Source organism: Acomys minous, assembly GCF_964271855.1.
Source record: "Acomys minous genome assembly, chromosome: 7".
Taxonomy (NCBI): Eukaryota; Metazoa; Chordata; class Mammalia; order Rodentia; family Muridae; genus Acomys; species Acomys minous.
In genome coordinates, this window is record NC_140488.1 from 106,935,275 (window position 1) to 107,223,632 (window position 288,358).

At 40.6% G+C, this 288,358-nt stretch overlaps 2 protein-coding genes across 2 annotated transcripts; one reads left to right on the forward strand and one right to left on the reverse strand.

Moving 5' to 3' along the window:
- The first annotated feature begins 70,027 nt into the window (after window positions 1–70,027).
- On the forward strand, window positions 70,028–187,895 carry DGKK (diacylglycerol kinase kappa). The gene is made up of 28 exons (XM_084790259.1): window positions 70,028–70,239; window positions 120,775–120,885; window positions 122,692–122,772; window positions 125,047–125,151; window positions 140,871–141,006; window positions 141,447–141,553; window positions 141,830–141,955; window positions 143,692–143,794; window positions 149,200–149,383; window positions 150,201–150,309; window positions 151,281–151,420; window positions 152,202–152,283; window positions 154,518–154,609; window positions 168,192–168,291; window positions 169,851–170,079; window positions 172,204–172,311; window positions 172,764–172,860; window positions 172,956–173,063; window positions 176,128–176,224; window positions 176,474–176,581; window positions 177,152–177,265; window positions 177,993–178,127; window positions 178,962–179,122; window positions 179,944–180,085; window positions 181,162–181,248; window positions 183,090–183,200; window positions 185,987–186,110; window positions 187,110–187,895. Exons 1-28 carry the CDS (start codon window positions 70,129–70,131, stop codon window positions 187,187–187,189), a joined length of 3,288 nt encoding a protein of 1,095 aa, XP_084646385.1. The 5' UTR covers window positions 70,028–70,128; the 3' UTR covers window positions 187,190–187,895.
- A 41,227-nt stretch (window positions 187,896–229,122) lies between these two features.
- Window positions 229,123–283,755, reverse strand: CCNB3 (cyclin B3). Its single transcript, XM_084791105.1, has 16 exons — window positions 283,688–283,755; window positions 283,479–283,538; window positions 275,549–275,667; window positions 271,810–271,893; window positions 266,846–266,961; window positions 248,416–248,728; window positions 248,165–248,311; window positions 247,958–248,080; window positions 245,840–247,708; window positions 244,171–244,287; window positions 240,414–240,506; window positions 238,654–238,791; window positions 233,739–233,894; window positions 232,897–233,046; window positions 229,622–229,752; window positions 229,123–229,407 (listed from the first exon to the last, which is right to left on the reverse strand). Exons 3-16 carry the CDS (start codon window positions 275,627–275,629, stop codon window positions 229,326–229,328), a joined length of 3,600 nt encoding a protein of 1,199 aa, XP_084647231.1. The 5' UTR covers window positions 275,630–275,667; window positions 283,479–283,538; window positions 283,688–283,755; the 3' UTR covers window positions 229,123–229,325.
- Window positions 283,756–288,358: the final 4,603 nt, after the last annotated feature.

Genomic DNA, 288,358 nt, shown 5'->3' on the forward strand with positions numbered 1-288,358 from the left:
AACTCAAATGCTTGCACATGGAGGCAAACTTCATCAGGCTAGAGCTAGATGGAAATTTATCTGGCCCTGATTTGTTTTGCTTCTTCTCTGTTTCCCTCCCTCCCTCCCTCCCTCCCTCCCTCCCTCCTTCCCTCCCTCTCTCTCTCTCTCTCTCTCTCTCTCTCTCTCTCTCTCTCTCTCTCTCTCTCTTCTCTGTGTCTGTCTCTCTCTGTCCCTGTCTCTCTCACTTTCTATCTCTCTCTATCTTCTCCCCCGTCTCTCCCTCCCTTTCTCTGTTTGTTGTGGTTGTTTTAAGATACATTGGTGGAAATATCTCTAAGTCCTCTGCAGCAAGGAGGAGAAAGCTCTCCTATAGGCCTCAGCTGCTATCTAATGACATTGTTAACTTTTGGGTTGGTAGAAATTAGTGGTTTGTTAACAGATTCCAAAATGTTTGTATCTATTAGCCACAGGATGTTAGTTCCAACCCAGATGTGGACAAATTATTCAGAAGGCTAAAGCTAGCTTGAAATGAGGTAATTAGCCTTTGGACCAGCAACATTCCAACTCTACAGCTCTGCAGTTCTAATCTGCCAGGCTTTGCAGACACAGTTTCTTTCCAAGAATTCTCATTTATAAGGGGAAGACTGAAATTTCTTAGTGAGTGTTTAAATGACCATGACCAGAATACTAGTAGGAATGGGGGCAGAAATACTAGTGATGAAGTCTAAGAGTAAAGTGAAGACTATCTGATTGGAAACTAGAGAGAAGGCTATCACTGTTGTGAAGCAACAAAGAACTTTATTGGGTTTTTCCCCCACAGAAGGTAGAGTTTAAGAGCAGTGATTTAAGGTGTTTGACAAAATAAATTTCTACATCAAACGCTGCATGAACTACATAGTTTCTAACTATATGTAGCAAAATGATAGGAGTAACACATGATCTTAAAATGGAACTTACAGATATTGCACGTGCAAAGGATCACTTAGAAGCAAAGCGGGAGCTGGAGAGATGGCTCAGAGGTTAAGAGCACTGTCTGTTCTTCCAGAGGCCCTGAGTTCAATTCCCAGCAACCACATGGTGGCTCACAGCCAACCCTTCTGATTACCCCTTCTGGTATGCATGAAAACAGATCACTCATATACATAAAAATAAATTTAAAAAGAAAAGAGAAGGAAAGGAAAGGAAACAAAGCCCATCCCAAGTACCACACCCCAGGAGAAACTCTTCTTGAGTTGGCCTTGTTTTAAAGTCTTCATCACTGATTTCTAAACACACATCCTCCCCAAGATCACTCCTCTTCCTGCTATGTCCTTGCCTTTCCAGATACCATTGAAACAATGTTTGCACAAAGCTTACCTTCCCAAGATATTTATTTGCGCAGATAGAAGCACATTTGCACACTATCTTCAATTTTGTAATTATAGTCAAAATTAAAAAATAATAATAAAGGCTAGTTTCAAAACTCCTTTGATTGAATGAAAAGTACAGTTCAGAAGTTTTTGCTGTTGAGAGTTCGTGAAGACTCTGGCATCCACATCCTGAACATATGAGATAAAATCTTGCTACGGATATCCTTCTGTGTGTTTCTCCCACTGTACCTTTTAACAACAAGAGTTTTACAAGCTTTCTCCAAAACCACAAACTGAGGACTGATTGTCTTGAAATTACGAAAGCATTTCTTTTCTCATCCCACAATTGTGTAAGGCTTTAGTCTTACTTTAAATGTTGAGCTTGGCCTTTTCATTGCTTATTTCTAATTTGGAGGTAAGCAAGAAATCACGGTGACATATCGTTAAGAGAAATATTTCTATTCTAAATATTTCTGAAAATTATATCTATATTTTATATTTATACTGCATTTATGTTCTCCAAGGTCACCAACATTGCTGTCTGAAAGAATATAAATAAGTCCATTGACATAAAACCAACAAATTATCGGTTGTTAATTGAATAGAGCCATAGAAGAGGAGGGTTTTGCACATTTTTCTGTTGCCAAAGAAGCAAATCAAACTTCTTTTCCTTGTCTATTCTTTTAAGCTGACATAGCATTTTCCAACCCTATTGCTTCTGTGTCACTTTTTATGCTCAATTCCTCTTTTTCATGGTGTCGCTGTTAGAAACTTTCTGTATGCCAACTGGTTTGTCTTCTCAGAATTCTGCTAGATGGTTAAGTATTTCCATGCCAGGTTTTTTTCCAAAAGCAAAATTTCAACTATTTTCCAGTTTTTCCATTAGTCTTTGTCAAAGACCCTAAACTTTTCGTTGTGTTAGTTGTTTTCTGTATTTGGTGAGTTTACTCTCCTGCTTCCCTTTGTGCTATTCCAAGTAATTATGGATGTCTTTAACCAAATCTCTAAAAGTAGTCTATCTGTTTGATTCAGGAAGGCACTATCAATAGCACATTGGACCATTCTTTACAGAATCAGCAAAGGATTCTGTGGGCGGGCACCTGCCAAGCGATCAATAACACTTCTGTTGAATGCTACACCAAAACTGCCCCGGGAATTACCACATTTTTAATTCCAGAATATTTTATTTTCTAATTATAAGGATCTCCTGGCCATACTAGAACAAAAACAGTTGGAAATTACAAAATTAAACACACAAGCAAACAAAAAAACCCCATACAGAAAGTAAACCACATAACTTCAATATGACACTAACAGCCTACTTTTGGTTATTTTCTGGGTGTAAGGAACCATTTCAATGTTAATTTAGAAGTTGGTAGTTTCTAACAAAAGTCATTGTTTCTCATGATTCTATTCAGTGGCATAGCATCTGTTGAGGTGGGACAGCTACAAAGGTTCAAATAATCCCATTTGTGTAGCTAGCTGTTTTCTGGGATTCTTGACTGAGGGCTTGGCTTTCCCATATGTGTGCCCCTTTACATGGTTGCTTGATTTTTTCACAACAGAGCAGCTGTTTAAAAGAAGAATTGCCTTAAGCAGTAAAAGCAGGAATTTCATATCTTTTTAGACACAATTTCAGAAGTTAAAAAGCTCCTACTTACACTGGTAAAAATGAGTCTTGAGGCAGTTGAAAAGCTGTGCTGGCTAATTTTATATTGACTTAATACAGAGTGTTTTTTTTTAAGAGGGAACCTCAATTGAGAAAACAGCCCACCAAACTGGCCTGTGGGCAAGCCAGTGGTGTGTGTTTTCTTAATTAGTGACTAATACGGGAGGACCCAGCCCATTGTAGGTCGTGTCACTTCTATGATGGCGGTCATGGGTGGTATCAGAAAGCAGGCTGAGCAAGCCCGGGGGAGCAATCTGGTAAGCAGCATCCTTCTATGGCCTCTGTATCAGTTCCTGCCTCCAGTTTTCTGCCTTGAGTTCCTGTCCTGACATCCCAGGATAGTAAACTATAAGTTATAAGGTGAAGTAAACCCTTTGTTCCCCAAGTTGCTTTTGGTCTTCGGTTTTGTCATAGCAATAGAAACCCTAATGAAGACAAAAGTCAATGTGGAAAGGGAGTGGACTATAGAAAGAATGTTTCACTCAGTCAAAGAATGGATGAAGAAAACTGTGGTACATTTACACAGTGGAATACTACTCAACTATTAAAAACAAGGAAATCTTGAAATTTGCAGGCAGATGAATAGAACTAGAAATGATCATCCTGAGTGAGTTAACCCAGAACCAGAGAGATACACATGGTATATACTCACTTATGATTGGACACTAGCCCAACAGAGATGTCCCCTGAAAGTCTTCATTTAGCAGGGGATTGGGATAGATGCTGGGACTTCCTACTGGGACTCCAGGTGAGAGAGGTATGGGAGAATGGGGAAATGGAAGGATCCAGAGGGTCCTAGAAACCTACAAGGAGACCATCAAGGCTGTTGGATTTGGAATCTGGGCGTCTGCTCAAACTACTGTACCAACCAAGGACAATGCATGCAGTAAACCAAGACCCCCCCATTCAGATCTAGCCAATGGACAGCACATTCTCCACAGTTGTGTAGAGAGAGGAGACTTCCTCTGACATGAACTCTGCTACCCCCTTTTTGACCACTTCCCCTTGGTGGGGAGGCCTGGTGGCACTCAGAGGAAGGGGAAGCAGGCTACTAGGATGAGAACTGATAGGTTGTGATCATATGGTGGAGGAGGAGGTCCCGTCTGTCACAGGTCTAGGGGAGGGGAATAGAGTGAAAGAGGGAGGGAGGGGGGAATGGAAAGATATAAGTGAGGGAATTCAATTTAGATGTAATTTGAATAAATTATTTAAATTTAAAATTTTTTAAAAAGAATGATTCACTGGTGATCATGTTTGGAGATTATTTTATGAAGAGTATTTCCTGTCTCTAATCCCAGCAGTCTTCACTCTTCTTCAGCCATAACTGGCAGATTTGTGTAATTAAGAGAGTGGACATATATTTATAGATGCACAGGGTTATATATACATAACATATATGCAGTCAGATGCGGATAAGCAGGTGAGATCTCTATTGTGAAATGAATAGTTATGGTTTCCTCTGTTTCTAATTAACTGACCATTAAGAAGGCCTACGAAAATCAGGATCATAATTTACATATCATTTTCTCAAAGAATCCTTGAGCTCTTGATTATCGGGCAGCCGTAAGAACTACAATGCAAGCAAGCTGTTATTACTAATGAGAACAGGCCAAGGAAAGGTAACGGTGAATTTGGCAGTAGAATATAAAGGATAGAAAGCATTCTTACTTATGTTCTCTAACTTTGCCTGTGAATATCTAGTGGTAAAATGCAAACCATGGGAAGAAACAAGGAGCTGGGCGGGGGTGGGGGGATGGGAGTGGAAAAGTTTGGGAAGTTTCAACCTGCTGAGGAGGAAAGGAGATGCTAAGGAGTAAGAAGATTACTGAGCAGCATCAAGGACATGACTTGACTCCTCTCCTTTGTTGTCTTGTTTCCAATCCATCTTATACAACAGCGATACTTTATTAACATTCTCAAAAGGACACATTCATCATGCCATTCCAATACAGGTCTGCTGAATAAAGTTAATGCATCACTGGTTGACATTTCAGGCCATTGATATTCACAGTTCTTCCCTCTGTGCTATGTTCTATGAGTCCACAAACCGGCAAATGTGTGCTGTTCCCTGTATATGCCTCCCCAGATTCTGCAACTTAGTTTACGCTATTTATCATATCTTCTACATGAGGTCCACTCCAAAAGTTTCTAACATGAAAGCTTTACAGTCCTAAAGAACTGGGTTTCTATTTGGACTCATTCACTCACCAGGTAGGGCACGGTGCTTGGTTTCTCTGTGCTTTAGTTTCTTTCCGTATAAAACACTGCATCTTACTCCATGTGCTTCTATGACAAAATGCCTAAGATAGGTGATTTATAACTGAAGAGAATAAGCAGAAATTTATTATCTCAAAGCTTTGGAGGCTGAAATCAGCATCTGACACAGGCCTCCTTCACTGCAGCAGCCCATTGCAGAAGAGCTAAAGAGGGAGGAAGGGAAGGAAGGGCATGACGGGAGGATGGAAGAAGAGAGAGAGAGGGGAAAGGGGGGAAAGAGGGATGGCAGGAGAAAGGGAAGGAGGGAAATAATTCCAAACTCTTACTTTTATAAGGAACCCACTCTCCAAGCCTACTCTAATAGCTGACCTCCATACACCAATTGCTTCATAAAAGCTCCATCTCTTAATACTGCCTTGATGGTAGATAAATTTCAGCATCAGTTTTATGAGAAACAGATCACAATCAAACCATAAAACTCTATCTAAGGCACCAGAAACGTATGTCTTTCCTTCATACAAGTGTATATGTGTCATCAAAATAGCTCTTTGCCAACTATACATATGATGGAGGATTGATATCTAGACTAGAGTAAGAACTCAAAAAACAGCGAAGAAAACAAGCAACTTAATTAAAAAGTAGACTGTAAAATGGAGAGTTCCCAGTCATAATGGCTAAGAGTAAAAACACAAGTGACAATGAATGCTGGTGTGGATGGGAGAAACGGGACTCTTAATTCACTGTTGGTGAAAATATAAAGTGGTGCAGCCACTCTGGAAAGCTGTGTAGAGAATTCTCAAAAATCTAAGAGTATATCTACCGACTGAAGCCAGTTCCTTAAACCAGTGCATCTAACTGTATTCTAAACATTTATCCTTAAGGCCATAGATTAGTGTTTTTTTCACTCCTCATATAATAAGCTTCTTTTTGTAGGAGAGGGAAACCACTACAGAAATCTACAGCTAGTCAAATGCAGAATACAGGAGGTGCCCAGATCTACTTAATTAATACATTTACAACACAACCTCTACACTTAAGGGTCAAGACACATAGGAGAAGAGGGGGCAGAAAGGTCTTCAGAGCCCAAAGGTCCAGCCATCTGCTGCAAGACACTCTCTTAAATGGGTGGATGTGGGGTCAGGGAAGATGGGGACCGGCTTCATAGTGTATGCCTCTAATCCTAGCACTTGGGGGGGGGTAAAAGCAGGTGGGCCTCTGAATTTAAAGACAGAATGGTCTACAGAATGTGTTCCAGGAAAACCAGGGCTGTGCAGAGAGACCATCTCTCTAAAAACAAAGTTTGTTTAAAAAAGGACAGGAAGTGGCAAGAGAGGTAGATCTGTGAGAAGTTGGAAGGAGGACTGGGCAATGAATATGATCACAACATGTTGTATGGAATGCTCTATGAGATAATGAAAATATTATTTATTTATGCACTAACACCCCAAATACATAATATAATCTCACTCAAATCTATTTTTTTTCACTTCATCATGTATGAATATCACTTTCTACATTTTTGTATCACAACTAACCCAATATTTGATCCACATTCAAGACTAAATTGGTTTTATAGACTAGTCTTGGAGCCTAACATTCATTCCGCTCTTCAGACAACTGGCATACTAGTGAACTTTGCACCTCAGACCATTTGTAAATTAGAAATGACATGCTTGTGATTGAAAAATGTCAGATGATGGTTGCGGCCAATAAATTCTTTTAGAATTTACGCAGAAAGAGCCCAATATATTAGAGTTAATAAAAGCACTTTTAAAGAAAGGACAGGAAAAATCCTAGCCAAAAAAAAGATAGCAAGAGTTAGAGCATTAATGCAAAAATTACCAAGAATGTACTTCAGTATCGTTACTGGAGTGAATGGCTTGGATGGAAAACTATTCAGTGAAATAGTACTCTAAAAATATGTATGAGGGTCTAGACTTTTGCCACAAGGAGTAGATTAGGCAAGGAACCTGAACTCAAGGCTTCCCATTTTTTAATATGGTTCATGCTAATGTCAATGAATGATATTACCATCCACCCATATGCACAAAGTAAAAGTATTTCTTCATTCCCACACATACAACATTAATACATCCCATGGGCTCCATGCCACAAATACATCTTGAACTTAATTGCTATTTTATTTTATTTTATTTTATTTTATTTTATTTTATTTTATGTGTTTGAGTGTTCTGTCTGTATATACATCCATGTACTCTGTGCATATCTGGTGACCATAGATGCCAGAAGACTAGAGTTATAGATGGTTTTACACTGTCATGTGGGTTCTGGGAGTTGAACCCAAGTCCTGTGGAAAAGCAGCCAGTGCTCTTAACTTCAGAGTCATCTCTTTAGCTCCAACTTTAAATATATTTCTCCAGCCAACATAGCTCTACCTCTATCTCCATAGTCCAAACCATCAACATCTCCCAACTGAACTAGCTCAGTATCCTCTTACATTCTTATTTGCTACACTGTGACATAGCAACTTTACAGAAAGCCAATCTGGTTGCCTTAGGTACATGTTAAACTCCTCAGTGGTTTTCTACTATTTTTTAACAATACAGAACCAAACTTCTTAGTATAATTTTCATAGTTTGGCACCCACTACGCTTCTATTTATTCCTCGATGCATATACCTCCCATTATCTACACAGCTATGTTGGCTATTAGTCTATCCTTGTTGCCTTGCTTTGTACTACCACTAGGACATTAAACACTGCATTGCCTCAGCCTAGAATGCTCTTCCTTTTCTACAATCTGCCTAACCTCTTTAACTTCTATCCATTGTTCATATCTCTCCTACATTGCAATTCCCCCATGAGGAGACTCTCTTCATCTCTGGCCTAAATTATGTCACTTCCTATGAGAATCTTCTTTCTTAGTACTTTTCAAAGTTGGGCCTTTAGATTTACTGAAGTGATGGTTTTCATGTATCTCTCTTCAGACTATAAATACCAAGAAAATAAGGACTACATTTATTTTGCTTTCTATCATACACCAACTGACTAGGGGAGTGAACAATACGCTCTACTCACTCAATAGAAATATAAATTCAGCTCCTTGCTCCTTTACTTTTTTAATCATACTAGCCTGGCACTGTTCCTTTAGCCTGCTTCTTGGACAATCCTGTGCAGAAGCATTACTTTTGTGTGGAAAACTCTTGCCTGAAATCACTTCTTTGCATCAATCAGGTCTCTGGTCCCACACCTTTTCTTCAAGCACATGTGGCTTGCACTCTTGTACAACATACATGAGATGACAGTGAGGATTATTAGCAAAGCTCCAGTAGAAGTTAAACTTCATTAAGGCAGAGGTATTGATCTGTTTTGTTCACTCAAATATCCTGAAAGGCTAGAATAGCACTTGGAATATAATTGGTACCCAATAAATATGTATTACAAAAAATGAATGAATCCAGACACTTAATTAAAGTTGTCTATACCACTAAATAGGACTGTTTGAAAGACTATGAAGATGAATATCATTCAAGAATTAGTGGGCAGAAATCTAGAACAATTTGTGTAAGAACTAAATGTTGGAAAATTACTAATTCTAAAACTTTCTTTTCTTTCAGCTTTACTGAAATATACATGACCAACATTGTTTAACCTTCATTTGAACAGTACACAACGTATACACATATTGAAATATGTGGTAACCTCAAAATATGTATGGATGTTTGCTTCTTTTTTTTTCTTTTTCTTTAGTCTTATCTCATACAATACATCCCAACCTCACCTTTCCCTTCCTCCACTCTTCCCAATCCCCTCCCTCACCACACCTCCCCTCTCCCTTCAGAAAAGAGCAGCTCCCACCCCACCCCCCAGGATAACAGGCAAACCTATTCTAATAAGACTAGGCAAAAACCTTCATCCTAAGGCTGGATATGACAAGCCAAGAGGAGGAAAAGTTCAGGCAAAAGAGTCAGAGACACCCCAACTACCATTGTTAGGAATCCCACAAAATCTCCAAGCTAAACAACCACAGCATATTTTCAGAGGGGCTAGGGCAAAACCATACAGGATCCACAATCGTCACTTCAGTCTCTGTGAGCCCCTATGAGCCTTGCTTAGTTGATTCTGTGAACTGTACTGTCCTGATGTCCTCCACCACTCTGGCTTCTACAATCATTCCTCTGCCTCTTCCACACAGTACCCAGAACTCTGCCTTGTATATACTGAAGGTATACTACATGGTGTTTATATATGTATATATATTAAAATGATTGGCACTAATAGAGTAATCAGTATATTCGTTAGCTCACATATAGATACTAGAGAATTATTTAAACTTATATCAATGAATTGCACTCTTAGATCTCTCAGAGGATCACTCACACTTAAGTATGAATGATGCTTAAGCTAATATTGTCTTCAAGAATTATCTAATATTTACTTAAAAGTTGTTCTCAAGTGGGTTAATCTGGTCTATCCATCTGTCACAGAATTTAAACTCAAAACAAAAGCCTATGTTGACTTGCCTGCCAACTCCCCTGAAAGCATACTCAACAGCAGGAAGCTGAACCCTATACCCTGTGCTCTATTTCCTGCTCCACAACTCTGCTTGCTTTTCTGGAGGCCTTCCAGCACCAGAGACAACCAGTAAGACCCTGTCCCAAGCCCTCCCACGAACTCCCCCAAAAGCATACCCACCAATGGCAAATGGCATTCCAGACCCTGTGCTCCATTTCCTGCTTCACAACCCTGCCTTCTTGCCCTGAGGCCAGGCAGGCACCAGGAACCCTAGGCCATGCTGGTAATAGGGACCTCAGATGCAAATATAGCACCCAAAATTCCAGAGGCCTTGCCGGCCACAAAAGTCCCAGTGGAGACAACCTATTGCACCTGAAGACTAACTGGTCACCAGAATCCCAGGCCACTCAAGTAAGAATACTTAGAGGAAACAAAAACCAAGAGGGGGAAAAAAATCCAGAAAACACTCATCCAACAAAGATAAGCCCAGAAATCAGCACGTAAACCTATAATAACCACAAAACCTAGATGTATAAAGGCCAGCATAAGAACACCATCACAAAGAGCCAGGCCAATATGGCACCACCAGAGCTTAGCAATCCTACTACACAGCTGAATCAGAAAGAGATGACCCTTAAATCTAATCTTAGCAAGATGACAGAGCCTTTAAAGAGGAAATAAATAAAACCTTTAGGGAAATACAGGAAAATACAAATAGGTAAGGGAAATGAATGAAGTAGTTTAAGACCTGAAAATGAAATAGAATCAATAAAGAATACACAAATTGAGAGCATCCTGGAGATGGAAAACCTGGGTAACAGAACAGGAACTATAAAGGCAAGTATCACCAACAGAATACTAGAGATGGAAAAGGCAGTCTCAGGGCAAGAAGATGTGATAGAAGAAATTCATATATCGGTGAAAGGAAATGAAAAAATCTAAAAAGTTCCCAACAAAAAAAAATACAGGAGATATGGGGCAGTATGAAAAGATCAAACCTAAGAATAAAAGGAACAGAAGAATGAGAAGATTCCCAGATCAAAGATCCAGAATATATTTTCGTCAAAATCATAGAAGAAAAATTCCCTAACCTAAAGAAAGAGATGCCTATAAACATACAAGATGCTTACAGAACAATAAATAGATTGGACCAGAAAAGAAAATAATCCTATCACATAATAACATAACAAAATATACAGAACAAAGAAAGAATATTAAAAGCTGCATGGGAAAAAAAGCCAAGTAACATACATACACAGGCAGACCTATCAGAATTACACATAGCTTCTCAAGAGAGTCTCTGAAAGCAAGAAGGGCCTAAGCAGATGTCTTGTAGACCCTAAGAGAGCACAGATGTTAGCCCAGATTACTATACCTAGCAAAGCTTTCAATCACCATAGAGGGATAAAATAAGATACTATACAACAACAACCAAATTTAAACACTATCTATCCACAAATCCAGCCCTACAGAAGATACTAGAAGGAAAACTCCAACCCAAAGAGGCTAACTATTCTGACAAAAATATAAAAAATGAATAATTTTACACAAGCAAAATCAAAAGAAAGAAAGCATGTGTATGTGCATGCATGTGCATGCACATGCGCGCGCACATGCGCGCGCGCGTGCACATACACACACACACCACCACCACCACCACCACCACCACCACCACCATCACAGCAGCAGCAGCAGCAGCAGCAGCAGCAACAGCAACAGCAACAGCAACAGCAGTGGCAACAAAATAACAGTAATTGACTATCATTGGTCATTAATATTTCTCAATAACAATGGCCTCAACTCCCCCATAAAAAACACAGGCTAAGATAGTGCATGCCAACATACCTAAACTTATAGGGCACAATGAAAGCAGTGCTAAGAGGAAAGTTCATAGCACTAAGTGCCTGAATTATGCATCGCCTTAGAGGTTCGAAGTCTTTGCAGGACCTGGAGGGCTCTGTCTTGAGACCCAAGGACTCTTTTTTGGAGGAGCTTTTGTGACGCCTTGGTTCTTCAGGAGCTCCATCTGAACCGTCTCCTCTGACTTTTCCCTCATCAGGTCCAGCAGCTTCTGCATCTTCAATTGTTCTGGAGACTGGCTAAGACTGCCAGAGAGGAGCTTGGAGTGTTATAAGGGCACAGGTCAGTTCAAAGCCAGCCATCAGCTGAGCCTCTGCATGTAGGGCTGGTCCTCATAGAGCGCTCTTATCTGCTGCAAAGAAATGGCTGGGCTTTGGAACCAGGCAGGTGAATCTTAGGACCTCAGTCCAACCAAGTTGCCCGTGGCAAGTCACAAGACAGTAGCTGGCCATCTTACCCCTGAAACCAGCAGCTGTACATCTCCAATGGAGATGAATTTATTCACAACCTCCCCTTGGGGGAGCCTCAAGGGGTAGAAGCACTTGCTAAAACCTTGAAAGAGGAATGGGGGGCCTTCCATCAAGAGAATTCGTAGGAAGAAGCAGGGTGCATGTTCAGCTGAATGCTCTAGATCTCTAATAAAAAAGACCCAATTGTGCTGGAGAAAGAACAGTCTGTTTGACCCTGAGTGTCATAGGCAAGTTTCAGGAAAGGCAGCAAAAGAATGAAAAGGGAGATGGAGGGAGGAAAGGACAGAGAAAGGGATGTTGCAGGGCAAGAGAGGTTGAAGGAAGGAAGGAAGGACAAGGACTGATACCACAGGATGGCCAGGGAGCATAGTGCAAGTACTATTGGGAGGCTGTCTATAGGCTACCTTCATTTAGAGGTGCTGGAGAATGGATGCTAAAACAACTTGGTTGCTGTGTTTACAAGCTTACAGCCTAGGGTCCCAAGGGGGCAATGCCAGGAAGCTGAGGTTCTCTTGCCCTATCTGGAGAACAGAGAGTCCTGCCAACAGTCTGAGGCTGCCTCCCACATACCTGACCCAGAGGCCTGGCAGGAAAATACAGACTAGAAGGTCCTCTTCTGTGAGGGTCCAGGAAGGGATTCCTCTCTTCATAAAACCTAGCTTGCCAGCTGAAATTGGAAATCCATTTGTGGTTGGAAAAGCATACTTTATGTATCCCTAATATATATATATATATTCAATTCTTCCTAGCAGAATCATTATCAGAGAGACCAGAGAGACCTCATCCAGCAGCTGATGGGAGCAGATGCAGAGTTCCACAGCTAAATATTAATCAGAGCTCCAGGAGTCTTGCTGAGGAGGGGGAAGGAAGGATTGGAGGAATCAAAGGAGTCAGGGACACCATGAGAACATGGCCCACAGAATGAACTGACTGGAGCTCATGGGAACTTGGAGAGATCAGGGAGCCCTTAGGGGTCTGGTCAAGGTCTTCTGCATATATGTTATTGCTGAGTAGCTTGGTGTTCTTGTAAGGACCCCAACAGTGGAATGGGCGCTGTTCTGACTCTTCTGCTTGCTTCTGGGACCGTTCTCCTCCTTCAAGGCCTTGTCCAGCTTTGATGTGATGGTATGTGCCTTAGTATTATTGTGGCTTGTTATTTTATGTTTGGTTGATGTTCCTGGGAGTTCTGCTCTCCTCTGAAGACAGGGGATCTGGGTGAAAGGGCAGGCACACGGCAGGAGGGGAGGCTGGGGGAAGTGGGATGGTGGAACTGTGCTCAGGATGTAATATATGAGAGAAGAATTTAAATTTTTAAAAGAAAGAACCCATGTTTATTTTCTTTTTTTTTCCATCTAGGACAAACCCAACGTTGTCAAAATGTATGGAAGAGTCTCATTTAATAAAATGTTTCTGAAGCCTCATCCGTACTTTTACTGGGAGGCCAGTGCCGCTCCTAACCTTTTAAGAAATACTGAAAGTAACAGAGAGGAATCAAGCTGCAACAAGTGCTTTAGAAATAATAGGTGAGTGTTCTCAGATGAATAACAACAGTTTCCCCCACAGATGAGAACATAAAATATCTGTGTAGAGAAATAGAGATGCATTTCCTAATATAAAGAGCTGTGGCTTTTGCTCAATGGATCCAAATAATACACTAAATTTCTTTATATGAACAAATTAATGTAGCCAATTTACAACTTCAGCATAAAGTTCATTATTCATATCCCTGAGGAGCTTCTAGGATTCATATAATCAATGGGAAAGGGCCAGAACCACAAGCATTAGAGAGAGACAGAGACCAAGTAAATTAAGATATTTCAGTTTTCTTTGGCTTCATCGTTATCAAACCTAAGATTTTGCTGCCTTACTTTTTCATAGCTTGTATGATCTTTCAAGTTTCTTAAACAGAACACAAACGAAAAATAACTGTGTGACACAAATGACAAGGTTTTGAGGTTCATAAATAGTATGAATTTAAACTACTCCAATTACTGTTGAAAACTATTCCATCAACAACAGAAACCGGAATGGATGGCTTTCCCTTCGTTTTTGAAGATACAAGACACCCACTGCAGTTGTCTAGGCTGCTGTTATATAACTGACAGGCAGTAATTGTAGACATATATTCAAACACCACAAGATACAACTTCCAAAGCCTTTCAAAGTATCAGACCCATTTACAATGGTTCCAGTGTGTGGTATAAGAGAGATACCCAACAAGCGTTGCTCTTGACACTGTGAATTGTTTTGTTTTTTTGGGGGGGCAGTGTTTGGTTTTTTGAGACAGGCCTCCTCTGTGTAGCCTTGGCTGACTTGGACTCGCTTTGTAGACCAGGCTGGCCTCGAACTCACAGAGATCCGCCTGCCTCTGCTTCCTGAGTACCAGGATTAAAGACGTGCGCCACCATCACCTGGCTTGTGAATTGATTTTTGTAGCAACCAATATGGCATAAGGGCAACCTCCACCCATATGCTAGTCTCTTACATGCCTGTTGTCCTGGTATGTTTTTATTATCAAGGTAGTACAACAAGGAGTCACCTGGCAAGAAAGTCTCATGTGAGGGATTGCCTAGATCATATTGGTCTGCGGCCATGTCTGTATAGAATTGTCTTGACTGTTGACTAATGTGAGAAGACCCACCCCACTATGGATGGTACTAACCCTGGGCAGGTTGTCCTGGGCAGTATAGAAGAATAGGCAAAGAATAAACCAGAGAAAGCAAAACACTAAGCAGCATTCTTCCATGGTATTTTCAATTTCCCTTAACAATGCATTGTAAACTGTAAGATGAAATAAGCCATCTCTTCCCCAAGTTTCTTTTGATCAGTGTTTTTATCATAGCAACAGAAAAGCAACTAGGATACCTGTTCTAACGTGTAAGGTACAAATTAAAATCCTCACAGATATATAGACAAGCATTGTGTAGCAGTTTCCTCTGAGATTAAAACCTTCCATTATAAAGGGAAATTTCTTAAGATAGAATGTTTACCAGGTGGTGAAACAATAGGATGTTCTCAGGGAGTGAAATAGTTAGGACAGCTCATTGAGACAAAAAGTAAATAACTCAAAACAGAATAGCTTCAGGAAGTCCCTGAAACTGTTCAGATTCACTACGACCCTACCTCTCCACCAGTATAGAAAGAGTAAAGCCTGCTGACAGTCATGCTCAGACAAGTCCAGCCACCTGGAAGAAGCAGAGTCCGCCAAAACTGTCTAGAACAATAGTTCTCAACCATTCTAATGCTGTGACCCTTTTAATACAGCCCCTCACGATGTGATGACCCACACACATAAAATTATTCTCGTTGCTACTTCATGACTTTCACTTTGCTACCGCTATGAATCATAATGTAAATAGCTGATACACAAGATATCTGATATACAACCCCTGTGAAAGGGCCTTTTGACCCACAAAGGGATCATGACACACATGTTGAGAACTGCTGGTCTTGAAAAAAAAACATAAACTAGCTAAGTTGCCTGGCAGAAGCCTAGACCATGGACACCACTTGAAAAGGACATTCTCCAGGCTGTAGTGTGTAGCTTGTGCTCTGGATTTCCAGCTTTGGTGGCCTGTCACTGCTGCTAAGGGTGGGTTTTGACAATACAGCTCTCTTAGAGTCATTTCTGCTCCTGTAAGTAACCCTAATAAAACTTATTGGCTTACCAAGTTGGATCTTGGTGGTATCCATACTTTTGTCAGTTCCCTGTCTGGAGTGAACAGACATTTGTTCACGTCTACCCAGGAAAAGTCTGTCACTTAACAAGGGATTGTCAAACATGTCATTAGAGAAAAGAAGTGGACCATAAAACCAGAAAAGTCATATTGAAGGGATCAATTTTGGCATTTTCAGGCTGTTTTGCTTTGTTTTCCAAAGGTAAGGTATCTCTGAAGCACAGCTCCTCTATGACCTGCCAATCTTATGGACAAATTAGCAGTAGTTACTCAGTTCAAATCTCAGTCCTGCCATATAAGCTTTGAGAAAACTAATTGTCTCTGTTTTGTTCTCTGTAAAATGGGCACAATAATAGAACCTACATCCCAGAGTTTTGGTTACAAGAAAGTACGCTCATAACAGACTCATGACAGAGAGGTCATAGACCCTAGAGGAGAATTGATTACTATTCTAAACCAGTAGAATTTGTAACTGTATTTTAAATATTTATCCTTATACCTGCAGGTAAATGTAGTTCTCATTCCTCATCTAAGAAGCTTCTTTTTGCAGTAGATGGAAATTATTATAGAGATCCACAACTGGTCACAATGCAAAAGAACTACTGACTGTTGGGTTCTCACTTCCAGTGGATGCATCTAAAATTCAACCCAGATGGCGAAGGCTCAGGGAACATCACAGAAGAGGAGATGAAAAGATTGTAAGAGTCAGAGGATCAAGGCTCCTGCTATGAGATACTGTTTTCTAGACATAAAAATGTCAAGAATATGGTTACCTAAACAACACCTGTAAATGACATCACCGGTGGGAATTGACAATGTAGGTGGAGAAAATTTTACAAAGCCCAACCCTAGATGAAGAGACACAAGCTATAAATGGCTACTAAGAAAGCAAGAATTTTCTCTAGAGACAAGCTATGATTGTTTTCCAATTTCATGAGGTCATGTACATAAACAAAATATACATGAGCAACACTAAATGTTTTGTGTGTGTTTGTATATGTATATGTTATGTAACAATAATTAAAAAAGAAGAGGTCATGGATTTGAAAGGGAGTATGATGGACATGAAAATAATTGTAGAAGGATAGGGGAGAAGAAAATGGGATGAATATAGTACTCATGCACAAATTTTTCAAAAAAATTTAAATAAATGCTTGTTTAAAGCAAAAAAAAAAAAAGCATCAATTACCATCAAACTGAAAAGGCAGAATTATTGGACAATAAACAAAAAAGAACTTAAAACAATTTCCAGCTCATAGAAACTTCTATGTTTGGTACATTCTTTATTTATTGAGGTGAAACATAGAATCAATAGTTTTATCAGTTAAAATAAACCTTGTCTAAAATTAATAGCAAATGTACACCATTTTGTAGCTTTTCTTTGGGCTTCTAATTCTTTACAAGTGCTGCTTGAATTCAATTATGCCTTTAAATTTTTTATTTATTTATTTATTCATTTATTTATTTATTTATTTACAATCACTTTACGTACTGGTCATAACCCCATTGCTCCTTTCCTCCCAGTTCCATTTTCCCTCTCTCTCCTCCCTCTCCCCTCCCTTATTCTCAGAAAATGGGGGGCCCTCTTCTCATTCACCCCAGCTCATCAAGTCATATCAGGACTTTGTGTGTCCTCTCTTCCCCTGTGGCCTGATAAGGCAGTCCCGCCAGGGGGAAGTGATCAAAAAGCTGTGGGTAGAGGCATCTCTATGCCAAGCTGGAGACCTAAGTCAGGGTAGGCTCCTGGAAGGAATATGAGGAGGACCCTGGCAGAGACTCCTAGTAGCAGGGGTCATAAAGACTGAAGAGGACACCCCCTAACTAGACAAGACTCCTATTAGCAGGAGTGGGAACACCAACCCACGCACAAAAACTTTGACCCAAAATTCAAACTGCCTATAACATATGCAAGGATAAAGATAGAGCAGATAGAGCAGAGATTGAGGGAATGTCCAACCAATGCCTGGCTCAACCCAAGACCCACCCTATGGGAGGGAGCCAGTCCCTGACATTATTCACAATACTCTCCTATGCTTGCAGAAAGGAGCCTAGCAGAGTTGTCCTCGGAGAGACTCTACCCAGCAGTGGTTAGAAACAGATGCTGATTCTTACGGCCAAACACTGAGTGATGCCTAGGAAGTCAGTGGGAAGGAGAAAAGGACCTACCTGGAAGTGACAAGAGTTCTACAAGAAGATCAACAGAACCAACTAGCCAGGGCCCAGAGGGGCCTGATGAGACTGAAGCACCAACCAAGGACAATGAATGAACTAGACCTAAGCCCCCTACCCAGATATAGCTAATGGGCAGCTCAGACTTCATGTAGGTCTTCTAGTGAGAGGAGCAGGGGCTATCTCTGATATGGACTCTGATGCCAGCTTTTTGATCAATTATGCCTTTACCATTTATATTCATTATAACATCATTAAGTTACTTTACCTCTCTATGTCCACTTTTCTACTTATAAAAGCATAAAATAACAGTATTTTCATGATGAAGTCATTGTAATAATTAGATAGACTTGTTCCTATGAGCATATTGAAACATTACATAATATGCCATAAATATGCATGTGTAGAGGGGTGGGAAGGCATACACATATATTTTCTACTCTGGACTTCAGGGATCCAATTTAAGAAGTAAAAGAATATTCTAGACTGAAATTTAAAGGGCCTTCTTGAAAGACTGGATGAGACTGTGTCAATGGTGAGTCTAGATCTTGAATACAAGAGCAAAATCGATTCAAGAACACAACTACATCATCAAAGCCAACCCTAGGATCTCACCAAGCTGTAACCTGGAGCACGCTCTACAACAGATTAGAAAGTGTCCTTTCCAAGTTACTCTGTTGGTTTAAACATTTTCCAGGCAACTCCTCTGGTTTCTGCTTCTCCCAGGCAGCTAGTCTGATGTCAGAATCCTCTTTGCAGGCTGAATTATCTGAGAGTCTTCTTTGCAGAGTGGCTTGTCTGCGTCTTCTTGGCAGCTCTCTTCCCATTGCTTACTCTGGCTAGTGAATCTGGTCAGTTTCAGGGACTTCCTAAAACTAGTTTGAGTTGCTTATCTTACTGCTTGAGGAGTTTTCCTGCAGGATGGAATATTTCAATCTCAGAGGAGACTGTTACAAAACACTTATTCATTCAATAAACTATAAGAGAGGTAAAACTATGCATAGCATGCTGTGACAGTATGGAGAAAAGGACCATGGAAGGCACAGAACAGAGAGAGGGTTTGGAAGTTTTCTCAGAGAAAATGATAGTTTCCTCAGTAGCCACGGTAGTAGCATTTCAGAAAGTAGATCCAAACATGGCAGCAATGATATCATTACCTAAATGAATAATACAATTGTAATTGAATTAGAAGATATATCAAGTGATTATAGAATTCTTTATAGAACACAAATTAGAGACAGGATCTTTGTGCTTACGTGGAGTTGACCAGGGCTGAAAATACATATATTTTAAGGAGTCAAATATGGAAGAATAAAATAAAAATAGTAAAGTAAAAATAGTAAAAAATCTTGAATGCCTACTAACAGATATTTTATGTATATTATTTCATTTAGATCTCTCAGAGAAGTCAATGATATAACATCAGTATTTCTTCATCCTCTGGGGGAATAATAGACAAAACAGGAAAGAGAAGTGGTTTACAAATGGCAAAGAGCAGCTTGAGTTCAGTGTCAGTCTTCTTTCCATGAATACTCATTGCAAGCATCCATGCAGAGATTATTAAGTACTAAGCCTGTTTCCCATGGTGTTGCATTTCTGATGTTATTTAATTCCCTCAATACCTGCAATGAGCTAGGTACTAATAATCATCATTTATTTTATAGATAATGAAAATTAGATACAAAGAAATTAAATGATTTGCCCAATATAACACAGCAAAGAAAATAATGGTGGCAGAATCCAAATACAAATACTCATCTTTTAAATCATCTTCAATGTGTTGTTTCCACCATGTTAAACACACTTATCTAGGAGACATTTGCCATTCTATTTTCAGCAGATCATTAACATAAAGTGTCCTTGTGAAAGTGACTGGATAACGTCAGGGGAGTGAAGAGTAAGAAATAAGATCTGGGGTCAGCATTTCTTACTAGCTGATTTTTCAAAACTGCTGTATTCTGAGGTCAGTAAGATGTATATGTGTCAGACTATGGAACATAGAACTCACAAGTTCATGTCCATCAATCTAGCAAGGGTATCATCAATCATTTTTGGAATTAACCCTGTGACTAATCTTCCCACCCCATCCCAGAGAAATGTGTATTGTGCTAGACCTTTAAATTTGTTCTTCATTAGTCCTATTTACTATCCATAATGAGTACCATGACAAAGAGTAATGGCAGAAAGACTTAACTAATGCTGGGGAATCCCATTTATGATTTTATTAAATATTTTCTCATAACATTATCTTTATTATCCTCCAGGATATAACTGTGATTTTCAGAAGTCCAGATCAAACTATGTCAACACATAGACATAACTATACAAAAGCAAGTCTCTGCTAACTCCATGGTAAGGATGGGAGAGAACTGGCAAATTGGTAGTTATTTCCTATCCCTAACTTTCGTGGGATGGTGATGTTTACGTCTCCTCTTCAGCAGAGTAATAAAAATGAGCTGCTGAATCTTATAGAACGATCACAGATTGGGAAACCAGGAGCATCACTAGGCTGACCATGATGAGTAAAGACTCCGGGCGAGGAAAGTTTGAACCTGTGTGAACTCCAGTTTCCTCGTTAGAGCAGGGTGGAAGATAGGCAGAGAGGGGAGGTAAGACATTTTCTATTCCTGTTTTGCAGGTGTTCAATTTCCGAAGTGAAAAAATATTCTAGACTGAAACAAGTTTCATAATTCTCAGTCCTTCCAGCAACAGACCTATTGATTTGTCCTGATATGTTGTCAACATTTTATCTCCCCTTAGGCGACCCTGTTACTATACAAGTTACTTTTTATTTCTGTTGCATTACTTTAGAAACAAAACAAAACAATGTAGCTGGCATTGTCATTAACTCTTTCAATGTTTACTTTGGCAAATGAGTTTCAGTAATGCTTATTAGCTGTTTTTAATGGATAGGAAATTAGAGCAAGCAGGAGCTTTTATCATGGCTCTTGTCCCAGACCATATCTCCTAAAGGCACTTCTGTGTGACATGGTAGTGCTTTACTGGCATGACACTCAATGATAGCCAATTTGGATTCACCTATATATTTGGAATTGAGTGTATCATACCAGAACCCCTACTGAGATAGTTGAAATACTCCCTACTTATGGAAAAGAATTTGAGAATTGAAATAGATACCTCCCAATCCTATTGCAAAGAGTAAAGCATTACACAATCCCCTAAAGTTTTCAATTTGCAAGGCAGTCCAAAAAAGCGCTTTATAACAAGCTAGAAAATTACCATTCAAAGTGTTTCTGCAACTCGATTTATTCCACCTTTAATTAAATCAGTGTGTTGGGTACCCACTCCCAGTGGAGGCAGCAAAGGGTGGTTAACTCCGAAAATTTCTGAAAGAATAAAGGACTTCTCTATCTGTAGGCAGAAAATAATGTTGGCTCTAAGGAAGACTGCATGACTCTAGTGGGAAATGAGAGGGAGAAAGCGAGGGGAAGCAAGATGAGATCTGCATATGGGAGGGTGAGAGTGAGTGGAATGCTGGGTAGCCAAGACTAGGGAGAAGGTGTAGGTCAGAGGCAGTGACTGTTGATCAAGCCCTGTAGCACAGGCTGACATATCTGAAAAATTTTGCTCCTCTGGGAAATAACTAAATCAGTGAGAATATTAAGAATCTTGTTGAGCGATACAGTGGCTACCGTCGCTTGGAGCTATAAAAATGGTAAGAGCAAAATCTAACCTCCTAGGTATGGAAATGACTCAAGGCAGTCAGAGGTGCAGGAGGATACAGAACAGCGGGGGGGAAATGCGGCAATCTCTAAGAGAAATTGAAAAAGAAAGACAGTAGCGCTAGGATTCAGATGTTGACATCCTTTTTACTGCTCAGTGTCAGAGTTGCACAAGGGAAAAAAGAATTGCACAATTCTCAAGGTGAAAGGAAGATACAAGCTGAATCACTGAGGGGAAGGGAAAACATCAGTAAACCATTCAAATGGTGATTTGTTGTCAGGATTAGATACCCAGCAATGTAAGTAAATATTCACACAGAGACGGTGTAGTGGGAACATTAATAATTCATACATTGGGAGGTTTCCCAGGGATCTACTTCATATGATTTAAATCTGAGGCATGGCAGAATTTGATGTAAGTTGGAGGCCCCTGGGACACTGCATACTGTAAGGTTAGAAATAAAGCTACAAAGGAGAGAATCAGATGAATTTTAGAACTAAACAAGCATCTAATTGATTCCTCGCCCAGACAGATAGATAGATGCTGTGATTCAGAAAGAAAAAAGGATTTCTCCAGTGAATTAATTACTATGGGACCCAGGCTTTTAGGCTATATTTCCAGGCGCATTCTCCAACAATTACCCTCTGGTGACATCTGTGTGGGTCCAGAACCAAGGAGAACGGTAGCAAAAAGACACATTAACCCCAACTTCAAGAATCAAGGAAGTGGAAGAATTCTGAAATGGGCAATAAGCAAAAAGGGGCAAATGGCTGCAAGAAAGGTTGGGTCACCATTATACAAGAGAATGTGCTTTTATCTTAATGTCTGATGTTATTGAGTGAATGCACCACCAAATTGCATGCAGCCATAATGATTCCCCAGCATTATTTATACAAGTTCAAAAGCATTTTTGAAATGTTGTTACATATTCTGAACCATACCTGAAGCTATGTGAGATGGAATTAAGGTGTGGCACTTGATTTTCTTTTATTCATTCATTCATTCATTTTTATTTTATGTGCATTGGTGTTTTGCCTGCAAGTATGTCTGTGTGAAAATGTCAGACCTTGGACTTACAAACCATTGTGAGCTGTCATGTGGGTGCTGGGATTTGAACCTGGGTCCTTTGGAAGAGCAGGCAGTGCTTTTAACTGCTGAGCCATTTCTCCAGCCCTCACACTTGCCTTTCTTGAACAAACATCTCTGTGTATGTGAGGCAAACCGTTCAAGCAAATGAAGCTGGCCACCAAAGGGACTGCATTTCCCAGGTCGGTCCTTATTTTTAAAATGTCAAAATAAATAAATAAATAAATAAATAAATAAATAAAATGTCTTCTGCGTTACCCTTTTGTAGTTCTTTGCTGTAAAACAGTATCACGTGCCACTTTGGTTAGAATTTTGAACCACTCATTCTTCCAACGCATATTTACTGAGTGTCTGCTATATTCTCAGCACTGTATAAGATACGTGAAGTACTGTTATGAACAACACACAATCATTGGCTTTGTGGAGTTGCGAGTCCTACTGAAAGACAAACACAGAAACACAGAATTACAGTCCTGTGGGATAAGGGTCATCATGAGGTAAAATGGAGTATTCTAGGATAATGGAAAAGAGGATATTACTTCTAGACGCTGAAAAGGTTTGGTGTCTAAGTTAAGGACAAAAGGACAAGTACAGAATAGGAAAACAAAGGAGAACATGAAGAGAAAGTGATCTTTGCTTTCTTGGGCATCACTCAGGCTCTTTTTCCTCTCTCGCTTTATGTTTATTCTCTTTACATTTGATATTCTTTGATGGAGTCTCTGATTGTATTTTTAGGGTCTGGGTCCTAAGAAACAAGTTCATCTTGGCAGTTGTCATTATAGAAACATTCCTACAGGACTAGTGGATATACTGACTTCACTTTCTATAGTTTTTGTTTTGCCAATGAGACTTGGACATGTCAACCCTTTCTTTGCTTGGTTATGTCTGATGTGGACACCACAGGCTCAACCAAAGCACAGAATGTGTGGGCGCAGCTGGGCTTGGAGCTTGGGTAGAGCATGGATGGGATGAAGTCATATGGACACCGGGGGCTGATGGCCATGCAGGATCTACGTCCCAGCCCAAGCCAGGAGCTTTGAGAAGGCATAGACGGGGCTGCTTACCAGACCAGGCAGAGCACTGAGTGTGGGACCAAGGCTGTGTTAGGGAATGGTGGCAGGGTAGGACATGGTACAGTCACCAGGCATCACAAAATGTGGGAGCCAGCTGGGTGTGGGGATTAGATATGACCATGACTTCATTTTTTTTTTGGTTGCTTGTGGTTTTTTCAAGACAGGGTGTCTCTGTGTAGCCCTGGCTGTCCTGGACTCACTTTGTAGACCAGGCTGGCCTCGAACTCACAGCGATCTGCTTGCCTCTGTCTCCCGAGTGCTGGGATTAAAGGCGTGTGCCACCACCGCCCAGTTTATAACTTCATTATTAAGAACACTAGGTTTCTATTATTCTCTTTGTCTACTTATATTTTTATCACTTGTGGGTATCTTGAATTTTTTCTGTTAAATTTTTGCTTATGTCTATACAACATCTTAGTGGTTGTTCTGAGTACTTCGCTGCACACACATAGAATCACATTTTACTAGCATCACAATTTTCTGCTTAACAGTGTAGTGTACAAACTTTACCTCCCTTTAGATTTCTTTGATCTCCCATTTGCACTATAACCATCTTAAATATTTCCCTTATATGCACTGAGAACAACTTTAGTATTATCATTTGCCTCAGCCTTTAAACATAACTTATTACAATAATAAAATGGAAGTATATTAGTTTACTATGGCTGCCAGGAAAAAAATGCCACAAAATTTCTGTTCTTTTGCTTTGTTTTTTTTTTTTCCTTAGCTTTTAAAAAAAATTAGTTGGTATTGCTAAAATATCTTCCTAGAGAGAAATGTAGGAAATATCTACCTATTCCTCTAAGGTCCCAATGACAAATCAAGGCCTGTTTCTGCCAAAGTGCCCTCTGAGGAGCCACTGTGTTTCTGGGATTTCTTATAGGCATAGGTGAGAGGTTACTTGCAGGGATGTGGGTGCTCCTTCCCCAACAGGCTGTACCTGAAATCCTTTGCCTAGCAGGATAAGGCCTTCCCTGTAGCTGCGTAGATGGCCATCTACTCCTTTAGTCCTCGCCAGTCTATATACTCCCCAAGGGGGTGTGAAATTGAAGGCTGAATGCCCCACGATGCTGTTGGCATGGCAGATAGTCACTCACAACAGTTGGTGAACAAAATTATGGGCTTAATAAAGCATTTTATATACATATATAATTGCACTTTGCTCATATTCATACTTCATTGCCCTCCCTTGTCCCTTTCTACCCCTACTGCTCTCTCGAGAACATATGTGTATATATATATATATATATATATATATATATATATATATATATATATATATATATATACTCTTATTCATATAACTTATATATATGTGTGTGTTCTTATATATAATATATAATATTTATTCTCATATAATATATATATAACTTATGTATAATATATTATATACTTAACACCTATATATAATATATATTATGTATATAATTTATAGAGGTTGTAAGTTCAATGGCAAGATATTGAAGGTTCATTTGCTCTTTGGTTTACAAATGGCTATATTCTGGCTATGCTATCCCTCATGGCCTTCTCTCTCTCTCTCTGTCTCTCTCTGTCTCTCTCTCTCTCTCTTCATATTTTAAAAAACAGCATGTCACTGCATAGCTCAGGCCAGCTTTGAACTGGTAATTCTCCTGTCACAGGCTTCTGAGAGATGGAATTATAGCCATATGCCACCACATATAGCTAAAAAATATATATATATCTAATCTCCTTGGAAGAGTGCCATATTGGGTTAAAGCTCATCCATATAACATCATTACATATTAACTACCTTTTAAAATGTCAAATCTCCAAATACAGTCACATTCTGAGGTTCCACATCTTCGGTCTTCAACAAAGGAAATTTGGAGTAACATAATTGACCCCATTTGTCTGCCTTATATACAATATTCCTATTCATTGTGTCTCTGCATCTTCCCTCTTAGTGTTCCAAATTCCTTTGCTTTAGCTGTCCCTTTAGGTCACCTTTTAAGGTAGATTTGTTCAGTAATCACAAATTCTTAGTTTTCTTCCCCTGACAGTATTTTGATTTCTCTATCGCATGTAAAGGTTATTTTACTGGATGGAAAATTCAGATTTAGCTATAATTTCCTTCTAGCCACTAAAATAAGAAGTACCACCAACTTCTGGCCACCATGATTTTTAATTGGATAATTACTCTATGGTTCCATTCAAAATAGGCTTTCATTTGTCATTCATGATCAAAGGTTTGACTTTGATATAACTTCCATCAATTGTACTATGTTTTGGGTTCAGTTAGCTTCTATAAGCTTATACCGCCTGCCAAATTTAGTAAAAATTAAACTACCTTTCTCCAAATATATCTCCATTCCTTCAATTTTCCTCCCTCCTTCTGGAACTCCAGTGGCATGGACTTTACATCTTTTATGATAGTCCTCCAAGTTCCTGAGGTGTTCTATTTATTTAATTTATTACCTGCATTAGGCAAGGTTGGGGCCTCTTGTTACAGCCTGACCAAGGTGGACACCTAGTCCTGTCACCTGACCTCGGCTGACAGGGTAGTGGAGAGCCATGGGTGTTTTGTAGTGTCTGGTTAGAGTTTTCTATCTTGCTATTTTCTCTTTTCCTGAACCTTTGTCTAGAGACAGTAGGCTTTTCTAGGGGTTTTAGTTTTGTCTGGATCTGTTGGTGTTTTCTAATCTCTAGTACTTATTCTTGAATATTTGAAGCACACACTATATGGAAAAGATTCATCTCTTTTCTTGTGTGTAAAGATCTCTAGCTCAATTATCTTCTTCTGTATGTCTCTAAGCATCTTCCTAATTTTGTTTTAGATACAACTACTAGTACTTTAAACTGGATTTGATGAGGAAAAGTATGTTTGGTCTACCTTCCTGTAACTGGAATTTCTATAACCCTAAATTATAATTCTTTGACTAATTTGACCTCCTGACAACACTTCACTCTGTTAACTATACTTTCACTCTTTTCAAAAAATATTTACTTTATATTATAATAGTGTGTGTGTGTGTGTGTGTGTGTGTGTGTGTGTGTGTGTGTGTGTGTGATGCATGTAAAGGCCACTGCCTGTGGAAGCCAGAGGTGTCAGATTTCCCTGGAGCTGTACTTCAAGCAGTTGTGAACTGCCCATTCTGGGTCTGGGAGCTGATCAGGGGTCTCTGCAAGGGTTGCTTGAGTCAGGCCTCTGGTCCTATGCTTTCATCATTAAACCTTCCACTCTTTAAGTTGTTACCACAGTCTCTGCATTTCCCCTCTGGTTACTCTCCACTCTTAGTCAACATTATGGACTTCTTTTCCTAGCTGAGAGACTTGGAGGTTCTCCGTGTTTCTCTATCAGATTGATAATTTTTCAACTTGGAGCCTGTCACGGTTGCCTCTCAGTTATAACTCCCGAATTCAGAGATTTTTGTCAAGCTCCTCATCCACATACCTAATGAATGCTTATAAGATATAAGTACTTAAATATCTTGTACACATTTCATAGTTAACATTAAAAACGAAGCTTGTTATTTTCCACTCAAACTTGAGGATTTTGTCTGTTTCCTTGGAGAAGTTGTGTGATGCAATGATTACGCGTTCACTCTCTGAAGCCTCAACTCCAATTAAAGTTGAGTTCAGATGCATAACTACAGAGAAGTCATTCCGTTTATACACACATAGCTTCCACCACTTATTTAGATAGCAATAACAACTACTTTACAGGCGGAAAAGTGGATTACTATGACTTAAAATTCTTCAAGTGCTGCTCTCTTAAAGGTCAAATCCAAACCCACTGTCATAGCAAATAAGGTTTTAGTTCCACGTGTTGCTATTCTCCCTGTCACTGACTCCATTGCCATTACCAATACATAATCTGCCCTAGGACCTCAAAACCTTGCAATTTACTTGCAATGTACTCCCTGAAAGGCTTGGCCTGGCCCTTTTAAAGTAATTCTCATCTTTTAAGGGGCTGCTCGAACACTCAAATTCAAGCCACTAAAGAGCCTCTCTTGGTTCATTTAACACTTACATAACATTTTCTCCTCTCTAGACAGTGTCCTGAAAGCTTCACATCCATTAACTCATTTTATCTGTACAGTTCCATGGGTCATGGTATTATTATCATCATTTTAATGGTAGAGAGTAGAGCATAGGTGGGTTATACAACTAGGAAGGGGATAAGTGACTCTATTGCTCTAGGTTTATCTCCTCTAAATGCAAGTTTAGAACGAGTACTTCTTTTACATGCTTCTGTTTAACTCTAAACACACCTCAACTCTGTTTAGTGTTTATCAGCTTTGGCATTGGCTATTTCCACTGCAATGCACGGGCACTGGGGGCTGTCTTTGTGTTTTAATATACAGCATAGGATGTGGCTGTGGTGGGTTGAAGGAGAACGGGCCCCCATAGCCTCATGTAACTGAATGATTGGTTCCTGTTTGGCAGAACTGTTTGGGGGGGGGATAATTAGGCGTTGTGGCCCTTTCAGGAAAGGTGTGTCCTTAGAGGTGGGCTTTGTGGTTTCAAAAGCCCATGCCATGCCCAGTCTCATTGTCGGTCTGTCTACCTCATGCCTATGGACCAAATGTAAGCTCTCAGCTACTGCTCCAGCATCACTCCTGCCCACCTGCTGCCATGCTTCACACCATGATGGTTGTAGACTCACCCTCTGAACTGTAAGCAATCCTCGCATTAAATAAATGCTTTATTTTTATGAATTTTCTTGATCATGGTGTCTCATCACAGCAACAGAAAAGTAACTAAGGCCTATTAATTATTTGATGAATAAATGAATTGTACACGAAGTTCAAGGGAAGATGAACTCAACTGGAATAAGGAATTGTGTCTTCACAACAGTCTGTATAAAGACTATATAAATTTGTGGTTTGACCTTGACTCCCATTAGAGCTAAAAATGGGATGTGACTGTCAAAATTCTAACACAATGACTCTTACTAGCTTAACCCTTCACAGCTAGAGTCCTTAAGGGTCCAGCCCTGGCATAATCTTGAGAAGTCATGTAGAACATTTTACATCTAAAGTGGCATCCAGTTAGAAAATTACATAAAAATTCATAACTGTCTAGATGAAAAGGTGACTGGGGGCCACTAAGCGATGCTTGAAAAGATTGAAAAGACCCATTTTTCCTTCAAAGAAAAGTATGTGTCTCAATTTGGTGGAAAAATGGATATCTATTTTCTTGGATAAACTCTAATAGCTACATTCCACCATTCAGTGAGCTCTAATGTAACCTCACTATTAAGGTATTGGCAGTGCTGTGGCTAAACACAAAGCTTTTGAATAACCTCTGATGTCTAGAATTCTTCTTTGCCTTTCCAGTTTCTCGCAATTTGTCTGTTAGCCCAGGCAGTACAACAAAATATCTGTCTGTATTTTTTTTCTGTCTGCTTGAAGGTCTTTCTTAACATCAGCTTCCTCTTACACTAGGGCTCTACTCCAAATCCTAGTCCATGTGGATGAGCCTGGACTCACATCTCTGAACCTTCTTGTGGTGGTTTGATTGAGAATGGTCCCCACATGATACGATACTTAGACCTTGGTTCGTTGTTAGAACTGTTTGTGAAATATTAGGAGGTATAGCCTTGGTTGGGTGAGATGTGATGCTAGGAAGCAGGTTTTGAAGGTAGCAAAAGCCTAAGCAATGTCCAGTTAGCTAGCTGAGTCATGCTTAGAAATCAAGAAATATGCTCCAGTACCATGCGTGGCTGCCTGCTGCCATCTTCCTCACCATGATGATCATGGACTCAGACCCCCTAAAACTATAATCCCCAAAGAAAATGATTTCTTTTATAAGTTGCTTTGGTTATGGTGTTTTATTCATGGTTTATGAACATAACTAAGAGACTTCTAATCATCTAACATTGAGAAAGCCACTACTCTTAGGCTTCTTAATCTCAATGAGCTTTCAGTGATGCCCTACACTGGCCCTAACCTATGGACCCTATGCACTGTAATTCTTGGTGGCTCCTCAAAGGCTAGCTTCTGCATCCCAGGTAGTATCCTCGGTACTATACTGTTTTTATTATGAAAAGCAATTTTATACCTGCAAGAAGAGCTGCTCCAAAAACCACTTCATGGCTTGAAGCCCACTACAGCATTTAAAGTACAGTCACTGCGTGATTTACAGCCTGAGGATCATTTATATTGTAAAATATCTCTGGTCATTTTGAGGCCAATTTTGCCTTTCCCCCAACTGCAGATGCTACATCCAAGCTCCTGTACTGTCAATGAGCAGTTTCCAACAGTTAATGTGCACTCAGGAAATGCAAACTCATTCTAATATCAGCCTAAGTAAAACAGAGTTAGGAATAGAAGCAGTAATAAAGCAAATACATAACCCTTAATGCCTAAAGGACATAATTGCAAGCTTCTCACTACCACAGATAATTTCATTAGTATATAATCAAGTGCGGACTTGATTCTCTGAAAGCATTCTAAAGCGTATGTACACATGTAACATGATCAAATTCAGATAGCTTCTTCACATACGTGCTACAGACATTTTAGTTGCCCAGTGGTAGATCATAGTTGATATCTGTTTAAGACTAGACTAGGAATCAGGAAGTTATTTTAAAAAGCACACCACCAGAGAAACAGAGTGAATGACATGCTTGCTCATTGCCGTTAAAACACTAAAATGTGTACAACCTAAAGATGGGGCGGTGGGGTGGTGGTGGTGATGAATAAACCTATGAGAAATAAACCTAGGGGGAAAGTACAATACAGGGGAGTGAGGGGGACTTATAGACACTTCAGAATGTTTGGTAAGAATGATGAGTATCGGGAAAACAACAACAACAACAACAGCATCAGTGTTGCCCGCTGCAAAGCTAAGACAATGAATGACAAGGGTAAACAGCAGCTCAGACAACACAGTAAGGAGTGGCTCAGGTCTGTCTTCAGGGACGAGCTGTAGATATTTGTAGTACACTGATTTGACCCCCAAAGACAAGCAAATGGTGAAAATAAATGATGAAGAAAAGGGAAAAATCAGAAAATGAAATCCCAAAGAAACTAAGGTGAGGGGGGGGGGGAAGCATGTGATTAAAAAAAAAAGAAGCTAAAAATATTTGAGATTTAGCTATTTTAAGAGGTACTTGATGTGATGAGTCAACTGCAGTCAAAATTATGCGCTCAATGCCTAATGCAGTGTCCATCATATGACAAGTGTTCCAGATTTGTGCGAGTCAGGATCTGTGTGAGTGTACATATGCACACATACTCCTATAGAGACTTGGGAGAGGGCTAAAAGTGTTTTTCCAAAAAGAAACAAAACCCTAGTCAAATGGATCCCTGCCTCTGTTTTCACTGAGTCTTTGGCCTCTTGGTTACACCAAGCCCCAGGAGTGTCCCTTGTCTCAAGCCCACAGCTTTCCTAGCTATAGCATTACAGGCTTGCTATGAGTTTGCCTGTATGAGTCACCGTGGTTTCCGTACACTTGTTCAGGATAAGGAGTAAGCACTCACGTTACTTTGGTATAGAGGAACACACAGTAGGGCCACAAAAAAGGCAGAGCATCTGAATTAGCTAAGTGGAAAATCACAGAATTCGTTTTCCATTGAGCTCTTTTGCACTTTACTAAAGGAGCTAGTGACAAGTTTTCTTTAATTTGGAGAAGAGTGTAGAAGAGGTTCTTCAAAAAAAAAAAAAAACAACTAAAAATAGATGTACCATAGGATCCAATATTTTTTCCTTAGATAAACAGAAGCTTGATTTTGTTCTCCAACGAACTGTGTTGACACAAATGGAGAATAGCCACCTTCCAGCATGATGGTTGAAGGTTAATCAGAGACCATGTACACAGGGCTTCTGATTAACCCCTTTCTCCTCCCAGAGAGCATTCTGGCCCTAAAGGGCATACTGGGCACTGGAATATCTCATTATTAGTCAACCTACAATCCAAACATTCTTTTGAGTACACATAAAGTTTCATAACACGTTTTAGGACAAAATGCCATTTTAAAGCATCATTATTATATTTTGTAAGGAAACAAATCTATGTCTTCATATTTTATTAAAGGGCTCAAATACTGCCTGTAGGAGGGAATCTTGCGCACTGAAAAGAGCCACTAGAAATAGACAAGGGGCTTAAAAGGGATAATGACACTTACTACTTGAATAGAATAAGCTAATCTTTGAAAAATACCTCAGATTCCTTGTAGCATGTAATTCTCAGAGCCATCCTGTGAGGGATAATTTAGTCTATAAGTCTGAGGATTAAAAATTGCAGTTCACAGAATTGAAGTGACCCACTGCTGTTAAATGAGAAATAAACATGAATGCATTTCAAATACCAACTCTGTCTACAGTGATTTTCTTTTTCTTTTCTTTCTTTTTTTTTTTGTTTTGGTTTTGGTTTTTCAAGAAAAGGTCTCTCTGTGTAGCCCTGGTTGTCCTAGATTTCACTTTGTAGGCCAGGCTGGCCTTGAACTCAACAGTGATCCACTTGCCTCTGCCTCCTGAGTGCTCTTTCCTTTGGCCTCCTGTCCATAACAACTCTGAGCCAGTCTGATTTATTCTTCTTACCCACTGTAAGTCTCATTTATCTCCATGAAGCCATTTGGGAATTTTTTTCACAATATATGCCTATTTATTTGTATATTTTATTAAACTATACCTGACAAATGCAGCAGGATTCTGGCACATAATGAGGGTTTAGTGATTATCTCCTATTTAGAATTTCTATCTGACTCAAACCTCCATCTAACATTTCTTCCTTCTCATTACACCCTCGTCAGGATAATGGGACTTCCCTCCCCCCACCCACCCCACCCCCCGCCCCGCTGTATCAAGTTTTCTGTCTTACCTTGAGATTATAATTAAGTTTAATGCCCTTTATTTAGGCAACTCATTATAGCTTCTTAACACATTCCAGTTTCATGGATCTAGCTACCAAAAGGTTTCATATTATTTATCTCAAAGTAGTCTAATGGAAGAAGAATATACTTTCATATCTTCATATGACACAAACTTATTGAGTCACTTATAAGCCACGTACTCAGTAGGTATTCCAGACACAAAGGTGAGTACAATATAAGACACTGCCTCTAGACTTTCATAAAGGAGATCAGGTGCATTAAAAATACATTGCTACACTATGGGATATGCATTCTAATAGTTTACTCCTTTACAGCCCCCCTTGGCAATAGTACTGCCCCTTAGAAGACAATATATGGCAGGTCATGGCACTGCCTGGCCCTGTCCTGCATTTCATAAGATAACTCATTCCCCCTATTGAAGCATGCTTACTTTGCCTCCCCTATTCCCAAACCTCATTATGTCTGCTTGTCTGGACTTTTTCATAGCATCATCACTCAGCTCATTTCTCTGAATTGATAAAGTTTTCCTTCTGTAGCTCTCTGGTTGTTTTCTGCTTTGATTATTGCTTTTCATTCATCCCATTTGGCTCTTCATCAACATACTTACTCTAGAAACCCCAAATTTTCTTTTTCTAAAATGTATGACTTTCCTGGATTCTTTCATTCAATTCCATGCCCTCTGCTGTCATAGATTTATTAATACTGAAATCAACATTTAGAGCAATAGTCTGTACTTTCAGGTGATTTTATTGCGAAAGGTGAAAGAAATTGGTAAACATATTACAATATGCAGGACTACTCCCTATAACAAAGAGTTACATAAAAGAATCTGTTTTACTACATACTCTATTTAGTACCTACCCAAAGTGCCAAGTTTAACGAAGCCCAGAAACCTCAATTTAAAGCAACCATAAGCACTCAACATTCCGAAAAAAATGTTTTGCTTCCTTCTCAAGCAACAATTTTGAGCATATGAAGTGTCTATAATCCTAGCACTAGGGAGGCTGAAGTAGGAGGATCATGAATTCCAGGCTGCCCCGGGCTACATTTGAGACCAGTTTCAAAGAAAAACAGAAAGAACAAAAAGAAAGAAGGAAGGAAGAAGGAGGGAAGGAAGTGTGGAAAGAGGAGTCAGGAAGAAAAAAACAAAAGAAAAAAGGCACAAACACACATGCTCACATGCGTGCACACATACATATGTACATGCATACATACATACATACTCGAAATTTATTCTTATAGAGTTTGAAGAAATCAATAACAGTCAAATAATTTATTATTTATATGTATCTCATTTCAATCAACTGGGGCCCTATCCTGGAAACTGGAAATCAGTTTTTACTTTCTCGCAAGCATTCTCCCCAGAGATTAGCTATAGACTTTCATATTTATCTATTTTTGACAAATCTCAAAATTGTCCAGTTTTATTAATTTTTGCTGCCCCAATCCAAGTTCAGCTTCCAATATCGTCCTATTTCAATTACTGAAAGATCCCCCAACAGATTTCACTGTAAATCCTGTAATCCATTTTTCATACTAAGCCTAAAGAAAACCTCCTAAAGTATAAATCTGATCTTACTATTTCAACACTTCTTGTCTCTCAGATTTTTTTCAGTCTTTTAAAATTAAAATGTCATTTTTCTCCTTCCCTTTTCTCTATCCAACTGCTCCTCTGCCTCCCCTACCCCTTTTCTCCCTTTCAGACTCATATTCTCTCTCTCTCTCTCTCTCTCTCTCTCTCTCTCTCTCTCTCTCTCTCGTTCATTTGTTTGTTTTTTGGTTTTTTAGTTTTTCAAGATAGGGTTTCTCTGTGTAGCCTTGGCTTTCCTGGACTTGCTTTGTAGACCAGGCTGGCCTTGAACTCACAGTGATCTGCCTGCCTCTGCCTCCCAAGTGCTGGGATTAAAGGTGTGTGCCACCACGCCTGGCTTATGGTCTCTTTTTATTTGCAATTACTTCACACACACACACACACACACACACACACACACACACACACACACACGTACATAAATATACAAACAACTTGCTTAGTCCATTTAGTGTTACTTGTATGTTTATGATTACAGGGTTGATCAATTGGTATTGGACAACCAAGTAAGGGGTTTGTCCATAGGGAAAGACTATTTCTCCAGCTCCTGGTAGTCATTAGTTGCCTGAAGTTTTTATCTGTGGGTGAGGCCCAGGAGATTTTTTTTCCTTCCATGCTAGCATATGTATTAGCATTATCACTTTTCAGGTCTTGTTTAGATAGCCATACCACTGAAGTTTTGTGGGTATAGCTCCCCTGTCATTTCTAAGGGACATAATCTCACAGAAGGTTTCTTGGCTCTCGCTCTTACAATCATTCTGCCTCCCTCTTCTGCAATATTCCCTGAGCCTTAAGTATTGGAGTGGTGGTGTAGATGTAGTTATTAGACTTGGCACCCCACCATCACGTGTTGTCTGCATTTTGACCAGTTGTGGCTTTTTGTAATGGTCTCTATCTATTGTAAAGATAAGTTTCTTTGATTAGGAATGAGAACTAGACTTCCCTGTGAGTATAAGGATAAAAATTTAGGATGCAGTTAAGAAGTGTGTTGGTTTAGTAAAGTGATGACAGTAGGTTCTCTAAGATCTGTTACGTCACTAGCCCCAGGAAATTAGGGTAAGTTTCCAGTACCAGGCATGACTTCTGTTCTGTTGAGTGGATCTTATGTCCAAATATACGGTTGTTTGTTGCCATCAAGAGATGGGTGTCATCATTGCACATCTGGGGATATCTTGCCATGCTGGCCATTGGTGTAGATAATAGGCATTATGTAGGACTTTTGAGCTATTGAATGTTCTGGTACTGTGAAAGCTAGTCCTCTAGGAAGAGGCTTTCAAGTAAGAGCTAGCTGGGTTCCCTGAAGTCGTGTGTCTGAAGTATATAGCATCTTCAGCAATAAAATATATGTTTAGCCTCTGAGAGGTAACCAATAAGCCACTCATTTTTTTTTAAAGAACAGAAAGCCCTTGCCTCCTGATTTACTTTCATAGGTTTCCCATATACACTTTTAATACAGACTCATCAGTTTATTTTTTTAAAAAGCCCTTGATATGATTCTGTGCAAGATTTCTTTGCAGTGCTGAGCTATGACCTCAATTAATAAAAAACTTTTCATGTCTACTCAGAAGGAGTGCTGCTTTATCACATTATAGATGTTGGCAAACACATGGAACAGGCATGGACAATTAAACCCACAAGATGATAGTTTACCATAATGTTATCAAAGGAATAGTTATTGCAATCCTGAGAAGTTATCATTCCACAGCTTTCAGAATAGCTGTAATTAAAGAGACTGAGAATGCAAAAGGTTGATGAGCACGTGGATCAACAGGAATGCCCACACACGAGTAGCGGGACTGTAAGTCGGTTCAACTCCTCTAGGAAACTGATGTCATCTACTGAAGTTGAACATCTGCTTAACTTACAATTTATCAGTATCATTTCTAGATATAGAGCCCAAGCAAAAGGTGCGTGTAAAATACAAATTATGAACACCACTATGATCACATATGTAGTGATAAAGTTTGGGGTTGTGAATCAGGTGGCAGAGCTATTGTGAAAATTGGTTCTGAGTATTTCTTTGTTTTTTTAAAAACAAATCTTTGAGTGATTGGTTGAAGAAAATGTGACTCGTAAGGAGAAATATACATCTCCTACTACAGATTTAAGCTATGATTTACCTGATAAAATATCAGCAGATTACCATTTATTGTCACTCATCCTCTTCTGTCACTCCCTATGCATACCTCTGGACCTTGCTGTATGGGACTTCCTCTTCCTAGATTGAACCGCCTTCCTATCCCAGTACACAAGCAACTTGTGCTCTTGTATTTGAGTGGGGATTGCACTCCTTTCAAGAAACATCTTATTGATCTTTTCAAAAACTAACACTTTGTTTCATTGGTTCTTTCTATTGCTTATGTGTTTTCCATTTAATTAACTTCAGCTCTGATTTTGATTCTCTCTTCCACAGTACTTCTGTGTGTGTGTGTGTGTGTGTGTGTGTGTGTGTGTGTGTGTGTGTGTATTGTGTGTGTGTGTGCATGTGTGTGTGTATGTTGGGGGAGTGTTTTTCCAATGCTTTCAGGTGCATGGTTATGTTGTTATTTTGTATTTCTCAAGTTTCTGTTATGATGTAGGCACCTAATCCTATAAACATTCCTCTCAGGTTGCCTTCATTGTGTCCTATGGGTTTTGGTATATTGTCCTTACATATTCATTCAATTCTAGGAATTTTTAAAAGTTCCTTCTTGATTTGCTCCTTGATCCAGTTACCATTCTTATCATTCAGCAGTTGGTTGTGCATGAGTTTTTGTACTTTCTGTAGAAAGTTGCTTTTGATGTCCAGCTTTATTCAGTGGTGGTCAGATAGAACACAGGGTGTGATTACTATTTTCCTATACTTGCTTTGTTTCCTAATATAATATGTGGTTCATTTTGAGAAAGTTTCACAGGCTGCTGAGAAGAATGCATATTCTTTAGTGTTCAGACGGAATGCTCTATAGACATCTGTTAGGTCTATTTCATTTATAATGTCATATATATATATATATATATGAACATATAATGACATATATGGAGGTGTGTGTGTGTGCATTTCCACATTCTGCTTCCTCTCTCAGGGTGTCCAGGAGCCACGGTGTACCAAGCCTGGAAGAATGAAGTGGGGTCTGGAATGAGTGGGGTCTGCAGGATCCAGCTCCAGCTAGGAGTCCTGAGAGGAGAAGGCCTTCTCCAAGGATTTTAGTGTTACACCTCTTTTGGGCAATTATAGCCCTTTGGCAAGAGGGCCAAGAAAAAGAGCAGTCAGGTGGCCAATGCGGCCTGCGGTGAGCACGGGATCACTTTTACTACAGGTGCTCAGACCTCAGTGCCAGGCTATGGTGAAAGCTCGAGCTTCTCCAGAAAGACCACTGGGCAGGCAGGTCAGGTCTGTTGGTCCAGCAGTGAATGTCCAGAGCGAGCAATTCCTTTCTGAAACAGTTCTTAAAGTGTTGCAGCCCAGTGAAACAGCTTGTTCCTGTTTATTTGGAGTGGATAAGGTGTATATATGAACTCTGGGGGAGAAGAAAGGGATTCCAGGGTATGTGCATATTATTGGTTGGGCCTGGTATGCTGGTGATGCTCTATTTGCATCCAGGTGCTGGGTACATGACTACCTATGACTACTTTGAGAGTTGGAGGTTCAACAGGCTACCCGCACTGGGGCATGCAGGCACAGAAGCAGGGAGGGACTGGTCCTGCTCCTACCAGGCTCAGGATGAGCTCTTTGGTCTCAGGTTTAAGATTTTTGGGATTTGGACACATCTCTGACTTCACTCTAGACACTTGTGTGTTTTCTCTGATCACCCAGCCTACATGATACACACAGACACACACACACACACTGAGAGAAAGAGAGAGAATTATAGTGTAATGTATATATGTATGAATGTATAGAGAGATTATAATGTAGTAACACTATGATAAGACAATAATGTCCCCACTAGATCCCACAGAATAACAACAAAAAGTGTCCCAGTGCCAGAAATGGCTTTCCTTATTTTGGGGTTGTTGGCTAAGTGAAATCCCATAGAGCACCCAAACATTTCCGGCTAATGCCAACCCTCTAGAACTTGATAGCAAAACTTTATTGTGGAAAGCATCACATATGTGAATCACAGAACATGGAGATATTAAGATGGTACTGACTTGGAAACTCATCCATACTAGCTAGATTTCCTAGTGCTGGAAGGTAGCATGCATGCTTCGTGTGCTCCCAATGAAGAAAAACAATCATCAATCTTATACATTTCTGAACCCTGTGACCTAAACTAGGGTTCCCCAGTGGTACTGGCAAGATGTCCCCCAGTGGTCCAATAGTGGCTTGAACATCATGGGAGGAACAACCAACCACTCTTGCATTGGTTTTAAGTACCTCTCCACAACATGAAACCCATAGCTGGCATCATTATTATACTAAGAACTTGTGAGTGTGGGTACATAGGTCATAGGAGAGGCCTACTGTTATTTTTACTAAGTGGACATAGTATTCAAGTGACTCCTAATGACTTCTTAGCCCTCAGCAGAGAAGTTTCTATTCGTAGTAGGTAAAAATTAACAGTAAGACCTACAGCTAGCCAAGAAGCTAAGGAATATTCACAACTAAATGGAACATCTATACTGGACCTTCTCCTCCACAGGCTCAGGAAGCAATAAGAAAGAGGAAGCAGAAAGACTGTAAAAGTCAGAGGTGGTGAATGAGTACAGGAAATCCTGTCATCTGCATACACTGGACCAGTCACACATATCTATGAACCCACAGTGTTTATGGCAGCACGTGCATAGGTGAATATGAAGTCCTACTCCATGCCCCAGCTGAGACACTGTTGGTATGGATGGCTGCTAGAAGCAAGTCAGTTTACTTTAAGAGTGTTGCCACTGGCAGGGTTGACTGGCTACAAAGTTTCTTGGGTAGGGAGGAGGAGGAGTGGACCTGGAAGGAGTCAGGGAGAGGTAACTATAGTCAAAAAAAAAAAACCTCACTGTACAAGTTTCTCAACAATCTACTTTTTAAAAGAAACCTATTCGCAGCTGATGCATCATTTTTCTCTACCACCAACATTCTGTACTATTCACCCTCACATAAACCCAGCACACTGGATTATAATGGCTTGTTTAAGGTCTTGTTTACCATGGTAGCCCTAGCATCTTTCACATGCTCTGGCATGTAATAGGCACTCAATGAAAGCTGTTAAATAAATAAATCAAAGAAAATTCATTTCTGGGAAGCCATTTCCACATTTCCCAGTAAGAACATATTGCTCTTTCCACAGCCCGTAGCACCTTTTCAGAGTGCTCTCATCTAGGCTGCCTGGTGTGATAACTAGCCATTCACTGGCTGCTTCCTTCACCACGGTCCACTCTTTCGGGGGCAGGGGGTAGTAAGGGCTAGGAGTTAACCTCATTTATCTTTGTATTTTCTCCGCAACTTACCCTCTTCCTTATTTGGATAAAGCAGACTTCAACAAATGTTTGCTGGGTTGAATTGAATTTCTCTGCTCTCTAAACCTACTGGCACAGAGTTTAAAGATTTGTAATGATTGGTTCATGGTCTGTAAATGAAAACAACTGCGCTAGAAAAACTGATATTATAAAAACACTTAGTGACTGGGAAAAGCAGAGAAAAATGAATATGTCATATGAACAATTATCTTTTATCTTTTAGCCCAAGATTTTGTGGATAGTTTAAGGAAGACTATTCTGTAGATATAACCATAATTTTGTGATTATTTTAAGTTATGTGATTATTCTGCTTTTTCTCTTTGAGGTATGTATGAATTATGTGAAGCAATAATTAATTTTAGAAAACCAAATGAGGGAACACTAATATACCATACACACACACACATTCTCTCTCTCTCTCTCTCTCTCTCTCTCTCTCTCTCTCTCTCTCTGTGTGTGTGTGTGTCTCTCTCTCTCTCTCTCTCTCTCTCTCTCTCTCTCTCTCTCTCTCTCTCTCTCTCTCTCTCTCCTACACATGGAGAAAGGTCATAAATCAGACTTCTTTGGTCTCATCTATAATCTGAAAGGTCCCAGTTAACTGAGATGAGAGGCAGCATAATGAATACAGCCTGACACTTTTGCAAGCCACTAACTTAAACTCAAGGCATGCATATTCAGTCTTTGTGATTTGTTGCTTACATTGCCCTCTGGTCTAATCACAACTTTTAAATTAAATGGAGTGTTGCAAGCCACTCCAGTGCCCTCCCAGCTTCTACTCTTTTCCTTGCACAATATGTCTTCCACAGTGTTCTTATAAAACGGAAAGCACACAGTGCATGATCACTGCTTAGAAGTCCCAATAGCTTTGCATCATATGAGAACCAAATTTAATCTTTGTACTTTGGCTTGGCAGGTCTTGGGTGACTCAACCTCTACCTACTCTTTTGACTATGCAGCTTTCTCAGGTCTTCTTTCCATTCTGTGTATAATGCACACTCTTGCCATCTGTTGAGTTTCTCAGTCCAAGGTGAGTCATTTCCTGGACCACTCATTTTTCTTCTGGATGTGGCCATGCACATCTGCAGTCCCAGCAGGTAGGAGGCCAGTGCAGAAGAGTCACAAGTTTGAGACCAGCTTTGGATACATAGCGAAACTGTTTCAAAATAAACAGTAAAAGTAACTGCGTCCCAACATTAGTCATTTTCTAAATAATTGCTTCCATAGCTCTTATCACCATCTAACTCTATTATGGACTTAATTGTCGTGTATTACTCTTTAAGAAAGCAAGTTTTTTTCAAGAAGAGGCCTTACATACTACTATATCCTCAGCAGCCTGAATAGTATGCTTCAGTTATTGAAGATGCCTGGTAAATGTTAGTGAAATAAGTTATAATGAAAAGTACTTAAGAGCCTTTGCAGTATTGTTACTTCAATAACTTACCCAGAGCTGACTAGTTCAACTCGGTTTAATTTAATTGACTGTGCACTTATTTCTTTGATTTACCACCAATTCTCTAGAACCTAAGCACATGTGGCACATAGTAGATGCTGAACTAATAAAGATTAAGCAGCTGAATCTATTTCATGCCGACTTTGTGCAACACTGAGATAGAAATGGGTGCTGGAAAAGGGGGTCACAGTAACAAGTAGCCCAGGAGCCATTTGTTGACTGCCAACAGGCTAAGGCAAAGGCCAGGGCTAGTCTCCATGGCAACCATTCAATAGAAAGCATAGGAAGGAATCTATATTAACCTCCTCTTTGGGCCAATTAGAAGCTACAAAGATGATGAGAAAAGAGAGAGGCATTTCTCTGAGGCTTATGTCACCTCCTCCTTTTCACTAATGGGGCGTAGCTCTCTGTGCTGCTTGCAGGGTAGGTTTGGGGAAAGAGGCTTCTCTATCAATCTTGTTCCCACTAGAGTGTTTGATGGAGGAATGAACAAAACACCAGTTTCCATGTAAGGTGATCCCCTGGGGCCTGCCTGAATCACTGCGGGGGAGGAGTTTCCATGGAGAGGGCTGCATCCTTTAACTCTGCTAGGCCTGGATAAAAGGTAGGCATGGCAAGGAGGAAGGGGCTGACGTTAGTTGAAAGCTGCAGCTTGTAAAGCTGGAGACAGGCTGGGCAGCACCAGCTGTTCTTTATCTTGGTAAGTCTTTCTTGCTACCCTGGTCTGACATCCGGTGACATCTTTATGGGAAATACTACAGTGCCATAGAGTCTGCAGAAAGATTTTTGTTCTAAAAGCACCAACTCCAGATTTTTGTATTAGTTCTTCTCATTGTCAAAAATAAATAAATGAATAAAATACCTGATGAAAGCCAAGTAAGAAACGAGGCTTTATTTCAGCTCAAATTTTAAGAAAAGGTACAATTATGGCCCATGATGGTAATGAAGATAACGGAGCAGGACATGAGGCAACCAGCCACATTGTATCTGCACTCAGGAAGCAGGAAACAAGCAGGAAGTAAGGCTATGCTGTAAAACTTCATGGCCCACCCTCAGTTACCCACTTCCTAAAGCAAAGCTGTACCTCATAAATGCCTCACAAACTCTCCAAATCAGCACCGCTAGCTGGGAACCAAGAGTTCAAACATTATCCTGCGGAGGACACTTCACGTCCAAACCACAGCTGTCCGCAGTCCATGCTTAGAAATTCTGAACAATGGAACATCCCCCATTGACGTCGGCTTTAGAATAGTTTCCACCATGTGCTATCAACACAATGTGTAAGGGCTAAGGCTCAAAGGCATGAGAGCACGAACACTCCGAGGTGTGGTTGAGAAGGATTTTTTTTTAATAGTAGATACGAGGGAGAATACAACCAGAGGTGTCTGGAAGAGCGGAGAAAGAAAACATTAGGTGCAGCATGACCAGCAAACCGAACTGGGCCATGAGAAGAGAGGGGGCAGGGAGAGCAAGAGAGGAAGAGAAGGCAGCAGTGGGTGGGGGTGGGGGTGGCGGTGGCGGTGGGGGTGGGAGAGTAGGACCAAGAGAACCAAGAGGGCAAAGAGAACCTAGAGAGCAAGTGGCCAGGTGGCCGCCTAAGATGCAGGTTTACACAGGAATCAGAAAGTGGGGGAAGGGAAGCCCTGGGAGGGAGACGTTTAGGGGAGGGGGTGGGGTGAGAAGGACTGAGAGGAGCCACAGATACTGAGGAAGCCTGGGGCCGGCCTGTGCTTTGGTGTGCTAATAGTCGCCACACCATTTGTCCCAGGTTTCTTAAGCATCTTTCTCTTTGTTTCTTAAAGCCCAACACAGGCGCTGGCTTCCACTGTGGATTCTCAGTTATCTACTCCCTGCTCTATACAATCATGGGCTCAGCCAAATTTCAGTTTCCTGGTGGGCAAACTTGCCCCAGATTTCTCCCATGAATGGTGGTTAAAAATGCAGTCCTTTGGCGTAGGTGACTCAAAATACAAATATCTCAGGATATCATATGAGACAAAGTAGGGCCCAATACCAAAATTGCAGTGTTTCTAGAAGTACTTGCAAAGTATCAGATAGCTGAGAAAAATAGGGTACAAAAAAGCACACTTCTTGAGGGCTGTGACTGAAACATCTATATCCATCTCTCTAAGAAGACCCTGCTGTTATTGTACCCGCATCCTTTTAAACTTTGTCATTTACTCAGAATGTCCATTTGCATTCATTACATAGTAACTCTTCCAAACACACATGCACATTAACAATGTGAACATTTTCCATCGCTGCCTCAAGTTCTCAATTTTGAGTTTTGCAAACCATAGATAGACTCCTTTCTATCTGTTCTGAAGTGTGTACTTTCTCTCTTGTCCCCTTCCCTTCTCCCCTCCCCTTGCCTCTCCTATTGCCCGCTGTCTTAAAGCAAAGGGGAAGGGAAAGCACAGTGACATTTAAACTGCTCAAGATCTCAGATGGGAATGAGAAACTGGCAGTGTCTACCAATTTCTGCGACTCGCCACTGGATGGAATCTGTACAGAGATGATTTGAGAGTCACGCTGCAACCCTACTGGGAATTTTTATGATCCCTGATCTCAGCGGCTGTCATCGTTGAGCTGCTATTAATCAGCAAGGCGCTATTCTCCATTCCTCCCTATAATGGCTTCAATTTTCCCTATCCACAGGAAGAGCCAGATGACAGCGTCCCCGCTCACTGAACTTCGCCCAGTCATCTGTCTCGTTATATGTCACAGAGGCTGGCATTTTGTATTAAAGCCACTTATGGAGAGGCAAAGACAACGATCCTTTCCACGGGGTCGTTTTCTCTTAGGATCTCTTGAGGGGAGGAGGCAGCTGGAAACCTCCCACACCGTTTCTGATAACTCATCAATGACATCCTTACCCAGAGAAGGGACTGTCAGAACTGTCTGGGTAAAATAAATCCCTGAGAGAAATCAAGTTATTGGAAATTCAGAACCAACGAAAAGGCTTTTGAGGTTGGCAGCTCCAGTTTATCAACTATCTTACCCTTTTGTCACTAGCATAGGTGACCCTTGGCTCCTACATTAGTGACTTCTGCCCTTCTGAGGGCTACTTAGTGAGATGACGAAGTGATCTTTGCATTATTTGAAGCATATTTATTTTGCTGTCCATGTCACATTCCCCACAGCATATTGCACATTTTCTCTTCTGATTCAATCCTGCACTACCCACTCATGCCTCTGCCTTATACTTTATGCTTGAGCATGATCCTTCCTTTGTGCTAGCCTGTTTTCTCTGCAACTGTTGTTTGTAACCACCTACCCAGAGTTTCCTTAATCTCTAGCACCCTAGTGTGTATTTCTCACCACTTACACTCTTTTATTTAATCAACAAGCCCACGGGATGAAGTAATGCTTGTAGAGTATATGTTCTGATGCAGAATAATTGTTCAATAATATCATAAAATTTCTCATAAATATTCAAGCTAGCATTCACAGAGGCACTCACACTCACGCACACATACACACACACACACACACACACACACACACGTACATACGCATGCACAAAAAGAAACAGAGAGACAAAGATGAGAGAGACAGAGAGGGAGAACTCCCATTGGCTTTCTCTCAGAATTCTCAGCATTTACTTCTTCATGACACTTGACAACCCTGCTCACTTTCCCTGCTCTCCCAGACATTACCTGTCTTTAGGTACCAGCATCTTACTACTTTTTCTCTTTTCATAACTAGTCTATTCTCCCTCACAAATGTGGTCCTATCCCACGATTCACAACTAAAATCTCTTTTCTCTCTATCCAAATCCTTTTACAGATCAGTGGTACCCAAATTATAGTCCATGTATCGGTGCCCATCAGTAAACTGTCAGTTATAATGGACCACAGAGCGATAAACAGCATGTCTAGAATATAAATCACTCACATCACTAAGCACATAAGTTACTTCTGCTGGCATTTTGATAAAGATTTCTAATAAAAGAAGCAATGTGTTTAGTTGAAGCATTGTCTCCTCCATTATATGGTAATGTCATTTAAATTTCTTTTGTATTTTAGGAAGCTTCTACAGTAGTAGATTTCCAGATGGATTTTTTTCAAAAAGGCTTTAGAATTAGTCTTCTCTCCCTGCATTCCATCCCTTACCCTGCCCTCTCACCTCCCTCCTCATTTAATTCTTGTATTCTAGTTTCCCTTTTATCCATAACCCCTCCCCAGTCCCTTAGGAGCTACCTACTCTCTGAGGGCATTCTCAATGAAACACACATATACTAAAATTTACAAACTAACATCCACATACAAGAGAAAACATGGTTGTCTTTCTGGGTCTGGGTTACCTCAATCAAGGTGATTGTTTTAGTAGTTCTATTCATTTATCTGAAATTTTCATTTTGCCCTAACAGCCGGATAATATGCCATTGTGAAAATGTACCACATTTTCATTCGTCATTCATCAGGAGATGGACATCTGAAGTTATTTCCAATTTTTGGCTACTATAAATGTAGCAACAATGAACATGAATGAGCAAATAGTTCATAGTGAGTTGTAGAGAGTCCATTGGATCCAGCTATTCCACTCTTGTACATGTCTTTTTTTTTTTTTTTTTTTTTTTTTGAGGAAACACCACACAGATTTTCATAGTGGCTGTAACAGTTTGCACTCCCACTAGCATAACGTAAGTGTTCCCTTTTCCATGCATCCTCCCCAGAATGTGCTGTCATTTGCTTTATTGATTTTGGCTATTCTGACTGGGGTAAGATGGAATCTCAAAGTAGTTTTCATTTGCATTTCCCTGATGACTAAGAATGTTAAACATTTCTTTCACTGTCATTTATATTTCATCTTTTGAGAACTCTGTTTAGTTTGTACACTGTTTTTAGTTGGGTTATTTGTTTTCTTGATGCCCATTAAAATTCTTTATATATCGTATGTATCAACCCTCTATTGGATATTTAATTAGTAAAGATAATTTCCTATTTTGTAGCCTAATGCTTTGTCAGTGCCCTTTGCCATACAAGAGTTTTTCAGTTTCATGAGGTCCCGTTTATTAAAATGTTCTTAGTGCCTGAGCTATTGGTGTCCTATTCAGAAAGTCTTCTTGTGTCAACTTGTGTCAATGAGTTCAAGACTATCCTCTACTTTATCTTCTATCAGATTCAGGGTATCTGGACTTATGTCGAGGTCCTTGGCCCTTGGACTTGAGTTTTGTGCAGGGTGATAGTTATGGATTTATTCACATTCTCCTACATGCAACCATTCATTTTGACCAGCACCATTTGTTGAAGATAGTGTATTTTTTTCCAGTGTGATTCTGGCTTCTCTGTCAAAAATAAAGTACCTATAGATGTGTGGACTTAAGTCTGGGTCTTCAACTCAATTCCATTAGATCCACATGTTGCTTTTTAATGTCAATACCATGGTATTTTTATTACTATAACTCTGTAGTATAACTTGAAATCTGGGGTGATGATACATAGCCAGTAAAACCTCCAGTATCAGGAATGGTTTACATCTTATTGTGGCATTGGCCAAAGAGGTCCCACTAGACCTCCCCAAACATTATAGGTCCAATGCTATTGGCCACTCTCCACCATCTGACAGTAAGGCGCCTTTGCTGAAGAAAATCATGTATTTATTTCTATCATCAAATATGGAGACTTAAAAGCTTCACCCCTGCTAACTAGTATTCTTGGTGCTGAAAGGTATTTTGTACATTACCAGAGGAGAAAAGTAATCATCAGTTTTACCCAAGTACAATCCCTGCAACCTACAACAGAGACCTGCCTGCAAGATATACTGGTGCAATAGTGCCACAAATATTATGGGAATAACTAATCTTTTTTTAAAATTAGATTTAAGGCTCATACCATGATATGTAACCAATACCTGAGACTAGATAGGGGAAAATCTTGTTACTATTATCTGTCAAATGGACACATCAACAAAATGACTCTTAGTAGCATATTGCTAAGCATCAGAGCATCACTCAACCCTCATCAGAGAAGCTGCTTCTGGAAGTAGATGATATTTCACACAGAGACTCACAACTGGATGATGTGAAGAGAATTTAGCCTCTTTTCTTCTAGAGCTTTTCCAGTACATGTTCATAAATACACAGACTATGTACTCACAGAAAACAGAGGGCATTGTTTTATTCTTTAAAAGGTGTTACCGTAATCATATATTGTGTTCATCATTATATTTAATGTGTCATTCTCAAATTGTTTCTATCCAATGATTAAAAGACTGCAGATATTTCTGTACCAGTTCCATAGAGAATTTTTATTCCTTCAAAAATAAAAGTTTAAAATCTTTACAAAAAAGACACATATCTTACTTAGGCACTTCCTACTGAGAGATATTGGTAGAACAACATTGTTATATGTTCCACAAACTGCTGCATAGTCTTTTTGGGCATACAAGAAGTCATGGGTTAATGGATGTGAGAGATGGTGAAACCACAAAATAAGAGAAACTGAATGTCTGGATGATTGCAAAAAAAGAGGATAAGCTGGGCGTGGTGGTGCCGGCCTTTAATCCCAGCACTCGGGAGGAGAGGCAGGCAGGTCGCTGTGAGTTCGAGGCCAGCCTGGTCTCCAGGACAGCCACGGCTACACAGAGAAGCCCTGTCTCAAAAACAAAACAAAACAAAGATCAGAGGATATTTCTCATTGAGGATAGAGACTGTCAGATGAGATGAGCAAGCAATATATCTTTACTCTGTCAACTCACTGAGATTCTAGGGTTGTTAATTATAGCAGCTACCATTGCTTATCTTACCTTGTATTGAGAAAATAGTTTTTACAGAAATTGAAGGATATGTGTTTGTGCGTTAGGAGGTAACTACCCTGAGATAGCCAGAAATATATAGTTGTCTTAGCATTTTTTTCTTTATTTTATCCAGAGCAGTGCTAGTACAACGAAATTAAATAATAAAGAGCTGTATGCTTTAAAGGGAGCCTAGTATTGATGAAGAACCTGTACGTTAATCTCTAAAGTCCTCATAAGTACCAAAAACTCTATTAGAATTTCCAAAAAAAATATTCATCTACTTTAATCACACTCTTATTTAAGCCAGAGTTTTAAGAATCAGCATTTAAAATCTATGTCTTCATCATGCTGTTAGGAGCACTGGCTGCCCTTCGCCACCACTGTAAAATGCTGTCTACCATGCTCTCCACAGCCATAATTATCTTGAGAACAGACCAGCTGTGTTTACCTGCAGTTGAGCATCCTAAGACTGGGGCCCATTACCAATCCCTAGTAGGAGGGGAGGGTCATCAGATCTTCACCCAAGACCTCAACAACTCGCCTATTTCAGCAGCATGTGATTCTACCCAGCTGTATACAGACTCACATAGTACTAGCAGGTGCGCCCAATCTGCAGCTCAGGGTCACATTTATGCCAGGACATCTATGAATGTGATCCAACGTCATGGCATCATGGCCAACAATTAGGACTAGCTGGAGTATAACAGGTAGCGGAAGGTTAGATGGTAGGTGTAACTCTACCTGTGCAGCTATGGGGAAGTCATCGCGCATGACCTATTGGGTGGCATTCTTCAGTAATGCAACTCTCTGGGAGAAGTCACCCATGTTCTTCTAAATCGTCTTCCATGTTCCTTTATGTAAGTCCAATAAACTCATTGGTTCACTAAAACAAACAAACAAACAAAAAACCCATGTCTTATGCATGTAACTTGATAGTTCATTTGGCTTAGTTATTAATATTACAGTGGCCTTATTTCATGCTTATTTATAGCCTCTCAGTTATGACATGCATAGGTTCATGCGTCTAGCTAGAAAGGTACATATCTTTAGCAAGATCCCCATATTAAATAAACTTCAGGTTCCACGTCTTAGAACCCATGCCTTAACAGCAGCATTTATTCTTTGTTTTTCCACATGTCTAGACAAACATCCTATAAGCACATAAAAATTAGGAACATGCCATTTTCATTTCCTGTCCTGATGGCCCCAACCCACAGCTGGATACAGAATGTACTTCTTCTTTAGAGAGAAGATAGGTTTCAGGTAAGAATGCAGCTGAAGGGAAATCTAAAAGCTATGTGCCTGTTGCTTTTACTTTCTTATTTTACCACCGTAATTCCTGAAAGAGTAGAAAATCAAGACAAGTGACTAAATGTGTTAGTCATATTGCTGTCTCTGTAACACCTGAGATAATCAACCTTAAAAAGAGGATGTGCTGCAGGGATCCAGGGAAGTTGAAGAGAAGGGGTTGAGGTGGATATAGCCAAGACCGTATACACACATGACATTTTCAAAGAATAAAAAACAAAATGCATAAAACAGAAACATTTTATTTTGGCTTGCAGTTTGGAAGATTCAGTCTGTGGTTGGTTGGCCCTGTTGCCTTGGAACTACTATAAGGCACTGTCATTGTTTTGTCAACCTGGCAAAGATGTACCCAGTAACACAGAAACCCAACTAAGAAATCGCCTCAATTAAATTGGCATGGGGGCACTTTCTGGGTTCTTGATAGATGGTAGAAAGCCCAGCCCACTGTGGACAGTGCCGTCTTTCACCAGGTAGGCCTAGGTTATATAAGAAAGCTAGCTCAGGAAGCCATGGAGAGCAAGCCAGTAAGCCGTGTTCTTCCATTCTCTTGTCCATGGTCATGCCCTTAGCTCCTGCTCTAGATGATAAACTGTAAAGTGCCAGTCAAACTCATTCCACTCCAAGTTCTTATGGCCAATGTGTTGTCACAAAAATAGAAAGCAAGCTAAGAGAGGCACCATATTGTGGAAGGAGTGCACAAGAAAGCAAAAGTGCTCCCTTCATGGCCAGGGAACGAAAATCAAAGAGGAACGGGCAAGGACCTATACCCTCCTTCAAGAGCATGCCTGAAGACCTCCCTCTAGGCCATACTTGTGAAATGATGTACCATCTCCCAACAGTACCAAACTGGGAGCCAAGTGTGTATAATAGAAGTCTTTGAGGGGCATCCAAAATCTGAAGCATCCCTCTGGACAATCTCCCACTGCCTCCCACCCACCCGCTCCCGCCCCACCCCAACTCACTTTCTACCCCTGGATCCTGGAGATAAAGTGATTAATCAGTTATTATAAATTTGGGAAGAGAGTATCTGGCTGTTTAATCTAAATGATCACCAATATGAGCTCCTGAGTGACATGGAATAACTTGGTTACTCACCGTACAAGTCAGGTGCCCTCAGTTAGGCCACAGTGGAAAAGACGATGAGGACCATTGCCTATGTAAATTTTAGATTTTTCATTTTATGACTTCCTTGAGGAATGAAGATGGGCTCAGGTATGTGCTTCCTCCTTGTTTTATACTCTCCATACCCAATGAAAGCACATGGGAAAAGTAATGTAGTATGAGGAAATGCAAATGCCCTAAGTAGTACCATTCTCCCTACTTTAAGGTATGTATAAGCTTCCAGAAGCAAAGTGCTCAGGACAAGCACACCAGTTACTGTTCAGAAAGGATCTTCAAAACGGTGACCAATAATTACCCTCTCAAAAAATACATTTTCATATAGATATGTTTACTCACATATGCTATATAAATCATATGATAATACGCAGTTAGGTACAAATAAGAATAAATCCAGTTGTCTACAACAGTGTACAAGAGATGCTAAAGGCGAAGTTCATCTTTATTGAATTGTTTATGAATCCATACTTCAAAGTAAAAATAAGAGTAGTCTGTCTCGTGGCAGCTTGCAGAGATCAGGGAGCCTGTGGGGGTCTGACCTAGGCCCTCTGCGCATATGTTATGGCTGAGTAGCTTGACGTTCTTGTGGGACACCTGATGATGGGATCAGAGGCATCTCTGACCCTTTGCCTGCCTTTGGGACTCTTTTCCTCCTGCTAGCTTGCTCTCATCCAGCCTTCTGGGAGAATGTGTACCCACTCTTATTATAGCTTGATAGGCCATGTTTGGTTGATGCCCCTGGGAGGCCTGCTCTTTTCAGAAAGGAGGTAGATGTATCTGGGGGAGAGAAGAGGTAGGAGAGAGACTGAGAAGGGAAAGGAGGAGCAACTGCAATTGAGATGTAACATACGAGAGAAGAATGTTTTTTTAAAGAGTACACTTAATTCTCTGTCACCACTTCTATTTCTCCAATTGGTTTCTCATCCCACTTGGAGTGGATTTCTCTTGTCACTATTCTACCATATAATTCTCTTTAGAGTCACTAATACCCAGTATGCTGAATCTAGTGGACTCTGCTCGGGTCATTTTCTTTCTTGACATCTCCTCAGATTTTGGACAATGTGGCCCAGACTTTCCATCTCACTAAAGTTTCCTCCTGACTCTCTGAATACTCCTCCTTCTCTTTTATTGAGTTCTCATAACTGCACATACCGCTTCAACGATCCTGTTTTCAAGAGGCATTTATAAAGCTCATTTCATGTCATTCTGCAAAGTCTTCTCTACTCCCAAAATTTTGAGTACATGTTGATGAAGCATAGCATTTTATCTCCAACCTACACACCACACTTCTACTCCACGTGCATATTTTGCCTGCCTACTGGATCATTCCAACTGATATTTATTAATGACATTTTCATCTATCAAGTCACCTAAAGTAGAAAACTGAGAATCATACAAACCTTTTTTCCTCCACAGTGACTACATTCAACTTGTCACAATATCCTATTGTAGTTTCTTCCAAATTGCCACTTAATCATATCCCCTCCTCACTGTTTCCACTGTCATTGACTTTGTTTGAAACCTTATCTCTTCTTCCCCCACCCCCAAGACAGGGCTTCTGTATTTAACAAGCCCTGGCCGTCCTGGACTCGCTTTGTAGACCAGGCTGGCCTCGAACTCACAGAGATCCACCTGCCACTGCCTCCTAAGTGCTGGGATTAAAGGCATGCACCGTCATGCCTGGCTTCCTATCTCTGTTTTTTTTTTAATTTAATTTATTCACTCATATATTAATTACATCCTGACTACAGTTTTCCCTCCCTCCTCTCCTGCCAGTTTCTGCCCTCCACTTCCTCCATCCTCATCCACTCCTCCTCCTTTTCCATTCAGAAAATGGCAGGCCTCCCATGGATATCAACCAAACATGACATATCAAGCTTCAATAAGACTAGGCACCTCCCCCATATTAAGACTGAATGAGGCAACCTCATAGGAAATCAAGGGTCCCAGAATCAAAGAAAGTCTCAGAAATAGCCCTGCTCTCTCTGTTAGGAGTCCCACAAGAGCACCAAGTTACACAACTATATGCAGAGGGCTTAGGTTAGACCCATGCAGGCTTCCTGATTATCCAGCCAGTCTCAGGCCTTTTGAGCCCAGGTTAGTTGATTCTGCAGGTTTTCTTGTTGTGTCCATGACCCCTCTGGTTCCTACAATCCTTCCTCCCCTTCTTCAGCAGGATTCCCCTAGCTCCATCTAACATTTGGCTGTGGGTCTCGGCATCTGTTTTCATAGCTGCTGAGCTAAGCCACTCTGATGACAACTGGGTTAGGTACCAATGTATGAGTATAGCAGAATACCATTAGGCATCATTTCATTGACTTTTTGTGCCAGTCATGAGAAACATTCTCACTTCTTACATGGAGCTCTAGAACTACTTTCAAATCTGTCTCCTTGAACCAATTTTTGCCTCCTGTCAAATTGTCCTCCCTACAGTCTTTTTGAGTGAACTTTAGAATTTCCAATAATGCTATGTCATACTCCTTCCCAAGAGTTTTCAATGCTGAATCCAAGTACTTCTGTATGATGTAAGAAAGCTCTTCATAATCACTCTAACTGCTCATTCTAGAAAAATCATCTGACATTGGTTCAATCAAACTAAATTTCTGTAGATCCTGAACTTGCCATGCTTTACACACACACACACACACACACACACACACACACACACACACACACACACCTTTACACATACAATCGATGCAACTCCTTAGGCCACCATCTTTAAAAGATGTCTTAAATTTTACCTCTACTGTAAACATATATCCAGTTTCTAGGACCAAAGAAATATCATTTTTCCTCCAGAGTATTTTCTCCAGACACCTAATAACCACACTTATATTATATATACCTCTACAATTTGTATGTGCCCATGATCTAGGAGAGGTATTGTGTGAAACTATAAGAGCATTAAAGGCAAGAAACACATCTTAGGTACTTTTCCACCTCAGATACACAGTGTATGCTTAATAAAATTTGGTAAAAGAATGATTACAGTTGGCCACCGAGAAAAACACTGTCATGTCCAAATAGCAACAGGACACAGTTGCATGCATCCAGACCTATAGATTTGGAGTTTAAACATCTTGGCTCATGATGAGTGGCTATATGAATTTTATTCTGAAGATGCCTAGAGAAATAAAGGAAGGGTCTATAGCTGTAACCAGAACTATGACAACCAGAAACGAAGTTACTTAGACACTTATATCCCCTTTTGTTCTATATTATGGCCATTCTTGGCACTAAAGAAGAAAGATAGTAGCCCTTAAGCTAACTATCGAAGTAGGAGTAAAAGAGGGAAGTAAGAATAAGTCGACTTCTTCAGTATCATTTACACAAATTTTGTTTCCATGGATGAGAGAGAGAGCACACATTTGATGTCGTCAAGACTATAAAATCTTCACTCCTCGTTCCTGTCTCTAGAGAGGGTGAATCACTTTTATGAATTCTGTTCTCTGATTTACCCTCACCCCCCTTTGCTAGTCACAGAAAAAGCAATTTCACAGGGGAGGAAAGCCAATGATGTTTTAAGATATAGTCAGTCAGTCAATCTTTCTTTTAAACCATTGTATCAAATGTCTGTCTTAATGAAGCTAAATATGACACAAAAGAGATTTACGGAAGAGTGAAAAATCTATTCAGGACTGAGCAGAACAAAAGAGTTAGAAGCAAAGAATATCATCTCTAAAGATGCTGCCATGCTAACAGCACAAAGGAAACAAGATAGCCCATGGACATCTCACCTAACTTTGCTGATTAATTTGGTTGCCAGGGTCCTTCTATGTTCTCAATGGAAGTATACTAGAGAGAATATTCCAAGAGGACCTGGAGAAGTATGGCTTACTTCACTCTCATAGGTACTGAATTGAATTTCTCAAAATTCATGTGCTGAAACTTAATCCCCACGACCCCTAATTGGCATGATGGTAGTTAAGAGATTGAAGTCTCTGGGAGAGGTAATTGTGAGGGTGAAGCTCTCACAAAAGAATCAGTGGCCTTCTCAAAAAAGAGACCAGGGAGCTTGCTAATGCACCCCCCACCAATCTTGAAAGAACAGCATATGACAATGGCCATGTGCTAGCCAAGACGAGAGAGCCATTTCTAGAACCTGGCCATCCTTATATCCTTCTCTTGGGCATGCATCCTTCATGACTATGGGAACAACTGCCTGTTGTTTTAGTATCTTAGACCGTGGTATTTTGTTATGACAGCCAGAGATGACTAACTATCCTTCTGAACTTTCTCCTACATAATTTGTACTGAATGAGGCTGATATGTGCTATAATGTCTACTCTCACTTCTCTTAACTCTACCACTCCTAAAAAAAAAGTCTCAAATTCCATTGAAGTCTGTCTTCTTTTCTTATTTGTCCTTTCTAGGCTGTATTCAAATAAACAATTTGAAACATTTCCACTCTATTCCTGAAACTCTTCAGAAAGATTGCAGATAGGGCCATATTTCCTGATTTCTACCTGGAACTTCCATTTCTCCCACAAGCAAATTTTATAGTAGGATAAAGCTGTAATGCTCCCAGACAGAAATTCTGGGAAATAAAGCACAAGAGAGGGGTTTTGAGATCTGGTGGCAAGAATAGGAAAAGATACTTAAAAGAATTGAGAGGCACGGTGACTAAAGAGATGATACATCTTTTCCAAAGTGTGGACATAACAACAAAGAAGTAGAACTTGAAAGAGGTGATGTATTGTACACCCCTGGCTTTTCTAGAGCTCCAGTCTATAATAATACAATTTTCTTCACAATGTGATTGACTTGGAAAGAATCCACTTGAAGGATTCTATGGTAATGAATATATCTACCTCACAGGACTAGTAAGGAAATTAAATGAAAGATTATATAAATATTCCTTAGTGTGGAACTAGTCTTCCAGTAATCATTTCATAAATGACACCACTTACAGTTGTTATTGTTGGAGGTGGCTATTGCTTAAGTGAGGGTGTTCCTATGATAATAATGTGTTCCCAGCAGTATTATATTTGCTTTTTTGGTGACACATCCATTGTAGCACATAGGGTATACAAGTGTGCTGAAAATGTGATTGTGTTACAAACCCCATTGGATGTGAGATTATTCTCTGGAGCAGTGAGTCTCAACTTGCGGGTTGTGACTCCTTTGGGGTGGAACAACTCTAAGACCATCAGAAAACTCAGGTATTTACATTATGATCCATAACAGTAGCAAACTACAATTATAAAGTAGAAACTCTAAGCTTAGAATTTTCAAAAAACTACTTTATTTAGTATTCTTAAACACTTCTACCTCCCCTCCAACCCACTGACCAGGGGTAGGGGAGAAAGAAGGTTAATAGGAAAATGGGGTTGTGGACCATTTTAGAAGTAGTTCCTTGGGGGCAATTCCACTATTCATTGTCAGGAAACCACACTCCAGTCAAATAACAAACATCAAACAGCAACACACACCAGCAGTGGTGGCATGATCCAGTAGAAACAGCAAGACTCTGCTGATTTGGCATGAGTCAGCAGAAGCAACCAGATTCAGCCAGAGTCTCATGAAAAGTTCTCTGGAAGACTTCTATCTGGGAAGTGAAGTGTTGAAATCAAAGATTACACACACCTGTAATCTCAACCCTTGGAAAGCTGAAATATAGAGGACAATGGGGCATATAACATAGCTTTATCTCAGAGCAGAAAAAAATCAAATAAATAAATCTCTGTAATGCAGGTGGGATTATATGCCTTATTTCTAAGATAACAGAAGAGACAAAGGTGCTAACTTAACATTATATAAGGGTCTGTCTCAGCAGAATAAATCTAGGATCTTATTTTAGGAATATTGTGAAATTAGAGGTAATACTGGAGAAGCCTACATAGCAAAGAACTACCAGAAACTTTAAGATACATTAACTGGTCCAGTCAACAGACAACAAAATGCCAAGACCCCAGCCATATAGCCATGGGAATATAAATTCTGGAGCTAACCTGAATGATCTTAAAAGCAAATTCTTTTTTATTCAAAAATCCAGATGAGATCTCTTCCTAACACCTACATTGCATTTGATGGAGAAGCTGAGCAGAAGATTCAGCTACATACACATGATTTCCTAACAACAATTATGAATCTGTCACAGTGTATTGTTTTAAGCTACTAAGTTTATAGTAACTTGCTACACTGCAATGGAAAATAATCACACTCCTAGCCTCAGATACAAAGTAGTTTATCCTTCTAATTATGTTTTTAGGAACCTATTCATAAACACACAAAATACAAATGATCTACCCCTAAACCAACCAACAAGCCAAACCTTTAAAAGGAAAAATATGGGAAAAAAGAATCAGATGAACATTAATGACCACCATTATCCTTAAAGAGATGGAAGAATATAGTGCATCTATCAAACAAGAGCGTGTTATAAAGAAAAAAACCTTAGAAAACAAGATCATTCCTAAAATTCCCATTCCTGAAATCCCTATTATAATTTGTTGTATAATAAAAATAATTATAGGTTTGTCTTGAGTTCTTGAAATATTTTCTAAACTTCTGATATTTCTTCAGTAGTAGACAACCCTCTGTTCTTCGTGTTAAGCCTCTAGAACGGTGTTTGAACTTTTGTCAAAGAGGTGACTCATAGTGAGTCCCTGGATTGTTATTTCGGGATGAAAACTGGTCTCAAAATAACAATCAGCATGACTAAAGGGCTAAATTAGATGATAACAGCCCAAACTAACCTCTCTCAAGATTAACGGGGATTAGAATTGGAGAGAGAGGTCAATCAGATGATTCTATTAACCAAGCCTATGTAAGCAACCCCATTCTCAAAAAACTTCTAGTTTGGGTGAGCCTCCTAGTTGGTGAACATCAATGTCCCCAAAGGACAATACATTCATATTTAAGTGGAGAAAAATGCAAAAATTCCACAATAGAGACTGTTCCAGACCTTGTCCTATATAAGTCTCTTCTTCATTTTGTTAGTTGTGATTGAGTTGGTTTTAGAGAACTCTTCTATAATGAAATTGCCACAGTACACCTAATTCTAACCTGAGTTATATGATTTATTCTAGAGAATTTCAAGCCTGAGGGGAATGTTGAAATCATCAACTGTGTAGTCAGTTGGTCAAAAGGTTGAATATATTATGGATGCTTGTGACCTTGTGGCTGGCATCTTAAATGAGGAAAGCTTTGCTAGGTACCATGCCCTTAACCAGTAGAGTCTCCACTTAGCGTAGTTTCAAAATTATACTTCAGTACTGCAGAAGAGCTGAGCTATAAGGCTGAGAACAATTTCCAGAAGTAGAACAAAGAGACAGACTAATAAATAGGGAAAAAGGGACAAAACTAGGTGGCACATACCAATCATCCCAGCAGTAGGAAGGCTTAGAGCAGGAGGATTGTGACCTGAAGACCTGCATGGACTACAGAATGATATCCTGCTTCAAAAAAATAAAGCCTGCAAGTTACAGCATTAGTGAGAGAAGTTCCACACGAGAATTACATGAAGTCTAGAAAACAGTGGATACATTGGACAAAAATCTTAAGTGATTCAATAAAAAGTTCCAAATTGACAATGAGTTTTCAAACTGAAAGGGTCCACAGAGTGTCCAACATAATAGGAGGCATTAAGTATGCACAATGAGTTATCAATGGGATGTTGTAAACAAAGAAAGCAATAGGTTCTAGAGAAAAACATTATAGGAGTCCAAGAAGTAGAATGGCTTCACACGTCTCAAAACTTTTCTAACTTCCATACTAATATCTAGGAAATAATGATCAAATACCTTGGTAATTACTAGGGATATCAGAGATGAACGAGGGCTATGAATTTAGAGAATAGTTGGAACAATCTCAAAGGATGACTCCAAGAAGATAAAATTGGTGGAATAGTCTGTGCATCTTTATGTTTGGTAAACATTTAGTCAGTTGAGTAATGGGTTGTAAAGGAGCTACTACTATGTGTATAAAAGTAAACAAATAAATAAGACTCTTATCAGCTCCATTACAAACAAGCATATATGCAAGAAAACAAAAGTATCCATAGTGTGCTGTATAACTCAGCTATACAATTTGCATAGTCACAATAATATACACTCTAAATAGTGACCTAATACAAATTTGAGGTACTTGTGCTTGGACAGTGGTACAATGGAAAGTTTCTCCCTGTATGTGGTGGCTGAAGGTAATATTGAACTAATCTCCATTTATAAAGAAGCAATAATCTGAAAATGTAGGAATCAGCTTTATAAATACATTATTTAGCTTAGCAAATGTGTTCTAAATAGTTTCTTCTGGCAAATAGATAATGTGGAGGAAGGTTCTTAGAGCTGTGACAAATAACTTGCTTATACCACAAGTTATTGAAAGTTTTATTACAATAAAATAAGATTTTGGAAAAATACAAATTGCTTTTAGATGAAAATTCACATCATACCATCAGATTGCTTCAATTCTTTAGTGGCTCAGCATGGCAATGTCTCAATTTTATGTGGTTCTTTAAAATCTGAATCCTGTCTAATGATCTTCCTTCATCTCACACCACTCTTGCCACTTTAGCCACACAGGTCTGCTTTTCCCCCACACAAACAAGTCTGATCCCATTTGAGGGCCTTTATATTACTAGCTGTTCTCTCTGCCTGGAATATTTTTCTCTAGATCATTTTATCGTGGACTCCTTCACTCAAGTCTACTCTCTAAGTCACTTGGTCTGTGCCTTTTAACAATATTAATGCAATGAAGATAAAACAAAAGCTAGAGCCTATTCTAGATTAAAGGAGACTAAAGAGACAAAAACTAAGTGCTAGCTCTAATTTAGTGGTGGATTTATAGAGAACCTGTATAGAGATCATTGTTTGGGCAAATGGAAAGTTGCTGTTGTTAGTTTTCTTGAATTTGGTCATTACATACTGTATGAAAGAGAATGCCTTTTTCCCTTATAAGATACATACTGAAATACTTCCAGAAGCAAAAGTAGCATGTCTTCAACTAACTTTAAAACAAAAGGACGGGGAGAGGGAGGCAAGGAGAGAGATTGAAGGGAAAGGAGAGGAGTGAAAGAGTGAGAAAGAAAGAGAGAGAGAGAGACTATACACTAAGCAAATATTGTAAAATGTCAATGATTGGTGAATAAGGTATGAGTCTTCGTTTTATTATTCTTTTTTTATTAATTTATTCTTGTTACATCTCAATGGTTATCCCATCCCTTGTATCCTCCCATTCCTCCCTCCCTCCCATTTTCCCCTTATTCCCCTCCCCTATGACTGTGACTGAGGGGGACTTCCTCCCCCTGTATATGCTCATAGGGTATCAAGTCTCTTCTTGGTAGCCTGCTATCCTTCCTCTGAGTGCCACCAGGTCTCCCCATCCAGGGGATGTGGTCAAATATGAGGCAAGTAGAACATTATAATAAGCAGATTTGGGCCCAGGGGTGCCGCTCAAACTAAGGCACCAGCCAAGGACAATACAAGCCGTAAACTTTAAACCCCTACCCAGATCTAGCCAATGGTCAGAACAGTCTCCACAGTTAAGTGGAGAGTGGGGTATGACATTTTATTATTCTTAAACTTTTCCAAAGGGCTGAAACTTTATCAAGTTAGTAGAAAACAATTACGAACTTTATCTAGCAGCTTTCTTATTGATATTAATATTGATAAAGTTAGTTTCAAACTTTTTTTTCAAGACAGGGTTTCTCTCTGTGTATCCTTGGCTGTCCTGGACTCACTTTGTAGACCAGGCTGGCCTCAAACTCACAGAGATCCATATGCCTCTGCCTCCCGAGTGCTGGGATTACAGGTGTGTGCCACCCTGCCCGGCATTTCAAACTATTTTTAATGTGCTGTAAGACTAAGCAAAATTAAATAAGTTGACTAAAGAAGCCTTTTATGAATCTTCCATCCAATTATTCTACTTCAGTTTTCCTTTGTTACTGTTGTTGTTTGCATCAATATTTATTATTTTTTCCTACACAATTTCTGTGTACGTACTTCCCAGACTGTCTAATGTCTGCATTACCACAGCCCTATACTTAGACGCTATTATTTGAGCAAGGATGGTGGTATGCCTTGTTTATTGGCAAATCCCCAGCATTCAAACAAATATCAACCGTGTTCTTGTTATTTAGTATTAACTGTGGAATGAATGAATAAGGGAATTCCTAGGAACTTCAGAGCCAGGCAATGTCATCTTTGTACAAGGCTAAGTTAATGTCTTGAGACCTACTTGCAAAAGAGCCTTGTTATTGTAAAGTTCTGTGAAGCTGAAAGGGACCACTTGGTCTAGCTGTAACCTGTAGAATCTGGCTGATGGGAATAGGCACCCACAAGATTTGCAGTAATCTCAAAGGTTATAACCAGAGTCAGGACACTTATAACCAAAAGGCAGCTGGTGATAAAGTCCTAAAACTGACTCTCTGCATGTGTGCATGTGTGTGTGTGTGTGTGTGTGTGTGTGTGTATTTATGTTTGCATACACATACAAACACACACACACACACACACACACGCGCGCGCGCGCGCGCGCCTTTCAAGTGTCAGTTTTCTTCTTCCATCTTGTTTAGGTAGAATCCTTTCTCATTTCTGTCTTGTTTCTTACTCAAGGCTAAGTGCTCCATGAGGTTCTGAGCAATCTCCTGTTTCACTTTAGGAGCTCTACAATTACAGTGTATAGCAACACATCTGGATTTTTCATATGGCTTCTGGGGATTAAACTTCAGCTTATCAGGTTTGAGTGACAGGCATTTTTACACCCTGGGTCATCTTTCTGGCCCGGAGCTGGCTATCCTAATGCATTAATTTCATCTAAGACAGTTGAATTCAGTGGCATTTCATACTTATGAATCACTTCCGTTGTGTGAAGATTTTTTTTCACCAAGATTTCTTTCTACCACAGAGCCAAGAAAGTGTGAGCTTTGCCTGACGTCTCAGTGAGCAAGGAGCAGTGCAGAGACAACTCAGCAGCTAGGAACAGAGTGGGTTACTGAGAGAAGGAGGAGAAAACCATCTTCCTTACTATTTAGTCTATAAGCCCCTCTTTGTCTTAAGGTTCTTCCCCTACTGGTTTCCCTCTTCTTTATAACTTCTCTCCATGGTTTGATGTTTCTTTTTTAAAGGTGTTTGTGAAGAATGGTAAGCTAAAGTGGCCTCAGTGCTCTCACCGCTGGGGAGTGCATTCTCCTCTACTCTGAAGTAAAGTGTCTTTTCTACCGAGGGACTCATCTACATTTTTTGAACTAAGATCATGAGGACTGAGGTCCATGGGGAATCCCAAAGCAAGATCCCAGTGATATCTTTTGGTATTTCCTCCATGCTATTAGCATATTTTGTTCATCTTCTTAGTGTCATCAAAGACCCAGAAATTGCCAGCTGGATTCATGACTTCTGATTTAAAACCTGAAAAGGAGACCCTCCTGATTCCCTTCAGATATGTGGGAAAGTCACTAAGTGGTACTAATATTAAATTCTTGTTCAAAGGAATAGAGAGCAAAAGTTTTACTGTCTATTCCTTTCTTGTTAAAAAGCTAATCCCTTGAACATTTTAAAGTAATTATTAATGATATACTTATACCATTTTATGCTTTCTCCTTTTTTAATCCATATTTTCATAAAACATTTCACAGTTTGACCTTGTTACAATAACAATGAGTATTTTATATCTTAGAATTACTCATATAACAAGTATCAATATCTTTATAGAAGTAAATACAAGATGTGTAAATTTCATCTGGTCTATAATTGAAAAGAGTGACAAAATAACTTAAAATTTACCTCTTAACTTGTCAATTAGAAAATAAAATTAGTATCTAAGATTTACAATGGCTTTGAATAGTTTGTTTATCGTTATTCATCATATAAAAAAGAACTGAAAGTTCTGCTTAATCAACATTTAGTCTTATTGAAAAATGGAAATTTCTATTTTATAAATACATTATACACTGATTTGCACACAATTTTGTTGGCAGTGAGTTTGAGGTAATAGTTCTAAATTGCTCTTGGACAATTTAGATAAATACAAAGTATATACAGTTAGTTTTTTATGTACATGGGTGCAAAAATTCCTGGATCAAGAATATTTTGGGGGAAAATGCATTTTTACTGAATACCTTAAGACATTTTTCCTTGACACAATTCCCTAAACAATATTGTATAATTGCAATGACTAGCCAGACAATATATCTCCAAAGGGACTCATATCTTGGAGGCAACTAAAGGCTGTCAAACTGGACTTAAGGATCTCTCAAAAGGAGGGAATTCATGCCTGATCCGGTAAACCTCGCACACTACCTGTGGCTGGTGACACTATGGAACCTAGAATAGAACCTACTACTGTCACCTTGTTAAACCAATGTAATTTCTTACTGCATCCTAAATACTTAAGCATATATGTGCACATATGCAAATATAGATATAGATGTAGATATATGTAGATATAGCTGTAGTGTAGTTTTCACCCCTAGAGGAAGAACAGTGCCTGTGGGTGGAATAGGACATGATAATGGGATTAAAGATACTTAAAATATATTATATACGTGTATGAAATGTCATTAGTTTTTACAAGTAATATATGATGATAAAAAATTTTAATCTACATTAAATCAATTTACATTTAAATCTAAATTACAAACACAGTCTAAATGTTAGGTAAAGTTATGCCTTTTAACAGGCATCTTTGATTATGGCTAGCCTTTTCTCTGTCTTCCTAGGTCCAAGATGAAAGACTATGCCAGAGATATCAATTACACCAGCTTGTGGGTCTTTGGACTCTCAGCCACTTCAAGTACTCTGAATTTCCAGTTATCTCCTCTTCAAGAGGATGATTGCAATAATTTGCAACAGTACATTAACCATATCAGAGCTTGTTCTTTCATCTTAAAAATGATTACTTGATAGGATATTTCACAATGGCCTTTTAATTCAACTCAAAGTATAAATTCCTAAAATGCTACTAATCGCCTGTCTGCTTTATATGACGTACAAAATCATATTTAATCCATATTAAGCATTATCCCATTTGGCAAAAAGCTTTGGAACTGAATTTCTAGATTTCCATGGTGCAAATAGGTTATATCTATTATCATCTTAGCAACAATCCTATTAGTTTTTGTGTGCTTCTGTTTTAATTTTTCTTCAATCCTTTATAGTTGATCATCCTCAGATAGGCCAGCAACAATTTAACTCCAATTATGTGGTTGCCTTGTCATTTTCTGAGCCCTGATGAGCTCTTTGCATAGTCCAGGGTCACTGTGAACTCCTCTCTCTCCCTCTCTCTCTCTCTCTCTCTCTCTCTCTCTCTCTCTCTCTCTCTCTCTGCCTCTGGTCCACACATACCCCTCTCCCTCTCTCCCTCCCTCCCTTCCTCTCTGTTGCTTATGTCCTTCTTCCTTTCTTGTTTTATGATTGTTAGATCAGTAACATTGAGTTGCAAATGCAACACTTACCACTTCTTTTTAAATTTCTGCCATATCTAAGCCATAGTATGTCAAAGATGCTCCAAAGAGCTATTTCTTTTCCTAACCTACTTTAAACTGTCTTCACATTCACAACCATCCCACTCTTGCCTGTCTAAAGAATCTTTTCTCTCATTCTCTGATCGTTCTCACCATTAGTTAAATTTGATATTAGAAATCCCATTGGCATATTTTGTCTATGAATGACTTATTGTGGAGTGACTCCAAATGTATATGCAGGTGGTTAAGCTGATTCTGCCAACAGCTAGAGCACAAGCCTTGGCAATCCAGACCCAAAACTACAGGTTGCAACAAAAAAAACCCCCCGAAGAGTTCTGATTTTACAAATGACTCCCAATGAAGTGGCTATGACTTCAAAAAAACCAAAGTAGGTTAGTAGATGTTTCCAGAATTAAATATACTGCCAAGAATAAATTTTCTCATGGAGTGGTTTCACCATATCACTCCTACACTAAAACAACTTATATTGGATTTCAATTAGTTTTGAAACAAAAAAGCATAGGGGCTGGGGAGATGACTCAGCCATAAGAGCACTAACTGCTCTTCCAGAGGTTCTGAGTTCAATTCCCAGCAACCACATGGTGGCTCACAACCATCTATAATGTGATCTGATGTGCACTGTATACATAATAAATAAATCTATTTTTTAAAAAACTAAACAAAAAAGTGTACTCTTCAGTATGGCATTCAAAGACTTTCAATACCCCGCTACTCCTATTACTTATTTTTCCCTAATTTCTCTCCTCAATCCTTGGTATGGTCCCCTGACCTCAGTCAACCCAACTCACTCTCACCATGGGTTTCCATTATCCACTCTATCTTTTCTCCTTACCCCAAAATATTTTGTACTTCCTCCTTCCTTCTGATCTTTGTTAACCGACTAATCGAGACCTACTTCCAAAAGGGGTGTGGTGGCACACGCCTTTAATCCCAGCACTCAGGAGTCAGAGGCAGGCAGATTGCTGTGAGTTTGAGGCCAGCCTGGTCTACAGCATGAGCTCCAGGACAAACAGGTTATACAGAAAAAACCCTATCTTGAAAAATCAAAAAAATAAAATAAAAAAGACCACTTTCAGATAGGATTATTTTCAATAAGTCATCCTTATGTCACACACAGGATCTGGCACTGATGTTTTTGTGTCAGAATCCACAGTGCTACCTTGTGAAGTTTAGTCTTAGACCTTGCTCCATTTTCATGTAAAAAAAATTTGAGGTCTAGAGATACTAATTTATAAGCATAAAGCCATAACACAGGTTTAGTGTGCATATACACATGCATCATGGTATACACATAGAGGCCAAGCTCCAAATTGCAGGACTTGGTTCTCACCTTTTAACATGTGCATCCTCGGGCTTAAACTCAGACTGTCAGATTTAAAAGCAGATGCTTTTGCTCATTGGGCCATCTCACTAGTTCCCAGGTTCTTACGATTCTTCTGGGAAGGAACGCGTCTCCTGTTTCCACCTCCTCTCCTCTTTCCCCATGGCTCCTAATTGGGCTATATACACTTCAGACTGGCAGTAAGTGCATCTTAACTGTGGCATGCTTCCTTTCAAGAAAACACAGAAATAGAGTAAATAAAATGGACATACTGTGGGTAGATTATTATGTTACATACATATTTACATATGATTTCTCTAAAGAGGGAATTCTTACAGTGAGCTTGGTTACAGGTCATTAACTGTGTGTTAGAGATCGAGAGAAAGAGCAAACTTGCTCAGAAACCCTAAGGTGAAAAATATGTCAGTGCCTTCCTTAAAGGCGTGGGAAGGAAGTGGCATTAGGCAGAGTCTACAGAGCCATTGTCTTACAGTCCCCAGATCAGCTGGAAGTTGAGTGACGTAAGTTCTAAAGATCTGTTCCACCACCAATTATCTCTGTGTCCTAAGGCATGGTGTTTAATCCCACCGGGCTTGTGTTTTCTTATCTATGAAAGTCAAGGGGTAGGCGTGTACAATGGAAGTTCATACTTCTATTCTCACAAATCTTTTATGAGGCTCAAGACAGACAACGTATTTAGATGGAGTTTAGAGGTCAAAGTGCATTATATGAACACAACTTTTAAAATCTACAACCCTGTATCTCTTAATCCCTAAGAAACCAAAGTGAGTAAAGGGTACCAGGTTTGCCTTTTAATCCCATCTGAATTATCAGAATCATCTACCTTCATAAATGTTGTTCATAACTCCATCTCTTTATTTTATTCCGAAGATTATTATGAGAGATTCTATTTTGGCTGTGAATATTGCCAAGGTGGCAATGATAGGGAAGGTAAGCAACTCCTAGAACTCAGAAAATGCACTGATTTCATTCAAATTTTCTGTTAAAAGGTAGGCTTGAGAAACTAAAACCTAGCCAGGCATGGTGGCGCACACCTCTAATCCTAGCACTCAGGGAGGCAGAGGCAGGCGGATTGCTGTAAGTTCAAGGCCAGCCTGGTCTACAGAGTAAGTCCAGGAAGCCAAGGCTACACATAGTAACTCTGTCTTGGGAAACAAAATAAACCATACAAACAAACAAAAAACAAAACAAATAAACAAAACAGAGAGAGGAAAAAAGAAAAGAAGAATTAAAAAAAAAACATTGGTCCAGGAAAGGTTAGAGGGTTAGGGACCCTCTAACACTGCACTGTTGTTCACATTTAATAATGAAAATGAAATGAGAAAAAGAGAAGCGTTTCAATGTTGTGGTGGGTCTCCAGACTCTTCCTAAGAGAGCCTTAGTTAGCTGAAATAGCAAATACTGCTGAAAAGCACTGCAGAGAAAAGATAACCCTACCCAGTAACCTGGAAAGCTTGAGCTGTTTAACAAACATTTTCTAAACCTTAACCTGGTCCCAGCTAGATTGGAGGTTGAGGAAGATACACTAGCATCTATTCTAAGCAAATCTTTCTTTTCTGGTTTTGCATTATTTTATTTAAAAAAAAAAACAGGTTATGGAGGAGAGGACATGTACTAGTTGTAGCAAAAATATCTCTGAAATCAGGCACTAACCAACTGTTCTGATTCCCTGCTACCAAAAAAAAAAAAAAAAAAAGACACACATAAAGCATTGTATTCAAAGCTGGTCATAATAAGAAAGATCAAAAACATACAAATAAAATCATCTCTTTCTCTTGAGCTGTGACAGACATCTTCCAAAGTACTGAGAAATCATTTTTAAAAGACTCAAAACTAATCATAGTCCAATTCTGGCAATACATATGTCAAGTAACGTACCCTAGTGGCGCAAAAGCTATATGCAAACAACACTCAAATGATCTTGCAGCAAGAGATCACACCATACATTTTAGACTCATCATGACTGTGCATAGATAGCGTTATAAACAAGTTATAAGGCCAAGTTGTCTCTTAGTGCTGTCTGGCTTGGTGACAAAATCATCTGTGTCAAAACCATGAGAGGCTATCTTATATTGTGACTTCACAGCATTCAGCCTTTCTGGCTCTAAGGTGAAGCTTTGTTAAAGGAATATTAAACACTAAACATCAGTTCCTTCTAAGGATTTTGTTTGTTTGTTGTTTTGTTTTGTTTTGTTTTTCACCAGGGTATAAAAGCCCAGAAAGTGACCTCCAAGCCTAGGCTTACCAACTGACCAGCTGTGACACTTTTGGGCTTCACTTACGAACACACAAGGTTAATACAGCTTGTTTGTGTGGGAGCTGAGAGAAGAGGAAAAATCCCAACGAGGGGGAAGAAGGTGGGGACAAAAGGCGAGGTTATTGGAAGGAGGCCTGCCTGCCCGGTAAACCAGATGAAGGGCTTGGCTCCCCTGGGTTTCTCCCTTCCTAGAGCTTAGAGATGGTCCTTAGGCTGGGCTTAGTAGCTGTCAAGCAGTGTGATGCATATTCAGAATGGTAGGTTCGAGTAAAGATGCTGCAGCAAGTGTCAGAAAAATGCTGACTGCATCATAGATTCCAGTGTTGGGGGTGGGGGGGATATATGAGACTGCCTTCAGCGGTATTCATTGCTAAGACATGGTTTTGAGAACAGAAAAATACTGCCGATTCTAGAAAATAATTGGTGAGTATTAGCTAACAAAAGAATAGGGACCAGTGGATGGATGTTGTACTCTGGAAGAAGGTTGATGGAGGAGGGGATGCAGATGAAGGATGCAGATGGAGGGCTGCCATCCAAACTGCAGCATTCTCTGCGTGGGAGATAACTTCACTTGTCATATTTCAAATTAGGTTTATAGGGACTCCTTCCTCGCCCAGCCATGCCTTGATGGGAAGATGTCTCAAATTGTAATTCTATATGGCAGCATATTGGCGCCTCAAGTCTAGGTCTAAGACGATGGTTTGTAGGTATATGTGCATGGCTAACAAGGACAGAGCTTCTCAAGTCTCCTAATGTGGCAAGAGTGCTGCTGCAGAGACCTGTCGTTTTTGCAACACAATTTTTCCATCACTAATGTCACAGTGTTTCAGGAGGTTAAAAAAAAAAAAGGTGTGGGTTTTGAAATAATTTTTTCTCAGTCCAGGACGTGATCATTTGTACAACACACACACACACACACACACACACACACACACACACACACACACACACACACGTTTGATTAAAAGTCCCGCAGATGCCCAGGAAGTCCAGCTAAAAGCAAAAGGTAGTGTCTCCTATGGCAAAGCCTCTTTAGACAGATGCCAGATAGCTGCGGAGATCAGCATAGCCTCAGCTGCTGAGCTCGCAGCCTAGCCACCACCACTGCCAGGGCACTCGCTCTCGCCTTGCTGTCTGGCGCTCTGGGCTACATCTGCAGGCTGCAGAAAGCCAGGGCTCCAGTTCTCCCTCATCACGCTCCTTTCCCAAAGCACCGCAACCCGCCTACCAAATAGCAACCTCCTCAACTGTTCTCATTTAGAAAAGCACAGAAATTAAACAAACGAACGAACAAACAAAACAAACGAACGAAATAAACAAACCTCCCCTGAGAACCCGGAGGGTCTCCCCCACCCCCACCCCAGTCTCTCTCTTTTCCCAATCTCTTCAGGTTAATTCCTTTTCTTGGGTTAAATAAAAGGGATTACTTGTTCATCCTGACTTGGGAAGAGGGCAAGTGGCTGGTCCCAGGCTAGATCCACCTGCTGCTGAGGTGAGAGTGCAGCCACCTTATGGAAGCTTAAGACAAGCAGCAGCTCCGTAGAATGTAGAAGGATTGCGAAGACCCCTCAACTTCTCTATCTCTGTCAGCTCTGTCTCTCTCTGTGTCTGTGTCTCTGTCTGTCTCTCTCTCTCTCTCTGTCTCTCTGTCTGTCTGTCTGTCTCTCTCTGTGTCTCTCTCTCTGTTTCTACACACACACACGCACACACACACACACACACACACACACACCGGTGTTACTAAAGGGTTAATCGCGGCTGGGCTCCAAGTCCTCCCCACAAGCCACTCCATTCCCCCTCCTCTTTTCTTTTCCCTTTTTTTTTTTTTTTGCCTCCCCCTCCCTTCCTGCGCACGTCGCTAAGAGGTCATCAAGCGCTCTGCCCAGTCGCGTTCTCAAGCCTTACTCTTTCCCGCCCATCAAACCGGTAGCTGCTTACGAAGAGGTGTGCGCACACCAAGGGGCGTGTTCCAGCTCCAAGAGACGCTGCGCGCCCCTGGCTCAGACCTCAGAGCTGCGCTAGCCATGGAGCTGAGCGGGTGCAAAGTTTGGCACCCCGCAAAGGGATGTCAGATAAGAGTAGGCGGACCGCCCGAGGGCTCCTTAGCCCTCCAATCTTAGGGGCGCCGGCTGCCTGGACCCCAGAAGTCGTGCTGCAATGGATGGTGTAGATTCCGCGGCCCAGGGCACTGCCCAGCCTCAGGATGGAGAGCAGCCTGCTGAGTCCCCAGAGCCGCCGCCGCCGCCTCCTGCTCCTCCGCCTGCTCCGCCACCGCCTGCTCCGCCGCCGCCTGCTCCGCCACCGCCTGCTCCGCCGCCGCCTGCTCCGCTGCCGCCAGCTCCTCCACCATTCCTCGAGCCTTCTCCAGAACTAGTATCAGAAACTGTTCTGGGACCCTGTCCAGAGGAGACTCCAGAACCAGCCACAGAACCAGATGCAAAAACAACCCCAGATCCGGCCTCGGAGCCGGACCCAGAACCAGACTCAGAGCCGGACTCAGTGCCGGACCCAGAATTTGCCCCAGCGCCGGCCCAGGAGCCGGTCCCAGAACATGCCCCAGAGCCGGCCCAGGAGCCGGTCCCAGAACATGCCCCAGAGCCGGCCCAGGAGCCGGACCCAGAACATGTCCCAGCGCCGGCCCAGGAGCCGGACCCAGAACATGTCCCAGCGCCGGCCCAGGAGCCGGACCCAGAACATGTCCCAGCGCCGGCCCAGGAGCCGGACCCAGAACATGTCCCAGCGCCGGCCCAGGAGCCGGTCCCAGAATTTGCCCCAGAGTCGGCCCCAGAGCCGGTTCCAGAACCTGCCCCAGATCCAACCCTAGAGTTGGCTTCAGAACCGACTAGAGAATCGACCCCAGATCTTGACAGAGGGCTGGCCCTAGAGGAAGCCCCAGAACCTGCTACGGAGAGGGCCCCAGAGTTATGCCTAGAGCCAACTATAGAGTCCTGTCCAGCGATGAGTTCAGCACTGCTAGAACAACTGTTGCAGGTGGTCCCTGGAGAAAAAGGTAGAAAGGCATCTCCATTGCTGTCGCCCAGGCCATCAGTAACGTGGTCCAGAATAAAGGTAAGAAAAAGACTCCCGGGGTGGGGGGCAGGAAGCAAGGCGAGGTCGGATGGCTATGGAGTTGACTAGACTCCAGGCATCCCTTAAATCCTTTTGGCTGCTGCTCACTGACCAGAAAGATGCCCGGGGAAGAGGCAAGCGGCAAGGAAACGGGGAAGTGGTTGGGAGGCGGGAAGCAACATGTGGGAAAAGAGAGTAGGCTGCTTGGGGTTAGGAAAAGAGGTGACAGCAGAAGTGGGAGTCAGAGCAATTTCCCCCATAGGAGAAAGCGGCAGTGCAGTGGACATCTCAAGTCTTGAAAAGAGCAGCGAAAGGCACCCCCGGGGAACGCAAGATACCTGAAATATTTGGGGCTGGCCCTAGGGGCTTAGGTGGATGACACTGAGGGAGGAGGGCGATGGGACACACCTCTGCCACAGTCACTGCCGCAGAGGCCCAACCTGCAGAGCCTCTGCCTGCTTGGCCCCCTCCTTGCCACTGAGGAGGTGGGGGCACATCAGTTGAGATGCAGCATTCCAGGGAGGTGCCTGGTGCCTCTGTCCACTGCTGGCCACTGGTACTCCAGGCAAAGGTGAGGGGAAGGGCGGCGCCCACGCGCACTGCAGGGGAAGGGCAAGGTTCGCTGGGAGGAGAGGGAGAGCTTGCCTGTGTTGAAGCCAGCATTCTGTCTGTCTGCAGGATTTCCCAGCAGGTAGGTGCAAACACAGTGATACAGTGACGCGCGGCGTCACGAGCGGGCAACTGTCATCCCGCGCCAGGACCAGTTGGAATAGTACTGCAGTCCTTGTTTAGCAATGTGAAAACACGATTGGGGTTTGCTGCGAGCAGAGCAAATCAACTACAACTTTCATCTCTACAGGTCTACAGCAATTCCCCGCGAACCGTTGTCGCGCCTAACTGGGGGGAAATGAAAGAAGGGTCCTCTGGCACCAGTCCAAGCCAGAGGAGCAAGGAAGGTTCTCAGTGTTTACTTCCAGGCTGTCTGATTTTCTCCCCATCTCTGGTCCCCATAGGCTAAAACTGTGAAAATCACAAACCGTGTGTATGTCTCACTTTAGCTTCCTCCAAAGAAACACACACAGGTGGAGGCACAAGCAAATAATGCAACATGTCAATAACGCCAGTCTATCCGGCTGCTTGGCAGGGCCAGGGCCATGCATAGGGAACCCTGCCGCTGCTCCGGTGAACTGCACACTTGTAGAATTCGGAATGCAGAATGCGTGGGTTTGGGGGTGTAAGTGGCATCATGCAATAGTTTGCCAAATATCTGCAATGATAAAGTCTGCAATGAAAGTTTCTAAAAAGATTTATTCAATAGATTTATTCAAATAGAAAAAGGATGATAGTGACTTGGACAATTATTAAAAAAAAAATCTCAGGGATGAATCCTTCCCCCTTCCTGCAGATATTCTTTCTCATGGAGATTTCAAGAGAGGGAGGATGGGCAGCTAACCAGGAAGGTCACGCTAAGCCTTTCTGGAACAGTCTACACTAAAGCTGGTGAGTGGGAGATGACCAACAATCACCTGACCTGTGGCCATCTTAAGTGAAATTTGGGGAAGCAGGCTGAACAACTGGCCTAGCTCCTTAATTACCTGGATGGCCTTCTAAGGCATCTTCCCTATTGTTTCAGAAAGGCAGAGTGGGAGGGAGGCAGGACCTGTTTGGTTCCCCCCCCCCAAATCCCTAGTGAAAATCGTTCCTCATTAGCTGTGCAAGCATATTCTACTACATTAACTGGGAAATGTCTATTGCCAGATACGGAGAATCAAACAAGGGGGCTCTGACTAGTTTCCTTCATATTGTGCCTGATCACAGATACTGGCTGGGTGGCTCACTGCCCTGTGGCAGCATTCATAAGAAACAAAGACCCCAGGGGTTGACTTTACCTTCAGAAGAGTCAGGCGTTTGTTGGGCCACATATCATCTGTTCCGTTAGGAACCCTAACTATGCATCGGGAAGGGCCAGTAGATAAACTAAGGGGGGCTCTTCATTCACACAGCACACACAGACATATCACACACACACCACACACAGCTCATACACCACACACACACCACACACAAACACACATACCACAGACACACCAGCACACACAGACACCCCACATACACCACACACACACACACACACACACACACACAGACACATCACACACACCCTATAAACAGCACACACACCACATACACAGCACACACACCACATACACAGCACACACAGCACACATACAACACACACACCACATACACCACATACAAACACACATACCACACACACACTAGCACACACAGACACATCACACACACTACAAACACAGCACATATACCACGCACACAGCACACACAGACATATCACACACCCCACACACAGAGCACACACAGCACATACACTACACACAAACACACATACCACACATACACACACACCAGCACACACAGACACATCACACACACTACAAACACAGCACACACAGCACACACACAGCACACACAGAGCACACACACCACCACACAGCACACACACCACACACACAGCACACACACCACACACACCACACACACAGCACATACACCACATACAAACACACATAGCATACACACACCAGCACACACAGACACATCACACACACTACAAACACATCACACACACCACCACACAGCACACATAGCACACATACCACACACACCACACACATAGCACACACACCACACACACAGCACACACACCACACACACAGCACATACACCACACACACAGCACACACACCACACACATAGCACACACACCACATACAAACACACATAGCATACACACACCAGCACACACAGACACATCATACACACTACAAACACATCACATACACCACTCACACAGCACACACAGACATATCACACACACCCCACACACAGCACACACACCACCACACAGCACACATAGCATACACACCACACACATAGCACACACACCACACACACAGCATATACACCACACACACAGCACATACACCACACACACACATACCACACACACACACCAGCACACACAGACACATCACACACACTACAAGCACAGAATACACAGCACACACAGACATATCACACATACCCCACACACAGCACACACAAACACACATACCACACACACACCAGCACACAGACACATCACACACACTACAAACACAAACACACATACCACACACACAAGCACACACAAACACATCGCACATATCATATACACCACACACACACTACACACAAACACACATACCACACACACACCAGCACACAGACACATCACACACACTACAAACACAAACACACATACCACACACACAAGCACACACAAACATATCTCACATATCACATATACCATACACACACTACACACAAACACACATACCACAGACACACCAACACACATAGACACAACATACACATCACACACAAACACACAAACCACACACACAACACACACAAACCACACACATACACCAGCACACACAGACATACCACACACACCACACACAGCACACACAACACACACAAACACATACCACACACACAGCACACACCAACACACATACCACACACACCAGCACACACAGACACACCACACACACATCACATACACCACACATATACACCACACATACACCAGCACACACAGACATATCACACACCCACTCGGCACACAGCACACACAACACATACACAACACACACAAACACACATACCACAGACACACCACATGCACAGCACACACAAACACACATACCACACACACACCACACATACATCACATATACCACACACAAACACACATACCACACACACACCAGCACACACAGACACATCACACACACTAGAAACACAGTACACACAGCACACACACAGACATATTACACACACCACACACAAACACACATACCACACACACACCATCACACACAGACACACCACACACACCACACACACAGCACATACACCACACACAAACAAACGTACCACACACACACCAGCACACACAGACACATCACACACACTACAAATGCAGCACATACACCACACACATAGACATATCACACACCACACACAGCACACACAAACACACACACCACACACACACCAGCACATACAGACACACCACACACACCACACATATACCAGCACACACAGACACATCACACACATCACACACACCACACATACACCACACACAAACACATATACCACACACCCACCAGCACACACAGACACACCACACACAGCACACACAAACACACATACCACGCACACACCAGCACACACAAACACATTACACACACACATCACATACACCACACACACACCACACATACACCAGCACACATAGACATATCACACATCACATACAGCACACACAAACACACACACCACACACACACACCAGCACATACAGACACACCACACACACCACACATATACCAGCACACACAGACACATCACACACATCACACACACCACACATACACCACACACAAACACATATACCACACACCCACCAGCACACACAGACACACCACACACAGCACACACAAACACACATACCACGCACACACCAGCACACACAAACACATTACACACACACATCACATACACCACACACACACCACACATACACCAGCACACATAGACATATCACACATCACATACAGCACACACAAACACACACACCACACACACACACCAGCACATACAGACACACCACACACACCACACATATACCAGCACACACAGACACATCACACACATCACACACACCACACATACACCACACACAAACACATATACCACACACCCACCAGCACACACAGACACACCACACACAGCACACACAAACACACATACCACGCACACACCAGCACACACAGACACATTACACACACACATCACATACACCACACACACACCACACATACACCAGCACACACAGATACATCACACACATCACATACACCACACATACACCACACCCAAACACACATACCACACACACCACACATACATACACCACACACACACAGCACACAGCACATACACCACACACACACCACACACAAACACACATACCACACACACAAGCATATCACATACACTCACTTACCACACACATACACACCATATACACATATCACATACGCACCATACATACATCACACACATTGCACACAAACATGTCGCACACATACCACACACACTACATACATATACTGCACACACATCACACATACACCTATAGCACACACACACATCACACATACACCTATAGCACACACACATCACAAATACACCACTATATCAACACACCACACATACTACACACACATCACACACACAAGCACATCACACACACTCACCACACACATACATAACATATAGACACACCACACACACATCACACACAAGCACAAACACACCACACAGCACATACATATCATAGCCACCAAACACAAATCACACTCACACTGCAGAAACACACATCACAAACACACCACACACATAAACACCACACATACATACCACACACCACACACACACACACACTAAACACATCCCACACATCCCACACACACAACCATACATATATACATACACTGTACAAACACCACACACACATTACAAACACATCACATACAAACACTCACATACAACACATCACATACACCACATCACACACGCCACACACAAACACATCACACATACCACACACACAAACACATAGACCACACACACAAATGCATCACATACATACCACACACATACACACATCATAAACACACCACACACACACACACACTTTAACAACAAAAGAGTTCTCAGCATCCAAAGAAATCCTTTCTAGCATGCATGAAACCGGCTTGAAAATTCAAAAGAAGATAAAGACGAAAGCAAGTGGCTGAATATGACTGCAAGTTCTTCTCAGGTAATGTTGGTATCACAATAAAGGAACAAACGAACATCTTCTCTTTGGAGCAGTTCTATGCAGACACTAGAGACTGTGAAAAGGAGGCTTGTGTTTTCTTTCCCAATAGCTAGCAGGGTTACACAGTTTGTAAACTAAACCTATCTGCTCCTCCCTTTCTAACATGTTCTGATTCCCAGGAAATGAGCTTTGGCCTCCCACCTGGTGGCAGTAAATGTAAGTAAGGATGTGTGAATTGGTTCTTTAACTACACTAGGACTCTCATGGGGGCTGGGGGTGGGACTTCTATGAAGTGGATCATATTTGTTTCTCATCAGTTGTGCCTGAAGAAACACAGTTTGTATTTTTATTGAATGGACTGCAAACAGTTATAAATTATAATCACACTGTACGAGTGACTAATGAAAGGGTGGGGAGAAATACACATATGTGACTTTCATTTATGGAGACAATAATTACTACTGCCCCAAAGCTATATAAATACAGTTCTTGCTCAAAGACTTGAATAAACACTTATTATTTCCATAAAATAAAAATAAACCAAGGTATGGCAATGCATATTTAAATAGCCTGATATATACATCTATAGCAAACATTGATCATATATGATATTTGTAAGTCTTCTTTGTTTAATTTATTAGCATGCCTATTTCTGACCTTCTCAAAAGTGCCCTTATCTCAGCAGCAGCAGACTAATGACAATGTGCTTGGCTTCTGGGGTAAATTTTTTTTTAAGTGCACGGAATATCTGCAGTGGTTCTAAACAGTATTAGGATTACAGATTCAGATACTTAACCTGTTGAAGGTCAAGATGAAATTACTTTCTTTCCTCTTAGGTTCTTTCACCATTTGGTCAGACTTAAAAGGTACCATCTAATTTATTTGGTATATCCTGAGTATTTGCTGCAGGATGTTCTCAAAAAATAATTAGGTATTTGGTCAGTGCCTCCTTTTTTTCTGAACGCACAATTCTTATATATTCATAAAAATCTACAGCTGGGGCTTCTGTAAGTCTAGTTCAAAATGAAGGGCAGCGCCTTTACCCACAATACCTCCCAAAAGAGGGAAAAAATATACAGAGGCCAAAGTGCATTGTAGGAAGGTTTACAAGATCATTTCTCCTAGTATGATATTTTACAAGTTGTAGAATGCTTTTCTCTGCATTGGTAACTTGTTTGCTACTCTGTAGAAGGCAGTAGGGTAACTACAGACAAAGACAGCCTGATGGCTAATACGATCTATTGATTAATTTCTATGTTGTGGAGTTTCTGGAATGCTAATGTATTGCTTTGTGTAACACATAGGACTCTCATTTATCTAAGAACAGTTTATCAACACTGACCTATTTCCAAAGCACCACCTCTGGTGCTCCCTGATGGGTCCAGCATAGAGCAGGACCCTGAAAGAAGAAGAGCAAAAGATGCCAACCTTAAATCTATGCCTCACAGAGACATTTAGGAGTCAGGAGGGAAATAAATAGAAATCCATTAAGAATAGGGACAATGTGATCTACCTTGCCAAAGCCCACACACTATAATTGCCTCATTGAAAAAAAATCACTGTAAGCCTGTTAAAAAAAAAAATAAGGAAGGCAATATATTTCAGTGAGATGCCCTATCCTCCTCAAAGCAAATAAACTTTAGTCCCCAAGTAGAAGAATAAATGTATGAGTATTCTATAAAGAAAATAGAGATAAAACCACTGTACATAATAAAAATATCCCTAATCTAAAAATTATAAAAAGAAAATCTAAGAAGGTTACTTAGCCACCACCAAGGCCCACAAAGCTATTGTCTCTCTAAGAAAAGTTAAGTGAAATAAAGGAGAAATAATCTTAAACAGTATTTCTGCTCTTTAAAATATCATGGCACTTATACATTCTGTATCCAGTCCATAGCCTGTTCTGTGATGCAAATTACGGAGGCAAAAACAAATCTTGCAAGGAAAGCTCTAACAATCTCTGGGTTCCTCCCCAACCAAGCTCTCCAAGAATATTTCCTCCAGTTCTAGGAGCTATCTAAGAAAAGCAAGTCTCTAGAGACAGGTAGGAGGCGAGTGATTGTCAGGAGGGAGGAGGAAGAGGGAGCGTGAGGTGTACAAGACTTCCTTTAAGAGGGATAAAAGCGTTAGACACAGTTTAACCTGATGATTGTGCAACCTCGTGAACACACTATAGGCCACAAGAGTGTGCTCATTAAAAGGATTAATCCCGTGATATGTGAATCATATATGTAATCTTTAAAAACAAGGAAATGGAAAATAGCATCCTTTAGCCTTAAGCTAATGAATTGCTATCCTCCACAAACACAGAAAAAAAAATGCAAAATGATTTAAGAAGGGATTTTTTTTTCTTAATTTCACACAATAACAAAACTCCTTATTTGCTCCTATTCCCAATGCTTAACTTTATAAGCAAACAAAATGGGAAATATTTTAATGGGCAAATACTTTCAAAATCCTTCATCAGTGGAATATATGTCTCTGTATATATGCATTTTCTTCTCAAGAATCTCCCTACAGCCCTCTCAATGGCCTGAGACTTGTTTTGTATACCAAGCTAGCCTCAAATTCATGCCAACCACCTTGCCTTTGCTTCCAGCATGTTGGAATTACATGAGGATCTAGCCCCATACATTTTCACTTAAAAATAAATCATTATTGAAATAAAGGGTCCCTAATTTTATAAGCATTTCATTTCCAGGGAAAGGAAGAGATAAATAAAAGAGGTAACAACCACTTCCAGGAGATCAAGGTGCAGATGGCCTATGCTTTCTTTTAAAAAGTATTTAGTTCAAAAAATGTGTATTTGTGTGTGTGTGTGTGCGTGTTTGTGTGAGTGTGTGTGTGAGTGTGTGTGTGTGTGTGTGTGTGTGTGTGTGTGCACATGTGTGCATGTAGCTGCCCACAAAGGCCAAGAGAGGACATCAGAAACCCTAGTGCTGGAATTACCGATGTTTGTGAAGCAGCTGATATGAGTGCTGGAAATTAAACTGTGATCCTTTGAAAGACAGCAAGAGCTCTTAATATCTCTGCCCTCTCTCCAACCCCAAGAACCTTCTCCACAAAGCCAATTCTGTGTACATAGCTAGGTGTATACCTTAAAATAACTCCCCCAATGCGATGGTAACCTGTGATGGTGAAAGGACTATTGTTAGTAAACTAAACCCAATTCATTTTAAAGACAAATGCCCCAGTCTCACAACGGGCCACAATCTTTTCTGTCCAAATACACTTTTAAAATATACTTTGAAGGCTGGAGAGGTGGCTCAGCGGTTAAGGAAGGGCACTGTCTACTCTTCCAGAGGTCCTGAGTTCAATTCCCGGCAACCACATGGTGGCTCACAGCCATCTGTGATCTGATGCCTTCTTCTGGTCTGTAGGCATACATGTAGGCAGAACATTGTATATGTAATAAGTAAATAAATCAAGTAGTAAGTCTCAGAGGCTGAAAATATTTAAAATATATATATATATACTTTGATTGCATCTGTCTGTCAGCCTGTCCGTCCATTCACCTGCCCACCCACCCACATGCCCATCTGCCCATCTATCCGTCTGTCTATCTATCTATCTATCTATCTATCTATCTATCTATCTATCTATCTTGTGCATTTGTGTGCATGTGCAAGCGTGTGTGCCTGCATGTGCACATGTACACACATGTTGTACAGTGCCTTTAGAACTCAGAGGACAATTTTGCAGAGTCATTCGTTCCTTCATAGCATGGGAGTCCTAAGGATTGAACTAATCCATCATGCTTGTTGGTAAGCACCTGTACCCACTGAGCCATCTAGCTGACCCAATTTTTTTTCTTTTTGCTTTTTGAGACAGGGTCTCTCTGTGTAGCCTTGCCTGTCCTGGACTTGTTTTGTAGACCAGGCTGGCCTTGAACTCACAGAGATACGCCTGTCCCTGCCTCCCAAGTGCTGGGATTAAAGGCATGCACCACCATGCCCGGCCCCAAATTTTTAAAGAAGAAAAAAAAATTAAAGGAACTATATCTAGTGAGAACTGACCCACATTCACCCAACCTTAGCAGTTCTATTATGAATAAATGATTTTTTTTTAAATTAGGGGAGAAACAAATACAAGAATGCATCCACAGCCTAAAAAGCACCCTACTTTCTTAAAGTAAGTGTATTTAGCCATGATCAGGAAAGAAAACACAAAATGAGAATAAAGGTCTCTATCACTCAGTGGGTTCTATCCCCATGACAGGAAAGAATAAAAAGAAGCAATTCTCAGGGTGGAGGGGACAAAGACACCTGCATTGGTGGCGCACACCTTTAGTCCCAGCACTCAGAAGGCAGAGGTAGGTGGATCTCTGTGAGTTCAAGGCCAACCTGGTCTATATAAATGAGTCCCAGGTCAGCCAAGGCTACACAGAGAAGCCTTGGGAGAAGGGAGTGAGAAAGGGAAGGAGGAGGAGAGAGATTTTGAGATCATTTCTGCTCTAGAGATGAGCTCAGGGCTTCACCCGCGCTCCATCTCCATTCCCATCCAATCTATACTGCAGCGTATTCCTGGTCAACTCACCCCAACCCACAGCAAGATGGAGACACTACAAAATCAACAGATATGGACCTTTCGAGGCCACACCTAAATCTAAGGGCCATTCTTTATATTTATATTTTATCCTCTGGGTTTTGCTTTGTTCTGTGTTTCTGTCTATACTACGGATTCTCAAGGAGCCCCCGCTTGTCTCCTATGCAAATAAGGTCATCTTTAAATGCCTTATCCTCCACTTGTACCTCCTAAATGCTGAGATTACAGGCACATATGCTTTGCTCTTGTTAAATGTTGTTTGTTCCCTTTGTTTTTGCTTGTTTTGTTTTGTGGGTGTGTTCAAAAGAAAGTTCCAGGACAGCTCTGGGTATCCTGACACTCGCTATATAGACCAGGCTGGCCTTGAACTCACAGAGATCCACCTACCTCTGCCTCTTGAATGCTGGCATTAAATGCATGTCCATTCCTTAATTTTTTATTTTTAAAATCTATTTATTTATTTGTTGTTTATGTATGTCTATATTTTATGTATACATACATGCAATGCCCTTGGAGGCCAGAAGAGGGCTCTGGACCTCAGGAACTGGGGCAACAGATGCTTGTGAGCCATCATGTGGGTGCTGGAACCAAACCTGTGTCCTTTGCAAAAATGTTCCAGAGCACCTCTTTTTTGTAAAAGAAAGGAAGGGTGGAGGAAGAGAGGAAGGGAAGAAAGAAAAGAATCCTTAAGGAAAGATTTTCAAACAAATTATTTTACTTAAGCATAAGGACAGTGCACTCGCGTGATGACTTGACCTTGATCCTTAGAACCTAAGGTGGAAGGAGAGAACTGACTCCACAAAATTGTCCTCTGACCTCCACACATTTGAAGTGGCATATGCATGCCCACTCTCCATGCATCACACACACACACCACCACCACCACCACCACCGTCATTGTCATCATCATCATCATAATGTAGGTTTGTTTATTTTAAGATTTATTATATATATATATATATATATATATATATATATATATATATATACAATTGCCTGCATGTACACCTTCAGGCCACAAGAGGGCACCAGATTGCATTATAGATGGCTGTGAGCCACCATGTGGTTGCTGGGTATTGAACTCAGCAACTTTGCAGACCCTCCAGTGCTCTTAACCTCTGAGCCATCTCTACAACCCATAATGTAGGTTTTTTTTTTAAAGAAAGTGAAAGAAAGGGGCTTTCCATGGAAGGCTTCCAGTGGTATTAAAACCTGTGGCAATGATAGTGTTTCTCTCTAAGTCTATTTTGTTTTTGAAATGGCATCTTGCTCTGTTGTACAGGCTGATCTGGGACTCACAATACTCTTGCCTCATTCTCTCTATTCTTTCAGTTTTGCACGAGTACCATCCTGTCTTTCTCCTATTTTTAATTTAAAAATTTTTAGATTTATTTATTTTATGAGTACTTTGTGTATACATTTATGTGTGTACCATGTACAGGCCTGGTTCCTACAGAGGCCAGAAGAGGGCATCAGATCCCCTGGAAATGGCATTATGGACAGGTGTAAGCTACAGTGTGTGTTCTGGAACTGAACCTGGACCTTCTGCAAAAGCATCAAGTGCCTTTAACTACTGAGCCATCTTCCTAGCCTCTAAAACTGTTTGTTTTTAAACTGCTGTATGAGGTAACATATTTCAATGTGGCATTTTCATCCCTCCTTAATTTTGGCTAATTTTCATCATCCACTCCTTTCCCCCACCTTGCCTGTCTCCAGTAGTCCTGCACACACCCCCCCTTTCAATTAACCTCCTCAACTCATTTCTTTAATATCTTCTTTTCCCCTATAATGGTTGGTTGTCTTCCTAGTTTCAAACATATACACACATACCCTCATACATGCACACACACACACACACACACACACACACCTAAGACCAGTGTATGAGAGACAACATAAAGATCTAAGTTTGGATTTATACCACTTAATAACTTCCAGATCCATCCATCTTTCTCCAAATTTTATCTTTCTTTAGTGATGAATATTCAGAATTCACATATATATGTATATGTATATATATGTATATATATATATACATATACACACCATATCTTTATTATTTCTTCATCAGATGATGGATATCTAGGTTGCTTCCATGTCTTTGCTATTGCAAATATAGCAGTAAGAAAACATTAATGTGCACGTACTTCTATAGTATAATGTACACTCAGGAATGGTATAGCTAGGTTACTTGGTAATTCTATTTTTCATTTTTTGAGGCACTCTCACGATTTATCTCCATAGCGGGTGTAACAGTTTCTACTCCCACCGACAATGAATAACAGTCCTTTCCCCGTATCCTTGTTATCCTTTGTTGTCATTGTCACTTATTTTCTTGAAGGCTGCCTGTCTGACTTGGGCAAGCTGGACTCTTCAAAGCAAGTTGTAATTTGCATCTCCCTGAAGACTAAAGATGTCCAGTTTTAAAAAGAATTTACAATTTTCAGTTTGTCTTTTGGGAACTGTCTGTTCAGTTCATTAGCCTTTTTTTTTTTTTTTTTTTTTTTGCTTGCCAGGGTATTTACTTTTCAAAGTTCTTTGTATACTCCAGATATTAATCCCTTGGCTGTAGCATACATAGTTGGACAATATTTTGTAGAGGTTTTTTTTTTCTTTTTCTTTTTTATTTTTAAGGAAACCTTCCAAGCCTAAGGAAGTGCTTCCTCAGCACCATGGAAGTCAGAAGAATCCTGCCAGAGAAGAAAGAAATGAGAAGAGTGGGGATCTTTTATTGTAAGAGGCGCTACTGAGAGCTGTGCTAAAATCAATGGGCCTTATTTCTCTCCACACTCACGAGGGAACATATTTGTAAAGGAAAAGATAAATTTTCCCAACCCAAGACAAATTGGCCATAATCTCAATAACACCGTTGAACTTTCTTGCCCTAAAGAGATTTTTCAAAACCAAGAGCAAAGTGAAAGGTCCTTTTTCAGGCCTGACATTTTAAAATAGAAAGGACTCTTTATACTCAGCCCCTCTACAGACTAACAAATATAAAAGAAAAGGTAATAAATATCTTTTTTGAACCACGTCAGTGAACCCCAAATTTAGCATCAAAGGCTGAAGGGCAGTACATTTTTAATCCCAACCTGGTACCCGCCTCACCCAGTTAATTTTGGCTACATACCCATCATCCAGACAAGCTGAACAAGGGAGGCAGATCCCGTCATAAACAGAACAATTACTTGTAAGGTATTACTGCTAGGGGAAAAAAAAACCTATATGCTTTCTTTTGCTCATCAAAATGACTTGGCTAATGGGTGCACCATCGTTTCATCTAATACCACAGCGAATCAAGAGTTCAAAACAGAATTTAAGGCAATGACATTCTTACTAGTAACTCCTAATAAGACACATACCCGTACCTAGGAGGCAGTGATCCTCAGCCAGTCTCACTGTAGGAACCGACACACTATCTTTGGGTAGTCCTCTCATAAAGTGCTGGCTTCAGTGTCTTTTCTTGGAGGGCTTGATTGCCACGAATTCATAAAAGACTATTTAGAAGATGAAATTTCTAAATTCATTTTTCTTGTTTTGTTTTGTTTTTGCTTTTTGAGACAAGACCTCTCTGTGTAGCCCTGGCCATCCTGGAACTCACTCTGTAGACCAGGCTGGCCTTGAACTCACAGAGAACCACCTGCCTCTGCCACCCAGCTTACATTCATTTGCTTTGTGTGCTCTATGTGCTAAGCATTGTCCTGAAAACTTAAGAATCCTCATCTATTGAAAAGATCACGTAGATGAGATTTACATTTAGCAAAAGGCCCACCCAGCTACCACATGCATTGACAAGGTATTCATTGCCGAGAGCCAATTGTCTCAGCATACGTCTTAAGGAAACAACAACAACAACAAAAAAAACAAACCAAAAACCAAAACAAAAGATGTGCTCATTTCTGAGAATGTGAGGAAACCAAAAAGCTTCTAAAAATCCAACGAAATTCTTCTAGCGCTCCACCACTGAGAAATAATAACTGTTGCTATCTCGCTACATTTTTCTGTTCCCCGCCCCCGCGCCACCCCCCCCCCACTGAATATATTGCTATCATCTACATAGTAAGACTCTCCCTTCCTCTTCTCCATTCCCCTCTGCATGCAAACACTGTGCTAATCGTCCTCCACTGGTTTTAGGAAACGCATTAGTCTTACCTTCGGGTTTCTTTAGTTGAGATTCTGTATGACATGACTGGCAGGCCTGCATTTGAAAAGCAACTGTAGGGGAAGCATTTGCTGTTTAAAGCATTATGAACCTTCATCCTGTAACCACTTGTCGTGTGTTATATAGTTGTTTCTGTCTCAAAGGGCAGCTGCATCTCATAGTGACTTACCACACTTTGGGAGGGATCCGCAGCGCACTTGTGCAGCTCGCTTCCTAAATTTTTCCTGGAGGAAAAAGAACTGAACAAACCCCACTCTCTTCCCACTGTTCACAAAAGAAAAATCTAAATGTTGGCAACTCTCTTGGGCAGCTTTTCCCCACCTGCAAAATAAATAGAAGACTTTCTTTAAGAAAGCTGACAAATGAGATACCTAGATGCCAGAACAGAAATATGGGCAGGGATTATTTGTTTTAATCCGGGCTCTACGGAAGTGTTCACTGTGTTAATAGCTACCTCTCTTAGCATACTTTGTCACAAATAAGAAGTAAATCGATGTTATACAGGAAGGTATACTAATTTCAGAAACTATGGCTGATGGCTTTGTAATACACAGTATTTCATGTTCAATTAAGTACCACCAACTGGGAAAGAAAATATTCCTATATGTTGCGATATTATCAACAATTGTGAAGAAATAGTGGATCCAATATATCCAGATTCCATGAACCATAGTGGATGATTCAGAATAAACTATATACAATCCAAACAAGGCTGAATTGGAACTCTTAAAGGCAACTGCAATGAATTATTAAGTAAGATGAGAACACTCTTCAGCCTTGTCTGTAGCACTTAACTAATTTTCATCTTCCAAAGCATTATAACGTTATTACTGTTTAAGCCTTTTGCTTTAATAAGCCTATAAAGGAGATTATTGGTCCCCAAGGACAAGGATCTTTACCTCGTTTTTAAGCACAGGGCCAGGGCCAGAGGCTCCTCATCAATACCTAGAGCTTTGCAGACCGCCTCTTAAATGAGGCCCAGGGCCTGGAGACCGACAGCACTAGCATTCCGAGAGTGCTGCTTGCCAGCCTCAGCTGACTACATATCCAACACTGAGCTAGGAATGGTGAAAAAAATATTCCTTTTTGTTATTTTGGAGTTCTGAGACAGGATCTCACTCTGCTTTGAATAGTCTTAAACTTATGGTGCTGGTGACCTTCCTGCCTCTGCTTCCCAAGTTCTAGAATTACTGGCAGTTTTGTATTGTAGTCATCACATTGGTACCCTTCTTACATGCCTCAGTTAATATTTGCTATGACAGACACTTGCCCTTTTAGCAGGCTTGGGGAAGACATAATCGTATTTTTTTTTACTCTTCCTCTCTTCCTTTTCTTACCTTTAGCAGAGAACTATTTATTCTGCCTGACTGCTAGAAGTAACAAAAGTGACAATCCTGACAGGTATATGGCCCCTTTTGTTTGAATAGACTTTTGAATAGATTTAACTGGTTATATGATCTTCAGGACCTTTTGGGGGGGGGAACATGGGGTTCACTTTAGTCTCACATGGAATAAAACCACAGCAGCTCACGGGTTTTGTATCAGCTCTTACTAGTGAGGCATTTTTGTAGAGCTCCTCAAACGGTTTTACTTTCCCTTCCCAGCAGCACTCAACTTTTCAACAATATTTTGAATTTTCTTCTAACAGTAGAAAACAAAGCTAGGAACATTGAACCATTGCTTGATGAGGCACCTTAGTCCTTATGAGCTATGGGGGGCATTTTCATTGAAACCACCACATGCCACTACTCTGCCCCTATAGGTTCATAAACATAATGCAAAATGCACCCAGTCCAATTTCAAAAGTCCCCATAATATAATGTGTGTGCGCGCATGTGTGTGTGTGTGTGTGTGTGTGTGTGTGTGTGTCTCGCACACACACTACAGATATCCACAAAAGCTGCCAAGTTCCCCTGGAGCTGGAGTGACAGGTGGTTGTGAGCTGCACTGCCATGGAAGCTGGGAACAGAATTCTTATCCCCTAGAAGAGCAACAGAGCCCTCTCTCCCACCCCACATCACAATGTCTTATATAGTAAGAGTAAGAAACCATATTTAAGAATCCAGTAAAACCTCCTGTCTTCAGTATTGCAGACCCATAGAATGTGCTCTCATGACTTTGTGGATCATTTAAGTCAGTGCCTTTAAAATCATTGTAGTAATAGGATCGTACAGCTTTTTAAAAAATGAAATTGTAAAGGAAAGTTTGATATTAAGGTAAAACAAACAATGACTCTTTCTGAACTGCCTTCCCAGTTATTTATTTTAGGCTGATATAACTGTGAATTTCCACACCTAATTTATTACTGGATCTTTAGCAAGGACCTGGCGATACAGCAGCACATTGAAAAGAAAAAGGGAAAAAAAAGGAAGCAAGTTGGAGTTTAATACTTGACTTACTATATTGATAGACAATACTCTTATGGCCATTTTTGAGAGGCCCTCTCCCTATAAAGTGGGAGTCCAGCACTGTTTTTGGTTATAGGAACATTATTACTACTGGAAGTTATGTTCCTGAGCAAGGACATCACACCAGGTAAAGTATTGGCAGGACTACAAAAATGTTGTAAAAGCCAGTATGAAGCTGTACACCTCTGTAAACATTTAAGGCAGAAGAGTTGTTCCAGGTCCTATAAAATGGGCATAAGCGCAGAATTATGCATTGATTTTATAAGACGCCCTGGTGTACTACAAACTGTACAGGAAGCATATAAAAGAGCCAATTGTACATAAATTGAACGTACTGTTTATTATTGATTGTGGATTTACACTCTGCCTCCATGCAGAAAGGATATGAAATAGCTTACAAAATCAAGTACAATAAAAAAGGGCAACTCAACAGAAATAAAAACAGGGCAAAAGTAATTCAAAGCTGTTTTGTTCAAGACGTAAACTCATATGTGTTAGGTATAAGATGAACTACCAAGTCAATTAGGAGTTCTTTTTTCTGTTGTGTTGGTTGAGGGACCTTGGCGCAGTGATTTGAAAGAGCCTGGCCTCTTTGACTTGGTATTTGAGGGAATTAAACTGATGCCTCATTTTTATGCACTGTATCTTCCTATAGCAAGCTGGAGAGACCACCAAATGGAGACCAAAAGGCTATTGCCAAAACTGTGGTAGGGGTGAGAGTTAGTTGTCTTAGATGGCGGTGGGCTTGGGTTACTTTGGTTTGCCTACATTTTTCTAATATTCTGGCGTACCCTGTGGCTTTCACATAAACCCTTGCTCCATGGTCCCTTGTAGCCAGAGGTTCAAGGGTTCAAACTCTGTAAGAGTAAGGCCTTTGGAGCCTAGTCACTGTTTGCTCTTCTAGAAACGGCAGCAGAGCTATTTTAAAACACAATGACAGCTGCATCAAAAAGCAATTTTTTTGATCTTTTATCTTTAATTGACATACATTAATTGTATATGTTTATGGGATAGTTGGGTTTCCAATAGCTATATAGAGTATATAACAAGCAGATTAGAGAAATTGGCATATGTATCACTTCAGGTACTTTAATAGAGAAATTAGACCTTTAAACACATGCATAAAAACATGCAAATGGTAATATTTACGTGATCATTTATATACGTGGTATGACATTTGCTTGCCACCACTTACGATGTTTAGATATGCACATAAGTTTTAATATATCTGACCCTGAAAACCTGACTTAGTAGTTCACATGCCTTAACATCAGATGATGGGTGGTAGGAAGACTGACTTTTTAAAAGTTTTATTCTTCAGGGGCTGGAGAGATGGTTCGGTGGTAAAGGGCACTCACTGCTCTTCCAGAGGATCCAGGTTCAAATCCCAGCACCCACATGGCAGCTCAAAACTGTCTGTAACTCCAGGGTCTGACACTCTTACATAGACATACATGAAGGTAAAACACCAATGCCCATAAAATAAAGGTAAATAAAAATTTAAAAATTTAGTTTTCTGCCTTAGTAAGGAATTTCATTACAGTATTTTCATCCATATATCACTGACCCTTCCTCTTATTTATCCTCTTTCCCCATCCCTCCTTCTTTCTTCTTTTCTCCAAAGACCCCTCTTTCTGCCTTCATTCCATATGAATGCATATATACATAGGTCTCTAGGTTCTGCATATAACAGAAATAATGTGATTATATTGTCTTTTTCCCTCACATTATCTTCTCTTGCAACTACTACCCCGCCCCCCTTCATGCTTCTTTCTCCCCTTTCATACTCCTCAGGCTATTATACCTCTCAGAGGGTTGTAGATTTTTTTCTAACTTCCATAAAGGTGCTTTATGTACCTGGAGCAGCCCTGTATTGGCCATGGTGTCTTGAATTTCTAGCCTTTAAATTTAAACCTACTTAGTTTTGGAAAAAGAGAACAATGATCTATCAAGCCAGCACCCCTCTTCTTAAAAATCAGAATACAAATTTACTAAAGATGTTTTTATTTTTTTACAGTACATGGCTGAACCCTAGGACATACAGGGCAAGCATTTACCACTGAACTATAGGCCCAGGCACAAACTAAAATACATTGTATTTATTTTTATATAACTGTTATATTTATTATTTATATTCATAATGTAATGCTACAAAGGTAACATTAAGCTAATAACTATATGTTATTTGGTAATTTGGCAATCTCTATTAATCTTAATTGTTAATCAAAATTTAATCTAGTTATAGTAAATTTTTTGGCCTTAAATGAAAAGCTCTTGACTCATTTGACAAATTTTCTTGTATCCTGTACTTGATTTTGGAGGTAGGTGTCCAGGGTTGTTGTTGTTTTTTTGTTTTTGTTTTTTGTTTGTTTGTTTAAATGAGGACTAGTAGTAGCTAAGATCTGATGTCCCTTTGGTAGTCCTCATTGTATTGCAATAGCTTTGCACTGCTTGCAGGGAAAGCTTTCATTAGCTCTACCAGTGCCTCGGATCAGATGAGCAGCCTCACTTGCAAATGACATAGTTAAGGTAAAGAATGTTAAGAACAGAACCCCTAACAACCATCTCAAATCCAATCAGAAGAAACAATTGATGAGATAGGCAACTTCCACCATTTCTGTTAGCTATATGCATAGTCACAGTATAATTTTGTGCCTGTTGCAGATTGTGTCAAGGTGTCATTTTTTCATATCACAGGCATCATAACTACGTTTTTTGTCCTATCAATTGTCTTGTATATGGCAGTCAAATGCTTTAACAAAATCAATATATTATGACAGTTTCTGACAAGTGCAAATAAAATATCTTTGGGAAAGGGTACGTTTTTCTAATGCTTACAAAACTATCTTATGGAGCCGGGTATGGTGGCTCATGCCTTTAATCCCAGCACTTGGGAGGCAGAGGCAGGCAGATCTCTGTGAGTTCGAGGCCAGCCTGGTCTACAAAGAGAGTCCAGCACAGACATAGAAAAACTCTGTCTGGAAAAACAAGAACAAAACAAACAAAACAAAACAAAAACAAAAACAAAAAATCCCATCAACAACAATAAAAAAAACAAAAGACAAAAGAAAGCTCCTAAAACAAAACTATCTTATGAATTGACCTTATACTAATTCTTTACACTTAAGTAAACATATTACTTAATAATTTCTAAGAAGCCATTAAATGATACACTCAGATCTGATTTTTAAACGTAACTTATTCTATCTCATATCACATTTAATATAAGCATAATTTTAAAAAAGAAATGTAAAAAAAGGATTAAAACTTGAATTTAAGAGGACATATTGTTAGAATTCTGCTTCACTCTGCTTACCTGAGGTCATTGTCTACTTGCCACGGTGGAGGGGGGGCGTGCGTGGACCTGCCCACCTCGCCTCTCTCTCTTTTACCCCCTTACTCCCTTTCCCTCTGGGGTACCCCTCCCCATTTCTCTCTCCCCCACACTCATTTAATGAACCTCATATAATCTAATATCTGGCATCTGGTATCTTCTTATCATTTTCCTATTATGAAACATAAAATATATAGCTATAGATACTTAATGATGCATTCTTTCAAAGACATGTACTCCAATTACTCCAATTTTTGAACAGCCTGGTGGATTGTTGGGTTCCGGGCAGAAGCTGAGAAAACTCACTTGAAAGACAGAAGCTTAAAATGCAAGCTTTATTTTCTGAATATGCAGGGAGGTGGCCAGTTCAGGATCTGAACTGCGATGGGAAATTGTACATTTTTTTCATTTTTATATGTTATAATTTACTCCTGGATTATTATCCCCCTCGCTTGTATCTTCCCGTTTCTACCTTCTGTCCCTCTTCCGCCCTATTCCCCTCCCCTTGACCTCTAACAGAAGGGGACCTCCTCCCCCACTCTCCGACCACAGCCTATCATGTCTCATCCAGATAGCCTGCATTCCCTTCCTCTGCATGCCCTCAGGACCTTCCTGCCAAAGGGAAGTGATTAAATCGTGGGCACCAGAGCTCAAGTCAGAGGCAGTCCCCGCTCTCCCCCACAACCGTGGAGAATGCGCATTCCATTGGCTAGATCTGAACAGGGGGTCTAGGCTTACTGCATGCATTGTCTTCGGTTCGTGCATCAGTTTGCTTAGCCCCGCCTGCTCTCCTGTTGTGCTCCTGACCGCTCTGGGTTCTTCCACCCCGCCCCCCCCGACTCTCCCAAACAACTCTCAGCGCTCCGCCCAGAGTCAGGCTGCAAGTTCCAGTATCTGTCCTGATCCGCCGCCGCTGGGCAGAGTCTCTCAGAGGACATCTATTTTGGGTTAATATCTACTTATAAGTGAGTATAGACCATGTGTGTCTTTCTGGGTCTGGGTTACCTCACTCAGGGCGATCGTTTCTAGTTCCATCCAAGAGTTCCTTGTTTTTAACAGCTGAGTAGTATTCCACTGTGTAAATGTACCACAGTTTCTTTATCCAGCCTTCGGTTGTTTCCAGATACTGGCTATTATGAATAAAGCTGCTATGAACATAGATGAAAAAATGTCCTTATATGGTGGAGCATATTTGGGTGTATACCCAGAGGTGATATAGCTGGGTCTTGAGATAGCCCTATTCCCAGTTTTCTGAGAAAGTGTCAGATTGATTTCCACGTGGTTGTACAAGTTTGCACTGCCACCAGTAATGGAAGAGTGTTCCCCTTTCTCTACACCATCACCAGCATGTGCTGTCACTTGAGTTTTTGATCTTAGCCTATCTGACAATTGTAAAACGGAATCTCACAGTTGTTTTGATTTGCATTTCCCTGATGACTAAGCATGTTGAGCATTTCTTTAAGTGCGACTCTGCCATTCGAGATTCCTCTGTGGAGAATTCTCTGTTCAGCTCTGGATCCCACTTTTTTCATTGGATAATTTGGAGTTCATGTCAGAGGAAGGATGGGATTAGGAGCAGGTATTAGGTATTGTATTGATCAATCATATTTTGGCCCAAGAGGTGAGCAAGGGAGTAAAAGTGGGTGACTGGGCTTTTCCAGGGCACCTGGTTTCAGGACCCTCAACTCAGCTTTTTGCAGTCACGTCCTCTCTTGGACTTTGGCTTGGAATGTAGAATGATAGGGGAACAAAGGCGTGGGCAAGCTTAACTCAAGACAGGCCACACATTTACAACCTGTGTGCCTCAGTTCAGATAACGGACAATGGCAGCCTCTCTTTTGCATCTTTTCCTGGCTAACAGACAAACATGAAACACCTGAAGAAGCAGGGGAGGAGATGGGTTCCGGGGCCTGGGAAGATGAACTCAGTTTTGACCCTGCCAGCGAGACCGACATGGTTCCGAGATGGCTGGACCCAGAGTACTGTCTCCTAACACACAGTGCACACTGATAAATAGAAATTTAAGGGAATAGTTATTCTAGCCATAAAATGAAGCGGAAAACAGGGAGGGAGAAGGGGCACAGTCATCTCTGAGTGTTCTGGCACCTGCTTGCCTAGCTTTTCTATTTAATCTGTTTTCAGGCAGTGAGTTTACCGAGGTTTATATACTGTTATGTGAGTTTAATTAAAAAAAAAAACTTTACTGGAGGATTACTATTGGCAAAGACCTGTGAATCTACACAGTCTTGTAAGGCTGGCTGAGAGAAGCAAGATTTGAGCAGTGCCTAAAGTTTTGGTAATTTCATGAACAGCTATTTAAAAAGAGATTAATGCATGCCCATAAACTCAGCACTCGAGAGGCAGAGGCAGGTGGATCTCTGTGAGTTTAAAGCCAACCTGGTCTACTAGGTGAGTCCATAATGGCCAAGGCTACAAAAAAACAAAAAGCAAACAAAAAATAGATTGATGAGCCAGAAGGATTTTTAAAATTTTTATTTCATGTATTAAACAATAATTTCCATCTTCTCTCTCACCCTCCAACTCCTCCCATTTCCCCTCACTTCTTTTTAAATCCATGACCTCTTTAATTATTATTGTTCCATTTATATATGTACATGCATGTATGTATATAATCTCATTTACTGAGTCCATTTAGTGTTGCTTGCATGCACGTGTATTTAGGGTTGAGCCCTTGGAAATAGATAACCCACTAGAAGGCTCATCCTTGGAGAGAAAACTTATTCTGTCTCCCAGAAGCCATTGCTTGCCTGTGGCTCTTCATCTAGCTAAGAGGAAATTAAAAAAAAAAGGATGGAAAGATTGCTAGAGCCAAAGGACCACCGTGTCTGTTACAGGATACTGTATCTATCTGTTCTCAACAATATGGTTACCTCTGCACTGCCTGCATAACGAGAACGCCAGTTGACACATCCGCTGTAGATGAAGAGCTCCAGGCAATCAGTGGCTGCAGAAATATAGAGAATCCTAAGTATCAACAAAGGATGGCAACGTTTGTCATTACTACAGATATTGGCATTAGTGGAAGCTTTCGTGCATCAGTAAGAAAGGCTGGAGAACCTAGTAGAAGTTATATTGCTAAGTGGTCCTACTTTATAAGAAGTCGAGCATCTTAGAGGCTTCCCCTCCCCCTTTTTAATTGAAAGTAATCTGTTTAGGTTTAGTCTTAAGAAAAATTCTCAAAATGTAAAGTGGCCTACACTGGATGACTCTGTAGATGAGGCCATCAGTCTATATCTAAATAAGAGGTACTGAGGACTTGACAATAGGTACAGGACTTATTCATGTGGATGACTGGGGAAGAGATGAGAGTGAAAGATGATTCTGAACTTTGTGGGTTCGAGTTGTAAAGTTTTAGAGAACATAGGAACAAGAGTTCAAAAAAAAGTCTCCGAGTTAGCTTATGTTTGGAATCTGAGCTAATTGGCGAAGCTGAAGCTCAAGATGATGACTAGAGGAAAGCTAGACCTCAAGAGGTAAAGGACCCACATGTGCAGATTTTCCCATGAAAGGTCATCAAAGTGGAAAACATCTGCGTCCCCTCCCCGCCTTATCAAAAACGATGAAACCAAACCAATAAAGGGAGGTGCACCTGGACAAATGTCCTGAGAACTGGAAAGGGAAAAAATGCAGGGATTTGAGGTTTTAGTATTAGATGGTAGGAAGAAAAGAACAAGATGTGAATTTTTTTTCTTTAAAAAAGTATTTCTTTAATCACTTTACAGCCTGATCTCAGCCTCCTTCCTCCTCTCCCTTCAAGCCCCCCCCTTCCAACATTCTCCCCTCTCATTCTCAGGGAAGGGGAGGCTCCTAAGGGGTAGGTAACCCACCCTGACACCTCAAGTTCCAGCAGGACTAAGCACATATTTTCCCACTGAGGTCAGACAAGGCAGCCCAGCAATGTGAAAGGGACCCAAAGGGAGGGAACAGAGTCAGAGATAGACCCTGCTCTCATTGTTAGGGACCCACATAATGACCAAGATACCCATCTGCTACATATGTGTAGGGGGCCTAGGTCCAGGCCATGTGTGCTCTTTGGTTGGTGGTTCAGTCTCTGTGAGCCCCATGGGCCCAGGTTAGTTTACTCTGTAGGTCTTTTTGTGGAGTTCTTGTCCCCTCCCCCTCCTCATTCCTCCCTCTCACTCTTCCACGAAACTTCTGGCTATTGTTTGGCTGTGGGTCTCTGCATCTGACGATGTGTGAATTTTAAGAAGAAATTTTATTTTTACAAATTATTAATGTGAACCGGGCATGGTGGCGCACGCCTTTTATCCCAGGACTCAGGGAGGCAGAAGCAGGCAGATCTCTGTGAGTTCGAGGCCAGCCTGGTCTACAAAGGGAGTCCAGGACAGCCAAGGCTACACAGAGAAACCCTGTCTCAAAACAACAACAACACAATTAATGTGTTATTGGATAAAATGCAGGTGTGTTTTTTTTCTGGACTTTAATTACCCAAGTCTTCAATCAGAAGTATAGAAAAATACAGTGTTTAGGGGGAAAGAAAGCACAATAATTATCATGCTACTACTAGGAGGAACATGAAAATATTTTTGCTTCTGTTAAAATGAGAATAAATGTTTCTCTAGATTCAATATATATCTTTACTAAACGTATATCTTTATTAAAGACTCAATTTTAGTTTTACACACAGCAGTTGCCCAATAGCTATTGGATATAAATAAAAGACAGTCATAGATGACAAATCAATAGATGATAAATAATTATGTAGAACAATATTAAAATATCCTTCAAGAGAGCAAGCTGAAATATTTAGTATATTACATGATTGTTCTTCCAAAGAGCGTGCCTTAGCCAGTTAACCTTTGTCTTTTAAGTATCAGTTGTATAAAAAGCACCTTAAAATAATTGGCTGCAGAAGGTGGAGGAAACAAAGGAAAGCCAGATCACATAATCCGGAAATACACTAACAAAAGGTTTGAAAGTTGCTAAAGGATCAATCCTTTGCTAGTTAGAGAAAGAAGACTTAAATATGTTAAGTCTGCATTCTCATTTGGAAGACAAAAAAGGGACACCCAGATAGGTAAATAACAACTCCAGCAAGGTTGACTTAGCTGTGCATGTGGAGGGAAGATAGTGGAATTTCAGCAGGTGGTGCTGGAAGTGTTCACTTTCCTCATGCAGACACTCAAATTAGATCTCTGTCTTTTACCCTGCACAAACATAAACTCCAAATGCATCAAAGACCCTAATATGAAACTTTGAAACTCCTACAGGAAAAAGTAGGGGAAAAACACTTCAAGAGATATCTCACACTCTCAACAACCATATTTGATTCTCAACTGCCTGTAACTCCAAATCCAGGGGGGAATCTGATGTCTTCCTCTGTACTTCACAGGTACCTGCACACCTGTGCAAACACACACACACACACACACACACACACACACACACACACACACGCCAGATTTTGCTATTTTGTGGGTTCTTTTTCTCTCTTTCCATCGTTATTAACCCCTTAACACTAGATAGGAATGAAAAAAAAAAAGGCTAGAGGGGGGAAGGGGCAAAGTTATCATTAGATTACTCCCTGCTGATTAGGGGCATCAAGTTTGGTCTTTGCCACCAGAATATCTAATTTCTTCTCATGGCTTTGAGCCTGACTACCTGACAAACAGCAACCAACAACAGCCAACCAACCATCAACAGCCACCCTGCTTGGGGCTCTAGCATGTATATAGTCACTAAAAACTTCCCAGAATTCCAAACAGTAGACATTTACAGAAACTATGTGGAGCTGGCAAAACCACGCCCCTGTAGAGCACAAGGCAAATCACAGTCAGCTGCCATGAAGAACCTCTTATCCCCTCACCTAGGATTAAAACGAAAACATATTCCCATAACATTTCTCTGTTTTTTAAAGAAACCAGACTTACAACATTCTCACTACACACACACACACACACACACACACACACACACACACACACACTCACACACACACACACACACACACACACACACACACACACACACATGCAAATAAATCTTTTTTAAAAAGGGACCAGCAAAATATGAAATACTTAGATAATTTTTTCTGGAGGTGAAATATGTTGAGTTTACATCTGCGGAGTAGTGAAAGCATAAGCAAAGACTTGGAAAATCAAGAAAGGTAGTTGGCTGGTATCAAAGAGCTTTGAGGGAAAGGCAGAGTAATGTGGGTGGGCCTTATTCTGTACTAGTATATTACTTAAAGTCCTTGAATAGGAGAGCAGCATCATAAAAGTACTGGTTTAAAAAGACACAACAGTGAAGAGAACTAATTGAAGGGAAATAATACAGGAAGCAGAACATTATTACCTAAGTTGTTGCAGAAATCTAGGTGAGAGAGATGTGGTGGCCTGTTTATTGGAAAAAAAAAAAAAGCCCAGGAGGCTGTGGCAGGAGGATTATCACAAGTTTGAGACTAGCTTGGGCTGCATAGGGAGATCCTGTCTATATAAATACATAAATAATGTATTGAATACCTACTCTGTGTGGGACATTGTACAAACAACTATAAGTTTCCCAAGTGAAATCATAGTCAACTGAAAGAAGTAAGAAAGGGTATATGAATTATAATCTGAAGAAGAAAATGAAAATGACTATAAGAGAAACTCTTAAATTCAAAGGAAATAAGAATCAGTTGAGGCCTAGCATAGGACCGGATAAACTTGGATTAAGAGATAAGTAAAAGAACATTCCCAATTTTCTTAATTTTGGAGAAAGGCTAACAAGAGTGATGAAAATGGAATAGGAGACAAGAAAACAGTTGAAAAAAACAAACCAGAGGTCCTCTGACAGTGGACAACAACTATCTGCAAGTACAGTTCCAGAGGACCCAGCACCCTCTTCTTACCCCCTTAGGCACTGTAACTCTCATAGCACACAGACAGAAATGTAGGCAAAACAACCATACACAGAAAAGAACAATAAATCAATCTTGTTTACCAATATACTAGTCTAGTAGTAGTATCTCAGAATTGAGGTTTAGGAGACTGATTTTACTCCACTGTGCCTTTGTGATTTGAAGCAAACCTTTAAAAATCTCTCTTTTTCATATTTGCAAACAAGAGTGTTTCTAACCATAGATGTCCAGGAAGCTTTTGAAAATTCTATCTTCAAAGGTATTTTGCGTCCTTACAATTTCTGTAGAGTATTTACATACCTTCAAAAATGAATATGACATCGATACAAAGTAGAAGTTGTCCACTAAAAATAAGTAGAGAGGGCTACGATGTGACTCAGTGGTAAAGTCCTAGGTTCGAACCACAGCATGGCACGAAACAAATAAATGAATGAGCAAGCAACGCTAGTTGGAGCAAATACCACTACTCTCTAATCAGCTCAGGACTGCTTTACTTCCCTTTCTGCACACTGTGGCATGACCACCGCAGCCTGGATCATCTCATAAGGTATTGACGGTGCCATGGAATAGCGCTAAGACTGCTCTCATCACTCCTAGGAAAGAGGCCATTTCCCAAGATAGTGAAGAAGGCTTTCTTTTTTGCAATTTCCTCTTTAAAGGAGGGACTGTGGGAGGGAAATGTCGTAAGCTCTTTTGAATAATATTTCTCTGCCCAACATGGTATTGTTATTGTGTATAAAATGAGCTTATTAAGAGCCACTCCAAGGCATAGCAACCACCCCTCTGCTCCATCCACAGGTATAAATAAAGGTGTGGAGCAGGAAGGAGTAGGAACACAGCAGAGTTAGTGGGCTTAAAGGAGGACACATGAGTGTTGAGATCCCAACCCAGTCGTCTCTTAGCTAGGTGGCCCGAGGCAAAAAACAAAACCAAACCAAACACTTTTTTTTTTCGCCATTTACAGTATGAGATGACTAATTTCCACCTTGAGGGTTAGCCTAAGGGTCAAATAAAACCCAGTCGGTCTGCAACGTCATAGAGGAAGCTCACGGCAGTGCATGTCTCTGATGTTATGGAAATTCTTAGCCTCAGTAGTTTAAAATTAGTATTTGAGTGTCTGAGGACGTAGCACAGTTGGTAGAATGCTTGCTGAGCACGTATGAAATCCACAGTTTGAGCCACAGCACCGCATAAAACTAGGGGTGGTGGAGGGCACCTGTAATCCCAGCACTCTAGAAGCAGGAGAATCAGGGAGTTCAAAGCCAGCTTTGACTACATAACATGATCTAGGCTAGCCTGGACTACATGAGGCCCTGTCCCCCTCCCCCCAAAATAAGGTGACATTTGAATTCAAGAATTTTTAAATTCAATTTATTTGTAGATTTTCATATATTTGTATTGTATTTACATAACTTATACTCCCCTCATCCACCTCTAAATATGTAAATACAACCATCTGAGTCCATTTAGTGTTACAAATATACACTTGTGTGTGTAGTGTGCATCTGCATGCATGTGTGTAAGGCTGAACAGTTGGTAACGGATTAATTAATAAGGGAACTCATTCCCTGTGGAAAACTAATTCTCCCTGTCTCCGCCACCTTTAATTGCCTCTAGCTCTCCATCTAGGGATGAGGCTTCCTGAGTTTTCCCTCCTCCACAACTAGCATGTCTACAGGTCTTGTTTGGGCAACCGTATTGTTGTGAGCTTATGGGCTCAGCTTCCCTGCCATATATAGAGACCACAGTCTCACAGCAGATGGCCTGGTCCTCTGAGTCTTAAACATATTTTCCCTTCTTTTCTGTGACGTTTCCTGAGCCATATGAGTAGCACTTGTGTTGTAAATGTGTCAGCTGGGAGTGGGCACCCCACAGTCAGTTGGTCTCTATGTTTTGAGTAGTTGTGGATTTCTGCGATGATCTCCATCTGTAGCAAAAGAAACTTCTCTCATAAGCACCAGGCGCTACACTTGCAGGTGGGTCTAATGGTAAGTCTTTAGATGGCACTTAGGAATTCTACTAGTTTAGGAAAGTGGCAGTTGGACTTTCTCTTCTACATTCCAGGACCTCACTAGCCATAGATAAGAGGCTAGATTTACAGTACCAGGTAGAATTCCTTCCTAGTGAGCAGGCCTTAAACAGCCATTGAGTAATGTCGATATAAGTGTCACTGTGGCACCTTTTAGGGATGCCATACCAGCTATCTTGGTCATCTCTGTGCCTGATAGGTGTCATAGCTGTGTAGGACTAGACTGTTGATTGGTTTTCTCCCTTGGCAGCTTGCATAGCGCCTTTCGCTACTATGAAAGCTAGTCCACAGGGAGAAAACTTCCAGATCAGACCCAGTTTGAGTCCTCTGAGACTTGTGTCTGAAGTGCATGGTGTCTTCAGCAATAGAGTCTTGCCCTCAAATTTTGGGAGACAGTCAAGGGCAAATGCAGTCTCCTATATTGTTTGGAGGGGTTTCATGGAGTCCACAGCCAGCAACTCAAAAGGACTTTTCTCATGTCTGTTACTGGGCTTTCTCTTAGATTCTTGGATTGGGAGGAATGATCACCCTGAATGATGTAATTTCAGTGTGTGTATGTGTGTATAATTTTAGGTAAATATAAAATAACATGACTGTTTTTTCAAACACCCTTAGTGTTATTTATCCTTCTCCCTCTTTTCTCTTTCTCCTTCTATATTTTCCTCCCCAACTTAGTAAAAGCCCCTGACCTATTTCCCTTTTCCCTCCTTTTGTATTCTCCAGGGATATTATGCTAGACAATGCTGCTTTTCAATGGTTATATTTTCTAAACGCAGCCCAGAAGTGAGGCAAGTGGTTATAAATGGCTGTATAGAGACAGAAATGTCCTCACAGAAAGTGTGAAGTGGACTCAGCTTATGTGTTACCCTACAACAGGCTCAGCTCCTTGCCACAGATGACAAACAATGGAGAGCTGCCACTTAAAGCCCAGCAGTGAAATGAGGGCAGAAAAAAGGGCAGCAATATTCAAGGTCTCACCACCAGTGTACCCACCTGAATTAGTGCTGTATGGGTAAAGACAATGGCTCCAAACTAAACAGGTGCTACACAACGAGACGAGGAGCTTAGAGGACAGGCTTCTCGGACACAGGACGGCTTTACTGTCCACTTGGAACCCATGAAAGGAGATGAGTAGGCCATTCTAGTCATGAGCTTTCAGAAGCAGGATGCTATTTTGATATATTTAGCCAAATCCAAATTGTTGTTGGAAAAAGAAAACAGGTGGCATGGGGAAGAGACTAGAGAGGCTTCAAGGGTTGGATTTGTGTGTGGCATTGGCACTGATCTCATCTGTAGTGCATTCCAATAGGAGGAGTCGTAATGTGCACCCAGGTTTTCAAATTCCTGTCACAGAAGGCTAGTGAATATGTTTTCCGTGAGCTGAGAAAGAAAAAAAATAATAAAGCTCAACTCAGGGTCAAAATCAAGCCTACGGAGGTAACCTTGATTTTCAGGGAGTTTTGTGGAGAAAGTTACAGCAGTGTAGTCTCAGGAGACAGGCATGAAAGCCTTAATGAGCTGTAGGTGTTGCTGGGCGTGTCTTTGGATGTGTGGCTGAACAATAGCAGGCTGTCTTGACACATTAAGCTGACGTGAGTTGCTATTAGGACTGACAGCAGTGATCTCTGCCTTAGCCTCCCTTCTAAAAGGACCAAAGACTCACTGTATGTATAGATGGCACGTAGCTCACTCTCATACTTTAACAATTCTTTTAGCAGAGTAAATCTAGAGCCTGTGTTGCAATCTTCCCTTCAGGAGGTCCTCTAGGGCAGTTAAGACTGTTATTCCTAGGGAATCCTGCAGGGGGAGTTCCAGTGCAGGGAGTAGGAGCCTTTAGCCTTTGTGAAATCCAGCTTTACCAAGTTTGGTGTTCCTTGGACTGTGACTCACAGAATGTACCTGATCTTTTACGTTATCACTATAAAGGGAAGTTAGTCATCTAGTGTTCATCGTGAGCTCTTAAGAACATTGTACAGTCTCTCCAAAGATCAAAATCATTCTATTTGGAAGCTGACTCTCTGTACTTTAATGTGCAGTCAAATAGATTTACCCCTTATAGTGTGCTGCTCTTCCTAGCAGTGTGAGTTGGCGTTTCTATGTAGGAGTTTAACATAGTGATTTTTGAAAGTCAAACCCTGTGAGGAACATTCTCAGGAGCATTAGCACAGCAATTGGTTTAGAAAGTACTTTCCACCTCCAGATGTCCCTAAGCATGCTGGGCTGATTACCCCAAAAGGGGAGGGGGCAGTTCAGATCAAAACCCTTTAGGGAGCTCCTAGAAGATTAACTAGCCTGATTTACTATCAGCCACTCAGAATCTAGGAAAAGGTATTGAGGCCATAAATTGACAGGACGGGCAGCCTGGAGATGAGGTGGAAGGAGACAAAGGACATTTAGTAAAACATTTGAAAGACCCTCTTTCTTGAAAAAGGACATCATGTTTCTTGCTACATTTGTCTTTCAGTGTTGAAGAACAGCACACAAATAGTTCTTAAATTCGAGGCTTCCAGAAGGCTAGAAGCATTGTTTATTTTGCATTTAACAAAGGCAATAATAAACTACCTGGGTTATCTTGATCCCACTAGTAAACTTTGTATAATAGTTACCTGGACGTAGGCTCAGTACACAAAAGTGCACATACTTAATTTGTTCTTAAATCAACATTACGCCACTTCTTTGGGGAAAAAAAAAGCATCATTTACGCCCGAAGGTTTTCAAACCTGAATGTAGAAAACCTGGACCTCTGCCCCATCATTCTTGAGAATTTCCCACTGTATATCCAAACAAGTCATTGGAACGTTCTGTCCGGAATGCAAGTAATTATCATGAAAATACCAGGAATTAGCAGGTAAGTATTAGCACAGAACAAGGTAGCACGGAGAGCCAGCCCTGCTGTAGCCCAAGTTGAGCCTCAAGAGTTGGCTAATATAACTGGTTAAAGCTTGGGAATATAAAGTGGAATCTGGTTTACCTAGAATAAAACACTTAAAAATCAGTCTACCCCTGTGAGTTCCAAGTGGTCTTGGCATGTTGGTGTCTTCCCCAAGTAGTTGTGTTAGACATTTAGTGCTTAACTGCTGTAAAGGTAAATACTGTGTCTCCTAGAAGAAAAGGGATTTTAGATTTTCAAGGAGTTGCTGTTCTGTAACCACATCCATTTCAAGGTGGGAATTCCAAAGCTTTATGTAACCTTGTACATACAGTAGTCATGTTTTCTTATTTAGTCAATAGAGAAGATGGTATAATTTAAGAAGGTTTCAAAGCTTTCTGAGCTACTTCCCTTCTGCTCACACCAGGTGTGATAAATAAACTACCTAGATTTTGGATTTCCATGCATTTCACCATAGCTATAAGAATTAATAATTATGCACAAGCATAATCAGAGCAGCAAGTTCTAATTCTTCTAATTAGGCCAGCCAGTGCATGTAACACATGTGTATGCATGAACACACAAGTGCACACTGGTGAGCACACACAGATGCGCACACTCATGCACCCCCATAAAAGCCTCAAAAAATGTGAACAACACAAAGATCTCCATGTGGGAATGTTTTTTCAAAAGTATCATATAGACACCACACAACATTATGCTATGAAATAGCCTAATGCATAAAAATAAAAATAAATGATAAAATAGGCCTTTCTTGTGAAAGACTGTTAGAAGAATGAAAACAAATTACAAATTAGGAGAAAATATCTTCAAATTACTTGCTATCTCTAGAGTCTATAAAGTACTCTAAAATCTCAATAATGAACAAAGTCTTCAAATGAGAAAAATGGTCAAAACACAACGACAGACACTTCATCCAAAGAGATATATAGTTGACAAATAAACACAAAAGAGATGCGGGACATCATTAACAATTGGGATAATGCAAACTAAGACTACAGTAAGATACCACTGCATACTTACTAGAATATAAAAAATAAAACATAGTGACAATATTACGTTCTCAGAAGTATGGGAGATTTATTTTTCACATATGGCTGGAGGAAATTTAGATTAATTATTTTACAATTTAAAATTGCTGTGTGACCCAGCAATTGCATTTTGCAAGACATGTCCTCCAAAGGTTTAAGAATTTATTTTCATGCAGAAATGTGTGTGCAAATCTCCATAGTGGCTTTATTCATAATAACCAAATACTAGAAACTGCCCAAATGTCCTTCAGTAGGTGAATAGCTAAATGAATTGTGGTGCATCTGTACAATGGAATTCTTTGAACAACACAGCAACTTTATTGAGCCCCAAGTGTTAAAAGCCAGTTTCCACAGAATATATACTGAACGGTTCTATTTCTGTTACAATAGGGAAACAAGTTCTAGAGAAAGCTTCTGGTTGTGGGGGGGTGAGTGTAGGGTGTGGGCCATGCTGAAAGAATGAGCATGGCTGTAAGCAGGCAGTTTGAGGAAGTCTTGTAGTGATATGGTTCAGTAGCTTGATGTGGCAACAGTTACCACCACACACATAATTAAACTTTATAGAGCTACACACACACACACACACACACACACACACACACACACACACACACACGCACCATCTGTACACACATGCATGCACACTAGTGTTCATGTAACTGGCGAAATCTAAATAAGTTAGTGGACTGTATGGACTGTCTCAATGTCAATCTCCTACTTGATATTCTATTGTAATTAATCAAGGTAGTTAGAGAGGACTGGGTGAAAGATGAATGGGACTTCCCTGCATACTTATTTCTTGTGAGTCTATAAATATTTCAGACATTTTAAACATTTTCGAACCCGACAGTAACTTTTCTGAATACTGGGTGTTTTGTATTTTATTTTGGAAATCATATATATGTTATCATTTAAGTCATATTTGTGTAGTTTTGTGCCTAAACAGTAAATATATAGTAATATATGAATGAAAATTAGAGCCTGTGACTTTTCTCACATCCAAGGATACCAGCGAGAGAATATATCCTACTGGGTTTAGTTTGGAGTTTCTTGGGGGTGGAATCATTGATATGTTGTGGGAAATAGACCTTAAAGTGCCTGCCAGTGAGCCTTACCTCCTAGTGTTTTCTCCTTTGTATAATCCTTTCACCTTCAGAGTAATACAAGTCTATGGCTCTATTTTCTACTCAACAGAACATGGACTATCACTCCATTGATAATGTTGGTAGCAAGTAAGCTAGGCAGACTTTTCCACTTAATTAGCCTTGTATAAACAAACAGCCATGGAATAATTTATGTTGGGAAAGCCTGGAGCAAAGAACTGTGGGTAGCTTGTGCATTGCAAGCAGGGCTTCCAGCATGTAACTGAAGCCTTGTGCTCTGACCACAAGAAACTGAATTATCCCAACAACTCGAGAGAGCGTAGAAGCAATTAGTCCCCTGGCTTCACCACTGATGCCTCTCCGTCACATCAGGCAGTTGATTCACAGTCTGATGAGACCCTGAAGCAGAAGGCTCACTCAAGCTGGACTTCTAAATCTACGCCAGCTGGGAGGTGACCAGTGAGTTACCACTCCATTTGCAGCAAGATGAGCCTTCTGCTTCAGGGAAGCACCAAGGCTTGTGGCCTCCACTCTAGGTAGGACTCTCCAGAGGACTGATGTACAGGTTCTCATGGGAACTGTTATTTTGGTGATCCTATCTCAAGGAAGTATCTTTTCTTTATCTATGGGACGTGAGCAAGAGCAGAGTTGAACTGTAATGGAGAAATAGGACTGTTTGTTCAGCGCTTTGTCGTACTCAGTTCTCACATGTGCTGTGACTACTGTTAATACACCTATATGTGAAAGTTGTGAGATGTCTGATCCAGTCACGGAAATACGGTTATGTGAGACTGGTGACTCTGTATTCAGCTAGGAAGATAGATAGCATTCAATCTTACGTGTAAGCAGAATAACCCAACTCAAGCAGAATGGCTGTTGAGAGTTGAAAAATGTCCACTTTACACATTTTGTTTAACCCTTAGCTTCTCTATGTTGTTTATTGGTGACGAAGTAGTCTTGTGATAGTGAAAATAACTGAAGTACTTGGATTCCAAAAAGCCTCTTTGGGAGTTCCAATGTTTGTTCAGCATTTTGGGGGTACTCATGTGCTGTGACTAGTGTTAATACACCTAAATATGAAAGTGAAATGTCTTATGCAGTCACTGAAATATGGTTATGTATTGGAACTCCCAATTGGATTGGCATGTAGAACTCAACAGATGATATTTTTTTCTTTTTACTTTATTTATTTATTCTTGTTACATCTCAATGGTTATCCCATCCCTTGTATCCTCCCATTCTTCCCTCCCTCCCATTTTCCCCTTATTCCCCTCCCCTATGACTGTTCCTGAGGGGGATTACCTCCCCCTGTATATGTTCATAGGGTATCAAGTCTCTTCTTGGTAGCCTGCTGTCCTTCCTCTGAGTGCCACCAGGTCTCCCCATCCAGGGGACGTGGTCAAATATGACCAGAGTATGTGAGAAAGTAATATCCCACTCTCCACTCTACTGTGGAGAGTGTTCTGTCCATTGTCTAGATCTGGGTAGGGGTTTAAGGTTTACTGCCTGTATTGTCCTTGGCTGGTGCCTTAGTTTGAGCGGGACCCCTGGGCCCAAATCACAGATGATATTTTTATACCTGTATATCAGTGCCAAACTTACATAACCTTATGCACAGTTCCCAATAAAGAGATGACACTTTGTCCTTTGAAGAAAGCCATGAGGGCTGTAGCTAAACAGCGCTTCCTTATAACTATTTTTTTTTCTGTGATAAGCAGAGAAAGTTCACCAGCATGGACTACGTCTGCCCTCCCTGAACTAATTTTCTGTATTAGAACTCATTTGGCTTTCCCACCACTATTGTATTTATGTAGCAAAATTTTACTGGTACCTGGCAAAATTAAGTGCAAAGTAGAACAATAGTTCTTTTATCTGCAGCAAGGATAAAACTATAAAAAAATTAAAAAAGGAAAGAATACGGTTCGAGACACAGCTCAGCAGTAGAGCACTTAACTCATGTCCATGGGATCCTGGGTTCGAATCCCAGTACTGTAAAAGAAGAAATTAGAAATTAAGGAAAAATGTGTAAGGAATAGCTTGAGTATATTGTCATCCCATATTGCTGTGAGCAAGGAGATGGCGTTTTGAGGGTATATTTCACTCCAACTCTCTTAAGACTTTCAAATCTACACAAATAGAGTAAGAACATGCACTTGCCAGTTCCCACTTTCCAACTGTACATTTAGCATTTCCTAAAGCACATGAGTGACAAAGAAGAATGAGAAAGAGTTTGGGCATAAGCTCAGTGGTAGAGCACCTGCCAGTCATGCACAAGACCCTTGATTCAGCCCCTACCATTGCAAGTAAAACAAAGTAAAATTCCTGGCAAGAGCTCTATTTTGATTTAGTATAAATATATAACAGAAGTTGTTATGTAGATGCAGGCTTCTGGGATCCGTCCAGCACCATCACAGATCAAACTGACTCTTCACAAAGTTTTCTGTGTGATAAAATGGTCCCTGTGACATCGCTCTTACTGCCTTTAGCTAGTCTTAGGTTCCCAAGGTTACACTTTAACGGACCACTTCCCATGTAGTTGGCCAGGAGGCAGAATGTGCTGTGAGTACAATTCCTCCTAGGTGGTGGTTCCTCAGTCAGGGCAGATTATATCAGTTCCTGAGTCTACGTGTCCCCTAACTATGGGTAAAGGGATACAATAGGAGGAAGATGTTTTCAAATCAATCAGCCTTTCGGGTCTTTGACAGTTTTCTTTTTGTTTTAATACAAACACGAGAGAGCATTATATTTGAAAGGTTATGTTCTAAATTTAAAAGGACACACACACACGCTTGTGTTCACTCTCTGTTCTAACCCAGCTTTCTCAAACCTACAGTTCCCTTCAACTCACCTTAATGATTTGTACCTAGATAGATGTTCTCCCGATGCCTGTGGTTCCGCTTTACCTCAATGCCTCACACCTCCTAGCAGATGAGGGTCTTTATGTAGACAACAAGCACAAATTCCTTTACATATTTCCATTAGATTTTCTTTTTGTAGTCTTTGTTTCCTTTCCCAGTGATCCTTGTTCTTTTCTTTATGAAAAGTCAACAATCTCTGCTTCCACCGACTAATCCACAAATTCTGAAAGCACTGCACAAGCTGGTTTACTATAGAGCCCCTGATCGCATACTGTTCATATATTAAGTACAGTCCCAAATTTAGGACTAAACACTGATACCACATGGAGCCCCAACACCCTGCTGGAACATCACGTGCAGATGCAATTGTGTCCTAATTCGAGCTCCAATATCCTTGGCTGTCCTGGACTCCCTTTGTAGACCAGGCTGGCCTCGAACTCACAGAGGTCCGCCTGCCTCTGCCTCCTGAGTGCAGGAATTACAGGCGTGCGCCACTGTGCCTGACTAGTATTGTATGTTATTATACTTGTTTTTAACAGCTAAAAATGCTAGATGACTTTGTCAAGGACACACACCTAAAACTGTAAGTGATCGAGCAGAGTTTCAAGTCCAGGCTTATCTGAGTTCAAAATCTACATTCCTTTTTTTACTATACCAAATTTGTTTTGCCTAAATATAAGTGCTTGGATATATTTTAAAAATTCATGTGTCTCCTGCAACAGTAATGGCTTTTAAGAGTCAGTTGATAAGAACTGGAGTCCTGGACACTTGAAAATATCCTTTTCACTGTCTTACCTGGATGAGATTTTTTTCTCCACTCAATTTGACTTTATAAACATTCATCAAGTGTCTCCTCTGGGTAAGTTGTGGCATTCTGGGTACTATTCCTGTCAGACATAACTCCATAGTGTGATTTGCCAAGAGAATTGCATGCTGACTTTGCCTTCTGGACCTGCTAAATTTTGAGGTAATTTGTGTCCTGGGACTTGGGGCTATCCATGAAGTCTTAAATTTGGTAGAGAGGCATTTTGTGTAGCATTTTTTTCTGTTATATTTTGGTTCCCCTTGATAAATCAAATGCCCAATTTCTATTACCTTATGTGCAGTTCCTTGCAAGGACACAATAGCTTGGAGAAGTGATAAAATCTGCTTATATTGTATATTACTTTGAGCATCATACTCCATGCAGATGTTGCTATACAACAGACAAATGAGCTCACACTGATCTCTTATAAGCTTCTCAAACTGTCGACCCTCTCACAGCCTATCTTTAGTTTGCCTAAGAGAGGCATTGAGTATATCATATCATGTATAGAAGTTCAGGCAGGCTTCAGTTCAAACTCATCACTCGTTAGAAGTCTGTTTTGTGAGCTTCCGTGACTTGTCTGTCATATAAGGGGACTAATACTACCTTTCAGTGATGCGTGTTAGCACTAATGAATACAAAGTACCTAGCAGGACATTTCAGAAAAGATGTAGATATCAGATGCTAATCTGGTAAGAACAGTCCTCTCATTTACATGAATAAGGAGATAACAGAGGCAGTAAGGGTCCAGCTGGGTCCGGAATTCTCCATGCTTCAGTTCTTTCCTGTGCACATTGAGTTTGTTTCAAACTGGACTCTCCTTTGCTCCTTCCCTCACTTAAGCCCTGTTTGGAAGTCCTGTTTCCAATTAAAGGACAAGTTCTTCCCCCTCACCCAGGACAAAATTGCCAACTGTTTATCTTGTGTGTGCATGAAGTTTAAGACTAATTGTCTTTCCAATTACAGCTGATAATAGTTCTCTTCCCATTTTAGTGGCTGCTGGTTTGTCCCTAGTCACTCAAAACAAGGAGCTGCACACATTGACTAGGGTATAATCTAAGAGCCAACCAAATGGTGGTATAGACATTGTTCCAGGACTAGTAAGAATCTTATGCATCATTGATGGGAGAGGATGGGCATCTCTTGTCTCTATACATCTGTGAGTGTTTGCTACCACCCCCAGCTAAGCCTTCCATGTAATAGAAACGTCTTTTTTTTTTTTTAGGTGTTTTGAAACAGGGTTTCTCTGGGCAACAGCCCTGTCTGTCTTACTCGCTTTGTAGACCAGGCTGGTCTCAAACTCACAGAGGTTCACCTATGTCTGCCTCCTGAGTGCTGGGATTAAAGGCATGTGCCACCATGCCTGGCACAAATGTCCTATTCTTGTTTCTTTTCTTTGTTTCTTCCTCCCTTTCCAGAACTAGTGATCTAGTTCTACTAATACCTTCTTGCCCTCTTTCTTCCCTTAGTAGTTTATTTCTCCTTTTATGGTCACCTTTTCTTTTCTTTTCTTTCTTTCTTTCTTTCTTTCTTTCTTTCTTTTATTTTGAATAGGCTATCATGAGTTGAATCACATAAAATTCAGATGGCAGTCAGCTTTCTTTTAAGCCTGGCCAGTGGGTATTTGATTACTTTTGTCAGTGACCATTTAGGAATAGCCTAAATCTCTTTTTTTTTTCTTTTGAAAAAATGCAGTTAATCTGGGGTGTGTTTACCGTTTCAGAGGCTTAGTCCATTATGATCGTGGTGAGGAGCACGCAGGCGGACACTGGAGCAACAGCTCAGACCTACATCCTGATCCATAGGCAGAGAAAAAGAGACCTTGGGCCTCGTGTAAGCTCTTGAGGCCTCAAAGCCCATATCCACTAACATACTTCCTTCAACAAGGCGTTATCGCTCTTTAAAAAAAAAAATACAGCTGGGTCTATAGAGGAGTAGGGCTGATTTTACAAGGTGTTTGCCCACAGAAAGAGGTTTTTTTTTTATATAAAGTTAGAGAGCTGGATAGTGTTTCATAAACTGTGAAAAGGGTAGCAGTGGGCCTTAGGGTCAAGCATCAGAAGTGAGAGGTGGCTCCTGGGTGGGGAGGCCGGGTAGGACAAGCACTCCAATATTTTTCAGTAAGATCCTTATGGGATGTTCTTGTGCATCAGTTACTTGACCAAGTCACTTTTTAAAATGTTGTGAGAAGTCATAGATGAATTTCCCATTGGGTCCAGAATGGCATTACCTTCATTAACCAAGAGGCTGTCTGCCGATGGCCCATTTTATTACCTCATACTTCTGACCAGCAATGGCGGAGATTTATATTACAGACTGTTGAGAAAGTGGAAATCAGCTTTTATCTATGAATTAAAATAGTGTCAAACACAGAAAGTTTCAAGTATGGAGATGAAGTAAAGAGAGGCCTGGAGCACTTTGTTGAGTGCCCCTGTGCACATCGCAGCTACAAGTCACACTTACAGAAAGCCAAAAGCCTTCTTCTTGTCTTCATTATCCCTTAAAGTTGACTTCAGAGTCAAATAAGGGTCTCCAAGATCAGCCTATAAAATGCTACATAAATCAAAGGCAACACAACGCCAGCGAGCTTTGATTTATATCAACAATCCTTCTTTCTACTGACTTCTGTTATGGTATCATTTCTAATAAGCCTAGCTATTCAGATATTTTTCTTCCCCTGAGGAAGTAACTGATCATTCATGAGGTTTAGCTTTTCCATATATTAATCCATTAGAGAAATTACTTAATCTTTCCAAGACTCAGTGCTTCTATCTATAAAATAGAATTATAGTGACATCTACCTTTTACAATTATTTTCAGAGGCAAAAAGAGATAACTCATACAATGTTATTAGCAAACGCTTTTCTTCATAGTAAAGGCTCAGCAAAAATTAGCAGCTTTTAATATTGCTCTGTTCTTGTAGTTGTTACTCCACAAAGCTTTAGACTGGCAGTCTTTTTTTTTTTTCTAGATTTTTCCCCACTTTTGTAACCTAGTCAGTAATTTATCTGGAACCAAGGCCCATGACAATTTTTTTCTTCGACACATTAGTAATCATTGCTTTCTCCTCCTTTTCCTCTCCAGGGTTAGTGATCTGTCAGACTGCTAAACTGTCTATAACTCAATTTTGCTCATGCAGGGGCAGACTTCTTAAAGACACCAAGGCTGCACCCAGCTTCAGGGACTGAGTGGAATATACTTTTGTTTATGTATCTTTATGCACCAGACCCCAAGATGGTCCCACCCTTGAGCTGCCCTTAAACTTGATTCTATTCTCAACCAAACTGGAGAGATAAAACAAAGCCTCCCCCTCAAAATGCAGTCTCTATCCCTCCTGCCCTCCTTCTCTCCTCCCCTCCCTCCTCCTCCTCCCATTTTAGCCACTCACACACAAACACTAGTGAATTCGTGGATTTGACCTTTCCTAGCCCACCACTGCCACAAGAAGCAAGTAGATTTAGCACCGAAATCGGTCTGCCCCAGTCATAATTATTCTCTGTTCCACACCTTAAGGCTAAGAACAAGTTGAAACTCAAACATCTTTATCATCTAACCACTTGATCACAGAACAACTTGTCAGTTGAGTAGCTGCATGGGACCAGTTTAGCCACAAGGCAGTCGTCCCAAGTCGGAAGTAAACGTTCACCTCCCAAGAACATGTGGCTAGGCGATGTGGACTTACTACCTCCACATTCAGAGAGACATTTAAAGCCATGATTGGATAAGTCAGAGCACAAAGAAGAGAAGTTGAATTATCAGCGTTCGGTTGTTCAAGTGTGTTGTTTTATTTTGTTTTTGTCAAGACAGGGTCTCTCTGTGTAGCCTTGGTTGTCCTGGACTCTCTTTGTAGATCAGGCTGGCTTTGAACTCACAGTGATCCGCCTGCCTCTGCCTCCCAAGTGCTGCCATTAAAGTCGTGCACCACCATGCCCGGCGTTCAAGTGTGTTGTAACCAGATGAAGCACATGCTGCAAGGGTCTTTTTTGGTCTTAAATTGAAAGCATATTTAAATACATTTAAAAGCCAAAGGCTCTAGATTTAGGAGTTCCTAATTGGTCTACCATAGTTTGGGATTATGGCAAGGTGAAAAATTTAGGATTATGGCATTTTATTGGTCTCATCAAAGGACTGTATTTTTTCTTCCCTGTGTGTAAAATCATTCATAGAACACAATTTTTTCCATGAAATTTAAGTAAGCTCTCTACAAGCATTGCTGGTCCATTCTTTTTTTCTTTGAATAGAAAAAGAAGTAGACTGAACTGATCCTCAAGTTGTGTCTGACATCAAAATCACATCATGATGCCTATAATGTAGATGTTTGATGAGGGACCGGCAAGTAGAGTCAAATAGATCCTGGTTCAAATCCCAGCTCTGATACCCATTCTGACTTAGAACTAACCACTTCTTTCCATCTCGGCTACTCCATTTTCTTCATCAGACTCTTTCAGTAGTAGACCTTGAGTGAAACAACACAAGTCAAGCAAGGGGAAAATAGATGCTTGTCAGCTAGAATTAACTTTCTTTCTGTGGATGGGAATAGATGAACTGAAAATTAGATAAGAAATTGATATTGTACCTCTTCCAATGAGAACCATCCTGTGTGTCCCAGTAGGGTCCAGTGGTCTTCGGAAATGTGGTTAAGATAAAGAGACCATCTGGCTTGCTAGTGGCAACCTACAATTAGAAGGACTGAGTCTTTTAGAGAAGGACCACATTAGAAATTACATCTTTGAAAGCTGAGGATCAGGTGGAATGATGAAGGAGAGAGCAGTTAAAAGCAGATACTGCTTTGTCATCCTGTAGAAGTTTATGCTACTAGAGAAATAACATAGTATTCTGACCTCTGTGATCCTGGACAAGTTGAAGACCAAGGTCCAAAATATCCTGATACTTTTCCTTAGAGAATTTGTCTGACCCCAGAACTTTTTTTTGAGCACTCAAGCACTGTGGTAGCACCAAGGTGCTAAAGTTTCACTCATATTATTGTTTTCTCATGTTTCCTGATCCTAAAGTTGTAGCTTCTTCATAGCTTAAAAGTAGCCTTCTTCTTCCAAATGGTAATATTTATTTAATCTTTAATGGTAATCTTTCATCTTCTGTGCTTTGGTAGAGCCAAGCCAACCTTCTGAAGGAAGTTACTTTTCTATACAAACTTCCATTTCTCTAACCCAGTTCTCCTTCTCAATAAGATTCTTGAAGTCAAGCTACTTTTCTGCTAGTCTTTTTTTCATTTATTCCCATGTTTCCCCTTGAGTCCTAGAACTCTGCCCATGTTCCAGGAGGTACTGTTAATGCAGAGCAAATGCAACAGCAGTGGTTACATAAAACCATCCCTCACCTTACAGAAGTTGCTAAGGAGCCCGAATCCCACTGAAATAAGATGACCTAAAGCCCAGTTCCAGGCTCTCTCATCAATTGATTATTTGACTTGGCTTCATGCAGCCCCTCTTGAATTCTGATTTTCTTCTACCTCCAATAGGGTAAGAAGGGCTAAAATGACCAGTTGCTTAACTCAGAAAGTTAAAAAGCAGTCTTGTGGTGAGAGCACAGACTTTGAATGTCTATAGGCCAGAGCTCATATCCGAAGCTTGTCAACAAATCCATAGTAGGAAGATGGCTGAGCCAAGCATGCACAAAAGAGGCATTGCATTAGCTTGCGGGTGTAGGACTGGGCCTTCTGCTGAACTCTCCATTCTTCCCAGTTGTTGCTAGATGCAAGCCAATTACCAAAAGCCAAGTTACCACTTTCTGTACTTTGTCAACTAAGACCCAGATTGTTTACCTCCTCCCCACCCCTTAAGCAATTAGTAGTTCTTATCCTTCTTAGAAAACTCCAGTGATTAGAAGAAAAGAAAAGGAAAGGGGGAGGATGTGCCAAACACTTGAGAAGACACAGACTTACAAGCTAAGCTTTGACTTAACACTGTTCCTTTCGTGGGATTTCCTGCTCCCCAGTTTTGAGTTATCCCAAAACTTCGAAGTGTTTCCGCTTTTAGATCCCAGTGGATTTAGTTTATGCCCCCAATCCTTGATACTTATCTTACTGATGTTCTCGTGCCGGGGAATGACACTTAACATACAGAGAATTATTCAAATGTTGCTTAATAACATAAAATCTGAAACCACTGTCCATCAAATAAATCACAGTCTACACCCAGCCAATGAAATGTTAGTTGTTAAGAGAAATGAGGATACAGTGCCTATACCAAGCTTGTAAGGGCTCTAGAAAGCCAAGAAACACTGCACACAGAACACTAGGAATTACACCAACAAGACTAGATGTGAATCATAACATTTGCACATTTATAAAAACATCTTTTTAGTCATGTATGAAGGACTACTTAATGTTTTTGCCTGTTTAAGGAAACTAAGTACATGTAACACTGATTTCCCTAAGTAAAAATAACTAGGCTTCTCCATATGTTCCTGGCAGGTAAACCGGGAGGGGGGAGGGCAGGGAGGGGAAACCTCAATAGTTTTTCCTTAGCATAAAATGCAGAAGTAGATTCACTATAGTCTGTACCGGGATGACCAACAGATCGTAGTTTGTCTCTGGCTGTGCTGAATTTAGCACTGCTACTCCTGGACCAGAGCATCTTTCTCTCTATTTCTCATCCCTCTGCTATAGCACTGAGGCAGCCATGGGCTAAAGATTTCAAAATTCATATGAATAGAGCTATAGCCTCAGCCTTCAGGCCCAGCCTCAGAGTTCATAAGGGACAAGGGACTCTGAGTGGCAGATATATGCTCTGCAGGATATCCTCATCTAACTGACAAGGAAATTGAGGCTCAGAGAGGTTAAGTGATTTGCCCAAGGTCACACAGCTGGTAAGTGCTGGAGCCAGTCTGTCTGACTCCTGACACGTCAACAAGACCCTGGGGAATGCAAAGCTTTCAGAGCAACAGTGGGTCTGGCCTTTTTTTTTTTCTTCCAAGTCTAAAGCATTTTAACTAAACCAAACAGTGTTGCTCCAAATCAACTTTGTCAGACTCATGTTGAGAAAGGGATTTCTTCCAATTGCCCCCCACCTTGAAAGCAAAGAGAATAAGATATTCTGGATTTGGAGACCAAGGAAGCTGTAGACAGAAAGATAGTGTCTGAAGCTGTACTCATAGTGACAGCTCCAGTTCTTACGTGGGGAGTGACCGTCCCTTAACTCAAGCCAGCCTCCTTCGCCGGAGCAGTAGAAGCAGATAGACAGGAGAGTAGCTAGCTACGAACAGGTACCGGGGCATGCCATGATATTTGCCTACTGTCGGATTGGGTGGGTACGCGGTTCAGTTTGGCTATGTAATAGGGGCTCATTTGACTAGGAATGGTTAAACAGTTCCCTCAGAGCCTCACAAGCCACAGCAAAAGAGACACTGGCTGGTATCAGAAGCTTTGGGTACTTGGAAGGAAGATAAGAAAAGGTCATGGCCACAGCTGGGCTCGCACTTACTCAATTAAGCAGCGGGCAGGAGTTAATCGCCTGTAGGCGACCGGGATCTCACCGAGGCATTTTAGATGTTTTCTAGAGAGCAAAAGAAATGCTTTCCGTTGGTGTTCATTTCTATGTGCTAAGTCTTTGAGAGCATGAGGAAGAAAAGTGCCCTGGGCTTGGGTGTAAGAGTTTCTAGAAGTAATGGATTTAGGGATTGGCTTATTAGGCAGGATCCCAAATGAAATGAAGCAAAGTTTCCCAATACTCTGGCCTTTTCTACAAGAGCGCCACAATTTTAGCAGACCTTTTGTGTGAGCGCGGTGCATGGGCTGGGCTTACCTGTGCCTTGGACTCCTCCACTCTTGAGGTTTGGATGAAACATGCTGAATCTATGGTCATTGACTCTTGGGTCTATAGATGTATTAGGACCCCAAGTCATTCCCAGTACAGCACAGTCTGCCTTGTGGTACGTGGGTTTTAATATTATAACTGGTAGGAAAGACGAAGAGGGTTGTGTGTAGTACCCTTGGGGTTAAGAAGCATGAGAGGGTGGGTGGTGTGGCCCATCAGTATGTACAAGGACCTCTTTAACCCTAACAGCTGCCTACTTAGTATAACACAGATATTCACAACAAAAATGTGCCAAATTAGATAAAGAGGATTATGGCTCTGCTCTGTTTAGTAAAATTGATAGTGCGCCTGTAAATATGGCCACCAAGCAGATTTTACTGCATAACATCCTTATTCCCTAGTGTCTTTTGTAAGAAAAAAGCTTTACAAATACGCTCTTCTGCCAAAAATTTTCGCCCCAGGATGCTGAAAATCTTAAAAATGCAAAGTAGAGTGCTATTAAGTTATTTGACAATGTCTTAAGAAGAAATATATATGGGTAAATAACTTACAGAAACAGTGGAAATTGTTTTCGCTAAAAATAAAAATAACAACAAAAACAAGTTTGTGGGTTTCCTCCCATAGGTCAGAACCAAGCTAGAAGATGCTACGTAAGTATGGATCCTAATTAGTTTTTCAGTCACCCTTGGACTGCTACTTTTTAAAAAGCAGAACTTCCTTCATGTCTTCAGGATGATAAGGATGGCTAGTTGCCCCTTGGGGGAAAAGCTCATTAGCTCCGTTCTACTAACGACTGTTCAGAGCTGTTCACAGAACACAGTCTAATTTTTAGCTATCTATGGTCATGTCTTTTAGGACAAAGTTTAGTGGGGGTTGGGTGGGATTCATAGCCCCTCTGTTGTATACAGACTAATTAACCAGGCATTCCTACTTTCCTTGTCAGAGGGAGACAAAGCAGAGTCCATCCATATTGTGTAATTGCAGGTTGAGAAAAGTAGTGGAGACTCTCTAAGACTCTCCAGATTTCCTATCTGGAAACTGTAGACAATGCAGTGCATGGCTGCACCGAGAGGACAGTGACATGTGTGGTCTGCTAAAAGCCAGTGGCTGAGAAGCACTGGGAAGTCCTCCTGGGAGCTAGGCAGAGCTCACCCCTTACTCCATCTATCTGAAGGATTTGCTTGACTCGTTGTTTGCTTTTCTTTCAATTTTCTTCACAGAATTTTGTTCAGGTTAGTAGCCCCGAGCACGCACAGTTGTTTTCAATGCTTGTATCTCATTGACCTGCAAAGATCCCTGAAATTTGCTTCTACCTGTTCAAACTATCACATCAAGGCTGCTTTTAAAAAAATAATTAAAGAAAATAAACAACACTGTATTATAAAACAATTCTTTGGTTAGTATGTTATGTTTCTCTAAAAGAGAGGACAAAGCTTAGAAAGCCACTTTTAGTTGTTAACTATCCAGCTTTGGGTATTCATAGATATTCTACAGTTGATGATATAGAGTCATTATCCCTACTGTATATAAATTATGTTAACATTATCTGCCTCCAACTTGCTAATGTGTGTCTGACATGAATAGACAAACACAAACTCTAAACTCACTGTAACCTTCTGAAGTGATAGCAGCTGCAAGTCAAAAATCACAAACTCTTTGCCTGGCAGCTAGCCATAGCTTGCAAACTGCTTTTTTTTTTTTTTTTTTTTTTTTTTTTTTTGCCTCCAAAAGTTTTTTTTCCCCACTAGCTGGTAACATTGACAAATTGCAAAACTTCATATAATAAACCAAGACTTGCAATTATGAATAAAGCTTCTATGAGCATTTGTGCACAGCATTTTGCAGCCACTTAAGTTTTCAGTGTATTAGGTAAATTCCAAGGACTGCAGCTGCTGGATCATACACTGATTTTGCAGAAAACTGACAAACTGTCTTCCAAATGGCCTATAGACGTTTGCATTCCTAACAAAAATGAATGTGAGTTCTTATTACTGCACATCCTTAGTATAATTGATGCTATTGGTATTTTGGACTTTAGCAATTCTAGTCCCTGTGTAGTGTATCTATATATAAGACAGTTGCTTTATTGATGCTGGCTATAGGATTACAATCTGCATTTTAACTTATCAGAATCCATTTATGATTTATAATACACTTATAGTGACATATGAAATTTTACTCCTACATAGGCTTGGGTCTCTTGACATCGGATTGGATGTTGGGTTATAATTATTTCTCCTTCTTGCTAACAGTTATATCATAAATAGCTGGCAAATCCCTAAGCTATAATACAAATCCTCTTGGGATAGTATATGCACAGGTTACAACGCAAAAAGTCTTAAGTTTAATGGCCCATTTTTAAAAAAAGTATAGGTGCATTCCAGAAGAGAAAGTTGATATTTAGATATCTGGGAGTTTGAGTTTTAGGTCTTTAAACTGAAAATAGGAGAAGAGAAAAATATCCAACAGATTTACAGTAGCAGGCATGGTTTCCCCCTGTGGAATGGACCTTAAGTCCAATCATGAGGTGGTTTATTAGTTCTGTAACCTTAATGTCAATAATGCACCAGTAGACACATCTTGCCATGAAGGTCAGTATAAGAGTTTGCAGAACCTAGTGCTAGATTCGACAATAGGTGTCTTTTTCTCTCCAGTAGCTTTTATAACTCTGTCCAACACCATGTAAGCTTGATAGCAGCGAGAGAGTTTCTGGCCATTTCAGGTTCATTTCTCTATATCCTACATCCAAAGCGCATGAGGTCGTTGGCAACAGGGTCTTACCTTCTGTTTACGGTGGGCAGTCAAGAACAACGGTAGTAATTTCCTCTGTTTAGGGAGCCTCCCTGATTTGCAGGACAATATCCAGTGCCTAGCACTGAGGTTTTCATTTCACAAGCCAGGTCTTCTGGTAGCATCCTTGTGCACCCATATAGATTACTTCCGTTGTCCTCTTCTTTCATGTTCCCTATGTTCTACTAACTCCTCTAAGTAAAACTATTGCTTGGGTAGCTTTTCTATATACACTTCGTTTTAGTTTAGCCCTCTATAACCTCATCATTTTTCTATCCTCTGCCCACTCGGTGCTTGACTCTCCTTCATTCCCTGTACTCCTCCTCTCTATAATTTCACTTTACCTACATCTTACTCTCCCCCATCCCTTAATACATCTGCTCACAGTGGCCTAATTCCAGCTACCAGGATAATTGGTTTTAATTAAAATTTTAAATTTTAAATTAACACACAAAATTAACGGGTTCCATTATGCTATTTCTACTCATACGTGTCATCATACTTTGCTCTTATTCACTCTGCCCCATTTTTTTTTGCTTCGTTTTAGCTATTAATTAATTGTGACACTGGGGATTGAACATAGGGCCTTGTGCATGTGGTACAAGTACTTTAACACTGAGCAATACCACTCCTAATACTCAGATTAGTCTCAAATTTAATGGTTTGATGTGGTCAGGTGCTCCCTATGAAGGTGCCAACTGCTACATGAGTGCAGCTAAGTGTTGCCATTGAGAGAACACAAGCCTACTTTTGGTAGGTGTTCTGCTTAAAAAGACAAATAAGGGGCTGGAGAGATGGCTCAGTGGTTAAGAGCACTCACTGTTTGCTCTTTCAGATGTTCTGAGTTCGATTCCTAGCCATCTATAATGTGATCTGATGCCCTCTTCTGGCCTGCAGGTGTACTTGCAGGCAGAGCGCTGTATAAATAAATAAAGATTTAAAAAAAAAAAAACATCCAAATAAACGAAACAGGTAACTGCATTTTCCTGGAAGCATAAGCCTTGTAAGCAATCAATTAATTAAATCTTTTAAGATACACTAGTTGGGCTATGCAAAACACTTTTTTAACCATTTAATAGTAAATTTTAATTTAGACGATGAAGACTTCCCAGTTAAAAAAAACCAAAAACAAAAAGCCATATAGCTTTGATCTGGTGTATTTAAGTGTCTGGTTCTTTGTCCAATAAGTAAAGGCTTGGTTCCAGATTAGCATGGGTGAGTACTTATGGCCGTCCTTATGTTTCTTTGCTTTCTATAACATAACTAAGAATGCCTTCAGTGGTGAGAGTGATGAGTAGTCTCTGTATCCGGTAGGATCAGTGTGTTGTGCAATGACGGGAACATCATTGGCCAGACCATGTGCTAAATAAAGCAAGCAATCAGAAGGTCATTGTCTTTTGGAGCCCTTTTTATGCTTGCCACCACTTCATGAATCCCCTGCAGGCCTTGATAAGGAATTTATATTTGCTTCTAAAAATATTAGGAAGCTATTGGAGGCGTGTGAGCAGTGAAGAGACATCATGCAACCTCATATTCTAAGAAGACTCTCCTAAAAAGAGCTGATTGGAAGGTTCTGTCCTAGGCCTACAACCTGAATACTTCGGAAATTCTGCCTCTTTAACATTGCTATTTGTACTTCCCCAGGATTGTCATTTTTCTATTTACACATACATGCTCCTCTCTCTACCCTTACCACAAGTGGAAATGTTCTCCATAGCTTTTGAGCCATACATCCTAAGAAACGTCAAGGATATGTCATTATGGACGGTTCATAGAAAGGAAACCGGTGCCTTTTCTGGTGGAACTCATTTCCTTGTGTTCTTGCCTGGCCTACAGACTATTATTCACCAGTCATGTGGCAGAGATAGACTTTTCCAGATAAATACATTTCTCAGCCGAGGGAACAAATAAGCGAGCTCACACGTTTATATAACCAACCTCCTGCTATGCTTCTGTCTTTCAGAAAATACTGAAGGAAGGACCCCTGCTAAAGAACTGTAACTCCTTCAGGAGATGGAAGCTTAGATACTGTCTGATTCAAGGACAGAAGCTCCACTTTGCACATCATCCTTCGGTAATTATAGAATCCTTCCATCGGCGCTAGTGACTGGGTGCCAAGAAATGTGTGGGTGTGGAGGAGGCCAGCAGTAGAGTGGAAGTTGAAACCACCTATTCTTCTTTTAACAAACCCCCTTGGGGAGATGGGTGGTATTGCGTCCCTTTCCCCTTTGCTATGTCTCCTCCTTTTCATGGATTTCCCAGGTAGTTTCTGTATCCAGAAGTACCTACCAAATTCGTCAGGCCCAGGGCAAAAATGAAAATACAAAACAGAACCCTTTATTCAAAAACCAGAAAAAAAATGCCATGCATTAGTGGTGCTAACATAAAATGTTTCATATTTATACTAAAATATAAAGTCTTGGCTTATGGTATGTCAATTTGATATTTGATGTTATTCTTTAAAAATTAAATAATTATCGTGGGGCATCTGAGGTCTAGGGAAAGGGACTAGGGTGGGAGAGGGAGAGAAGGTGGGAATGGGAAGATAAGAGCAAGGAAATAATAATCTGGATGTAATGTAAATAAATTATAACAAATAAAAAAAGGAAAAAGACATCAACAATCAGCATAATTTATTTATTTAATTATTTAACTTTTTGTACCATGCTAGTTTTAAATTTAAATATAAAATCATTTAACTTATATAAAGAACGACCATCATTGTACGATTTATATTACTAGCTCATACATGCATGTGCATTTTTTTTTCAGTAGTATATGAAACTAGCTCCTTTTTTCACTTTTTAAAAAATTTTCACATTCTGAGTAAATGGAAAGGGGACAGTAGCTGGCCCTAGCTTTCCGTTTCCTTCAGTGTCATCCTTTCTAGCATAAATGGTTGCATAACAGGAGGACAGATCATGAATAAGAATTAATAGAATAGGGCTCCCTTGTTGCTCGTTTCCTAAAAGAACACTGCCTTTTCTTCCTGTCTGTAGCAAGTTATGGCTCCAACAGAATGTGTGGCCTGTCAGTACCCGTGCCTGGTCATTCATAGGCACAACATACTCTGTACTTGCATTACCACCATGGTGGGATTCACTGGGATGCTAAGCTCATGCATATAACAAATACAATTAGACTGTCCAACCATGGGGCGGACATGGAGATGATATGTATCTCCTGTATTCATGTGCACAGCCCATGATCTTATTGGGCTTTATTAACAAAACACAAGCCCAAAGATCAAATGATCAGGAACTTAGAGATGACAGTAATAAAGCTTTAGAAATGCAGTAGACATCCTGGGACAGGCTGAATATGGTGTCTTACATGACAGCACAAGTTACATAGTGATCAAACAGCCTCGTCTCTATTGATAGTACTGATTTCCAGCAAGCAGCTGGACAGTATCTACCATATCAATTAGACTAGGAGATACAGGCTCTGAACTGTATGTGTCAAGCAAGGTGATCAAAGGCTGCCGCCATGTAAATTAAGGCTTAATTATAATCTATACTACATGTTCCCCCAGGTAGGCTACATTTTGTTATCTTATCTAGCATTATATTTATATTTGGATAAGTATGACCTGACCAGCTCAGTCCTTAGCACAAGCCCACAGAAAAGTTTTAGGGGAGTTGTATTTTTGTTTGTTTCATACCTGTCACACACTAGATCTATAAAAATCATGTTTCCATATAAATCCTTGCCCTCAAGACAAATAATTGGTTGGATCATAACTGCCAAAAAGGTTTGTCTGTATGTGAGTATGTGTGTGTGTATGTGTGTGTGTGTATGTGTGTGTGTGTACATTTTAATGTCTATTGGCTTGATTAATCAGACAGTTTCTTATCATTCTCCCTCTATATCTTTCCAGTTTGCACACTTTGAAACAATTGATCTGTCTCAAGTCGCCTTGGCAGAAAGTAGCTGCAGAAATCTTTGTCACGGCTTTTGTGTAAGTAAGATTGAATATAACTGAATGTTCTGTTTGGGGAGGGAGCAGGCATCAGGTTTAACAAGTCTTCTTTGATTGCCAAGTGTTATTATTATTCATACAAATTTTCACTAGCCTAGCAATAGAGAGGACAGCGAGTGCTAATCATGTTCCCTATTAAGAGGCTGCCAGAAAGCCAAGATGCCTTGAGGGGACACCGGGCCTTTGACTATTATAGCCTTCTGCCAGTCTTTTTGGTAAAGGCTATTTAGAAGTATCAGTGGAGAGGGTTTTCAGACATGGAGAAGTCATAGGAAAAATTAGGATAACCAAGGTCCATGACATCGTTTCCTTTGGTAATGTACATAACCCTCACTGAGCCCATAGTGAGGTTATGGATGATCATTTTTTTCCAGAAGGCAGAGGAAGTATTCAGGACTTGATGTGCTTGGAATGTTGCGCAGCTTTGGTCAGTCATGTAAATCTAAACCACTGAAATAATAACCACTGAAAAGTATCAAGTCCACTGGTGCTGAAGACTACTTCCCATCTTCTGCCTTGCCTCATCAATTAGTTATATCAGGGCTCCTCTTGAGGCTAGGCTATGCCTTCTCTTAATGAAAAAGCACAGGGCCACTGCACATCACATCAGCAAAGAATGGGCGTGAACCAAAGGAGTGACTGTAGTCATGATCCCAACCAGTGCCTATGCCTAACTACCACAAAATCAAGTGCTATATGCAAAAGGAGACAGAAATTCCATGTCAGTATGCTTAGCACCAGCTTCAATTGGAGGCAGTCATCACAAAAACAAGCAGGACCACGGAAGCAATGACTGACATCATAGCCAATTGTGTTCTCTCTTACTACCCGGGTAAAGTCACAACTTGGCTCATGGCCTACATCATTGAGACCTTTAGTACTGAGCCAAGAGTTTGCCATGCCACCTCAACAACCTGAACTCAATCCCTGGATCCCATCGAGGAAGGAGAGAACCAATCCCTAAAAATTGGCCTTCACACATGATCTTTGCCACATGCATACCTACACTCACATGCATACATGGCTTCTTCTTCCTCAAGTAGAGTGTTTACACCTTGTAGGAACATTTGAGCTTTCACAGAGATGTAAGAATTTTGATAATAAAATTCTTAACCATAAAAAATCACACACACACACACACACACACACACACACACACACACACACACAAAATAAGAAAGAAGGAGAGAGAGAGAGAGAGAGAGAGAGAGAGAGAGAGAGAGAGAGAGAGAGAGAGAGAGAACCTTAAGAGTGGCTTTGATACTATTCCTGGCTTGGTCCTTGCCTCATCACAAAAGAGATACTACTCTAAAATTCTCTTTCACCTAACTCTGTCTATGAAAAAGAAAGAAACTAGATTTTTAAAATATCTTATTTTGCCCACAAAGAGCAAGTGAGGCACCCTGTTGAAGCAAATGCACCTTCACCACTGCCCATAGAACAGCAGTGAGCAAGTAAATATTTTAGGCAAGCTCACTTTAGAAGTAAATGACACGTGACTTAGCATGTAAGAGTGTGGACTCTCAGTCACAGTCATAGGGGAGGGGAGTAAGGGGAAAACGGAAGGGAAAGAGGAATGGGAGGATACAAGGGATGGGATAACCATTGAGATGTAATATGAATAAATTAATAAACTATATTTAAAAAGAAAAAAGGGTGTAACTCAAGAGCCAAAGAATTTCCCTTCATTTTTTAACTTCTGGGTGACTCTGGACAAGTCATATAACTGTCCTGTCTGGTCTTGACTATGAAAGGGTAACAATTACGATGCCCATCTCATGAGACTGCAATGGAGAGTGATTGAAAAAATATGCTTAAGCCGGGTGGTGGTGGAATACATCTTTAATCTCAGCACTCAGGAGGGAGATCTCTGAGTTTAAGACCAGCCTGGTTTACAGAGCGAGTACCAGGACAGCCAGGGCTACACAGGGAAATACTACCTCAAAAACAAAACAAAAACAAAACACAAAAACAAAAACAAAAAACCCACAAAAAATAATATGCCTAAAAGCACACTGAAATAGTTCTTGGCACAGATGAAGTGGTATTAAAGTCTTAATTATTATTATTATAATTATTATTTTCTTGAGTAGTTATTAAAGCAGCTGAGGGTGGCCCTGGAAGCTTATGTCTTATATTCAAGAAATGGCTTGGAATACACTTGGTGCCTATGTCTAGTTTCATAGAGAATTTGCAGATGGGTCAGGGGGCTTTGCTGGTGAAAATAAACTAATAAAATGATGTTTTGTTTAGGTTATTACACCACAGCGAAAAGTCTCCCTGGCTGCACCCAGTCGGAAAGACATGGAAGAATGGATTAACATCATAAAAACTGTTCAACAGGGAGAAATCTATAAGGTAAAGCAAATAGTGAATACACACATCTCTCAGGAGACACTGCTTAAGTGACTACATGGGGGAAGAGAGTTTTCAAAGAACTAGTAAAATGGAAGCAGAGACTACCCAGCCAAGAAGTGAGCATAGAAACCATTTGGAAACCTGTTTAGAACTACTCACAAATAGGAGCGGTTCACTTAGGCTCAGACTCTGGTAACCATGTGGTGTAGCTTAGACTCTTCTGTAAACATCTGGCAGATGTGTCATGGTACATCCAGGGAATGAAATGCACAAGATGTTTTGATGCAGCTAGCTTAGACAGCCATGAGGTCTTCAGAATAGCAATAACAACACTTCAGGAAACTGAGGCAGAGAAAGAGGAAGGGATCAGACCAAGGAGAACTAATCACTCTCCTGAAAACAAACAGAACAAAGCAGAAGAGAATTTGGATCCAGGCTCTGCAATCCCAATGTCTATGTCTTTACAAGCTAAACAAGGCTACCTCTGTTTTCCAGCCATCACAAAAGAAATGTAAAGGGAAGGACAAGAGGCAGCCTTCCCCGCAGCTCATCCACGTTCTTTTTCTCCTTCACTGTCTCTGAAACAATCAGTGCTGCTTTTCAGACTTGAGATCTAGCCTCTTCTGTAAATCTATCACAATTATAATCTATTTAATTGGCAAGATGGGAAGGCTCATATCATTTATTTACTTAGGAAAATGTCGATGTCATAGTGAGGCTAGATAAATATTTTTGAATGAATACTTAAATCTAAGGGAAATCTTGAAGTCGGTTTTGAGTTGGAATGACACAAAGTTCATCCCAAAGCAAAATTCTTCTCTGAAAGTCTTGGAGATAAAGAACAAAGTGATCACAGCCTTTAAAGATCTTGACGTCACACAATATAATAACAAAAGGTCTAAATCCAAAAGAAAATATAACACAAAAAGACTCTTAATGTCTTAAATGCCTAGCGAAGAATAGACGATTGTTTCACGCATTTAGGCTGGAGCAGTGTGCTCAGTAATAATGGGGCTTAGAAATTAAAAACACTGTCTAGGAGAAGAACCATCTTTCCTCCTATTCCTAGGATTTCTCGGGCTTCTGACAACTTGGTGTCAGAACTATCCATTCGGCTGTTCATGACTAGGATGGGGGTAACATGACAACATGGCTAAAGTGGAGCCTCCAGCATAGCATGATGTCCTCACGCAGGCTTACGATGTATAATGCTTAATTGCCAGTCCTTCGCCTAGCATCTGATAATAGGTTTTCACCTGACTTAGCATTTAGTGTTTAACTGCTTTGCTCTTTTCTTCTTCTTTTCCTGATGGAGTACTACATCCCTGCCTTGGCAATGAGGCCGCCATTAGAGGCAGCAGCAAAGAGTTGTTCCTTCTTTACTGCTCTCCTGTTCTTATCCTCGAGGAGCAATGCCTTTCTCTTGGCTTCCTTCTATTCACACTGGAATGCTTCTTACGTATCGCATAATATTTTCAACTTCACAAAAGGTCACATAGGATACTTCGAATTTTAATTAGTAGCTTAGGAATGCAAAAATCCTAGAGAAAATTGTCAGAAGATAGATGTGTCATTATTCACTCCATTGAGTTAAACACCTGGCTGGTGACAGCCCAGCATACATTAGGAGAGAAACGAATAATATGCCTGTTTACTTACTCTCTCCATAAGGACTGAGACCAAATCTCTGTGGAGTTCCCTTGGGGACCTAAATACATTAGGGAACACTTCCAGCTGCTAGACAAAGCCCTCATTACCAGGATCTTAGCATTTCATCTTGCTTGAAGCTTAAACAGGCAACTATTTCCCCTTTGCATGCACCTTATATCTAACAGTCTTTTTTATCTTCTGTCACTAAGAATGGTGACAAGACTAATCATAGGTTTAGTGACATATTAAAGTAGTGACAAGGCAATTGAATAATATATTGAAAACTATTCAATATATATTGCTAGATGTCCAGTTCTGTTACTAAGTGTATTGGGGGGGGTAGAATTCTACTTCTTGGCCCCAATGAGCTTTTAGGTAGTTAGGGATTATACACAAAAAGATGCCACTAAAGTTAGTTCTCAAATAAAACAGACAAAAAAGTAGTATAAGAATGCAAAAGAGGAAAGGATAAGTATCTGGAATCTTCTGGGAAGAATTATTAGAGAAGAGACCTGAGACAGACCCTGAAAGATAAATGGGACTTAATTGGGGCCAAGGGTTTGGGCCATCAGGGAGACCTGAACAAGAAAATTGATACAAGAAAAAGCTAAGTACCAGGAAAAGAGAATCTTCTTGAAATAGATTGAAACATGGATGGAAAATGTTTGGGAATGTGAATACAAGAAGCATGTGCCTCCTTACCCTGACTTTGTTTTCCCTTTTCTCCCCAAGCCCTCTCTCCTGCTCCATCAGTCTCCCCAAACCTGATCCTCACCTCACTTCCCTCCCCACACCCTCCCCTACCTGGGTCCGTCTTTTCATCTACTTCCTGTCTATTCTATTTCCCCATTTGAGTGAGATTCTAGGAGGTCCTCCCCTTTGGGCCCACTTTGGGCCCTCATTGTTACTTAGATTCTTTGGGTCTATGAATTACAGTATGATTATCATGTATTATGTGGTTAAAATCTGCTTATAAATTAGCACGTACCATGAGTGACTTTCTGGGTCTGGATTACCTCACTTAGGATGATCTTTTCCAGTCCCATTCATTTGCCTGCAAATTTCATGATTTCCATGCTTTTAATAGCTGAGTAGTATTCCATTGTGTAAATGTACCACAGGTTCTTTATCCATTCTTCAGCTGAGGGACATCTAGGCTGTTTCCAGTTCCTGGCTATTATGAACAAATCTGAAAGGAGCATAGTTGAGCAAGTGTCCTTATTGTATGGTGGAGCATCTTTTGGGCGTATTCCCAGAAGTCTTATAGCTGGGTCTTGAGATTGATTTTCAAGTTTGCACTCCCACCAGCAATAGAGGAGTGTTCCCCTTTCTCCACACCTTCGCCAGCATGTGCTGTCATGTGAATTTTTTTATCTTAGCCATTCTGATAGGTGTAAGATGGAATCTGAATCGTTTTCATTTGCATTTCCCCAATGACTAAGGATGTGGAACCTTTCTTTAAAAATTTCTTAGCTGTTAGCAAGTTCTCTGTTGAGAATTCTCTGTTTAGCTCTGACCCCATTTCATAATTGGGTTATTTGGTTTGTTGTTATCTACTTTCTTGAGTTCTTTATGTATTTTGGATATTAGCCTTTTGTCAGATATAGGGTTGGTGAAGATATTTTCCCAGTCTGTAGGGTGCTGTTTTGTCCTATTGACAGTGTCCTTTGCCTTACAGAATCTTTTCAGTTTCATGAGGTCCCATTTATTAATTGTTGACCTTAGAGCCTGAGCTGTTGGTATTCTGTTCAGAAAGGTGTCTTCTGTGCCAATGAGTTCAAGGCTCTTCCCTGTTTTCTCCTCTAACAGGCTTGGTATATCTGGTTTTATGTTGAGGTCTTTGATCCACATGGAGTTGAGTTTTGTGCAGGGTGATAAATATGGACTTATTTGCATTTTTATACATGCAGACATCCAGTTAGACCAGCACCATTTGTTGAAGATGCTATCTTTTTCTCCATTTTATGGTTTTGGTTCATTGTATGGTCAGAAGTCAAGTACTTGTAGGTGTGTGGGTTTATTTTTGTGTCTTTACTTAGATTCCATTGATCAACCTATCTGTGTCTATGCCAGTACTGTGTGGTTTTTACTACAATTGTTCTGTAGTACAACTTGAAATTAGGGATAGAAATACCTCCAGAAGTTCTTTTTATATAATTGTACATGATTGTTTTAGCTATTCTTGGGTTTTTGATTTTCCTTGTGAAGTTGAGAATTATTCTTTCAAGTACTGTGTTGAAGAGAAATGGAGAGAGTGTTCAGGCTTGTTTTATCCCTGACTTTAGTGGGATTGTGTTATGTTTCTCACTGGTTTGTTGTTTCTTTTATTGTTGATGTCCATCTTTAATCCTTGGTGGTCAGATAAGATGCAGGGTACTATTTCATTTTTTTGTTTCTGGTGAGCCTTGCTTTGTGTCTGCATATTTGATCAAGTTTGGAGAAAGTTTCATGAAGTACAGAGAAGAAAGTGTATTCTTTTGTGTTTGGGTAAAATGTCTTTTAAACATCTGTTAGGTCCATTTGGTTTATAATGTTGAATAGCTTCAGCTATTTGGACAGCCTGTCCATTGGTGAGAGTGAAATACTGAAGTCTCCCAGTGTCGGTGTGTGTGGGTCAATAATGTGATTTAAGCTGTAGTAGAGTTTCATTTACAAACTTGGGTGTCCTTGTATTTTGGGCACAGATGTTATAAACTGCAAGTTCCTCTTGGTGGATTTTTCCTTTGATGAAAATTTAGTGTCCTTTGCTATCTCTTCTGATTGGTTTTTGTTTGAAGTCTATTTTGTCATATATTAAAGTGGCTTTATAGGCTTTGTTTTCTAGATCCATTTGCCTGGAATGCCCAGTGGCCACACCAATCAGGTCCACAGAAAATTTCCTACCTAGCAACACACTCTCCTAAAACCAGTAGAGTAAACAGAAACAAAAGAACAAAACCCCCATCCAACAAAGACAAAAAAACAAATATCAGCATCTAGAACTATAATCATTCTAAACTCATATGATGAGATACTAGTATAAAAACAGTCAGTAAAGCCAGAAAAATGTCTCCACTAGAGCCCAGAAACCCCACTACAGCAGGCTGTGCGTATTCCAACATAGCTGAAACATAAGGTTTTAAGACAGTCCATACAAAGATGATAGATGACCTTAAAGAGGGAATGAATAAGTCCCTTAAAGAAATCCAAGAAAACATACCCATACCCACCCCCAAACCCCAGTGGAAAGAAATGAATGAAACTGTTCAAGACCTGAAAATGGAAATAGAATTGGTAAAGAAAACTAAAACAGACAGAATTCTGGAAATATAAAATTTAGGAATTCAAACAAGAATTACAGAGAGAAGCTTTACCCACAGAATACGAGAGATGGAAGAGAGAATCTCAGGCATTGATGATACACTAGAGGCAATGGATACATTGTTCAAAGAAAATGTAAAATATAAAATATTCCTGATAGAAAACATCCATGAAATCTGGGATACTATAAAGAGAAAAAAATCCAAGAATAATAGGGAGAGAAAGGAGAAGAAACAAGGCAAGAAAGATATTTTTAGATTTCTGTGCCAAAGCACAGAAAGTATTTTCAACAAAAGCATAGAAGAAAAATTTCTTAACCTGGAGAAGGACATGTTTGTAAAAAAGTACAAGAAGCATACAAAACACTAAATGGACTGAGAAAGAAAAGAAAGTGCTCTCAGCACAAAATAATCAAAACACTAGACATGTAGAACGGGAAAAAGAATATATAATAATATATATAAAAGAAAAGATAAAAGCTGCAAGGGCAAAAGACCAATTAACATATAAAGGCAGATCTATTATAACTATACCTGACTCCTCAATGGAGACACTAAAAACCAGAAGGTCTTGGACAGATGTGCTTTAGACTCTGAGAGACCACAAATGCCATTCTAGACCTTTGTACCCAGCTAAACTTTCAATCACCATATATGTAGAAAATAAAACATTGCATGGTAAAACCAAATTTAAGCAATATCTGTATAATTCCAGCACTCCAGAAAGTATTAGAAGGTAAAGTCCAACATAAAGACCTTAACTATTTTCAAGAACATACAGGGCATAAATAATCCCAGACTAGATGACTAAAGTCAAAAGAAAAGAAACACACCAGTTCCTCCACCACCACCACCACCACCACCAACCACCACCACCACCAACCACCACCAACCACCAACACCACCACCACCAACACCACCAACAACAACAACGTAACAGGAATCAACAATCATTGGTCATTGGTATCCTTTAACATCAGTAGTCTTAATTCCCCAATTAAAAAAAAAAAGCAACTAACAGAATGGATATGAAAACATGATCCATCCTTCTACTAAATCCAAGAAACCCCTCAACATCAAGAATAGATATTAACTCAGGTTAAAAGGGATGGGAAAAATATTCCAAGCCAACAGACCTATGAAGCAAGCTGGTGTAGCCATTTTTATATCTAAGAAAATAGGCTTCAAACCAAGAATGTTTGTTTCTTATAGTTTGACCTTCAGAAAAAAAGAACACTTGTAAAGATTGCATAGAAAATTTATTTTTTCTTTATTTTATTTTATACAAGTATTGGGCCTAGGGCCTCACACATGCTATACAAGTACCTCCCCACTGAGATTTATCCTTCATCCATTCTAAGAAGACTTTTGGCTATGTTCTTTCCTGGGGAAGACTATTTCTGTCTGTGTTTCTGTCTCTGTCTCTGCCTCTGTGTCTCTGTCTCTGTCTCTGTCTCTGTCTCTGTGTCTCTCCCTCTCTGTCTCTGTCTCTCTCTCTCTCTCAGCATTTTTTAATTGTCTATAGTTCTTTGTGTAGGGTTGAGGCCTCCTGGGCTTTCACACTTAGTCTATATTACCTTATCTACTGTTCAGCTCAGGGTTAGGCAGTCCTGGTGAGACTTGATGGGTATAGCTTCTTCCACTCTTAGGAAACACAATGTCACTACACACTCCCTGTTCCTTTGGCTCTTGCAATCTTTCATTGACCTCTTCTGCACTGATGATATGCATATATGTATGTAATAGCAATTAATGAAAAAGAAGCTCTGTGTTTGAAAAAGAACAAGAAGAGAGGTATATAGGAGAACTAGGAAAGGAGAAAAGAGGCAACTGACATAATTATATTATGATCCAAGAAATTAAAATAAATAATTATTTTACATCTTTTTAAAAGCAGGAGCTTATCAAGTTGCCCAGACTAGCCTTGAACTCATTCTGTAGGCCTTGAATTTGTGATCTTCCTGTTCCCCCCAAAACTGATATTGGAACCCTGTTACTAGTCTCAATAACTCTAACATTATGTGGTAGTTCTTCTTTTAATATTTTGGGGAATCTACTGTTTTTCATAATGGTTGTGTTAATTTGCATTTTAATGAAACAAGTTTTCAAAACTCCATTTGTTCTATTTCCTTTCCAATGGTTTCTACCTATCATCTCTTGATCATAACATTCTTAACAGGAATACAATGGTATCTCACCATGGTTTTCATTAGCATTTAGTGATTAGTGATACTGAATATTTTCTATTTTCAATTGACCTTCACAGAAAAGTCTGTCCAGGCATGTTGACATTTTAAAGGACTGTGTATGTGTGGTTTTTGTCAGTATCTTTTTAAAAATTAAAATATAGTTATATCATTTTCTCCCTTTCCCTTTCCTCCCACCAACCCTTCCTCCATGCTTCCTCTATAAATAGTGGCCTTTTTTTTCTTTAGTTGAGAACACACACACACACACACACACACACACACACACACACACACACACACACACATCAACCAGACAATTTAGGGTTACTTGTATGTCTATGATTTCAGAGCTGGCTAATTGGTATTGGATAAACAATTAAGGGCTCATCTCTGGGAAAGATCATTTCTCTGGTTCTCAGCAGTTCTTAGTTGCCTGTAGGTCTTTATTCATGGGTGTGGCCTCATTTGATTGCCTCCTTCCATGTTAGCATGCCTATTGGTACCGTTATTGGTCAGGTCTTATTTAGGCAGCCATATAATTGAAGCATCGTGGATGAGCTTCCTTATTACTTGTAGGAAATGACAATCTCACAGGTATCCTGGTCATCTGGCTCTTAAAAATCTTTCCACCTCCTCTTCCTGAATGTTTCCTGAGCGTTGAATGTAGAAGCTGCATTGTAGATGTATCAATTAGGGTTCAGCACCCCATGGTCAGTTGTTCCCCGCATTTTGACCAATTGTAATCTATGTCTGTTTGCAAAGAGAAGTTTCTTTGATGAGAGGGGATAGCTACAATGGCCTGTGGGTATAAGAAGAGATATTTAGAATGCAGGAAGGAATTATACTGGTTTAATAAAGTGTCAGGAAGAGGTTCTCTTCTAAGATCCATGACCTCATTAGCCCTGAGTAGGTAGCGAGGTTTCCAGTACCAGGCATTATTTTCCTCCTGTTGAGCAGGCTTTAAGTCCAATTAGAAGCTTGTTAGTTAACACCAAGGTATGAGCACCACTATTGCGCTCCTAAGTTTATCAAGCCATGCTGGTCATTCATGTGTTTCATAGGAGTTGCAGCTGGATAAGACTAGATAGTTGCTTCCCTCCCTTGGAAACTCACAGAGCACCAGTACCATGAATGCTAGTCCCCAGGAGGTTTTCAGGTCAAATCCTGCTCAGCAGCTCCAGGTCTTGTGTCCAAAGTGCATGGTGGCTTCAGCAATAGAGACTTACCATCAGTCAAGGGCAATAGCATAGTGTATATTGTTTTAGAAGTCACTTGAACTCCCTTGAGCAACAGCTAATGCCTGGTATTTGGGGTTTTGTTAGTCTATAGCTCTTGTGGGGAATACTGTCTGCTCAAGGAGGACAATGTATGTGTGTGTGTGTGTGTGTGTGTGTGTGTGTGTGTGTGTGTGTGTGTGTGTATGTGTGTGTGTATATATGTGTGTATATGTATATATGTGTGTGTGTGTGTGTGTCTATGAGGATGACATTGGAATTGTCATAGGGATTGTGCTGAATCTCTACATGTATACATATATATATAATGAATATATGTATGCATGTATATGTATATGCACATATGTGCATATATATGTGCACTGTATGTAATTTAGATAAATTAATAGTATTATGATTCCTTATGGCTTTTCAGGCTTCTTTACTGTTATTTATTCTCCTTCCTCCCTCTCCTTCTGTATTTCCCCACTGCAATTAACACCCCCTTATTTTACCCATTTCCCTCTTCCAAATCACTTTTATCATTTTATATTCCTCTCTAGTGTACACTTGTTTTCATTTTTAATTGAATTTTTACATATTTTGGATATTATCTCCACCTCATATTCACAAATATTTTCTCCCATTTTGTAAGCTCTCACACCACTTTGTTTATTTTGCTATGCTGAAGCTTTGGTTTTATATCATCTTGTTAGTCTATCTTTGCTTTGGTTACCCATGATTTTAAGGTCATGTAAGGAAAATGTTGCTCAAACCAATGTCACAGACAACATCATGTCTTCTAGGTTTTAGTAATCTTACAGTTTTGAGTCTTCTACTTGAATCTTTAACTTAGTCTGACTTCATTTTTTTGTGTATGACGTCAAATTTTATTCTGCATATTCATATGGTTTCCCCTGCAGCATATGTTGGAAGAAAGATGTCCTTTCTCTATTTTGTTTTTCTAAAAACCTTTGCCAAAAATTGACAATAAGTTTATGAGTCTATTTTGGGGTTTTCTATTTCATTCGTTTATATATTATTTTAATGCCAGAAACATAATGTTTTGATTATAAATCACCTTATGTTTTCAAATCAAGGAGTATGATGCCTCTGGCTTTGTTCTTCAGTTGAAGATTATTTTGGGTTCCATACAAGTTTAGAGCAGTTTATTCTATGTCTATAAGGATGACATTGGAATTTTCATAGGCACTGTGCTGACTCTGTAGACTGCTTTGCATATTATGGACATTTTCCTTGCTTTCTTTAGTACTTTTCACTATATAGACCTTTGACATCTTGATTATATTTATACTTAATTATTGAACTTTAAAATTGCTTTTACAAGTAGGATTATTTTCTTACTGTTTTGATAGCTCATTAGTAGCATACAGAAGCACAAATGATTCTTGGATTTTGATTTATATCCCATAACTTTACATAACTCACCATTTTTTAATGTTTTTTCTTCTCTGTGGGCAATGGATAGAGTAGGATCAGATCATCAACAAATAGAGACAATTTTTTTACATTTTCTTTTCTATTAGAATGGTTGGTAGTTCTTTCTCTTGCCCAATTTCTCTGCTAGGACTTCCAGTACTAGGCTGAAAAGGAATGACATTTGGCATCCCATTTTGTCCTTGATCTTAGAGGGAATGCTTTCAGCTCTGTGCTGCTGAGAACTGTGTTAGCTATGGATTCATAATAAGTGGCATTTGTTGTGTGCAGGTACATTCCTTTTATATAATCTATTCAGATCTATATAGAAGGGATGCTGAATTTTGTCAAATGATTTTTCTGCATCTATTGAGATGGTCCTATTAATTTATACTTGATTTTGTTAATAGGACATATCACATTTATTGATTTGTATGGGCTGAATTAGTTTGAACCCTGGTGATAAATTCCAATTAAACATGGTTATCAAATTCAGTTTTCTGTATTTGTTGAGGATTTTTGCATCTATAGTCATCATGGATACTAGCCTATAAATTAATTTATTTTTGTAATAGTCTATTACTTTAGTGTCAAGGAAATCCAGGCTTTGTCAAATGAGCTTGGGAGCTTGTTCATTATTCTTTGATTCTTTAGATGATTTAAAAAATTTGTGATTCTGAGGCACAAGCTCAGTACCTTATGCAGTCAAGGCAATACATTTACCACTGAACTCCAGCTATATTCCTTCCTTCCTTCCTTCTTTAAATGTTTGGTAGAACCTAAACAGTGAAGCTATCTGTGCCTGGGATTTTGTTTTTGTTTCTTTTTCTCCATTAATTAATTTACTTACTTTACATTCTGATCTCGTAGCTCCCCTCCTCTCCTCCCAGTAACCCCTCACAACCCTCCTCCTCATTCTCCCCTCCCCTTCTCCTCAGAGAAGGAGGGTGGTCCCCCATGGTACCAACCCACCCCGGCACATTACATCACTGCAGGACTAGGTGCATCCTCCCCCATTGAGGCCTGAAGACAACCCAGCTATGAGAAAGAGATCCAAAAGCAGGCATCAGAGGCAGAGAGGAGATCCACTCCAGTTGCTGGGAGACCCACATGAAAAATAAGCTGTGGATCTGCTACATATGTGCAGGGTACCTAGGACCAGTCCAAATATGCTCTTTGATTGGTAGTTCAATCTCTGTGAGCCCCCATGGGCCCAGATTAGTTGGATCTGTAGGTCTTCCTGTGGAGTCCTTGACCCCCTGGTTCCCTCAATTGTTCCCCCAGCTCTTCCATAGGACTCCCCCAGCTCTGTCTAATTTTTGGCTGTGGGTCTGTGCATCTCTTTCCATCAGCTGCTGGGTGAAGGCTCTCAGGGGAGTTATGCTAGGCTCCTGTCTACAAGCAGAGCAGAGTAACACTAATAGTGTCAGGGATTGGTTCTTTCCCATGGGATAGGTCTCAAGTAGGGCCAGTCTTTGGCTACTTTCTCAATCTTTGGTCCATCCTTGTCCCTGAACATCTTGTAGGCAGAATAAATTTTTGGTTGAAGGTTTTGTGGGTGGGTGTTGTTCTTACCCCTCTACTGGAAGGCCCATCCTGGTACAGAGCCTGGATTTTCTTTGGTGAATGATTTAGTTACTCAATCTTATTACTTGCCATTGTTCTCCTCTGATTTTTCTCCTTATTTGTTATTCAGTCCTGGTAGGTTGTATCTATCTTGAAATTTATTCATCTTCTTCTTATTGGGGGTGAAGGTACTGACAAATTCAATGTCTGACAAAGACCCGCTTTGTATTCTGTAGAGAGCTATCCTTGTGTTGTGCCTTCATATGACAAATACAAGAGTAGAAAATTCTGAAGGCTCTTATATAGGAAGTAATATCATTCACCATGGCTGCACCCTTAGAACATAATCATTTCTTAAAGGCTATCTGGTAATGACACCACATTGAGCATTAGGATTTCAATATATGAGTGGGACATTATACAAGCATTCAATTCATTACAAGAATCTGATGGGAGCAATGGAGTGTGTATTTTAGACATGATAAAAACAAAGCACAAATACCCAACAATTAGGCTTTGAAAGATTTAGGCCAACTGACCTTTCTTAGAAATTTGTATGCCTGCTAGAGTTTTGAATCTGTCTTCAAATTTGATTTTTTAAAAATATTTATTTATTTATTTATTGTTTTGTATATAGTGTTCTGCCAGCATGTACAGCTGCAGGCCAGAAGAGGCCATCAGATCACATTACAGATGGTTGTGAGCCACCATGTGGTTGCTGGGAATTGAACTCAGGACCTCCGAAAGTGCAGTCCATGTGCTTAACCTCTGAGCCATCTCTCCGGCTTCCTCAAACTTGATTTTTAAAAGTCTGTATCAGCAGGCCTGTAGTGACATACTATGCCAGTTCATGGCTGCTAAAACAAATTACCTGAAAATTTGGGACTTAAAACACATAAATTTACAAACGGTGCTTAATATATAAATCCTTATAGTCTTATCACTTAAGAGAAGTTCAAGGTCATCCTTGGGTATATAGGAAATTTGAGGACAGCCCGGCTACGTGAAACCCTGTTTAAAACGACAAAAACAAAAGCCAGAAATGTATTCTCCTACAGTCCTTGGAGGCCAGCAGTCTGAAATCAAGTTGTGAGTAGAGCCGTGTCTCTCTGAAGGCCTAAGGGAAGCTCCTTTGCCTCTTCCTAGGCTTTGGAGGTTACTAGAAATCCTTGGTGTTCTTGGCCTTGCAATGTATCATTCCAGTCTCCGCCTCAGCCATCACTAGGTGTTTTCCTGTGTGTCTATCTATTTTGTATCTTCCCAACCTATTCACTCTCCAGGTGTTTGTATCCAATCTCTTTTTCTAAGAATGTCACTGAAGCACCAGCGAAACTCCTTGAATGTTCCTTTCTGTACTCCACTTATGTTTCTTTGGTAGGGGAGGGGCAATATTGTCCTCTACCTGTGGACATGTGAAACCTCAGAAACAATATGTCTGCTTATAAAATCCCCAATTGACCTTCTCATTCTGAAAAAAATAAAAAGGCTACTGGGATGTGATGACGCACGCCTTTAATCCCAGCACTCAGGAAGCAGAGGCAGGCGGATCTCTGTGAGTTCGAGGCCAGCCTGGTCTACAGAGTGAGTCTAGGACAGCCAAAGCTACACAGAGAGACCCTGTCTTGAAAAACTAAAACCAACCAACCAACCAACCAAACAGACAAACAATGAAACTGTTCCAATAGCAATTTATCTCTTTCCTGTTGCATTTATATAAGCAGCAGAAAGAAACCAGACTATACTTTCATACTTTGCTTGGAAGTTTTGTCAGCTAAAGGTTCAAGTTTGTCATTTGAACTCTCTACTTTTCATTCAACAGCACAGTGAAACAGTTCTCATCCACTCTAAAAACTATCACCCTTCTGCCAGGTTATTTTTTTTTTTTTACAATGTTTCTTGTTTCATTCTCTCATCAGAGACTTTACCAGAAGCAGTTTGCATTTCTAACAACATTCTATTCAAAGCAATGTAGTCTTTTAAATTTCATGTGTCTCAACAACCATGGTATTTATATAACATACAACTGTAAAACCAGTTCTGTATTTTTAGTATCTAATAGAGAAACAGCTAAATCCCAATTCCAAAATCTATATCCATTTTCTAGGATTGCTGTAACAAACAAAAACTGAGTGGACTGGAACAGCAATGATTAATTCTCTCATATTTTTAGAAGCTGGAGATCTGGATTTGAGGTCATGACGGGGTCAGAGTCTCTTTGAAGACTCTAAAGAAGTCTCTTTGAGTTCTTTCTTTGCTTCTTCCTACAGTCTGGTCATTATAGGCAAACCTTGACATTTCTTGGCTTGCAGATGCTTTATTGAACCTCTGCCCCCACTGCCACATGATGTTCCCTCCTGTGTGTCTGTGTACTCTATGTTATCACAAGGTGTTCTCTTCTCTGATTATGTCTCTTTCCATATTTTTTTATAACAGCAACAGCCCTTGAATTAAGTCCCACTTGATTATGTCTGTTAAGATAGTGTTTCCCAATAAAGTCATCATGTTTGGGAGGACATACAATTCAAACGACCACGCATCCTCATCCAGGCCTGGATGCATCAGAGTTTCCTCACAGAATAAAATGAGCACAAGGAATATAAATTCCCTTTCCTTAACAACTGAATAAACACAATTTCCATTAGATAGCTATTACTTCACAGTTAATAAATAATCCAGGTACCCAGGCAGAATTCTTTGTTGCTTCTACTTGGTCCTGAAGAGCTTTTCACATTCTTAAAACTTTTTCTCACCATGCTATGACTGTATGTTTGAGAATATTTCCTCCAATAGACTGAGTTCCTTGATATCTGTGACTTATTGGTCTCTGTTTCTCCACTGCTTACTATGTTACATGACATATAGTCATAGGTTCCTAAGACTTTGGAGGAAAGAGAAGGAAAAGGGAAGGAAGACAAATACTTGTTTATTTATAGGCAGCAGCCTTGGGAATAGGAAGGAACTGGGAGCTTAGAGTGCCAATGTCAAAACTCTGTCTTCTCTACTGATGTTCGTAGGCCTGGAGCCTTTCAGAGTGTCAGTATACAACACAATTCCAATTGCAAAGAAAGTCTAAATTGTTAGTTCATCAGAGACGTCTTTCCTACTTAAAAAAAAAACCTTGTGACTCAGTCCAACAGTAGTTTACTAATAACCAGCATGCCCATGGGGAATAAAGATCAGAGAGTGCTGTGTGCAGGCTACGTCTTGGATGGGTAATTCCATGTAAATGGATTAAGTTTGAACTGCAGTTTGATCCCTCAAGAGCAACCTCTTTAATGGGCCTCTGTCAACTTACATCTGGGAGAATGTATTGTTCTTTTTAAAGTCTTACCATGCCTTTGCACACACTACCCATTCTAATGACAAGAATAAAAACCTGTGCGTGCCTATGGCTAAACTCTTTTTTTAAAAGACAAAGCAGAAACTGAAATGTTCACAGGAACTAGAGAAATGATAGGGGAAGTCTTATGAAAATATACACAGAACAAAGTCAGGGTAGGGGGTTCAGTGCCCATATATTCATACGATTCAAATCATTGCTGGTATATGGCTATGTCTTTCTTATAGACATGAAAGTCAGGCTGTGAGATTCAAATGCTGCATTCACACACGTGATACCAAAAGTGACAGACTGATTAGTATGAAAGACAACACTAAACAGAATGCTACCATAAGGGCAAGGACTGCATCTTTTTAATGATTATCTCTTGAAGTGCCAAGCATAAAATAGTGATTCAGTAAATATTTGTTTAATAGCTTATTGAATGAATTAAAGTGATTAGCCCAGAAACTGCTGTAGGCAGTCAAAGCGTGGTTTTCCAAAAAAGAAAAAGCTCACGAGAAAAGGATTTAAAGCTCTCTCAAGTGTTGTCCAAGTAACACTTGGCAGCAGTGTTCCAAGGAAGAGCTAAAGCCTCATGGGCACTCCTTTGTTCTTCGTGTGAGCCCTGCCTCCTGCCTTCGCTTGTTTGTCAGATCATTTGGATACCCCTGACTTTCCAAGTCACTACTTTCTTTTGCTTTCTAGTTATACAGAACCAAGACAAATCAGAATAAATTTTGCTTAGACTGAACCAATATAGTAGTTGAGCAAAAAAAAAAAATTAGAGAGAGAGAGACTCTTGCTTCTGTCCTCAGTTCCTATCTGATATTATTCCTATCTATTTCCTTTTCCCTCCTGAGGCCAGTCACAAGACAAAATTAAAACAGAAACTGGACACTGGATTGGACTCTCAGTCCTCCCCTTTACACGCTTTGACACCTACATCCTGGGCCATTTTAGCCGTAGAAGCAGATTTTCTGGTCTTCCCTCATTTACCTCTGTGATCAACAATCCATTCCTTCTTGTCTTTGATTTGCTTTAGATACCTGCAGCTGAAAACAACCCTTTCCTTATTGGAATGCACTGCTGGTATTCCATCCATAGTGCTCGGACGCAGTTCTGCAATGTTTGTCGAGAGAGCATTCCTGCCTTGTCCCGAGATGCCATCATTTGTGAAGGTACCTTACTGATTGCTTTAGAAAGCAGAGCTCACTGCACAGAGTTAGGCATGAAGACTTTAGTATGACTGACCCAATCTAAGCCTTTGGCTCTTGTGCTAAATGATTCCCAATGAAGGGAAAGCGCAAAGTGGAACTTGCATGAAGGGGGTTTTCTCATGAATAAAACCGGGGGATTGGGGCTATATAGCCGTAAGGATTGAAAAATCAGAAATTACTTCTTTCCTACTATTAATTTCGATGTAAAATGGATTATAGTAAGTAAGCTTGGCTAGCAAGGAACCAAAAGGAACTGGTTCACGTTAAAAATAGGCCTTTGGAAATGGGTCAAAGCTATTTAGAAAGCACTTGAATTTTAACCGCCAGAGAAGTTTAGGCAAGGGCGTTAGAATTTTCATTGTCATCAGATTCACACCTGTGTTTTCTTCCTCCTTTCACAGTATGCAAGGTGAAATCTCACAAATTTTGTGCCTTGAGAGCAAGCAAAGACTGCAAGTGGAATACTTTGTCCGTAACTGATGATCTCCTTTTGCCTCCTGATGAGATAGTAAGTAGCAGCCATATCCTTCCCCCACTGTTTAAAGTCATGCCACACAGGGACGGGTAGAAGTCTTCTTGACACTACACAAGCAAAGTAGTCTCTTCCGCAGGATCGATGATCCAAATCACATCAGGGAGTGAAACCCCAAAGCCTACCTTTTAGCAGCCACTAGCATTGCAAGCAAGTCCATGGGACTTTTCTGTAATTCCACGGGTAGTATAATTATCTCTGTGCTTTCTTCTTTTATCGCTAATTTCTATCTCTTGCCTGTTTCCACTTCAGCAAACAATGCCTCATCAGTGGGTGGAAGGAAACATCCCTGCGAACTCTCGGTGTGCAGTATGTCGTGAGAACTGTGGTAGTCATCATAGACTTCAAGATTTCCGCTGTCTCTGGTGTGACTCTACGGTGAGACTCTTTGCATGTCTTTGCCACTTAAAGAAATTTATTTCTAGACTAGAGGTAGACTGGAGACTGCTGGTAACTATACAAGGGTAAATCGATAAGGAGATCTGTATCTCAGAGACCCTTAACAACAAAATGCATTATAGAGATTCCATAGTTCAGAGCCCAGTAACTTGGCTTTTCATATAGGGCTATGGAGTCTTTGGAGAGTTAAGGTGTTCATAATCTGATGCTTGTAAATTCATAAAGCCATCTTGGAAACAAGAAAAAAGCTGAATTTTAAAACAGGAATAAGTATGAGCAATTAGAAATAAATTCTGGAGTTTATTCTTAGCAAAGGATTCCTCCCTTCTTCATTATTTCCTAGGAACTTGCAATCTTTATTAATGGGTAATGATAATAAACAGTATCATTGCCACGACATATTGAATATCTTCTATTAATGATTTCAATTCTTGGAACAACATTGAACTAAGCCTCATTGTCCCCATTTTACAGATGAGTGATGTGAGGCTCAGAAAGGTGAACCCAAGGTCATTTAGCCAGCAAAAAAATAAAGTCTACATTTATATTTAATTCTGGTAAAACCATGTTCTTAGCTACACTAATACCATGTCTTTGAAACACTGGGCCTCAAATGAGGATAATTTTTGCTCCAGAAGACATTTGACAATATCTGGAGACATTTTTGATGGGCAAAAGTGAACTGGTCAGAAAGCATGCAACTGGTATCTAATGGGTTATTCAAAACGTACAATGCACAGGATAGTTTCCTATAACAAGGAACTATCCAGGCCAAAAAAATTATCAATATCACAGAGATTGAAAGACTCTGATCTTAACATTTTAAGCTTTTAGATGCTTCATTCAAACTGAGTGTTTTTTGTTCAGTTGTTTGTTTTGGTTTTGGTTTTGGTTTGGTTTTTCAAGACAGGGTTTCTCTGTGTAGCCTTGGTTGTCCTGGACTCACTCTGTAGACCAGGCTGGCCTCGAACTCATAGAGATCTGTCTGTCTCTGCCACCTGAGTGCTGGGATTAAAGGTGTACGCCACCACTGCCCGGCTCAAACTGAGTGTTTTAAGATGAAACTGCAAAGATCTTCTCCACTGAACAGTCTGTCCACTGCCTTTTTTTTTAATTGCTTTTGAATAGCCATGCCAGGTTTATGTCGCTAGAAAGTGTAGTTGTTTAAGACGCAGTCAGAAATCTAGGAGAAATGGCAACTTGTAGGGAAGGTTGCTTTGACACTTCCCAGCTATTTGACCTTGGTTAAGACCCTTCACCTCTGTGGGCTTTCACATATGCTCATTTCTGAAATGAATGCAACAATGTTTCTCCTGCCACATATAGTTGTTCTAAAAATTGAAATATAAGCATCTTTATATTTCTTATAAATATATTTATATAATAGGCTTATTATATAAATATAAAAGATTAGGACTTTTTAAATGCAAGTAGGTTTCCCATTCTGCAGGCTGCTAAGATTGTGTCCGAAGGCTAGTGACATCTCGCTGTCTGTAGATGGCAATCTTCAGAAAGACACCTTTTAAAGGGTCAGGGTTCACAGTCGAAGGAGATTGGGCGGTGGTAGGCAAGTTAAGGTTTATGTAGATAGTAACACATTTCAGACAGGGAGATTTGAAATATCAAAGGTCCAACTCTTGGGATGGAACCAAAAACTAAACAGTGTTCTTCTTTTCTCTCCCCCTCCCTTTTCTTTTGTGCTCTTATCGTTTCAGGTGCATAGCGTCTGCCAGAAGCGGTTTTCCAAGGAATGTTCCTTCGGAAGTCGTCGCTCATCAATCGTTCCGCCGACTGCATTGAGCGACCCTAGGGGCGATGGTGAGTAGGTTGACCTTTAACTCCGAAACTCAGTAGGGAGGGAGGGAAGGAGGGAAAACATTATTCTCCATAGCTAGTGTGATAGGTGGGTGGAATGGAAACTTGTATGTGTGCATCAAAGAGCTGACAGTGAGTCTTCAAACTGTGTAGTGGTGAATGCTGTTGTGTGTGTGTGTGTGTGTGTGCGTGCACATGTGTATAGGCATGTTCTCTGTAGACTCTGTCCCAACTCTGTTCAAAATTAATGTCACTTTCTTAATGTTTTTCAAATACTATTTAATCTGTGAAATAAATTTGTTTCCCCGCCAGTGGTTCAAAAACTATCGAAAGCCTAGGTTATATTACGCTTAAGAGGCAAACTAACACCAACATCGTTACCAAATCTGACACTACCATGGGTATTTTTGCCCCAGAACTCTTCCCTCATACTTTGCCACTTCCAGAAAGATAGTATTTATTCAGAATTCTTTTTCACAAGGTACTTGAAGCCTACAAAGAGAGTTCTAATAGAGACATTGCAGAGCAAGCAATCATGAGGAATCACTTGTCTTGGTACAATACAATAACGAACAATTGAACGGAGCACATTGCAAGTATCAAAGAAATAATAGACACTTGGATATCAAATACGTGTTAGAAATGTTGACCAAAAATACGAGTGCAGACAAACCTCAGGCTATTGAGTGAGCCATTTCAGAGTTTTGAGAAGGCAAGTGTGAGCATGTGCTTCATAGTACTGTATAAACACACAACGCTAAATTCACTTAGAGATGCATGAATATATTAAGCTCAGATCTACTCAACTATTTATCTTTGTAACATCGCCCACTTAACTATGTGGTCAATGAGAGATGGTTGAGTGGATAGGAGAATGAAGAGGCCCGGGGAAGATGTATACTTGATACATTGGGAAATGGAACAAGTCAATCGCCTGAGCAAATTCAAGCCGCTCACTAAGTCAACCTACTTTTTTTTCTTGCATTGTTAACATTCATCCACACCCCCACGCCACCCCCTTCAAGAGTAGCTTTCCTTTTGAGACATTCCATTCAAGAGAACTTTCTGCATTTCTTACCCATAGAATCTTAATGATGTATTAAGGATAATCCACTCCAACTACTCAGCTAGGCTAGAAAATCCTTTCTTCAGCAACCAGAGGCAGCTTTTGTCAATGCTATTATGCATCCATCCCTGCATTCGTTGATCCAGTTTTACATCCATTCCTGCATTCACTGATTCAGTCAAAAGGCTCCACTTGATGACAAGGCCTCTAATTACCCACTTCTCTTAGCCTTTAGGTTCTGGCTCAAATCAAGCCTCTTCTCACTTCCCCAAGTTAATTACGTCCTGTGCGGTAATAGTCACACAGTGGCCATTACACCAAAGCACACATCAGATTCATCTGGAAGGATTTATAAAAGCACAGGTTTCTGGGCTGTAGCCTCAGAGATTTTGGTTCAGTACATCTGGGTGAGGCTCAATCATTTGCGTTTCAGAAAGTTCCCTGATGCTATCTGTGCTACTAGTCCTATGAACATGCTTTATCATTTAGTGTGTGATCTTAGACAAGTTACTTAACATGTTTTTGCCTCATTTCTCAGTTTTTCCACTCTTACTAAAGATTATTTAGCAAAACATTTAATTGAAAAATGCAAATGACTCGATGTTTATGTTTTAATAGAACAAGCCCTAAGAAGGCCACCATTCTGCCATTGCTTTGCTGTCCTCCAATTACCATTTTCACACACTCAATGGTCACATCATTCATAAAGACAGAAAATCCTCAAAGTATTTCCTGGACATTTCTGCTTACCACTTAGCGTCAATAACATATTCTCCATAAACATCTTCAGCCTGGAAGGGTGGGCCTAGCTCATGGTGTCATTTGTCATTTCTTTTCTACTGATAGGGAATAATAACTACTCAGGCTCATTATGAAGGTTAAATTTGTTTAAACATTGCTCAAGATGAGTTTACTAGTACAGGAGGGGCAGCCATAAGCAAATCTTATGCCAATTTAGCATCCTTCTGAGGAGCGAAGACAGTGAACTGGAGTGAAATTGGCGGCCGCCCGGGTTGGGAATACGGTGATTGTATTCATGCAACTGGACAAAGGCGTGCACTCTTTTTAAGAGCTTCTTCAGGGTGCTGAGCCATATGCAGATTACAAGCAGTTAAAGGCCCTGTGCTCTTTTCACACTTGATGCTGCCAAGCCAGGTCTCTGCTGTTCTGTTTGAGTATAATTTATCTCCTTGAACTTGAGGCTGAAGACTGAGGTGCACACTTCCCCTCACTCAGGCCCATCTGATGGTTGAGGTCATTGTCTACTCCTGATTTTTGTCATCCAGTTAAGTCTTTCTCTCAAGTTTTGGTACTTCAAAATTTGGAGGCCAGCTGTAACTTCAGTTCTTCTGAATTACAGAATAAAATTGCGAACCGGGGCTGGTTGATATCCATCAAGACCTGCCCTTTTCTGAAGAGAAATGGAGGAGGATGGGAGGGGTGGTGGAGGGGAGAAGAGAGACTAGGCAGAGAAGCGGGGGGGGGGGGGGGGGGAACTGCCGCCCAGATGTAAAAGAAATAAAAGTAAAATACATCGTGAAGCATTATAGGAAAATCCCTTGTAGTTGACATCAGTCACTTAAAAGTGACCTTGGGAGTCCGGTTACCTATGAATCTAACATGTCTACACTCCAGCTCACTATGTTATTTTATTAATCTTTGCAACATGCTACTGTTATACCTATGAAAGGCTGAACCCTTCGAGAGGTTAAGATATTTCCTGCACTTTAGTGATTAAACTTGAAGGGCAACCAGCCACAGCATACAACTACCTCTCTTATACAAATATACTACAAAGCATAGTTCATGCTCAAAGCTGCCAGATGATTCTAAAACGGTCATTTCTGCCAGACTCTTGTGGTTATTTAGCTTATAGCTTACCATTAGCATAATATTCATTTTTCTTATTTCTTAATTTTTGACTGGTAAATATACGCAAATAGGCAAATGATTTTCTTTTAAAATAATAACAAAGTGTTTCCAGACAAATCTTGCACCTAACTTCTCTCTGGTCTCAATTTCCTGCAGCTCTTGCCCCAGTCACTGTGCTGCTTATTTTATCATTGCTGTGGCCACCGACTTCACAAGAAGCAACTTAAAATAGGAAGGCTGTATTTTGGCTCACAGTTCAAAAGAATACAGTCCAGTTCATCATGGTGGGGCAAAGTATGGCAGTGGGTGCCTCCATGGTAGCAGCAACATTTGCATTTACTCACATAAGCACAGACCAAGAATCAGAGAAGGGGGCTTGGACTGGAGGCTGGACTATGACCCTCAAAAGGCCTGCCAACCTAGTGAATCACTTTCTCCAACATGTCCTTCTCTTTTAAAGATTACACAATTAAAAAAAAAAAAGCACCTCCAGATAAGAACACACAAGTCTGTGGGGGAATTTGATATTCATATTCAAATCATCTCTCTTGGGGTCTGCATGATTTGTTGGGATGCAGCAAGAACAACTTTTGACCTGACCCGTAGTGTTTCACTTGGCAATCTCAATCTCACCTTTCTTTCACATCACTTTCTCTAAGCATCTTGATGTCATGTTGCTTTGCCTCTGTCAGCTTTCTGACCTCATCTCTCCCCCCTCCCCCCTACACACACACTTTTCTTCTCACTCACTCTGTACCAATCATGCTGTTTTCAGACAACCTAGACTGCCCTCTCTGGGTCCTAGCACTTTTCCTTGGTCCCCTGAAATTTCTTCCTCCAGATGTCTGAATTACTCACTCCCTTCATTTATTTGAATATCATCTTAAATGTCATCTTCCAGAGAATTATTCTCAACCACATTGTGTAAAAGAGCAATCCTTACTCCCCTTCTATGCTTTTTTCTTCATAACAAATTACCTTTTATATTGATCTTTATTAAACAAGAGTTGCATTTTGGGCCAGGTATGGTGGCGTACGCCTTTAATCCCAGCACTCGGGAGGCAGAGGCAGAGGCAGGCAGATCGCTGTGAATTCGAGGCCAGCCTGGTCTACAAAGCAAGTCCAGGACAGCCAGGGCTAACACAGAGAAACCCTGTCTCAAAAAACCAAAAAAAAAAAGAGTTGCATTTTGTCCACCAATATAAATAATAATGGGCACAGAGAACATCTTCAATACATACTTGTTAAATGCATGTATACATGAATGAATGAATAAATGAATGAACGAATGTGACAGAACTATCATCATGATAAAACTTTCCCTTTAATTAAAAGTTGCAAAAAAAAAAGAAAAAAAATTGCTGATAAGGGTATTGCATTTGTTCATGGAAGGTAATTAATTACATCCAAGCTATACTGCTAAAGAAACAGTAGATTCCTTTTGTAGTTGTAAGTTCTGGCAAGCCTTGAAATTTTGGTAGATAACTTCTTAGAATGCCTTCAAAAAAAAAGCCATCAGCCAATTAGTAGAACCAGCCTATAGAGGAAGCTGCCTTGTATTTTCCCAGGCACAAGAGAACTTTTTTTTTTTTTAATGTTTAGCACACTCATCCAGCATAGGTATAAGCCACATGATTTTTGCCCTATATTGATTTTTTTTTCTGAAGCATTCCTGACAAGCCATGAGTTCAGATGTTTGAAGGCCTGTATTTGTTGATAATCCCCCTCCTAGAAGACTAATAGGCTTTAAGACTCACCACAAGCTGGCAGGATTTAGCCATTTAGACTACTGTTTGGCTGTCATAACTCTACTTCTCTTTGGGTAACTCCATTGTTGGAGGTTATGAAAAACCACCTCTCTTGGTCAGACAATTTATCTGTAGGCTCATTCTGCCATGGACTTGGTGTGATAGTGTAGACTGCTCTTCCTGAGCCTTAGAGATGGGATATATGATTCTGATAGGAACTCTTCTTTAGTTCCTGGCTTAATGACTGTCTTTCCTTTCCTTTTCTCTTGGCCTGCTCTGATTTCACTGTGAGAACTGAGCTAGCCCAGACGGATTGGAAGCAGCTTGGGTGCTGCTCTTCTTCCTGGTCTCTCAATCTTTTATTTTCCCACGGAGTTTCACTAATCTCTTTGGCTGTTGCATCATTTTCCTTATTAATTATCTTCCAATATATTCACTTGTATATATGGTTATCTCCCTGATTTGAGGTCAAGGGTAATATCCCTCCCTAACTGTATCTAATATGATGTCTGCAATATAATAATTTCTCAGAAAATGATAGGGGAATAGCTAGAAATAGCAGAGCAAACACTTTTACTCCCCTTTGATGATAGCCTAACTTTCTCTCTACTCCTTAACAGCAAAAGACTGGGGCTGGTACTCAGAAAGCCTTTGTGAAGTGTGATGCCAAATCATAGCTCATCTCACCTGCTCTTTTTCTTTTTCCTTTGTGTGTCCATCAGGCCAATTAGTGGTATCGCCTGACTTCTGGAATCTGGATTGGCCACTGACTTGTTCCTGTCCCTTGCTCATCTTCATCAATTCCAAAAGTGGAGATCACCAAGGGATCATCTTCCTCCGAAAATTCAAGCAATACCTTAATCCGTCTCAAGTATTTGACTTGGCTAAGGGTGGACCTGAAGCTGGGTAAGCATGGAGTAGGGGGTATGGTTACTTATATAAAACAGTCTACTGCTCCCCATTCTAGAATAGAATAGATGTCTGGAACCAGTCTGTGCACCCAGGAAGATACACAATGACTCTAGAGCAATTTTTTTTTAACCATTTAGCCTTCTCCTCTTTTCCTGATCCCAAACTTGCTTCACATTTTCTGATTGGCAAGACAGAAAACTATGCCCTTTGACATAAGAGGAAGAAGCAGATGGGCATCACTACAGACTATGGGATCATTTGACAGCTCAGAGCTGGCTCTTGTGAGCCATTGACAACTATGCGAAGTACTCTTCCTGGGCTTCAACAGACGACTCAGTTATTAGTGGCTCCCAGAAAAAGGCTAAGCACAAAATAATATTAGTTGAGGAAAGGTCTGATTTCTGAGATTGCCTTACAAAGTTATGCTCATAAAATACTCACAGAGAGCCAGGGGCGATGACACACACTTGTAATCCCAGCACTTGGGAGGCAGAGGCAGGTGGATTGCTCTGAGTTCGAGGCTAGCCTGGTCTACAAAACGAGTCCAGGACAGCCAAGGCTACACAGAGAAACCCTGTCTCAAAAAAACAAAACCAATCAACCAAACAACAAAAAAACCCAAATATACACAGAGCCTAATATACACAGAGCCTAATATACACAGAGGCTAATGCAAAGAGAAAGCAGATGACCTTGCTAGAAGAGTGCTAAGGCAGGAGTTGTAATAGCTATAGTTCCTAAGTTTATAACGAAATAGTTATAAATTCCAGGTAGTCACAATTTTTTTTCCTTTTCCCCCTTTTCCTTGCAGCCTCGCTATGTTCAAGAACTTTGCTCGTTTTCGTGTTCTGGTGTGTGGTGGAGATGGCAGCGTAAGCTGGGTCTTATCTACCATTGATGCCTTTGAATTGCATGATAGGGTAAGCCCCTGGCTAAGTTGGTTTACCTATTGCTAGAAAGAGGAGGGGTATGGAGCTCTCTATCCTAAGAAGTCCCAAGTCCGTACCCCTCTTATCTATAGGCATGTCTTCTACGAGCTTAATAGTTAACCTTCACCAATCTAAACATGCTCTCATGAGACTATTCTCTAGTTGGATTGCTGAAGGAAAAATAAACGAATGAACATAAAGAATGAGCATTCTCCGGGCTTCAAAGTAAAGAGATGAAAAAGAACATTCCAAGTTTCTTTTTCTTGTAAAGGGAATGATTTTCTTTTCTGAGTCTCTAAAGGCGCAGAAACTTTCCCCATTGCTAGGCAGCCCCTTGATCTTCTGGATCCAGAATCTTTGGAGGCATCATCAAATAGATGATGCTAGGCCCCACCAAATAGAAATAATGGTTGTAGTTTTCATTTATAGCTATACCTATGACTTCTGCATAGCCCAGAAAATGTCCTTTATTTACTGAGTAGATGATGATGATGATGATGATGATGATGATGATGATGATGATGATGATGATTAATTATTATTAAAGAATGGGGTCAAATTCCTTTAAGAAAATATCATTCAACTCCAAATACCCTCTTATTACATTTTCTAGAAAGAAATCCTTTAAAGCCAGTGGCTGTCAGGCCTATTCCTTCCAAAAGAGCTCCCTCAGAGTCTTTCAGTGAGCAAAACATGGTGGAAGAACTGTCTGAAAAAGTGTCTTGGGGGGGGGGCTGTAGAGATGGCTCAGCAGTTAAGAACAGTATCTGTTCTTCCAAAGGACCTGGGTTCAATTCCCAGCACCCACATGGCAGCTCACGACTGTCTGTAATTCCAGTTCCAGGGACTGTGCACTGTCACACACAGACATGCATACATGCAAGCAGAACACCAATGTAATAAAGATAAATTTAGGAAAAAAGAAAAGAAAAGAAAAAGAGTGTCTGTTTTTGTTTTTGCAGTGTCAGCTGGCAGTTATCCCACTTGGAACTGGTAATGATCTCTCTCGTGTCCTTGGCTGGGGAGCATTCTGGAACAAAAACAAATCACCACTGGATATTCTCATCAGAGTAGAGCAGGCTCACGTGAGGATTTTAGACAGGTGAGTGGCCAAAAGGCAGTATCTTTGTGCCTCTTCTATTTATATCATCCCTGGAACCCAGCCTCCTCTACAGCGCCATTTCCCTTGTGGTGTCAGCACAGGCTCACTTAAGAGGGCCTGTCTATTGAGAAACCAGAGAGCCATATATCTCTCAAATACTGTGAACGCTCTCTTCCACCCCTTAAAGAGCCTACAGCAGAGGCTTCCTGGATACATTTCAAAGGTTTGCTCAGTGCCCTTCAATCACTTGCCCAGTTGAAGTGTATTTACTCTTGTCAAAGAATCTATAATATTATCAGGCTCTCAGAGAAACTTAAAAAAAAGTGTGTGCTGGAGGGAGAGGGGCGGATTTCAGCAACAACTGACTTATGCTTTCTCTGCTCCAGAGAATAGAGAATACTGTCATCCCATATCCTGAGAAATAGGACTGTTGTATCGAGGTGGGGGTTTTTAAGATACAAAGGAGCCATCACAAAGGGTCTTATTCAGTAGATCTTGGGCAAGGCTGTGGTATAAATAGTTCATCAAAATATTTCTGGTGCTCATGATGCTACCTCTGGTTGGAAAGCATTGATTTCTGACAGTCCTGAGAAAAAAATTCCTTCTGTCACCCTAACCCAGGGACCCAATGAAGTAGAGTCCTCTCTTGAGCACACTTGGAGAGTAGGTATACTGTTTAAGTATACCCTGTAGCTCCCTTGCCCAAACAGAAACTTTTTGAACTTTCTTGTAACTGGGAAGCAGAGACCTGAATAACATTTGTGTTTTGACTTCATTGTAGATGGAGTGTGAGTATCCGTGAGACCCCCAGACAACTGCCACTGCTAAAAGGACAGGTGGAAATGGATATACCAAGATTTGAGGTGATTATTGGTCAGCTATAATTCAGAGGAACAATTTTAGCACAAGTACAATACCAGGCCAAGCCTAGAAAGGACACACAGTATTTCCCTGGACGTGACAAGAGTGAGATTGCTGAGGACTGGAGGCATGAGTCAGCAGCTATTGACTATAAATATGTAGGCAGTAGGGATAGAAGGTGTTTATCCTTCCTTATTCATTCAAAATACTTATGGGATACCTACTGTAATGAGGAACTGTGTTAGGAAATGTTCTTAGACACTACTGGATAAAGAAGAAGAATACAGAACTTGTTGTGGAGCTCAGAGTCTACATAGAGGGAGAAAAGGTAAACTCATCTAGAATGAGTTATCATTTCGGTAAAGAGCCAGGGACTAGCAAGCAGTAAGTAGGACAAAGGGACAAAGGAGGCCTATCTTAGTCAGTGTCCTATTGCTGCGGAGAGATGCCACGAACAAGGCAACTCTTATTTTAAAAAAAAATCATTAGCTTGGGGCTGGCTTACAGTTTCAGAGGGTTGGTCCGTTCTCATCATGGCGGGGAGCATGGTGGCATGCAGGCAGATATGGTGCTGGAGAAGGAGCTGAGAGCTCTCCATCCAGATCTGCAAGCAGCAGGAAGAGAGAGCCACTGGGACTGGCTTGGGCTTTTGAAACCCCAAAGGGACATACCTCCTCCAACAAGGCCACACCTCCTAAATCTGTCACATTAGTGCCACTCCCCAAGCCTTTAAATATATGAACCTATGGAGGCCTTTCTTATTCAAACCACCACAAGGCCTGTTTTTATACTGTCCCAAAGACCAAAAAGGTTGTGTAGTATTAATAGAACAAAACCACATGCGTAATGTCCAGGGCATGGTGGCCAGGGATGGAACATACAAAACGAGAGACTAGAGAAGTAATCAGGGACCAACCCGGAAAAGGCTAATGAAGCATGGTAGGAAATTTGGACTTGTATCTGAAGAGCGATGAGAATTCTAGATGAGTTTGGGAGATTTTGTGGGCGTTCACGTGGAGTCGGTACATGTGTAGAGAGCACACAGTGTGGTCAGAGGTCAGAAGACAAGCTCTGGTTTGAGTCCTTAGGCACCTTCCACCTTGTTGTTAGAGATAGGGCCTCTCATTGGCCTGGAACGTCACAGTGTAGGCAAGGGTAGCTAGCCGACAAGACTGCAGGGGTCTGCCTGCCCCTGCCTCCTATCTCACCATCAGTGGTATTACAGGTGTCTATCACTCTGCTGGGCTTTTTGCGTTGGTCCTGGGCATTCAAACTCAGGTCCTCATTTCTTCAATTCAAGTGCTCTACCAAGTGAGCCAAAGCCCCAGCCCAAGTCTTTTTTTTCCTCCCTTTAACTTTATTATACAAACTTCCAAACATACTGAGAAGGTGAAATGGGAATGTCCTCCATTAACATCTCATTAAATTTGCTTTATCACATCCCCAAACAACTACCTATCACTGAGCAGTAGCTCAAGGTGCCTGAGGAGGCAACTCAGGACTAAAGATCAGAGGCAAGGAGAAAAACTGAGAGATGTTGACATCATAATCAGACTAGAGGTGAAGATGATTTAAGTCTAGGAATCAGTAACCGAGGTAAAGAGGACTGGACAGACTTGAAACATACTGAGACAGTCTAAACATAAAGATTTATAGATGTAGATGCTCAGACTTGACAGTGATAGGAAGGAATAGAACTTGAAATTAGGAGTACAGACTCAAGAATCAGATTACCTGAAATTGAATCTAAGTTCTGCTACTTAATGATTCCTTTTGTGCCTCAGTTTTCTTTTCTGTGAAATGGGTACACAAGTACTCTTTACGTCTCAGGGTAGATATTGAGGGTACATAAAATGATATATACATATAACTTAGAACACAGTCACATACTCAGTACTACAGAGAGTGGAAGCAGTATTGTTAGTAACCTTATTCAAAAAGTAACTTACTGCTATCAGAATGTTACAAATCAGAAACACGGATCTATTATTTACTATCTATATAACATAATATTTTTTGTAGAGTGTCTATTTCATTTATAGAATGATTTATAGATCCCATATCATCTTTAGGTACCTGTAAGGAGAATTATTTGAGTTTATGTTCAGAAAGGCAGAGTTGAATTTCTGGTAAAGACTAAGAAGGGAGTAATGAGACTGGCGTGTGGAGCGGGGTGAATGCAGCATGCTACGTCACAGTGCTGAGCTTCTGAGACTGAACACTCTGTTTCCCCTAGGCTGCTGCCATTCAACACATAGAGTATGCAAGAATTGAGTTGAACAAAATCCTGAAGGCCAAGTACCCGACTGAGGTCATCATCGCCACTCGGTCAGTAGTCTTCCTTTGGTTCTCATCCTTTCGGGGTATCACGGGCTGTTCTGAGGTGCCATATGGGGCTCACTTTGATAGCTTGGGGTTTCAAGGCCAAGGAGATTATGTATTGATCGTGTCTAATCATGTCCACTCAACTCAAATGCCCTGAGTCGAAAGTTTAAGGGGGGGAAAATAAAAGATGAGATTGGAGCGAGGAGTCGTGTTGCTAAAAACAGGATTGCGAGCAGGTATTTGGAAAGAAGGCGACAGAAGGGACACAATAGACATCCATCCTAGGCTTGATCCTGGCATTGTTTATTCCCTGTGGGCTCTTGGGTATGTTTATTCTTCTGTTTAGACTAAATTATTCCTTCCAGTGTCTTCTCTCGAGTTAGCGTAGTTATTGAAAATTTCTTTAATCTCTTCTTAATCATGGAAGACTTTCATTTCACCCTCAATTTTAATAGATAGTTTTGTTGGTTATAATAGTCAGGGTTGGCAGTTTTGATCTTTCAGAACTTGCAATACATTTTCCAGGCACTTCTGCTTTTAAATGCCAAATAACCAGGTACTATTCTGATGATCCTGCCTTTATAAGTGACTTGACCTTTCTCTCATGAAGATACCTTTCCGATATCCATTTATTCTGTTTTTATTTTTTTATTCACTAATTTATTTCTTTACTTTATGACCATTCTGATCAGAACTTCCCTTTCCTCCTCTCCTTCCAGTCCTCCTCTCTCGCCTCCCTTCCCCTCCCCCATGCCCCACTCCCATGGATATCAGTCTACCTTGGCATATCAAGTAGGACTGGACAAATCTTCTTCTATTGAGGTTAGACAAGGTGATCCAGTTAGGAAAAAGGGATCCAGAGTCAGGCAACAGAGTCAGAGATGGCCTCTGCTCCTGCTGTTAGGGGTCTCACATGAGGACCAAGCAGCACATCTGTTACATATGTGTGGAGAGCCTAGAGCTTTGTGATTGGTGAGTCAGTCACCGTGAGCCCAGAGTTAGTTGATTTTGTAGGTTTTCTTGTGGTGTCTTTGACTTCTCTGACTCTTTCAATCCTTCCTTGCCTTCCTCCAGAACATTCCCTGAGCTCCACCTAGTGTTTGGCTGTGGGTCTCTGCATCTGTTTCCTCTCCGATGACAGTTATGCTAGGCTCCTGTCTGCAAGCTTAGCACAATATTATTAGTAGTGTCAGAGGTGTGTTCTCTCTCTCTCTCTCTCTCTCTCTCTCTCTCTCTCTCTCTCTCTCTCTCTGTCTCTCTCTGTCTCTGTCTCTCTCTGTCTCTCTCTGTCTCTGTCTCTCTGTCTCTCTCTGTCTCTGTCTCTCTCTCTCTCTCTCTGTCTCTCTCTCTCTCTGTCTCTCGTCTCTCTCTCTCTCTCTCTCTCTCTCTCTCTCTCTCTCTCTCTCTCTCTCTCTCTCTCTCTCTCTCTCTCTGCACAAGACTCAAGTTGGGCCAGTCAGTCATTGGCTGGGTTGAAGGCTTTGTGTGTGTCTTGCTGTCCCACTCCCTCTACTGGAAGTTTCAGCTAACTACAGGAGGTGGCCACTTGAGGCTCCATATTCCCCGCTGCTAGGAGTCTCAGCTAGGGTCATTCCCATAGACTCCCAGGAGCCTCCCCCATCAGAGAGATGCACCTTCACCGATTTCCAGTCCGGCTCCAAGTCCTCTCCCCACCTCTTTCCAAACCAGACTCCCATCCCTGTACCTCTCTCCATCCCCTCTCTCACCCAGTTCCCCTCTTCCATCTACTTCAGATGTCTATTTTATTCTCCCTTTTGAGTGAGATTCAAGCATCCTCCCCTGGACCCTCCTTGTTACTTAGCTTCATTGAGTTTGTGGATTGTAGCATGGTTATCCTGTACTTTATGGCTAATATCCACTTATAAGTGAGTACAGACGATGTGTGTCCTTCTGCATCTGGGTTACCTCACTCAAGATGATCTTTTCTTGTTCCATCAATTTGCCTGCAAATTTCATGATTTCCTTGTTTTTATTTTGTAAATGTACCACATTTATTTATCAGTTCTTCAGTTGAAGGACATCTGGGTTGTTTCTGATTTCTGGCTACTAAGAATAAAGCTGCTATGAACATCATGGCACAAGTGTCTTTGTGGTATGGTGGAACATCTTTTGGGTATATGCTCAGGAGTGGTATGGCTGGGTCTTGAGGTAGCACTACTCCCAATTTTCTGAGAAACCTCCAGACTGACTTCTAAAGTGGTTGTACCAAGTTTGCACTCCCACCAGCAATGGAGGAATGTTTCCCTTTCTCCACATCCTTGCCAGCATGTGCTGTCTCCTGAGTTTTTTATCTTTATCTGAGATGGAATCTCAGAATCGTTTTGATTTGCATTTCTCTAATGACTAAGGATGCTGAGCATTTCTTTAAGTGTTTCTTAGCCATTTAATATTCCTCTGTTGAGAATTCTCTGTTTAGTTCCAATCCCCGTTTCTCAATTGGGTTGTTTGTTTTGGTGGTGTTTAATTTCTTCAGTTCTTTATATATTTTGGATATTAGACCTTTGTCAGATGTAGGGTTGGTGAAGATCTTTTCCCGGTTGAACTCTGTGTCTCATTTTCAAAATTGGGTTATTTGGTTTGCTGGTGTTTAATTTCTTGAATTCTTTATATATTTTGGATATTAGCCCTCTGTAGGATGTAGAGTTGGTGAAGATCTTTTCCCAGTCTGTAAGCTGTTGTTTTGTTCTATTTGTCTTGCAGAAGCTTTTCAGTTTCATGAGGTCCCATTTATTAGTTGTTGATCTTAGAACCTGAGCTGTTGGTGTTCTGTTCAAGTTGTCTCCTGTGCCAATGTGTTCCAAGCTCTTCCCACTTTTCTCTTTTATTAGATTTAGTGTGTCTGGTTTTATATCAAGGTCTTTGATCCACTTGGACTTTTGCTTTGTGCAGGGTGATAAATATGGATCTATTTGCATTCATCTGCATGCTGACATCCAGTTAGACCAGCACCATTTGTTGAAGATGCTATCTTTTTCACATTATATGGTGTTGTCTCCTTTGTAAAAAATCAAGTGTCACTAGGTGTGTGGGTTTGTTTTTGTCTTTGATTCGATTCCATTAATCAACATGTCTGTTTCTATGCCAATACCATTTGGCTTTTTTTACGATTGCTCTGTAGTACAGCTTGAAGTCAGGGATGCTGACACTTGCAGAAGTTTTTCTTTTTTCTTTTTTTTTATTATACAGGATTGTTTTAGTTATTCTGGGTTTGTTTGTTTGTTTGTTTGTTTTCCATATAAAGTTTAGGATTGCTCTTTCCAGGTCTGTAAAGAATTGTGCTGAAATTTTTATGGGAATTGCATTGAATCTATAGATTGCTTTTGGTAAGATGGCCATTTTTACTATGTTAATCCTACTGATCATGAACATGGGAGATCTTTCCATCTTCTGATATCTTCTTCAATTTGTTTCTTCAGAAACTTGAATTCCTTTTCATATAAGTCTTTCACTTGCTTGGTTAAAGTTACACAAAGGTATTTTATATTATTTCTGGCTATCATGAAATGTGTTGTTTCCCTAATTTCTTTCTCAACCCATTTATGGTTTGTATAAAGAAGGAAGGGATGGTGATTTTTTTTTTTTAGTTTTTTGAGTTTCAGCCACTTTGCTTAAGGTGTTTATCAGCTGTCTGAGTTCTTGTGCAGAATTTTGGAGTCACATATGTATACTATCATATCATCTGCAAATACTTGCTTTCTTCCTTTCCAATTTGTATTCCCTTGATCTCTTTAAATTGTATTATTGCTAAAGCTAGGACTTCAGGTACTATATTGAAGAGACACAGTGAGAGTGGGGAGCCTTGTCATGTCCCTGATTTTAGTAGAATTCCTTTAAGTTTCTTTGCATTTAATTTGATGTTGGCGCTCAGGAGCACATGTAGTTTAGCACTATTGGGAGTGCTTTATGGGGACCAGCAAGCAAGAGGTGGGGAGGTCTCACCTGGTGGTCCCTGATGGCAGCAGACCCCTGAGGATACAGGCACAGTTATGGGTCAGGAAGGGAATGCACAGGGGACAAAACAGAACTCACGACTGCTGGGCTTGCCCAGGGGGACCCAACAGGCAGGGGTTGGGGTTTAGGGGTCTCACCTGGTAATCCTTCATGGCAACAGACCCTTTGTTCTATTTTTACTATGATATGCAGTGGGGAATTGCTTTTCTGTCCTGTCTATCTGGAGTGCTCTTAGGCCTCTTGTACCTGAAAGGGCATCTCTTTAATTTTGGAAATTTTTCTTGTATGATTTTATTAAAAAGTATTTTATGTATTAATATGGTTTTCTCATTCTTTAGTTCATATAATCTGAAGGTTAGGTGTTTTCATGGTATACTTAATCGCTCCTATCATTCATATACATGGAATTTATATATATATTCCAGTTCCTTTACCTTATATTTTTCCCACATTCCATTCTATTGAAAGGTTTCCACTGAGTTTTCATTTGGCTTATTGGCTGTCCTGGACTCACTTTGTAGACCAGTCTGGCCTTGAACTCATGGAAATCTGCCTGCTTGAGTGCTGGGATTGGCTTATTAATTTTTAAATATAATATTGTTTTAATTCTTTTTTTAAACATTATTTGTTTATACAGTATTCTGCCCACATGTGTACCAGAGGAGGGCACCAGATCTCATTGTAGATGGTTGTGAGCCACCATGTGGTTGCTGGGAATTGAACTCGGGGCCTTTGGAAGAGCAGACAGTGCTCTTAACCTCTGAGCCATCTCTCCATGCCCTGTTTTAATTCTTTAAGAATTTTATAAAAGTATTTTGATCATATTCATTGCCCCCCCCACACCTCATCCTCTAAATTCCCCCAGATCTACCACCTACTCTTTCAAATATGTGACCACTGGTTTCTTTTTTTCTTTAAAAACCCACTAAGTCCTGTCTGTACCGTTGAGTGTATCTAATGGAAATAGGGCCATCCATTGGAGCAGGCTCACCTACCAGGGGCCACAACATTAAAGAACCCTGCATCTCCACTCTGCAAAAGCTGTCAATAGGTTCTCCATGCTATGTGGGAGCTTATAAAACCTTCCTTCATTCCAGCTAGAGTATTGATTGACTTGAACTTGGGTAGGTCTTGTGTAGGCAACGTCAGTTCCTGTGAGTTCACAAGTGCAGTGAGGTAATCCTCTCATTTCTAGAAGACAATATTTCTCTACAATACCCTATGACCTCTGACTCTTACAGCCTTCCCACTCTCTCTCTTTCTCTCCCCTGATGGCCCCAGATCCTTTGGGACCTGGTGATACAGATATTTTATTTGTGGTTGAGCACGACACTGACACGTAATATCTATAATTTGATCGGTCATTAGTTTCTATGCTTAATCACTAGCTCCTACACAAAGGAACTTCTCTGACGTCTGAGAGCTGCACTCGTCAATGGTTATAGTTATACAGTTTAGATGCTCTGTCCCTTTAGTAGCATCACAGTAGTAGGTTGAACCCTGAGACTCAGATCTATAGTTCCAGACTTGCATTTCCTCAAATTCAATTAGAAAACTGTTAGTTACATCCATACCATCCACGCCACTGTTGTAGCCATCAGCATATCTTGCCATGCCAGTCACCCTTGCTGATTGGGTTCACAGTCGGGTAAGACTGTTGATGACATATTACCCTGCCAGCCTTTTAGAGCCACAAAACATGAAAGCTAACAGGCATGGAGGACGCTTCCTGGTCAGTACCAACTTGACTCCTCCATGTCCAGTGAGCAAAATGCGTGTTGTCTTCAGCAATCAGGTCCTACCATCAAATACCCTGTACACTTTGGAGGGCTCTATGACAATCTTGGCCAACAGCTAGTGTGGACATATCTCACACTCACACCTAACACAAGGCTTTTTACTGTGTCAGCCTACAGCTTCTGGGAGAAGTGTTATTCCCTGTGTATGGTAACTAATTAGATTCATATAAATTCTCCCCATCTACACTTCCTCCCCTTATTCTTTCTATACCTTTCATATCACTTGGGTTGTACTGTCTTTCCTCCCTGAAAATCTTTCTTCCCTTCCCCATCAATATGTCCTTTCTACTTTTTTGGATTCCACAGGTACTACACGGTAAACACACAAATCTATGTTAAGATCCACATATACAATTTTTTACTCCCTGGGTCTTTGTTACCTCAGTCAGCATATTTTCTTTCTTCCTAAAAGAAAAAAAGAAATCCCATTGTGCCTAGGTACCAAATTTCCATCACCCATCCATCAGTTAGTAGACATCTACATTAATTCCGTGCCTTACTTGTTGTAGTTTGAATGAGAAATGTTCCCCCAGAGACTTATGTATTTAAACACTTGGCCCCCAGTAGCTATTTCTGAAGATGTCAAGGAACGTTTAGAAGGAGCAGCATTGCTGGGTGAAGAACATCACTGTGGGCAGGTGTTGGAGGCTTATAGTATTGCTCCATTTCTTGCTCATTTCTCTCAAACCATAATCCAAGATAACCCCTTCCTTAAGCTGCTTTTGGTCATAGTATTCTATCACAGCAACAGAAAACTAATGAATAGGGAACTGGAGAGATGGCTCAGTGGTTAAGAGCACCGACTGCTCTTCTATAGGTCCCGAGTTCAATTCCCAGCAACCACATGGCGGCTCAGAACTCTGGAACTCCAGTATCCAACACTCTCACGCAGACATGCATGCAGGCAAATCATCAATGCACATAAAATAAAAATAAATAAATTGAATATAATAAAAGTAGCTAGTATATAAGCTATTGTAATGAGCTCACCTGTGAGCATAGATGAGACTGTGTCTCTGTAGCAGTGTCCTTTGAGAATACACCCAGAAGTTGTATAACTAGGTCATATGGCAGATGTATTTCAATTTTTTATTATTATGTTTCTTTTTAATGTATATATTTATATTATTACACATGAATAAAATAAGTTACATACAGCAGGAAGAACCATGAGACAATTAGGAATTATATAAATGTTACATTCATAGTGATTTGGCTATTTGTATTTGGCAAACTTGAAGTAAACATCTTTCCTATCTTGTTAGGTCTAAATTTCCGAATGAAGATATATTTCTAGTTTTTTGAGGAACTGCCACACTGATTTCCATAGTTGTACCAATTGACACTACCATTAACAGTGCATTGAAGATTTCTAAATCCCCAGATCTTTGACAGCACTTATTGTCTTTTGATTTAATAAGATTAGGGTAATATGAAATCACAAAATATTTGTAATTTGTATTCCATCATGGCTAATGGTGGTAAACAGTTAACCTGTTTTTTCTTAGCTACTTGTATTTCCTCTTCTGAGAAACCTTTATGTCCATAGCCCACTTTTGAATTGTGGTGTTTTCTTGGTGTTTACAGCTTCTTTTTCCTTCCAATTTTGTATATTCTAGACACTCATATCTCTCTCAAATGTATAGCTGGCAAAGATTTAAAAAAAAATTTTTATAGGCTGCTTCTTCATTTGATTAAGTTCCTTTTGCGGTACAGAAGCTTTTCAGATTAATGATGTCACATTTATTGATTGTTGGTACCATTTCCTAAGTTACTGGGAATCCAATTCAGAAAGTTCTTACCTGAACCTATACCCTTAAATGTATTGCCTACTCTTTTAGCATTTTCATAGTTATTTGTCCAACAGTGATTGTTTGATCCATTTGCAATTTAATTGGGTGCAGAATTAGGTAAAAGTATACAGCCTCATTCTTCTACACCCATATATCCATTTTTCTCAACATAATTTATTAAAGATGGTCTTTTTTTTCCATGTGCATTTTTGGTGTTTTTATTAAAAATCAAGTGGCTCAGCCAGGCGGTGGTGATACACACCTTTAATCCCAGCACTCAGGAGGCAGAGGCAGATGGATCTCTGTGAGTTCGAGGCCAGCCTGGTCTACAAATTAAGTCCAGGACAGCCAGGGTTACACAGAGAAACCCCATCTTGAAAAAACAAGCAAATGAAAAAGTCCTAGAAAGAATAAGGACACAGGGGACATATATTAACATAGTAAAAGCAATATAAAGGAATTCCATAGCCAGCCTCATCCTAAATGGAGAAAAAGTCAAAGCATTTCCCCTAAAATCAGGAACAAAACAAGGTTGTCCACTCTCCCCTGTCTATTAACTTAGTACTGAGGTCTTAGCCAGAGCAATAAGACAAGTAAAGTCCTTATATAAAGTGGATACAAATAAGAAAGGAAGAATCAAAGTTTCCCTCTTTGCAGATTATATGATTCCATGCATAAAACAGCCTAAAGACTCCACCAGAAAACTCCTTAACTGATAATCACATTTAGTGAGATAACAACATGGAAAATTGACACACAAAGAGCACCCTTCCTGCATACAAACAACAAAGTACCAAGAAAGAAATCAAAACCATTCACAGTGGCTTCAAAAATTAAAATATCTTGAAAATCTAATCAAAGAAGTGAAAGACATGTACTATGAAAAAATTTGTGACACACACACACAAAAACACAAATTGAAGATGATATCAGAATATAGAAAGGCCTCATATGCTCATGAATTTGTAGAATTAATGTGATAACCTTTTAATTCTATTTTACTTGCTTTTTGAAAGTATGAAATGTATATTTGTTTCATTTACATTTAAAATTGTAATTTTCTTTTGGATGGATTTTTCCCATGACAAGCATGGAATAATCTTTATTTCTTCTGATAAAAACTGGCTGGAAGTCTAGTTCGTTGGATATTGGAAGAGTAATGCCTATTTGTTACATTCTCCTGGACCACTTGTCCCCTCCTTTCAACCTATGACAGCATTTATCTTTGGTAGTAAGGTTTCTTTCTTGCAGGCAGAAGAAAAAAAAAAGATCTTATTTTCCAATCCAATCTGCTATTCTGTGTATTATTCTTTCACTTAAAAAATTGTAGTGTTTGTGGTTTTCTAAAGCTTCTTTTGTTTAATGATTATCAAACATCATTTATTTATTTTTCCTTATGTTGTCTCCTGAATATATTATCTTTCTCTTTAGACTCAAGTATTCTTTCTGGTAATGTCTGTAGAGCTAGCTTGGTGGCCATGAGTTACTTTAGCCTGCTTTTATCATGGAAAGTTTTTCTTTAACCAACTATGGAAGGTTTTGCTGGCTATATTCTACTGGGGTGGCAACTGGGATCTTTCAGTTTGAAAGACATCAATCAAAGCCCAACTTCTTATCATAGTTTGGCTTAAAAAGCCCAGCAGTTCTTCCGCCAGGCCTATCTTTGTTTGCTACTTGGCATTTCTCATTTTCAGCTTTTAATATACTTTCTTGTTTCTGTACATCTAGTGTCTCGACTATAGCAGTGGTTTTTATCTGGTCTTGTTTGGTGCTCTGTGTATGTCTTATACCTGGATGAGTGTCTCTCCATCATAATGTGGGAGATTTTATAATCTTTTATAATCTTATCAAAATTATTTTCCATGTTTTTTTGCATGAAAATCTTTCCCTTCTTGTATGCTAATAATATACAGGATTTTGACTTTCCATGGAGTCTCAGAGTTCATGTTTGTACTGTTCATACATTGTTTTAAATATATCATTGGCTTTGACTGAATGACCCAATTCCTCTAGTCCAGTGGTTCTCAACCTTCCTAATGCTGTGGTCCTTTGACACAGATCCCCATGATGTGGTGACCCCCCAACCACAAAATTATTTCATTGCTACTTCATAACTGTAATTTTGCTGCTGTTATTGATCACAGTGTAGTTATCTATGTTTTCTGATGGTTTTAGGTGACCTCTGTGGAAAGGTCACTTGATCCCTAAAGGATCTGCTGCTCTATTCTGTCTTCGTACTCTGTCTCTTATATATGATTCATCCTGTCTTGTTGAGGCTTTTCACTAACGTTTTTATTTGATCGAGTGTGTTTTTAATTCAATCATTATTTTGGTTTGAGTTTTCTTAGGTCTGTCCATCTCTTTATTAAATTCTATTTTCATATCCTTATTTCATTCAGCTGTCTCTTTGTGTTCTATTGGAAAGTATTAGAGTCCTCTTTGAGATATTCTTACACATGTATAATTAATGTTCTGCATTTTGTGCCTGGTATTTTGTCTAGGCCATTTTGACTAGGGATCATTGGTATGGGGTTGGTCATTTTTAGGAGGAGATAAGCTGTCTTGCATTTTATTATTACTTAGATTTTTGCACTGGGGCTCAGCCTTTTGCACTTGGGGCTTATATCGTTGGATAAGATTTGTTGTTTTAGTTTTGGTTTTTACTTCTGGTTGCCTCTCTCAGCGACTCTGTTTGCAGTGCTCGGGTGAGACTAGCTTGTAACAGGTGTGGTGATGTTTTCATTCTGTTCCAGGCACCAGGCTCTATCTCCAGTCTGTGGGCTGACTACAATCTGAGGCACCAGTCACTATCCCATAGTTCAACCATTCTTATAATAGGAGCTGTTTGGAAAAGGAAAGGAGGGAACATTAGTGATCACATTGAGTCCAGTGATGAGCATGTTGTTACTTCGGAAGTAGAGGAAAAGGGGTATTCATAGGAGTGAGAATAGTTGAGGCAAAGAAAAAAAATGACGTTAATGTGTGGGAGTTTTGATTAATGGTAGACTAAAAAGAGGAGGTAAAAATATGGGTCCCAGTAGCATAAACAAAATCAGCCTTTGGGGGTTAGGAGATGTACTACTAAGGAATAGATGGGAAAGAGGAAGGAGGACACAAAGAAAAGAAAATAAGCGGGTAAAACAGCACAAGGTGTGAACAGCAGGGGACAGTGTTGGCCTGCTAGAACGCCCTACTGTACACCGTAGATAAGAAACAGCTGTGGACCAGGGAAGGGAGTTGGGTGGAGATGTGAGAAAACAAGATCGCTGTCCCCAAGCCTATTTTAGCTTTTTGCTTTTTCTTTCCTTTTCCTCAGAGCCACTGCTTTTTCTCTTTGGTCCTGGTTCACGTCCTGATCATATTCTGTGTTGAATTTGACCAGTCCATTGCTTCCCTCATGGGCTCCCGGAGCCTCTTGCATGTAGTTTTCTTCACTGTTCTGTGGGCTCTGGGTAGCTGAGGCAAACTCCACCTAGCCACACTTGCTGCACTCACGCAAAGTCAGGAGCAGCTGGCGGCTGTGTGGTACCTAAAACACCATTCCGAGCTTTGCTTAGCTCCCACAGCTTTACCTTTTTCCACTGGGGGTACTGATGGTGGCCCTGGCAGCAGTCACTGGGAGACCCTTCTATGACATCCCTACCAACACCACTTTTGTGGATATCTTGGTAGGATTATTTTATCCTATTGTTAAGGTGGAACAAAATGGCCATACAGTGGTGGTGGCTGTACTGGTTGCAGTCACAGCAGCAAGTCCCGGTCTCTAGTACAGATAGTCCTTGGGTGTGATGGTATCTGCGGTTTGTTTGGGTGTTGATCAAGTAGACTCTAGGTCTGGAGAAGAAGCCGACTGATGTTAATATTATTTAGATTCCTTTTAATTCCTTAATTGTAATAAGCTATCAATGCTCGACATGGCTTCTAGTCCACCATCTTACCCAGAAGTCCTGCTTATTGACATTTTCATTTCCAGCATGATTTCAGTTTGGCTTTTCTTAAGTAATTTTATGTCTTTACTGAATTCTCTTTTCATAACTTGCATTGATTTTTTAAGTCTCTTTTGTTTTTTTAGCAAATATTCTTGTCTTCCTTGAGTTGTTTGGACATACTTATAATCATTCTATTTGTCTGTCTGTCTGTCTGTCTTTCTGTCTATCTATCTATCATTTACTTAATCACTTTACAGCCTGATCCCAGGCCCCTCCTTCCTTATAATCATTTTTTCATGTTCTTTCTCTGGAAAGTCTCCACCATCATTTTCACTGGGGCTCATGATTATGGGATCAGGTTTTTCGGTTTTTTTGTGTTTTTGTTTTTGTTTTTTTGTGGAGATGTGTTTTCTTGGTTTGTCACATTCCTTTTTGTTTGTTTCTTTCTGCACTGGAACTTGAACATTGAATAGAAATAGTTAACCCAGAAGCAGAAAGACTCAAATGGTATATACTCACTTATATCTGCATATTAGCCCCAAGGGGCAGGTCCCACGAAAGCCTTCACTTACCAGGAAACTGAGACAGAGGGGAGGACATCCTTTTGAGACTCTAGATGAGAGAAGCATGGGAGAATGGCAAAGTAGAAGGATCCAGAGGGTCCTAGAAGCCTACAAGTAGAACATTATGATAGGCAGATTTGGGCTCAGGGGTCCCGCTCAAACTAAGGCACCAGCTAAGGACAATACAGGCAGTAAACCTTAAACCCCTACCCAGATCTTGCCAATGGACAGAACACTCTCCACAGTAGAGTGGAGAGTGGGATATGACTTTCTCACATACTCTGGTGCCTCACCTTTGACCATGTCCCCTGGAGGGGGAGACCTGGTGGCACTCAGAGGAAGGACAGCAGGTTACCAAGAAGAGACTTGATACCCTATGAGCATATACAGGGAGACGTAATCCCCCCCAGGAACAGTCATAGGGGAGGGGAATAAGGGGAAAATGGGAGGGAGGGAAGAATGGGAGGATACAAGGTATGGGATAACCATTGAGATGTAACAAGAATAAATTAATAAAGGAGAAAAAAAAGAAATGTGGGCTGAGGAATGATAGGCTGGAGATTGCTTACTTTCCTTTTTTAAATTTTATTTTATTAATTTATTCTTGTTACATCTCAATGGTTATCCCATCCCTTGTATCCTCCCATTCCTCCCTCCCTCCCATTTCCCCCTTACTCCCCTCCCCTATGACTGTGACTGAGGGAGACCTCCTCCCCCTGTATATGCTCATAGGGTATCAAGTCTCTTCTTGGTAGCCTGCTATCCTTCCTCTGAGTGCCACCAAGCCTCCCCATCCAGGGGACGTGCTTACTTTTCAGGCCCAGGAGCTAGAGGATCCACAGAAGTGTGAGCAGGGGTCTCTGGGGACTCCTTACTTCTGGTCATCAGGAACTAGTGAGTGATAGAAGTTTGGCTTGAAGGTTCGGGGGTCCTTGGTCCAGTCATTCCCAGAAGTTAGGGGACTAATGGGAGTTTAAGCCAAGTTTTCAGGGTCCAGGGACTAATGCCTTGCCTATGAGTGCCAGGAAAAGCAGAAGTGTGGAGCTGGTGTCTGCTATCATATAACTTAAGCAACACGTCCCCTCCTAAATGTTTATGTCATTCATTTTTCCTAGCACTCTTGGGGGCAAAGATTCTTGACATTTGTCAGGCAGCCCTGAACCAGAGCTGGTTTACTCGAGGTGAAAAGGTTAACCAAACGAAGTCTCTCTTTCTGGGAATTTACAACCATCACTAAGAAATGCCAGCAAACCGATCTCAAGGGCATCACTTGGGACGTGGGGGTGAAAATGGGCCCAAGTGGGAAAGGAGCATATTTCATCAGATGTACAGGGAAAAATAAAACCAACAAAGGAGGATGGGAAGTTGGAGAGGGGACAGAAAAAGTAGAAAATGTTGTGAAAGAGAGATGGAAGGAGGAGGAAGGTGTGTGTGTGTGTGTGTGTGTGCGTGTGTGTGTGTGTGTATACAATTATAAGAGATAAGGGCTCTGGACCTCACATATGTCATCTACCTCTTTTTTCCCCCAGATTCCTATGCTCAGCAGTAGAAGATTTTGTGGCTGATATTGTAAAGGCCTGGACCTATATAAAGCAGAACAATACAGCAGTGGAGTCTGTGATTTTGAAAGTAAGCTTCGTTTCCTAGTGTCTTATCTCTTTATGAGCTAGGACTCGCGTTTTCAATAAAATAAAATGTGCCTCTTACCGGGGAATCATAAAGGAATGGCAAAGTTAAGGAGCTGGTAAATCTTCTTAACAAAGAAGGCCCACTCTCATCACTATCATCTTTTCTAAATGAGGACTGCTACTTTACGTGCATATACACATGCCATGGACCCAGGTGTATGCCAAGAACCTGCCCACAGACAGACACGAGTGAACATTAAGCATCATTGAATTGAGTTCTACACCAAAGTATGCATGCAAATGTATTGCATATAAATCCGCAGAAAGGTGGAGCTATTACTCAGTAGAATGTTCGTTAGATACGCATAAGGCCACAAGTTCTAGCCCCAACCCTGCACTTATACAATAGAAATAGGTCAGGTTGCAGACATGTCTCAACAGTTAAAAGTGCTTCCTGTGCAAATGTAAAGACTGGAGTTTGGGTTCCCCCCAAAAATGCCCACATAATTTCTGGGTGGGCACTGTAATTCCAGCTCTGGAAAGTGCAGACAAGGGATTCCAGGAACAATCTGGCTAGAGACTATGCCTAGCAGAGGGCTGTGAGTTGTCTTCAGAGACCTTGCTCAGTAAATAGGGTGGAAGAGTCACTGAGGATTACCCAGACAATAACCTCTGGTCTCCACCCCACACACACATGTGCACCCACGTATGTGCAGAAAAATCCATATACATGAACACACATACCACATACACATTTAAAAATTGAAAGAATAGGCCCACACTCACCTCTGTAGCAATACCTGACATGGAGCCTGTTCTAAGTGCTTTTAATGTAGCCATTTATATAATTCGCACAGCTGACCTAAGCTGTGGAATGACAAACAGGTGAAGTAACTTGTCTCACATCACAAACGATTACGTCAGCACTTCTCAACTGGTGGGTTGCGACTTCTTTGGGGGTTGAAAGGCCCTTTCACGGGCGTCCCATATCAGATGCTGTGCATGTTAGATACTTGCAGTACAATTCATAACAGTAACAAAATTGCGGTTATGAAATACCAATGAAAGCAACTTGACGGTTGGAGGGCAGCGCAACATGAGGGCCCGTGTTACAGGGTCACAGCATTAGGAAGGGTGAGAGCCACTGTGCTTAGTACAGAAAAGTTTAAATCATGGAGCAGATGCGCATTCTTGAAATACAGACATATGAAGGCAGACGCCAACGTTATGCAGGGGCACGCCAGCATCCGTAGGAGCATGTTTGTGAAAATACACAAAAAAAATGTCTCCCTTTCTCCATTTTAGCCATGCTCCAGCCATATTTGAGGGCCAGCTTGATGTGACATAACTTAGGAGCATACAGAGCTACCCGAAGCTCCTCAGAAACAAATCATTCCGTAATCATTTGGGTATCAGCACAGTTTGTACCTCACCCCCTCACATATGGAATTCTAGGTTCAGTGTCTCTGGCATAGTACTACCCTTCAGCCTTCCCCATGCTGTCCGTACTCCTTACTCTGTCCTTAACAACAATATCCCATTTCCTTCTTCCCTCTGTAGAGTGACTTAATGTATGATAAACTCAATGTCGTTATTGATGTCCTGACTGAGGATGTAGCAGCAGCTTCTGCTGAGAAAGGAGCCACAGCGTATGCGGCCAGGGGCAAAGCTGATAGAAAGCCCTTCATCTGTCAAATAGACTACATAGCAAAGTCCAAACTGGAGCTGATCGCAAGGGCCCAGAAACTCCAGCAATCCTTGAAACTCGTCATATTCCAGGTTGAACAAGGTAAGGTGCTTAGACTTATTATGGCTGGGATAGGAAAAAATAAATAAAAGCAAGGGTTCCTCTTATGATCTACTTTAGTCTGGGTTTGCTATCACCTCACTGACAGCACGTGACTGGATTCTGCATTTTGGATACATCCCAAGTCAGCTCTCTGAGTGCTGGTTTGAAAAGCTTTAGTCCAGATAAGCTGTCCTTTTGATGTCTCCTTTCCCAGCCCACACTTATTATACTTGTCAATTTTTGGAACTGACACTCATCCTAACCAACTACAAGTGATGGGAGTAACAGCGCTGAAAGCTCGGTCAGCCTCACGTCTTGTTGCTGTGTTCATCTCTGCATGTCTTGCACATTAGTAGTCAGGCATCTGGATCCTGAGAATGGCAGTGATTGCCAGTGCCCAGAATTCTTGACACTTTCCCAACTCTCAGCCTAGTATGAAGTTTTCACTTCTCCAGCTTCCTCATATAGTATTTTTTGGTGATCTCTTCATCTTCATAATGCTCTTTTGAAAAAAAAAAAGCAAAAGGATGCTGTAAGATAATCTATGCTCTAACAGAGCTATCAGCTATTAGCCATAGCTCCGTCACAACCCGTCTTTACTCTGTTCCCTCAACACGTGTTAAAGGTAAAGGCTGTGGTTTGTGGCCATGGGACAAATAAAGACGTGGCTACAAAGTAGTAAATGAACATATGAGCCTTGGTACAAGCTGAACACGTGAACTGTACAACATATGGGCTGACAGAAAAGGTAGTAACATTGCCAGTGTCCTGGGTAGTGCTGAGACATCTGAGTGACCAGTAATAGGCCAGGGAGGTGACTGCGCCTGGCTAACAACCTGAGTTTGACTCCCCAGAGCCCGTGTCAAAGCTGGATGTGGTAACAAAGCTCTCTGGGGAAACGGGAGAAAGAGACACAGAAGAGTCATTGGAAGCTTGTGGGCTAGCCTGGTGTATGCAGCAAGAAACAACAAGAGATAGCCTACTTTAAACAAGGTGGAAAATGAGAAGTGGTTCCCAAAGTTGTCCTCTGACTTCTACATATATGTTGTGGTATGCAAATACCTGCACTCACACCCACACGCATACCCCCTCTCCGCACACATCATATACGCACACCATGTACACACACATACATCATATACACACACCATGTACACACATATACATCATATACATGCACCATGTACACACACATACATCATATACACACACCATGTACACACACATCATATACATGCACCATGTACACACACACACAACACATATATCATATACATACACCATGTACACACACACATACATCATATACATACACCATGTACACACACACATACATCATATACACACACCATGTACACACACATACATCATATACATACACCATGTACACACACATACATCATATACACACACCATGTACACACACATACATCATATACATGCACCATGTACACACACATACATCATATACATGCACAATGTACACACACATACATCATATACATACACCATGTACACACACACACATACATCATATACACACACCATGTACACACACATACATCATATACACACACCATGTACACACACATACATCATATACATACACCATGTACACACACACATACATCATATACATGCACCATGTACACACACACACATACATCATATACACACACCATGCACACACACACACATCAAACATGCATGCACACACGACTAGCATAGTCCTAGAGGTTCATGTCTGAACAAATCTTATGCGAGTACATGCACTAAGAAATAGAGGTAGAAGGGACTAATGACTTCCAGCCTGATCTTCACAGCACCCCTCCCAAGTGTCTCCTCACTCCTATGCCTGCTGTGTGGGTTACAGAAAAAGAATAAAAGAAAGCAGAAAGTTCCAACCTCGAACATAAAAAAAAAAAAAGACATGGAAACAACACTCTAAAGAATGTGGGAGTGCAAGAGGCATCATGAAGGAAAACAGGGGTCTCATTGTCTTCCTACATAGAAATGCTCAGAGCCTGCTTGATTAATGTGACCAGTCTCCCCATCCTTCTCTACTTCCCTTCTTCCACACCCCGTTCCCTCGCTCCATTGCTTCCGTCCACTTTTTCTCTATAGTTCTGGATGAAGAAAGCAGACAGGCCTTACCCGTTAAGAACTTCACATCACTTCTCTGCCTGGGAGAAGATGACTCAGAAGACTTTGATCAGATGAGCCCAAGACGCCGTAAGGGTCTTTCTTCTCTTACTTTACCCTTCAGCACAGCCACCTAGTTCCCAGGGAGTAACTATGTCTTCACGACTGTGCCTTTGGACATGACCACACCCTATAGTGGACAGGCCACACCCTTTCAGACACTCCACACTGCTTCATGCCACTGTCCACAGCAATGGCTATGTGAGGCACTTTGACAATACTGGCCTGATGAGAGCTATGATTTGGATTTGTTTTCCCCGCCAGCCAGCAAACGCCTCAGCTTTCTCCCCCTCTCACTGAAAGTCCCTATCCATCTCAAAGGATCTAAGGGGGCCTCTGTGGCATGAGAACGCTGAAGTTTTTCTTTAGGCGAGAGCCATTGAGCTTGATTCTCACCCAGCGGGGAAAGCGGGCCCGATTACAAGTGGGGAGAAAGGCTTTGTGTTTGCATCTGTCCCCAAGATGGTGTCCTTCCTGTTTAGGTTCTCATCGTGACATCTTATCTTCTATATCTTCTCTCAAAAGTGAAGACCTGGAAAACCTTGATCTAGAACACTTACACTGTACACCTGAAACGATGTAAGTCTGCAGCTGTCTGGCCCTTTAAATGGCTTTCCGTCTCTCTTGCTGGTAGCACGGTCTCACCATACGTCTTCTGCTCTGTCTACTTTCAGGCGCTTCAAAGAAAAGTGTGTCATGAACAACTACTTTGGAATCGGACTAGATGCAAAAATTTCTCTGGAGTTCAATACCAGAAGAGAAGAACACCCAGAACAATACAAGTAAGGGGACGAAGCTTGCCTCTCTGCAGAGACACACACGATTGCAATGTACACATGTATTCCTATGTCAGACAAGCAACACACAGACGGAGGTCCGTGGGAAGTAAAATGCGTTGGTCCCAAGACTAGTCTTTATGGGAGGGGACAGCGCTTCATGAGAGCTGGGCTCCTCTGTGATACTTATCCCTGGCGTGAGACATTTGTCCTTCCATTCCATAGACCACCCTTGAGAGTTCTGTGACTGCTGTTCAGAAGAGACTGCATCGAACTTTACTTTGTTTCTAAGAGATTAACTGGGTCTTGGTAGGGGCTCCAGATCTGTTCTTTTGTTGTTGTTGTTGTTTGTTTGTTGCTTTTTTTATTTGACAGGGCTACAAAGTATCCAAGATACTTCTACTGTTTCTTAGTGTTCCCGATTTGGTCCTCTGGACCCACTGATGCATGTTGCCCCTCCTGGCACCTTCTGGTAGTTTTATCCTACAGATACACCTTCAGGCAGCTTCAAAATCCTTATAAATTGAAAGTACAAGTTTTAAGAACCACCCTGCCCCTGCCACAGCCACTAGAATCTTGTTCTCAAAAAAGGCCAGGCATGAGGAGGAAGTATGTTACTAAATATGTGGCTGACGTTTCTCTATTAGTATCTTTCCATTTTCTGAGAGGTACCTCTTTAAATATAAAAATGCCATGTTTTTATAAGGCCTAGTTATTTTTTTTTCTTAATGGACCATGCCTCTGGTATCATAGTAATCTATGTCAAGCTCTGAAAATGTTGTTTTCTCTTAAAACTGTATCGTTTTAGCTCTTACGTTTAAGTCTCTGATGTGCTTTAAATTATTTTTTGAGTGTACGGTATAAGCTAATGCTCTAAATTCACCCTTTTTTCATGAAGACACTTCTTAGTTACTGTTCAATTGTTGTGAAGAGACACCAGGACCAAGGCGACTCTTCTAAAAGAAAGCATCTAATTGGGGGTTTGCTTAAAGTTTCAGAGTTTTAGTGCATCATTCTCATGGTGGGGAGCATGGAAACAGGCATGGATGTGGAGAAGTGTTGGGAGTCCTTTATCCTAATCTACATGCCAAGAGAAAGAAAGAAGCATTGGGCCAGAAAACATCAAAACCCTTTCCTCCAACAAGGCGGCATCTAATCTTTCTAAAGCTATCAAAGAGTTCCACTCCCTGATCATTACACATTCAAATATATGAGCCTATGGGGCCGTTCTTATTCAAACCTCCACAGATACCGAATTTATCTCAGTACCATATCTTTTTAAAGTTATCACTTCCAAGCTGGGTGAGGTGGCACACGCCTTTAATCTACAAAGTGAGTCCAGGACAGCCAAGGATACACAGAGAAACCATGTCACAAGAAAAAAAAAATTAAAAAAAGGAAAAAGTTATCACTTCCCAATTAAATGTGTTAACATCTATCACTTTCCATCTTAAAAAAAAAATCAATTGAAGCCGGGTATGGTGCTGCACGCCTTTAATCTTAGCACTCGGAAGGCAGAGGCAGGTGGATCACTGTGAGTTTGAGGCCAGTCTGGTCTACAAAGTGAGTCCAAGACAGCCAAGGCTACACAGAGAAACCCTGTCTTGAAAACAAAAAACAAAAAACAAAAACAAAAACAAAAATCAATTGACCATAAATGTAAAGGTTTGTTTCTGGGCTCTTACATTTCACTGATCCTTTTGTCATTCTGTGCAAGTAACTTTAGTAACTGTAGCTTTGATGTAAGTTTAGAGATAGGGAGAAGATAGTCTTCCAACCTTGTCCTAATTTTATTTGTTTATTTATTAGAATCACTTTGGTTTTATTCTAGGTGTATTTGCATTTCTATATAATTAAGCTTCTGTTTTTATAGATGATGAAACTAAAGTGTGCAAAAAGCTTTTGGATTCAGAGTAAAAATAATTTTGGTTTTGCCTTCTTACTTTTCAAAACATTTCATGTGATAGCTCATTTCTATGACTTTACAAGTTCATAAGTATTATTCAAGCCTTTAATGGAGCATAAGCTCTCTGTTTTTATAGGCGAACCTATAGTTAACAAGACCAATTTTTCTTCACTCCATCCGAAGTCTCCTATTAGCCCTGCCTGTCCTATATTTTCTCTATCCCCCACACTCAAAGACTAACATGTAAAAACTTTCATATTAATGGAGTAAAGTGCAGTATTGCGATACTCTTTTACAATGCATGTTGCTCAAAGCAGCACATCAGTATTTCTCACTCCTTATTAGTTAATGTCTAGATCTATACAGATCTTTCTTTTCTTGTTATTAGTAAACTATGTAATAAGCTTTTGTGAATTGTCATATATTTAATTTAGGAGAGCAGTATACCTCTTATCCATGATGTTTTTTGATTGCACGAAAAATTCATTCCTTACTCATATTTGCACCAGTAACTAAAAAGCAATTAAATTGTCAAGTTCTAGTCAGAAATGAGAAATCTAATTCCTTCCTGTCTCAACAGAATCCTTAGTTTCTTATAACTTGCTTAGTTATTTACTCCTTCAGAAAAAAGAGAAACAAATCACAATTCTTTTACTTCCTGTTACACATTTCTTTTAAAAAGTATTCCTGTAAATCCCCACATATCTAAGAAACATAACTCTTATATTAAAATGCCATTTTGCTTTTTTAGTTGGATTGAATAATTACCTATAAATTTGTTTTTCCATCCAGGTCACAGTCAAGAGCTAGTTAAATAAAATTAATGTGGTATCAAACAATCAGATATCATTTAAAATAAAAATAGGTGTTTGTTTAATAACCCACTGAGTCCAAATAGTGCAGCCTACATATACATTGGAACATGGCCAGCCTACCAAGGAGGAAAAGAAAGTTGAAATATATCCCAGAAGAATTGGTCGGGCGGGGAGAATAAAGGGTGAATAGAACCAAAATATATTATATGTATGTATGAATTTCTCAAAGAATTAAAGTACCATATTAAAAACAAAAAAGACATTTGAGAAAGAAAATGTTTTGCCCTTTCAGTCTTTCTCTATATGATTCACTTTCTGACTATCTTTTTCTACTCTTCTCTCTCTGTAGTAGCCGCCTTAAGAACAAAATATGGTATGGACTTCTGGGAAGCAAGGAACTGCTACAGCGCTCATACAGGAAACTGGAAGAGCGAATACACCTGGAGGTTAGTAGAAAACGGCATGATTCCTGGGCATGGAATAGGGAAATCCTGTGACATCAGAGATCATCTTTCTACTATATTTGGTTCATCTCAAATTTACTTCTGGGAGCTTCACTTGTAGCCATGGAGACAAGGCACGAGGTTTTATTTCTATTTCATAGACCAGAAAATGATAGTCTGCAGAGAACACCAAGCCCTTCCTCACCCCTGTATCTGAAAAGCCAGACGATAAGAGCTACTCTTTTCTTTCAGTGTGATGGAGAAGTCATCTCCTTGCCAAACCTTCAAGGCATCGTAGTGCTCAACATTACCAGTTATGCTGGAGGTGTCAACTTCTGGGGAGGCAACACAGCAACCGCAGTGAGTGTGTGATGAGAAGCGGGGTGGGACTCTACTCAGTTGTCTCAGAGAGATCTGGGCAGACTGAATTGGAAAGTAGACAGTAGGCTTGGGATCCTTATTAGCAGGTGCCATTCCAAAGCACAAGAATCAAATATGAAGGCCAGAATTATGTCAAGTGATAGATACCTGGGTTTTGGTTTTTCCCATTACTAAGGCCTGAAAGATACTCAGGAGATTACCCAGGAGGCCATGTTCTGTATCCCAAGACAGTAGTATGTCAGTAAAAACATCTCATGAGCTCTGTGCTCTCAGTTTCTTTAAGAAGTCCATGAAACTGATAGAACTGGCCTTGGGGATTCATGATGCTGCACTGGACAGGGAACATACTGGCTGAGTGGTGATCACCAAAAGAGCACAGATATATTACAAGCACAATTCTCTTTTCAGCGCTTGGCTTCCTTACCTTATTTTTCTTGCTCAGTATAGTTTTCTTGCTCCTTCATGTGCTAGTAGTCCTCAAGCACATTTCTTTATCATAGACACATTATGGATTCTTGCAAGAATTGTGACATGGTTCTTCCTCCCTAGGAATATGAGGCCCCTGCAATAGATGATGGAAAGCTAGAGGTAGTGGCAATCTTTGGTTCTGTGCAGATGGCTATGTCTCGTATCATCAACCTGCATCATCATCGAATTGCCCAGGTAAGCAAGGGTTGGGTGGATACAAATATGGAGTACATTTTCTAGCTACAGTCAAAGGATGCAAGGTAATCCTGGCAATTACCTGTTTATAAGAGTCTCTGGCTGGGTGTAGTGGTGCATGCTTTTAATCCCAGCACTCGGGAGGCAGAGGCAGACGGATCACTGTGAGTTCGAGGCCAGCCTGGTCTACAAAGTGAGTCCAGGACAGCCAAGGCTACACAGAGAGACCCTGTCTTGAAAAATCAAAAAGAAAAAAAAAAGAGAGTCTCTGGGTAGAAGAAGTAGGCAATCTGTTAGGCGGTAATAAGGTAGTGATTGATGTTGAAGCTAGACGTGGCAGGGATCATAGGAACAAAAAGCTCAGAGGCAGAGCTGGGGAGATGGCTCAGAGGTTAAGAGCACTGACTGCTCTTCCAGAGGTCCTGAGTTCAATTCCCAGCAGCCACGTGGTGGCTCACAACCATCTATGAAGTGATCTGATTCCCTTTTCTGGTATGCAAGTGTACATACAGGCAGAGCATTGTATACATAATAATAGATAAATAAATCTTTTTTAAAAAAGCTCATAGGCAATACATGCTCCTCCCTGGTACGACCTGATCCATATCTTTTGCCAGTGTCTTTTCAAATATACATTCACACTATGACCCAATAACAAGTTAGTCCGTAGTAGCTTCCTAACTTTTCTTCCTTTTTTTTTCTCTCTCTCTCTCTCCATTTTTGATAGTGTCATGAGGTGATGATAACTATTTTTGGTCAAGAAGGTGTCCCTGTGCAGGTGGATGGGGAAGCCTGGATTCAGAAACCAGGCCTTATCAAGATTAAATATAAGAATTCTGCCCAGATGTTGATGAGAGATCGGGTAAGAGAAAAGTTCTGCTTGAATGCCTACATAGCCCCATTCATAGCTATCTCGTTTCTAGTCCTGAAGAAATCCCCAAGGGAGCTCTGCATGCCCCTTGCATCAGGCATCTTGAATGATAGAAGTGCATACTTCTAATCACCCCACCAAACTCATTGAACTGAATGGCTCCTAAGAGCTTGCATTTGTAAATAAGCTCCATAAGACAAATAACGGGTACAAGGCAAGACACTGTCTCCCCTTCAACAATGTTGTTCTCCACCCTACACTGCACAGAAAACTATAGACCTATGATGGTGGAGAAATAGACTCTTGCAACAACTGTTCCTGTATTGAGTTTGTTCTTTTGGTGGGGGGGCTTTTATAAGGTTCCTTACCATATTGCATTTACTGATGTCACCTATTTCTGTTCAGGGCTTGGAGGCTATCTTCTGAGTTGTGAACATAAAAATACCAATAGAAAGGGAGGGAATGTTCACCTAATAATATGTCAACTTTGTGCTGGGCACATTGCATGTATTGCCTGACATGCATTCCCCCAAGAATCTTATAAGGAAGATTCACTAATTTCCATGTTGAGAGCTTAAATAACTTCTAAGAGTCACACAGCTAGTTAAAAAAAAAGCAGGATTGAAAAATAAATTTTCTATGTCTCAGTCTAAAAAGACAGAGATGTATATAAATATGTGCATAATGAAATGTATAGGGATGCCATCACTCCCCTTTACCACTGATGCCTCATATTACCAGCAAAATTTCATACTCATAGAAAAATCTGTCATGTGTTCTCATAGCTACAGCAGTCATTACAATTTCCCCTTTATTCATTTCTAGGACTTTGAGAACTCAATGAAAACTTGGGAAAGTAAGCATACTGAAATTCAAGCTGTCCCACCACCTCAGCTGGACACCCAGGAATCGCACGATAGTCTCTCTGATAGGGAGTATGCCCAGATGCAGCACTTGGCTAGGCTTGCAGAAAACCTCATTAGCAGGTAAGAAGCCTGGACTTAAAACAGGACTGGGAAACACAAAAAGGGATAGGGAGAGACTTGCAGTTGATGTCTGTTGACTACTTGGGGAGCTTAGCCTCAGAGAGGAATCTCACTAAGTGCTGAAACTTAGGGCCTTAGCAATCCATGCAAGAATTCTTTATCATTAGAAATAAGCCAGTTTTCATACTCCTCATTAGAGGCAGAGGTGAATTTTTGTTTCCCTCTGCTTTTTAAGACCCGGTAGGAATAAGTCTGTTTACTCTGGGCCAGCAGAATGGTTCATGGGGTGAAGGTACTCATCACCAACCCTGGCCATCTGAGTTTGAGCCTTAGGTCCTCATGTGGTAGAAGGAGAAAACCAACTCCTGCAATTTGTCCTCTGAAACACACACACACACACACACACACACACACACACACACACACACACACACTGGTGTGTATGTTAACATACGCACAAATAAATAGATAGGCAAATGAATGAGATTTTAGATTACTTCTTCTTGCCCTTTAACTATCAGAAAGACCTTGAAGTTGCAGCAAGAGTTAGCTGTGCTCCTCTAGTTTGGTTTCTCACCCTATTCAAGTTCCCAATATCTAAATTCAAGTTAAACAAAGATGAATAAAGGTACATTCATAAAGAGGAATAAAAACATTTTCCAGTATCACTGGATGCCCAGTGAAGTACAGAAATAGCAAGAGGAAATAAAGTTCAAATCCAGTGCCCAGGGTTTTCATTTCTATCCTATCTTAAGCTGCCAGCTTCTTCCACCACAAATCCATCACAATAAGCCCGTTTTCCTGCCTTTGCTTTATTATAGACTTAATGACCTAAGCAAGGTCCACCAGCATGTGTCTGTCCTCATGGATTCTGTGAATGCCAGTGCTAACATACTGAATGATGTGTTCTATAGCCAGGACAGTATAAATGAAGCCGGTGCAGCTTCCTGTACTCCCATTGAGGTAAGGGGGAAAAATAAGCCAATGAAATCAAAGAGCCAAACTTTATAGGACAGGGGGTTGGAAAGAAAGAGAAGCAAAAATTAAATAAGGATCATACGCAAGTGATAGGGTAGGAGGCTGATTGGGGAGAGTAGATAGGGGTTTGGGACCATGGATTAGGAGGGACAGTGCTTGCTGTGCAAGCAGGAGTGACAGTTTATATCCTTAGCGCCCACAGTAACAGTCAGGCAGGGCAGCATACATCTTAATCCCAGCACTGAACAGCAGAGATAGAAGGATCTCAGAGGGATCTTGGAGGCTTTCTAGCCAAGTCAGTGAGTTCCACATCCAGACAGACCCCAGTCTCAAAAATTATAAAGTGGACAGCACTTGAGAAATACACTTTACATCTTTACGCGCACACACACACACACACACACACACACACACACACACACACACACACACACATGCATGTATTCTCTAATGCATGCACACACGAGAGAGAAGGGGAGGAAGGGGGAGGAGAGGAAGGGACAGAGCAGGCGGGAGGGAGGGAGGGAGGGAGGAAGGGAGGGAGGGAGAGGAGAGAGAACTTCACTAATAGGTAAAAATACAATGGGATCAGGATATGTTCAAATGTGAGTTAAGTTTCTTTTAGGCCAGACCCCTAGTTGAAGGAGGTCCAAAAGTCATGGGTTTCAAGAAGAGATAAGTACAGTTAGACTTATTTCCATCTGCCATGGGAAAGGTAGTTTTACCCTAGGTACAAGGCTCCTGAAATTTACCCTCTGGTTGGCAAATGTCCTAGTTTCCTGTTACCCACTGCACCTAATCAATGACACCAATGCTAAGCCGTATCATGTCCTTTTGCAGGGTACACCAATAGAGCTGTATCCATTGACAGTTGGTGTTGATTCTGATTGGTTGGTGCTCATGCTATACCAGCTGTGCTCTATTTTTTATTATTACTTCTCCACCTACAGCCAGATCCTACTGGTGTGTTCCCACCTTCCCTTAGAGTAGCCATCTGTATGCTTACTAACCAGGTCCTCTGTCTTGTCCCCGTCCATCCTCTTCCTTTCTTCTCCTCTCAGACTCTAAGCAGAGCAGATGCAGTAGATGTTACATTTAGTCTTAAAGGGCTCTACGATGACACCAAAGCTTTCCTGGATGAAAACTTGGTGAGTGCAGGGGCTTGGAGTGTGGGAGGGAAAAAGAGCTCTTTTGAATATGGCCACTGTCTCTATTTCGTTCCTCGGTACTAGAAATGTATGATCATCGTAAGTAGAGGCTTGCCTGATGATTCTTGCTGCCATCCAGTATTTGTCACCTGAATATGCTATTGTATGTGTTATGCTAATTTATAGGGACTATTATATTTTGGATGAAAGTCTCTCTTTGGTCAATGTTTCCTGGTCCTAGCTCAACCAGATGCAAGGTGTTCTCATTATACCTGATAGAGCTCCGCGTGAAAAGAGAGAAGTCTTCATAGATGCTTTTATCAAAAGTTTTTAAACGTCACCTTCTCCATGAAGAAATTAGCAGTAAATAGGGGGAAGTTTGGATAACTGTGAGCTCAAATCCAAATTAGCTACCTACTCACTGTATTGGCTTCCTAAGGCTGCCATGACTAAGTACAAAGTGTTATATGACTTTAAATAACAGAATAGTACTATCTTGTCATTCCGGAAACATCAGTATTCAAACCCAAAATGTCAGCAGGTCCATGATCCCTCTAAAAAGCCCTAGGGGAAACAGTTTTTGTTCTTTCCTAGCTTCTGGTCATTTTCTGGCATTGTTGTTGTGGTTGATCCTTGTCTTATAAATGCATCACTCTCATCTTGGTTTCCATCTTCAATGTCTCTGTCTTTATATGGCCATATTCTGCCAGGGCCATTGATACAATGGATTAAGGCCTGCCTTGTCTCCTAGGACCTTAAATTATCTGTGAATTACAAATGCAGTGGCTATAATTTCACATAAGGGTACATTCCGAAGTACCGGGGACCTTAAACACATCTTTTGAGGGGAGCACAGTAATGACTGTAACATGTAACATTAGTTACATGTTTCTCATAATGGAATGCCGAGGCATGGGCACAAGGTGAATGCACCCTGATGAGACAACTGCTCATAACTATCCAACTTGGATGTTGTCCTTGAAGAAAGGACAACTGTGCTTGCTTTGGACCTAATTAAAGTTTCCTTTGAAGAAGAGCTTCTGAGTTAAAATGGCAAGACTACCCACTGCCTCTTTCGGGTACATATCTAATTGTCACACTGCCTCGGAAGCAGAATGGCTAAAGCACTCAGACCACGGCATTCCATTCGCTGAGCCCAAGGCCTAGGATGTTTTAGCTTTGGACACTTTCAACTGGAATTCTGAATGCAATGTCATTCTCAGGTCAACCATCAGTAAATAGGGGAGGCTGGCCTCTTGTTGCTACTTAGGTAGCACCTGAATGTGTTGTATGTATACCCTTTGTGGACTAGTACTCTATGAAAGGTCCCCTACTAAGTTACATAGGTTCTGTCTAGCTGTGTGATCTTGAACACTAAATGTCTCTGACTATGCTTTCTCAACCATGAAATGAGAATGATCATACTTTGTAGGGTTATTGGGAAGAGTAAGTGAAATCGTGTATTCACAGTACCTGCTATACACGCTATGCTCAGAACATAGTAATAGCCGTTACTTAGGTGGAAGCTGGTAAGGCTTGTTCTAGACATTAAGCTAAAGGGGAAAATCTCAGTGCCAGTTCATCCTGGAGACACGTCCTTCCCTTGGGAAACTGTGAGCATGCTCAGCTCCAGGGAGACCTCAGCCACCTATGTCATGGCTCTTCTTGTTGAGAAAGAAGAGAGCTGTCTAAAGCTACAGTTTGTCACCCTTATGATCTCTTGGCCAAGGTGAACTACAGTATGTCACCCTTATGATCTCTCAGCCACTAGCGTGGCCTCAGGACAGAGTCTAAGGCAGTCCTGGGAAATGTCCACTTACTGTTCTCCCTGTCTGTGCCAGTTGAGAGATGCTAACGATGAGGCCATACTGCAAACTGCCCTGGATGCCATGAATACGGAGTTGAGAAAGATACTGGCCATTGACTGGTTGAGTCAAGTCCTTCTTCCAGAGGTGCGTAACCTGGGAGGTGGGAATTTTCCCTTGGTGTGAGGTCTCACAGTGTGCGGCCAGGACATGGGATGGGGGTGTAACAGAGGCCCAGTGCAACTTTAACTTTAGCATTAATGAAGCAGCCTCCTCCCTATATTCTCATCATAAATGCACAGAGCAAAGCAGCCAACATGAACAAGTAGGTGACCATGGAAAAAGAACCAGAAAAAAGGCCCATTCTAAAGCAAGAAAGAATAAGGAAGATCTCTTTGCTTTCTAGGTTAGAAACGCTTTCTGCCCAGTGTCTGCTGCCAGAATTAAACCTTATCTGATACATACTGGCATAGCCACACTAGCACTTTACAGGCAACTGTTATAAATAAATGATTGATACCTAGGCCATATAAGTAATTAAATCTTCCAAATACATCTCCTCCTGCTGCCATCTTACCCTCATTGCCTCTCCCAGTCAATATGTGCCCTGAATCAAACATTGCAACAGACATAATATAGTCTCAGCAATCTGTCAGTTTTGGACTACTTTGAGGACTTTTCTATGACTGGAAACTTTCCTATTAATTTCATAAACCAAGTATCCCAAAGATGGCCACCTAAAACAAGGCAAAATACTCCCTTTGGGATCTGAGTGTAATTGTCTCAAAAGTTTTCCACCATAAAAGCATTCATTTCAAAGTTTAGAATCCCTACGTGCCTCCTCAGAGCTATCTTCGGACTCCAAATGCCGGTTGTAGACATGTCAGCAAGTCATATAGGCATGTTTAGACTAGTAAGGCTGGCATTTCAGAAGGAAAATCATATGCAAATTTGGGTTTTCAAACAAAGGTTCCCAACTTGTGGCTCACAACCTCCAAAGACCATTGGAAAGCACAGATAATTACGTTACAATTCACAACAGTAGCAAAGTTACAGTTATAAAGTAGCAATGAAGATAATTTTATGGTTGTAGGGGAGGGTGCCATAACATGAGCAGCATGGTAAAGGGTCACAGCATTAGGAAGGTTAAGAACCAGTCTTATAATGTCTACCAATTTTTGTGTATGCCTTTGGTGGTTATATTACAAGGCCCTGTGTACTTCATGTTTTTATCAGTTGCCTTCTGGAGAGAGAAGACATACTGTTGGACAAGAAGCCAAGCAAATTCCCACTCTCTGTTCCATTATTACCTGGCTCGGCTATCTCCCATTAAGCTCCTAAGCTAAGCAAACTGGCTGAACTTTGAAAGGAATGAGAAACTCAGCCTATACCCTGGGGGGGGGTCCCAATTTATATGTGAGTCTTCCTCACCTAGGACAAAAATCTCCTTTCTGAGCTCCAGTTTTTCTAGAGAAGTAAAGCCCCAAAGAAAGGGAGTAGAAGGAACTTCAGCCAAGGAGATGTTGTGGACACTCAACACCCTTACCTTTAGATTACAGACAACTCTGCCGCACATCCCTGGGACAAAGCAGGACAACAGTCAGTTATTTATTGGGCTTTTCAAGGTTGTAGCTGAGGGCAAGGTTCTGTGCTCTTTCCTGAAGTTGTTTGCAGAAGGCAGTTCTGAAGGTTGGATAGCCAACAGGGAGGGGCACTAGAGAAAAAAGGGGCCAATGGCAGTTAGTGCAGGAAGAGGAGGAAGATGGCTTTGCACTCTTTTGATGGAAGGGAATGGGCCTATAACTTAATCCCGAGAGGGAGGTTATCCCCAAACCTCTTGTAGTGTGTCTGGCTAGATTTCCTGGCACTAAATCAACCTATAAATCATTTTGCTAGGGACAGAAGTAAAACAAGAATGCTTTTACAGAAACAAGATGTGAGTAGGAAGATGAGCTGGCATGACAGAGCCCCTGCGGTCTGCAAGCAAAGAACTTACATTCTAAGTTAAGAAATGTGCATGTCAGGAACCCTGGTGCCCCATATCTGACCATGTCCCCTGGATGGGGAGACCTGGTGGCACTCAGAGGAAGGAAAGCAGGTTACCAAGAAGAGACTTGATACCCTATGAGCATATACAGGGGGAGGAGGTCCCCCTCAGTCACAGTCATAGGGGAGGGGAGTAAGGGGAAAGTGGGAGGGAGGGAGGAATGGGAGGATACAAGGGATGGGATAACAATTGAGATGGAATATGAATAAATTAATAAAATATATTTTTAAAAAGGAAATGTGCATGTGCGCTGGAGAGCTGGCTCAGCTGTGAAAAGCTAGACTCACAACCAAAATTAAGAAATTTGTTTCTAAAATCATCTGCTATAGGCCAACAGGTTGCCTGTGAGGCAGCGTCTTCCCTATATGAGAGCAGTTGGCTGTGGCTGTGAAACATGGAATATATTTTTCTAGTTTATAAAGAAATGCCATAAATGCAACAGTGACCCCCTAGCAATTCTCATGACCTCACCTGAAAGGCTTAGCCTCTAAGTCTTTGGGTTTTTTTTCTTCTTTTCAACAAACTTTTAAAAATGTACAGCTTTCTTTGCTTCCACCCCCTTCCCCTCCTCCTGCTTGCATAGCCTCCCCCAACTCTGAGCCGTTGCGTCATTTCTAATCCAGGAATGATAGTAGCCATTTTTCTAGGGTGTCTTGAGGAGTATATAAGGAGCATTATCAATATCTCTAGCAAGGTCCTTGGCATAGAGTGAGCCCTTGCTAAAGCTCATTGTCTTTATTAAGGTAAGTGACAAATGAGTAGGAGTGACTCTCCCACCTGAACCTACTTTCTCTAACCATCTTTGTCCTCCACTTTAAAGAGCCTATAGGAATTATTTCAGAATGTCACCTAACATTTTGACCTTGCTCTCGCTATGGTTTCCCAGGAACACTCTTCTGACACGAGCAGCCTAAGTCACCGGCTGAAATTTAGATTCCCCAGGCTGGGGAGGAAGAAACGAGAGGAGAAAGGAAAGCCTAAACAAAGCCAAAGACTCCCTGGCTTTCTTGGTAAGTTTTTTTCCACGGTCCTAGGGGTCATGACCAACAGTTTGGATAGCTCTAAGAGACCTGAAAGTGCCCTCAGAAATGTTCCTGGGCATGGGGTAAAGGGAGAAGCCAGGAGGAAGCCAATATTAGGTGATTGCAAGTAACTTAGAGAAGAATAGGTTACTGACCAGTAACCTGTGCAGCAATGGTGCTGTGTGGGCTATGTAGCCAAAAGGAACTACAATCAGACAGATACTTTACTGTTTGACCCATTCCTAAGGGTTGGAGGCAGGTTCATTTCCCTATCAAAATCCCTTCTCCTTGATATATAAAGCCCCTGGTTACGTAAAACTCGAACCATACACGTTTTGTTTTTAATACAGTTCTTCCTTATAATTTGTCTAAAGTACTGTTGAAATGTGACTGAGTCTCAAAAGAAGACTCTACTGAAGTTTTTAGTTGTCCCAAGTGAGATGCCCAATGGTCTCTTCTACATTTGAGGCTCAGGTAACATGGAGAAGCTTCAAAGATATAGCATTAGCACACATGAAAAAAAAAACAGGATGAGAGGACAGCAGTTTGTTTTTGTTTTAACAAATAAAGAATTTACAGATGCCAAAAGAAAATATTTTCTATCCAACTGTTTCTTCCTTGGGTATGGTCCAACTGGTTTGCTTCCTTAAGAATCTGGCATTTGGAAATCTCTAATATTTATAAGTATTTTTGTAGACTTAGATTGAGTCCATAGTGGTTGCGGAGATGATCAGGTTCTATGAATTAATCCTATTTGCATTTAATTTGTATGGTCTCAGGTGGCCTTCTCTATGATACAGAGATGGTTGGTACAGTAGCATCAAACTAGTCCATCTCCATCCACTCTGCCTTCTCTGGGGATTGGATAGTTAAGCATCTGGCAAATACTAACTTCATTATTTCTATCCTTTTTTTCTTTTTTCTTTTCTTTTATTTTTTCTTTCTTTTCTTTTCTTTTTTTTTTTCTTTTTTTTTTTTTTTCTGAAGGCAAATTCTGGCGTCGCAGACGTCGCGGTAATGGAGCAAAATCTGATGACCCTCCAACACCTTCAAGTTCTCAACTGTAGTCCTTGAAAGCTGGAAGGAGAACTCTTGACACAGAATTCTACTGAAACCTCAATAAAGGCTGAACTCAATTCTTCAGAACAAACATGAGCACCACCAGGAAAGACCCTCCAAATCCTTATACTAATATATTTTCCCTGGACTTAATCAGATCTCCTTAGAGGGTTACATTTTTCTCGTTGGCCAAAGATTCTTGTTCCGAGTTGTCTTGTTCAGTTCTCCTTCTCCTTGTGTACCTTGGGCAACTACAGTGTTTCTTGGGGACAGACTCTTTATGAATGGCCTGGGATCTATAAGAATGTATGGGAGTGCATCTCTTTAGGGAGTTTAGAATGGGTTTCTTTTACTTGCAAGAGAAGCTGTTGACACCAAGGAATACACGAGTTAGCGACTCAGAAAGATGATGAAGGGCAGGGCATTCAGGCTTGGTTATCTTTCTCCTCCAATCCCTGCCAATTGAAATTTGAATTTTCAAAAGATGACTCCTAGTTGGCTCAAGAAGATGAGAAAAGGTCCTGGGGGTTTGTCCACTTGTCTGTTACAATGACCATGTAAATCTTTCCTTGTAGATATAGGACTCTCCTCCACTCTCTTTCTCCTCTCCTTTCCGCCTCACCTCTCTCCTCTCATTTCTTCTTCTTCTTCTTCTTCTTCTTCTTCTTCTTCTTCTTCTTCTTCTTCTTCTTCTTCTTCCTCCTCCTCCTCCTCCTCCTCCTCCCCCTCCTCCTCTTCCTCCTCCTCCTTCTTCTTCTCTTCCTCCCTAATCTTCCTCCTCCTTCTGTTTTCTTTCCCTCTCCCCTTTTCCTCCACTTTCTTCTACTTCTCTCTCTCTCCCCATAAACTCTTTGTGTTTTTCCATGTGTACACGTATGTCTTTGCACATGTCCAGGTGGTGCTCTCATGGCTAGGTGGGCCCACTGGTTGGAACTCACCCCTCATGGCAACCATACAGGCTCCTGTACTTTTGCCTTGATTCTAGCCTGCATGTCTCCATGGAGTGCTTGCCTGCATTCTCGCTGGATTTTTTTAACTAAATGTTTTGCCGCTGTGCTGCAGTATAGATTATATACAGAGACATAAAGATGTACATATATATACATATATATTTTTAAGAACTGAAACTACAACTCGACCTCTACGTGACCCTCCAACTTATTGTGATAACCCAGGAATCCCTCCTCATCCCTATTACTCTACACACATATACAAGTCTACCAACTGCCCTAGTTCTTGGTAGAGCTTCTAATCTTTTGGTGCATTTTTTCAGTGTCTTAGAAGTAACTGGGGTCTACTTCTAACCCAGCTAATTCTGACACCCACTTAAAATTCTGAGCCAGGCCACAGAGGGGAACAAAAACACCAATGCCCTGCAGAAGGGGCCAAGCTGGCATGCTGCCATTTAGCTCTGTTTCTCCTGGCTCTATATCAGCAACTGCCCAAGCTATATTGCCCTCTTCCCCCAGGAAAAAAAGATGATAAAAGAGCTCTCCCTTTCAGATGTCTAAGTTAGGGCCTAGCTGATAACCAGACCTCAGCCCATGCCCTTTCCCCATAAGCTTAATCTAGGCCTGCAGCTATTGGATAGGCTGTTGGGTCATTCCTCAAATTACCCTCAAATCTTATATCTTGACCTCTTTCCCCCTTAGTGTAAGAGGGGCAGTCAGGGTGGCCGGAAAGAATATGGATCTGGGAAAACAAAGGCTAAAAACCTCTGCTTCCCCACTGTTCTGCTTCCAAGTTTTTCAGGAAAGCATTGTAGGCCTAAATTGCTCCATTGTTTAAAAATACACAATGTCAGTCAGGTAGATGTCACGAAAGTCCACTGCTCAGAGATAATGTCTCTGGTCTGCCCCTCATCTTCACCCTCAAGTTATTCCTTTTTTTAATATGTCCCTTCCCACTTACCAAGAAAAATCCAGAAAACTGCCCTCTTCTCACTGCTCAGCCAAACTTAGCGTGCTCAATTATCTGACTCAGTCCAATGGCTGGTTCACTGAGGTGCACAATCCAGACTCCGATCACTGGTTCTCAACTTTCTAGAACACCACCAGCCTAACCCACTTAAACCAGCTGCCTGTGTTCCACCTCTTTGAGGGTGAGAAAAAGAGACTAACAATGGGGTAGTCCCCAAACTGTCTGATAGCTGTGCCAAACAAAAATGTCCTAGTTCTACAACTAGAGAAGAAATTCAATGGGAAAAGATGACAGAAAACGTTTCAAACTTAAATATCAGAATGTGTACTGTTGACAGTGTGTGTATTTGAGGGGAGTGTGCTGTTGCAGTGTCTTTGGTTTTCTCTTCTCTTTAGTCCCAGGAGGAGGCAATAGATCAAGCCACCAAGGTCATTGTTCCTCCTTGGCTGCAGAACTAATACCTGCACGCACACTCACAAAGTTGGGAACCATGTTAAATTTTCTCTGAAGAGTCTTCTCCAAAATGGATCATTTATAAATAAGCAAATTTAAGGAGACAGAAGGAAATTGTAGGAAACAGTAGCCTTATCTTGGTAGCGACTAAGCAGGGCTATGTCTTGTAATTACTTTTATCACAAATGATAGTCAACTCTAATAGGAGCCCATCTCTGCTTATTTTGCTGAAGTACTGTGGGTCTTTGTGTACTGTAATGCTGCTGTTGCTCTTTTCTACCATCTGAATTCCCTCTCATTTTCCCTGTCCTCCCACCTGAGTTAGAATGCTATCGAATGACAGCCGTAGGATGGGGACTAGAACCAAATGTGGACCAAAATTGAAACGCTAAAGAGAAAGCATGGCTTGTTGGAATGTTCCAGATATCATCTAGATTGCTTAGTTACCAATTGTTTCCTGAAAAAGGAAGATGGCATGCTAAGAACTCGTTCACACATCTACAAAGCAAGAAGGGATCTCCTCTCTCTCTCTCTCTCTCTCTCTCTCTCTCTCTCTCTCTCTCTCTCTCTCTCTCTCTCTCCTCTTTCTTCCTCTCTCCTTTCTCTCTGGAGTTGCCTTAGGCCCTGAGAACATGGGCTCCTTTCAGGATTTCATTGTTAACTATTTGAAGTCATACAGTTGCTCAGGTGGTGGGACCAGACACCAAGTATCCACCACAGTTATGTACAGAAATTGTTAAGAATCAAAGCTCTGGGGTTTGGTTGTATCTTTGGTAGCACTGTCTGTAGAATTGATTGAGTGGCTAATTAATTGACCAGAAAGACAGTAGGGAAGGAAAATATATGAATAGGATTAAGTTGCCAGCAACCACTTCTGGCACCAATATTATAGGAGGTCAACAACTATCCATTAAGGCCCGCTATTACACTCAAGAGGGCAAGGGAAGAATAAAGAGGATATTGTCAATGTAATGAAAGTTGACCAGAAGAAACAATTTGAGGGTCAACGTCATCTTCCCTCAGTACACAGTAGGATTTTAGTAGTCTAACAGATGGAAACTTTTACCAAAGAAATCAGACCCCATTCACACTTTTCCATTAAGGGACCTTGATTGGCTTTATGGTTTGTGGTGTTGCATTTGTCTGCTATTGCTAATACATTGTTTTCTCTTCTGTGTTCTGTGTTTTTTTCTCAACGGCTCTGCAAATAAGCAGCAGGGCCAGGGTCTGGTCAGGGGAGGAAGCTGGAATAGTCATGGAATAACAGAAGAAACGCAGAAGGAAAAGATCTACAAAGTGTGCTTATTCCTCTTAGCCCTCCCCACTAAATGGAATACCAGGCCTCAAAGTTAATACAGTAATTGCTTCTTAAAGTATTTTAATAAATGGATAAATATCACCAAGCTCTACAGCTCATCATTTCTTTCAAGTTGCGGGTGGGGAGGGCAGTTGAATGGAAGTTGACATCAGTTATTGGATTGCGGTGGTCCTTCAAGCTCCCAATAGGCCACCTACAGGTACCAGTTGCAGGAAAGAGTAGGCAGTAAAACACAAACCAGGACTGACCCTTCAGGTTTATGGCAATACTAGAAGTGCTGCTGAAAATGGCCATAAAACCTAGTTGTAACTCAGGACACATCTCTGTGGAAATATCTACCACCCTAATTGTCCTACAAACCAGTTCTCTGTAGGATACAGATGTCAGTAAAATCAGTTAGATGGTGGAAGATGAAGGAGGACACCTCGGGCTTCTAAAAAGAAGCAGAAGACATCTTGGAAAAATTAAGTGCAATGTGTTCTACCTAACACAAACAAATACTCTTCTCCATTCCAAAAGAGTTCCAGGTTGGAAGGGTTCTGTTCAGATCCCAAATTGGTTAGCCCTACTACTGCAAATAGTTTAGGACCATTGAGGTGGCACAGCACTAGAGGTGCTTTGCTGCCATGCCTGATTCCCTTAACTCAGTCCCTAAGACACACATAACTCCCATTGGTTGTCCTCTGACCACACACATGTGCTATGGCATGTATAAATACATGTGCGTGTGTGCATGCGCACACACAATGTAATAAAAAGAGAATGGTTTAATTTCTGCCACATACATGCAGTCACCATGGGACTCCAGATATCAATTATATTTATTGCATAGCCATTAGAGGATATAGCAGATGAGGATTCCACATAATGTTCTATAAGGGTAAGAACTCAATTCATAAATCCCTAACTTGCCAAATACAAAAAAATAATGTCTTTGGATGCAATACATTCATTTCAGTCAAGATCACACTTCAGGCCATCCTTATAAAAACTACATTCCTGGACTTTGGAGGATGGTGGGTAAACAGTTCTGCTGTGAAGGAGACAAATAACACTTTTGTTGTATATATAATAGACTATTAAAGCATTATCAGAATTAAACATCTCATCCCAGTAGGAATAGCCCAGATCAACAAAACAACTGACAATAAATATTGGCAAGGGAGTTGGGAAAAGGAACCCTCATTCACTGTTGGCAGGACAGAAAACCTTCAAGGCCCTCTGAAATCACTGTGGAGAATTGTCAGAAAGCTTCGTGTAGCTATACCTCATGACTCAGCTATTCAACTCCTTGGTATATGCCTAAGGACTTGATGTCATACTCCACAGATACTTGTTCAGCCATGTTCAAAGCTGCCCTATTCACAATAGATGGAAATGGAAACAGCTTAAATGTCCTTCAGGTGAGGAATAGATACTGAAAATGTGATACAATATACAACAGAATACCACTCAGTTGTATAGAAAAATGATACCATGAACGTTGTTGGTAAATGGGATAAATCATACCGAGGGAGGCAACCAAGACCCAGAAAGGCAAATGTTGCATTTCTCTCATCTGGGATTCTTAACTCCAAATCTTCAGCTATGAGTGTATAACCTGGAGGAAACACATATACTATGAAAGAAAAAAAGGATTCCTGGGTTGGGGAAAGAGGTCTAGAGAGTGGGATAGAAGGATACAAGTGATAAATAGAGGGAAATGGAAAAAATGGGGGTAGGGCTTTAATTTGGGGAGAAGGGAGGGAGAGAAAATAGAAGGAAGGGATAAATGAGACCATGGATGTTTAAAATATCAATAGAGCCATATTAGTTGGATTTAGCTAAAATTACATATAACATGTAATTACATACAATATTTGTGTAGGTATACATACAGAAACATATATCGTTTAAATGAAGTAATGCTACTTGGGATGATAATACTGTCCCCCAAAAGCCTGACAAAAAAAAAAAACGTACCAGGCACAAAAAGCTTCTTTTCAAGTTTTTGGTCAGGGAAGGTCAAGAACAAACAATTTAGGCTACTGTTGTTGACTTTAAGCCCTTATTACTCAAGATACAATGCGCTCCCAACATGGGACTCAGGATGCAAGCTGGATTTGGCCTGACACTCTCTTCCTTGAGGACTAGCTTTCATAGTACCGAACAATGATGCGCAAACTGTAGTTAGTGCTCCTACACAACTGTAACGCCTCCGAACCACGACAATGACAAGCACAGCGAGCTAAACCTAAAGAGGCATCATAGTTACTGGTCTAGTGTGAAGGGACTCCATTGTAGGCATACTTTTAAAATATTTTTATTTTGGTTTCTTATGTCTTTGTCCCTTCTCCACCCCAATCCCTTCCAACACCCCAACACCAGGTGGGAGAGAAAGAAGGTTGGCGGGGGGGGGGGCGGGGGGGGGGGAGAAGGGTCATAGTTCTCTTTGGCTTTCTTCCTGTTGTTTAGGGCTGAGTTCTTTGGGACAATACCAGCCTCCATTGTCAGGATATTCCGCCAGCAACAGCCTGCTCCTCTTCCTCTGACAGCCTTCTCCAAGCATTCTTTTCACCGCCCTCATTACCCACCCCCCTCTTTCTTCGGGATCTCATATTTATACCCTCTCAGAGTGCCCAACAGGATGTTTTCCAGCTGACAAAGGTCATGTGCCCTCTCACGAGCCTATTACCAGCTGTGGACAAATGGAGCAGCCCTAATAACCCACATCTGGGATGAAAACAAAAACATGTTTACACAACATAACTGACTTTTTAAAGAAACCCAAACTACAACACACTATGGCCAAGGCAACTCTTATAAAAGAAAAATTTAATTCTGGGCCTGCATACAGTCTCAGAGGCTTAGTCCATTATCATAATAGTGGGAATTACACAGGCATGGCAGTGTAGAATGCTACATCCTGATCAACAGGCAAAAAGAAACACTGTGCCTGGTGTGGGCTTTTGAAATCTCAAAGTCCACCCTGAGTGACTTACTTCTTCCAAGGCCACATACCCTAATCCTTCCCAACTTTCCACCAACTGGAAACCAAGCATTCAAAGATATGAGCCTATGGGGGGCCAGTCTTGTTCAAACCACCACAAGGTGCAATAAGGACAAATTGGGCTTAAGGACTATTCAACAGAAGGGAATTCATGCCTGGTACTATTAACCTAGCCCACTACTCATGGCTGGTGAGGCCATGGACCCTAGAAGAGAACCTATTTATTGCCTGTTTCCTAAACCAGTACACATCCTAGCTGCATTCTATATGTATACCTCTTGTGGTGGTATGAATAGGTTTGACCCCCAGAGGCTCATGCATTTGAATACTTGGCCCATGGGGAGGGGCATTATTAGGAGGCGTGGCCTTGTTGGAGTAGGTGTGGCCTTGTCAGAGAAAATGTGTCACTGTGTAGGTAGACTTTAAGGCCTCCTAGGCTCAGGCTCCACCCTGTGTGGAAGGTAGTCTCCTTCTGGCTGCCTTTGGATCCAGATGTAGAGCTCTCAGCTCCTCCAGCAGCATGTCTGCCTGCATGCTCCCATGCTTCCCACCATGATGACAATGGACTAAACTTCTAAGCTGTAAGCCAGCCACAATTAAATGTTTGCCTTTATAAGAATTGCCTTGGCCATGGTGTCCTTTCACAGCAATGAAAACCCAAACTCAAATACCCTTCTACTTATAGAAAAGTATAGCTCCCATCCCTCATCAAAGAAACAGATAGAGATCATTACAGAAAGCTACAGCAGGTCAAAATTTATAAAACTGACAATGATGTGCCTTACTTCACACATTTACAATATAATCTCTCTACCTAAAGTTCAAGGAACAGTGCAGAAATGGGGATAGGAAGATTGTAAGATATAGAGCACACTGTAGCAGCAGGATTTTGTCCTTTAGACATGACATAGCAACATCTGTGAAACCTCAACAACATGGCTGCCTACACAAGACCTGAACAATGACAACACCAATTCACATGTCAACATGGATGGAAAAAAAGTCTCATGAGGCCTCACCCCTAGATAATGTATGAGTAAGAAAAAAATGCATTCTTCACCAACAGATCAGGCCCCTACTCCCCTTACGTAATGCTATGGCTGTCTTATGTATTGCATTAATATCAACTTAAAATTGTTACAAAATGTAATTTGATTTTGAATTGTCTCATTTTAAAAAACTCAAGATGAGAATATTCTATTTATTCAGGTTATTTATTAATTCTCATATACTTTCTTCATTTTAGATATTCCAAATTCCTTTCTGGTACCATTCGTGTGTGTGTGTGTGTGTGTGTGTGTGTGTGTGTGTGTGTGTGTGTGTTTTATATGAGTGTATGTGTTTGGCGTATATAGTCTTATGTGGGAAGGTGTACAAGCCAAAAGAGAATGTCTGTGTGCTTGTCTGTCACTTTCTACTTTATTGCCTTGTGTGAGAGCTTCTCCCTGACCCTGGAGCTAGACTAGCATCCAAAAGCCCCAGTGATCCTCCTGTCTACATGCCCCATACCCAACATTGAGGTTATAAGCATATGTTACCATCTTCAGCTTTTTACATGTGCTCTAGAAATTTGAACTTAGGTTCTTATGTTTGAGTAACAAGTGATCTTAACCTGTTGAGCCATCTACCCAGACTATGAATTTAATTAATGCATAAAGGATGATTTTATCATTTTAAAAGAACTGATCTGCTTGCTATGAACTTTCTTGGCTTTTCTTCACTTAAAATTGTGTTTGAAATTTTGCTTTCATTCCGGAAAGATATGTTTCTTATCTATTGAATTCTGGGATGGCAGTTGTTTCCTTTTAACATCTGGAAATATTGTCTTGCTTTCTTCTCATCCATACAGTCTCTAACTGAGATGAGAAATCTGCAGGCATCCAAATTATTGTTCCTATATCTGTATTGTATCTTTACTTTCTGTTTGGATACTTTGCAGATTGCTTTGTCCTTATTTTTCAGCAATATTACTATGATTTATGTATCCATGCAGTTCTTTTCCATTATCATACTTGGGATTCATTTATTTTCTTTGATATATAGCTTAATATCTTTAGCCAAAATTCGGAACTTTCAGCCATAAATTTTCAAGGATTTCTTTTAATAATACCTGTCTTTCCCTTCTATGATCTGAATATTATAATTGATATATCTCTCATTATTGTTCTACAAGTCCCTGGAGTACAGATTCCCATAGATCTTCTGTGGGCTAAGATCCAGTTCAGTTTCCAAAGTCTCTGAAGGGCTCCTCAGGTTTACCATCTGTATGTCACTGACGCACCTGGATCATAGGAGTATATCTATTCTCTCATTTTCAACCTCACTGAGATTATTATTAATATCTGATCAGCATTTGCTCAAATCAGCAATACATACCCAGGAGCACATAAAAATAACATTTTTTTCTGGTGCTCTTACCTCTCTACATTATTCCTAGTTCCTGGCACATTCCCCTTCAGTTGTCTAACTGGAAACTGTTTACTTCTGCAGCTTTGCCACGTCTTAAGATATGTGGCTGGCAAGGAGAGAAATTTAAAAGCAATGGTATGTGGCTCTCCTCTGTTGTGGCACCAAAGAAACACTAGAGATGTGCTATTTTCCAGGTGATTCAAAGTTTTATGACTATTTTTGGTTCTGGTTTCTAGTTTGATTTCATTGTGATTATAAAGCACAGTATGCATTATTTCGGTTATTTTTAATGGGTTAATTTTTTTTCAGAATTACATAGTGATAATGGGTATACAAGTATGTGACTACACCAAAAATTACATACCCACACTTTATCTAGATGCATTACAAGATATTTGAATGTATTTCAATAAAGATGTGGCTATTTAATTTAAGTAAATTAAATAGAAATTATGGGTTCTGTCTCTGAGAGTGCTGAATCCGGAAGGCTCTTATTTCTTTCACTGCTGTTGTCACTAAAAGATTAGATAGAAAGCGGGGGATAGAAAAGAATAACTTGGATACCCCCTTTTCTTCTAATCTTGAGGAATTATCTCTATCATTTCTCAAGCCAGAGCTAGAAGATTTCTGCTGAAAGTGATAATGTTCATTTCCAGTTTTCTAACTGGATTAATATCAGATCAGAAAATCCCAGAATGGAAAAAAAATATAGGAAAGTCATCACTAGTTTGTTGCCTATTCAAATTTTGATTCTTCTTTAATAGGCTTGATAATGTTAAATTTGAGATTCTTAGGTAACTGCACCATGTATTGTTTCCATGTCCTTATTTTTCAGCAGTCTTGAATTCAACAAGAGACAAAGACTAGGAGATGTTTAGCAATCTTACTCATATTATAAATTCAAAATTAAATTTATGATAGCCTAAAAGTGCAAACAACCCAGTGCCCAACAGTCCATGACAAACAAAATGTGATACTATGGAATACTTGGCAATAAGAGGAGATGTAGTATACCTAACAAATGCTTCAACACAGATGAACCTTGAAAACACCCCGCTCAGTGAAAGAAACTAGATACAAAAGGTTACACATTATATGATTCAATTTATATGAAATTTCCAGACAGGAAATTTTTCCAGACAGAGACAGAAAATAAATTGATTGCCTAGAGCTCATTTAGAGTAGGAGTGGGAGATGAAGACTGACTGTTAATCAAATTTGGATTTCTTTGTAGGGTGATAATTTTTTTTTCAGAATTATATAGTGATAATGGATATACAAGTATGTGACTACATCAAAACTTACATACCCACACTTTATCTAGACGCATTACAAGATATTTGAATATATTTCAATAAAGTTGTTCTATGGGTTTACATAGAAAATTAGTGGCTAGAGTCATCAAACTATGAAAACTAATCTTTGATAAAGAAATAGCTATGGTTCTTTAATAGGGGACTAACTAACTATATCCAGTTATAATGACTATCTTAATTTCGAAGTAGTAATTAAGCTTAAAATTAATTATAAATCATTTGCAATAGAAAAAAGATGATTGATGGTTTCATTAGCATCTCTAAAGAACACAATTGGAAGAGTGGAGGAAATAATTCAATTAGTTAATTTTTCTCCTGTTGTAAGCTCAGGATTTTTAAAAAGCAGTAGCAGAATTAGTTGTGTAACTGGAGAGTTTGCAGGTAGTGATGGAAGCACTTGGAAATTGAATAGCGCTGAAAGAGGGATAACAAAAAAGCTCAGACCCAGTGACTGAGCAGGAGAGTAGGGGCTCCCTGCAGAATAAAAGAGGAAAGCAAACCAGGCTAGAAGGCAGATCCACAGCCCCACCCAGAGCACCTGGGCAGGACGGGGAGCATGGTGTGCAGGAGGAGAGAGAGGCCATGCAGGGCAACAGGGTTTTAAAAACCTATTTCAAGAGAAAGAGTTAATCTTGTGCCAGCTTCCTGAGGAGGCGTGGCCTGCGATTACAAAATTACCATCAGTTTTCCCAGCAATTGTGCAGCACATGCCTGCTAATGGTGCTGATCATGACTATGATGAGATAACCTAGTGTCCTGTAGAAATGATAGATCTGAGGCATTTTGAAGAGGGTATTGTTTCCTACGAAATGCATTCTCCTTATGTTAAGCAAATATTAAGTAACTGCGATACCCAAACTAGAATTATTCCCCAAGACCGAAAAAGTCTGGAAACAGCTGTGCTAGAGGCTGGTCAGTAGTTACAATGGTTAATGTGATGGAGAAAGGAAGCCAGAAATATCGAACAGTGAAATAGAGTAAGTGGAATGAATATTGCTAAAGATCAGTTGCTTGGGCAAAGGCAGTATTCTGACCTACAAGAATAGGTTTGATTTGATGATGCTGTTCTAGAACAATGTTGCTTGGTGGCTTTAAGAGCTTGGGATAAAGTTGAGGAGACCTAGAAAATGTGCACTTCATTTACTAAGTTTGTACACAGCTCTAAGGAAACCTTCACAAGTCTTTTGCAAAGATTGGTTCCACCTATAAACAAAGCCCTATGAGCCTCTGATGCAAAACAGGTGTTGATAAAGACCTTGGTATTTGAGAATTTGAATACTGAATGTAAAAGAGTTATTAGACTATTTAAAGGCATTGAACAGTGCCAATGGACAAGTGGATAAGGGACATAAATGATATTGGCTCTCACAAGCATCATACCAAAGATAGGACAAGCTAGAAGTCTCTGATATCAAAATGCCTGGTGCTTTAATGGTGGTGAATTCAGCCATTTACAAAGAAATTTCAACCAAGCCACTAAAAGCCTCAGATCTCAAAATATCCAGTGCAGTAACTGTGAGAAATACAGTACTTTCTGCTAGAGAAGTGAACAAGCCATTTCTGGAAGCATTAGGTTTTTGGAAAGAACCTGTAAGTTTCCTGGGTTTTGCCAAAATTGTGGCAAGGGGTGTCATTGGACAAATGTATGCAGGGCCAAGAAAGATGCCCAAGGTAATCTCTTGCCACCAGGAAATGAAATGGGGGCCCTGCCAGTTTGAGGCCCCACAGGAAATATATATATGAGCTGTTTCCCTCTGGACAGGCGGGAGGTAACCAAGAGGCAGAAATACTGAAACTAAGTATTGCTTAATCTCATGCACATTCCTCAAGGCAGTGCTGCTCTAGATTTAGCCACAGACAAACCTGTTGTCTTATCCCCCAAAATTCAATGTTACAAATTAATCACTAGCATTTATAGTCCATTGCCTTCAGGGACAGTAGGTACCATCTTGGGAAAAAACTTCCCAAGAATTCATTGTGCATCCAGGTATTATAGATGGGGATTTCAAAGAAGAAATTAAAAGTATGGCATATGTAAAAAAAAAAATGATGTAAATTACACAGGGGATAGAATTACTCAGCTGCTACTATTCCCTACATTAAGGAAAAAGATGCTCCAGTAGAAAGAACAGGGGGCTTGGGGAGTTCTGGAAAATGTGTTCTGGCAAACAGTGATTAATGATCAGGACCCAAAATTAAAATTGCAAGTGAATGATATTGAAGCAGAAGATTTAGTGGATACGGAAATGATGTGATTAAATTTCCCACAAACTCTGGAATTTGGAATGGCCACTTCAGAAAAAAAATACAGAAAGGAGATTCTATTAATTAACTGGGTTATAAAATTAGTCAACAAAAATATGACCACAAAAGGTACAGATCCATAGAGATCAGTTACAAACTCTTAATTATTTTTAAATAATCAATGAGTGATACTAACTGGCTAAGGCCTACAATTGGATTGAATGCTCATGGGCTAAGTAATTTGTTTCAAACATGACAAGGAGATTCAGACTTAGGTAGTCCAAGATAGTTAAGAGCTGAAGCAGAGAAAGAGTTAAGTCTGGTAGACCAGAGACCACAAGGTGCATATGTGAATTGAATTGATCCTAACCTTGATTGCACTTTTAGTTATTTTGCTTTCAACTCATTCTCGTACTGGGCTCATTATGCAAAGGTAAGATAGTATTCTGAAATGGATTTTCTTAGCACTTAAACAAAGTAAAACAATTAAAGGCTTACATAGAAAAGGTTTCTGAACTAATCATAAAAGGTAGAATAAGACTACATCAATTTTCAGGAACAGACCCAGCCAAAATTGTAGTGCTTCTTATTAATGCTAAGATTATGCCATTATGGGTAATCAATGAAGAGTGGCGAAAAAGCTTGTAGTAACTATTGGGGAGAAGTTAATAACAAATATCCTAAAAATAAGCTTCTGCGGTTTATAAAAAGAACTAATCGGTTTCTCCCACATACTGTAAAGGGCATGCCAATTCCTGAAGCACCTACATTCTATATTGATGCAAATCAGTTCAGAATGACAGGCTATAAGTCAGACAAAATAGGCAAAGTAATCCAAAGCCCATATACTTCAGTTCAAAATGGTATTATCAAATTTTCTCAAATCTCTTGATATAATTCCTGACTCTCAATATGCAGAAAGGGTTGCTTTTCATGTTAGAAACTGCTGAATTTCTTCCTGATAATTGATAATTAACTTTATTATTTATACAACTGCAATCAGAAATAGAAACTATTCATTGCGTATTACTCATATTCAATCTCATACAAGTTTGCCAGGTCCATTGGCACAAGGAAATGAGGAAATTAACCAATTATTAATAGAAGATGTATTAGAAGCCCCAATTTTCATGAAAAACACTATGTTAACACTAAAAGTTTAGAGTTTTTTTCTATCACTTGGCAATAAGCCAAGTAAATGATAAGAACATTTCCCACTTGTTCACTGTATAAGCAAACTCTATTACTTGCTGGAAGTAACCTAGAGGTACCAAAAGAAATGAACTCTGGCAGATTGATGTGATTCATTTTGCAGAATTTTGGAAACTAAAGATTGTACATCATACCACTGATACATATTCAATGGGCAACTGCTTTGAGTTCTGAAAAAGCTGATTCTGTAATTACACATTTATTAGAAATATTGACAATTATGGGGAGACCTGCACAAAGTAAGACTGATAATGCCTCCACATACATCTCCAGTAAGATGAAATAATTCATTGCATATAATAATATGGAGCATAGCACAGGTATAGCACACCATTCTACAGGACAAGCAGTTGTAGAAAGATCTAATCACACTTTAAAAGAGATGCTTATAAAACAAAAAGGAAGAATAAAGACTTCCAGAGATAGATTAAAGAGTATCACCTCGGGTTTGCTCCCTCCTTGGGGTACACAGGCTCATTGTACATCAGGCTGGACTGGGGGAAGCAAAGCAGGATCTCGGTGGTGAGTATGTGAGAAACAGCCTTCTCAGGAGACAGGCTCAGTGAGGCAGCTTGTTTATTGGGGGTGGCAGTGGAGAACAACAGTTGTGGTTAATTTAGAAGTATGGCCTAATAAATGTTTATTTATTACTAGGCTAATATTACAGCAGTATTTTCTAACCTGCTATCAATCAATAAAACACAGACATCTGTTATATTTTAAAATAGCCTTGGTTCACCTGGGGCAGGGCAGTTATTAATCCCCTAAGCTCTATCCCATATCGGGGCTGGTAACCCATACCCAACTCCATGCCATCTGCTTCTAATAATTTCTGTTGAGCTACTTCCTATCCATAATCCCACATACTTGCTAATGTACTTAGTCTGGGCTGAGTCATCCATCTATACCAGCCATGTGCTTCTTCACCTAACCCACAATGACCTTCCTTCCCTCTTCCAGTCTCTCATACAAAAGCCTGGAAACCTTGGCCATGCCTATCCCATTTGCCCTGCCTAGGTGTGCTGGCTTTTTATTGGTTAAACAGGAATAAGTTCTTAGACAAGGTTACAAACATTTGGGGATACGTGAGTCTGCTCATTTGGGCAGCAACCACACCAACCTCTAACACAACAGATATTTAACCCTTTGGGGAGTGGGTAGAGGCTTTTGAGGTAAATGTATATCATTGGCCAGGGCCAAGGTTCTGGGGATGTCTTATTTGCACTAAAAGGAATTCCAGGTCCTTGCTGGACATGACCTTAAATATTTAAATTGAAAATCCCAGATCGTTCTATTTTGCCAATAAAGACTCAGGAGCCAGATGCTGTGGTGAAAAACCTGCTAGCTCAGAGAGGCAGAAAAAGCACCCAGCTGAACTTCCTACTCAGCTCACATCTCAATGGAGAAGGCCCAAAAGGCTCACTCGCTCAGCTGACAGCCCAGGAGGAAAAAGCCAAAAAACCTAAGGCCAACAGCTTGCTAGTTCAAGGCCCCAAAAGCCGAAGGCCAAGGAGCTGAGGAACTCAAGAACTAGGAGAGCCAGGAGCCAAAGAGCTAAGAGCTAAAGAGCTAAAATCCCAAGCCTCAAGAGCTAAAGCTAAGGGCCCCTCTACTTCTACACACTGTCTTAGATACCCCTCAACTCAAAGTCCCTCCTACTCTTTATTCCTTGTCAGCTGGCTTCTTTCTCTGCCTCTTGACTTGATTTAGGGTTAACTTTATTAAATCCGGTGTAAACATAGTTCCTGGATTAAAGGTGTGTGTTCTAGGGCTGGCTGAATCACACCTTAATCACCTGTTTACAATAAACAGAAAGTTCTTGCATGAACGGTATGTGTTAGCGCTCAACTAGGCCAAACAAAAGACAGGGTTTTACAGTCCACGATCTCAAGGATCACAGTGGGATCAAAGGCAGGTTTTTATAGTTAGCAATCTCAGGGATCACAGTGGGATCAAATATCCTGCAACATTTATAAGGAGAGAAAAAGTTTAACCTGTAACCAGGCTGCCAGGCTACACGACCACCTCAAGGGTGGCAGAGGTAGGGGGGCGTGTAAGGCTACATGGCCCAGGATATGCAGGCCCAGGCCAGGGAGGGAATGGTCCTACTCTTGCCAGTGTCAAGAGAAGATTCTCAGAGTTTGGACATGCCTTGACCTCACTCTTGCTCTAAGCTGACTTCCCCGGTCACGTGGCTCTGTGGCCCCACATCATAGTGCTTTATTAACTTTAAATTTTTCTTAGTGAAAAAGAAACAAGAGCAGCTGAGAGACACTGGGTTATAGGGGGGGGAAACGCATGGAATAAAGTCAGTTTATATACTATAAAGATGTCCTAACAGCAACATGGAAAACTGCAATTGTGTGCATTGGGAACCTGGTTTTGCTTATGTTTGTACAGGGAATGAAAAGGTATGGATACCATCAAAACTTATAAAGATTAGACTTGACCAGAGAAACCCTCCTGAATATCTTGCTCCAGACATGGAAGAAGAGACCCAGTAAAACAACAAAACAGATGGCACAAATGCTAATTCCCTTACATGGGAACAGCTCAGGAGATTAGCTGAGACATGAATGTCTCTGCATAGCCAATGAATCTTTTTGCCTTGAAATTTGCAAGCAAATGGGTGGAACTAGAAATTATCTTCCTGTGTGAGGTAACCCAGACCCAGAAAGATACACACGGTACGTACTCACTTATAATTGGACACTAGCCCAACAGAGATGTCCCCTGAAAGTCTCCACTTAGCAGGAGATTGGGATAGACACTGGAACTTCCAAATGGGACTCCAGGTGAGAGAGATAAGGGAGAATGGGAAAATGGAAGGACACAGAGGGTCCTAGAAACCTACAGGAAGACCATCAAGGCTGATAAGGCTGATGGATCTGGACCAAGGAGGACCTACACAAACTGCTGTACCAATCAAGGACAATGCTTGCAGTAAACCTAGACCCCCCACCCAGATCTAGCCAATGGACAGTGCATTCTCCACAGTTGTGTGGAGAGTGAGGACTGACTCTGACATGAACTCTGGTGCCCCATATTTGACCACCTCCCCTTGGTGGGGAGGCCTGGTGACACTCAGAGGAAAAGGAAACAGGCTCTCCAGATGATACCTGATAGGCTGTGATCATATGGTGGGGGAGGAAACCCCCTCTGTCACAGACCTAGGGGAGGGGAATAGGATGAAACAGGGAGGGAGGGAGGAATGGGAAGAAACAAGTGAGGGAGTAACAATTGAGATATAATCTGAATAAATCACTTAAATACAAAAAATCTTTTTGGTAACCTGGCCCTCAAGACTTATTATTACATGCCATCCTTTTGTATGGTATGGATGGAGATTTAAACTACAGTTTGATTGTACAGTCCTAGTGGACTTACAAAAATTGATAGATGCCCTTCACCTGCTCAAACATAGAGCAGCCAATCATCATCTTACACCCATCAGAATGGCTAAGATCAAAAATTCTAGCGACACTACATGTTGGTGAGGATGTGGGGAGAGAGGAACACTCCTTCATTGCTGGTGGGAATGCAAACTAGTACAGCCACTTTGGAAATCTATCTGGTGCTATCTCAGAAAAATGGGAATAAGGCTTCCTCAAGACCCAGCTATTCCACTCCTTGGAATATACCCAGAAGATGCTCCAGCACACAACAAGAAAATTTGCTCAACCATGTTCATAGCAGCCTTATTCATAATAGACAGAACATGGAAACAGCCTAAGTGTCCCTCAGTAGAAGAATGGATAAAGAAACTGTGGTACACTATGGAATACTATTCAGCTATTAAAAACAAGGAATTCCCGAAATTTGTGGATAAATGGATTGGACTAGAAATGATCATAATGAGTCAGTTAACCCAGAAGCAGAAAGACTCAAATGGTATATACTCACTTATATCTGCATACTAGCCCAAGGGGCAGGTCCCACGAAAGCCTTCATTTACCAGGAAACTGGGACAGAGGGGAGGACATCCTAATGGGACTCTAGATGAGATAAGCATGGGAGAATAGCAAAGTAGAAGGATCCAGAAGGTCCTAGAAACCTACAAGTAGAACATTATGATAGGTAGATTTGGGCCCAGGGGTCCCGCTCAAACTAAGGCACCAGCCAAGGACAATACAGGCGGTAAACCTTAAACCCCTACCCAGATCTAGCCAACGGTCTCCACAGTTGAGTGGAGAGTGGGATATGACTTTCTCAGTACTCTGGTGCCTCACATTTGACCATGTCCCCTGGAGGGGGAGACCTGGTGGCACTCAGAGGAAGGACAGCAGGTTACCAAGAAGAGACTTGATATCCTATGAGCATATACAGGGGGAGGAAATCCCCCTCAGGGACAGTCATAGGGGAGGGGAATAAGGGGAAAATGGGAGGGAGGGAAGAATGGGAGGATACAAGGGATGGGATAACCATTGAGATGTAACAAGAATAAATTAATAAAAAAAGAAAAAATAAATAAAAGTTATGAAAATTAAAAAAAAAGTTGTGCGCTCACAGAGCAAAAGAACCAGGCACCAATGAAGACAAAGCAATTATTGCAGGTAATCCAGCCTCACAGCCTGCTTCAGCTTCTGCTTCCTCAAAACTTGCATCCAGTACAACTCCAAAGCATCTAGGCCCAATGGTTTACCTTCACTGACTGCTTCATCCAGGACTTCAGTGAAGCCCTGCACTTTGCTGTCACACAGAGACTGGACAGCAAGTGGAAGTTGCTAGCTTCTCCAGGACGTGGCCAATATCTCAATTTTCTTAGGGTTCACAAAAGATGCCTTCACCTCCAGACAGCAAGAAGCAATTTTAAAAAACACAATGCCCTCGTTCCTGAGAGGTTGGGTGGGTGGTTTTTGGTCACTCCGTGAGTTATGAATGTTTGTCATCATTTAGGGGGGTTGGTTGCAAGTTGTTTATGGTTTTGGTCAGGGAGGAAACAAAGTAAAGGAGAGTAGATTCAGGGATCTCCTTCTTCCCCCATCCTTCTTTCTTTCCTATCTAATGTTAAGGGGTGAAAAGGATGAAAGGAATAAGGGGACTATCGGGATAGAACGACAAAAAGGATAAATATATATCATTTTATATATACTAGAAAAAGAAAATATTGTACCTCCTTTTGGACTAAAAAAGCAGCAATTGTTAAATAATTTACACTGATATGGATTATTGTATATTGAGAGAAATTCAAGGTTATATTTTACTACAACATACTGCATATATGTTTCAACTCTCGTTTAAGGTATTGTACATATGCAACTCATTAAAAATATAATGTAAAGCTCTAGTTCTTGGAGGCTACTATTGCTAACTGTTAAGGATAATTAAGAATTAGTCACCTATAAATAATCAAACTTGTAGTCTTCTTAGGTATTAGTTTATAGTTAATTACAGAAATAAGATTTAGCCTCCTGTATATGTTTTCAAAGTGAAACAGAAAATAAATAGCTAGAAACAAGCAAAATGTGCCCACTTACATATACTGAGACAGATAGCTGATTCTGATACACTTCAGAGATCTACAGGGTATAGCATTTTACTAGAAGACACTTCATTTAGCATACATGTAGCCAAGAGACATACTAATTTTATCCATTTTCTTTTATTTTCAATAAAATATTAATCAGAAAAAAGATGTTTGTTTGTTTGTTTTTAGAGACAGAGTTTCTCTGTGTTATCTTGACTGTCCTAGACTCACTTTGTAGACCAGGCTGGCCTCCAACTCACAGCAATCCACCTACCTCTGCCTCCAGAGTTCTGGGAATAAAGGTTTGCGCTACCATGCCCAGCCCAAGATATTTTAATAAGAAAGGGTTTTTCTGACAGAGAAACGCATCAGCTCCTGGCAGCACCAGCATTCTACTCCGAAAAAGATGATAGGCACCAAAGAACCTGCACAAATATGGCAAAGCTGGCCACTGGGGGAAAACTGCCCTTTACCTTGACTGCTGACAGCATGCTGTCCACACTGTAGACAAGCAGTAGAGTGCCTAACTTTGCTGAGGCAAGATAAGACAATCCTTCAAAATTCCTGCTTCACAGAAAAGTCTATCAGATATTCTGGGTTTGTCAGCTGAAAACTGGATGCCTCACCAACCTTGGGCAACTGTCGATGTAGCCAACAGACTCTGTCATTTCTATATTTTTTGGCTATATGCTCTGCACTTCCTGCTTAATCAGGTAAAATTGAGGACTAGATACAGTCTTACAGTTTTCCTTGTTATCAGATACAAAAAGTAAACTCACAAAAGAGGTGTAAGTTTATAAAGATATAAACACTTAAGCTGCGAAGGGTCTAAGAAAGTGTTTTAAGGTCTAAGAGGACATTTTAAAGGTAGTAAAAACAAGTTATGATAAGAAAGTGATTTAGGTACAAAACTCTGGATTCACTAAGATAGGGTAGATAGTGGAGTACTTTCTCTAAGATTGCCAAATACATATGGACTGGACACTGTAAATATAGTTCTTACATGATAGATCTCATTACTATTATTATTGTAGTTTATTGATGTTAGAGAAGAAAGCCATTTATTGGATTAAAAGGGGGAATTTGAGAATTTTGGTTTCTTTAAAGACTTGATTATGTTATGTTATGTGAATATGTTTTTGTTGTAATCCAGGTATGGGATGGGGCTGCTTCAGATTGTCCACAGCTGCTAACTATGAGCTGTCTCATGCTCAAGAGGGGCATGATTATTGTCAGCCACAGATAGTTTACATTTGGAACTCCGAGGACTCATGAGAGGATATAAAGGTGAGGTCCCTGAGAAGGACTGTGGCAGCTGCTGCTCCCCCTGCTGCTCTTGATTCCTGTTGCTGCTGCTCCATATGGCTTCTTCTGCCATTTCTCGTTTGCTGGATTGCTTGTTTCTAGTGTTCTGATGGTGAAGATTGGACTTGCTTCAGGGAACTTAATGCTGCTAAAGTTTAATGCCGCTAATCACCAGGAAGTAGTCTAAAGAGGTCTATGCTCCCTTTCCCTTCTAACCTTCTTTCTCACCTACCTGCTGTTGGGGTGGTGGTGGAAGGGATTGGGGTAAAGAAAGGGTGTAGATATAGGAACCCAATAAAGTAGCAAAACCCAATAAAGTGGCCAAAAGCCAGTTACAAAGCCTGGGCAAAATCCTGAGAAATATATATATAGAAAACACCAATGATAATACAGAGTAAGTTCTTATCCTACAAAAGACAAGGTCTATTAAAAAGCATATTAATCCAAGAGAGCTCTCTACAGGCAAGCAGGCAGGAAAACTGAGAAACATAGCTCAACTGAGAGCCTATTCCAGAGTACAGAGATCAAAAGGAACAAGTAAGAAAAGCTGAAACAGCGCCCCCATGATCCCACTTACACCAAAACCATAAAGATTAATATCTTAACCATCCTACACACAGCACTAAATGGAGCCTGCAAGAGCCAGAGAGAGCTGAAAACTTCACCTTTCAGCTGAGCACAGGTGTGCCAGCAATTCATCCCATAAGCATTCTTATCTCTTATTTTCTATTGTTTAATTTCCACCTTTGCACAGTTTGATGGTGTCTTTGTTTTTTGCTTGTGTGTTGCTCAGATTTTGAAACTACTCTTTGTATTTCTCTCTTCCATTTACTGGAACACATTTTCTCCATACTTTCCAGCTACATTGCATATAGTACACCTCTTATTCCTATCTCTCTTCTTCTTTCATCTTTATCCCCTTCTCTTTTTACTTGTTAAGTATAATCCTCCATAGATTTAACAATCCCTAAGATTTCTGGACCCTAATAGTAACCAAACTATTACTTAACCTGTGGTGGTTTGAATGGAAAGGCTCTCCTTGGTCCCAGGTATCTAAACAATTAGTCCCCAAAATGGATGATGCTGTTTGGGGACATGGTGCAGCCTTGATAAAGGATGTACATGTCTAGGGATAGGCTTTGAGAGTTCATAGACCCACCCAACTTCACATTTGCTCTCTTCTTCCTGTGTGTGGGTAAAGATGTCCTATCACAGCTTCCTGTCCCTGCCTCTCGCCTTGTTTAGTACTGTGTTTCTTCACGCTGATACATGCAAACCCTCTGAAACTATGGTTCAAGTGGCGCAAATAAATTATTTCTTCCAGAAGCTGCTTTTGATCATGATGTTTATCATAGCAACAGAATACTGTACAGAGGTCAATACCAGAGAGTAGGCTTTTGCTGTAGAGAATCTAACTATGCTTTGCTTTCTGGCTTTGGAGGAATGTGAAAGACTTCAGAACTTTCATACAGAAAAACTGAATTCTGTAATCAGGGCTTAGCTGACCAGTCCAGGAGGAACCTGATCAACCGTAGTCCTGAGAGAAATACAGACTATGGATGCTCAGCTCAGGAGGTTTCAGAGAGAGGACTGTTAGATCTCACTAGGGCAAATGGCTAATTGAGGTGCCTGTTAACAGACTCTGGCCACCAGGCTCTCCTTGCATCCCTGAGTTCATAGCTGTTACAAGGTTCTTCCGGCTGGCATCCCCTAACCTTCTCCAGCCCAGGGGCTGAGCTGCCCTTCTCCCAGCTCCTCTTCTTTATATAATCCATTCATTTTGGTTACTGGGCCTTTTTTCCTTTTTTGTCTACCTGTTACTCAGGCCAGTATCTTCACCCAGGCCACCTCTCTTGGTCAGTGGCTCCTCTTCCCTTTCTATTCCCTGCTCTCCTCACATGGCTCAGGGTTATGTCCACTCTGAACTCTCCCAGATGTCTCTGCCTCTGATTATGCTTTCCATTTTATCTACAATAAACTTTCTCCTCCATCATACCTAGGAGAACTCACGTCCTTCCTATTATTTATTTATTTATTTATTTATCTGTTTGTTTAGTTTTCATTCAGGGACAATATTAACAACTGGAGTAAAGGCCATTCCTGTGATACTTTGGCAAAGAATCTGGCTGCCTTCTGCCCAAGCCCTACAAAGTTAACTGAAACTAAATTTTAAAATAATACACCAATTCATTTGATGGAGGAAGTTTTAAGACAACATAATATTGAGTCCGTGGGTTGTTTGTCACTGATTCTTATGGAGGCCTACAAATTAAAAAAAAGCAAGCAAGGTAGAAAGAAATATAAAATGTGTGATTAAGAGAGGGGGAAAAGGGCACTAGGAAGATTAGTGCAATAACCAACATAGGTACTGGAAGAGAGGCTGTAATTGAAGAAGCCTCCCGCCCTGCAGTGGAACAATATGAAGAATGGCCTCAAGACAAGACTCCACCCAATTGATTTTCCACAGTTGAGTGGAGAGTGGGGTCTGACTTTCACACGTACTCTGGTGCCTCATATTTGACCACGTCCCCTGGATGGGGAGACCTGGTGGCACTCAGAGGAAGGATAGCAGGTTACCAAGAAGAGACTTGATACCCTATGAGCATATACAGGGGGAAGAGGTCCCCCTCAGGCACAGTCATAGGGGAGGGGAGTAGGGGGGGAATGGGAGGGAGGGAGGAATGGGAGGATACAAGGGATGGGATAACAATTGAGATGTAATATGAATAAATTAATTTAAAAAAGAGAAAAAATTAAAAAATGAAAAGAAATGGAACCTAAGGAGCTTTACGCTCTTGAAGGTGAACAAAAATCTCTGCAAATGTGATTCAAGGAAGGGGCAGTCTATCCCAAGCTGACAGACAAACTTGGCAGTCTTGTCCACATGCTTCATAGTTCATTAAGGGGGATGAACTATTCAACAATGAGGAGAGCTTATGTCCGTCCTCAATGGGTCAGAGAGCTGCGGAGGTCAGATAATGTATGGCAGAAGCTGCTAGGTGAGGTTGTGACAGTGAAGTCTGGGTTACAGTGTAGCCACCAAGATACTGGAGACACGGAAGCTTCAGGACACCTGCCAAGGAGAACTGCAGACAGGGATCCAGTCTGAGAGAGGGAGAGAGGTGTGGTGTAGGCAGGAGAGTTGAAGGGACATCCTGGACATCAGACATGGAGCTACAGGATTTGGTATTTTTTTTTTCCTGCTGGGTTTTTGTCTGGCTTTTTCCTAGTATTTTCTAACTCTACCTTCATTGCTCTTCTTTTTAATGTAATATATATTTTAAGCCATTATATAGTGGAAGTGTATAGTGTGCTTTTTGAGTTGACAGGGTTGATGGGATTACAGTTAAGAGATTGCCTTGACTCTTGAAAGCAATTTTGGAGTTTCCTCCCTTTTATTGAAAATGGATTTTTTTCTCACACAACATATTCTGATTACAATTTGCTTTCCATCTACTCCTCCCAGTTCCTCTTTATTTCCTCTCCCATCTGAATCCATCCCCTTCTATCATTAAAAAATGGGCTTCTAAGAATAATAAAATGATAAAATAAACTATAATATGATAAAAAAAACCTATCCCATTGAAGTTGGACAAGACAAACAAATGTAATGAAAATATCCTAAGAGAAGGCATAAGAATCAGATAATCACTCCTACACACATTACTGAATCCCATAAAAAATACTGTAATGAAAGTTATAATATATATTCAGTGGACTTGGTGCAAACGGGTCCATGGCCGTGTGCATGCTGCTTCAGATTCTGTGAGATCATGCGATCTTTGCCCATGTTGATTTAGAGGGCCTTGTTTTCTTGGTGACCGCCATCCCCTCTGACTATACTTTCTGCCTCCTCTTCCATGGGGTTCCCTGAAATCCTGAGTTCTCTGAAGGATTTGATGGAGAAATCCATGTAGGGCTATGTGTTCCAAGGAGTCTCTCCCTCTGTGTATGTTTGGCTGTGGGTCTCTGTATTCGTTGCCATTTGCTGCAGGAGGAAGCTTCTCCAATAATAGATAAACAAAGGCACTGCTCTGAGTATAGCAGAATACCATGAGGAGTCTGGATGAAAATGAGGATATGACCACTTCTCGGTAAGGTTGAGGAGAAGGGAGCTTTGTAGATATGAGAGAGAGGACAGCCAGAAGCATCTAGAAAAGTCCAGACTGAACACAACCAAGGAGAATACACTGGGCCATGAGCAGATAGAGAGAAATGGGAAAAGCCAGAGAGGAAGAGAAAAGAGAGGAAAGAGGAGGCCAAGAGGACCAAAAGAGTACGTGGAAAGCAAGAGAGCATGTAGCCAAAATGGCTGAGATACATAGGAATCAGAAGCTGGGGGAAAAGAAGTGAAGCCCAGCCTCTGAACTGAGCTTTGGGCTAGGGGACAGGGTGACACATGCTAGGAGGGGCCATAAGTATTGAGCGAGACTTGTCCTGGGTTTCTTTGAGATCTGACATTCCAGCATTTTTGTTGATAATAAAAAGTGATGCAATCTTTTTGATAACAACTTCCTACTGAAATTGGGGCATCAATGTCAGGAGTACCCAGGAAGGCCTGAGTATTGGCCAAAGCTGGGCAGGGAGAGAGGAGTGCAGGCTGAGGGACATCTGCTTTGTCTGCTGCCCAGGTTCTGCAGGACAACCTAGGGCTAAGGAAGTGCAGGTGGCTTTGGATAAGTCTAGGATGAAGGTTCTGAAGGAACACATGAGGCTGGCACTTCGCAGGCCATTTTGGAGCAGTTTGCAGTCTGCAGTTCATTGGAAATCTTTTGAGACTGATAAAGACTATGAGCAGAAAATAAAGGAATTTAGAAGAAAAATTTCATCTTGAGTACACACTTGAAAGGTCTAGGCCCATGATCATAGTAGCTGCGGGGAGGGAGTCCAAAGACTCTGTGACAAGCTGGAGACTTTGGATGGGGAAGGATACTAGGAGTCTATGGAAGTTATTCTAGCTGAGACTTCCAGCAGTAGGGGATATGGAGCCTGATGTGGCCACCACCTGTAGCCAGCAGGGACTTCAGTGGAAGGAAGTGTGACACCAACCACCCACAAAACCTTCAATCAACAAATTGTCCTGCCTACAAGGTGTGTAGGGATAAAGATAGAGCAGAGATTGAGGGAATGGTTAACCAATGATGGCTCAACTTGACATCCATCCCATGGGAAAGAGCTCACCCTTTTCACTATTAATGATACTCTGCTATACTTGCAGACAGGAACCTAGCATAACTGTTTTATAAGAGGCTTCATCTAGAAGCTAGTGGAAACAGATGCAGAGACCCATAGCCAAACAATAGGTGGAGCTCTGAGAGTCTTGTGTTAGAGTAAGAGAGAAAGGATAGAGGGAGCTGGAGGGGTCAAATACACCAGAAGAAGATCAAAAGAGTCACCTAACTGAGGTTCATGGGGGCTCACAGAGACTGAACCAGCAGCCAAAGAGTATTCATGGTGTGGACCTAGACCCTCCTACACACATGTAGCAGATGTGCAGCACAGTCATCATGTGGGTCCCCTAACAATGGGAGTAAGGGCTGTCTCTGACTCTGTTGCCTGCCTTGGGAGCCCTTTCCCCTAGCTGGGCTGCCTTGTCAGGCCTCAGTGGGAGGGGAAGACCTTAGTCCTGCTAGGACTTGATATGATAGGGTGGGTTGGTACACATGGGGGTCTCCCCTTCTCTAAGGAGGAGAGGGGATAATGGGAGGAGGTTGTAATGATGGGACTTGGACAAGATGAGTGAGGGGGCTGAGATAGTGATGTAAAGTGGATAAATAAATTAATGAATGAAAATATTTGATCATTATAAGATGACTGACCAATAACTTGTACGTCCTAATTATCTTTAACAGTTTACAAGTCAGTAGCTTTTAAAAGATTAAAAATTTACAATTTTATCCCTGTTAAATTTGAGCCTTAGCCAGGCGTGGTGGTGCACACCTTTAATCCCAGCACTCAGGGAGACAGAGGCAGATGGATCACTCTGAGTTCGAGGCCAGCCTGGTCTACAAAGTGAGTCCAGGACAGCCAAGGCTACACAGAGAAATACTGTCTCAAAAAACAAAAACAAAAAAATGAAAAAGGCCTGAGCCTTAAAATTTTGATTTGATAATTTAATTGAAGTTACTTTAGCATCAAAATAAAACTTAAAAACATAAATAAAGTCCACAGAGAGACTCGAAACTTACAAATCAACAAATATCATCCACAGAGAGACTGAGAACCTCATTGTTTTGATCCCCCTGGAAATGCAAACCCAAACATACTCTTCTATAAGCTGCTTTTGGTCATGGTGTTTAACACAGAAACAGAAAACTAATGCATACCCCTTATAATAACCCACACTAACTACTTTCTAATATTATTAACTGAAATATGAGTACACTACATATTATACTTCATTATTTATTCTCCAAAAGTTATTGAAGTAAAAGAAGCCATTGTTATTATTTGGTGGGTACAATATCAGAATAGTGGTAATTTGAAGCAGTTCTGGTTTCTCTAGCTTATCATATCCTAATCAGGGAACAATATTTAGTTTACATCATGTACCCTGATCTAAAGGAACCATTTTCTAAACTGCATACTACACACTCAAGTCTACCATATCTAAGTCCCACTTGAACCTTGAAAATACTTTGGGTGAAGTACACACACACACACACGCACACACACGCGCGCGCGCACGCGCACATGTCTGAATTTTAATAACTAAGCAAATAACAAAAGAAACATAAACCCCCATGTATTAATATAAGAAAATTGAAAAAAACCAAGGCAACATAACTCCTCCAAAATTTAGCATTCCTGTAATGATGGTGTCTAGTGATTGATGGTTAGATGAAGTCCTAGACATAGAATTCAAAAGAACCCATTAATCCTACTGAGGGAGAATAAGACCACTACCACAATTTTTGAGCCAAATTTGAAGCAAGCTTTATTAAATAGTGACCAGGATGATGGACACTGGCCAGGTCCATAACCGGGATTCCCTGAAAATGGCCATGAATTACATCAGCCAAGTGCTTATAAAGGCAACCCCACAAAGCTATGGTACTTTCCACCTCCAGCCTATTGGGGGCAAGCATACATCCTGATGCGCCTCCTGCCTACGTGTGATCAAGCACATCCTGTGCAGCTGGGGCAACTAGTCTTGTTTACAAAAGTGAAAACATGTGGCCTGTTATCTTACATGAACAACAAGCAGACCCCAACATTCCAGGAAGTTATCTGTCCTTGGCCAAGCGGGGCTTATGGGTTAGAGGCATTTTTTGTTTTATAGGTCTCTTAAGCACAGTGACTTGAATTTAAAACAAAACTTTAGCTCTCACAAATGATTATAAGGATGTTCAAGGAAATGAAATAAAATTGGCTCTTGGTAGAGAACACAACCAAACAGCTGAATGAAATCAGGAAGGTAATACAAGAAGTGAAAGAGGAATTCAACAAAGGAAAACACTAAATTGAAATGGTAGAAAGGAAAAATCTGGTGATAGAGTGTTGGGTTGTGAAACAGGATTCACAAGCTTCTCACAAGAATACAGATGACCTTGCTTGGCCATGGTAGAAAGGAGTGTTTGCAGAGATAACTTATCACCCAAGATAATCATCTTGAGTGAAGCAGACAATTCCAGGAAAGAGAGTGGAAAAAGCTGCATATAGTCCGCATGGCTGCAATAACTTCCCCATGCTCAGTCCCCTCACGCTGCCCCTATAAAAAGTTGCAGCCAGCCTTTTCCCCTTACAGGAGAGTGACTGTCCTCTGTTTGAAATAAACAATCTTGTCTGTTGAGGTCAGAAACCCATCCCTTTCCTGCCTTCTGGCGCATTGCATTGCCTTGCCTCAGATATCTGGCATTTGGTACTAAAACTTAAGAGAGTATCTGAGGTCCCTGCCCCTCAGATGGGGGCAGCTCCAGGCCCTCTTTCTGGGACCTCTTGACTCTTTTTGTTTTTATCATCCTTGTCTACTCTTGGGATGTGTTCCTTCAGTAGTACAGACAGACACCAAGCTCACTATATAGGCTAAACAGTCACCATTCCACATGTGACCTCTGATCTTTGTGGCTTTTGTCTCTGTAAGTAGTGCAGGTCCTAAGGATGAGACTTCTGGCTCTTTTTTTTTTCCTCTTTCACAGCTGAGATTTTATTGCCTGAGGAACAGAATACAGACATTTCAATTCTTAACAAAAGTACCCAGACTCTGAAGTCATACACACATTGTGTTCACATACTCAAATGAAGAGCCATAAGTTGTCTCTCTTTGAACTTATTCTAGTGATGTTCCAGACTCAAATTTGACAGGTTTTCCTTAAGACCTCACATAACAACCAAATGCTCACAATCCTCAATTCCACTGACTCACAATTTTATGCAACAAACAATACATCCTCAAAATTTCTACCTCTCACAGCACATTATCACAATTACTAAAACAATGAACTGCCACGACCAGAGACGTTACAGTTCGGACAAGGCAAGGACCCAGGAGTGGTTTTCTTAGGAAACGGCTCTACTAGAAACAGAAGACCAGATCTAACTGAAAATATTAATATTCCAGACACAAATGCACGGCTGAGACTCCAAACTGCCGTTTAGAACGCCGTGTTGTAGGATATAAAACTAGCCCCCTCTACAGAATGTTATGGTGACCCCCAAGAGAGCCACAGCCTCTCCTGATTCAGTATCCTGCTATTTTCTGCTTGTACCGAAAAATAAACAACCAGCAAATGATTTAACCTCTTAAAAAATCATTTACACTTAAAAAAATGGGATGAGATAGGATTCCGCCACCTCTTAAAAATGTTTCTAGAGCTACTAAAAAATTCACATTTACAAAATAGTTGATAAAAATATTCCTCTGGATTGTATAAGAAGGGAGGCAGGGACCACCAACAGACATCATAGAGGATTAGTCAAACTTGGCTTCTTTCTCTTCTACCTCAGAGGCTGGACTCTGGTTTTCTAGCTCTCCGTTTTCTGCAGGCAGATCTGTAGCTAGCTGGTCAGCCACTTCCGGCTGTTTGCCCTTTGCTCCCTCTTCCCTTTTGCTTGCACTTTTTTTTGTCTGATGATTTATCCTATCCTGAAGCCTTTTTTGGCTTCCTGTCCACCTTAGCTGGGGCGGGCTTGGCCTACAGCCTAGAGGAGCAGTGCTTGGGCTCCGCCTTCGCTGCTCCTTCCGCTAACCTTCTGCTTGGTGACGCAGGCTTGGAGACATTTGTGCTGCAGAGCCAGTCGTGGAGCCCCTGCCACACGGAATGCTGAGACCCCGCCCCCAGACTTCTGGCTCTTGAGAATTGATTAGGGTTCTTTTTTCTCCTTTTACTGAAAATATATCCTTTCTTTTCTCATATAATACATCCTGATCACAGTTTTCTCTCCCTCTACACCTTCCAGTTCATCCCCATCCTCCCATCTGGATCCACTCCCTTTTGGTCTCTTTAGAAAAGAACAGACTTCTAAGAAATAACAACAAAATAAAATATAATAAACAAAAATCACCACACTGACACTGGACAAGGCATCCCAGTGGATGGAAAAAAAGCCCCAAGATAAGGCTTGCTCAGTCAAAAGTTCCAGGAACTTTCCAGGGCTCCATGGTCTCTTGATCTCAGGAAAATGTGAGTTTGAAGATGCCCCTCCTTTGTTTTCAGGCCTGTTACGTCAATCCCAAACTCAGAGGACACCCCAGGAGTCTGAGTTTTGGCCCCTGTCTTATCTTGATATGAATACCTGCTATGGGTTCCATACTAGTGAAGGGTTCCAACTTGTCTAGCCGAAAGACACTTCATCAGCCTGTTTGTGGGATAACTTAAGGGAACTCTAATTAGGAGAATTGAAACCAGCAACTCTCCTTCACATTTCAGTGCAAATCTAACAATGACAACTGTTGGCCAAAACTCAGAACCTGGATTTTAGTATCTTTTTTTTCTCTTTGTTTTTTTTCTCCTTTATTAATTTATTCTTGTTACATCTCAATGGTTATCCCATCCCTTGTATCCTCCCATTCTTCCCTCCCTCCCATTTTCCCCTTATTCCCCTCCCCTATGACTGTGACTGAGGGGGATTACTTCCCCCTGTATATGTTCATAGGGTATCAAGTCTCTTCTTGGTAACCTGCTGTCCTTCCTCTGAGTGCCACCAGGTCTCCCCCTCCGGGGGACATGGTCAAAGGTGAGGCACCAGAGTATGTGAGAAAGTCATATCCCACTCTCCACTCTACTGTGGAGAGTGTTCTGACCATTGGCTAGATCTGGGTAGGGGTTTAAGGTTTACCGCCTGTATTGTCCTTGGCTGGTGCCTTAGTTTGAGTGGGACCCCTGAGCCCGAATCTGCCTATCATAATGTTCTACTTGTAGGCTTCTAGGACCCTCTGGATCCTTCTACTTTGCTATTCTCCCATGCTTATCTCATCTAGAGTCCCACTAGAATGTCCTCCCCTCTGTCTCGGCTTCCTGGTAAGTGAAGGCTTTCGTGGGACATGCCCCTTGGGCTAATATGCAGATATAAGTGAGTATATACCATTTGAGTCTTTCTGCTTCTGGGTTAACTGACTCATTATGATCATTTCTAGTCCAATCCATTTATCCACAAATTTCGGGAATTCCTTGTTTTTAATAGCTGAGTAGTATTCCATAGTGTATATGTACCACAGTTTCTTTATCCATTCTTCTACTGAGGGACACTTAGACTGTTTCCATGTTCTGGCTATTATGAATAAGGCTGCTATGAACATGGTTGAGCAAATTTTCTTGTTGTGTGCTGGAGCATCTTCTGGGTATATTCCAAGGATTTAGTATCTTAATTGATTCAGATAACTTGATAAAACCCGAATGGAAAATAGTCTGAAACCCCTTATGAAGAAGGCCTTTTGTTTTCTGGGCCAACCCTTTCTCTATAACTCCTGCTCTGTGCCTCGAGTTTTCCTCTGCTACTGAAATCTTGGTTCCAAACCCTCTAAAACCAAAGCCCTGCAGCTCTCTAGTTTCAACCCTGCAGATGATCCTCCACCTTATAAGCACCCTATAGATCTAACAGCTCCCTTGCTCCTCCCCAGTGTCCCGCCCCCTTACATATCTCCTCCCTACCCCACCCCCATCCACTTCAGGAGAGTGTCCTTCTCCATCCCCAACCTTGACTCTCTCTATGTGCCTAGAGGCCCTGGTTCTTTCTCCCCGTACACACTTGGACATATTTTCTCCTTGAGGGAGGAAACAGGAGGGGATAGCTGCTCTGCCTATAGAACGTCCTTTTTACCATAGCTGAGATGGACCACATAGAGGAAAAACTGTGGCCCTTGTCAGAAAAACTTTTATATTACAAAAGAATAGTTTTTTTCAGATTCTGCTGGGTTTAACTCACATGGCAGGACATTTATTACATACTCATGTCCACCTTAACAGCAGATTTGTAAAACTCTCATATCAAGAAGGTGGCCCAAGACTATGTAGAGAGGCTACACTAGAAAAATGAACAATCTGCAGGAAGAATAGATGTGATCCCCACAGTTAACCCCAATTGGAACTACCTGGTAAATGGCATGGTGACTCAACCCTTTCAATTATAATCACTTGCCTAGCAGAAGGCATGCAACAAACTATTCAAGGGTAAACCTTGAAAAGTTAAAAGAAATAACTCAGCATCCTTCAGAGAATCCTACTCTCTTTTTAAACTGACTTCTGGATGTTATCACTAGACTTACCAACTTAGACCCAGAATCCCCAGAAGGATGGGACAATCAGCCCTTGCCATTAGATGCAGACCCCAACAACTAGAAAGGGTCCCCTGACACCCCCAGATGGAATGCCTCAAAACTATGTTTAAGGTTTTTAGTAACAGAGGTGAGGAGACAAAAAAGAAAAAGAATGGGAATATGAACAGGATTGAGAAATCCAATTTCAATTTTTGGTCTTGGCCCTCCAGGGACATCACCCCCTCTGTCCCCTGACTCAGCACTCAGATGTAAATTCCTGCTGTGCTCCTGCTTCAAATACCAACTTATGGGCCATTAGGAGTGCCCCAGTCCCCAGCCACTGAATCTGGCGTACCCCATATGTGGAAAGTGGGGACACTGGACAGTGGATTGTCCATCAAGACTTCCACCAAGACTTCCTGAGGCTCCCCTAGACATGACTTCTCACTGTCTATCCACAGTATTAATACAATAGGGACACTCAAGTTCAGCACTCCTGGCTGGGGCATCTGCCAGCTTGTTTGAACTCCAGGTGATAGGGACAGTGGCAGGGAGACAAGTCTCTTTTGTCCTACACACAGGTACACCCTTTTCTCTGCTAACCAAATGGCAGGGAGGAATGTTCCCTTCTCTTTTTATAATTATTGGAGTATCTTGGGTACTCATACATCCCATAAGCACCTCTTCACTTTCCTATCAATTTGAGTCCTTATTTCTAACACATTCATTCAGAGTTACAGCAAATTGCCACCTACCTCACCCATGACAAGACCTCTCCACCAAATTAAAAGCCTCTATTCACATACCAACACTCTTAAACATCAGCTTCCATCTTTCTCTGAACAATGGAACCAGACTCAGGTGGTAAGACATCACCTCCTAAAAACCTTTCTCATCCTGTTACCCTCTGATCCCCCTACAGCATGGGACACTGCTAATGCTTCCATAGCCTACTGTCACTCTCCTGTCCTTGTCTCTCTGAAAAACCCTTCCTCTCATATAACACAAGTATAATACTCCCTACCACAAACATGGAGAGGCCTAATACCCCTGCCCCCAAATTCACCAACTCCTTCAGGTAGGATTTCTAGTCCCCACACTCCACATAACACACCTATCCTGGGGGTAAAGAAAAACATTAACAAAATAAAAACAAAAGACTAACTAACTAATTAACTAACTAACTAACTAATGGGTTCTTCTTCCCAGTCCAAGACTTTAAAAAAATCAACAACTTTCCTTTCATCCAACTCTCTTTTCATCCCTCCCTCTCAGCATGGCCTATTTTTTCTATTTTATACTTAAAAGATATCTTTTTTTTTTTTTACTACAATGGACAGTCCTACCCCAGGGCTTCCATGGCATACCCATTTCTTTGGTCAAGTTGTACAAAATCACCTAGCTTCCTTTGATCCTCTGCAGCCCAACCCACCAGGTTGTCAGTTCACAACCCTTCTCAATGCTCTGGGCTCCTGGGACTATCAGGTGCCCACCCAGATCTGTACCCACACTCTTCACTACCTAGGCCACTTTTTCTCCTTTAGGAGGCACTTTTTGGACTCAATGAGCTGGTAATAAACCCTTACCCAAGACAAAGAGAGACCTCCTAGCTTTGTTTGGCCTTCTAAACATTTTCCATATCTGGATCCCAAATTTCTCACGTCTAATAGACTCCCTCCATGAAGCTAGTAAGCCTCCCGTAGAGGAATCTCTCCCATCTCCACAGTCTCACCAGAGGTCCATCAATCAGCTTAAATTCTCCCTTTTCTGGGCCTCTCGCCTGAAGCTCTTGGGCACCCTCAGACCCTTCTTCCTTTTCCTTCAATCCAACCAGCAACAAGAGTCACTTTGTCAAAAGGCAGGAGAAAACTTATTCTCCTGGAGCTCAGTTGTCAAAGCAGCTGGATGTGGTCACAAAAGGCTGGCCCCCGTGCTTACAAAGCTTTTCCACCACTGAATTCCTGATTCCAGAAGCTAACAAAGTTTTGCTCTACATATTCTTTTTATAAAAATGTATTTTATTAATTTATTCATATTACATCTCAATTGTTATCCCATCCTTTGTATCCTCCCATTCCTCCCTCCCTCCCATTTCCCCCTTACTCCCCTCCCCTATGACTGTGACTGAGGGGGACCTCTTCCCTCTGTATATGCTCATAGAGTATCGAGTCTCTTCTTGGTAGCCTGCTATCCTTCCTCTGAGTGCCACCAGGCCTCCCCATCAAGGGGACGTGGTCAAAAATGGGGCACCACAGTTCGTGTGAAAGTCAGGCCCTACTCTCCACTCAACTGTAGAGAATGTCCTGTCCATCGGCTAGATCTGGGTAGGGGTTCGAAGTTTACTGCCTATATTGTCTTTGGCTGGTGCCATAGTTTGAGCAAGACCCCTGGAACCAGATCTGTGCATTATAATGTTCTTCTTGTAGGTTTCTAGGATCCTCTGGATCCTTCTATTTCCCCATTCTCCCATGTTTCTCTCACCTAAAGTCCCAATAGGATGTCCTCCCCTCTGACCCACTTTCCTGGTATGTGAAGACTTTCACATTCTTCTGCATTCAAGAAACACATCTCAACCACAAGGACAGACATTACCTAGAGTAAAAGGTTGAGGAAAAAAATATTCCAAGCAAATGGTCACAAGAAGCAAGCTGGTGTAGCCATTCTAATATCTAATAAAATAGACTTTCAACCAAAATTAATCAAAAAGGACGAGGAAGGACACTTCATACTCATCAAAGGTAAAGTCAACCAAGAAAGCATCACAATGTTGAACATCTATGCTCCTAATACAAGGGCACCCACATTTGTAAAAGAACTATTAACAAAGCTTAAATCACTCATCAATCCCCACACATTAATAGTGGGAGACTTCAACACCCCACTTTCACTGAAGGATAGGTCTTTGAATCAGAAACTAAGCCGGGAAATAACTTCATTAACCAATGTCATGAATTAAATGGATCTAACAGATATTACAGAACTTTTCACTCAAGTGCAAAGGATTATACCTTCTTCTCAGCACCCCATGGAACGTTCTGCTCTATGTATTCTAAGTATTCAATTCACATTCATTCAGGGATCTCCTAAGTCATCAAGCCTTCTTCTCCTTACCCCAATCTTGGGTACAGATCCTCCATACCTTTCTTCTAGACTCCAACCTGACCTTTGAACCCTCACTTACACTCAACTCAGTTACCTTTATACCTGCTATCTCTTCAGCTACTGATTGATATCACTGTTCTCATTCCTTCCATGAGATTCTATATCTCACCATGAATCCCTTCTCACATATTGTCGATTAGCCTTCCCCACAGACCATGGACTGTTTCATAGATGGCAGTTTCAACAACACAAATCACCTATGCAGTTGGATATGCCAGTATTCAATGGCACCCTCACTTCCTACCTCACACAACTCTCAATGAGGCCAAGCCCCTTCCTCCCCATGCCACTTCTACACAGACAGAACTGACAGCCCTAACAAGGGTCCTCACCCTAGCCAAATAGAACCGGGTTAACATTTACACTGACTCCAAGTATGCCTGTAACTATCCACTCCAACATCTTACTCTGAAGACAGAGAGATTCCTAACAAAAAGAGGAATACCCATGACCAATAGCACTGAGAAACTCCTAGAGGAATCATTGCTACCTGCTATGGTCTCAATATGGTCATTGTAGGGATGGACACACCAAAAGGCTGGACGATACATCTCCCTGGATAATAATATGGTGGATAAACTGGCTGAGGAAGCTGCTCCCACATACATGGATCTCAAGAGGCAGAAAAGATTTGAAACCCAGCCCCCTACCCTATATAATTGTAACACATACATTAAGCCCAGAATTCCTTTCCCCTCTTCCATACACCCAGCTCTCATCACCTTATGGTCCCCAACTCCAACCAGACTCTGATCACATTCCTCAAATCATTTTATGGTTCAGTCCTGCACCAGATAAGGCTTTTCCTCAGCAGCTCTCCCAGACTTGTCACATCTGCTTGCAGACTAACCTTCAGTCTAACCTCAGGCTACCACCCTTCCTCACTCACCAAAGGATAGGTACCTGGCCCAGACTGGCAAATCAACTTCATACACAATAAGACCCCGGTAAAGACACACAAATAGCTCTTGGTTCCGACACTTTCTCAAGTCAGGTGGAGGCTTTTCCTGTTTCCACCCAAGTCCTCGCTCAAGCCACTTTAACCTCCCAGTTTCCATCTAGTCTGACAGCAGTCCAAAATTCACTTCAAGTACCATCTAATTCCTCCCTTCTTTTCCTAAATCACCCTGAAAGTTCCACAGTCCTCTTGGAAAGGGGCAATAAACCACCCTAAGGAAACCTAACCAGTCTCTCTAAAACTAAAATTAGATGAGGTCAAGTTTCTTCCTCTAGCTCTTTTGAGAATCTGTCCTCTTCCCCCCAAATCTATATACCTCAGCCCCTTTGAGATCATGTATGATAGACCTATTCTTTCTCTGGGCATTTATCCATCAGATCTTCCTCCGCCCCTGCAGACAACATCTCAACTTCTGTCCTTTTTTAGGCAGCAGCTATAGAAAATAACTCACCTCCTCCCCCTTACTCCTTTCTCCACTAAGGAGGAAGGCCCAGCCCTCCAGGTAGGAGAACTGGTTTAACAGGAAGAGGCTCACTGCCCCACCCTAGGCCCTAAATAGACAGGACTGCAAAGGATTCTCTTGATCCTCAGGGCTGCTAAACTAGAAACGTTCCCATCCTGGATACACCTCTCCCATCTTAAGAAATCTCCCTACTTCTACAGACCAGTCCTAACAGGACCCATGACACTAAAACTCACTTAAGCTCCCTTCCATTCCAGAATGATGCTCGGCAACACTTAGATCCTATCTAGCAACTGTACTGCCCTTCTTCTCCTGGTGGGCTTGTTGTCTTAAGATTCTCAAGGACTGGGGTTAGGAGAGAGAAGCTCCTCCTTTCTGTCTCTGTCTTACCTGACCATCATTACGACATTTAGGAGTTATCTGGTGCCATCTCTTTTTCAGAACCCCCTTCTTGATTATTTAAAAAAAAAACTTTAGGGAGGAAAGAAAAAAGGAGGTTTCAGGGTATTTTGAGTTTAGAGTTACCTCAGTTCCTCAAATTTTTTCAGAATCCCCCCTCAATTAAAGGGCTTCTTCCTTTGCTTTCAGTCTAGTAAATTGATTCCCATCTTACCTTGGAAAAAACAAACAAACAAAAAACCACAGCTCAAACTTTAATGGGAAGTTACCTCATTCTGGAATGGTAGGCAACAAAAGTCCTTGGACTGGGGAGGAAACTATGGCTTTTCTATAGTCCTTTTTAAAAAGCTGCATGTGTTTTTTTGTTTTTGTTTGTTTGTTTTTTGAGACAGCGTTTCTCTGTGTAACAGCCCTGACTGTCCTGGACTCACTATGTAGACCAGGCCAGCCTCAAACTCACAGTGATCTGCCTGCCTCTGCCTCTTGAATGCTGGGATTAAAGGTGTGCGCCACCACTCCTGGCTAAAAAACTGCATTTGTATACTGTTCATATATCTTTTCCTTCTTTTTATTTTTTTTAACTGCTCTATCTGCGTGTACACTTGCCTGGTAGAAGAGGGCATCAGATTCCAGTATAGATGGTTGTGAGCCGCCATGTGGTTACTGGGAATTGAACTCTTCGAAGAGCTTAACTGTTGAGCCATCTTTCTATAGTCTTTAATAAGACAACTTGACTGAAGGAAAGCCCCTATATAGGATTTTTCAGATATTACTATGATTTCTTCCCAACTACATAGAACCTAATCCTGCTGGTCTCTGAATCTTGTCATGACTGCTTATATATCAATAGAAACAAGCAACACTGTAGCTATGTACCCTGGTATTCTGGAACCTGCTGTTGGCAAAAGTGGAGATCTGCCTGTCAAAGTCCTTTCTGCAGGACTTATCTTGTGACAGTTTTGCCTCCCTCTGGTGTATGGTTGTGGACCCCCTATCTCCAATATATCACATCTGTAGTCAAAATTTCCTAGATATCTATCAGGACACAGGCTAGAAATGAAAACAAGGAATAATGTGGATAATCAAGTTTAAAAACATTTCAAACTAGGGAAAGTGTAAGTTTGGCCTCAGGTGGTTAGCTAATGGCAAAGGCCTCCCTCTAAAAGCCATCCTCTGCCTGTAGGTGAAGGCTGTAGACATTTCTGTTCTCATCCATACCTTAGATCCAGGGAGAGTCTTGATCCCTTTCCCTGATGATAAAATCCCCCCTCCCCCAAAACCCAAGCCAGTCAGAATGAGAGAAAAAAAATCCATCACAGCTATTTATTTGATAGATGATTAATATCTGGAATATTTTCTTAAAAACTCAAAAAATCTAAAGATCGTGAAAACAAAGAACACAATAAAAAACAGGCTGTGCAAGTGAACAGTTTTCAAAAGAAATGTAAGTGGCTAGTAAAACAAATTAGAACTATTCAGCACAATCAGCCATCAGAAAAATGCAGATTTAAACTACGCTGAGATTCCTTCTCACCCATCTCAGAATGGCTATCATCAAGAAAGCAAATCACAAAAAATGTTGGCATAGATGTGGGAAAGGAGAATACTTAGTACAACCATATGGAAATCAAAAATCAAAATAGAATTATCACATCAAAAAACCTACCTTCAACGCAAAGTTTACCCTGCTCACAAGAAGTGTAGGGATAAAAAATGGAGCAGAGATTGAGGAAATGTCTAACCAATGACTGACCCAACCCGAGGCCCACGAGGCCCACCCCATGGGAGAGAGCTAACCGCTGACACTGTTAATGACACTCTGCTATATTTACAGACAGGAGCCCAGAATAACTGTCCTCTGGGAGGCTCCACCCAGCAGCTGATGGAAACAGATGCAGAGACTCACAGCAAAACATTAGGTGGAGCTTGAAGAGTTTTGTGGAAGAGTGCAGGGAAGGAAAGGGGGACCCAGAGGGGACAAGAACTCCTCAAGACCTACAGAGACAACTAACAGAGCACCATGGGGGCTTACAGAGACTCAAGCACCAACAAAAGAGTATGCATTGACTGGACCTATGCCCCCTACACATATGTAGCTGATGGGCCGCTCAGACTTCATGAGGGTCCCCTAGCAATTAGAGTAGGGCCTGTCTCTGACATGGACTCTGTTGCCTGCTTTTACATCACTTTCCCCTAGCTGGGCTGCCTTGTTGGGCTTCAGGGAAAGAGGATAGGTTTAGTCCTGATGTGACTTGATGTGCCAAGGTGGGTTGGTAGTGGGGGGGAGGGCTCCCCTTTTCTGAGAAGGGGAAGGGGAGAGGGGCAATAGGGTGGGATGGAGGGACCAGGAGGAGAGGAGGGAAGGGGCTGTGATAGGGATGTAAAGTGAACAATAATAACAAAAAGAATGCCCACATAATCCTTCTATATCAATCCTAGGGATCCAGTTTCCTACAGAGATGCTTGCACATCCATACGCATTGCTTCTCTATTGATGGTTGCTAGGAAGTGAAATCAGCCTGGATGCCCATTAACTGATAAATGGATAGTGAATACATAGTACCTATACATCATGGAATTTTGTCTCAGCCATAAAATTTAAAGTTATGAAATTTGCAGGGTATGATACTAGTGAGTTAATCCAGGCCCAGCAAGGTAAACGTTTCATGTTATCCCCCATATTGGTTTTCGATTTGTATGCTTAATTCAGTGTGTCTGTAGAGGTCGTAAAGCTAGAAAGGGCACATAAGATGGGGTGCTATGAAGAGGTGACATGAAATAGAATACATGTGTTATGGGAGTTAAAGGGTTAAATGGAGTTTAAGGTGGTAGGAGAGGGGAGAGTAGGGAAGCAGGGTTGGGTTAACTTTAGTTAAGGATATATGCCAACCTCTTATGGAGCCACTACTTTGTAAACTAATTACAAATCCAACAAAATGAAGGGAGTTTGGAACACATGTATCCACGCTACACTTCAAACCCAAAGAAGCTAAGTAACAAGGAGGGCCCAAGGAAGGGCACACAAATCTCATTGAGAAGGGGAAGGAAGTGCTTCAAAGAGAGGGAACAAGATAGGACAAGGAGTGGTGAGGGAAATGAGGGTGGGGATCTGATGTGCAGAGAGTTGGTGGTGGTGGGGGGGTCGGAAGGAGGACAGGGAGCTCCGGGAAAGGAGAGAAACCATGGCCTGGGGCATCTCTGAGACAGACTGGAGACCTATGACAGGATAGGCTCCTGGGTGACTCTAGCTGAGACCCCTACTAGTGGTGGGCATAGGGAACTGAAGAGGGCACCCTCTAACCAGACAGGACTCCTACTAGTGGAGTCGGGGGAACACCAACCTACCCACAAAAATTACAACCCCAAATTTTACCCTGCCTACAAGATGTGCAGAGATGAAGAAAGAACAGAGATTGAGGGAATGTCCAACTAATGCCTGGCCATACCATGCAAGAGAACCAACCAACAATATTAATGGCACTCTCCTATGCTCACAGATGGGAGCCTAGCTTCGCTGTCCTCACAGAGGCCCATCCAGCAAGGATTGAAACAGATGCTGAGACTCACAGCCCAACATTGGGTGCTGTGTAATGAGCCTTGTGGAAGACTAGAGGGAAGGATAGAAGGACCTGGAGGTGACAGGAGCTCTACAAGAGGACCAACAGAGCCAACTAACCTGGGCCTGGGGGGCAGGGCTTGCAGAGACTGAAGCACCAACAAAGGATCGTGTGTGGACTGGACCTAGGCCTCCTATACAGATGCAGCTGATGGGCAGCTTGGTCTTCATGTGGGTCCCCTAGTAAGGGGAGCAGGGGCTGTATCTGACATGGACTCTGCTGCCTACTTTTCTATTACTTCCTTCTGGCAGGGCTGCCTTGCCAGTATACCATGGTAGAGGAAACACTTAGTCCTGATGTAGCTTGAATATGCTGGGATGAGTAGGTATGTGGGGGACTCCTCTTTTTGGAGGGGTAGGGGAGGAGGGACACAGGGAAGAGGGGGGTAGGGGGCTACAATTGGGGTATAAAGTGAATGAGTAAATAAATAAATTAATATATTAATTAATTAAAAAAGAAAAATTGGGTAACTGGTTGATGCTGCATGTATGGAAAAATATTGATTTTATAACTAGAAATGTCTTCTTTTGGTAAACAATAAGGTTCAAGAAAGATTGCAGTGTCCTACCAGTTGTTTTTTGCTTTTTGTTTTTTCAAATTTAGACTATAAAGAGCTGCCTCTCCATCTTTCACCATTGAAGCAAAAGCAAATACAGAATCTGAGATTGGAACTAATGAGTATTTGTTCTACCATACCATCAATTGCTCTGGCTCTGAGCTTTTAAGGCTTGCCTGGGGGAGGAGAATTAGAGTCCCTTCTTCTTCTTGAACTGGGTACCACTCTCCAGGATAATCTTTTTATAGACTCTCTTATTATTTCACACCTAGCTGAATTCCTTTTCCTCTGAGGGAAAAAAACTCTAAAGAGAGAAAGAAATTGGATAAGTTATATCCCGGAACAGACTTTACTGGGTTGGAAAATAACCTCCTTGGGCTATGCGTAGGGTGCCTCAGCAATCAGAGGGGACATGGGCCATTCTCATAACCATTGCATTTTATTAATTTTTTTTGAGCAAATACAAGACAATTTCTTTTCTTTCACAAAAACAATTTAAAATGTTTAAGCACCTACAATGATAGGGTTAGGAGAATACAAAAAGAGGAAACATACTAATGAAAAGCTAAGAAAAGGAAAGAAAGCGTCAGACATAAGATCAATGAATAAGTGTGTTCCTCTGTGTATGTCTGCCCAGCCCTTACAGTGTTGTCAGAGGTCTTCAGCTGCTCAATGCATAGTTCAACAGCTCTTCTAGAATTTCCATGTTCAAAGGAGGGATTTTGGCGACTTCAAAGAAGGCCCTGCAAAAGGAAGAGTGGTCTGCTTAGAGGAAAATAAGGAAAGCAGAACAGGCTCCACAGAAGAAATGGCACATAGAGCCCCTGGTTTCCTAGCTGCCTTTAATTCTAGAGTAGAAAGAGAGGAGTAAAGTTTATGAAGCTCCCCCTTTTAAGTGAGATTTGCCTAGGCTCACTGTTTGAAAGACTTCTCATGAAACCTGGAGTTGGTACTTACTCTTCGGAATACTTCTCATACACATTCTTGAGGCTACAAAGGGGTTGGAAGGTCACTGAATTGTTTAGCTTCCTGATCAAGGTGTGAAGTTCAGCAATCTGGTAGCCACTATAATGTTCCAGCACAGGAACCTGAACAAAAGAAGAATGAATATTAACTCCTATTACTGAAAGTATACCTTTGCCTCCAACTATGCTATTCAAGTCCAGAGGTCCCATCTATGGTCTAGGCAGAGGAGATACTCAAAACATTTCAAAGACTCATACGATCCAGACACCGACTTATAATTATACGCTAGCCCCTAAAAGAATAAGTTTCAAACACAAACTTCCAAGATGATTATGTCTAAGTATCATCATTTATATGTTGACCTTAGTTACAGGTATTCATCGAAGCTAAAATCTACCAAAGACCTAAGGAATAGGTTTTAGAATTTTACCCCAAACACACCATACTCATTCCTTTAGAACTCATGCATTTTTTTCAGTTAATACTTTGTCCACATCAAATATCTCCCCTCATAGGTTCCTACTGATCTTTCAAGACTGAGCTTAAAAATCACCTCTTCCGTGGTGTGTGGGGTGGATAGTAGAATATGATATGAAAGTGGATGGGAGGGAAAATAAAGAGTATTGAAAACTTCAAGGAAAACAAAACAGTCGTCACATATAAAGGAAAACCCATGAGAATAACAGCTGACATCGTAGCTGTTATTTGAAAAATTGAAAACCAGAAGAGCCTGAAGTAATACATCCCAATTCCTAAAAGACCATAATCATCAATCTTGACTATATCCAAAAGTATCTGCTATAGTTGAAGGACAAAGACAGACTTTGCAAGATATAAATATCTTTTAAAAATGTTTTCAACAAACCAAATCTAAAGAAAACTTAGGAAGTAATATTTCAGGCTGAAGAAAGCAATGAGTATAGCCAAGAAACTGAGAAAAGAAACACAAGGCCATAATCACTATGATACCAAGTACCACTTAAAACACAAACAATACCAAAAATCAAAAACACAATGACCACAATTAATACATACACATACTCAAAAAATAACTTTAAATATTAATGGCTTCAATTTTCCAATCAGAAGACACTGGCTTGCTGTACAGAACAAGAAACCAAATCCACCTATCCATTTTCTTCAAGAAACACATATTATCTTTAAAGATAGCCACCACTTTAAAGTAAAGAAGGGCAAAAGTACTCTAATCAAGCTGGACCAGGAGTCAAGGACACATTTCTATCCTAATATCTGACAGCACAGACTCCACACAAAAAGTAATCAGAAGAGATAACTGGGACAATTCATTTTAACCAAGGGAACAGTTAACCAAGAAGACATTAGTATCCTATATGCATCAAACTCTGGGGTACACAATTTCATTTTAAAATTACTATTGGATTTAAAGGCACAGATTAACTTTCACCCAATAATAATAATAGCTGACTTTAATCCCACATTTACCAATAGACAAGTCATCTGAACAAAAATTAAACAGAAAATCATTAGAAATAAATGACACTATACATGAAATGCATATATCTACAGAATATTCCACCCAAACACTAAAGAGCACCCATTCTATTCAGTAGCACATGGAAGCTTCTCTAAAATATGCCACTTCCTGGGGCACAAAGCAAATCTTTAAAACTTCAAAATGATTGAAATCACTCCTTGTATCTTGTCTGACTACAGTGAAACAAAACTTAAAATTGACAGAAAAAAAAACTCCAGTAAATATACAAACTCACGGAGATTAAGCTACTCATTGATGGATAATGAATGGGTCAAAGAAGAAATCAAAAAAGGAAAAAAGGTCTTAGAACTAAATAAAAATGAAAACACAACACAAGAAAACCTCTGTGGCAAAATGAGAATAATCCTACAAGGGGAATTTATAGCACTAAATGTCTACATCTTAAAAAAAAAAAAAACAGAAAAAGCACAAATAAATAGCTTACTGATGCAACTCAAAGAACAAACTAAAACCAAACCCAGCCAATCATAAAAAATAAGAAAAATCAGAGCAGAAACCAATGAAACAGAAAAAATAAAACAATATAAATAATCAACAAAAAATTTAAAAAAACTAAATAATCAATAAATCTATAAGCCTCTTTTCTAGCAGGCTACCAAGAAAAGACTTGATACCCTATGAGCATACACAGGGGGAGGAGGTCCCCCTCAGTCACAGTCATAGGAGAGGGGAGTAAGGGGAAAATGGGAGGGAGGGAGGAATGGGAGGATACAAGGGAGGGGATAACCATTGAGATGTAATAGGAATAAATTAATAAAATAAAATAAAACAATAAGCCTCTTTTCTTTGTTTGTTTGTTTTTTCTTTTTTCTTGAGATGATAAGATTGTCAGGTCCTTGGACAAACTAATCAAAATAAAGAAAAAGAGGACCCAAATTAACAGAAAAATTCCAAATGTTATAGGGGAATATTTTAAAAACCTGTGTTCCATTAAGCTGGAAAACCTAAAGCAAATGGGTAAATTTCTATATTCAGCCAAACCGCCAAAATTAACCCCAAAAGTTAGCAACCTGAATAGACTCATAACAAATGAGAAAATTAAAATAGTAATAAAAGTCTCCCAGCTTAAAAAAAAAAGTAAAGGAAAAAAAAAAGTAAAGAATAGCAAGTAAGCCCACCACAGCTCCTATGGCAACCAGAGTAACTTCACATTGGTCTGTTTTGTAATTTTGATTTTTCTTGGAGGCTTGCTTTAAAACAAAAAGTATTCTAGTATTGTGACAAAGAAAAACTAAACAAATATTTGAAAGCAATTACTGTAGCAAACCGTGTCCATATATTGTCTAGGAGCTAAAGAAGCCACAGGAAGGAAGGAGTTTTGTTACATGAACTTCCCACAGTCCTAATTTCCACCCCATCTCCACTCACCATGATTATTTATCCCAAGTAGTTTGTGTGTGTCTGTGTGTGTGTGTGTGTGTGTGTCTGTGTGTGTGAATGTCCCTGTGTGTATACATGCACAGGCCAGAGAAAAATGTTAGGTGTCCTGTTCTATCACTGTCCACCTTACTCCTTTGAGACAGAGTGTCTCAGTGAGCCCTGAGCCAGGCTGGCAGCCAGCAAGTTCCCAATGAGTCACTTGTTTGTCTACTCCCACTGTGACCCCACCCCCACCCCCAAAGATCAGGGGCACAATCAAGCACAGTTATGTGTAACCTTTTACATGAGTGCTGGGGATTTGAACTTAGAACAGGCTGCTCTTAGTGACTGAGCCACCCCATCCACTTACACAACTGCTGAGATTCCTCATGTAGAGGGCCAAGATGAAGGAGGCTGCAGCTAGCTTTGAAGGCTTCTCTTGGATATAGCCATATTCCGTCAGGGTTAACTCACAGATGTATCGGGACAGGGTTAGTGTCTTCATGCTAGCACTGATATACTAAAGGCAATAAGAAGCGTCGTTAGCAACCAATTCAGAAACACAGTAGCAGGCAGAACAACCCCTTTCAAGGTACCTCATCCCTAGTCCACATGACTTTCTGTTTCAACCATGTACTTCTGCTGCCACGACCCATTTTGCAGACTCCCGCCTACAAAAGTGCAGACACTCTAGAATATTATACTGGAACGGGGATTTGCTGTCTTTAAGGCTCCTAACTTATCAAGTGTGTAGCCTTTCACTTTCCCTGCTGTTAGTAGTCATCCTTTGGAGGGTTAAAGTCTCCCAACAGTGACTATGCACATTGTCCTACTGTAGGAGATGATCCAAAAATTCCCTTCCTTCTTATGTTTGAAAAAAATTTAACTTATAACACACATCAAACAATTTCAGGATACAACGAATAATTATAAGGTGATCTCCCTCCACAACCAATACTCAACTAAGGAAAAGAATATTGCCAACATTGCCCCCAATCATATTCACCCGGTCCTGCTCAGAGAATATTTTTACCTCATTCCCTACTTTGCCCTAACCCTAAAACCTTGTAGGCACACCAGAGGAATCTATTACTTGCTCCACCCCAAGTGTCTGATGAACAACCTTTCGCCAAGAAGTCTGTCAACCACTTTGGATATAGAAAAGATCAGTCCACAGGTCAAAATAACCAAGCTGTGCCTCCCCCCTGTTACCGAAGCATATCTCCGTAGAAAATTATATGCAGTAGGAATATTGATGTCAAAGTCCAGGGTTTTCAGGATCCTGACTTCCAAGGAAAGCATATCCTGCTTCTTATAAACATTTTCACAAATGAAAAAGAACTCTTTCAGGGAAGGTGGATAGGATTCCTGTGGATGGAAAGGAGACACAATCATGTTTATAGACATCCTTTTAGGCTATAATTAGCATAGAATTAGGAAGAAGGGGATAGAAGTGAAGGATAAGGAGGAGTCAACACTATTTCCAGCCATAGACTTTGAGGGCAGATCTAAGAGTCAGTTTTAGTTATTTTGAATGGCTGAATGTGACTTGAAATCTTCCTCCCTTAGTCTAGTTTTCATAGTTCCAAGAGGTATTATGCAAGCTGCCAAAAGAGGGAAGCAATCAATAGTCCTACCCAACCAGGGCATCTATGAACCACAACAACGACCAGCACAGCAAAATATCGCTAAAGTGCAATAGTGACACTTCTACACTTCCACCCCAGTTAATATATCTACAGTAAAACTCCTGCACATCAGGTTCAGGGAATATTGTAAGAAGAGAGATGGAAAGACGTGTAAAAGACAGAGGACCTGGAAAGCTGCTGTGAGGTGTGTCTTATAAATGAAAGGAAAGTCTATATCCATGAAATCATAACAATATGGCCACCTAAAATCAAACCTGAACAACGGCAATACCAACAGACATGCTAATGTGAAAAGAGGAAATCTCACAGGCCCTGCTTCTACACAAAGAACCACAGGCAATTAATAACTGCTGAGAGAGGGAGAATTAGTCTTCCTCAGAGATGGTTCCCTTATTTGGCTATCCTATACCTAGAGGTCATCCCTGAAAGCATGTACATACAAGCAACATTAAACGGACTCAGCAGGTTGTATTTTTATATTTATGTGTATATGTAAACAATAGTAATCAAAAAAGAGGCAATTAATTTGAAATGAAGTAAGAGGTTTTGGGGATGGAGGAAAAAAAGGAACTGTGTAAATAATGTAATTACATTTGAATTAAATTTATAATTTGGGGTTAGACCCCACCCAGCCTTTCTCTAGCCTGCCTATGGACACTTGATTTTTGACAAAGAAGCCAAAACCATACAATGGGGAAAAAACATCTTCAAGAAATGTTGTTGGTCTAACTAGCTAGATGTCAGCATGTAGAAGAATGCAAATAGATCAATATTTATCACCCTGCACAAAACTCAAGTCCAAGTGGAGCAAATACTTCCACATTAAAACAGATACACTAAATCTATTAGACGAGAAAGTAGGGATCAGCCTTGAACTCATTGGCACAGGAGACAACTTCCTGAACAGAACACAAATAGCTCAGGTTCTAAGATCAACAATAAAAAAATGGGACCTCATGAAACTGAAAAGCTTCTGCAAGGCAAAGGACACTGTCAATAGAACAAAACAACAGTCTACAGACTGGGAAATGCTCAACATCCTTAGTCATCAGGGAAATACAAACTAAAATGACTCTGAGATTCCATCTTACACCCATCAAATGGCTAAGATTAAAACCTCAAGTGACAGCACATGCTGGCAAGGATGTGGAGAAAGGGGAACACTCCTCCACTGCTGGTGGGAGTGTAAACTTGTACAACCACATTGGAAATCAATCTGGCGCTTTCTCAGAAAACTGGGAGTAATGCTACTATAAGACCCAGCCATTCCACTCCTGGGCATACACCCAAAAGACTCTCCATTATACCACAAGGGCATTTGCTCAACTATGTTCATAGCAGCTTTATTTGTAAAAGCCAGAATCTAGAAACAACCCAGATGTTCCTCATTGGAAGAATGGATAAAGAAGCTGTAGTACATTTACGAATGGAATACTATTAAGCTAATAAGAACAAGGATATCATGAAATTTGCAAGCAAATGGATGGAACTCGAAAAGATCATTGGGAGTGAGGTAACCCAGACACAGAAGGATACACCTGGTTTATACTCACTTATAAATGATTAAGAGCCATAAAATACCGGATTACCATGCTACAATGCACAGACCCAAAGAAACTAAGTAACAAAGAGGGATCAAGGGAGGATGCTTGAATCCCACTAAGAAGAAGAAATAAAATAGGCACCATGGATATTGGAAGTGGAGGGAGAAAGGCCACAGTTTGAGAGAGGAGGGTGGTGAGGGGAAGGAGAGGGGAATCAGGTGTGGCAAGAGCAGGGATGGGGGGTGAGAGGGCTGGGAGAGAGAAGGGAAATTGGTGTTGGGCATCTCTGGGAAAAGTTAGCAGTGGGAGATAATGAGACTGAAGTGGCCACATCCTGTATCCAAGCAGGACTTCCAGTCGGGGAAGGGGTACATCAACCCACCCACAAAACCCTGGACCGAAAATTCGTCCTGCTTACCAGATGCGCAGGGATAAAAGATGGGACAGAGATTGAGGGAATGTCCAACCAATGACTTGCCCAACTTGGACCTACACCATGGGAGAGAGCCAACCCCTGATACTATTAATGATCCTCTGCTATCCTTGCAGACAGGAACCTACTAATAACTGTCATCTGAGAGGCTTCATCCAGCAGATAATGGAAAAAGATACAGAGACCCACAGCCAAACATTAGGTGGAACTCAAAGAGTCTTGTGAAAGAGTTAGAGGAAGGATTGAAGGATCTGGAAAGGTCAAGGACACAAGAAGACCTACAGAATAAACTAACCTGGGCCCATGGGGGCTCACAGAGACTGAGCCACCAACCAAAGGGCATGCATGGACTGGGCCTAGACTCCCTACACATATGAAGTTGCTTGGTCCTCAAGTGGATTCCTTAACAACTGGAGCAGGGGCTATGCGATTTAGACTCTGGATTCCATTTCCCTAGCAGAGCTGCCTTGTATTGCTTCAGTGAAAGAGGAGGCACTTAGTTACGATGTGACTTGATGTACCAGGGTAGGTTGCTATCCAGGGGGTGGAGGTGGGGGAGGGAGTATCAGGGAAGTGGGTGGGAGGGTGTGACTGGGCAGAGAGGAGGGAGTGGGGTTGTGATTGGGATGTAAAATGAATAGATAAATTAATTAATGAAGAAAAAAGAAAAATTATATAATTTAAAAAGCTCTTTCAGGGGCTAGAAAAAAAGGCTCAGCAGTTAAAAGTATCTACTGCTAGTGCAGAGGACCTGACTTTGGTCCCTAGTATCCACACCAATTGGCTCACAGCTGCCTGCAATTCAGCTCCAGAGACATATGACACTATTGATTTCATGGATATTTGTACTCACATGTGCAGACTCCCACACAGACATATACACATTACTAGGAGATAAAAGTAAAGCATTTTTTAAAAGTCTTCTAGCATTTCTAAATCCCATAAGGGGAAGATATCCTTCCTCCCTAGGCCTTAATAGATCCTTTCTTTACTGAACACAAGAGGAGTTCTTCTGGTTCCAAAGCTCGCTAAAAGTACCCCATCCTCCTCTTTGCTTTTCTTCTTACTCTACCTAGGCCCAGCCTTTAAAGCTGAGTGTAGTTGTACTAATGATAAGTACAAAACAGTACCTGAGCAGGGAAGGAATGAGATAGGTAGATACAGAGAGAGTAGAGAAAAAACAGAAAGAAAGGGAAAAGTAGAAGAGGGAAAACACACACACACACACACACACACACACACACACACACACACACACACACACGAGCCAGCAGACACACCAAAAGAAAAAAAATAGTTCCAAAGGTTTTTGAACTTTTTTTTTTTTTTTTTGGTTTTTTTGAGACAGGGTTTCTCTGTGTAGCCTTGGCGGTCCTGGACTCGCTATGTAGACCAGGCTGGCCTTGAACTGACAATGGTCCGCCTGCCTCTGCCTCCCGAGTGCTGGGATTAAAAGCATGAGCCACCACGCCAGGTTGGTTTTGAACCCTTTAATAGAAATTGCTATCTCCAATTCTTCTTAAGTAGTAAAATTCTTCTCTTAAGCCCTAGTTTGATACTACTGACATAATTGAAGGGAAACTTGAAGAATTGAACAAGATCGTTAAATACCTAAATAAAGGAAAGAATTAGAGAGGTTAGCTACACAGATTTTGGTCATGAAGAAAAGACCAGTAGTCTTTATACTATTATTTCAAAAATAACTATTCCTCCTAGACTATTTTAGACTTACTATAATCTGCACCAAACCATTTTCTATTGTCTCCAGCATCTACATTTATCATTATAGGTGCAGACAGGATGTAGTTGGTAGAACAAGAAAAACTTGGGGAGAGGGCAAGAAATCATGAATGAGAAGGAAGCTTTTTTTTTAACAGAACAACCTATTAAATTAGGCAGCTTTGCCTATAACGTATCTTCAAAGACTAAACAAGTGAACCTTTCTGATGCTATGACAAATATATCACAAGTGCCAACCAAAGACTGTCCAAATTTAAAGAAATAGACCAAAAAAACTGGTAAGAAAGATCTCTCTCTGGAGGTAAGGGTAGGTGGGTCATCGTGAGTTCGAGGACAGCCTACAACAGCCAAGACTGCACAGAGAGACCCTGTCTTGGAAAAAAAAGAAAAGAACAAAAGAAAAAAGATCTGTCTCTGTCTGTGTCTCTCTGTCTGTGTCTCTCTGTCTCTCTGTCTCTCTCTGTCTGTCTCTCTGTCTGTCTCTGTCTCTTTCTCTGTCTCTCTCTCTCTCTCTCTCTCTCTCTCTCTCTCTCTCTCTCTCTCTCTCTCTGTCTCTCTCTCTCTCTCTCTCTGTGTGTGTGTGTGTGTGTGTGTGTGTATGTGTGTGCGTGTGTGTGTGTGTGTGTGTGTGTGTAGACATAAATGAATTTATAGAGATGCATATACAGAGTTTTTCTTGTGTATAAAAACATATGCATATCCATTCTGTTTAGGATGGATATTTGATACGTTCCCCTCAGACCCTGAGGATTCAGACTCACCTCTAATTTGGCGGCAATCATGTAGGCAGTGGAACCAAGGAGTTGTAGGTACTTCTTCTTGCATTGTGCCTTCATTAGGTAGAGATCCACTATCTTCACTGCCAAATACAGGGTCTCATGACTCATCTGAAAGCACATCTGAAGGAACACATAAGACAGGGATCTGAATATTTTCCAAACAAATAGCCACCTCCAGAGAAATCTAGGAACCTTGACTGCCTGGAACATCAAGAATAGCCCTAGACAGTTTGTACTCTGCAGAGAATGTGGAAACTGCTTCAGCAAGGTACTGACACATACCACTGTGTAGCCCCTTTAAGGACCGTGCAATGACCTGTAATTATCCTTTGGACACATACTCAACATTACAAGCTAGAAGGAAAAGTTCTGCCTTACCTATGAGTGCTTTGAGTCCACATATCTCTCTCTCTCCTTAATGTCTAATACTCAGATGTTCCTGCTTTCTTTCTTTATTGGTAACTTGTACTCTCCACAGAGACAGTGTGTCTTTAGTTCTAAAACACGGAGAGAGGGCTAACAGGTCCATCTTCTTTTGGAGAAGTTCTAGTAAATAATTATTTTTCTTTTCTAATCTATAGAGGCAACTCACTTTTTTTTTTAGTCTGTTGTCCCTTTCATCTCCAAATTGTCTCCCTGTTCCACATTTAAGAACACCTGTGAACACATTAGGCTCACCCAAATAGTCTGAGATCATTGGCCTATCTTAAACTCAGCTGATTAGCAACTTTAACATTTCACAGGTACTGGGGATTCTAGCATGGGCATTTTATTTTGCTTTCCAAAGTATCAAGATGAATGTCTTAAGATAGAGATGGGAAGGCAAATCTCATGGCTACAATCTCAAGTAGCAAATGGAAACCAGCTAACGACTAAACAAATAAATAAATGATGCTAGGGATGAGAAACAGTATCTAAGGATAAACCTCTGTGAAAAAAATAGCACAGCCAATATTTATATTGCTTCCTTCTAGTACACACAGCCACTTATTCCTGCATGCTGGTATTAAATGTAGCATATAGATACGTGGATAATAAACCTGCATGTTTTCATGTATATGTGTGAGTGCACATGTAGGGCATGTATGTGTGTGCACATGCATGTAAGAGGCCGGAGGTCAATATCAAGTGTCGTCCTCAGATGTTATCTACCTCAGTTTTTGAGACAGTCTCTGCTAGGCCAGGCAGCCAGCGAGCTCCAGAGAGCTGTCCTTCCTCACCTCTCCGGTGCTGGGATTACAGACAGACACATGTGCATGCTCAGAATCTACTCAGGTCCTTAAGCAGCATAGAGCCTTCTATCCTAGTAAATGGGGCATAGAAGACGATGGAACCAAGTCCTTTCATGCTACATTCGTGCTGGTTACAACTTACAGTTCCATAAGACCTGGTGTGAAGCCATTTGTAGACAATTTACTACTGAGAGAGTTAGCCCTTTCAATAGGCTGAAGAAAGCAATCAGCTCTGATACTTATTAAACTCTCTCAGAAGCAAGATTGCAGAGAGGATAGAAGCTTCCAGGACTAGACCTTAGGTTAGCACAAGGGGGTAGTTAGCCTCCCAAACAACAATTGAGCCAGGAGAACAAAGAACAAAATTACTTTTACATATCTAAATAATAAATTCCCAGAATTCAGGAACTACAGTTTCTTCATCTCTGTAGATTCAGTATGTTTTTGGCATTCTGATTTGAACTGCAAGAAAGAACGACAGCTTCTTGAGGTAACAATTGCCAGGCATACCTGTACCTCCACCAACCAGTCCACAACAATAGCCCTCAAGTCATTGGAGAGTTCAGCCTGGTGGTCCATGTATTTCTCGATTATGAACTTTTCCTGGCATCAATGAAAAAGAAATGTTAATGAACTATTCTTGTACTTCAAAATTTTGACAGTTAACTTCTTTTTCATGTTTCCAGCTCACAATTTTCAACTGGTATGAGATATGAGCATATCCTTTTCTGAACAAGTTCCAGCTATCTTTGATGAATGGACATACAAGATATGTAAGTGTCAGAAGAGATATTGGGGAACCCACCTATGGCTGTCAATAAATACTAGAAGAGTTGCAATAGTTCTTCACAATTCAGTCTAAAACACAATATCATGCTGGGTAGACCAATGCTTTTTCATCTTTGATGTACATATATGTAATACACAAGTGTCTTGTAAATCCTCATATTTTGATTTAGAAAACTAAGCTTATTTTCTATATATATGTCAAGATTTAAGAGACCCACCAGAGCCAGTCTACCCACCTGCCTGACCTCTCAGCCACCCCACTGATCACTCTGTGGACCATGTGGGAACCTGTGAGCTCAAACTCAGGCATGGACCCCAGAGCTAGTCTAGGATCCACCCTACCCCCTCTGCTACACAGGGATCTCATGGTTAGTCCGAGTACAACCCCAAGTACAGACCTTCAGCTCAGCCTTATACCCCACCCACCTCCACCTGAGGATGGTATAGCATTCTATTCCCTACCTCCAGGGGGCACCTTCCACTCTCACTGAGATCCCAGGCCCTGCTCTCCAAGGACTACCTGTAGAACTGGGTGACTGGGCTCCCATAGACTTCAGATGGTTTACTACTGGGTTCAGAAGTTGCCCCTATTCCTAGCTGAAATGGGACTACTCATGACACTCCATTTGAACATCAGCAGAGTTGCTTCAGTACTGAGCTCCAAGCACCAGTCAGCTGCACCATAGCTTGGTAAGTTGGAATAGCAGCAAATAAAGATCCAAATACCCACTCAACCAAAGTGAGAGCACGTATCTATACCAAGAAAAACTAGATGCCTGTGTCACATCACACAGACACACACACCACACTGGAGTCAATGAATATGAAAAAAATAACCTTAAAGCTTCAACCCTACTGGCTAGTTTTCCTAGTTCTGGGAAATGCTGTACATGTTACCAGGGAGGAATTAATCATGAGTCTTACCCAGCTGTGAGTCCTGAAAGCTATAATAACAACTAGTCTGACAAGATAGTTCCCATGGTACAATAGTGGAGTGAATGTTACAGAAGGAACCAAACACCTTCTGACTGGATTGAAGGCGACTCCACAAGATGCCATACCTGGCACCATAACGGGGGCCAAAAACCAGGGCCTAGACAGACCCAAGGGGAAATCTAATTGCTATTCTGCTAAAAGGACATAGTATTAAAATCAACTAATGATTTAATGCCATATCCATAGGTTAAATTCGTTTCTCAACCCACATCAGAGAAGTTTTTTTTCTTTTAGTAGAAGTCAATTAACTGAGACTCACAGCTGGTCAATGTGATGAAAATAAGACACCAATGCTCAGTCCCAAATGGCTCAGGGATGCTTGTGGAAGAAGTAAAAAGACTAAGAGTCAGGAATGATGGTTGATTGCATTGAAACAATGTTTTCTGGGAATGGGACATATGAATTCACAGTGGTTTTCATAAAACCATGACCAACACAAGCTCTACCCAGATAAAAACCCCAGCATGGAGGGAAGAAGTGGGCATAAATATCCCATCTCTAGATGATGAGCCATTGGCAATTTATAGCTTCTGGGAGAGGCAAAGTAAATTTTCTTTAAGAATGTAACCACATGCTCTGGGGGTGGCCCCATACCCAAGGAATAATAATATGGCCACACATAAGAGACACAAAGTTGAATGCATATAGATGTAGGGATGGATATGAATGGGAATGAGTATGAATATGATCAAAATACATTGCTTGAAATCCTCAAGGTATTAATAAAACATCTTACAATTTAAAAAATATTTCAGAGAAAGAAAAAGACACACGGAGTTGGATGGGCAGAGAAGAAGGGAGGCTCTGGGAGTAGATGAGGGAGGAAAAACCATAATCAGAATATATCAAATCACATATGGTTCATGTGATGAGGTACCACATGATGTCAAACACGCATGGCAGAAAGGAAGCATAGGGACCAAAGAGCTAAATGGTCCCAAAAATACTCTCCATAAGCATTCCTCTGATGATTGATCTCCTCTTACATACCTGCCTCCTAAAGGTTATGCTACTTCCTGGTATCACCTCAAGCTAGGGACCAAGCCTTTGTGGAACATTCTAGAACAAAATGATAGCATGGGAAATCTAAAACTTGTTATCCGATGGCTAGAAATATGGGTATCCCAGATCTGCATCTATGGTTGACAATAGGAAATTGGTACATTATTGTATAACTGAGCCCTTTATCTAAGGGATCTGATGTGAACTTTGAGTGCTCAGTGTCAAAATTGAATCAAAGTCAATTGCGTTAGAGAAATAAGCAATTGTTAGAGACAATGTACAAAATGTTGTATTACCTTTGGATGAAAAAAGCAACTCTAATCCCTAAAAAATAAAATATTACAATGTACTTTATCTGTAAAATAGTACATTGTACGAAAAAATCTATTTTCAAAAAATAAAAATAAAAACTAGAAAACAGGAAAAACATTTTCAGATTTCATCTGATACTGCTATAAGCTAAGACTTAAAAGCAAAACAAAACAAAACAGAGATGTCTCCTGATTTCTCTAAGGCACAGATGGGCCTGATTTTAATATTTCAACTTAATTTTGTACTTTATGATAGGTAAGAAGCAATATACATTCAGTAGAAATATAATTACTGGTTTTAAATTTTGATCTTTTTCAGGGCTAAAAATATGTGTTATAATTATAATTCTCTCTCTCAATGCTGGGGGGCTTCAGCAATCTACATTTTACAGTGAAGTTGTGGCTGAGGCTGGATAATTCAATTTTATCTAGAGTTTATCCTCTTCATACATCAAGAATTATCTGTACATTAGAAAAGACATAGGCTGCAAAATCAGGCAATCAATTCTCTCTAGAAAAAGTGTGAGATATTCCTTCACCATCATATAAAGTCTGATAAACCCTATTTGGTAAATTATCTTGTTCTTACTTGTTTCAGCGAAAAAAAGAAGAAAAATTGGAACTAGTGAATATTTAAACCAAATCTTTTATTTTCAAAAGCAAAGATTACTGCACAAAATTGGACAGTTGAAACAATGGGTGTGATTGTTATACACCATCTCAGAAACATAGGAAAACAAGGAAAAAAGCACTCTAACAGAAGTTACTCAGAGACAAGCTCATTATGACTTTTATGCCTTAGACTGTCTGTCTTAGACTGTCTGATCAGCAGCTAGATGTTACAAGGTCATGGTCTTCTTCATGGTAATCAAATTTTTGTTTCTATTTCAGTTCCTCCATGCAATATGTATGACTCAGGGTAGGTTCCCCTACAATGTAAAAGGGAAATTATAATCTCTACCATCAAGACATTTTTAGAATAATTAAGATAATGTCTACAAATCCTTTAACATGATGGTCAACTCACAATAAGCTACGAGCAGATGTTATACTCTGCTACTGTTATTTCAACATCCTTAGAAGTTCTTCAATTTATATGTAGAACAAGAGAATGCTAAGGAAATAAGACCTTGAAATCACTGTCCATTTCCAGCAACCTACATACCCACCTCTCTCTCCTTCAAGTAACTGAAGATTTCCTCCTCATATACAGAGTTGAGGGATGGATTATTGTCTTCATTTTCAATAATTTCCAGTGTGTCACTGTCATCCAGTATGATTACCTGCTTAGAAATCATCAGAACAACTTTAGAACAAGTTAAGAGAAAGCTTAGCTCAGAAAGAAAGGAAGGAAGGAAGGAAAAGAGCGGAAAAGAAAGAAAACTTTGCCTAATCATACTCATTTCATTTCACTGTCTTCAACTATGATTCCACAATTTTCAAGTATTCTGGACTATCACAGTTCACTTGTTGGCCCTGCAAGCCACAAACTCTTCGGCAATCAATATTTGACTAGTATGTGTATGTTCTGCCCCAGGAACAAGGGATCCTTTATACAACTAACTCCAAGCCTCTCTTCTTATATGTATGCTTATTTTACCTGAATGCTATGTATGTGCACCATGTACACATAGTACCTGAGGAAGCCAGAAGGCATTAGATTCCCTGGAACTGGCATGACAGTTGTAAGAAACCATGTAAGTGCTGGGAACTGAGTCTGAGTTCTCTGCAAACACAGTAAGTACTCTTAACTACTAAGCCATCTCTCCAGCCCCAATTCAAGCCTCTCTCATACCATTTTTTTTTAAATTTCATTTATGTCTCTTGCCTTCTAACATCCCATGCTATACTCCAGTAAATTTGATCTGCTCTGATTCATCTTAGTAGCTTTTCCTGCATCTAAACCTTTATCTAGGTTGTTTTGCTTCTAAATAAGGAATATTTCTCCTTAAACTTGCTAAATATTTAATTTCATTCTTGTAATTTCTAACTTAAATACTTGTCTCCTTAGAATATGTTCATGGCCTTAATAAGCATAAATACTCTCTGATTGCTAAGCTTCATCACTATAAAACTATATATTAAAGATATTCTATAATATCAACTTGACATAAAAGGACAATTTCAAAGAGTCTAGTGATTTTTTCCCATTTTGTGGGTAACCTCAGGGTATGAAAGCTGAGAAAGAGGGGATTATGGATGACCTCTTGTTAAATAAAATCAGAAGGCAGCCAAAGAGATATCACCTCTCACTGAGTAGAGGATCATTCTATAGCATAGTGTACATTGCTTAAGAACACATCAGAAGAACCCTTTGGAGGTACTGGAATGATGGGTCAGTGGCTAACAATACTCACTGCTCTTGCAGAGAACCTGAGTTCAGCTCCCAGCATCAATTCTGAGCAGCTCACAATTGACTGCAATTCTAGCTCTGGGGATTTTCAGTTCTTATACAGGCACCTGAACTCACATGAATAGACACAGACAGACAGACAGACAGACAGACAGACAGACACACACACACACACACACACACACACACACACATTTTATTAAAATACTTCTTTTTTTGAGACAAAGTTTCTCTGGGTAGCCTTGGCTGTCCTGGACTCACTTTGTAGATCAGCCTGGCCTTGAACTCACAGAGATCTACCTGCCTCTGCCTCCCTGAGTGCTGGGATTACAGGTGTGTGGCACCAGGCCCCCTTGGAGGTTAGGGTTGTGAACTTATGGCAGAGCATGTAATTTGTCCTGGTTTCAATATTCAAACCCAAATAAATTTTTCTTAAATTAGATAAAAGCCCCTTATCTAATTGAAGAAAAAAGAGTAATAAATACCTCGGCCTGTCCTTCGCCTGTAGGTGACTGAGAGTTTTTGGAACCAGATTCACAGGGACTGGACTCATGAGGGCTCTTTTCATTTGGAAAGGCAAGGAGTGATTTGGAAAAAGTCTCTTCATCAATAATAACAGTATCATCCAAAGATGATGGATTTGAAAAGGACAACTGGTCTACAGCAGTGAGTCCCTCATCCAGTGCTACTGCCCCTTTGAAGAGGAGATCTGTGAAGGACTCCTCAGCAGTTAATGTCTTCTTGCTTATATCATCTTCCTCAATGTTGGGGTTCTGATCAAAGGTTAAGGACTCCTTGGGGATTTCCCATTCCTTTGAGGTATCCCCTGTTTTAGTGTTAGGTTCCTCCTGTAAGGCCAAGGGTTCCTTCAGAGTAGACCCCTCAATTCTAGGTTTCTCCACTAATGCCAATACTTCCTTCAAGAGAGCCTCTACATTGCTGCCTTGATTCTCTTGTTGGGCTAAAACCACCTTCTCCACATTGGGCTTCTTGATTAAGACCAGTAGTTCCTTCAGGACAGTTACCAGCTGAGTTCTGGGCTCCTCTTGCAAAGCCAAAGGCTCCTTCAGAGTTGCCTCCTCCTTGACGCTGGTCTCTGGCAAGGTCAACAACTGATTGCAGTAATCATCTATGTCCATGGTGGACTTATTGAGGAAGGCCTCTTTGATAGAATTATCTTGTGTGATCAATGACTGTATAAGAGCGACTATCTGCTCAGTGCTGAGTTTTTCCAGACTGTTTTCAGGTTCCTCAGAGGCCTCCTTCTCTATGCTGGGATAGTCCTGAAAGTGCAGTGAATGATGACCATGAGACTCTTCGATATCACTGCTGTTACTCTCTTCCAGTATCTTTTTTAACATGAATTCCTGTTCTAGACCAACAGCTCTCTCTTGGCTTGATTCTTCAGAGGAATGGCTGCCCTTATAAAAGAGCTTTCTTAAAAAGGACTCTTCTTCGGAAACACTGTCCTGTGAGCCAATCATTTTTTTTGAGGAGTCATTTTTTCTACTAGTCTTCTCTTGGAAGTCTAAAGATTTCTGGCATTTATGTGCATCTTCATCAGCAGAACTATAGGGAGAAAATAGGTCTTGAGAGAATAATTCCTTGTCATCATTGGAAGTTGTTGATACCTTACTACATGTTCCTTCTTGACTGGTACTCTCCTTTGAGGCAAATAGTGCTGTGAAGGATAGTTCAGGAGAAATGGAGTATTGTTCACTCAGTGAAGGTGGATTCTGTAGGTACCCAGTGGCAGATGCCTCCCTAGATGGTCCAGGCTTTACAGAGAACAAATTCTTATCTTCATCAATTGTTTCCTGCCTCTCTGACTGTGGTAACCAGGAGACGCATGTGGAAGTAGCACACTTTCTTTTCAGTGAAGATGTATTGTTTTCTTTCTCAAAGGACAGTGCTTCCTTAGTCAGTGACTCTGCTCCTGAAGTGGCTGTCTGTAATACTAGTGGATTTTTCAAATGGGACCCTGTCCCTTGAGTAGTGGTCTGCTGCATCTCTGACATTAAAGGCTTCTTGGTGGAGGCTGGCTCCCCCACAGTATACCATTTCTTAAAAACTGAAGGTAACTGAAAATCTGACTCTTCCTCAACATCATGCTTTTGTGGGACACGGGGCTTCTTCACCTTGGGCGAAACCCTGGGACTGGTGTGCTTCTTTTGTAGTGCATATGGCTCCTGGATAGGGGGATCTTTCTTAGTGGTAGACTTCTTAAAGGACAATGGCTCGCCAGTGGCTGCTTCTTGTGCTGCTGGGTTATTTACAGAATGTCTCCTTTTAGATGAATGCTTCTTGTGAAGGAACTCCTCTGTGCTATGCTGCTTCTTCAGAACTGGAGCTACCTGAAAAGGTAACACCTCCACCTCAGTGGTAGGCTTTTGCAGAGCCAAGGAGGTTTCTACAGTGGATGCCTCCATTTCAGTGATGTGCCTGTCTAGCAATACAGATTGCCCCTGGAAATGGGAATCTTTCTTGGTGGTAGACATTTTAAGGGATGATGATTCATTTGCATGAGTGACTAGCTGAACTCTTGGTGACCTAAAATTAGTGCCCTTTTCCCGAGTGTCATGATTCTTTTTAGAAGAGGATACCTTCTTTGTATGGGTGCTATGTTTCCCTCCTTTGTTTTTTGATTTCTCTAGTAACACCTGTGGCTTCTTAGAGGTGCTTGCCTCCTCTTGAGTCTTATATTTTTTTTGCTGTGATGATGGCTCCTGTAAAAAAGACTTCATCTTAGTGGTAGGATTCTTTTTCATGAGAAGCGGCATTTTAATTAGTGACTTCTCTTTAATACTTACCACATTTAATGCTGATGGCTTATTCCCAAAGGAAGTCTTGTCCCGAAGATTATACTTGTCCCTTTGAAAAGCCTGTTTCTTCTTTTTATATAATGAACTTGAGGTGAGAGTCACCTTCCCGGTGACAGACTTCTTTAAATCAGGCATCTGTAGATAGAAACAATTAACATAATTTAGCCTTTCATAAACAATAGCTTCTGTTGAAGCTGCATCCCTGCAAATAGGTACCTCTTATTCCCTAAAAATGCTACCTTAGTGACAGATGCCTCTTCAGGCTCCTCCTTCCCTTCAGAAGTCATCAGCTCTGTTTCAAACTCATTGTCATCATCAGTCTTCCCCAGCAATGTTAGTGGCTTCTCTGTTAGAAATGTCTCCTGGTGACATTCATAACTCTTTAATGTCTTTTGCTTAAGGCATGCCTCTTCAGTGGCAGGTTCCTCATTTAAAAGTGTCTTTTGAATGGCAGATGGTTCCTCAATAGTTACTGTCTCAGACTTGTTGGGTACAACCAGAACAAACGGTTTCTCCATTTTTGACAGTGAAGTGACATTTCTCAACTTATAACTGCAAATGAAACAAAGTCCAGGTAAGAATGATGTAAGTCCTAGTCCTTACCCACCATTTCCTTCTGTTGCTATGTTAAGTCAAATGGAAGGAAAGAGCTTCATCCCCAAGACAGTGCAAAGGACTTAAAAAAAAAGATGTAAAACATACCAAATCAAGTTAGTAATACACAGTAGAGTTTCTATAGCTACATCCTTACACTTTTTTTTTTACTTTTCCTATGGAATCCATGTTATACTTTCTCACATATGGTTTATTGCCATTATTTATATACAAAGTACCTATTATAATACTTATTTGGATGAGTTATCTGCATATGTATTATTCTCCCATTAGAAGCAGTGATTTACATTTGTCTATAAGCACCATGGCTCAGATAGAAAACAGGTTGAAAATATTACTGTTCAAAGGCTAATGAGAAGTGAGGGCTGGTAATTAATATTGGTGGTATCTAACAACATTCTCTGTACCAAGGAGTATTCAGAGAATGTTTTCTCAAAGAAGGGAGTAGAAAGATCAAAACAGAAATGTATTGCATATGTCAGATCTAAAGCTTTGTTTTTTAAATAGTATTTCATGATTAATAAGGTTAATTTAGTATAATCAAATTATTTGAAGAATAAAAGTCAAAACCAAAACTAAAGGGAAATAAAACCACTATCCTGAGCACGAGGTATAAATGTCTCCAAAGACTACATATCATATGAGTCAGTTCTCATGAAATCTATTGGATGCTAGGGCATAGGGCAACAGCTCTCAACCTGTGAGTCCTGACTCCTTTGGGAATCAAATTATCTTTTTACAGGGGTTTCTTAAGACCATCAAAAAACATATATTGTGATTCATAACAGTAGCAAAATTACAGTTACAAAGAAGCATTGAAAATAATTTTGTAGTTGGGGGTCACCACAACATGAGGACCTGTATTAAAGGGTTGCAGCATTAGGAGGGTTGAGAACCACTTCTGTAGGAAGAATTGGAAAGTAAACTGCTAGGTATAGTTTGTTTTGAAGGTGTTGACAGTTTTAAAAGTTACACTGGGCAAAATGACACTGAGATTCCATCTTACACCCATCAGAATAGCTAAGATAAAAAACTCCACAAGTGACACCACATGCTGGCGAGGACATGGAGAGAGAGGAACACTCCTTCATTGCTGGTGGGAATGCAAACTAGTACAACCACTTTGGAAATCTATCTGGCGCTTTCTCAGAAAAATGGGAATAGGGCTTCCTCAAAACCTAGCTATTCCACTCCTTGGAATATACCCAGAAGATGCTCTACTACACAACAAGGACATATGCTCAACCATGTTTATAGCTGCCTTATTCATAATAGCCAGAACATGGAAACAACCTAAATGCCCCTCAGTTGAAGAATGGATAAAGAAACTGTGGTACATTTACACTATGGAATACTATTCAGCTATTAAAAACAAGGAATTTCCAAAATTTGAGGACAAATGGATTGAACTAGAAATGATCATAATGAGTGAGCTAACCCAGAAGCAAAAAGAGACAAATGGTATATACTCACTTATATCGAGACACTAGCCCAAGGGGCATGTCCCATGAAAGACTTTACTTACCAGGAAAGTGGGTCAGAGGGGAGGACATCCTATTAGGACTCTAGGTAAGAGAAGTATGGGAGAATGGGGAAATAGAAGGATCCAGAGGGTCCTGGAAACCTACAAGAAGAACATTATGACAGGCGGATCTGGGTCCTTGGGTCATGCTCAAACTATGGCACCAGCCAAGGAAAATATAGGCAGTAAACTTCAAACCCCTACCTAAATCTAGCTGATGGACAGGACATTCTCCACCACTGAGTGGAGAGTGACATCTGACTTTCATGCAAACTCTGGTGCCCCATTTTTGACCTACGTCCCCTGGACGGGGAGGCCTGGTGGCACTCAGAGGAAGGATAACAGGTCACCAAGAAGAGACTCGATACCCTATGAGCATATACAGGGGGAGGAGGTCCCCCTCAGTCACAGACATAGGGGAGGGGAGTAGGGGGGAAGCGGGAGGGAGGGGGAATGGGAGGATACAAGGGATGGGCTAACAATTGAGATGTAATATGAATACATTAATAAAATATTTTTAAAAACTGAAAAAAGTTACACCGGGGTACTAGCACTAGAAACATTTTTAAACCACTGTATTATAAGAGATAACAATTAATTAAAAGGAAATGTGTTATAAGATTCTGCTTGACAAAACAAGGCCCTAGCCCTTCCTGATGACATTTAAAAGTCATCTCTCCAGGTATTCAGATAGTCTAGGTATAATAAGAACATACATTGTCTGGAACTAGTCTGTGTCCTCATTTATGTCCTATGTAACCTTGGGCAAATTAATTCAGCACTTCAGATTTCCCACTTATAAAGTGAGGATAAAAGTAATAGCTCTTTAATAAGCTTGTTGTGAAGATTTGACAAAATAATATGTCTAGTGATATTTAAAGAAATGTCAAAAAAAGTTAAATAGCAATAAACTATATAATTTAGATAAAATGAACAAATGTGTAGAAAGTCACAAACTACCAAAGCACATTAAAGAAGAAAATAAAAATTAATTAGACTTGTATCATGTAAATTAATTGAATTATCAACTGAAAAATTAGCCACAAAGAAAAGAGTTCAGGCTCAAATGGCTTCACTAAATTCTACCAAAAACTTAAAGAGAAATTTAAACAGCCAACTCCTGACACTATTAATAATACTCTGCTATGCTTACAGACAGGAGCGTAGCATTAACTGTCTTCTGAGAGGCTTCATCCAGCGGCTGATAAAAACAGATACAGAGACCCAGAGCCAAACAATAGGCTGAGCTCAGGAAGTCTTGTGGAAGAGTGGGAGGAAGGAAAGAGGGAGCCAGAGGGGTCAAAAAGACCTACAGCATAAACCATCCTGGGCCCATGGGGGTTCACAGAGACTGAACCACCAAACAAGGTCATACATGGGACAGACCTAGACCTCCTAAACATTTGTAGCAGATGTACAGTATGGTCATCGTTTGGGTCCCTTAACAATTAGAGCAGGGGCTGTCTTTGACTCTGTTGTCTGCCTTTGGATTGATCCCTCTCCCTTAGCTGGGATGACTTGTCTGGCCTTAGGGGGAGAGAATATGCTTAATCCTGCTGAAACTTGATGTACCAGCATGGGTTGGCACCTATGGGGTCCTTCCCTTCTCTGAGAATAAGAGAATGGGGGAAAGGGGAGGGGTCTGAGGGTGGGACTGGGAGGGGCTGCAATCAGGCTGTAAACAAACAAATACAAACATACATACATACATACAAAAGGTAGAAACATTTTCTAACACTCTTTAAGGGCAGTGGTATTATGATACCAAAAGAACGACAGTATTACAGGACGAATAAACTATAAACAATTACCTCTTATGGCTACAAATGTAAAAATCCCCAACAAAATACTAAAATAACAAAACCAGAAATGCATTTTAAAAGATGGTCCACCATAATCATGTAGATACCCTAGTAGTGCAAAGTTATTTTAACATCCAAAGTTTAAAGGTTATACCATATTAACAGAGCAAAAACCAATATGATTATTCTCAATAGACCATAAAATAATTTGACAAAATTAAAAAAGATTTTATAATAAAAACCACTCAGCAAATTATAAATAGAAATTATATTCTTGGGCTGGCAAGATGGCTCAGCAGGTAAAGGAGGTTGCTGCTTAGCCTGATGACTTGAGATCAACCACAGGGTTGAACATACACACATAAATGCATGCACACATGAATGTGAAAAAATAAAGAGCAAATACTAATTGGAATCAATAAGTTGTTTGTATGGTTGTGTGTGTGTGTGTGTGTGTGTGTGTGTGTGTGTGTGTGTGTGTAGTGAGAGAGAGATAAACAGAGAGAGACAGAGAGAGATAGAGAGAGAAAAGAACAGGTTGATGGATAGATAACAGACAGACTGAAAGATCTGAAAGATGACAGATGAACAGACAGACCAATGGACAGACAACAGACAGACTGACTGAAAGGTGATAGATGGACACACAGAATGATGGACATATGTACAGACAGACAGACAGATTGAAAGATGACTGACAGACAGATGGACAGAGAGAATGATGGGCAGATGGACAGAGAGAGAGACAATAGATGAACAGAGAGACCAATGGACAGACAACAGAAAGACAGATAGATGGACAGACAGAACAATGGACAGATGGACAGGCTGATGGATGGACTGAAAGATGACAGATGGATAGACAGAGAAAACAGACAAACCAATGGACAGACAACGGACTGACTGAGAGATGACAGATGGTCAAATGGACAAACAGAATGATTGATAGATGGACAGACAGATTGAAAGACGACAGATGGACAGATGGACAGACAGAATGAAAGACGACGGATGGACAGACTGAAAGATGACAGATGGACAGACAAGTGGACAGACAGAACGATGGACAGACTGATGAACAGACTGAAAGATGACAGATAGACAGACAGCCTGATGGACAGACTGAAGGATGACAGATGGACAAACAAGTGGACAGACAGAATGATAGACAGATGGACAAACAGACTGACGGACAGACTGAAAGATGACAGATGGACAGACAAGTAGACAGACAGAACAATGGACAGTTAGGCAGACGAATGGACAGACTGAAAGACGACAAATGGACAAACAATAGACTGACTGAAAGATGACAGATGGACATACAGGTGAACAGACAGAAAAATGGACAGACAGACTGATGGACAGACTGAAAGATGACAGATAGACAGACAGACTGATGGACAGACTGAAAAATGACAGATGGACAGACAGAATGATGGACAGATGGACAGACAGACTGATGGATAGACTGAAAGATGACACAGACAGACACACTGATGGACAGACTGGAAGATGACAGATGGACAGACAAGTGGAGAGACAGAACAATGGACAGATGAACAGACAAACTAATGGACAGACTGAACGATAACAGATGGACAGACAGACTGATGGACAGACTGAAAGATGACAGATGGACAGACAGGGGGCCAGACAGAACAATGGGCAGATGGACAGACAGACTGATGGACAGACTGAAAGATGACAGATGGACAGACAAGTAGACAGAGAGAACGATGGACAGATGGACAGACAGACTAATGGACAGACTGAATGATGACAGATGGACAGACAGACTGATGGACAGACTGAAAGATGACAGGAAAACAGACATCGATAACAGATGGACAGACAAACCAATGGACAGACCACAGACTGACTGAAAGATGACAGATGGACAGAGAGACTGAAATATGACCAATGGAAAGAGACAATAGATGAACAGACAGACTGATGAACAGACAACAGACAGACTGACTGAAAGATGACAGATGAACAGTGTGACTGATGGATAGACAGAAAGTGACAGAAAGAGATAATAGACAGACAGACAGACTGATGGACAGACAACAGACTGACTGAAAGATGACAGGTGAATAGACAGAACAATGGACAAACAGATTGATGGACAGACTGAAGCATGACAGATAGACAGACAAGTGAACAGACAGAATGATGGACAGATGGACAGACAGACTAATGGACAGACTGAATGATGACAGATGGACAGACAGACTGATGGACAGACTGAAAGATGACAGGAAAACAGACATCGATAACAGATGGACAGACAAACCAATGGACAGACCACAGACTGACTGAAAGATGACAGATGGACAGAGAGACTGAAATATGACCAATGGAAAGAGACAATAGATGAACAGACAGACTGATGAACAGACAACAGACAGACTGACTGAAAGATGACAGATGAACAGTGTGACTGATGGATAGACAGAAAGTGACAGAAAGAGATAATAGACAGACAGACAGACTGATGGACAGACAACAGACTGACTGAAAGATGACAGGTAAATAGACAGAACAATGGACAAACAGATTGATGGACAGACTGAAGCATGACAGATAGACAGACAAGTGAACAGACAGAATGATGGACAGATGGACGGACATACAGGTGAACAGACAGAACAATGGACAAACAGATTGATGGACAGACTGAAGGATGACAGATAGACAGACAAGTGAACAGACAGAATGATGGACAGATGGACAGACAGACTGATGGACATACTGAAAGATGACAGATGGACAGACAAGTGGACAGACAGAATGATGGACAGATGGACAGACAGACTGATGGATAGACTGAAAGATGACACATAGATACTGATGTACAGACTGAAAGATGACAGATGGACAGACAAGTGGAGAGACAGAACAATGGACAGATGAACAGACAAACTAATGGACAGACTGAATGATAACAGATGGACAGACAGACTGATGGACAGACTGAAAGATGACAGATGGACAGACAGGGGGCCAGACAGAACAATGGGCAGATGGACAGACAGACTGATGGACAGACTGAAAGATGACAGATGGACAGACAAGTAGACAGAGAGAACGATGGACAGATGGACAGACAGACTAATAGACAGACTGAATGATGACAGATGGACAGACAGACTGATGGACAGACTGAAAGATGACAGGAAAACAGACATCGATAACAGATGGACAGACAAACCAATGGACAGACCACAGACTGACTGAAAGATGACAGATGGACAGAGACTGAAATATGACCAATGGAAAGAGACAATAGATGAACAGACAGACTGATGAACAGACAACAGACAGACTGACTGAAAGATGACAGATGAACAGTGTGACTGATGGATAGACAGAAAGTGACAGAAAGAGATAATAGACAGACAGACAGACTGATGGACAGACAACAGACTGACTGAAAGATGACAGGTGAATAGACAGAACAATGGACAAACAGATTGATGGACAGACTGAAGCATGACAGATAGACAGACAAGTGAACAGACAGAATGATGGACAGATGGACAGACAGACTGATGGACAGACTGAAAGATGACAGATGGACAGACAGACTGATGGACAGACTGAAAGATGACAGGAAAACAGACATCGATAACAGATGGACAGACAAACCAATGGACAGACCACAGACTGACTGAAAGATGACAGATGGACAGAGAGACTGAAATATGACCAATGGAAAGAGACAATAGATGAACAGACAGACTGATGAACAGACAACAGACAGACTGACTGAAAGATGACAGATGAACAGTGTGACTGATGGATAGACAGAAAGTGACAGAAAGAGATAATAGACAGACAGACAGACTGATGGACAGACAACAGACTGACTGAAAGATGACAGGTGAATAGACAGAACAATGGACAAACAGATTGATGGACAGACTGAAGCATGACAGATAGACAGACAAGTGAACAGACAGAATGATGGACAGATGGACAGACAGACTAATGGACAGACTGAATGATGACAGATGGACAGACAGACTGATGGACAGACTGAAAGATGACAGGAAAACAGACATCGATAACAGATGGACAGACAAACCAATGGACAGACCACAGACTGACTGAAAGATGACAGATGGACAGAGAGACTGAAATATGACCAATGGAAAGAGACAATAGATGAACAGACAGACTGATGAACAGACAACAGACAGACTGACTGAAAGATGACAGATGAACAGTGTGACTGATGGATAGACAGAAAGTGACAGAAAGAGATAATAGACAGACAGACAGACTGATGGACAGACAACAGACTGACTGAAAGATGACAGGTAAATAGACAGAACAATGGACAAACAGATTGATGGACAGACTGAAGCATGACAGATAGACAGACAAGTGAACAGACAGAATGATGGACAGATGGACGGACATACAGGTGAACAGACAGAACAATGGACAAACAGATTGATGGACAGACTGAAGGATGACAGATAGACAGACAAGTGAACAGACAGAATGATGGACAGATGGACAGACAGACTGATGGACATACTGAAAGATGACAGATGGACAGACAAGTGGACAGACAGAATGATGGACAGATGGACAGACAGACTGATGGATAGACTGAAAGATGACACATAGATACTGATGTACAGACTGAAAGATGACAGATGGACAGACAAGTGGAGAGACAGAACAATGGACAGATGAACAGACAAACTAATGGACAGACTGAATGATAACAGATGGACAGACAGACTGATGGACAGACTGAAAGATGACAGATGGACAGACAGGGGGCCAGACAGAACAATGGGCAGATGGACAGACAGACTGATGGACAGACTGAAAGATGACAGATGGACAGACAAGTAGACAGAGAGAACGATGGACAGATGGACAGACAGACTAATAGACAGACTGAATGATGACAGATGGACAGACAGACTGATGGACAGACTGAAAGATGACAGGAAAACAGACATCGATAACAGATGGACAGACAAACCAATGGACAGACCACAGACTGACTGAAAGATGACAGATGGACAGAGAGACTGAAATATGACCAATGGAAAGAGACAATAGATGAACAGACAGACTGATGAACAGACAACAGACAGACTGACTGAAAGATGACAGATGAACAGTGTGACTGATGGATAGACAGAAAGTGACAGAAAGAGATAATAGACAGACAGACAGACTGATGGACAGACAACAGACTGACTGAAAGATGACAGGTGAATAGACAGAACAATGGACAAACAGATTGATGGACAGACTGAAGCATGACAGATAGACAGACAAGTGAACAGACAGAATGATGGACAGATGGACAGACAGACTGATGGACAGACTGAAAGATGACAGATGGACAGACAAGTGGACAGACAGAATGATGGACAGATGGACAGACAGACTGATGGACAGACTGAAAGATGACACAGAGACAGACACACTGATGGACAGACTGAAAGATGACAGATGGACAGACAAATGGACAGACAGAACAATGGACAGATGGACAGACAGATTAATGGACAGACTGAAGGATGACAGATAGACAGACAGACTGATGGACAGACTGAAAGATGGCAAATGGACCGACAGACTGATGGACAGGCTGAAAGATGAGAGATGGACAGAAAATAGACTGACTGAAAGAAGACAGATGGACATACAGGTGAACAGACAGAACAATGGACAGACATACTGATGGACAGACTGAAGGTTGACAGATGGACAGACAGACTGACGGTCAGACTGAAAGATGATAGATAGACAAAAAAGTGGACAGACAGAATGATAGACAGATGGACAGACAGACTGAAAGATGACAGATGGACAGACAAGTGGACAGACAGAACAATGGACAGATAGACAGACATACTAATGGACAGACTGAAAGACAACAGGTCAATAGACTGACTGATGGCCAGATTGTAAGATGATAGGTGGACAGACAGACTGATGGACAGGCTGAAAGATAACAAGACAGACAATAGACTGACTGAAAAATGACAGATGGACATACAGGTGAACAGACAGAACAATGGACAGACAGACTGAAGGACAGACTGAAGGATAACAGATAGACAAACAGACTGATGGACAGACTGAAAGATGACAGATGGACAGACAAGTGGACAGACGGACTGATGGACAGATTGAAGGATGACAGATGAACAGACAGACTAATGGACAGACTGAAAGATGACAGACAGACAGACAGACTGAAATATGACAAATGGAAAGGGACAATAGATGGACAGACAGACTGATGAACAGACAATAGACAGATTAACTGAAAGATGACAGATGAACAGCTTGACTGATGGATAGAGTGAAAGATGACAGAAAGAGATAACAGACAGACTGATGGACAGACAACAGACTGACTGAAAAATGACAGATGGACAGACAGACTGATGGACAGGCTGAAAGATGACAGATGGACAGACAAGTGGACAGACAGAACAATGGACAGATGGACAGACAGACTAATGGACAGACTAAAGGATGACAGATGGACAGACAAGTAGACAGACAGAACAATGGACAGATGGATAGACGGACTATGGACAGACTAAAAGATGACAGATGGACAGACTAGTGGACAGACAGAACAGTGGATAGACAGACTGATGGACAGACTGAAGGATGACAGATAGTCAGATAGACTGACGGTCAGACTGGAAGATGACAGACAAAAAAGTGGACAGACAGAACAATGGACAGATGGACAGACAAGTAGACAGAACAATGGACAGATAGACAGACAAACTAATGGACAGACTGAAAGACGACAGGTAGACAGACTAACTGATGGACAGACTGAAAGATGACAGATGGACAGAGAGACTGATGGACAGGCTGAAAGATGACAGGACAGACAATAAACTGACTGAAAGATGACAGATGGCCATATAGGTGAACAGACAGAACAATGGACAGACAGACTGATGGACAGACTGAAAGATGACAAATGGACAGGCAAATGGACAGACAGAACAATGGACAGATGTACAGCCAGACTAATGGACAGACAGACTGATGGTTAGAGCGAAAGATGACAGATGGACAGACAAGTGGACAGACAGAACGATGGAGAGATGTACAGCCAGACTGACAGACAGACTGAAAGATGACAGATGGACAGACAAACTGAAATATGACAAATGAAAAGAGACAATAGATGAACAAACAGACTGTTGAGCAGAAAACAGGCAGACTGACTGAAAGATGACAGATGAAAATCTGGCTGATGAATAAACTGAAAGATGACAGAAAGAGATAACAGACAAACAGAAAAACAGACTGATGGACAGACAACAGACTGACTGAAAGATGACTGATGGACAGACAGGTGGACAGACAGAACAATGGACAGATGGACTGACAGACTGATGTACAGACTGAAAGATGACAGATGGACAGAGAAGTGGACAGACAGAACGATGGACAGATGGATGGTCAGACTGACAGACAGACTGAAGGATGACAGATGGACAGACAGACTGATAGACAGACTGAAAGATGACAGACAGACAGACTGAAATATGACAAATGGAAAGAGACAATGGATGGACAGACAGACTGATGAATAGACAACAGACAGATTGACTGAAAGATGACAGATGAATAGCATAATTGATGGATAGACTGAAAGATGACAGAAAGAGATAATAGACAGACTGATGGACAGACAACAGACTGACTGAAAGATCATAGATGGACAGACAGACTGAAAGATGACAGATGGACAGACAGACTAATGGACAGACTGAAGGATGACAGATGGACAGACAGACTGATGGACAGATTGAAAGATGACAGATAGATAGATTGAGGGACAGACTGAAAGATGACAGATGGACAGACAATAGACTGACTGAAAGATGACAGATGGACATATAGGTGCACAGACAGAACAATGGACAGAAAGACTGATGGACAGACCGAAGGAAGACAGATGGACAGACAGACTGATGGTCAGACTGAAAGATGACAGAGAGACAAAAAAGTGGACAGACAGAATGATAGACAGATGGACAGACAGACTGAAAGATGACAGATGTAAAGACAAGTGGACAGACAGAACGATGGACAGATAGACAGACAGGCTAATGGACAGACTGAAAGATGACAGGTGGACAGACTGACTGATGGCCAGATTGAAAGATGACAGATGGACAGACAGACTGGTGGACAGGCTGAAAGATAACAGGACAGACAATAGACTGACTGAATGATGACAGATGGACACACAGGTGAACAGACAGAACAATGGACAGACAGACTGATGGACAGACTGAAAGATGACAAATGGACAGACAAGTGGACAGACAATGATGGACAGATGGACAGACAGACTGATCGACAGACTGAAAGATGACAGATAGACAGACACACTGATAGACAGACTGAAAGGTGACAGATGGACAGACAAGTGGACAGACAGAACAATGGACATATGGACAGACAGACTGACAGACAGACTGAAGGATGACAGATGGACAGACAGACTGATGGACAGACAGAAAGATGACAGACAGACAGACAGACAGACTGAAATATGACCAATGGAAGGAGACAATAGATGGACAGACAGACTGATGAACAGACAACAGACAGACTGACTGAATGATGACAGATGAACAGCCTGACTGATGGATTGAATGAAAGATGACAGAAAGAGATAACAGACAGACTGATGGACAGACAACAGACTGACTGAAAGATCACAGATGGACAGACAGACTGATGGACAGGCTGAAAGATGACAAATGGACAGACAATAGACTGACTGAAAGATGACAGATGGACATACAGGTGAACAGACAGAACAATGGACAGACAGATTGATGGACAGACTGATGGATGACAGATGGACAGACAGAACAATGGACAGATGGACAGGCAGATTATGGACAGACCAAAAGATGACAGATAGACAGACTAGTGGACAGACAGGATGATGGACAGATGGACACACAGACTGATGGACAGACTGAAAGATGACAGATGGACTGACAGACTGATGGACAGGCTGAAAGATGACAAGATGGACAGACAAGTGAACAGACAGAACAATGGACAGATGGACAGACAGACTAATGGACAGACTGAAGGATGACATATGGACAGACAGACTGATAGGCAGATTGAAAGATGACAGATGGACAGACAGACTGATGGACAGACTGAAAGATGACAGATGGACTGACAGACTGATTGACAGGCTGAAAGATGACAGATGGACAGGAAATTGAACAGACAGAACAATAGAAAGACAGACTGATGGACAGACCGAAGGATTACAGATGGACAGACAGACTGACGGTCAGACTGAAAGATGACAGAGAGACAAAAAAGTGGACAGACAGAATGATAGACAGATGGACAGACAGACTGAAAGATGACAGATGTAAAGACAAGTGGACAGACAGAACGATGGACAGATAGACAGACAGGCTAATGGACAGACTGAAAGATGACAGGTGGACAGACTGACTGATGGCCAGATTGAAAGATGAAAGATGGACAGACAGACTGATAGACAGGCTGAGAGATAACAGGACAGACAATAGACTGACTGAATGATGACAGATGGACATACAGGTGAACAGACAGAACAATGGACAGACAGACTGATGGACAGACTGAAAGATGACAGATAGGCAGACACACTGATGGACAGACTGAAAGGTGACAGATGGACAGACAAGTGGACAGACAGAACAATGGACATATGGACAGACAGACTGATGGACAGACTGAAGGATGACATATGGACAGACAGACTGATGGACAGACTGAAAGATGACAGACGGACAGACAGACTGATGGACAGACTGAAAGATGACAGATGGACAGACAGACTGATGGATAGACTGAAAGATGACAGATGGACCGATAAGTGGACAGACAGAACAATGGACAGATGGACAGACAGACTGACGGACAGATTGAAGGATGACAGATGGATAATCAGACTGATGGATACACTGAAAGATGACAGATGGACAGACAGACTGATGGTCTGAATGAAAGATGACAGAAAGACAGACAGAGATAGCTGATGGACAGACAAACCAATGGACGGAGCACAGACTGACTCAAAGATGACAGACAGACAGACAGACTTAAATATGACAAATGAAAAGAGACAATAGATGAACAGACAGACTGTTGAACAGAAAACAGGCCGACTGACTAAAAGATGACAGATGAACAGCCGGATGGATATACTGAAAGATGACAGAAAGAAATAACAGACAGACAGACAGACAGGCTGATGGTCAGACAGAACAATGGACAGATGGACAGACAGACTGATGTACAGACTGAAAGATGACAGATGGAAAGAGAAGTGGACAGACAGAACGATGGACAGATGGACAGACAGACTAATGGACAGACTGAATGATGACAGATGGACAGACAGACTGATGGACAGACTGAAAGATGACAGGAAAACAGACATCGATAACAGATGGACAGACAAACCAATGGACAGACCACAGACTGACTGAAAAATCACAGATGGACAGACAGACTGAAATATGACAAATGAAAAGAGATAATAGATGGACAGACAGACTGATAAACAGACAACAGACAGACTGACTGAAAGAAGACAGATGAACAGCCTGACTGATGGATAGACAGAAAGATGACAGAAAGAGATAATAGACAGATAGACAGACTGATGGACAGACAACAGACTGACTGAAAGATGACAGATGGACAGACAGGTGGACAGACAGAACGATGGACAGATGGACAGTCAGACTGATGGACAGACAGAAAGACAACAGGTGGACAGACAAGTGGACAGACAGAATGATGGACAGATGGACAGTCAGACTGATGGACAGACAAAAAGACGACAGGTGGACAGACAAGTGGACAGACAGAACGATGGACAGATGGACAGTCAGAATGACGGACAGATTGAAAGATGACAGATGGACAGACAGAATAGACCGACAGACTGAAAGAAAGAAAGATGACAGATGGACAGACAACAGACTGACTTAAAGATGACAGATGGCCATACAGGTGGACAGACAGATCAATGGACAGACAACTGACTGACTGATGGATGACAGATGGACAGACAGAATGAATGACAGACAGACTGACAGAGTGAAAGAAGACAGACAGATGGACAGACAAACTGAAAGATGATATATGGACAGAGAGACCAATAGACAGACAAAAGACTGACTGAAAGATGACAGACAGATAGGTGGGCATACAGAGTGATGGACAGATGGACAGACAAGGACAACAGACAGAACAATGGACAGACAACAGACTGACAGATGAAGAGACAATAAGCAGGCCGGCAGGCAGACAGATTAAACGATCATGGATTCTATTGGAAGTGGTTGGGAGTATACATGAGAAGTTTGGCGAGAAGGGCTAGAAAAGATATAGCTATAGGGCACTCGTGTATGAAATCCTCAACTAAAACACATTTAAAGAGAAAATCAGATTCCTGAACCTGATAAAAGACATCTACAAAACCTTATGTTTGAGAGTGAGGAGGGAGATCAATACAGAAGGAAAAGAGGGAGGAGAGACAAACGTCACTAAGGGCATTTACAAAAGCCGTAAGAACTCACATAATTTATATTTTCCTAAAATTACATACATACATACATACATACATACATACATACATACATACATACATACACACACACATACACACACACAACTCTTGAGCTAATGATGTTTCTCTCCTTTCTGCAATTGCCATAGACTAACAACAACAACAACAACATCAACAAATAAGGCATGAGAAACCTCCTTTTAAGTTGTTGGTCTGGGTAGTCCAAGGGCCTCTCAAAACAACACAGGATACTGCTTTACCCTTGGCTGCATCCCAGAGGCTGAAGATACCATACACCTTGGACACAAGACTTGAAAGAATTGAGGTGGATCTGACCTAAAAGCTTCCTCCCTCCCTGACGTACTTCCACAGTACCAGAAAGTATCATGAAAGCTGCCAAAGAAGAGAAGCAATCAATAGTCTTACCCAGCTACGATGCTTGTAAACCACTACAATGATCAGTATGGCAACAGATTCCTCAAGGTGCAGCAGTAACAGCCCTACCTCGGTGGTAACCAATAGCTATCTATCTAGACTTCAGGTCCCCTCAACAGGAAGAAAACCATGGCAGCTACTGGAAACCGAGCCAACTTCCTAGGGCTAGTGAGGTTATTGATCTTAGAGAAACACCTGCTACTGCTGCCTCACTAGACCAGCACAATTCCTAATTGCATTCTAACGTTTATCCTTAGACATACAGATAAGTGTAATTCCCACCTTTCATCAAAGAAGCTTCTCTTGGTAGCAGGTGGAGTGCATTAGAGAAAACCCTAAATGGTCAAGATGCAGAAATCAAATGATCTCAGGGTATCCACCTCCAGTTGATAGCTCTATAACACAGCTGCACATAAGGGTCAGGGAATATTGCAGGAAAGTAAGTGTAAAAACTGTAAGCCCCAGAGGACCAGGAAAGCTGCTGTAAGATGTATCTCGTAAATGAAAGGAAAGCTATAGCCAGGAAATCTCAACAATATGGCTGTCTAAACAAAACCTGAACAATGACAACACCAATAAACATGCTAATGTGGAAGCAGAAAAATCTCATAAACCCCACTCCTAGGCAAAGAACCACGGGCAACTAATGACTACTGAGAGAACTAGTCTTCCCCAGTAAGGAGCACCTAATTAGTTCTCCAATACCAAGTGATCAGTCCTAAAGTCTTATACACATAAGCAACACTAAGTAGACTCACCATATATATAATAATAATAAAGAGAAGCAAGATATACATTTGAGAGGGGATGGGAACAAGGAAAGGGTTAGAGGGAGAGAAGGGGGGAAATGATGTAATTATGTTTTATTTAAAATAAAAAAAATGAAAAGACATAGAAAAGTCTGTGACTATAGTGAAGTTTCTACAAATGGTAACTATTGTTCATTCTGGTGTCATTATTAGGGTCCATTCCACTAAACCCTGAATAAAGAGAAGAATGTTTGTTTCCTGCTAAAGTCAGAATAATAAAGACATTCAAGAGAAAATACTATAGTGAAGTAACATCAAATATGTATGCACACCCCCAGGAATTCCATTTAAGCTACAAACTAAGGAAGAAGAAATGCTAGTATTCTACTTTGATTTCTCTCAACTAGCTGAATGGCAATGTGCCCTGCAGGCCATGCTGGCATCCCCGACTTTTACCTTACTCGTTGGAAGTTATGCTTAGCTCTGTGACAGTTATCTGTCTGATTTATGTAAGTACAGATTGGTTGGTCTCTAGAGAAGCAACAAAGAGAAACCCTTGGAGGAGGCGGGGGAGGAGAGAAGGATCACAAAATACATGTGACATGAAAGCAGAAGGGGAGCCTATCTTGCTCGGGGAAATAAGGGAACCAGCCTGAAAGACATATGGACAGAAAGAAGGGTACTGGGTGACGCTGATGAATTAGAACAAAATATAGCCACACACAGGCAGGAAGAAACCATAGTAAATCTTATTACTTTGTACGTTAGCTTAAAAAAAGAATCAAACTTAAAAACAGTGAAATGGCAACTGTACAGCTGAAGATTCAGAAGAGAGAAAGAACAAATAACTCTGATAGGAAGGTGTCAACACTTTTTCTGTAACATGACAGACAATAAATATATACCAGATACAGTGGCCCACACTTACAATCCCAACATATGGAGGCTGAGGCAGGAGGATTAGGAGGTCAAGGTTAGTGTGGGCTACATAGTAAAACAGAGTCTCAAAGAAAATCTAAAAATTTTCTTTTTTTCTTCTTTTGGTTTTTTGAGACAGGGTCTCTCTGTATAGCCTTGGCTGTCCTGGACTCACTTTGTAGACCAGGCTGGCCTCGAACTCACAGCGATCCGCCTGCCTCTGCCTCTGGAGTGCTGGGACTAAAGGCGTGCGCCACCACGCCCAGCTTAAAAATTTCTTAATTTCATCATAATTAACCCTTTGCTGTCAGTGTGAATGCAGCAACATACATTGTGGAAAGCCATGAGTGTAGCTGTATATGTTTAATAACATTTTATTGCTAGCCAAAATTAGGGGGACTGTGCCTCACTGAAAATATTCTTAATGGACGCAAGATGATATCATAGCCTCTCCTTTATCATATGAGGCAATGCCTACTGAGTCTTCTCTTAAAATAAAAAGGCCTCACAGTAGTTTTTAAAGTCTTCTTGTAGTAAATGGTTCCCTAAGGGCAAATTATTGTTTTTCTTTTTCTAATCTACTTCTAGAACCTCTAACAACTGGAAGACCCGTGTTTGGGATGCAAGGAGATAATTTCCCTGTAGTAGCAAGAGGACTATCTCCCAAAGCTTCTAATCCCGTATGCCCACTTGGACGCTATCAGTCAGCTTCAGAGAGTCCAGGGAAGGTTAAGTTGTCTCTATGCTCCCCCATGTAGACTAGCTCAAACAGGGGCTTAATTAAATATACAATGTTGTCCAATGATGACAGCATTTTCAATATGCACAAACACACACATACAACTCATGGAGAAAGAAAGCGAGCAGAGGCCTACAACTCCAACAACTGCATATGTGTGGCAGTCACCATTGTGCCTCAGTAAAAATAGTCTTAATGGCATCAAGATGATATCATAGTGCCCCCTTTGTCATATGAGACAATGCTGAGTCTTCTCTTACTCTTTTGTTTTCATCCGAGTACTTTGACCAGCTCCACTTCTTGTCTTTCTGGAAATACGGCTTCTAAGCTCGGTATTGTCTTCCTTCTTTGGCTGGACTGACTGATTTTGAGAAGCCTACAAACAAACAAAAAAGAAGACAGTAAATTAAGAGAATCACATATTACTCAATAAGTGGTTCTTATAAGAAAGTCTTGACACATTTCCCCATCCCAGACAGCTTATTTGGATGTTCCCAGGAGTTACAATCTAAAAATTTCATAACAAATATGGCACTGGGGCCAACCAACCACAGTGGAGACTACACTAAGCAATCAGTACAACAATACTGATACTGATACATATCAACAAAGTAGCAATCATAAGTGTTCCTAAGAGATATAGGATAGTTCGTATTTCCATGCCAGGCATACTGGTTCAGGCATAACTGACAAGATGGTTTGTCTTACGTTTGACTTAAAATGTACAGAGGAGGTGGGAAACATGACTAACTTTACTGTCTAGCTTGGTCAAGAACAACTAGTTATTGAGGGTAGCCCTCTAACACAAATTCACCTATGATGCAGCCATCTCACATTGTCAAGTGATATTTATTTACCATTTGTCTCTCAAGAATCTGCCCCACCCTAATCCTGACTACTCTATTAAAACAGTAGGAGAAATCATGAATCTGAATGATGTCAGTAAAAAGTCAATTCAAATGTTACACCTTTAAAGTAAGACAAATGAGCCTAATAATAGTTCAAATAAATACTATCATCATAATCACATTAAACTAAAAAAAAATGAGATAAGAAACAACTAATCTAAGTAATTTATAAGTACATTACTTGACTACATATCCTCAGGATGGGTTTCCATGGTGTGGATATAGTGAACAAATATGAAACACTTCAGTAGCGATGTTTTGTGACATAGATATGGAAGGATTGCTTTGTAACTGCTGCATTACAGGGCTGAGTAAATGTGTTGATACTCTCACCTCATAACTAGGATTTGTGCCCTTAAATGAGAGGCATTAGGGGATTTTCTTGCCTTTCTGCCATAGAAAATACCATTTATGATGAATCGGCTCCAACCCAATACCAAATGCTCTGGTTTCTTCATTTTGTATTACTCAGCTTCTAAAGCTGCGAGTAATGAATTCTAGTCATGGGGCTGGAGAGAGATGGATCAGTGAGTAAAAACACTCACTGCTCTTTCAGAGCACCTGTACCCACATGATAACTCCGAACTGTAACTCCAGTTCTGGGAGATGTGACAACCTCCCTCTTCTGGCCTCTTGAGACAACACATAAGCATGAAAGTGAAACACCTATACACATAAAAGTAAATAAAACTTAAAAATTATATTGTTTGTATAAGTTATCTTTAGTTTCTTGTAGTAGTCCACATGCACAAAAATACCTTGTCCCATTCCACATGATGCTGCATGAGAAGGGCCAAGGGAAGTTACTATAAAGGCAGACATTTTTCTGATTTGGGTATCCATCCTAGATCCATTATTTAATGGGATAGGAAACTAACATAAATTACATATATATATATATATATATATATATGAAATTATCCCCAAATTAACATATATGTTATAATTTTCACGAAAGAGATTGTATTAACAGGGATTCAAACAGAAGATGTTCCTTATACAACCATGGAGGTCAAGCACAGCCTGATAGAAGTATTTTAACAGTCACAAAAATGTTTTACAGTAGAGGGCAAGAAGAGTTCATCAGTAGACTTAAAAACCTATGCTGGTTCTCATCTGTCAAGTAGAGATGATTGTAGTATCTATTCAATGGGGTTATAAAAAGAGTAAATGGGCCAATACAAGGCAAATTCCTTAGACTAATTACTCAGGACATCATAAGCATTTATCAGGTATCAATTATAGTGATTTCCTAAGAAAATGAAATCTTACTTTTGTCCTGCTTTTACATTAAATCATCAACTTCTATTACTTCTGATTTTTCCTAACGTTTAACCTTATTTAATGTTAGGTGACTGTTTTTGGCATACCTAGCCAGTGAATGCATGAATTCTATTCATTAGCTCAGGCCAAACTCTCCTGGCTAAAACTCATTTGAGTCTGCTGGCTTCTGCTATCTACCACATTTCACTCCAAAATTTAGAGTCCATCTCTTCAGCTGTTTTTCTTCTCTAGCTTCTCAACCCCTGTCTCTCTTCATCTACTCAGTCCCCTTTCAGACTTCACATGGACAAGGGATGTCTTGTAAAGCAGGTTTCTGTTTGTCAGGAAAAAGGACACCTGCCTACATGATCAATGGGCATCTGTCTCACAAATCTAAGTCCTTCGGGAATGCCCTCGGATTGGGACTTTGTCCTATGGTACTTATCCCTTACCGTGTCACCCTCCCTGACATTGGCATTCTCCTTCTGGTGGGACTCCTATTTACGGGTCCTTTCCTAAGTCTCTCCTAGCCCCTCTTTGCTTTCCTTCTGAGATTTTCCTGACACCCTTTCCTCAAGGGTTGCCTCCCTTCCTCCCTCTACCCAATCACAGGCTCTTCCCATTTAGAATTAGACTCATCAACTCCTCTTGTCTCCCTTCTCAAATTTATTTCCCTCCTCAGACTCAGAGATACTAATAAGCCCTGATGCCTTATCTTTTATGGCAAATATGGCCTTGATACAGGCTTGATAACCAGTCTGAATGGCAAAAAAAAAAAGACACATTCTACTACCAAATTTTCACGAATTGTGACAATTTCTGCCACAGATGGTCTAAAGTACCTTATCTCTAAGTCTTCTTTGCTTCCCCATCTCCTTCTGATCACTGTGTTTAGTCTTACAGAGACTCAAATGTCTTGTAGGTATGGATAATACTGGAAAGTTGCCACATGCTGTTTTACTTTACTGAAAAGCTATTCTGGGGATGGGGATTGGCTGGCATACTTTAAACCCAAGCATGTTTGTCTCTAAGGCCTCTGTCCTGGGTCAGGCTGCCCTCTTGACTCTAGGACAGGAAGAAGGAAAACAACAGGACAACCCAGGAAAAAGACACTCCGTGCCTGAGAATAGCTCAAAAAAGAAACTATTTCCAACAGAGGTTACTGTTGTTTATCTAATAATATTTAAATTTTAATCAAGAGAAACTTATGTGTAAAATTAATATGGCCAAATTTAATCACATATGTTTAGCTTTCTGAGGAGCATTCCCCTGTTCTTCGTTTTGGTTACTAAAATGTTCTGCCATTCAAAGTCATGGATATCTTTGAAGCTTCTGCATTTGTAAGATCATTGGGAGTGTGGTTTAAAGAAAAAAATCTGTAAAATCTCAGACAGAGAAAAGGGTAGTTTAAAGCTTACAACAGAAAAAGTTGATACTTTAAAATCTATATAATCTTAATTTGACACATCATACCACATATGTAACTTGGATTCAGCTCTAATTTAGGAAAATAGGTTTTTAAAAATTAGAATAAGGAAGCAACATCAGGCCTCTAAAATATTTTGCATAAGGGTGAATTTTTGTATGATTTTGTCCTAACAGTGAAAAACAACAGATGGGGACAAAACTAAACACAAGGTTTATGGAAAATAGGCTTTAGGAAAAACATATGCTTGATAATTAAGGTTTATAAATTCCTTATAAACTCTTCACTTTAACAGAAACTGACTTAAAGAAGTACTTATGTCTTTGCTAACTTTGCTAGGTTTTAGCTACTTGAAAAAAAACTGTGCCATAAATCTATGATATTTTTAGATAGTATACTTTAAAAGGATCAGGAAAACAAGATTCTCAGCCTCTCTATGGACTGTATTTATGGTTTAAAGTTTATTTTCATACTTAACAATATTCAATGTTTGTTTAATGTAGATGATGGTCCTTAAACACTCAGAGGTCTGTTGAATATGGCATGTAAGGTGTTGAATGAAAGGAAGGCGCAAGAAAGGCTGCAAAAGCCTCCCCACTATAGACAGATATGCCTGTTTCTGGCAGCAGCTTGGGGCCACTTCCAAAGAAAACAGGGCATCAATGGACTCCACGCAAGACTTGTTTCAAATGTGGTAACACCAGTCACTGGATGAAGTACCTCACCTCACCTGCCACCAGAACCCTGCCCAATCTGCGGACAGGCAGGACACTGGAGGGTCAACTGTTCCTCTTTGCCTTACCAAGGTAGATGAGTCTCCCAAGTTCCTCCTCCACAGGAAAATTTCTCGAGTTTGCTGGGCCTGGTGGCTGAAAATGGATGCCCTGGGACCTTAGCTCTCAATAAAAACATCAGAATTACTATGAAGGATCCTACAGTAACTGTCCAGATTGTGGGCAAAACTGTCTTATTTATTTATTTATTTATTTATTTATTTATTTATTTATTTATTTTATACTGTCCTTTTTAATTGATATGGAGGTCACTTAATCCATACTTCTGCTTACTCTAGTAAACTTCATTCTTCTCAGATCTCTGTGATAGGTGTTGATGGTTGCCCCCAGCAGCCTAGGGCTATGGGTCCTCTCCTCTATAGTTTGGTAGACACAAGTGGTAGTTTTGATTGTCAGTATGACTAGGCTAATAATAGAATTTAAATCTTGGGAGACAGGGGTGAGGCCAATCCTACAGAAAAGAAAAATGGTCTTTCCTGAAAGTCCGATAGCACTTGAATTGATACCTTGGACTACTGAAGTTATTCTATAATAACTCATTTCCAAAGCCTAGGAAGCCTCCTATGGATTTTTAGGTAAATATAATCCTCATAGTTGTTGTAGTTGTTTACAATTCCATATACTGGTCACTGTTTATGGGCTCCAGAGAACATATAAATTAACCCAGTAAAAACAGCCTCTAGTATGTGAGACTGTGTCATTGATTTCCAAATGAATTGTGCTGTCATCATTCTGAGAGTCAAGGTCGGCTGGTAAACTAGAAAGATGGCTCAAGGCAAAGAGCATCTAAGGCTTATGTAAAACTACGGAAAGAACGAGGTTAGCATACTCACATTAGTGAGATCTTCAAATGCTGATCTCTTTTTTACTGTGGCTTGAGATGAAGGTGAAGCTATTGTATGATTATCTTCTCCACTCTATAAAAGTAAGAGGCAAGTGAGCATGGAGAAGGGTAAACAACCCCTTTGTGAACTTTAGGTCACATTTGGGGCTTGGATAACTCCATTACAACGTCCAAGTATCTAGGATATGTAGAATCCTATGAAATACAATAAACATTTATTTTGGCACCCAGAGAGGTTTAAACAGCCACTGAAGTATAGAGCCATTGACAACAGGAACAAGACTATGAAGAGATTTGATGATTTTTAGTAAAAGTTTCAAAATGAGTAAAACAGCTTCATGAAGCTAATTTATTCTTTTCCTCTTCTCATAGTTATAGTTATACTATCCAAGATTAACAACTGCCATCACTACTGTTTTGATAAGAATAGCTCCAAGTAATGTAGTTAAATAACACAGGTAATTAAGGGTCTCTTATACCAAATGAACTCCTTTAATATATATTAAGTAGGGACAAGCCTAGGTTCTAGCCCAGAATCCATTCTCTACCAAATATTAACCTTGGAAGAGTCACTTAGGCTAGGAGACTCAATTTTCTCATCAGTATACTTGGAATGATAACATACCTTATAGTCCTTATGGATTACAAAAGAGAACATAGTTTTGAAAGTGTTTTGTCGTAACTGTGATAAAGATTGAACCCAGAGTCTTACACAGCCTAAGCAAAATTTCTACTATAGAATACATTTTTCAGTCTATATGAACTGTAAATAGAAAGAAGTAGTACTTTAAAACTATGTAGTCCTGACTGCTTGTAAACATCACAAAAGAAAATTTTATTTCAAGAAAATATTTTGTTAATACAGATTGTTTTACATATCAAATAATAATTTGATATGTAAGACCTATGGGGGAGAAGAGAAGTGATAAAGGACAGGAGGATGCTACATACCTTAAGCACCAATGATTTTCTTTCTAGGTACTGTGTATCTGGTCATACCTTACCTAACTCCCAAGTGACTAAGACTATCTCTATGGAGCTAAAAGTGAAAAAAAATCACTCTTGTAGCATTTTTATATGCTTTAACAGTTTCTGTTTGGTGAATATCTATTAAACCTCAGATTTTGCTTTTTAAATTCTAAGAACAAACTCTGCCTTACCCCCCCCCATCTTCCCACCCCTATTTCTTAGAAAAAGAGACACCCCTCGCACCAACCCAACCCACCTCATCAAGTCACATCAGAACTGAGAATGTCCTCTTCCCTTGTGGCCTGGTGAGGCAGCCCCACCAGGGAGAAGAGATTACAATTATTAAGCAGAATACTAGGATCTGACCACTTGCTTTGTACTAGCTACATCCGTAACAGTATATGATGCAGTATTCAAAAACATGGAGAATTGTATTTATGATACAATACACCATTCCATCAAAAGTCAGCAATTCTAGGAGAGCTAAGAATTACTTCCCTTTCTATTTCTGCTAAAAAAAAACCCAACTATTCATCTTTATTTTATTTGTAATAGATAACCCTAGTAGAAATAATTAACAAATAACAAAATAGTATTTCTTTCAAACCAGCTAAAAAAATAAACTAACAGTTTGTCTTCTAATTCTTACTTGATGTTATTGAAATAATCTCAATTAACAGTGGAAACTGAACTCAATAAAACTTATATTTACAAAATGTGTCCAAATAAAGTTGGGGTTGGAAAAGCAATGGCAATAAAAGAAAACTTAGAATGTCATAACCACAATCAGAACATTTGGTACAACAAAAGATCAGTTAAGGCATTGAATCTTAAATTTACATGGGAAAAAGCATGATTTCCTCCATGAAAATCATTTTACTAGGACAAAGTAAAAATTAACAGAAAATATTCATTCTGCACATACAAAAACCAAAGTATGCAGTGCTAGAAATTGAATACAGGGCCTTGGAACCAACAGGCTAGTGCTCTGCCACTGAGCTACATGTCCAGCATTATAAAAAAAAAATCAACAACAACAAAATCCCAAACTAAGACCAAAACAACAAGACAAAACTATATACACTGGCCTAATGCTCTGTCCTTCAGGAAACTCTCTTGATGATAATTCATAAGTGTTAATATAACACTTGTTAAAACATATATGTTGATGAATATAGAAAATACCAGAGCTAGACAGTCAATGTTAAACTAACCCAAAGTCAAATCAGGGAAATTTAAGTGTACTAATACATTCTTAAAATTTAATACTGGTGGGCCAGGCAGTGGTGGCACACGCCTTTAATCCCAGCACTTGGGAGGCAGAGGCGGGCGTATCTCTGTGAGTTCGAGGCCAGCCTGGTCTACAAAAGCGAGTCAGGACAGCCAAGGCTACACAGAGAAACCATTTCTCAAAAACCAAAAACAAAACAACAAAAAATTTTAATACTGGTTGTGTCTCCAGCATCTAACATGTTTGATACTAGAAATTTCTTGGGTTTCAGCTTCTTCACATTTGAAGTATTCACATATACATAATTAAATATCTTCAGGATGGGACCTAGATATTTTTCTTTTTAATTCATCTTTTTGAAAGATTTATTTTTACTATTTTTAATTATCTATGTGTATTGTCTATGTTTTGGTTCACATGATTGCAGGTGCCCACAGAGACCAGAGGACTGGGACTCCCCGTGTAGGTCCTGGAAATTTAACTTAGATCTTCTAGAAAAGCAGTACACACTCTAAAAAACCTAAGTAATCTTTCTAGCATCAAAATATATTTTAATTATGTGCATGTGTTTGTGCTTCTGCATGTAAACACGGCAGAAGAGGGCTTCAGATACCATGATACCATGGAGCTGGAGCTACAAGCTGCTGTAAGCTGCCAGATGCACGTGCTAGGAACTGAACGCCTATCCTAAGAGAAGTAAAAGGTCTTAACCACCAAGCCCTCTCTCTAGCCTTTCTTTCTTTTTTAAAAAAGAATTTCACTAGCGTATATTCACTATAAAAAGCAATAGGTCTTATACTGATATTGGACTTTCAAATTAGGGATCTGAATTAAAATCTGAATATTTTAAAAAGCATATTTAACAGACAGAATGTTTAACAGACAGAACATACTACCATGAATGTACTACAGCTTCCTGGTAGGATTCTTGGAGCTTCTAGAAGAATGCAAAGAATAAACATAATCATTAATGAGAACTCAATGTTGTTTGGCTGTGAAAGAAAAATGGCCCTTATCTCATCCATAGATGTTTACGTCTGGAAACAACCTCAATGCCCCTCAACCAAAGAATGAGTAAAGAAACTGTGGTGTATTTACACAATGGAATACTACTCAGCTATTCAAAACAATAAAATCATGAATTTTTCAGGCAAATGGGTGGAACTAGAAAAGATCATCCTGACTGAGGTAACCCAGACCCAGAAAGACACACATGGTCTATACACACTTATTAGTGGATTTTACCTACACTAGTACAGGATAATTAGGAGTAGAATCTTTGACTTTTGCTCGTTACTTTAGAGGGACAACTGGGATAGAACCTAAGGCCTTGCAGATATTAAACAAGAGCTCAGCCCTGAATTAAACGCTCAATTTCTTCCCCTAGGTCCCAACCTGTTGGCATTCTTCAACTACACTGATAGTGAGAAATTTCCACCTTCTCAGAAAAAAAAATACAGACACCATAAAAGATTCCGAGGTAAGGATGATCATGAAACCAATGCATAAAGAGACTATTTGCTTTAACCTTTTCTTCCTCATTGGGCACAGTCTTGTCAGCCTGAGATTTCTCAGAGTGCCATTTGGATCTTTTGGATGGCCGTGGCATCTTGATGCAGATTCAGTGGTGCTTCCTCCAAGGTAGAGCTGCAATCAGAAAGAAATGCTTTAAAATATCATTAGCCAGACGTGCCACAAAAATTTTGTAGACAGTCTTAAGAAAACTTAGCTTTTCTATATCAGCTCCGAGAAAATGCATACCTTAAGACTGAGTAGATCTGACTATAAAGCTTCATTCTATCACAAATAACGCTGAGAAAATGACTTAAACAGCATGGGCTCCAGCTACCTCACCTATAAGATAGAAGTAAGTATACATCTCTCTATCTACAGAGTCGTTTAGGTGAGACATGCCACCCTCTATAGGTGCTATGGCTGTGGCTTAGTCCCTTAGTTTAGACTCAGGAATACTAGACACAAATTTACATGAGAGTTTTTCACTAAAACAACCCAAAACATGGCAGCTCATATAGAATAGTTACTACCTGATGGACTGGATACTTTTTAAAGTCTGGTCACAGAAATTATGACACTATACAAAAATACAGGAAGATGACTGCATACAGCCATGTACGTATGACAGGCAAGACTGCACCCAAAACTTGTATTCAGTTAGAAGATACTACAATCTAATTCTATATCCAGGTATCTTATTTAGACACCTAGTAAGAAAATAAATAGGAAAGAGCACAAGGAAGTTAATTATAGAAAATAATTTGTGATAAGAATTTAACAGTCGTGCTGGAGAGATGGTTCAGAGGTTAGGAGCACTGGCTGACCTTCCACAGGTGCTGAGTTCAATTCCCAGCAACCACATGGTGGCTCACAACCACATATAATGAGATCTGGTGCCCTCTTCTGGCCTGCAGGTGAACATGCAGGCAGAGCACTGTGTACATAATATATAAATAAATCTTTAAAAAATAAAAAAGATTTTAACAGTCACCACAGTCTAGCTTTGCCAATCTCAGTATGGAATTTTAGTTTATATCCTAGAAAGTTCTTTTAGTTCGTGAATCCTCAGTAGTTAAGATATACATAAGCACTTTACAAGCAGCTACATTATTATTAAAAGTAACTGTTGTTTTGCTATACAAGGGACCCTTTCAACCCTGACAGAGTTGCCCTTCTAAGCCCACTCACATTCAATATCCATTTTATAGTATCAAATGAGTTAAGTTAATGATTATCCCCAAACAAAATATTTAGCAACACAGATTACCAAGTGATTTCTAAATTACTATAAAGTCTTTCTCAAAAATATTTCAAAAAATTTGAAAAGTTACAGTGTGAAAAGGTAGAATGAGCCCAGGTTTTAAGGTTTGGGCTTAGGCTTCTAAATCAACTACCTTACCATCTCTGAATCTGAGAGTCCTCATTTGCAAACAACTATAATGCCACTTCCATAAAGAGGAGCCATGCAGCTCAAATTATAAATCTGTATGTACAAAGCATACATTGTAGGTGCTCAATAAATGGTATGTCATACTCTCCTCTCAAATATAAACCATTTTTTATCTCAATCCCCCAAAACGTGGCCAAGCAGCAATAAAGTTAGATTGGATACACTGATCCTTTAGTATATTGTGTGAAGTCACTTATACACTACCATTATTCTTGTCTCAAATATATTTTTAATGACTTACCAGAGACCTTTACTTTCAGAGGCAAAGAAAAAATGTAGAAAATTCTTGCCTGATGACTATAGATTAAACCCCAGTGAAAATAAAACTATGCGGACGATGGCTATACTTATTATGCAGAATCCAAAGCAGCTGCTTTTGAGGTAAACTAATACCCCAGCCACCAGGGACAGACAGAGGAGAAAGGGGGACCAACACTTCCTAAAACATTCTTTTATAAATGGATGCTCTGGGGCTGGAGAGACAGTTCAGTGGGTAAAGGGCTTGCTCTGCATGCATGAGGACCTGAGTTTAGATCCACACCACTCATTTAAAAGCCTAGCATAATGATACATGCATATAAGCCCAAAGCTGGGAGAGGAGGGTGAAGACAGATTGGACCCCTGACACTCCTTGGTCATTAAGTCTAAACAGTCTGTGAGTTCCAAGTTCAGTGAGATACCTTGTTTAAAAAAAAAGTGTAAATGGATTGAGGAAGGGACTTGGATTTTGGTTTGTGGCCTGTATGTGCTGTGTGTGTGTGTGTGTGTGTGTGTGTGTGTGTGTGTGTGTGTTGCAGAAAATAAAACAAAACCCATGAAAAGGTACTCTTGATTTCTAGCACTTACAAAATCTCAAATTTCTCTTAGAGAAAAGAAATTAAAATACATTCCTATTTCTTGATTTTCCATCTTCCTAGTTTTTAAAAAATATTTTATTAATTTATTCATATTACATCTCAATTGTTAGCCCATCCCTTGTATCCTCCCATTCCTTCCTCCCTCCCGCTTTCCCCTTACTCCCCTCCCCTATGACTGTGACTGAGGGGGACCTCCTCCCCCTGTGTATGTTCATAGGGTATCAAGTCTCTTCTTGGTAGCCTGCTATCCTTCCTCTGAGTGACACCAGGCCTCCCCATCCAGGGGATGTGGTCAAATATGAGGCACCAGAGTACGTGTGAAAGTCAGTCCCCACTCTCCACTCAACTGTGGAGAATGTCCTGTCCATTGGCTAGATCTGAGTAGGGGCTCAAAGTTTACTGCATGTATTGTCCTTGGCTGGTGCCATAGTTTGACCCAGACTCCTGGGCCCAGATCCATCCGTCATAATGTTCTTCTTGTACATTTCCATGACCCTCTGGATGCTTCTATTTCCCCATTCTCCCACGCTTCTCTCACCTAGAGTCCCAATAGGATGTTCTCCCCTCTGATCCACTTTCCTGGTAAGTAAAGTCTCTCATGGGACATGCCCCTTGGGCTAGTGTCTCGATATAAGTGTGTATATCCCATTTGTCTCTTTTTGCTTCTGGGTGAACTTAAGGTCAACGATTACTAAATGGGACCTCATGAGGCTGAGAAGCTTCTGTAAGGCAGGAGACACTATCAATAGAACAAAGTGACAGCTTACAGACTGGGAAAAGGTCTTCACCAACCCTTCATCTGACAAAGGTCTAATATCCAAAATATATAAAGAACTCAAGAAATTAAACACCAAACCAAATAACCCAATTGAGAAATGGGGCTCAGAACTAAACAGAGAATTCTCAACAGAGGAATATCAAATGGCTGAGAAACACTTAAACTAATGCTCAGCCTCGTTAGTCATCAGAGAAATGCAAATCAAAACGACACTTAGATTCCATCTTACACCCATCAGAATAGCTAAGATAAAAAACACAAGCGACACCACATGCTGGCGAGGATGTGGAGAGAGAGGAACACTCTCATTGCTGGTGGGAATGCAAACTAGTACAACCACTTTGGAAATCTATCTGGCGCTTTCTCAGAAAAATGGGAATAGGGCTTCCTCAAGACCAAGCTATTCCACTCCTTGGAATATACCCAGAAAATGCTCTACTACACAAAAAGGACATATGCTCAACCATGTTTATAGCTGCCTTATTCATAATAGCCAGAACATGGAAACAGCCTAAGTGTCCCTCGGTAGAAGAATGGATAAAGAAACTGTGGTACATTTACACTATGGAATACTATTCAGCTTTTAAAAACAAGGAATTTCCAAAATTTGAGGACAAATGGATTGAACTAGAAATGATCATAATGAGTGAGCTAACCCAGAAGCAAAAAGAGACAAATGGTATATACTCACTTATATCGAGACACTAGCCCAAGGGGCCCGCCCCATGAGAGACTTTACTTACCAGGGAAGTGGGTCAGAGGGGAGGACATCCTATTGGGACTTCAGGTGAGAGAAGCATGGGAGAATGGGGAAATAGAAGGATCCAGAGGGTCCTGGAAACCTACAAGAAGAACATTATGACGGGCGGATCTGTGTCCTGGGGTCCTGCTCAAACTATGGCATCAGCCAAGGACAATATAGGCAGTCAACTTTGAACCCCTACCCAGACCTAGCCTATGGCCAGGACATTCTCCACAGTTGAGTGGAGAGTGAGGTCTGACTTTCATACAAACTCTAGTGCCCCATTTTTGACCTACGTCCCCTGGATGGGGAGGCCTGGTGGCACTCAGAGGAAGCATAGCAGGTTACCAAGAAGAGACTCGATACCCTATGAGCATATACAGGGGGAGGAGGTCCCCCTTAGTCACAGTCATAGGGGAGGGGAGTAAGGGGGAAATGGGAGGGAGGGAAGAATGGGAGGATACAAGGGATGGGCTAACAATTGAGATGTAATATGAATAAATTAATAAAATATTTTTTAAAAGAGCTACCTCAATTGTAGTGATGTTATAAATATTTACATATGACTAAATTAATCAAACTGTACATATTAAATATTTGCAAGGCTTACATTTTGACAAAACTATTCAAAAATGGGGTATCAAACAGAGCATATCTCTAAAGATCTTACTGACATCAAAAGAATCAGCAAATATTTATATGCAAATAAGCTTGTTAACTTAAACAAAGCAAATGCTTAGAAACTGCAAATAGCCATAGCACACCCAATATAAAATAATTTGAGTGAACAGTTTTAAAAATATTTTTATTTTTAAAAATTCAATCCATTTATATAATGTTTAGGATATCCACCCATATCTACCTCCTTCCAACTATTCCTAGACTTTAATTATTAGTAGTAACTCCCTGAGTCTAATTACTGCTGCTCATATGTTAACACTAATTCTATGCCTATACAAACAAAAAAACAAAAAAACAAAAAAAACCTCAAAAGGCATATGCAAACTCAGTGATCCTGTAAACCATCCAAACACAGCACACACACACACACACACACACACACACACACACACACACACACACAGAAAGAAAGAAGAAAGAAAGAAAGAAAGAAAATTACAGGCCAACGTCACTTATAATATAGAAGCAAAATACATAATATATATACATGTATATAAGGCCACAGTGTAAAAAATTAAATTTAAACTTATAATTCCTCTAAAAATTAATCTCCAAGGCCCACATGCTTTATATGGAAAAATAAACCAAGCATTTAAAAAATATTTAACTTTAGTTCTATGCCCAGCTAAAATCAACAAAAAACCCCTAGGTGTTAATTCGCCAACTCAGTGATACAGAAAACATCCAAAGACAGCACACACACAAAATTACAGGGCAATATGATACAGAAGTAAAATCCTTAATATTCATTCATATTAAAATAAAATACATATCTGAAGTCGATGGAGGGAAATGGGTGGGAGACAGGGTAGGGTAGGGGCACATGGCTGGAGATTAGATGTGGAGAGATAGGGGTAGGGCTGGGAGAGAGAACAGAAATTGGTAGAGGGGCATCACTGGGGCAGGAGAGGCTCCTGGGAGTCTAAGGGGGTGGAGCCTAGCTGAGACTCCTAGCAGTGAGGAATATGGCACCTGAAGTGGTCACATCCTGTAGGACTTCCAGTGGAGGGAGAGGGGGGACACCAACCAACCCACAAAACCTTCTACCCAAAATTTGTCCTGCCTATAAGAAGTACAGGGATAAAGATGGAACAGAAATGGCCAATCAATGACTGGCCCAACTTGAGACCCACGCCATGGGAGGGAGCCAACCCCTAACACTATAACAATACTCTGCTATACTTACAGACAGGAGCCTAGCATTAACTAGCTTCTGAGAGGCTTCACCCAGCAACTGATGTACATTTTGTTCTTTATGTGGGTCCCCTAACAATGAGAATCGGGGCTGTCTCTGACTCTGTTGCCTGCCTTTGGATCCCTTTTCCTTAGCTAGGCTGCTTTATCTGGCCTCAGGGGGAGAGGATGCCCTTAGTCCTGCTGTGACTTGATGTATGAGTGTGGGTTGGTACCCATGGGGGGCCTCCCCTTCTCAGAGGAAAAGGGGAGTGGGGAGGGTGGGAATGGGAGAAGAGGGGAGAGGAGGGCTGTGACCAGTCTATAAAGAAAATAAATAAATGAAAAAAGTATACAATGCCTATTATATCTACCTATATCCACCTCCCTTCAGTTATCCCTAGCACCCTTCTACCCCATATACCTCTCAGTTCAGCATCTGATTTTATTTTATATTTTGTTTGTGTTTTTGTTTTTCGAGACAGGGTTTCTCTGTATAGCCTTGCCTGTCCTGGAATTGCTTTGCAGACCAGGCTGGCCTCGAACTCTCAGAAATCCATCTGCCTCTGTCTCCCCAAGTGATGGGATTACAGGCGTGCACCACTACGCCCAGCCTGATTTTAATTTTTATTATTATTGACCCTCTGAGTCCAATTATTCCTACCTATATGTTAAAATTACTTGTATGCCTATTAAAAAGAAAGAAAGAAAGAAGGAAGGAAAGAAAATTACAGGCCAACATCACTCACAATATAGAAACAAAATACTTAATATGTGTGCATGTATATAAGCCCACAGTTTAAAAATTAAAATTTTAACCTCATAATTCCTCTAAAAATTAATCTCCAGGCCCAGGTACTTTATATGGAGAAATAAGCCAAGCATTTAAAAAGTGTTTAACATTAGTTTTATTCCTATCTCAAAAACAAAACAAAACTAAGAAAAAAAAACTCAGGAGGTAACATGACAACTCAGTAATACCAAAACCATCCAATGACAGCACACACAAAAAGGAAATTATAGGCCAATTCACTCATACTACACAAGCAAAATCCTTAAGAAGATAGTAACAACAAACATATTTTGGCAATATATAAAAAAATACCTTTAACAAATGTGTTTATCAGAATATAAAACTTATTCCAAAAATTATATTTTAAATTATTCCAAAAATTAAATATACATAAAACACCACATATAGAAATAAGCTAAAACATCTACAGAAAAAAAATGATTAGAGCTAACAAACAAGCACAAGGCTTCAGGATACAAGATCAGCAAACAAATCAATTAAACTTCTGTACCCTTACATGGAATAATCTGAAAATAAAATTAACAAAAACATTCTATTTTTAATGCCGTCAATAAGAATCCACTTAGTAAATGAATTCCAAGATCACCACAAGTAAGTACTATTTAAGACTCTGCTAAATCCCATTACAATGCTGGATAATCTGTGCCTTCACTGAATCCATCTTAATTTTAAAAATAAAAACAAAGAAAATGTATCAAATGCAATGTATATAGGTTTCAGAATAAAGAATACTAACAGGAAAGAATTACCAAATTCTCTTTTGAGGGACAACTTCTGAAATTGTACTTTATTTATTTATTTATTTATTTATTTTGAGTCAGGGTCTCTCTGTGTAGCCTTGGCTGTCCTGGACTCACTCTGTAGACCAGGCTGGCCTCGAACGCACAGAGATCCGCTTGCTTCTGCCTCCCGAGTGCTGGGATTACAAATGGCAGTCACAGCGGTGTCCGGTTTCAAAATGTACTTTTTGAGAAACCTTTTTTTTCTCTCTCTCTCTCTTTTAAAAACCACTATCCCGATTAACTACATAACCCCTCTACTCCTATTTAGTATCCTGATTTGTAGGCGCCAGGCACTGGCAATGCAAAGGTGACAGGTAACCTCAGACAGGGGACACTAGGCAAAATGTGAGAAACAAGCTGAGTAACAGCCTCAGGGGCCTGCGCCGCAAAGGTGCGGAAAGGCGCCTGAAAGGTTTTCTCCTTTAAGCCAATAAAGATACTTACTATCTAGATTGGGGAAAGTAATGCTTTTAATAGGAAGTGAATGTTACACCTAAGTATTTTTTAAAACTTTATCCCCACCCGTGTCCGGTATTCAAAGCTGTCAGCCTGACAGAAAAAAAAAGTCCATTTTACGTGGCTAGTTCTGTCAGTCAAATTTCCTCTGGCCCCTGACAGCAAATGCAAGTATGTGAGGATTTGACAGATAATAAAAAAGAAACTTACCAAGCTAAAGAACTCTAGACAATTCCAGGAAAAGCTGGAACGCGGGAAACGTTCTAGAGTCTGGAGAGAAAAAACAAACAAATAAACAAGGACAACAACAACAACAACGAGGACGACGACGACTACGACGACAAGAAAACCATTTTCTACAAATCAGAAAAGAGGATAAAAACCAACCAAAATTAAATAAAAACTAAGGTAGGGGTTACCGGGAGAAAGAGCGCGAAGCAACTGGAACCAACTGCCTCAGCATAAACCGCCTCAGCGACCTTCCACCTTCCCAGCTGTGACTGCCAGAGGCCACAAGGCGTGAAGAAGAACTGTCATGGACCGTACCATTGTCACTACCGGGGCTGGGGGAAGGGGGGTAGGAGATATGGAATCAGCGCTTCCGCCTGTCAGACTTTAAACCAAGCGACGGGCCAGAACATCATAGGAGGGAGTTTTTCAAATTATGTTCAATCATTTGTTGTCCAAATCTCCAGAGTCTAGAGGAAAAAGAAGACTTACGAAGCTCCATGCGCTGCGACACCCCCGCCAGCCTCCGTCAGCCTCAAGACAATGGAAGCGGCCAACAGCCGACCTCCCCTCCCCCTCCCCTCCCCAACCGTCGTTTCATAAAATGGCGCCAAAGCCTCCGATGACGTAATTCCAGTAGCGGGTGGGTTTGAATCCCAACACTATCAAAACACAGGGTACATTTTTGGAATAAAATAAGCCGCTTTAACTCATTTAAAATGATGAAGAATAAGTTGTAGGGTTATCTTGAAGAATAAAGAACAAAGAAGACATGGTTTGCTGGGGCAATAGCGTAGCTAGAACAGACAGCTCGCCAAGCTGTGTCTGCACACGGGTTGTTTTGAAAAGGAAGCACTTGTTCTTTTTGTCTTTTGCAGTACAAAACTGAGGGTCTTTTTTAAAAAATTAAATATATATTTAAATCAAATATAAATATTTAGCCGGGCGTGGTGACACACGCCTGTAATCCCAGCACTCGGGCGGCAGAGGCAGGTGGATCGCTATGAGTTCGAGGCCAGCCTGGTCTACAAAGTGAGTCCAAGACAGCCAAGGCTACACAGAGAAACCCTGTCTCATAAAACCAAAAAATATATATATATAAATATTTATATCATTATATTATTACATTAATATATTAATATGATATTAATATATTTATATTTTAATTATAAAAATATAATATCATTATAATAATATATAATAAATGTATATTATATATTATGTTATATATTATATATAATTAAATATGTATATTTAAATGTATATATTTATCTCAGGCTGGTCTGCAACTAGCCCGTACCTTAGCCTGAGCTGAAATACTTTTTTTCTTTCTTTCAGGAATTTACTACTTTATTGATGGTCCAAACCTCAGTTTATTTGAAATTATAAAACAATTGCAACATTTCTCCCTTTCCTTCCTTTAAACCTTTCTATATATTCCTTCACAGTCTCCTTCAAATTCTACTGCCAAACCAAACCTGGCTCTCAAAGTCATTTTCTTCCTATCTAATTAAGCTTCTGACTGGAGAGGAATTTACATTTGCCTTAACAAATCCCCCTATAAAGTAAATATAAATTGTTTACAGACATTGAAGTGACCCATGCTAGATAGTTATTGAAAATCACACTAAGCTGATTAAGAATATAAGTCCTTTAATAATGTCCAAACTAAGAATAAGCTAATGCCCCAAACATTTGGAAAGGCGCGCACACACACACACACACACACACACACACACACACACACACTCACATCAGTGTTAAAGGGGGTTGAAGTGACCTTGTAACATCTGTCTTTTTGTAGAGATTAGCAGGATTTTCTGGACACAACAGGACAATTATTTTTTACTTACATTTCCTCTAATTATTTTATCTTGTTTTTTAGCTTGCACAAACATTTTAGTTAATACAGATGGAACATGGCCAGAGTCCTAGACAGTCTCAAAAGTATTGCCAAGGCAGACGTAGCTATTAGTGGGACGGAAGGCTGAGAAGTATCTAGACAGATACAAAATAAAGCGAGAACAAGATGGCACCACCTTAGTCACTTCAATATTTAAGTCCTTTATTTTTTCCCTCTGTTCCTCTTATTCATAGGAAAGGGCAGGTGTATATGATACAAACAATATATATATATATATATATATATATATATATATATATATATATATATATATTCTTTCCCACTAATTGCTATTGCATGCATATATGTTTTTATATGTACATACATATTTCTAAATATAATCTGTTCAATCCATATAATGCTACCTGTATGCACATTTGCAGGGCTATTTCGCACTGGGCAACCAATTGGTATGCTCTCTCCTGGGGAAAACCGCCACTCCCATTGCCAACTTTCCCCAGTTCCCTATGGTACTTTGTGTAGGATTGAGACCTACCCCATCAAGTTTGATATAGTTACTGGTGTCCTCTTTATTCTGCTCACACTGGCATTCATGTTGATGAGACTTTATGGATGTAGCTTCTGACTTTTCTAAGAAATGTGATCTCACAGAAATTCCCATGACTATTTTTCTTTTTGGCTCTTATAATCTTTCCAGGCCCCCGTCCACAATAATCTCTGAGCCTTAGGCGCAGGAGTGCTTTGTAGATGTGAGGAAACTATTTTTTTAAAACCCTTTGAAGCACGAAAAAAAATAAATGTTTGAGAAAATGGTAACACCATTCACCTTGCTTTAATCACTATGGAACACACAGGTATATCACAGCATCACTTTGTAACGCATGAACATGTAGGATTATGTATCAAAAATAGAATTGGTGCCCAGCATGGCAACTCTCCCTGCATATATAATTTCATTCAAGTAGCAAACAAGAAATTGCCCGGACAATTTGGACAGGAACATCGTAAACTCTAGGCCAAGCTCAAAAACATAGTGGGTCCCTGCCTCAAAAAGGTAAAATAAAGAAATAGAAAGGAAAGAAGGCTGACATGCTAGAATGTGTCTTTAATCCCAACACTCAAGGAGGCAGAGATCTGTATGAGTTCAAGGCCTGTCTAACCTACATAGTATGTTACAGGTCAGCAATGGCTACCCAGTGAAACCTTGTCTCCAAAATAAATAAATAAAAGAATACCCATCTCATAAAAGATTATATGTGAAGCCCAATAAGCAGGCAAATTCTCAACGCACTGCTTCGGTTCTGAAAACTTAGGAAGCCACGGATTGAGCTCAAATATCTTGTTCTACGTGGCTGCCAGATGAATGTCAGATGCTGTAAAGTATGCCATTCATTCTTCTGGAAACAGTCTTTCCCTCTTGGGTAAATGAACAAGCTTTTTTTTTTTTTTTGTATCTTTTTTTTTTTTAAACAGAGCCCACAACTCTGGGGCTTCTCAAGTAATGGCTCCTCCCTAAATTTCAAAACTGTTGTGTATTTCTTGACCCCCCCCTCAACTATATGCCTATTTTTATGGTGAATACAACAAAGACAACACAAATCATTTCATTTCCAGACTTTCAATATAGATGATCCAGACATGAGTTTGTTTTATACGGCCAGATGCAATAAGGATCACATGAATTACTGACACTAAATAAGCATTCTGGGAAATAAGAACAGGCCAGTCTCATAAGAGAGGAGGCCTAATCAGCAACAGTTCCAGTCAAACCAAACCTGCTTCTCAAAACTAGCTGTCAGGTATATTGTGCATGGTTTTAGGTCATCTTGACACAAGCTAAGGTCATCCAAGAGGAGGGAGCCTCAGTTCAAAAATGCCTCCATAAGATTGGTTGTAGGCACAAGAGCATTTGCTCAACCATGTTCCTAGCAGCCTTATTCATAATAGCCAGAACCTGGAAACAGCCTAAGTGCCCCTCAGTAGAAGAATGGATAAAGTAACTGTGGTACATTTACACTATGGAATACTACTCAGCTGTTAAAAACAAGGAATTCCCGAAATTTGTGGACAAATGGATTGAACTAGAAATGATCATGAGTGAGTTAACTCAGAAGCAGAAAGACTCAAATGGTATATACTCACTTGTATTTGGACACTAGGTTAAGGGGCGTGTCCCATGAAAGTCTTCCCTTACCAGGAAAGTGGGTCAGAGGGGAGGACATCCTATTGGGACTCTAGGTGAGAGAAGCATGGGAGAATGGGGAAATAGAAGGATCCAGAGGGCCCTAGAAACCTACAAGAAGAACATTATGACAGGCGGATCTGGGCCCAGGGGTCCTGCTCAAACTATTGCACCAGCCAAGAACAATACGTGCAGTAAACTTCGAACCCCTACCCAGATCTAGCCGATGGACAGGACATTCTCCACAGTTGAGTGGAGAGTGGGGACTGACTTTCACGTGAACTCTGGTGCCCCATATTTGACCACATCCCCTGGAGGGGGAGACCTGGTGGCACTCAGAGGAAGGATAGCAGGCTACCAAGAAGAGACTTGATACCCTATGAGCATAGACATGGGGAGGAGGTCCCCCTCATTCATAGTCATAGGGGAGGGAAGTAAGGAGAAAATTGGAGGGAGGGAGGAATGGGAGGATACAAGGGATGGGCTAACAATTTAGATGTAATATGAATAAATTAATAAAATATATTTTAAAAAAGATTGGTTGTAGGCAAGCTGTAGGGCATTTTCGTTCTTTCTTTCTTTTTTTTTTTTAGGATTACCATTTTAATTTTTTTATTTTAATTTTTTAAATTTAATCAATTTATTCAGATTACAACTCAATTGTTATCCCATCACATGTATCTTCCCGTTCCTCCCTCTCTCCCACTTTCACCCTATTCTCCTCACCTAGGTCTGTGACTAAGGGGCACTTCCTCCCCCACTATGTGGTCATAGGCTATCAAGTCTCATCTTGGTAGCCTGCTTATTCTTTCTTTG

Coding starts and splice junctions, on each gene's coding strand:
- DGKK (XM_084790259.1), top strand. CDS start 70,129: ATGAGTTCAGCACTGCTAGAACAACTGTTGCAGGTGGTCCCTGGAGAA. Junction 178,128..178,961: donor AGATGTTGATGAGAGATCGG/GTAAGAGAAAAG, acceptor ATTCATTTCTAG/GACTTTGAGAACTCAATGAA. Junction 179,123..179,943: donor GCAGAAAACCTCATTAGCAG/GTAAGAAGCCTG, acceptor GCTTTATTATAG/ACTTAATGACCTAAGCAAGG.
- CCNB3 (XM_084791105.1), bottom strand. CDS start 275,629: ATGCCACGGCCATCCAAAAGATCCAAATGGCACTCTGAGAAATCTCAG. Junction 271,894..275,548: donor TGCCCAATGAGGAAGAAAAG/GTTAAAGCAAAT, acceptor TTACTTTTATAG/AGTGGAGAAGATAATCATAC. Junction 229,408..229,621: donor TATGAGAAGTATTCCGAAGA/GTAAGTACCAAC, acceptor TTCCTTTTGCAG/GGCCTTCTTTGAAGTCGCCA.